Below are 288,358 nucleotides of genomic sequence, written 5' to 3'. Positions count from 1 at the left end.
TATGCTTGCCTTAAATCGGTCAGAGGATATGAAATGACAATTTAAGCTAGTTAATGGATTACTTCGCAAGAAAAACTTTGATCCGTTTGGAACGAGGTGGCTTGTAGCGATTCCTAAACACATGCGCTTAGTTGTTCTACAGAAATTCCATGACACACCTGAGGCCAGACATCTAGGATTTATTAAGACCTACGATAGAATCCGCAAGAGATTTTTCTGGCCAGGTTTATTTAGGAGTGTCCGTCACCATGTGTCGCACTGTCGAGAGTGCCAGAGGAGAAAGGCAGTTGCTCAGAAACCACCTGGCCGACTCGTACCAATTCCACTGGCCGAAACGCCTTTCCATCGTGCTGGGATTGACCTCCTCGGACGATTTCCAACGTCTGCTAGTGGCAATAGATGGATTATTCTTTGCACTGATTATCTGACACGCTATGCCATTACAAAAGCCGTAAAAACAGCCGAAGCATTCGAGGTAGCCAAATTCATCGTAAAAGACATATTATTAGAAGGCGGTGCACCAAGGTCGTTAATTAGGGATTGAGGGAAAGTTTTTCAATCGAATCTTGTGACAGAGATAAACCGTCAGTACAACATTACTCATCACATGACGACTGCCTGCCATCCGCAAACTAACGGGCTTACTGAATGCCTTAATAAGACCTTGGCCGACATGCTATCAACGTTCGTCAGTGTTGAGCAGAGAAACTGGGATGAGGTTCTACCTTTCGTGACATTTGCCTACAACACCGCGAAACAAGACACTACAGGATTGACGCCATTTTTCCTGGGGCATGGGCATGAGGCGACTACGAAGATGGACACTGTGTTTCCGTTACATCCTGGTGACGTGGACGACGACTACATCGGCCAGGTGTTGACCAGAGCTGAGGAAGCTCGGCAGTTAGCTCGACTCCGCACGCTGCAGGCTCAAGAAAACGACCGCTGATCGTATGAGGCGAGCCACCGCCCTGTTGTCCACTAGCCCGGTGACCTCGTCTGGATCTTCACTACTGTTCAGAAGGATGGTCTCTCTGAGAAGCTCGTCAGACGCTACTTTGGACCTTATAAGATTGTAAGACAGTTGTCTGATGTTACTTATGAAGTTGAAGATTTCGATCCCAACGCAAGACGACGAAAGGTCAGAGATACGGTCCACGCCCGACAAGGATCCTGCCACCCATGGTAAATTCGAAGCTCCGGCGACAGGCAACAAGCGAAAAGGTGACGAAGAGCGTAGGGCGAGCATCAGTCATCGGGAGTTGGAGTATGCAGGACCGATGACTCGTTCCTGGACGTAACACCGAGACACTCTCCACTTAAGAAGGGAGCAGTGCCGCAGGAGAAACTGAGTATTAGCGTGATGTACAGTCTCGCCGCGTCAGCCGTGCTGTGCGGACGTGTGCTGAGTTTCGTGCGCCGTGGTCTGCTGTGCTTTGGCGTGGTAAGTCGCAGTGCTTCTTGCACCGTTGCAGAAATTCTACGCTTATTGAAATTTGAAACATGATTCCGTGATGGCCAATTTGAACAGAAAAGATACTTTGAAATTCTCGTTTGATCGTAATTACGCCCGACGTAACCTACGCGAAATCGAATATTGGTTGGAATACGAAGTGAAACTTGATTCAGAGGATGTCACTGGAATGCATCTTTCGATAGTGAGCAGCGTTGTATTTGTAAAATTGAGGAATGCCAACTTATGTGACAAAATAGTTGAGTCTTGCGGAGAAATTATGAAGTTTAAACGTTGTGATGGAAACGTAGGCGAAGTCCTCATAACACATGCAGGGTTTGGAATACGGACGATCAGGATATTCGAACTGCCATTCGAAGCACCAGCGGAACAGATAAACGCAGTGATATCGCCGTACGGGAAAGTTCCCAGTTATATTCCTTAACGGTGGTCCCACGCACGCAAATTCCAAGTTCTTAACGGAGTGAGACAATTAAAGGTCGATTTGCACAAGCATGCATTGCCATACATCAGCGCCTGTGGATACCGAGGTATCGTTATATACGACGGCCAGCCGAGGAGGTGCGCGGCGCGCAACTCTCCCGGCCACGTCCGCGCTGAGTGTTTGCGGCGGCGAGTGGCGCAGCTGCCGGCGGGCGAGGCCAACGACTTATGCTACGGCTGCCCGCGGCCAAGTCCTGAGCCAACCAGAGCAGAAGCCCAGACTGCCGCCACTGATACAACAGAAGCGAGACCACCCGAACCTAAGGAAATCGTCACAGCTGTAACGGTTTCAACACAGCAGACACCGAAAGACATTAGGAACCACCGCAAATTCTCCGATTCCTCCGCTGTTGAGAATGACTTGCAAGACAGAATGAGTAACCTCACAATGAACCGATTTCTCTATTGACACCATCATCCACTAAGAGCACGGTCGACAATTTGGTTCGAAACACCACCCTCTTAGAAGATTTGATGAATACTGATAAAGACAACATCAGACAGCAGCTAGTAAAGCCTTAACGGCAAGCACAAAAACAGGGCCCTGAAGAGATTCAAGAACTGGAGCAAAAACTCCCACGTACCAAAAAAATTTTCAAAATAGATCGAAGCGGAAAGCAAGAGGTGGAGACGTCGGAAAACCAGACATCCCAAACCCGAATGACGACGCATACGGGGACAGCATGGTCTGACGACACTGAATGCGATTAGTAGGACTACCGAATGAAGCAGGCGTATAAAATTGCCACGCTCAATGTAAACAGAATAGTTTCGGACGTAAAGTTACAATCTGTGCCACTTTTATGCCGCCAACATTGACATAGCGATGATACAAGAGGTAGTTACGACCGAAATAGAGGATGTGCACGGATATGAGGCGATCTTAAATATAGGCTATGAATGTGGAACGGGAATATTGTTCAAACACGGCATACCATGTACAGAAAAAGCTATACTTGAATCTGGACGAGGCATAACTGCACAAATATATGATCTACTTCTTGTTAATGTATATGCTCCCTCTGGATCCAGCGGAAAAGGAGCAAGGGGCAACCTGCCCCGAGACGAAATTGTCCCATTAATAACTGATCCTCGACTGCACATAATTTTGTGTGGAGATTTTAACTGCGTATTGCGTCCAGAGTATCAAGTCCCGAACTTCAACTTTTGTGAGGAGCTATTGTTGTTAACTATCGGACTAGATATGATAGATGCTTGGTGCCACCATAGCCCGCACATCCGAGGATACACGTAACGTGTCCAGTACTTCGGCAAGCAGACTTGACAGGCTATATGTAACGAAAGACTTTATCCATAATGTAATTGACTGCGAAATTTGGTCTCTAAACTTATCGGATCACTGCGCATTTCATATAACCGCGCAGCACACTAAACAAAAAACATTCCTGGGAAGGGGTGTATGGCAGCTAAACGTGCCACTTTTGGAGGACGCAGAACTGAAACAGGAGTCTCATGATACAAGGCAGCGTTGCCTTCGGACGCAATCCAGATATCCAACACGCATCGTGTGGCGGCTACAGTCTGCGAAACCGCAGATGAAAAAATGCATAGATCATTATGGTGGCGAAAACTCACCTTGAAGTATCACTTTCTTTGCCTCCACGAACTATATGATGACCCCATGGGATCAGTAGCAAACAGCTCCAGAATAAAACGCACTGAAGCAAGAGTAACAGCGTTGGTACGACAATCGCTAGAGGAGAAAAAAGTTCGATCGCGTCCTCCGATTGAACTGAAGCAGGAGAATACGCCCGTATGAGCAGTCAGTAGAATCACGTGGTACGGGAAGCCAAGAGACGTAAACAAAAGTTACTCCATAGTCTCAGTGATGAACAGGGGAACGAATACGATCAACAAGTCACAGTAAAAAACTACGTGGTGCAACATTATACAGATTTTTACGCCGCGTCGGCGATTGATTCGACGGAAATGAGCCGCTTTTATCCTACGTTCAACCCCCGGTCCATCCAACTGGCAACGCCGACCTTGTAGCTAACATAACTGAGGAAGAAGTATTTACCATAATCAAAGATTCGCCTACAAAAAAATCGGCTGGTTTAGATGGCCTATCCACAGAATTTTATTCTTGTTTTTGGCACATCATAGGACCGGAATTCACCAAAATATGCAATGAATTATTGGGAGACGTCCAGATCCCATCTCAGTTTACGGAAGGACTGATTGTCCAGATCCCCAAAAAACCACGTAGCACTACGCTGAAGGATTTTCGATCACTAACTCTGTTCAATTCCGACTGTAAAATCTTCACCATACTCATTAATTGTAGAATGAAGACGGTACTGCCGAAAGTATTTGGAACTTATCAAATGGGTGCTGTCCCAGGGAGATCTATGTCGAATGCATTACGTGAACATAGGGATATTATATATTTGTCGTGGCTGTGTAAATGCAATGTTGGTCTCATGTTTTCAGACTTCGGTAAGGCTTTTGACCGCATCAACCACCACTTTCTACTAATTGTAATGCAACGGATAGCATTCAGTGCTCATTTTATTTAGTTCAAACGCGAATGTATAGTCGGAACTTCCCCTCAAACCAAAATTAATGGTCAGCTAAGTTCACCAGTCCCGATCAAGCGATCAGTGAGACAAGGATGCCACCTTTCTATGACACTATACGCAATCGCCTTAGAACTGTTACTGTTAAGCCCGCATCACAGGTTACACGGTGTACAGCTGTTGGGTACAAAAACCGTATGTCACGCTTATGCTGATGGCATCAGTGTGATTGTTAATACGCACTCAGAAGTTGAAGTCGTTCAACAAATAATCCACGCTTACGCCATTTCTTCCGGAGCCAGACTCAACACAAATCGAAAATTTTACCTGTCGGGCCCCATATGGAGAACATTCAAATAACATGGCTTCAAAGGACAGAGAAGACGAACCACTTAGGTATGATTTTAATGTCCAACCCGCGAGAGATGACGGTTGCCAACTGGGACCATAAACTAAATATATTCAGGTTGACTCTCCGTGAACACAAAACTAGAACGCTCAATCGGATACAGAGAGCTCTCTTGGTTAACAGCTATGTCCTAAGCGAAATATATCACATCGCAGCAGTGTTGCCAGTACCCAAGGAAATAGCGCACAAACTTTTAGCTGCAGTGCATTGGTTCATATGGAGCGGAAACATCTTTAACGGCACCATGGCAACCAAAGTGTTAACCCACCCCGCTGGTGGTTTGGGCGTCAAGAACACCAAGAAACAATGCACTGCCATATACATGGACCGTATCTGTAAAATACTGCAAACACCCCATCCGACAATTACGAAAACGTTATTCAACAGGTTAGCCCCAATGAGCAAAAAGGCCCCAGTCGCATCAGCGCTCAACTCGACTACGTCCGGACTTACTACCTGGAAATGAACTATATTCAAGATACTCCACAGGTACTTAACACCAGAAGGACCTCACGAGACACCAGAGGCAAAACCCAAAGGAAGCGATATATCCAGCGGTCAACTGGAGTAACGTCTGGAAAAATATTAACAATCCCATCCTCCACTCCAAAGTAGTGTCCACATGGTATGATATTGTAAACGAGAAGGTCCCCACAGGTGAAAAACTGCACAGTATCAAACTGAAGCAGAGTCCGTACTGCAGTCATTGCCATACTGTAGATACCTTGGCACACATCCTCATCTGCTGAGACCAATACCACATATGGAACTGGACTAGAAAAAGACTCGCAATAATTACTAGAACTAAAGACTCTGCTATAACACTTAAAGATGTACTTCAACCAGACTGGCATTTCTTTCCTGAAACGAAGAACAATAGCTACACTGGGATTATCGGCCAGTTTGGGTATTTTGCAGTTACGAATAAACATGGGAGCTTAGACGAGTACATACAGTATATAATGGAAGAGTACCACAACCTTAAAACGAGTCGGAAATACAAAGCTTTGTTTCAAAATTTCTTACTTCACACTTTGCCACAATAAAGTGGTAACTTTTGGTTGATGTACAACAAGATCAGGTAGTGATAGTGGGTGGAGCAGGGAACAGTCTTGATAGGGACGGCGAATATGATGTAGGTGGTGACCTGGTTAAGATAGCTACTGAAACTGGTGCCACTAACGTGCATTTCGTGCAACTGTTCCAGCGTCACGATCGGCCCCACCTTGATGCGGCTGTTAGGCGCGTTAACGTGGGGCTGGGGAGGGCGCTGATGGCGGAGGGCATGGGTCACATCTCAGTGGTGCCATTTGGGTCTATTAGTACATCGAGTTTCACTAGACATGGCCTTCACCTCAATAGGTATGGGAAGGGGAGGCTGGCTAAGCTTATAGGTGACAGTGTAGTGGGGGATGGTGGTGGTGGTGGTGTCACTCATGGAAAAATTCCTTTAGTAGTTGGTGTTAGAGCTGCAACTGTTTTAGATTGAAGACAGCTGATAGGTATACCTGCTTAAAACAAGTCCCTCTAACTAAGGGCTCACCTTCCGAGGATGTAATGTTTCCAAGTAGAGAAAGAATTAGCATATTTCATTAAAATATAAGAGGTTTTGGAGATAAAGTTAGTGAACTGCTTATAAATGTTGACTCTGAAATTATTGGTATATCAGAGCACCACTTAAATAATTTGACAATTCAGAGGCTTCCTTTACCAAGCTACAGACTACATCTACATCTACATCTACATCCATACTCCGCAAGCCACCTGAAGGTGTGTGGCGGAGGGTACCTTGAGTACCTCTATCGGTTCTCCCTTCTATTCCAGTCTCGTATTGTTCGTGGAAAGAAGGATTGTCGGTATGCCTCTGTTTGGGCTCTAATCTCTCTGATTTTATCCTCATGGTATCTTCGCGAGATATACGTAGGAGGGAGCAATATACTGCTTGACTCTTCGGTGAAGGTATGTTCTCGGAACTTTGACAAAAGCCCGTACCGAGCTACTGAGCGTCTCTCCTGCAGAGTCTTCCACTGGAGTTTATCTATCACCTCCGTAACGCTTTCGCGATTACAAAATGATCCTGTAACGAAGCGCGCTGCTCTCCGTTGGATCTTCTCTATATCTTCTATCAACCCTATCTGGTACGGATCCCACACTGCTGAGCAGTATTCAAGCAGTGGGCGAACAAGCGTGCTGTAACCTACTTCCTTTGTTTTCGGATTGCATTTCCTTAGGATTCTTCCAATGAATCTCAGTCTGGCATCTGCTTCACCGACGATCAACTTTACATGATCATTCCATTTTAAATCACTCCTAATGCGTACTCCCAGATAATTTATGGTATTAACTGCTTCCAGTTGCTGACCTGCTATTTTGTAGCTAAACGATAAAGGATCTATCTTTCTGTGTGTTCGCAGCACATTACACTTGTCTACATTGAGATTCAATTGCCATTCCCTGCACCATGCGTCAATTCGCTGCAGATCCTCCTGCATTTCAGTACAATTTTCCATTGTTACAACCTCTCGATACACCACAGCATCATCTGCAAAAAGCCTCAGTGAACTTCCGATGTCATCCACAAGGTCATTTATGTATATTGTGAATAGCAACGGTCCTATGACACTCCCCTGCGGCACACCTGAAATCACTCTTACTTCGGAAGACTTCTCTCCATTGAGAATGACATGCTGCGTCCTGTTACCTAGGAACTCCTCAATCCAATCACACAATTGGTCTGATAGTCCATATGCTCTTACTTTGTTCATTAAACGACTGTGGGGAACTGTATCGAACGCCTTGTGGAAGTCAAGAAACACGGCATCTACCTGTGAACCCGTGTCTATGGCCCTCTGAGTCTCGTGGACGAATAGCGCGCGCTGGGTTTCACATGACCGTCTTTTTCGAAACCCATGCTGATTCCTACAGAGTAGATTTCTAGTCTCCAGAAAAGTCATTATACTCGAACACAATACGTGTTCCAAAATTCTACAACTGATCGACGTTAGAGATATAGGTCTATAGTTCTGCACATCTGCTCGACGTCCCTTCTTGAAAACGGGGATGACCTGTGCCCTTTTCCAATCCTTTGGAACGCTACGCTCTTCTAGAGACCTACGGTACACCGCTGCAAGAAGGGGGGCAAGTTCCTTCGCGTACTCTGTGTAAAATTGAACTGGTATCCCATCAGGTCCAGAGGCCTTTCCTCTTTTGAGCGATTTTAATTGTTTCTCTATCCCTCTGTCGTCTATTTCGATATCTACCATTTTGTCATCTGTGCGACAATCTAGAAAAGGAACTACAGTGCAATCTTCCTCTGTGAAACAACTTTGGAAAAAGACATTTAGTATTTCGGCCTTTAGTCTGTTATCCTCTGTTTCAGTACCATTTTGGTCACCGAGTGTCTGGACATTTTGTTTTGATCCACCTACCGCTTTGACATAAGACCAAAGTTTCTTAGGATTTTCTGCCAAGTCAGTACATAGAACTTTACTTTCGAATTCATTGAACGCCTCTCGCATAGCCCTCCTCACACTACATTTCGCTTCACGTAATTTTTGTTTGTCTGCAGGGCTTTGGCTATGTTTATGTTTGCTGTGAAGTTCCCTTTGCTGCCGCAGCAGTTTTCTAACTCGGTTGTTTTACCACGGTGGCTCTTTTCCATCTCTTACGATCTTGCTTGGCACATACTCATCTAACGCATTATGTACGACGGTTTTGAACTTTGTCCACTGATCCTCAACACTATCTGTACTTGAGACAAAACTTTTGTGTTGAGCCAACAGGTACTCTGAAATCTGCTTTTTGTCACTTTTTCTAAACAGAAAAATCTTCCTACCCTTTTTAATATTCCTATTTACGGCTGAAATCATCGATGCCGTAACCGCTTTATGATCGCTGATTCCCTGTTCTGCGTTAACTTTTTCAAATAGTTCGGGTCTGTTTGTCACCAGAAGGTCTAATATGTTATCGCCATGAGTCGGTTCTCTGTTTAACTGCTCAAGGTAGTTTTCAGATAAAGCACTTAAAAAAATTTCACTGGATTCTTTGTCCCTGTCACCCGTTATGAACGTCTGAGTCTCCCAGTCTATATCCGGCAAATTAAAATCTCCACCCAGAACTATAACATGGTGGGGAAATCTACTCGAAATATTTTCCAAATTATCCTTCAGGTGCTCAGCCACAACAGCTGCTGAGCCAGGGGGCCTATAGAGACATCCATTTATCATGTCTGAGCCTGCTTTAACCGTGACCTTCACCCAAATCATTTCACATTTCGGATCTCCGTCAATTTCCTTCGATACTGTTGCACTTCTTATCGCTATAAACACGCCTCCCCCTTCACTGTCCAGCCTGTCTCTGCGGTATACATTCCAATCTGAGTTTAGGATTTCATTACTATTTACGTCTGGTTTCAGCCAACTTTCTGTCCCTAGTACTATATGAGCGTTGTGACCGTTTATTAATGAGAGCAGTTCTGGGACCTTTCTGTAGACGCTCCTGCAGTTTACTATTAGCACATTAATATTGTTATTCCCTGTTGCATTTTGCCTACTCCTACCTTGCTGCGTCTCAGGAGGCGTCTTGTCGGGCCTAGGGAGGGGATTCTCTAACCTAAAAAACCCCCATGTGCACTCCACACGTACTCCGCTACCCTTGTAGCCGCTTCCGGCGTGTAGTGCACGCCTGACCTATTCAGGATGACCCTACATTTCTCCACCCGATAGCGGAGGTCGAGAAATTTGCACCCCAGATCTCCGCATAATCGTCTGAGCCTCTGGTTTAAGCCTTCCACTCGGCTTCAAATCAGAGGACCGCGATCGGTTCTGGGAACGATACTACAAATAGTTAGCTCTGATTTCACCCCGCGAGTGAGGCTTTCCGCCTTCACCAATTCCGCCAACCGCCTGTACGAACTGAGGATGACCTCTGAACCCAGACGGCAGGAGTCATTGGTGCCGACATGAGCAACAATTTGCAGTCGGGTGCACCCAGTGCTCTCTATCGCCGCCGGTAGGGCCTCCTCCACATCTCGGATGAGACCCCCCGGCAAGCAGACAGAGTGAACACTGGCCTTCTTCCCCGACCTTTCCGCTATTTCCCTAAGGGGCTCCATCACCCGCCTAACGTTGGAGCTCCCAATAACTAATAAACCCCTCCCCCCGTGTGCCTGCTCGGACCTTGCTGAAGGAGCAGCCACATGTCCACTCACAGGCAGAGCGGGCGATGCCACACGGCCAGCCTCCAGATTGACCCTCCGCCTCGTGCGCCGCGAACGCCGCTGAACCCGCCACTCCCCTTGGGGAGAGGGTGGCCCAACCGCGCCCAGTACACGCGAAGATGTCTCGACAGCAGGGACAGTGGGTGAAGCATGTAACACCTGGGGTGTACCTTGCGACGCACCAGACTCCCCACTGCCGCTACACTCCGAGGCAGCAGCCTGAAGACGGCTGACCGCGGCCATCAACACGCTCAGCTGTTCGCGAACAGTGGCCAGCTCCTCCTGCGTCCGTACACAGCAGTCACACATCCTATCCATCCTAAGGAATCAATTTACGGAAGAGAGTTAATCAACCTTTAACTAGACTGCTAATTCCCTAAAGGCGGCTGTTTATTTACTAAACTGTGGTTGCTAGGCACTTCTTGTAGAAAACAACGAAAATAGCACTACCTGTCTCTGGACTGTATTGCAAACAAACACTAGCACTACTGGCCCTACGGTTGACTAAAGGGACTCTCTATGACTGCATTCAAAACAAACACGAAATCTATGGAACTATTAATAGCACTCGACAATTAAAGCTTCCTAAAAGCTGTCATCTGTGCGACAATCTAGAAAAGGAAAGAAGAAGTGACAAGTAAGAAAAATACAGTTAATACTTAAATTAAGGTAGCTCGCTGCACAGCTGGCTGTTTCTCAAGGAATTCCCTGCAGGGTGGGAGAGTGGCTATGTACGTAAAAAACAGTACTCCATTTGAGTCCATAGACATATCACGACACTGCACTGAACAGATATTTGAATGTTGTGTAGCGGTAGTTGACTTTAGTGAAACTAAATTTCTAATTGTTGTTGTTTATAGGTCCCCTAACTCCGACTCCAGAGCATTTCTGCTCATGCTAGAAAGGGTTCTTGATTCACTTTGTAGGAAGTACCATAAACTAGTTATATGTGGTGACTTCAGTATAAATTTTGTATATAATGGTGCAAGAAAAAGGATGTTGGTAGATCTCCTAAATTCATATGATCTGATGTAGACTGTGTTTCTTCCAACTAGGGTGCAGGGAACAGTAGCACAGCCATAGACAATATTTTTATTCATTCTTCATTACTAGATGGGCATTCTGTTCGTAAACGCGTGAATGGCCTTTCAGACCATGATGCACAAATTTTAACACTAAAAGGCTTTTGTACTCAAACCAATGTCATATTTAATTGCAAACTATATAGGAAAGTTAATCCAGCAGCAATAGAGAGTTTTTTAAACCTAGTCAAGGAACAAGAGTGGCAGAATGTTTATAGCACCAATAACATAGATGATAAATACAACGCTTTCCTTAACACATTTCTTGTGCTCTTTGAGAGTTGCTTTCCATTAGAACGTTCTAAACGGGGTACTAGCAGTGACGGCAGCCTGGTTGGCTGACTAGTGGGATAAGGATATCATGTAGAACAAAGCGGGAACTATATCAAAATGTTAGAAGTAGTCACAATCAAGCTACAGTAGCCCATTACAAACATTAGTGTAAGGTGTTTAAAAATGTTATTAGGAAGGCAAAGAGTATGTGGTATGCAAATAGGATAGCTAATTCAGAGGATAAAATTAAAACCATATGGTCAGTTGTGAAGGAAGAGTCTGGCCAGCAGTCCAAGGTCGACAATATGAAGTCAGTTCACAGTAAAAATATTTCTGTTACTGATAAATCAGATATATGTACAGTATTTAACAATCATTTTCTGAGCATTGCCGGTTAACTAAATAAAAATTTAGTTTCTACGAGAAATCATATACGGTAACTTTCTTGGCAAATGCCTTTCCGAGATTGATGTCTGAAATACTCCTCTGTGATACAGACAAGAGGGAGATTGAGTCAATAATTAAATCACTAAAAACTAAGGACTCTCATGGTTGTGATGGACTGTCTAGCAGAATTTAAAGTACTGTGCTGCACATGTTAGCCCTATAGTTAGCCACGTTTGTAATTTTTCCTTTAGGAATGGTCAGTTTCCTGAGTGATTAAAGTACTCAAGTAGTAAAGCCGCTTTTTAAAAAGAGAGCAAGGGATAATGTAGATAATTTTAGACCTATTTCTATGCCATCAGTGTTTGCAAAAGTTATTGAAAAGGCTGTGTATGTAAAAATAATTGATCATTTTATATCACACGATTTGCTATCAAATGTACAGTTCGGCTTTAGAAGTCGTTTAACAACTGAAAATGCTATATTCTCTTTTATCTGTGAGGTACTGGATGGGCAAAACAAAAGGTTTCGAACGCTTGGTATTTTTTTTTTTTTATTTAACTAAGGCATTTGATTGTGTTGATCACAAAAGATTGCTCCGGAAGTTGGACCATTACGGAATATAGGGAGTAACTCACAATTGGTTCACCTCTTACTTTAGTAACAGGCAGCAAAAGGTCATTATTCACAATGTTGATAACGGCTGTGATGTGGGGTCTGAGTGGGGTACTGTCAAGTGGGGGGTGCCCCAGGGATCAGTATTGGGGCCACTCCCGTTCCTTATTTATATAAATAAGTGCTATAGTATTATGGGTAACTCTAAAATATTTCTGTTTGCTGATGACACTAGCTTGGTAGTAAAGGATGTTGTGTGCAACATTGGTTCAGTTTCAAATAGTGCAGTACATGACCTAAGTTCATGGCTCATAGAAAATAAACTAATGCTGAATCACAGTAAGACTCAGTTTTTACAGTTTCTAACACACAGTTCAACAAAACCTAACTTTTAATTTCACAGAACAGGCATATGATTAGTGAAAATGAACAGTTCAAATTTCTAGGTGTTCAGATAGTAAGCTGTTGTTGAAAGCCCACATTCAGGATCTTGTTCAAAGACTTAATACTGCCATTTTTACTATTCGAACGGTATCAGAAGTGAGTGCTCGTTCGACACAAAAATTAGTCTAATTATCTTATTTTCATTCGCTTATGTCGTTGTTGTTGTTGTTGTTGTTGTTGTGGTCTTCAGTCCTGAGACTGGTTTGATGCAGCTCTCTATGCTACCCTAACCTGTGCAAGTTTCTTCATCTCCCAGTACCTACTGCAACCTACATCCTTCTGAATCTGCTTAGTGTATTCATCTCTTGGTATCCCTCTACGATTTTTACCCTCCACGCTGCCCTCCAATGCTAAATGCTTATGGTATTATATTTTGGGGTAACTCTTCCCATTCCAAAATGATATTTTTGGCTCAGAAACGGGCGGTTTGGGCAATAAGTGGTGTGAGTTCACGAACCTCTTCTCGCCCTCTGTTCACGGGTCTGGGTATCTTGACATTGGCCTCTCAATATTTATATTCCTTATTGTCGTTTCTTGTTACCAATATTAGTTTATTCCCAAGAATAAGCAGCTTTCACTCCGTTAATACGCGGCAGAAATCAAACCTGCATTTGGATCGGACTTCCTTAACTCTTGTGCAAAAAGGTGTGCAGTATAGTGCTGCATCCATTTTCAATAAGCTGCCACTCGAATTCAAAAATCTTAACAGTAATCCACGCGCTTTCAAATCGAAACTAAAGAGTTTCCTCATCAGCCACTCACTCCTACTATTCTGTCGAGGAGTTCCTTGAAAAATTAAGCTGATTCTTATTGTATTGCTGATAGCGATTACTTAAACATATGGACTGACTTTTTCAGGTTCATGAACATTTATTTTAATCTGTTAATACTTTTATGTTGTAATTTCGTGTACTGACACGTTCCATGACCTTGGAGATTTGCTCCTCAATTTGGTCCTACGTAACTTGACGTGTAAGTAAATAAAAAAACTACAGCGAGTCTCTTCTACTAAGTGTGCATCATTTTCATTAAGTTGGCTTTTTTTTTTTTTTTTGGTAAGGCAAGTCAGAGTGGCTCAGGAAAACTAATTTTGCCAGAAGCCGTAACATGAAAAATAAATAAATATACATAAAACAAATCAGAAGTGCTGATTGATTTAGTTTTATTCTGTTTTACGAGTATTGTACAGTTTGTCACGAAAATAAGATTTATTTAGTTTCTTAAATAAAATAAAAAATAAAAAATGTAGGTTGCGGTGAAAGTGGCGGTGGCACTAGAATTTTTTTTTTTTTTAATTCTTAGTTTAGATAGGATTTTGGGTGTGGTATGGGTGATAGGAGCCAATTCCTGAAGTGGAAGACGTCTAATAAAAAAAAAAAAAAAAAAAAATGTGGTTTCAATACTAAGCTGTTGAATGGAGGGTCGTGAGTTCCAAACTCACTTGGCCTGTACCATTTTAAGTTCTATGTTCGGTTCGAGTACATTCCTCGCCTGTGGAATTTGAAAGATGAGGTTTTCTTGCAATTGTTGTAACTTATTTGAAACCGCGAGTGAACTTGCTGAGTTGGTTAGTGATTTCTATTTACACTATGTGATCAAAAGTATCCGGACACCTGACTGAAACTGACTTTCAAGTTCGTGGCGCCCTCCATCGTTAATGCTGGAATTCCGTATGGTGTCGGCCCACCCTTAGCCTTGATGACAGCTTCCACTCTCGCAGGCATACTTTGAATCAGGTGCTGGAAGGTTTCTTGAGGAACGGCAGGCCATTCTTCACGGAGTGCTGCACTGAGAAGAGGTATCGATGTCGGTCGGTGAGGTCTGGCACGAAGTCGGCGTTCCAAAACATCCCAAAGGTGTTCTATAGGATTCAGGTAAGGACACTGTGCAGGCCAGTCCACTACAGGGATGTTATTGTCGTGTAACCACTCCGTCACAGCCCGTGCATTATGAACACGTGCTCGATCGTGTCGACAGATGCTCTAATCTAATCTAATATAATCTAATCGCCATCCCCGAATTGCTCTTCAACAGTGTAGGCCTGTGCTGTGATGGTGCCATGCAAAACGCAAAAATGCTGGGACTACACACGCTGGAAGATGACGTTCACCGGGCATTGGATTCGATTAGATTTACTTTCATTCCAATTGATCCGTAGTGAGGAGGTCCTCCAGGATGTAGAACATGTCAGAAAAACAACAATACATGATAAATATTTACAACTCAAACAAATAAGCTAATGTACCATTCCACAGGTCCCAAGTGGCATGGTCGTCATATGAAAGAATCATTCGTCGCACCCACACCCTGCCATCGGATCGCCACATTGTGTACCTAATTCGTCACTCCACACAACGTTTTTCCACTGTTCAATGTCCAATGTTTACTCTCCTTACACCAGGCGAGGCGTCGTTTGGCATTTACTGGCGTGATGTGTGACTTATGAGCAGCCGGTCGACTATGAAATCCAAGTTTTCTCACCTGCGGCCTAGCTGTCATAGTACTTGCAGTGGATCCTGATGCAGTTTGGAATTCGTGTGTGATGGTCTAGATACATATTACACATTAGACCCACTTCAACCGTCGGCGGTCTCTGTCAGTCAAGAGACGACGTTGGACTCTACCCTTTTGTGCTGTACGTGTCCCTTCACGTTTCCACTTTACTATCACATCGGAAACAGTGGACCTAGGGATGTTAGGAGTGTGGAAATCTCGCGTACGTACAGACGTATGACACAATGACACCCAATTACCCGACCACGTTCGAAGGCCGAGAGTTCCGCGGAGTCCAGATTCTGCTCTGTCAAGATGTCTAATGAGTATTGAGGTCGCTAATATGGAGTACTTGGCAGTAGGCGGCAGCACAATGAAACTAATAAGAAAAAACGTATGTTTTTTTTGGGTTGTCCGGACACTTTTGATCATATAGTGTATATGTGTATAAGAAGTGTTACGGGCAGCTGGTCTGTTAGAATTTCCGATTTAGTCTCTGGTTACGTGAATGTTTACTTAAATGGGCCACTGACTGAAATAGTAAACTCGTGTTTGAAGTGTTCTGCTCCGATTCTTCCGGCGGTACTTGATGTCCACTGGTGTATCCGTGTTCGTTCCTTAGCTTTAAGTCAGTCCTTATTTGTTGTGGGTTCTGAGCACTGTCGAATCAGCTTTTGATGTATTAAACTAACGTTCTTTTAAATTGGTTTTAGATGGGTTTTAATAGTGAGGGTCTGCAACCTCAATCTTATCTCTAAGAGCCTACAGTCCGCGCAAGGCGGGTAAGCGCGTACCTACCATTCTGTAGTTTCAAAAGTGCATTCGATGTTTGTTGGTAAACCTGCTATCGGTTATCACTGGTGCACGAACGTGTTCGTATGGGCGCACGAGAGCGAATTCTTTAGCGCACGGGTTATCACTGGTCTCATATCCTTTTACGTTAGTAGTTTTAGTAGAGGAATTTTGCACTTCTGCGTATAATTAAAAGGTTTGAGCCTTATTCACTTAACTTAGAGTTAAGTAATTGCTCGGCGAATATTACGTTACTTTAAGGGCTTTATTAAGTCTCGAAAGACCTGAACACGTTATTGCCGGAGCACTCGACCCTATTTTCGTAGTGTGTACACTACTTGTTGACAGGCGCGGCCTCTGCGCCGTGACGTGGAACTCGGCGGGCGCGGCGCTGGCTCGCGTGTGTTTCGGCGTGTGCGGGCACGCAGCGTCGCTCTCTGGAGCAGCTGCGGCTGGTGAACGAGTTCAGTACTCCTGGTAAGCTGTTTGACGGGTGGCTGTAAGTACCTGCCTTTTCGAGCTTTCCCACTCTTAGGATCTAACGTAACGGAGCTGAGAATCCATTTCCTATACTTGAGTTTACGAACATTTACTGTACTTAGACTTTTCAAGCCACGTGTAATTAACTGCTCTTGATAGTCAGCTTGGCCTAACTTGGTTCCACTCTTCTTGCAACTCACTGCAAGATTACCAAATTTATAGTTGAAAATTTGCCCTCTTTCTCGGAGGATTGATTATTGTTGTTGGTTGTTGTGTGATTTGATTTAGGCATATTTACTTAATTCTACGGTTATTCTTGTGTGTGTTTCACTTAAACACCTTATGGACATTTTTTATTTTGTATGACTTCAACTTGTTCTCGGTTTTAAGGGTGGCTTTCGCCTACTTATTTTGATAAACAGTAGTTATTGCAATTACTGTTTCTCCATTTTAAATCTGCTTGTGTAAGTAAAGCTTGTTGTTTAAATTGATATTTCTCTTGTCATAAAGACTGCTTATGTAAGAGAAACTTGCTGTTAATTATTATACAGCGCGATTTTTTGCACCTTATACAAACTCGATTCATCGATGAGAGGATATGTAACAAATAAGGCCTAATGAACTTACATCTGGATATGCGTGGTTTTAGCCCTAAAGACCATTTATTCAATCATACTTTCGTACCGAGACTACGGTCTAATACGCACTGTTCCGCGCAGCCACAGGTAACAGCATGCACGGATACTCCTAGAGGGTGGTACTTTTCCTCATACGTCACGCCTTAGCCCCCTCTCCTGCCATAGTAATTGGTAGTGTTGTGTCCGATTCGCTTCTCTTGCTGTCTCACCTTGTAGCGGATGTGATACGGCGTTGTACACAATGGTTCAGTATTGGAATCGAGAGCTTGTCGACACGGTGTTTACTTGTAGTGTTTCCTTACGGAAAGGCAAATGTCGTCAGGCGGCGGGAAGCAAGGTTGTATCAGAAGACCTGTCCCCGCCGACAACCTCCACAGCATTCAATGTTTGCAACAGTGCGTCCCCATTTGTCTTGGACAGGGTCGTTTCAGGAAGGAGGAAATCTTGAAGGATGAACCCGGTATGTTAGGATACCAGACTTGGTAGAAAACGTGCTTAACAGTGTGGAAGGCGACGGCCTTGTCAGAACCAGGCTGTTGGCCCGACAGTACAGGGGAAACCAGACGACCGTGTGGGACACTCTCCATGACGATTGTTGTTACCTTTATCACTTACAGCGTGTGCAGGGCTTACAAGCGACAGACGTTCCACATCGAGAGCAGGATTTTCACCTGGTAACCACGGTTCCGGTACTTGCGTCATCCATCCTATTCAAAGATGAGGCCACCTTCACTAATAGTGGTATCTCCAACTTGCATAACAGTCATCTGTGTGATAGTATGCACAACCCCCACGGTATGGTGACAGCGAATCATCAGCATCGGTGCAGCCGGAATGTGTGGGCCGGGATAACTAGCGACCGTGTTTTGGGACCAGTCGCGTAACAGGCCGTAAGTATCGGCGTTTCTTGCGGATGACTTTGCCTCCCCTGCTTGAGGAAGTGCCAGTGATGATTCGGAGGGTTGCGTGGCTGCTACGCCACGGTGCTCCAGCCCAAGTCGCCCTTAACGTGCGGACGCATCGCAGTCCCTGGTCTGTGAATCGGACGAGGGTGTAAAGATGCGTGGCCTCTCGTTCATCGAATCTCATCCCGTGTGATTTCTGGTTACTGGGCCATCTCAAATGTATCGTGTATGCAGAGGCCATTCCAGCAGTGGAGACACTGGAGCAGTGTATTCGTGCTGCCTTTGACACTGTTCGGATGGAGCGTGGCTGATGTGAACGTGTGAGACAGAACATGCTACGGCGCGTACACGCATGCTTTCAGGCACATGGAAACGATTTTCAACTCATAATGTAACTGTGTCTGCATGGTACAGCGTGTTTTAGACTCTGTAACAATGTATTATTGCATAAATGGTCCCCTAGCATGGAAACCCTGTATTTACGGACGTAAGTTAACTAGATCTCTTTTGTTCCATATCTTCTCACCGATCAATCCATAGAGTTTCTACACGGCATAGAAAATCACCCTGTATATCAGATGCAAGAGGAGATTGTGCTGTTAATTATCATTCTGACTGTTGGCATATTTTGAAATAAATTTGTAATTTTTTCAGGAAGAATGATGTCCTCAACCGGGTTCAGCCCTTCCGCGTGTCCTATCCTCTCTCCATCCTATGTTTGGATTCTGAGGGACGCATCAGAAGTGAGCTGCCTGCGAATTCTCGATTGTACAGAGTTGCGATCAGAACCGGAAATCCTTATCGATTACACAGGTCCTGCAAGTTCTCCTATTCCCGAGGGTAAAAGAAATGAAGCTTTCGCGAAAATTGTATAAGAGGGCATGGCTAGTATCGGGAATGCGTCAGAGGCCAACCGAATGAGACAGTATGATATATTGAAGAGCCATGAGCAAATATTTGCCGATACGCCTGGTGCTATTAAAGGGTTCCAAGTACAGGAACAGCAACAGTTCTTTGTCAAACCATACCCAATTCCATTAGCTCACAAGACGAAAGTGAAGGCTGACATTGCCAAGATGCTGAAACAGGGTGTGACTGAGCGGGCCTGTAATCTCCTGTCTCGGTCGTTCCGAAAAGATGTGAATCTGTACGGTTGGTTTTGGAGCCTAGACAGACAAGGGCAGAACATACAGGCCCGAGAGCCTAGATGAGTCCTTACAACGCTTCCACAGGTTGTACTGTCTAACGCGCCTATTTTGATGTTACCTCCAGTCTCGGTATTGAAAAATAAGGAGCCAGCCATTAAGATAAACGAGGCCGTGCCCAGGCAACAGAGTCAAGACTCCGACACAAGGCTATCGTTCAAGTGGCGTTGAATAATACACTGAAGCGCCAAAGAAACTGATATAGGCTTGCGTATTCAAATACAGACATATGTAAACAGGCACAATACGGCCATGCGGCCGGCAACTCCGATATAAGACAAGTGTCGGGCGCAGTGGTTAGATCGGTTACTGCTGCTACAATGGCAGGTTATCAAGATTTAAGTGAGTTTGAACGTGGTTTTATAGTCGGCGCACCAGCGGTGGGACACAGCATCTCTGACGTAGCAATGAAGTGAGGATTTTTCCGTACGACCATTTCACGAGTGTACCGTAAATATCAGGAATACGGTAAAACATCAAATCTACGACATCGCTGCGGTCAGAAAAAAATCCTGGAAGAACGGGACCAATGACGACTGAAGAGAATCGTTCAATGCTGACCCATCGACAAGTTTCAGCGAGCGAACCATTCAACAAAACATTATCGATATGGGTTTTCGGACCCCAAGACCCACTCGTGTCCCCTTGATAACTGCACAACGAAAAGCTTTAAGCCTCGCCTGGGTCTGTCAACACCGACATTGGACTGTTGACGACTGGAAACATGTTGCAGGTCCGACGAGTCTCGATTCAAGTTGCATCGAGCGAATTGACGTGTACGGGTATGGAGACAACCTCGTAAATCCATTGACCCTGCATGTCAGCAGGAGACTTTTCAAAGTGGTGGAGGCTCTGCAATGGTGTGAGGCGTGTGCAGTTGGAGTAATATGGTACGATACGGCTGACATCGCTAGATACGACTCTGACAGGTGACACGTACGAAAGCATCCTGTCTGACCGCTGCATCCGTTCATGTCCGTTGTGCATTCCGACGGACGCGGGCAATTCCAGAAGGACAATGCGACACCGCAAAGTTCCAGAACTGCTACAGAGTTGCTCCTGGAAAACTCTTCTGAGTTTGAACACATCCGCTTGCTACCAAACTCCCCAGACATGAACAATATTGAGCATATTTAGGATGCCTTGCAACATGCTGTTCAGAAGAGATATTTATCCGCTCGTACTCTCGCGGATTTATGGAGAGTCCTGTAGGATTCACGGTGTCAGTTCCCTCGGCACTACTTCAGACATTAGCCGACCACACGCCAGGTCGTGCTGTGGAACTCCTGCGTGCTCGCGGGAGCCCTACACTATATTAGGTAGGTGTACCCGTTTCTTTGGCTCTTCAGTGTATTAAACATGCAGCCAAAGTAAGATAGAAGGGCTTGCTGTTGTTGTTGTTGCCTTCAGTCCTGAGACTGGTTTGATGCAGCTCTCCATGCTACTCTATCCTGTGCCTGTGCAAGCTTCTTCATCTCCCAGTACTTACTGCAACCTACATCCTTCTGAATCTGCTTAGTGTATTCATCTCTTGGTCTCCCTCTACGATTTTCACCCTCCACGCTTCCCTCTAATGCTAAATTTGTGATCCCCTTATGCCTCAGAACATGTTCTACCAACCGGGCCCTTCTTCTTGTCAAGTTGTGCCACAAACTCCTCTTCTCCCCAATTCTATTCAATACCTCCTCGTTAGTTATGTGATCTACCCGCCTAATCTTCAGCATTCTTCTGTAGCACCACATTTCGAAAGGTTCTATTCTCTTCTTGTCCAAACTATTGATCGTCTATGTTTCACTTCCATACATGGCTACACGCCATACAAATACTTTCAGTAACGACTTCCTTACACTTAAATCTATACTCGATGTTAACAAATTTCCCTTCTTCAGAAACGCTTTCCTTGCCATTGCCAGTCTACATTTTATATCCTCTCTACTTCGAGCATCATCAGCTATTTTGCTCCCCAAATAGCAAAACTCCTTTACTACTTTAAGTGTCTCATTTCCTAATCTAATTCCCTCAGCATCACCCGACTTAATTCGAGTACATTCCATTATCCTCGTTTTGCTTTTGTTGATGTTATATCCTACTTTCAAGACACTGTCCATTCCGTTCAACTGCTCTTCCAAGTCCTTTGCTGTCTCTAACAGAAATACAATGTCATCGGTGAACCTCAAAGTTTTTATTTCTTCTCCATGGATTTTAATTCCTACTCCAGATTTTTCTTTTGTTTCCTTTACTGCTTGCTCAATATACATATTGAATAACATCGGGGAGAGGCAACAACCCTGTCTCACTCCCTTCCCAACCACTGCTTCCGTTTCGTGCCGCTCGACTCTTATAACTGCCATCTGGTTTCTGTACAAATTGTAAATACCCTCTCGCTCCCTGTATTTTACCCCTGCCACCTTCAGAATTTGTAAGAGAGTATTCCAGTTAACACTGTCAAAAGCTTTCTCTAAGTCTACAAATGCTAGAAACGTAGGTTTGCCTTTCCTTAATCTTTATCCTAAGATAAGTCGTAAGGTCAGTATTGCCTCACGTGTTCCAACATTTCTACGGAATCCAAATTGATCTTCCCTGAGGTCGGCTTCTACCAGTTTTTCCATTCGCCTGTAAAGAATCCGCGTTAGTATTTTGCAGCTGTGACTTATTAAACTGATAGTCCAGTAATTTTCTCATCTGTCAACATCTGCTTTCTTTGGAATTGGAATTATTATATTCTTCTTGAAGTCTGAGGATATTTCGCCTGTCTCATACATCTTGCTCACCAGATGGTAGATTTTTGTCAGGACTGGATCTCCCAAGGCTCAGTAGTTCTAATGGAATGTTCTCTATTCCCAGGGCCTTGTTTCGACTCAGGTCATTCAGTGCTCTGTCAAACTCTTCACGCAGTATCGTATCTCCCATTTCATCTTCATCTATTTCCTCTTTTCTTTCTATAACAGTGCCCTCAAGTACATTGCCCTTGTATAGTCCCTCTATATACTCCTTCCACCTTTCTGCTTTCCCTTCTTTGCTTAGAACTGGGTTTCCATCTGAGTTCGTGATATTCATACAAGTGGCTCTCTTATCTCCAAAGGTCTCTTTAATTTTCCTGTAGGCAGTATCTATCATACCCCTAGTGAGATAAGCCTCTACATTCTTACATTTGTCTATCCCTGCTTAGCCATTTTGCAATTCCTGTCGATCTCATTTTTGAGACGTTTGTATTCCTTTTTTATTCCATTTTTATATTTTCTCCTTTCATCAATTAAATTCAATATTTCTTCTGTTACCCAAGGGTTTCTACTCGCCCTCGTCTTTTTACCTACTTGATCCTCTGCTGCCTTCACTACCTCATCCCTCAAAGCTACCCATTCTTCTTCTACTGTACTTCTTTCCCCCATTCCTGCCATTTGTCCCCTTACGCTCTCCCTGAAACTCTGTACAACCTCTGGTTTAGTCAGTTTCTCCAGGTCCCATCTCCATAAATTCCCACCTTTTTGCAGTTTATTCAGTTTTAATCTACAGTTCATAACCAATAGATTGTGGTCAGAGTCCACATCTGCCCCTGGAAATGTCCTACAATTTAAAACCTGGTTCCTAAATCTCTGTCTTACCATTATATAACCTATCTGATACCTTCTAGTATCTCCAGGATTCTTCCATGTATGCAACCTTCTTTCATGATTCTTGAACCAAGTGTTAGCTATGATTAAGTTATGCTCTGTGTAAAATTCTACCAGGCGGCTTCCTCTTTCATTTCTTCCCCCCAATCCATATTCACCTACTAAGTTTCCTTCTCTCCCTTTTCCTATTCTCGAATTCCAGTCACCCATGACTATTAAATTTTCGTTTGCCTTCAATACCTGAATAGTTTCTTTTATCTCCTCATACATTTCATCAGTTTCTTCATCTGCAGAGCTAGTTGGCATAGAAACTTGTACTACTGTAGTAGGCATGGGCTTTGTATATATCTTGGCCACAATAATGCGTTCACTATGCTGTTTCTAGTAGCTTACCCGCACTCCTATTTTTTTATTCATTATTAACCCTACTCCTGCATTACCCCTATTTGATTTTGTATTTATAACCATGTATTCCCCTGACCAAAAGTCTTGTTCCTCCTGCCACAGAACTTCACTAATTCCCACTATATCTAACTATAATCTGTCCATTTCCCTTATTAAATTTTCTAACCTACCTGCCCGATTAATTGATCTGACATTCCACGCTCCGATCCGTAGAACGCCAGTTTTCTTTCTCCTGATAACGACATCCTCTTGAGTAGTCCCCGCCCGGAGATCCGAATGGGGGACTATTTTACCTCCGGAATATTGTACCCAAGAGGACGCCATCATCATTTAACCATACAGTAAAGCTGCATGCCCTCGGGAAAAATTACGGCTGTAGTTTCCCCTTGCTTTCAGCTGTTCGCAGTACCAGAACAGCAAGGCCGTTTTGGTTAGTGTTACAAGGCCAGATCAGTCAATCATCCAGACTGAAAAGGCTGCTGCCTCTCTTCAGGATCTACACATATGTCTGGCCTCTCTGTTGTGGTTGCACCTACGGTACGGCCATCTGTATCGCTGAGGCACGCAAGCCTCTCCACCAACGGCATGGTCCATGGTTCGTGAGGGGGAGGGTGATAGAATAAGAGCTATCAAAAGAAAGTAAAGATGATCGAGCTTCATATCGGTCAAAATGTCCTTGTTCACTCTCATAAACTGTCAAACAAGCGAAATGGAGTATGTAAGAAATTCTTTAGTGTTTACAGTGGTCCGCATCGAATACGCCGCATTCCACACCCCAAGGCGGTGGAGCTCCAGACAGTTCGATCGCGCATATCAAGGCGATTACATCACATCTCCAATATCAAGCCGATAGTCGAGTGAACGAGACAACGACATTAAGCGGTAATCAGTATGTGGAAACAAGTAGTACGTATATTCCGTTTCATTGTCTAATGTTCTATTAGTGATATGTTGTAAGTAACCAATGGATTTATTGAACAAGTACGTGATGAATAGTTTACTCTATGGATAAAATCAAGTTGAAGTGTCAAAAGAAAGTAATAAAAGTTGACGATTTCCGAGTACATGTTCTCATTTGGTAGATGTGCATGCTTCGACCCGATGATACCGGTCGATGGAACTATGTTCTGGATATGGCATACCCTCTCGTGACAGGTGTGAGACCACAGGAAGGTGCGGCGTCTAGCGTGAGAAAGATAGGGAGCGATGTGAAGCACGGAGGAATACAGACGAAATTTGTATTTTGAAGTAATAGAACTATTTGTGTTATATCTTATGTCATGGTACATGTTTGTATTAATAGAACTGTTTCTGTTGTTGTCGTAAGTAGTAGTATGTGTTTATAAAACTAAAACTAAACTCCTCCCGAACAGGCCATGAAGGCCCAACGGTACCGACCGGCCGCCCATAGGCGTCACTGGATGCGGATGTGGTGGGGCATATGGTCAGCACACCGCTCTCCCGGCTCTGTGTCACTTTCCAAGACCGGAGCCGCTACTTCTCAATCGAGTAGCTCCTCAGTTTGCCTCACAAGGGCTGAGTGCACCCAGTTGACCAACTGCGCTCGGCAGACCGGATGGTCATCCATCCAAGTGCTAGCCCAACCCAACAGCGCTTAACGTCGGTAATCTGACGGAAACCGGTGTTACCACTGCGGTAAGGCAGTTGGCAGTATGTGTTTATGATGTTGTAATAATGGAAGGTGATACGAAGGGTAGCTACTTACTCTAGTGAGCCATGTGTTTGGGTAAGTCACATCTCAGGAGGTGTAGATGTACGTTTGAGTAGTTGTGTAGTTGATACAGTACTTCCGCTGTATGAGAACGTGTTCTCCATTGCGAAGCCCATTTTTTACTGTTTGTCCTCTGTCGCAATCCCTTTTTTAGTATGTGACCACTGGTAGCGAGTCATTTGCCCGTTCACGGTTAAGTTAGAATTATTTTTTTTTTTTTTTTTTTTTTCCTTCACTCAGTTCGATAGCATTACTGATTCATGAAATTTTAAAATGCTGTGAAACCTGTTGTATATAAAACCTTTAGGGCATATCCTTCAATTTCGGAGCCTTAGCGAGGCAAAAAAATTTCAAGTAAGTTTTTTAAGAATGTTGTGGTCACCGTTTTGTAAAAGTCTCTGAGGCACACCTTTCTACATCTACATCTACATCTACATCGATACTCTGCAAATCACAATTATCTATAATTCCAATCTCGTATAGCCCGCGGAAAGAATGAATACCTTTGTCTCTCCCTACGAGCTCTGATTTTTCTTATTTTATAGTGGTTATCGTTTCTCCCTATGTAGGTCGATATCAACAAAATAGTTTCTCATTTGGAGGAGAAAGTTGGTGATTGGAATTTCGTGAGAAGATTCCGTCGCAACGAACTAACGCCTTTCTTTTAATGATATCCAACCCAAATTCTGTATCATTTCTGTGACACATTCTCCCACATTTCGAGATAATAAAAAACGTGCTGTCTTTCTCTGAACTTTTTCGATGTACTCCGTCAGTCTTATCTGGTAAGAATCCCACACCGCGCAGCAGTATTCTAAAAGACGATGGACAAGCGTAGTGTAGGCCGTCTCCTTAGTAGGACTGTTACATTTTCTAAGTGTCCTGCCAATAAAACGCAGTCTTGGGTTAGCCTTCCCCACAACATTTTCTACGTGTTCCTTCAAATTTAAGTAGTTCGTAATTGTAATTCCTAGGTATTTAGTTGAATTTACGGCCTTCAGATTTCACTGATTTATCGTGTAACCGAAGTTTAACGAATTCCTTTTAGCACTCATGTCGGAAAGAACAGACACGAAGCATTTATGTACTTGATTCGCCTGTATGGGCAACGAATCCACTTTCTCCAATAAGGATGCACAAATACGTCCGACCGCCTGTAGGAATTTCTCAGGACACGGACGAGAACTGTGGACTGATGGCGCTAGATGGGAGTGTCGGTAGGTCGACAGTCGTGCCGAGATATTTGTGATAAGCATCGTGTTGTGGACGGCACAATGGTCAACGGAACTGGCAAGTGAGCAAGATATCATGGGTTCTGATCTGGCGCATATTTTCACCCGTCGTCGCTGATTGCGCAAAATGTCCCAAATGTCCCAGTGCAGCTGAGATCGATAATCCTTTCCCTTTCATGTTCTTTCTCTACCCTCCAGTGCATTCAGTGAACTAGGATATCGTCTCCTCTATCTCAACATTCGCTCCATCCCTGCCAACAAATACCTGTTCATTAATACCCTATCTCAGCACTGGGACAATTCCTTCATCCTTAATGAAATCCTCTTCCAATCTCACCATGTTGTCCGCTGCTCCCTATCTCCTTTCTCACACCGACAAATCCCTTCCCCTCGCCCGCCTCGGGGTCATTATCGGCCACCTCAAGCATCTCCCTGTCCGGCCACAACCCCTACTCAGTGACCCGTCTTAACACCTTCTCCTCAGCATCTTTTTTTCCGTCCCTCACCATCACCTGTGCCACTGTCTATATCTGTCCTGCAGCACCTTCCCCCTATGAGTTCATTTCCCATGTTGACTGTACATTCTCCGCCTATGCGATCGCCACTGACCTCAACATCCACAGCTGTGACCCTGCCACCCTTCGGCGGTGGCATCAGCTCCTTCACTCCCCCCATGGTGACCTTGTACCTCTCCCAAAACACACCTGTCCTGAAAGTAACTCCATCCTCACTTCCCCCAATCTCGTTGGCTGTATCGCCATGGATGTTCTGGATCCCATTGGTAGTGACCACCATCCCACTGATATCACCCATGCCTCTTCCTTCTCACCGTCTCCTCTGCCTGTGGCCCCCCTGCAGCCCCCCACCCAGCTGCCCATCCAAAATCCGTCCACGACTACTGCCACACCAACTAGGATGCCTACCGGGAATCCAGTGCCTTACTGGTTGAAAGCCAACGCCTCACCCCTTCACCATCCCACTGAAATCACTCATGCCTCTTCCTTCCTTCAGAAGACTGTCACTGACACTGTGGAGCTCCATGTTCCTACCAAACTCATCCAACCCCACCGCCCTATGCTTCCTCCACAGGCGGTCCTTCTCCTTCATGAATCCCACAGGCTCTACTGCTCCTTCCTTGGCAGCCATGATCGAGGTACACTCATCTGTAACCGGCAATGACAGCGACACATCTGGAACATCCTTACAGCAAAGAAACGATGGGACTAGCTCCAGATATGTACACACCTCAACTCCACTCTCCTTGTCAACTCCTCCAGGTACCAGTCAGCCTTCCACCGCCTTACTAGTAGCCATCCCATCTCACATTACCCTATTCTCCAAGACAATCGCCCCTTCCCTGACAACCTCAGTAAGGCTAACCATTTTGCTTCCCACCTATCCAAGGCCATCTCCATTCCTGACGATCCTCCCTCTTCCCCACCATCCTTCACTGCACCGATACCTCAGTCCCACCGCTCACCCGTAGTTTCCAGTGCTTGAATTGGTTACCCCCTTCAGACATCAATATACTCATCACCACACATGACATCACCCTCATCCACTCCAAACGCAACACCGCCCCTGGTACGATGGTGTCACCTCTCGCCACTTCAAGCAATCCGCCCATCCTTCATGGTTGTCCTTTCTATGCTGTACAACGTCCGCCTCTCCATTGGCTTTTACCCTGACCTGTGGAAGACTTCTTGTGTCCTTCTGTACCCTAAACCCAACAAACCCCCCTCTGACACCTCCTCCTATCGTCTCATCTGCCTTACTCCATGTTCAGTAAGGTCTTTGAGATCATCCTCTCCTGCCATATTCACCACCACCTTGACCAGCTCCACATGCTTCCCCTTACCCAATGTGGCTTCCAGCCCTCCTTCTTAGCTGACAACCAGCTCCTTAACCTTACCCATCTTCTTTCCCTCCAACTTTACTCCCATCGCTCCACTATCTTTGTTTCCCTTGCCCTCCGGAAAGACCTTTTCTGGTATTCTGGGCTCCTCTTCAAAGTCCAGACATATGCTCGTCCATCTTGTTGCTTCCTTCCTCTCCCATCGTCCCTCCTATGACACTATCCACAATTGCAACACCTGTACTTTTTACCCCTCTGTGGCGTGCCACAAGGCTCAGTCTGAGTTGGTGCAGCCCGGGCGAGGCTAGTCAGTTGGTCAGCCGGCTCAGTATGGGCAGTCAGCGTCTGTCTGTCGTCCGGAGAACTAGTATGTGTTAGGCCGCCAGTCTGCTCGAGTTTGTTCAGGCAATGGGCATTGGCGGTTGGATCGATCGATTGGTCGGTCGCGCACTGGGACACAAGATGACTTGTCCGTCTTGAGCGTCGGCGCATGTGAGGTCGCCACGTCAGTCCATTGGGCCGCGCCGTATAGCAAGGGGTAGTGGCTTCGCGGCCGACACGAAAGCAACAGGTGCCAACCCACGACATCGGTCTGGCCGTGGCGAGCTGCGACGCCGTGAGATGGGAGATCGGCGCGCCTTCCTGCGTCGGTTGAAGCGGCTGGCAGGTCTTCGCCAGAAGTCGCAGTCATTAAAAGTTACGTGATTCGTGATATGTTGTTTCAGTTACTTGTTAAATTCCACTTGTTCTCTTGGTCAGTCTCTCGTCCCCAGCTTGCTCGTTTGTCTCTCGTTCGCATTTGTTAGGCAGTTAGTGTCTGTCTATCTGTCTGTCAGTCTGCCATACGTCAATAGCTGCCTCTGTCATGTTTGTCAGATTCGGTGTTATCCAATTTATAAAATTAAGGTGTAAGGCCGAATTCCTGAAATATATTTTATCTTGCCTATCATCTTGCGAGGCGGTATATGTGTAATATAGAGCATGTTGTACATTTCATGTAAGTCTGAATTTCATGGGTTTTATTTAAATAGTCAATTTTATAAAGTTGCCACCCTTCCACCGTAAGAGTCCTTTTAAAAACAAATTGCACTTTCGGTGGCAAATAATTTCTTAGTGTGTTTGTACCATTTCCATCCTTCTTACAGAGGGCATAGTTAATGTGTTTGTGTGAGTTGTTAAAATTTTTAGTTGCAGATTTGCACCCGTGTAGTCTTTCGGAGGTTGTTGTGAGCGGTCGTGACTACGGCCGTGTTGAAAGGGAGCGGCAAGCTTCTCAGCCCAAAGGCTCATACTGTCAGTATAGTTCTTTCTGCCTCTAAATAAAATTGTAACTTGATATTTCGAGGGTGCTTTTCTGCTTACAAATTTTAAATCTGTTTTGAAAAGGCTTTTATGAATAAAATTCCCATTTGTTAAAGGTAATTTCATATTCATCAGTTACTTCCTGGCAACTACTTCCACGCTCACCTAGTGTGATTAAATGTGTTAATGTTCTTGATGAATCGCTAGTAAATAAAGTAAATTCTTTAAGAAAAGATTTTGAAAGTAAATTCACGGGTTATCTTGCTCTGTGTGATTTTTATCCAATTGTCGACTTTTAATTTGTGTTTGCCTCCAGTGTTTTTAAGTGCACTTTGAATTGCCAGCTCTGTTAGTTTACCTTTATGTCGACTTTTTAACTGTCCCCCAGTACATGTCCCGTATTAGTGTATACTTTAACTCCCATCGTCTCCATTTACAGTGTTTTTTATGTCCCCCTCTTTGTCCCCCCTTTTTTATGTAAGAGTCCCATATGGGGCAAGGGAATGAAATTACAATAAAGAAAAAAAAAATCAGTGAACTAGGAGTGTGTGTTATAAATCACAGTGATTGAGAAGTCGCAGGTATCACAATAACAACTTTACATAATCTAGCTGCGATTACAGTCACAACTACAAGTCACAAGTAGCCTTTAACATTCAACACTGTGTGCCATTTGTTGGTCGAATTTCGTTCTTCTTCTTGTGAACCCGCCTTTTTTTTCCTTTATTGAATTTCGATTGCCCCCCTACCCCACCAGAGGGGGGGGGGGGAGGGGGGCTGTCAGCAGCTTAATACGCCGCTCTACAGCCGATATAAGAGTTAAAAGAAAAATATAATGGGAAGATAACAAACAATATAATAAAGGTGATAAAACGGTGACTTTGTTAAAAATAGTAAAGTGGCGGAAAAGTGCAGAAGTTAAAATAGAAATCCACGGCGTTGATGATGCTAACGAAGACATACAGTAAGTACACAGGCACAATTAAAAAACGGCGCACACTGCACTGAACACTCAAACACTGCACCAGAAATTAGAGACGAAAATAACTCACCACAGCCTATGGAAGATGGCGGGAGGGAGGGGGGGGGGGGGGGAGAACCCGGATAGATGAGAGGAAAAAAGGGTGGGGAAAACAAAAAGGGGGGAGCCGAAGAAGGGAGAGGACACAGAAAAAAGGGGGGGGGAGGCAGGGCGGACGCGAGTAGGAGTGGGGAAGGCCATGGAGAGGAAAGGAAAAGGATCTGGGGGAGATGTGAACCTCTTGTCTAGCTGCGATTTCAGTGACAAGTCGCAAGCAGAAGTCGGTCTAGCAGCGATTTCAGTGATAAATCGCAAGTAGAAGTCCAAGTAGCAACAAAAAAGCGCAGTTAACATTAGATGCCTTATGCGATCAGTTGTCCTGCTTCGTACTTCGTTCTGAGAGTCTTGTGTCTCTCAATATGGATGTATTACATATTTGTGGCAGAAGAAATGAACCAAGGAACTAATTTGCTCTAAAAAAAATTTTATACTCGGTTGAGAACTGGTGTAGCCGAGGAATGTAAAGGCCGAATAAAGGTTTTGCCAATAAACAGACCTATAGTGTAGACAGAAAGTTTCGTGACTTGTTTAAAGACATTCTCCGTCATAAAAGCTAAAGCTCCACTGTAATAGATAAGTCTCCGATGTGTATTTTGATGCGTATTACACACATACATCGTACATAAACTACTAAAAATGCAATCTGGTGTCCACTATGTAACTTTTGCCAAATATTTAACAGCTGTATTCACAAGATGGATATTTTCCCGACAGTACAATACACACACAAACTTTTGTCTGCATTCTCAAATACTGTATTAGTAGTATTCCCATTGTCAACTTGTAACTGTAAGATCAGTGCCTTCCACTGTTTTCACTTGCACATCATCAATCTCAAAACACACAATCTACCAACCTAACCTAGATCTTGGGCTGCGGTACAGGTCAATCTGTCATCACAACCAACAATCAAGGTGGCAGGGGTGGACGGATCAGTATCACAGTATCACAGTAAGTCTTCATCATTAAATACATGGTAGAAAATGTTAGGGTTTTGGATGAAAGGTGAGAATGGAATTTTCATTATTCACTCACTATAGTTTACATTTATTTATCGTCCCTTTCACATCGCATAATGGTTTCAATGACACGCTGTACCAATACTCAGTTTGCACACTTATGTTATCAATTATGGTTGTTTCACACTGCGAATTCTTGAAGAGTCGTTTTGAATATTCATGACTATCTCTTCTAGATATGGATGGGTACATAGAGCAACCAGTAATCGAAATGGGAACTGTGTCTCGAAAATCACGAGGATTATTAAAATTTTGTATTGCTACTAATTACTGGCAATATAATTTATGTTATACAACTGCTAATGCTTCTGGTACAGAAAGCACCTGAGTGGGGGGAGGTTTCACATTTTTCATAAATGATGCCCCTATGTTCATTCAGAAACTTATAAACTAACATTACTTCTGATGAAGACGGTATAAAGACGCTGTGGCAACTTTCCAATTCTGCTGTCACTGATATATTGAATTATCGCTATATCGAGTGACAAAATATGGTTCAGGTACGGTGAACGAAACAATGTGGTTAGAATGCGTATTCTATACATGAACTCTTATGGCACTGTGTTGTAACTGGGTTTTCTTCTTTTGATGCTAGTCAATTGTCAGGATGAGCATTACTGCAAAGGGCATTTGATTCTAAAGCATTATGACAGGGTGAACAACACTAAATAAATTACTTTTTCTCTCTTAACAACATGTGGGCAGGGCCGGTTCTTCCTTGGCTAGTGTATGAGGTAGATTGAAACAGCATTTTTACATAAGACAACTTTTATTGAAAGTTTTGTACAACGGTTTCCTTACTGGATTATTCTGGCTGGGAGAGCGGCAGCTGTGTCACCTGCGAAGCCTTCTGCTGCGGCAGCAGCGGCGTCTGATTACGCCTGGCGGTGTGTGTCTCGTGTCGCCGTCTCGCCCGGTTGACTGGAGACGCGCATCGCGAGATGGCTCCTTTAATTATTGTGAACGGAGTTGTGAATATGATGGTGATACCTTGGATGTGGCGTCCCAGTGTTTCTCTTCTCTATGAGGCCTCGTGTGACAGCGGAGCGGCGCGGCGGGGAAGGCCAGTGTCCCGGACTCGAACAACGGACTGCAGCTTGCCAGTCTTCGGCTGTCAGATCTTCATCACCAGCTTACAGGTGACTGCTGATGTGAGGCCGTTTCCTTCCCGTCCTCACGAGTCACTTGGGTATGTAAAAATCAGTCTTCAAATACCTTCGAACTTCTGTCTTCTGGCGGCGAGGCTGCTGCTTGCTATTCCTTTACAGCGGCGGACTTGGTGCTTCTGTGTACGATGTAGTCTCTTCCTGCATGACGGTCTTCAGCCTCGAAACTGAACTGAAAACTACTCTGTCGGGCCCACTGCGTCTTGCGTATTTATTTACTTCATTTCACTGGAGGTGAACGACTTCACGGTCATTGCCTCTTCTGTCACGTTGAAAAGCTTCTCGAAGAATCTTCTTAACGTCGGTCATTGGCTCTAGGAATGTAGGCGAGGGCATTTGATCACATGTGACAATTGAGAAACACGTGAGCCTGTCGGGCGATGCCCTGACGGCTGAATCGACAGCTGCTGCTTATGTGGGGAGGGCGCTGGCTTCTCCCGATGTGCTGACTTGCAAGCGCCGGCGGTTGCCACTGCTGCTCTGCTCGCTGTTTGCCAGTGTGTAATTCTTCTAAACTAAACTAAGTTTTTCATTTATTTTCTAATTTCTACTTCACTTCACAATGATTTCACTAATTTATTTACCTATCTCAAGTACCACTCAACAGTGTGGTAGTTTGTGTTATGATTCTGAGCATCACACTATCAATATTTTCACACTTGTTTCATTAATTTCAAGTGAAGCCAAAGGAAGAAACATAGGTATGTTTAATACTGATTGTTTTATTACACGGCACCTGGTTTGTCCTGCAACACTATGCTAAAAAAAACAGGGTGCAGCATAGAACTTTTGACTGATGCTGCAATGCTTCTATTTTTTGAGCGCTTGATCAGTGGGGGACTTTGTCAATGCATCCCCAGGCATGCCAAGGCAAATAACCCATGGATGGGTGTTGTGTTTAACGCATCCCTTGATTTGAGTTACATTACGTACTTAGATGCGAACAACTTATACGAGCACACCATGATGCACCCACTGCTAGTTGGTGGGTTTCGATGGGTGTCCGAAGGCAAAGTGAAGGGATTAGGTGGAAAAATAATGGATCTTGCAGCTGATTCTGATGTAGGGTATGTACTTGAGGCAGACCTCACATAACTTGGCGTTATGTCCAGAGCAACAGATTCCGTGAGGAAGCACCATCCCTAAACTGTTCGCTACTGTTGGAGATAAGCAGAGGTATATTATTCATTATCATAATCTCCAGCAGTGACTTAGCTTAGGGATGCAGCTTGTTAGAATCACCCCGACTATCTCCTTCAAGCAATCCCCATGGTTGAAGGAGTATATTGAACTAAATATCAAAAAGAGGGCGGTCGCGACTAGTGATATTGAAATAGATTTTTATAAATCAATGAGTAATTCTATTTTCAGGAAAACTGTGCAGAATATAAGAAATGAACGCGATATTTCGATTATAACCGCATGGGATGGGCGTTATAGTGTGAGAAAGTGTATCGCCATGACAAATTTTAAGCGTGCCACCATCTTCAATGAAAACTTTGTTGCTGTGGAGATGTCGAAGGTTTCAGTAGAGTTTATGAAGCCTATTTATTTTGGGACATATCCAAATTCTACATGTACCACTATCACTACAAGTTTGCGAGACCTTATTTCATAGAACCAAAATTGCTCTATATGGATACTACTGGATGAAGATCTGAGATCCATATGAAGTAATTAGGTGCCAAGGTAAAAAATTCGAGAGTTCTTCTTATGAGACCAATAATCCTTACGGTATTGTTCCTAAGAACAAGAAGGTTATTGGGCATATGAAAGACGAGGCAAATGGTTTACCGATTGTAGAGTTTGTGGGATTGAGGTCCAAAATGTATGCATATCATACAATAGATGGGTGTACACAGAGGCGGGCAAAGGGTGTTCGACGTGTGGCATCTCACGCATCTAGTTTATATAAGCACTATGTGCTGAAAAAAAGTTAAAAATAAATACTTTTAATTTTCTTGTGTAAAAGCACCATGTTCTGGGAAAAAGATATTGTCACTTTATTTAGATATATAACTACAATGTGTTGCAAAAAATTATTATTGTCTCTCTTTTGTGATTCATGTGTATGTGTGCATAAATAGTAGTGTTTAAGCTTCACCTAACGCTAGCCTTCCAGTATAACTAGCCTGAAATCCATCCAGATCAATTTTTTTTTTTAGTATGGCTGTTTGGGTTGGACGCTTTAGAGCCACCCAATTAATTGTTATTATCATTAAAGTATTTCAGCTGTCTGTGGTGGAAAATGTCTAGAGCCACCCAGTTCAAAAATATTTAGAGCTACTCAGTTAAGTTGAAACCATCCAATTAAATGTTGTTATTAATGTATTTCATGGGAAATGTCTAGTTCAAACCTATGTCTCGTTAAGTTGGAGGCAGCCAATTAATGAAGTATTTCACAGAAAATGTCTAGTTCACAAAAATATTTAGAGCTATCTACTTAAGTAGGAGAACGTTAACTCACAGAGCAGCTCCATTCAATATAGTCTGTTTGGGTGGAATTCCATTAGTAGTAGTAGTAATTAGCATGTAAGTTAGTCTATACCTCTGCTTTAGTTTTAAGAAAGGCTCTATAAGGGAAAAAATCAGTCCCTTGGAGGACTCTCCAACATGTGTTGGATTCTAGTCATAAGTTATAAGTATCTCTGCGTTGAACCACATCAAGAACTGAACTGTATCTCAAGAACTATATATATTGCACATCACTAACTAAATTGTAATCTCAAGAACTGAATTGAATTGAATAAATGAAAAACATTCGTCACTGCGCATCGCTGTTGTTATTTTTTGAAAAACCTAATCATTAATTTTTTGCTAAAACATATCTTTGAACATTCTGCAGTCGCCTACAAGACATAGTGCCTTTAACACACAATTTCAGAGAATTAACTGCAGGCAAGGGCACAGGAATGCGGAAGCCTACCTATTAATAGCACAGGCACCACTAGTCCCTTGTTGACAGTGCAGAAAGCTGTGGTAAGTAGGTTGCACACTTCCAGTGGACTGCAGGTGTAGATGGAAACAGGTATAGTATCTTGGTTAAACTTACATGCTAAGGACGTAGATGTCAAAAAAATATGTACATGGATTGTTAGGAAAAAAAATGATTTCTTTTCATTAATCCAACTTAAAAGTAATTTTACATTTTCATAAGCACATACAACAAAACTTTTTTTATACATGTTCTTGAGTCGATGGAGAGAAGGACACCCATAGAATTCCCAGTCTTGAATAGCAGCAAACTTAAAGATTCGATGCATCCATGAGATCTTCTTCTTCCCCTTCACGTACATGGTGGTATCCATGTGATAGAATAATTTAAGCGCAGTCACCATATCTTTATAGGGTATTCCAGGATCATCCCAGTGAATTCCATGGTAGAAATGTGTTAATGTCTTTGTACTCTTCCATGTCGTAGCACACCTCACATGCTTGAAAGACCTTGGTGATGCAATGTTTGCTGAGAATGTCTCTATTATTCCAGCATCTTATGTGTACGCTACAAATGCAACATCTTTAAATATGAACTGTCTATGCTCACCATCATAGAAACCCTGAGAATCCGCAATGATGTTCGCACCTTGAGATGTCATTCTGAAATGCTGTAGGTATGGTGCAGCACCTATTCATTTATACAGCTCATTGCACAACACCAGTAAGCCGGCAGTAGTTGATCACACGGTCATGTACAACTAGAGCATCTGCAGCAGTGTGTTCTGGGAAATTTGTCGATGGTTCAAATTCAATTGGCATAGCTGTAGATCCAGTCTATTACGATGATCAGTGAAAGCTCCTTGAACTTACGCAGACTGAGTAGATACCCTCCTCCCTCACCTTTGGAAAATTTCAAAGTAAGAAGCACGAAACCTTGCATACATGTCATACGCTAGACTGTATACATTTTGATTCCACTGCAGATGTAAATTGTAATACGGGTAGAATTCTGAATTGAGGTATACTTTGGCACTAGTTAACTTGCAGTTCTGTCTGTCTGAAACGCAAGTATGATGAATCTAGGTGTCTCTAGATGGGAGGAGGTTTTAATAGCCCATGTTTGTCTGCTCGCAGTTGGTAACACTGGGTAATCGCAAACCTCCCATGAACGAAATGTTAGTGACAGAAATGTACCTGAATTCAGGACTTTTAAAAGCTTCAAACGCTCCTCGTCTGATACACTAATGTGAGGCATTTTTCATATTATCTTGCTGATTGTGATCAAATTCTCGTCTTTAGCTCCTTGAATGTATGAGTTATTGTCCATCGCACTCCGCACCAGAATGAGTCCCTGTTCAGCATTCATAATAATTTCTCTCGTGTCCTCAAAGTATTCCATAAGCATTTTTAGAGGTATGCATGCAGTAAATCGTTTGTACTGTGCAACTGTTCTATCCTCTGGATCGTCTATGGACCATCCCACATTTTCTAAACTATGCAAATCCGTTGATGATGCAGAGAAGTATGTTTTAAGGGTTGATGTTATTCGGACATTGCATGTACAGTCGATCTCAGACCCATGAGTTCATAGCGTACCTCTTGGAACAGCCTTACATGTAAGCGTGGATCCCGCTGTGTCGCTGCCGTCAGTTTTCTTGAATGACCCCACTAGATATATGAAACACTTGCATTGAAGTGTGAGTACGTGTTGGTGCTGGATGACAATCCTAATTTCATCGTTCTTGTTAAATGTGGTTGAAGCTAAGGTTTATTGGAGAAATATTCCCAATGTATAATTCTCTCATCATACTCTACTGGACTAGACTGGTAGTGTTTCGTTTCTCACCGTTTAAGCGCTCCATCTATTTTAGTTACTACATAATAGTTTTCAGTTTCATATATCAGTACAGTTATTTTGTTTTGTTTCTTCTTTTGTCAAGAACAATGCACAGTTCAGTAACAGGAGAGCCATTAGCCACTGGGATTATGTCTTCTACCTCCACAATGTTTTCAGGTTGTAAAAAGGGGACAGACGATCCTTCGTGAGGGTAGTACGTAAGGAAGTAAGGAATATTATAAAATCACGTGATTTAGAAGCAAGAAGGAAAGTAAAACAAGGTTATCTACTTGCTGCCTCTTATGCTGACGTATCTCTACGATCTGTTGCAAAAAGCCGAAAAGGCTTACTTTCCACAGATATGACCTCTTTCTGCTTCTACCGGCCGCGGTGGTCTCGCGGTTCTAGGCGCGCAGTCCGGAACCGTGCGACTGCTACGGTCGCAGGTTCGAATCCTGCCTCGGGCATGGATGTGTGTGCTGTCCTTAGGTTAGTTATGTTTAAGTAGTTCTAAGTTCTAGGGGACTGATGGCCACAGCAGTTGAGTCCCATAGTGCTCAGAGCCATTTGAACCAATCTTTCTGCTTCTAGTAAAAAGCGTCCAAGATATGAAGTACGTAAGTTTAACTATCGTTACTTGGATATGGATGTAATAAGAGATATTATACTATGTACACACATTTCCACTGCAAGCTAGAAACTAGTCGAAAAGCAGTCACAAGTAACAATGTTTCAATTGGCTCGCTGTGATGACAAAAAGCACTTCAATTGTTGTATGCACATTATCAGTATTAATAAACTGCTCATACAAATGAAAGAAATGGTCGGTATTATTACGGAAGTAGGAATATCCTAAAAGAGTGTGGCGATTAAGTTTATTCAATTTGTTGAAAAGTACCGCTGACAAAGGCAGATTTACTTTCATGACAATGTTTTTCAAACTCCAGCTCACAAGGCACACGTGGTTAGCTTCTGCATTCCTGTCTCGAGCATCATCCTCCGCTGATGACAGTTCACTGACCATTGTGTTGTGCGATAGATCAACTGTTTATTTTTCTCAGTAACAACTATTTTATTCACGATCACACATTGTCAGTTTGGCAAGCCGTAGGTGAGTAACCAGCATTCGGCATGTGCCTATCATTCCGCCTGAAGGAACGCTCGTCGTTATTTTAATACTGCTCAAATCAAGAGAAGGAATAAAATCCTTTGGTAAATTTCCATTCCAGTCGCTCAGTGTTAAAAATACGATGGGTTACGGGGATTCAACCAAAATTCCAACAGAATTGGCAATTAGTTTTTGTGTGAGTTGTTAATCTTTTCTCACTCGAAGAAGCATCACCATTTATTAGTAACTGCCACATTTCTCTTGTTGACAGGTTTAACTGTATTTCCTTTGTCAAAACGCAGTGTAATTTGCACAAACTCATCTCACAGCAGCTATTGCGACAGAATTCTGAAACAGAGTGCCTCAGTAAACAAGTAATTGTCAGTCACAGAGCTCAATAGCTTACGAAAAAACTCATAGTGTGGTTTGCAGTACTATGAGAGAAGAAATTTAATGTTTATTTTCATACTAGGAAACTCTTGTTTCGCTAGCTGTCGATAACTTAAAAAGTACAGTCACTGGAGTGAAAAAAATAAAAAGGGAAGTGGCTGGCTCTGAGCACTATGGGACTTAACAGCTATGGTCATCAGTCCCCTAGAACTGAGAACTACTTAAACCTAACTAACGTAAGGACAGCACACAACACCCAGCCATCACGAGGCAGAGAAAATCCCTGACCCCGCCGGGAATCGAACCCGGGAACCCGGGCGTGGGAAGCGAGAACGCTACCGCACGACCACGAGATGCGGGCAAAAAGGGGAAGTATAAGTACTGATATATCGCCATAGATAAGAAAGTTCCTTGTGTGTACGAATTGGCAAAATACGCTCCCTCTTGTGTGCCGTCATTCGTCAAATTTCCGTTTCGATGTCTCGAGCGGTTTGGGAGATATGAGAGATGTGAGATTCTCGTGGGCGTCAGATCAGAAGTGAGCGCGCTACATAGCATCCATTTTCTCGATATCGGAGGCAGATAGAAACCTTCTCCCTAGTCTAAACAAAAATTCATCATGTTAGCTAAATTTTATATGCAGTGGCGCATGGTGTAGTACGCACCAAACACAAAATCATAGCGACCCATATTTTTCATTGCAAACTTTTCGAATTTTGCGTAGCGTCTTATTAAAATGTGTATATCACAATAAGTATGACAATTAGCGAGATGATGAGCACTTGGCCACGAAGCTGACATATAACGCTACAAGCAAGGTAAAAATTGAATATTTTTAATGAATAGTTTGTGTAAAATCGTTTGAGAAAGATTACAGTATGCGCGCGCTTCGTTTCTGTCAGCGCAGAGCGCCGTCAAACGGCGCGTGCAAACACGTGGACCCGCGCGACACGTCCGGAACGTGGGCGTCGCGCTGTAGCGTCGCGCCTCACGTGCTGTACGCGTCTCAATTTAGGCAAGCATTGGCATGCGTAGTTGGTTAGAGTCTGGGAAACACGGGTGGAACATCTGAAACCAACTATGATGAGTGTGAAACAATCCCACAGATGATCATATGTTTCCAAGTTCCGGGCAATTTGACACCTAGAACACACAATTATTGTACAAAAGCGACAGCCTAATGTCCTTTTTAACAAATGTTTGCAGTCAGTTGTATGCAGTTTTAGATACATATCGGCAAGACGAAAAATTGTAAGATAAATTCTAATCACTATTCAGATTTCCAGAAGGGATAACATTTTGTAAAGCCCACTTTTCTGAACAATGTATATTAAGAAAATGTGCACAATTTTTTATTTCAAGTACGTCAGAGACTGGAACACACCGTCTGTAATAGAAGAATAAAAGTGCTTCAAAAATGAAACTGTAGTACTTAATTTTTGTTTGCAATAGTTGCTTTCGTCCCTGTTTCCTGTCTGCGATACTCGTCTCTTTAGCCGCAGTGTAAATGAATTCGGGCCTGCGACTAAAAGAGCTACGCTGCACGCCAAAATGGCCGACAGATGCGCTGCCGGCTGACGGGAGAACGGCAATCTGGTGGTACTTTGTGTTGCAGGAGCTGCTGGCGCGGCCGGCTCGTTTCTGTGGTTCGGGTCGGCGCTGGGGCCGGCTCGTGGGAAACGTAGGACGGCTTCACTCTGTCCATAGTGACAGAGGTACGTTTCCCGTTTGGGAGGATGTCCAGTGCGCGGTCTCCTCTTCTGACAACCTGGTGCGTTTCGGTGTAGGGCGGTCGGAGAGCAGGTTTCGTGCCGTCACTACGTAGCATCACGTGAGAGCACGAGCAGAGGTCGTCGTGCACGACCAGCGGGCCGGTGCCGTGCCTGCATGGCTGTGGGTGGCGTATCTTGTGGGTGTGCTCTCTGAGACGCCCAACGAGCGTAGGATCCACTTCCCGTCTCGGAGCTGCTTCCAGGAAATCTCAGGGTAGCCTCAGCGCTTCCTCATACACTAGGTCGGCCGAGGGGCCGCCCAGGCCGGATGTGCATTTGTTTCGGAGTCGCAGTAGGACGATCGGTATGGCCTCAGTCCAAGTGGCACGGCAAATCGGGGCCGCTCGGAGGGTGCGGTGCCATCATTGCACCAGTCCACTTCGTACCGCAAAGTACTGACAGTTTTGCTAACATTTCGGGCTATAATTGTCTACTTCTGACGGTGGTGACGTGGAGCGGGCAGCCAGACCGCGATATCCGATGCGCCGACATTTCGGCCGAGATATTATCTATCGGTACTTCTTCCAGCCGAGTGAATCTGTCGACGATGGTGACCAGGTAGCGCCGGATGTTTGAAGGCGGCAGCGGCCCGACGAAGTCAATGTGAACGCGTGTGAATCGCACTGTGACGTCGGGCAAATTACCTAGTGGCACACGTACGTGTCTGTTGGCACCGGAGACAACACTCGGCCCACTCTCCTCCACCTTGCTGCTACGCTCCCGGCCACACGAGGCGACCTGGAACCAGACGGAGAGCGGATCTCGTACCTGGGTGGCTCAGGCTGTCTAGGGATTCGAATGCTTGCCGTCACAAGTTCGTAGGCAGGGCCGTGGACACGTCGCAATAAGGACAGCTGGCGGACAGCCCCTGTTTTGACCGGCAGTGGTAGCGAGCCTGAAGGAGTGATGCGGTGGCCTAGCACGTCAACTTGTGACTTCCCAAGATAAGCTTCGCGACGTTCAGCACAATTCCGCACTCGGTCGTTGAAAAACCTCGACGAGACGCTGGCGATGTTCTTCTGGAGAGGCTGACCAGACCAAAACGTCTTCGAGGTAAGCGAAAGAGAACGACAGGCCTCGCAGCATTGAATCGACGGACCTTTGCCACGTTTGCGCCGCATTCCGGAGACCGAAAGTCATAAATTTCCTTTCAAATAAGCCAAATGGGGTAATAATGATAGTCTTCGAAGTTATCTTGGCTGGTCAGCGGAATCTGGTGTAATCTGGTACGTACACTATATGAGACGCTCAACGATACTTCAACTCAATAAAGACGAGGCAATAACTACCGGTCAAACACAAACTCTGGCTTGTAATTTCCAACAGATTTTATTTAAGAATACCCCAGAATGATATACGTAATTGCCCTAGAATTTGAAACATTACTAAACAGACAAAATGTCTACAGGCGTCAAAGCCCACCCCAAACAATAAATAACTTTAAAACCCTCTTTACATAAATCTTAAGAACCGTAAAAACAATAAATGATTTGCCGAGAAAAACTCTTACAGAAGCAGGAAACGTTTTAGGACATAACACCATAAACAACTCATAATTCTTCTCTCTGAATACGATATTAAAAACCCAGAACAATGAAAGGCGTCTATCAGGTATTACAAAATGTCAGTGGCAAGTCATGGTACAGCAGAGGTGCGCGGAAGCTAGAACGCAGGTCGAGCCTGAGTGAAAGCTGAAAGGAACGGTGAAGAAGGAAAGACGGACGCCTCGGTGTCAGCAGGCACAAATAATAAAACACTCAACTTAAATTCGCCAAAGAACTGGAGTCTATCGATAAACAGAGCGACCGCGCTATTTGTTACAGTTCAAACTGACCGCTGCCAAGGCGTCGTCCCACAGTTAAACGACCAGCTACAACGGACGACGCGCACCGCTGATTATACCACTGAAAGGACAACGTAAAACCACACAGCAACTAGGCAGTGTCAGAAGTAACACAATACTTAAAACACTAGAAAAATTTCAAAACGGGAATACGGGCACAAGGGACCCACAAGCCATCCACAATCAGCACTTCCTAATGACATGAAATAGTGATGTACACAAATTCATCATCATAAGTCGTTATGCTCATTGCTGAGCGTCTTGACCCCACGAAGCAAGCGTCTCCATCCCGGACGGTTGCCAGCTTCTCTTAGTGCCTGCTGACGTGGTAGACCGGAGATCTCGATTTGATCGATCCATCTGCTCGCTGCTCTTCCTCTCGATCCCATAAATTACTGCCACAAAATTTTTCGATCAGACACAATTATATTGTGTGCACTTCTACTCAGTGCCACGGTTCTGCAGCATACTGTACATAACAGCATTTCAGACAGCATTGGCTACATTGTGACAAAGCTGTCGCTATTCGCTGTTGTAAATTAATAATTAAAATGTTCACAATTTTATGATGTTGAAAATACTGAAGTTTATAACTATTCCACTGGCTCTGCCCTTCCTCTATTTACAACTTCATCAATGACGAACGAGAATTTAATAGTGAAAAGGAGTCGCTAATTGAAACAATACAAACACTCGGTTATCTTCTTCTGGTAATAGTAACAGTAATAAACTTGTCAGGTTTTCTCATCAGACGCCGTACACGCTCGCCGACCGCGCGCACTCGCACCCGCCCGCCCACAGCCGGACTGCCCGCGTGACAGAAAGAGGCTGAGCGACCACCGACAACCAGGCTGCACACCGACCGACCGAAGCCAGCCCTCTCCGCACAGCGAACGTGCGCCGAAATAGCCGAAAAGCGACCAAAGGGGGGAGCCGCGGCCGCGCGATACAGACTCGATCGCAGAGATCTTAGATGAATAGAGATAAGCGACTGGCGCCACGCATCATACACACGAGCGCCACTCGACGCGGTGGAGGCCAGGAGCTGCCAGACGGACGCACGATCCCCACTTCGATCGTGTTATCGAACTCGGCCTCGGCTATCTTCAAACGGTCCGGCGCCGTTCGTCGCGGTCGGCGGCAGATCGGCAGTCGTGTGAAGTTAGCATCCCTTTTTCGAGAAATATATATTTTTTTCAGAGTTCTTGATAGATATGCCATAGTTCTATAGTTCTTTGCACAAAATTTCAATAGTTCTGCAGAATTTAGCGAAGAAAACAACGATACTCGAAAAAACTTTCGTATCGAAAATATTCTTTGTCAATTTTCGCTAAAAGTAAATTCGTGCAGGAGTTCTGAGGGCAGTACAGAACAGAACACCAAGAGCTCTATCGAAAATCCCAATAACATTTTTTTGTGGCGATAATAGTTTATGAGCTACACTCATTTAATGTGGGACACACTTTCTCTACAGAATATATATATATATATATATATATATATATATATATATATATATATATATATATATATATATATATATATATATATATTCGTACAACAGTTCTGATGACAGTTCTGGATATTATGTGAAGAGTTCTATCGAAAATCCTAGTAGCATTCCTTTGTGCAGGTAATAGTTTATGGCGTAATTGCAACTTAATTAGGAACCCCATATGTTTTTCAGAGTTCTTGATAGATATGCCATAGTTCTAGAGTTCTTTGCACAAAATTTCAATAGTTCTGCAGAATTTGGCGAAGAAAACAACGATACCCGAAAAAATTTTCGTATCGAAAACATTCTTTGTTAATGTTCACAAAAAGTAAATTCGTACTACAGTTCTGTGGACAGTTCAGAACAAAACACCAAGAGTTCTATCGAAAATTTTTTGTGCAGCTAAAATTTTACGAGATAATTGCAATTTAAGGAGGAAACCTTTTCACTTACTGTGAAGTTAGCACACTTTTTTTCAGAAATATATGTTCTTCCCTCCCCCCTTCCCCTCTCTTCCCCCCCCCCCTCCCCCATGAACCATAGACCTTGCCGTTGGTGGCGAGGCTTGTGTGCCTCAGCGATACAGATAGCCGTACCGTAGGTGCAACCACAACGGAGAGGTATCTGTTGAGAGGCCAGACAAACGTATGGTTCCTGAAGGGCGGCAGCAGCCTTTTCAATAGTTGCAGGGGCAACAGTCTGGATGATTGGCTGATCTGGCCTTGCAACACTAACCAAAACGGCCTTGCTGTGCTGGTATTGCTAATGGCTGAAAGCAAGGGGAAACTACGGCCTCAATTTTTCCCGAGGGCGTGCAGCTTTACTGTATGGATAAATGATGATGGCGTCCTCTTGCGTAAAATATTCCGGAGGTAAAATAGTCCGCCCATTCGGATTTCCGGGCGGGGACTACTCAAGGGGACGTCGTTACCAAGAGAAAGAATACTAGCGTTCTACGAATCGAAGCGTGGAATGTCAGATCCCTTAATCGGGCAGGTAGATTAGAAAATTTAAAAAGGAGAATGGATAGGTTAAAGTTAGATATAGTGGGAATTAGCGTAGTTCGGTGGCAGGAGGAACAAGACTTTTGGTCAGGTGAATGCAGGGTTATAAATACAAAATCAAATAGGGGTAATATAGGGATAGGTTTAATAATGAATTAAAAATAGGAGTTCGGGTAAGCTACTACAAGCAACATAGTGATCGCATTATTGTGGCCAAGATAGACACGAAGCCCAAGCCTGCGACAGTAGTACAAGTCTATATGCCAACTAGTTCTGCAGCTGACGAAGAAATTGATGAAATGTATGATGAGATAAAAGAAATTATTCAGATAGTGAGGGGAGACGAAAATTTAATATTCATGGGTGACTGGAATTCGGGAGTAGGAAAAGAGAGAGAAGGAAACTTAGTAGGTGAATATGGATTGGGGGGAAGAAATGAAAGAGGAAGCCGCCTGGTAGAATTTTGCACAGAGCATAACTTAATCATAGCTAACACTTGGTTCAAGAATCATAAAAAAAGGTTATATACATGGAAGAATCCTGGAGATACTAGAAGGTATCAGATAGATTATATAATGGAAAGACAGAGATTTAGGAACCAGGTTTTAAATTGTAGGACATTTCCAGGGGCAGATGTGGACTCTGACCACAATCTATTGGTTATGAACTGTAGATTAAAACTGAAGAAACTGCAAAAAGGTGGGAATTTAAGGAGATGGGACCTGGATAAACTGACTAAACCAGAGGTTGTACAGAGTTTCAGGGAGAGCATAAGGAAACAACTGACAAGAATGTGGGAAAGAAATAGAGTAGAAGAAGAATGGGTAGCTTTGAGGGATGAAGTAGTGAAGGCAGCAGAGGATCAGTTAGGTAAAAAGACGAGGGCTAGTAGAAATCCTTGGGCGACAGAAGAAATACTGAATTTAATTGATGAAAGGAGAAAATATAAAAATGCAGTAAATGAAGCAGGCAAAAAGGAATACAAACGTCTCAAAAATGAGATCGACAGGAAGTGCAAAATGGCTAAGCAGGCATGGCTAGAGGACAAATGTAAGGATATAGAGGCTTATCTCACTAGGGGTAAGATAGATACTGCCTACAGGAAAATTAAAAAGACCTTGGAGAAAAGAGAACCACTCGTATGAACATCAAGAGCTCAGATGGAAACCCAGTTCTAAGCAGAGAAGGAAATGCAGAAATGTGGAAGGAGTATATAGAGGGACTATACAAGGGCAATATACTTGAGGGCAATGTTATAGAAAGGGAAGAGGAAATAGATGAAGATGAAATGGGAGAAACGATACTGCGTGAAGAGTTTGACAGAGCACTGAAAGACCTGAGTCGAAACAAGGCCCCGGGAATAGACAACATTATAGTACAACTACTGACAGTCTTGAGAGAACCAGCTCTGGCAAAACTCTACCATCTGGTGAGCAAAATGTATGAGACAGGCGAAATACCCTCAGACTTCAAGAAGAATATAATAATTCCAATCCCAAAGAAAGCAGGCGCTGACAGATGTGAAAATTACCGAACTATCAGTTTAATAAGGCACGGCTGCAAAATACTAACGCGAATTCTTTACAAACTAATGGAAAAACTGGTAGAAGCCGACCTCGGGGAAGATCAGTTGGGATTCCGTAGAAATGTTGGAACACGTGAGGCAATACTGACCTTACGACTTATCTTAGAAAATAGATTAAGGAAAGACAAACCTACGTTTCTAGAATTTGTAGACTTAGAGAAAACGATTGACAGTGTTGACTGGAATACTCTCTTTCAAATTCTGAAGGTGGAAGGGGTGAAATACAGGGATAGAAAGGCTATTTACAACTTGTACAGAAAGCAGCTGGCAGTTATAAGATTCGAGGGACATGAAAGGAAGCAGTGGTTGGGAAGGGAGTGAGACTGGGCTGTAGCCTATCCCCAATGTTATTCAATCTGTATATTGAACAAGCAGTGAAGGAAACAAAAGAAAAATTCGGAGTTGGTATTAAAATCCATGGAGAAGAAATAAAAACTTTGAGGTTCACCGATGACATTGTAATTCTGTCAGAGACAGCAAAGGACTTGGAAGAGCAGTTGAACGGAATGGACAGTGTCTTGGAGGGAGGATATAAGATGAACATCAACAAAAGCAAAACGAGGATAATGGAATGTAGTCGAATTAAGTCGGGTGATGCTGAGGGAATTAGATTAGGAAATGAGACACTTAAAGTAGTAAAGGAGTTTAGCTATTTGGGGAGCAAAATAACTGATAACGGTCGAAGTAGAGAGGATATAAAATGTAGACTGGCAATGGCAAGGAAAGCGTTTCTGAAGAAGAGGCAATTGTTAACATCGAGTATAGATTTGAGTGTCAGGAATTCTTTGCTGACAGTATTTGTATGGAAGTGAAACATGGAAGATAAACAGTTTGGACAAGAAGAGAATAGAAGCTTTCGAAATGTGGTGCTACAGAAGAATGCTGAAGATTAGATGGGTTGATCACATAACTAATGAGGAGGTATTGAATAGGATTGGGGAGAAGAGGAGTTTGTGGCACAACCTGACTAGAAGAAGGGATCGGTTGGTAGGACACGTTCTGAGGCATCAAGGGATCACCCTATTTAGTATTAGAGGGCAGCGTGGAGGGTAAAAATCGTAGAGGGAGACCAAGAGATGAATACACTAAGCAGATTCAGAAGGGTGTAGGCTGCGGTATTTACTGTGAGATGAAGAAGCTTGCACAGGATGGAGTAGCATGGAGAACTGCATCAAACCAGTCTCAGGACTGAAGACCACAACAACATATTCTTTTCAGAGTTCTTGATGGATATGCCGTAGGCGAATATAGCAAACACCAATATGCGGTTCCTGTACTATAAAAATATGTCCCTCAACAGCTTAACAAAAACTAAATAGCGATCAACAGTCATGCGGCAAACCTTTCAAGTTCGATCGGGCATCGCGTTATAAAAGTCAGGACGGTTTGTATTCTGTATTAAACGAAGCCGCCGGCGGCAACAATGTCATTTGCAAGAATGAAAAAGTTGCATTGTCAGCTACTTATAAATCAGTAACTAGTGTGCTGTTCTTGGTGATGTCTGAAGTGTGCGCAGTAGGAGGCCATATTAGCACAATGTCGAAGGAGAAGAACAGTAAGGCTTATTTACTTCGACAGTGGATTGTGGAAATCCGACTCTAACAACAGATGGAAATGTTTTTTTGCCAAGTGTGTGAGATGCACGTTAAGTTCTATTTTTGCTTTCTCAAAGTTAAAAATCAATGTGATTTTCGAGTTAGTTTTTTACTTAATGAAAATAAACTCACTTCATTTTTTAAACCATTGTTATAGGTGCCCTGAGATAAAAAAATTCAGATCATACAATATTTACAAACAGCTGCTCATAGAAATGCTGCTAATATCTTCAACATCTAGACAACCTTACCAGCAGCATTTTCTGCAAGCAGAAGTGGAAATAATGGCAATGACAATTTTTGGAAAGATCTCTGCTAAGCTTTAGTTTCAGCCAATATCCCTTTCAATAAATTAAATGATGTAGAATTTCGAGGGTTTCTCAAAAAATATACCAAACGAAAAGTTCATGTTGAATCAACAATAAGGAAAATCTATCTCGGCAAAGTTTACAAAGAGGTAAGTTTAAACATTTATTTAATGAAATTAGGTTGCATGTCAGCTACCCCCATATCCCCCACCCTCCATTCACGTTTCATTGAAACTTTTCAATTTTTAAGAATTTTAAATGTATTACACTAAAATATTTTAAAATCGAAACATAAAATTTCGTATGGCCTGTAGTGTCAACGAGTTTACGATCAAGAAACATTTTTAATATATTTTGTTATTCTTACCCCCCCCCTCCCCTCCATTTTACACTTGTGTTCCCCCCCACCCCCCACCCCACCCCCACCCAAAAAAAAGTGAGACCCATATTACCATGGCTGTTCTTTACAAATTTTCAATAAAGTAATTCTTTTCAGGTAATACAAGAGATCAGAGATGATATTGGGGATTCAAGCGTGTGGTTATCTGTAGATGAAACCACTGACTCATGTCGGAGATATATTGCCAACGTTGTCGTCGGATAAATGGCGGAATATGAAGCATTGTCTCCAGAGTACTGGAAAAAAACAGACAATTCTACTATTGCTAGGGTTGCTCATGATTCAGTACACGTTTTGTGGTCCGCTAAAGAAAACGAGGAAAAACTCCTGGTGATAGTTACAGATGCAGCAGCGTATATGATTAGGCTGCTAAAGCTTTGCAGATATTTTATCCCAAGGCAGTTCACATAACTTGATTAGCACATGCTCTTCACCGACTGGCTGAAGAAATTCGAGCGTATATTCCAGAAGTAAATGCCTTAATTTCCTCTGTGAAAAAAGTGTTTGTGAAATGATGCCAGGTATTCGTTTACCCCTACAGGCCATCATCACGAGGTGGGGACCATGGATAGAAGCAGCTCCATATGACAGTGAGCATTTAGTAGACGTGAAAAGGGTGCCGGACGTGATGGACAGAAACGAAGCAGCAAGTATCCCAGCTGCAATTATTGCTTGCAATGAGGAGAGTCTCCAGAGTAAATTTGTGTTTATTAGGACCCATTTCAGTAAACTCTCAGCCACAATCACACGTTTGGAAGAAAAATCAATGCCTCTATTTTATGACCTTGAGGCCTACGAAACAGCTGTCTTCGGAGACATACCAGGAGAAATAGGAAAGTGTCTTCGCAACAGAATTGAGAAAACTGAAGCAAGGAATCCAGGTTTAATGTTTCTTCGGGATGTGAATAAGGTGTTACAAGGAGAATATGAAAAACAGCTTAATGGTTATTCTGTAAGTGACATAGCCTCTTTTCGGTACTGTCCTGTGACTTTGTGTGATGTAGAGAGAGCTTTCTCTTTGTATAAAAACATTTTAAGTTACAGAAGGAAATCATTTCTTCCAGAAAACTGTGAAAAATATTTACTTGTTTATTGCAATAAAAGCAACTGATGCTAAAATAGACTAAGAGAAAGAGACAAACAGACAGTAATAAATATTAACTTTGTTAATTAATGTTTTAAGAATAATTCTATAATCAGATTACTTTAGGAGGATTAAAAGGTGAGAGAAAGTTGAAATAATGAATTTTATTTATTATGCATCTTTTAAAGTTTTTAGAGTATATTTATCAGAATCTTAATGCATAGATGCATGCATATATTCATACTTTTCAGTGCATATAAATCCGAGCACTAGTTATAACTTCATGCAAGAGGCTGTATATGCAACAAATGGAAGTCTCAAGACTATCAAAAAATGCAAGAAATGTAAAGGAGAAGCAGTCGAGGAAATGGAATTCGGACGCTACTTGATGATGGATACTAGTATAAAAATTTGTCCACTAACTGAAGAGCAGTTTCCTCCAAATCAAAGGAAGAAATTTGTGTTGCAAACGATCACGAAAGAAATCGTAGTCTACAATCAAGAGTACACTCTCGTTGGTGCCATTCATTATAATAATTCCATCGAACACTACGCGACATACATCTTTGATGGAACCTACTATAAGCAATATAAAGTTGTATAGCGAGTTTCAAAATAAACGATAATTTCTCCACACCTGTTCATGTATGTCAAGACAGGACAATTTTTACTAGTACTTTGAAATTTAATAATGCAAGACTGTCAGTAGATTCATGAATGAAACTTTTATCAAACAATTAATATATTGTGAGCTCTAGGTAAAAAAAAAGGTAAATCTGTGCAATACATTGTGCTGTGAATATTGATGTTTTTCTTACATACTGAATTACATGCAATTGTTATTCTAGGTTCAATTTACATACACACTATTCCAAATAAAAAATAAAAAACTAATGTTATTCTTTGAATTATTACATTGTTGAAACAGTAAACCAGTAATATTTACAAGTTTCATGTTTTAATTAGTTTTTAAAAAAATGTATTTTAAGAATCATTTTTTTCTCCTAATAATTTAAGAACATAGTATGACATATTCCAGCTTAAAATATTTAATCCATTGTTGAGTGATGTGGTTTAGTGTGTAGGCAAGTGCTATATTATTATTCATCCATATCTTTGTTGTAAGGGGCTCATTAGCGGTTCATTACTATTCGTTAGCGCACTTGAGATGATGTAATTTCGATGGATTGCTCACGTGCTGCCTGCGATATGGAATGTCTGTGCTACAACAGAATCGCAGGTCAGAGCAGTGTTGGCAGTTTAAGTCGAGTTTAGTAGCTCGCAGATAGCAGTCATATTTTGTAGCTCGCACAGAGCACTTGAGTTCTGGAGTTCGGACAGGGCAGTCGAGCGGCTGATTTGTGTTGGGCCAGTCATGCAGAACGAGCAATGTAGTATAAGGTAATATATATATATATATATATATATATATATATATATATATATATATATATATATATACACTCCTGGAAATGGAAAAAAGAACACATTGACACCGGTGTGTCAGACCCACCATACTTGCTCCGGACACTGCGAGAGGGCTGTACAAGCAATGATCACACGCACGGCACAGCGGACACACCAGGAACCGCGGTGTTGGCCGTCGAATGGCGCTAGCTGCGCAGCATTTGTGCACCGCCGCCGTCAGTGTCAGCCAGTTTGCCGTGGCATACGGAGCTCCATCGCAGTCTTTAACACTGGTAGCATGCCGCGACAGCGTGGACGTGAACCGTATGTGCAGTTGACGGACTTTGAGCGAGGGCGTATAGTGGGCATGCGGGAGGCCGGGTGGACGTACCGCCGAATTGCTCAACACGTGGGGCGTGAGGTCTCCACAGTACATCGATGTTGTCGCCAGTGGTCGGCGGAACGTGCACGTGCCCGTCGACCTGGGACCGGACCGCAGCGACGCACGGATGCACGCCAAGACCGTAGGATCCTACGCAGTGCCGTAGGGGACCGCACCGCCACTTCCCAGCAAATTAGGGACACTGTTGCTCCTGGGGTATTGGCGAGGACCATTCGCAACCGTCTCCATGAAGCTGGGCTACGGTTCCGCACACCGTTAAGCCGTCTTCCGCTCACGCCCCAACATCGTGCAGCCCGCCTCCAGTGGTGTCGCGACAGGCGTGAATGGAGGGACGAATGGAGACGTGTCGTCTTCAGCGATGAGAGTCGCTTCTGCCTTGGTGCCAATGATGGTCGTATGCGTGTTTGGCGCCGTGCAGGTGAGCGCCACAATCAGGACTGCGTACGACCAAGGCACACAGGGCCAACACCCGGCATCATGGTGTGGGGAGCGATCTCCTACACTGGCCGTACACCACTGGTGATCGTCGAGGGGACACTGAATAGTGCACGGTACATCCAAACCGTCATCGAACCCATCGTTCTACCATTCCTAGACCGGCAAGGGAACTTGCTGTTCCAACAGGACAATGCACGTCCGCATGTATCCCGTGCCACCCAACGTGCCCTAGAAGGTGTAAGTCAATTACCCTGGCCTGCAAGATCTCCGGATCTGTCCCCCATTGAGCATGTTTGGGACTGGATGAAGCGTCGTTTCACGCGGTCTGCACGTCCAGCACGAACGCTGGTCCAACTGAGGCGCCAGGTGGAAATGGCATGGCAAGCCGTTCCACAGGACTACATCCAGCATCTCTACGATCGTCTCCATGGGAGAATAGCAGCCTGCATTGCTGCGAAAGGTGGATATACACTGTACTAGTGCCGACATTGTGCATGCTCTGTTGCCTGTGTCTATGTGCCTGTGGTTCTGTCAGTGTGATCATGTGATGTATCTGACCCCAGGAATGTGTCAATAAAGTTTCCCCTTCCTGGGACAATGAATTCACGGTGTTCTTATTTCAATTTCCAGGAGTGTATATATATATACGGGGTGAGTCACCTAACATTACCGCTGGATATATTTCGTAAACCACATCAAATGCTGACGAATCGATTCCACAGACCGAACGTGAGGAGAGTGGCTAGTGTAATTGGTTAATACAAACCATAAAAAAATGCACGGTAGTATGTTTTTTAACACAAACCTACGTTTTTTTAAATGGAACCCCGTTAGTTTTGTTAGCACATCTGAACATATAAACAAATACGTAATAAGTGCCGTTTGTTGCATTGTAAAATGTTAATTACATCCGGAGATATTGTAACCTAAAGTTGGCGCTTGAGTACCACTCCTCCGCTCTTCGATCGTATGTATCGGAGAGCACTGAATTACGTAGGGATCCAAAGGGAACGGTGCTGGACCTTAGGTACAGAAGAGACTGGAACAGCACATTACGTCCACATGCTAACACCTTTTTATTGATCTTTTTCACTGACGCACATGTACATTACCATGAGGGATGAGGTACACGTACACACGTGGTTTCCGTTTTCAATTACGGAGTGGAATAGAGTGTGTCCCGACATGTCAGGCCAATAGATGTTCAATGTGGTGGCCATAATTTGCTGCACACAATTGCAATCTCTGTCGAATGTCGTACACGCCGCAGTACATCTGCCACAATACGTTGTTTCATATCCTCTGGGGTTGTAGGCACATCACGGTACACATTCTGCTTTAACGTACCCCACAGAAAGAAGTCGAGAGGTGTAAGATCAGGAGAACGGGCTGGCCAATTTATGCGTCCTCCACGTCCTATGAAACGCCCGTCGAACATCCTGTCAAGGGTCAGCCTAGTGTTAATTGCGGAATGTCCAGGTGCACCATCATGCTGATACCACATACGTCGACGCGTATCCAGTGGGACATTTTCGAGCAACGTTGGCAGATCATTCTGTAGAAACGCGATGTATGTTGCAGCTGTTTGAAGAAGTGAGGACCAATGAGGTGGTCGCCAATGATTCCGCACCATACATTTACAGTCCACGGTCGTTGTCGCTCTACCAGCGAGGATTGTCCACGGACCAGTAATTCATGTTCCGTAGATTCACTGCCCCGTGGTTTGTGAAACCCGCTTCATCGGTGAACAGGTAGAACTGCAACGCATTCTCTGTTAATGCACATTGACAGAATTGCACTCGATGATTAAAGTCATCACCATTTAATTGCTGATGTAGCGACACATGAAACGGGTGAAAGCGGTGACGATGCAGTATGCGCATGACACTACTTTGACTCAGTCCACCGGCTCTCGCAATGTCCCGTGTACTCATGTGTGGGTTCATGGCAACAGCAGCTAACACACCAACTACACCCGCTTCTCCTGTGACGGGCCTGTTACGGACCCGTTTGCGTGCTACGACCGTACCTGTTGCATACAGTTGGCGGTAGATGTTTTGCAATGTGCGGCACGTTGGCTGCTCTCTGTCCGGGTACCGTTCTGCATACAACCTGCAGGCTTCAGCTGCATTTCGTCGACACTCGCCATAGATGAGGATCATCCCTGCCTTTTCAGAGTTCGAATACACCATGGTCACAGTTCCTACAACACTACACTATCACAGACGTCTGATAACACGGTGTACTAGAGTTGGTCTGCGTGCGGAGACGAATTCCGAATAACAAAAGCAGCAAGCGCTACATGCGGACACTGCGACAGCTAGATCAAACCACAACAGTGCACTAGAGCCACACTCGTAAACACGGTCGTCATCGTAAACATGTCCCTGCAGATGCTGCTCCCCGACCGTGGCCCGTGTTTGTTACAACACGCAACTGAACGTCGGAAGTTTCAAGCGTCAACTTTAGGTTACAATATCTCCGGATGTAATTAACATTTTATAATGCAACAAACGGCACGGATTAGAATTTGTTTATATGTTCAGATGTGCTAACAAAATTAACGTGGTTCCATTTAAAAAAACGTAGGTTTGTGTTAAAAAACATACTTCCGTGCATTTTTGTATGGTTTGTATTAAACAATTACACTATATATATATATAGAGTTCTTTGTTGCTGCCCGCATATGTTAATTGCCACAATTGATTTAACCACAATTGCAATGTTAAAGTCCTATGTAATTCTTTGCAGAAATGTTTCAATAATAACTTTTGTTCTGAAGAAAACTTTTGCCAGTCATTTATCTGAATTTAAAGGTTTTACGAATTCTTCCCATGCATACTCATGTAGATTAAGCAAAAGAAAATCAGTTGTTTTCCTACAAATGAAAATCTAGTGGCCAGCATTTCACTGGAATGTCACAAAAATTTCTTATAGGCGCAGATATGTAGATAGCGTACCCTGGCGACATCATTGTAAGGTAACAATTTTTCAGTTTATGCAGGATGATGTCACAGGGCCGTGACACAGCGCTGCTGACATCAAAACTTATTAATCTCGATATGCAGTCAGTCTTTAATGGAAGGTCACATTAAAACTTGAAATTTGGGAAGAAATTTTTCTAGTGGGAACCTAAACGGGATTTTTCTGTTGGGAGATTATACTAAATGTGAATATTATAATTATATTTTTTCTGTTGGGAGGTTAAATTGTTTATGTAGCTTTAATAATGGATGAGATACTGGTGACAATATCTCTGTTTGCAAACACATTGATTACAGAAAATTGAAATTAAAGATTTGTATGTCTTTTCTTATCAATCACGACATTTCAAACCATTCCTGCTCCATAATATTGTTGATTCCTTTCGTGTCCTTTTTATTTTCTTTAGTTTTACTTCTTTTCTTTGTTATTCTGGCCTCCATTTTCATGCTTTCAGCAACTTTTTCAATTTCTGTGACATGTTGCCTGTCCGCTCATAGCAGCACAATTTTCATGTTGTTCCTAGTTTTGATGCCTGGTCTGCCCATTGTTTTTAATCTGCTTTTTACTCCATCATTAAAACATATTATGACATCCATTCCACCGATGTGAAAAGCTGAAATACGAACAAAAACAGATTTCGGTTAGTGCTCCCAAATGCAACTGTTGAAACGCATTCTGATTTTGCTTTATGCCATGTAAACATTTTTCCTGCACATACGACAGTCGACAGTTTCTTCAAAGACATTACATAAACGAGTTTCTACGGAAATTGCGGCGGCCGCATTTAACAAAATCATATTTAAGCACGAGAATGACGAGGTACTGTACATGAAGTGTATATTTTTAGAATCGGTAAGAACCAGAAGAATTTTATTACGCAAAACAATAATTTTTTTGAGCTCTCATGACATCCAGGACCCACTTAGATCTAAATATATGCCCACGACCCTCGTGGTTGAAAGTTAGGTGGCAACATCAACAGACTCTAGGATACAAAACCACATGTGATGTGTGTAACAAGTAAATTTGAAGTTGCTATCGTTTATATTATTGCAAACATTTGTTCTAGTTAGAAAAGAAGTGTGGAAGTTTGATGAGCTACACTACAGCGAGAGTCAAAAGTCTTTACAATGTATAGTAACATAAGTATATTTAAATGAGTATATTGTACAAACGAACTAAGTAGTATGTTAAAATCCTGATTCAGTACATGACTGATAGAGGTGGTGTTATATTGAGGGGATACAGTATTAACGTTAATAAGGAGTTCTAAATTTGTAAAGAAGAATCTCGTTTACTTGGCCCTCACTAATTCGGATTTCCAGTTTATCCGGATTCATATTTTGTATCCCTCGGTCTTTTTCTCTTTCTTTTCTTATAGCACGAAGATGTGTAGTCGGTGGGGTACATAGGCTGCTTATCACTAGGCTGGTAATTTAGTCTAGTACCGAATGATGAAGCTCAAATTGTGTGAATGACATTGTTTCTCAAGTATTTTACATTAATATTGGGGCCCATCAAGTAAGTTGCATAGTAACGACGCCAACAGTTCTCCCACCACAGCTCATTGTACCTCTGGTGCGTTTCTCGAGAGGTGTGACACAATCTGGTTAGTGGCGCATGTGAATGTATCCGCTCTCTCATCCATCTGTTTGTTTTGCACTGACGATCCTTCTCTCTTTGAATCATCTAAGCATACACATCCCACGCTTCCACCTGCAGTTACTGTAATGTCAGTGTTAAGAAGCTGTACCGGCAATTGTACATTGCTAAACGTTTAGACTTTTTGTATTTAGTGGAATATTTCCGGACTATCCTGATTTTAGGTAATCTGAATTACATCCGGTCCCACCTTGTCCGGATAAAAGAGCTTCTTGTGTATTGCACTGCACATTGTACCACTGATTATGTCTCACATAATTCCAAAATTAAAGTGAGAATTCACGATCCGTTCTCATAGCTGTACTTCCGGCAACACCTCATCTCCTGCGTTCCAAACTTGCCCTACGAAACTTGCAGAAGTGGCACTCCTGGAAGAAATGATAATGTGAAGATATTGCTTCGTCACAGGCTGGGGTTAGAGACCCGGTCCGGCGCACACTTTATATCTGCCAGCAAGTTTCACATCGGCGCACACCCACTGCAGAGTGAGCAGACAGTCTACTTCAAAACTATTGACACCATAAAAATGTTATGAGAGTTTTTAAAAGAACTCATTCGGTGCTATCCAAAACTGTCAACAAAAGGGTTGAGGCAGTTTGTTATAATGTAGACCAAGTGGCTCTCTCGTAAATGATATTATCTCATTAACTGTCCCCAAAAAAAAATTTATTACAGTTTTCGGGAACACTCTTATGGTCCTATTAAGAAATGTCTTCAGACCTTTTGTACGAATTTATTACTTTTACTTAACAAAAGTGAGTCCCACATTAAAGAAATTATCTCATATAATGTTATCGTTACAAAAAATGTTATTATAGTTTCCGTTAGAACTCTGTGGGTGCTATTCAGAACTGTCATCAGAACTGCTCTACGAATTTTGTTTTCGTAAAGAAAGTGAGTATCAGATTGAAACAACTGTCGCATAAACTATTAGCGCCACAAAAATATTCTTAACATTTTCAATACAACTCTTCGCGTGCTATCCAGAACAGCCAACAGAACTGTTATACAAATTTATTTTTTTCCAATCTGACAAATTATTTTTTTACTATACCAAAATTTTGACGTGTTATTGTTTCATTCCCGAAATTCTGATGAACTATTCGTGCTTTGAGCAGGGAACTCTAGAACTATTGCAAACATATCAAGAACTATGAAAAAATGTATATTTCTCGTAAAAAAGGTGCAAACTTCACGGGAAATGCTCATAAGCATTCTTTATTAAATGCAGTTACTTCGCAAACAATTACCCGCACAAAGTATGTTACTAGCATTTTCGATAGAACTCACAATGCTATCCACAGCTTTCATCAGATCTGTTGTACGAATAGATATTTTTTTCCTTGTAGTGTAAGTGAGCCCCACGATTAATAAATTATCTTACAAACTATTATCACCACAAAAAAATGTTATTACGATTATCGATAGAAGTCTTAGGGGTGTTATCCAGAACTGCTCATCAAAACTGTTGTACGAATTTCTATGGAGAAAGTGAGCCTAACATAAAGCAATTAGCGTATAAACTAACATCGCCACAAAAAGACGTTATTAGGATTTTCGATAGAACTCATGGTGTTCTGTTCAGAACTGTCCTCAGAACTGTTGTACTAATTTGCATTTTGCGGAAATTGACAAAGAATGTTTTTGATACGAAAATTTTTTCGAGTATTGTTGTTTTCTTCGCTAAATTCTGCAGAACTATTGAAATTTTGTTCAAAGAACTCCAGAACTATGGCATTTCTATCAAGAACTCTGAAAAAAACGTAGTTCTGAAAAAAAGGGTGCCAGCTTCACAGTAGGAGCTCTTATGGCATTCCTAATTAAGTTGCAATGACCTCATAAACTATTACCTGCACAAAAGAATGCTACTAGGATTTTCGATAAAACTCTTCACATGGTGCCCAGAACCGTCATCAGAACTGTTGTACGAATATATACACTACTGGCCATTAAAATTGCTACACCGCAAAGATGATGTGCTACAGACGCGAAATTTAACCGACAGGAAGAAGATACTGTGATATGCAAATGATCAGCTTTTCAGAGTATTCACACAAGGTTGGCGCCGGTGGCGACACCAACAACGTGCTGACATGAGGAAAGTTTCCAAACGGTTTCTCATACACAAACAGCAGTTGACCAGCGTTGCCTGGTGAAACGTTATTGTGATGCCTCGTGTAATGAGGAGAAAAGCGTACCATCTCGTTTCCGACTTTGATAAAAGTCGGATTGTAGCCTATCGCGACTGCGGTTTATCGTATCCTGAGATTGCTGCTCACGTTGGTCGAGAGCCAATGACTGTTAGCAGAATATGGAATCAAATAGTTCAAATGGCTCTGAGCACTATGGGACTTAACATCTATGGTCATCAGTCCCCTAGAACTTAGAACTACTTAAACCTAACTAACCTAAGGACATCACAGAACACCCAGTCATCACGCGGCAGAGAAAATCCCCGACCCCGCCGGGAATCGAACCCGGGCGCGGGAAGCGAGAACGGTACCGCACGACCACGAGCTGCGGAAAATATGGAATCGGTGAGTTCAGGAGGGTAATACGGAACGCCGTGCTGGATCCCAACGGCCTCGTATCACTAGCAGTCGAGATGACAGGCATCTTATCCGCATGGCTGTAACGGATCGCGCAACCACAGAGTCAACAGAAGGGGACGTTTGCAAGACAACAACCATCTGCACGAACAGTTCGACGACGTTTGCAGCAGCATGGACAATCAGCTCGGAGACCATGGCTGTGATTACCCTTGACGCTGCATCACAGACAGGAGCGCCTGCGATGGTGTACTCAACGACGAACCTGGGTGCACGAAAGGCAAACCGTCATTTTTTCGGATGAACCAGGTTCTGTTTACAACATCATGATGGTTGCATCCATGTCTGGCGACATCGCGGTGAACGCACATTGGAAGCGTGTATTCGTTATCGCCATACTGGCGTATCACCTGGCGTGATGGTATGGGGTGCCATTGGTTACACGTCTCGGTCACCTCTTTTTCGCACTGATGGCACTTTGAACAGTGGACGTTACATTTCAGATTTGTTACGAACGGTGACTCTACCCTTCATTTGATCCCTGCAAAACCCTACATTTCAGCAGAATAATGCACGACCGCATATTTGCAGGTCCTGTATGGGCCTTTCTGGATACAGAAAATGTTCGACTGCTGCCCTGGCCAGCACATTCTCCAGATCTCTAACCAATTGAAAACGTCTGGTCAATGGTGACCAAGCAACTGGCTCATCACAATACGCCAGTCACTACTCTTGATGAACTGTGGTATCATGTTGAAGCTGCATGGGCAGCTGTACCTGTACCTGCCATCCAAGCTCTGTCTGACTCAATGCCCAGGCTTATCAAGGCCGTTATTACGGCCAGAGGTGGTTGTTCTGGGAACTGATTTCTCAGTATCTATGCACCAAAATTGTGTGAAAATGTAAACACATGTCAGTTCTAATATAATATATTTGTCCAATGAATACCCGTTTATCATCTGCATTTCTTCTTGGTGTAGCAATTTTAATGGCCAGTAGTGTATATATTTTCTGTAGAGAAAGTGTGTCCGACATTAAATTGTAAGTAGGCTGTTTAGGTTTTTATGTTGGTGATGTGATGATCAGAATAAGTAAAGAGAGAGATGTCTGAGTACATTCAGTTTTACTCAGCTGTTTGAAAATCAAATAATGTTAGAAGCTTATCAGCAGAATAATTTATAAATTTTTCTAAGGGGATGTTTCATATGGCGACCCTGCCAGGATACCTCACTGGAATCTTCTGATTTTTTCTTGTAGTTTCTGTAATTAGTGTAGCTATTGTATATTCCTAGAGTGTAATTGTAGAGAGAATTTACTTTGTAGTTGTAGTTTTTCATTGTTGTACAGTTAAACAGTTGTGGCATGCGTGTAGATTTGCACCAAGTATTTCGCAGTTGCAATTGCAATTAACTAGATATTATTTTCAGTGCTATGTTAATGTGCTTTCTTATTTCGCTCTTCAAATTGTGCTTTTCTGTGTTATCGTGTGAAATATTGTGACAATAATGGCGTGTGAAAAACGTAATACTAGGCTCCAAAGTAAACTGAGAAATGACAGTGAAGACGAGAGTAGTTTGTTAGCGCCACCATGTAATGAATTAACTAATGTTCAACATAGTAATTTAGTAATTGTGCATAGGGGAATGGATCAGGCAATAAATAATCATGTAGCCAGTGAAACAGCTAGAGAAGAGGGTAGTATTGTCGATCGGTCGGTCAGCAACAGCTCGCCACAGGGATCCGAAATGACAGGACACAATTTTGCAAAACCATAGATTCAGGTTTTGCGTCATCACCCGTTTCTCAGTCAAGTCAAGACACATTGTCTGCTTTTCAAAATGCGAATGTTGCCGGTGCAAATACAGTTCTGAAAAGTACAGAGGAACATGTTTCAGACACCAGTGCATTGTTATTACAATTAATGCAACAAATGGGACAACAGCTTCAAAAGTTAGACAAAATGGAACAAAATCAGAGACAAACACAGCAACAGCTTCAAAAGTTAGATGCAATGGAACAAAATCAAAAACAGTCACAGCAACAAATGGAACAAAATCAGAAACAAATTAAAGAAACACTTCAACAAACACGTGAAAACATAACTACTGAGTTACATAACATCGAATAGAAATGCCATAAAGTCTGTAATGACGTAAAAACACAATTTTGTGAGTATTTTCAACCTATTTTTTCGAGGCATGAAAATGCATTGCATAATCACGAAGCAGCCATAAAAGAACTGCAACCTGTTGTTCATGAAAATCACTAGACCTTGTGGTCTAAAATTGACTCAGTTGCATCTACCGATTGCAAAAACTCAGGAAAACCTAAAGGACAGAGTAGATACTCTGAAAATTGGTTCAGAAAGACACATGGAGGAAATTAGTTCATTATCAGAGAAAGTAGTCGAACTTTCGGATCAGCTAAATAATTTATCTATGAAGGTAGATGGTAATCTGAATGACACAAGACCGGTAGTCTTTAATGACACAGAGTACGAACAAATTAGGATATTCAACACAAAAGAGAAATCCGGGAAGTACAAAATCAGTTGGCACATGTAATACAGGAATCACGTATTTCAGAGGAGACTCGCGCTCCAACACGGGAAGAGGGCCTTAGAAATAAGGAAAAGCCACAACATAATAACACAGGGTATTTCGGAAACTATGAAAGAAATTGGCGCACCGAATTTTGAGATGGAACCGCCGATACAACGTAACAATGACCGATACGCGACTCGCCGACACGAAGACTTTGACTGTAAGCTGTTCATTACTACATGTAAATTCAAAAAATTTACGAATTCTGGCAAGGACATTCATCCACAAGCATGGCATCATCAATTCTCTCATTGTTGTCCTCCCAAATGGTCATTGGAGCACAGATTAGAATTTATGTGTGGCTACTTAGAGAATGAACCAGCTGTAAGAATGCGATCGGTCATTCACGATTGTCACAGTGAATGAGAGTCTTATCGTGCCTTCCTCTCAGCATATTGGTCTCAAGCTACACAAGACCAAGTAAAACATAGCATCATAATGATGAAACATTTCGAACAATTTGAATTTTCCAGTCTTATGAAATATTTTGAAGACATGTTGCATAAGAATCAGTATCTGTCAAACCCATACAGCCCGTATGAAACTTCATGGCAGATTAAAACTGTGTGCCAGACAGAGACTCAAACTTGGGACCTTTGCCTGTGCCTTTCGCGTGCAAGTGCTCTACCAACTGAGCTGCCCAAGTTTAGAAGGTAGGAGACTAGATGCTGGCAGAAGTAAAGCTGTGCAGGAGAGCTTCTGTAAAGTTTGGAAGGTCGGAGACGAGGTATTGGCAGAAGTAAAGCTGTGGGGACGGGGCGTGAGTCATGGTAAAGCACTTGCCCGCGAATAGCAAAGGTCCCGAGTTCGAGTCTCGGTCCGGCACACAGTTTTAATCTGCCAGGAAGTTTCATATCACCTCACACTCCGCTGCAGAGTGTAAATCTCATTCTGGAAACATCCTCCAGGTTGTGGCTAAGCCATGTCTCCGCAATATCTTTCCTTTCAGGAGTGGTAGTTCTGCAAGGTTCGCAGGAGAGCATGTGTAAAGTTTGGAAGGTAGGAGACGAGGTACTGGCAGAAGTAAAGCTGTGGGGACGGGGCGTGAGTCGTGCATGGGTAGAATAACTTCAGGCGCAACGGTCCACCACGCAGTTACATGGAGAAATTCTCCATCATGTGACCGACAAGAAAAAAATTGCAGCAACTACCGACATGACGACAGACGATATAACCTTGACAATAGACCAGAATGCAATCAGAACTGGCGGGATTCAAACAGAGCAGGGCACTCTCAGCAAGGTGAATTGGTAGAAGTTAGGTCTCCTAATCCTAATAACGACACGTGCAAACAAAGAGACAGACAATGGCTCGCACCGCAGGCAGCCACGTGCGCCGGCTGGCTCAGAGAAAAATAACAAAATAACATAGACGCTAACCTTTAGCATTCCTTACTGACGTATACAGCATGATAATTGCTTTGAAGCTGAAACTCTGCGTACTAGGAAGAGTAAAGGATTGCACCACATTTCACATATAAAACCGTTTATTGAGAGATAATCTGCTTTTTAACTTAGTCTTTGATATAAAATTTTTCACTTCACGTTACTAGTACACTTTGTCACACTTAGAAACTGTTAACATGCAACAATGTTTTGTAATTAACTATCCAGTCTAGAACCTAGGGAACATATTTAGACAGTAATTACGAATACATTTTTATAGTGAACAGACAACACAATGTTATTGTGTGTGTGTACATTCTTGCTTATTAGTTGCATGATTACGTAACGACTATAAGGCTCACATACTTAGAACATATACCAGTACTGCTAATGAGATATTAATGCAACATTTTGGTTTCCTTGCAAGTACATTCTGGATTTAAAGTACTTTCTGAGAGATACCAGGTGACACAGTGGTTAGTTTATTTGACAGCTACACGATTATATCACGGCGCCCCTTATTGAGTGACACAATTTACTGTATATTATTGCTTTTGCGCTGTATTTGCTTTATATCTGCACAGTTTTTCTGAACGCTTCTGGAAAGTAAAACATGTTTTAGTATGAACTTTTGTGGTATAGCTACAATGAGACAGCCTTTTTCGTAGCACAACAATGCATTACAGTATAGTACTTTCTTGATCACGGTGCTGTACGTAATAACTACGATATCTATATGCATAGTATTTCGCTTTTGTTTATTACGAGGTAAGTAGATTAACTTCTACAGAACTTTGCTTACAGACGACAATAATTACGACATTTGGCACTTTTTTACCCTTAAGTAATGACAGAGATTATCTTACAACAAGATGCACAGTTTAGCGCTGCAGTACACGTATTTGAGTGATTAATTTTGTACTTAAAACATTTATTTTTAAAGATTTTTGAATTACTAAGCTTTACTTCGTGAACTCTTCATATTTTTTCGGAAGCATTGTGATACTATGAGAGCTTTGAATGTCGTATTTGGTATGGGATCATGATTTTTAAAGTACATTTGAGGTTGATGACACTATTGAAATGAGCAGAGAATTTTTTTTAGGTTTTGAAATTATTGCAGAAAGCTACGACGTTTTTGAGATTTGACTGAGCTGTTATGATGTTGTTATTACGATGACGATGTGTATTATGCTGTTGAGGTATGTTTATGATCAATAAGCTGATGCTATATGAGGAATTTGATTATGCGACATATTTATTATGATGAAATATTGAAGAAGTGTCAACGAATATGTAATGTGTAATAAAGTAAGGAATAATGAGTAGTGGTTAGGGTCTCTGATTTGTGAAAAAGGATGTTGGAAACTAAGAATGGTACTTTAAGAGTTATGAAATGTGTGTACATGCATGAATGTAACACAATGCCGGCGAAAATATTTTGGGCATTGATATATTTATAGGATTTAGTTTCTACACATTCGTAATGCAAATTCTCGATCTGTGAAATTTTTTTATATGAGTCTCACTGTAGCGTAAACTGCTGTCGTAAATATTTCGGTAAGAAAGCTAAGTGATCTTGACGTAATATGTTATGGGCGCCGAGCTGCGCCAGTCGCCTGGAGAAAAAGCCATTAGGTGGAGAAAAAAGAGGCCATTAACCTCGCTATTGACATTCCTTTGTAGAAAGGATCGCAAATACGGCACGCTCATTACTTGCAAACATATTATTACACTGAAGAGCTCGTACTTTGCGCTACTTGCTGAAATGTTTATGAATTGATGGGAAATATTCTTACATCTGCACACCTGATTATGACAAGTGTCTTTTTATGAGAGTTGAGAGAATCTCTACTGACTTATGAAATGCCACATGGCTATTGAATGATGTTTTTATGCTTTGCTTTGTACATAGTTGCTTATTTAATTTGATATCTGGTTTCCAGCTATGTTGCAGCACTGGTTTTATAAAATAAAATTAAATGCATTTGCTAATGTGAACACTTTTTGTCAACAGATCTATTAAATAATAATTTTATGATCCACATTCTTCGAAAAAGGAGCCCTTGGAAAGGAAATAACAATAAGAAGGGACTAATAACAGTAACTGCATACATAATTTTCTTTTCAAGTACTTGGTATTTTTTTTTGTAGAATAACTTGTAGTGGTGCACCACTTTAATGACATAGACATTAAGATGTGAATGGACATTTCCCTTATCTGCATTGTTGTCTTTAGTGTACTATTTTTTCTGCTTGTGGGTTTGTCATATTTAGGTGTAAGTTATTACATTTGCTGCTGCTGTTTTCCAGGCATAGTGCTACTGAATTTCACTTTGTATTACTCTGTTTAGCCAGTTTTACTACTGATGTTTTTTCTTGTTGCTGCACATTGGCTCATATTAGTTGTAATGTTGCATTTACTTTGCTAATTTATATTTATTGCTGCGAGCTTTGCCAATTCTCATTTTTATGTCGTTGCTGTTTGTGTTAATTGTTTTGTGCTGCTGCATTGCCTCGTCCCTTAGTTTATGCATCTGAGCTCAGTAGATTTAAGTTAGCTTAAGAGGGGGTACGCTATATAAGAGAATGAGTTACAATGAATTGGAAGAAACGCATTGAGAATTTATACGAAAAAAGTTTGTAAAAGAAAAAGTACTGTACAATGAAGAATAATTATTTTGAAAGAGGATATGAATAGAATACAGAAAGCAGGTATAGATAGGACTTTTTGGGAATAATGATGAACGAAGGGAGATCTCCAAGAAGTAAAGAAAGTTTTGTTTGCAAAATACTGCAGTAGAACAAACCCTGTCCTTTCCTTTTGCGCTATTCCACTATGTGTTTGTGTGCCCTTGTGTATTTGTGTTCTTCCTGTCTTTATGTGTTTATCTGATAATAGTTATGTTGCAGAATTTTTCTAATAATGTGTTATTTACTTTGTAAAGATGTTTAGACATTATTTATTGTGTTCTGTTTTAATGCTCATGTGTGAAATTAATGTTTCGAAAATTATTCTCATTATTTTATTTATTTACTTACGTCGTAATTTCTGTAACACTGGTGTGTATGTTATTTCGATTCTTTTGTAAAGCCAGTAATAATACAAATGTTATCAGTATTATTATGTTTTAATGATGTTTTCTGTACCTTTCTAATTGTATTCTCATGTTATAAAATTGTAATTGACACGAGTTGATCAAATTAGGTAACTTGTAAGCATTCATTTCAGTGTACACATTTCTGTTGGTTATAGTATATGCACAATATGTGAGAAGATGGGACTGTTAACGTTTGCATGTGTGTTATTAATTCAGCAAGGGACTGGTTAACAGCACTCCTGGTTCTAAGGACAATTCCAAAAACTTTGTGAGTGCACAAGTGGTGGTTTATGGACTTGCTATAATGTCCGCAAGACTCTTCGATGGTGATTGTGCACCTGCACAGTCGCAACAGATGGCTGCTGACCATCTCTACAAGGACTGCAGTAGGTCTGCACCTTTGATGGCCCACCAATACCTTACTCTCTACCAGGACTACAGTGGGTCTGCTCTGTGATGACCTACCTACCAATATTCTTCAAAACTTCAACTGACTCTGTGGTGAGTTTGCTCTGTTGTGGCCCATTACCTGTCTGCATGTCAAGAGACAACACTGTCTTTCCGTCTGAAGGACAACACTACTTCTTCAAGACTGCATAGAAATCCACTACTACCATGTGAATTTTCTTTTACTGCTGAGACTTTGAGGAAAAAAACTGTAATTATTACTGTGATGAATGATCAGGACTGTCTTTATGAGAACAATTTTTGCTTTTGGCCAACAGTGTATCAATAAGTGTGCATTTGATGTCTTTGTTATTGTAATTATGAAAAATTTTATCAAATCATTATTGGCCACTGCCCAAAACAATTTGTAAAATATTTTGTGGGGAGCATGGAGGCTATGTAAGGCTATGTAAGTAGGCTGTTTAGGTTTTTATGTTGGTAACGCCACGTAGCGCTCTGTATGAAAATCACTGACTGAGCTGTGTGCAGTCTGTGGCTGGTTTGCATTGTTGGAATTTTTGCTATTATAGTGTTGGGCAATTTGGATGTGAACAGTGAATAGCGTTGTGCAGTTGGAGGTGAGCCGCCAGCAGTGGTGGATCCGGGGAGAGAGATGGCAGAGTTTTGAGAGGTTGCTATAAGCAGACGACCTGGACGTGTGTCCGCCAGAAAAAGGAAATTTGTAAAGACGGAGGTCATGAATTGATATATTATTAAGTTAAATATATTGTTTGCTCTCTATCAAAATCTTGCATTTGCTAAATATGCCTATCAGTAGTTAGTGCCTTCAGTAGTTAGAATCTTTCATTCACCTGGCAGTATTGACGCATGCTGTATTGCAGTAGTTTGAGTAACGAAGATTTTTGTGAGGTAAGTGATTCATGAAAGGTATACGTCATTGTTAGACAGGGCCATTCTTTTGTAGGGATTATTGAAAGTCAGATTGAGTTGCGATGAAGAAATATTGTGTGTCAGTTTAGCGATGATCAGAACAAGTAAAGAGAGAAATGTCTGAGTACGTTCAGTTTTGCTCAGCTGTTTGAAAATCAAATAACGTAAGAAGTTTATCAGCACAGTAATTTATAGATTTTTCTAAGGGGATGTTTCAAATTTATCGCCACAAAAAATGTTATTGGGATTTTCGATAGAGCTCTTGGAGTTCTGTTCTGAACTGTCGTCAGAACTGTTGCACGAATTAACTTTTAGGGAAAATTAACAAAGAATGTTTTCGATACGAAATTTTTTCGAGTATTGTTGTTTTCTTCGCTAAATTCTGCAGAACTATCGAAATTTTGTACAAAGAACTCTAGAACTATGGCATATCTACCAAGAACTCTGAAAAAATATACATATCAGAAAAAAGGGTGCCAACTTCTCAGTAAGTGAAAAGATTTTCTCCTTAAATTGCAGTTATCTCGTAAACTATTAGCTGTACAAAAAAATGTTAAAATATCTGTTCCACCGCGTGACCGTGGCGCGGGGCGCGCACGGCGGAGGGAGCGCGCCGCGGGCGGAGGGTATTTAAATCGGCCTCCGCCGCGACCGAAACCAGTTCCCTCTGAGCAGCCATAGCGTACGGATCTCCGTGCCGGCACGTTCACAGGAGCTCAGTCCGTCAGTTCACCTGATGATGGCGACATGTATGATCGCCGAAATATTGTGCCCGTTGGACACTATAGACCGGCAGCACACCCGTGGATATTTTGATTATAAAATACGCCGGGAGAAACTCAAGAATCACAAAAAAATGTTATTAGGATTTTCGATAGAACTCTTGGAGTTCTGTTCAGAAATGTTGAACGAATTTGCATGTTGCGGTAATTGACAAAGAATATTTTCGATACGAAATTTTTTCGAGTATGTTTGTTTTCTTCGTTAAATTCTGCAGAACTATTCCAATTTTGTACAAAGAACTCTAGAACTATGTTACATCTATCAAGAACTCTGAAAAATGTATATTTCTCGAAAAGGCGATGCTAACTTGACACGACTCTGCAGCACGCTACCAGCTGACCAGTCTGCTGCGTCGTTTGATCGACCTTCGCCGCTTGTGCACCATCGTGCTCAGCCCGCGCTACCGCGATAGCCGTACTCCCGCGCTGTGCGGCTGCGAGCGCGTTAGGCACGGATGAGCCGTCGTCGGCCGCCTTGTCGATCAGTTCTGCCACGGCACCTGACGTCATCTCCAACCGCGTCGCCATAATCGCCTCGATAGGTGGAGAAAGAAAACTGCCATTCTGCGGATCGGAGCGTGGAATGTCAGATCCCTTAATCGGGCAGGTAGGTTAGAAAATTTAAAAAGGAAATGGATAGGTTAAAGTTAGATATAGTGGGAATTTGTGAAGTTCGGTGGCAGGAGGAAAGGGACTTCTGGTCAGGTGAATACAGGGCTATAAATACAAAATCAAATAGGGGTAATGCAGGAGTAGGTTTAATAATGAATAAAAAAGTAGGAGTGCGGGTAAGCTACTACAAACAGCATAGTGAACGCATTATTGTGGCCAAGATAGACACGAAGCCCATGCCTACTACAGTAGTACAAGTTTATATGCCAACTAGCTCCGCAGATGACGAAGAAATTGATGAAATGTATGATGAGATAAAATAAATTATTCAGGTAGTGGAGGGAGACGAAAATTTAACAGTCATGGGTGACTGGAATTCGACAGTAGGAAAAGGGAGAGAAGGAAACATAGTAGGTGAATATGCATTGGGGCTAGGAAATGAAAGAGGAAGTCGTCTGTTAGAATTTTGCACAGAGCATAACTTAATCATAGCTAACATTTGGTTCAAGAATCATAAAAAAAGGTTGTATACATGGAAGAATCCTGGAGATACTAGAAGGTATCAGATTATATAATGGTAAGACAGAGATTTAGGAACCAGGTTTTAAATTGTAGGACATTTCCAGAGGCAGATGTGGACTCTGACCACAAGCTATTGGTTATGAACTGTAGATTAAAACTGAAGAAATTGCAAAAAGATGGGAATTTAAGGAGGCGGATAAACTGACTAAGCCAGAGGTTGTACAGAGTTTCAGGGAGAGCATAAGGAAACAACTGACAAGAATGTGGGAAAGAAATAGAGTAGAAGAAGAATGGGTAGCTTTGAGGGATGAAGTAGTGAAGGCAGCAGAGGATCAAGTACGTAAAAAGACGAGGGCTAGTAGAAATCCTTGGGAGACAGAAAAAATATTGAATTTAATTGATGAAAGGAAAAAATATAAAAATGCAGTAAATGAAGCAGGCAAAAAGGAATACAAACGTCTCAAAAATGAGATCGACAGGAAGTGCAAAATGGCTAAGCAGGCATGGCTAGAGGACAAATGTAAGGATGTAGAGGCTTATCTCACTAGGGGTAAGATAGATACAGCCTACAGGAAAATTAAAGAGACCTTTGGAGAGAAGAGAACCACTTGTATGAATATTCAGAGCTCAGATGGAAACCCAGTTCTAAGAAAAGAGGGGAAAGCAGGAAGGTGGTAGGTGTATATAGGGTCTATACAACGGCGATGTACTTGAGGACAATATTATGGAAATGGAAGAGGATGTAGATGAAGATGAAATGGGAGATACGATACTGCGTGAAGAGTTTGACAGAGCACTGAAAGACCTGAGTCGAAACAAGGCCCCGGTTGTAGACAACATTCCATTAGAACTACTGACGGCCTTGGGAGAGCCAGTCCTGACAAAACTCTACCATCTGGTGAGCAAGATGTACGAGACAGGCGAAATACCCTCAGACTTCAAGAAGAATATAATAATTCCAATCCCAAAGAAAGCAGGTGTTGACAGATGTGAAAATTACCAAACTATCAGTTTAATAAGTCACAGCTGCAAAATACTAACGCTAATTATTTACAGACGAATTGAAAAACTGGTAGCAGCTGACCTCGGGGAAGATCAGTTTGGATTCCGTAGAAACACTGGAACACGTGAGGCAATACTGACCTTACGACTTATCTTAGAAGAAAGATTAAGGAAAGGCAAACCTACGTTTCTAGCATTTGTAGACTTAAAGAAAGCTTTTGACAATGTTGACTGGAATACTCTCTTCCAAATTCTAAATTTGGCAGGGGTAAAATACAGAGAGTGAAAGGCTATTAATAATTTGTACAGAAACCAGATGGCAGTTATAAGAGTCGAGGGGCATAAAAGGGAAGTAGTGGTTGGGAAGGGAGTGAGACAGGGTTGTAGCCTATCCCCGATGTTATTCAATCTGTATATTGAGCAAGCAGTAAAGGAAACAAAAGAAAAACTTGGAGTAGGTATTAAAATCCAAGGAGAAGAAATAAAAACTTTGAGGTTCGCCGATGACATTGTAATTCTGTCAGAGACAGCAAAGGACTTGGAAGAGTAGTTGAACGGAATGGACAGTGTCTTGAAAGGAGGGTATAAGATGAACATCAACAAAAGCAAAACGAGGATAATGGAATGTACTCGAATTAAGTCGGGTGATGCTGAGGGAATTAGATTAGGAAATGAGACACTTAAAGTAGTAAAGGAGTTTTGCTATTTGGAGAGCAAAATAACTGATGATGGTCGAAGTAGAGAGGATATAAAATGTAGACTGGTAATGGCAAGGAAAGCGTTTCTGAAGAAGAGAAATTTGTTAACATCGAGTATAAATTTAAATGTCAGGAAGTCGTTCCTGAAAGTATTTGTATGGAGTGTAGCCATGTATGGAAGTGAATCATGGACAATAAACAGTTTGGACAAGAAGAGAATAGAAGCTTTCGAAATGTGATGCTACAGAAGAATGGTGAATATTAGGTGGGTAGATCACGTAACTAATGAGGAGTTATTGAAAAGGATTGGGGAGAAGAGGAGTTTGTGGCACAACTTGACTAGAAGAAGGGATCGGTTGGTAGCACACGTCCTGAGACATCAAGGGATCACAACTGACCAGAACTGCGGTAGCCTCACGGCTAGTCTAGATACTGTCAGGTTAACAGCCGCTTGATTCTCATTCATTCTTTATACCACAGGCAAATTAGTTAGAAAATCAGCGCAAATGGGGGAGAAAAATTATAAAGTTTTGAAATTTCGGGAAAATACTCATATGGGGTACAGTAATACGAATCAGAAAAGTTTCCTTTCGTAAGGGGGGGGGGGGGTGTTCCCCTTTTATCCCCTCTAAAAGTAAATTTGTACCATATTTTAAATTTATACACAAAAAGGCTCATTTTTCAAGCAGTGCTCTTATTAGTAAGTATATTCCTAGCCATGCGGCTCTAGGCGCTTCAGTCTGGAACCACGTCACCGCTACGGTCGCAGGTTCGAATCCTGCCCCGGGCATGGATGTGTGTGATGTCCTTAGGTTAGTTAGGTTTAAGTAGTTCTAAGTTCTAGGGGGCTGATGACCACAGATGTTAAGTCCCATAGTGCTCAGAGCCATTTGAACCAATTTTTCATTTATACGAATGTTATATGAGATATGAGAATTGGAACAGAATTCTGTTAACGTTATAGTTTGCAGTTTTTGTTGCTTAGCAAAGTATTGAAATGAAAAGCGTAATTAAGTGTACGGAAGTATTTCGTAGCCTATATATTCCACATGATGATATTTCTTTTGCGATCAGTATTGTTGAAATCAGAAGTACGTCCGAACAACAGAAACGTCGTTCCTCTTCCCACTCACTCAGCGCTCCCCTACCACTATAGTCGCTGCCGTTTCTTCCGACCCACTGTCCAGTTCAGTTGAGTTAATGTTGTGAACTGTCAAAGTAGTGCCAGAGAGTTCTGTTTTTGTGACAACATTCATCAGTTTGTGGAGGTATGAAATGTTTCTTCTTAGTCTCATTCCTTTTCTCTGGACTGAGAAAAAAAATTGCTGGACTCTACTACCTGTTTTATTTTTGCTAAATCTGTATCGGAAGGAGAGACATCAATAGTGACGAAGGGCTTGGCAACACTGTAAAGGCTCATTCTTACATCTTCACGGATGATTCCTGCTGCTGCTTCTAGTATTCTCTTTCTCTCATCTCAAGTGTGCAACGTCACCAAGGAAGGATGAGGCTCATAATCTCCTAAAGAAAGCTGTACTGACTGAAGTGCATAAGGTATGTCGAATTGAATACATTTTGGAACGCAATATAAGAAAACTAATTAATCAGAATGTTGCACAAGCAGTTGGTAAAAGTTTGAGGTCCTCTTCCTCTTATCCATTCAATTTCAGAAAAGACTGATTCATGTGTGCTGAAAAGTGTGAAATAGAGGAGGAAACAAAAAAACCACTCCACAAACGCCGTGGAGAATTTGAAGTTCGCTCTTCAACAGTGAAACAAACACTGCTTGAGAAAGCATAGAAACGCGGTGATGATTTCGGTAGAAAGGTTGCCAAACGCATCAACAGTGTTTTGTGTTTGGTAGCTGCAGAAGCCCGTTATCATCAAGATTGCTATGTTAAATTACTGTCGAATCCCTCCTCTGTTCGAAAAAGAGGCCGCCCTCAAGATACTAACTCTGATGCTGTGTACCAACAACTTTGTAAATTTATAGACAATTCAGAGGAATGTCAATTTTCACTGCTCGATTTGTTCCAGAAAGTTAATTAATGTCTTCCAGAAGGAGAGGCAATGACTATAAAAACTCTGAAAAATAAACTGAACACTTTGGTCATGGGGTCTTGTTTGCCACAATATCAAGACATCCCTCAGCTGTATATTTTTTTTGTGGTGGTGGCCACAAATTTTTGAATCAGTGGTACAATGATCTCTTGTTAATGAAAAAGATGAGAGAAAGAGAATACTAGAAGCAGCAGCAGGAATCATCCGTGAAGATGTAAGAATGAGCCTTTACAGTGTTTCCAATTATCCAGATATCAATGATTTGACAGAGAATGCTGAAGTGATGGTTCCTGACAGTTTACACGAATTTGTGAAGGGTGCAGTTTTGTCAAAAAAGAAATGTAGTGAACAGTCCACTTTAAAAAATGTACAGTAGTATCCAATGTGATTGTGTCAGCTTCCAGCCCTCGTTCATTTATCTCCTCATTACAAATTGGTCTTGCAGTGTACTTATTTCGCAAAGTGGAATCAAATAACATTGTTGAAGTTGTCTCGAATATGGGTTTCCGTTCTTCATGCAGCACTGTGGCTTTATTTGAGGCTTCTGCTGTTCCGTTATGGAAACCAAATACTTCAAATGATTCGTTCTCACAGTTCGTTTTCGATAATGCTGACTCCAATATTGCAACAATGTCGGCCAAAAGTACATTCCATGGTAGTTATGGGACTAACTGTGTGTCGCCCCACATTCCATTGTTGCCAGATGTATCCAAGATGGCGGCGATGACGACATCCAAGATGGCGGCGTGTAGACTTAGCAACAGCGCATCACGTCATCCAAGATGACGGATTTTGGCGGGAAGTATGAATTTTGGTGGGAAGATATGTCAATTGGGCTATCTCCACTAACCTAACCCTTCAGAAAAAAACTGGAGAGTGTTGTGTACATAATTCCGCGTAGTCAGCGCGTACACAACTTTCCCACTAGAGCGCGCCCCGCTAAGCACAACAACGCAGGCGCAGCACTCGTCCATCTCCGCACTACGAGATGGTGCTGTCTTAGAGACAGATCAAATTCTGCTTCCGCCGATCCGCGTATTAATGTTTAACGCAGCCAATGAGATTGCTGCTAACGTAGAACCTTTTCTCCTCGCGGATCACACTCGCGCAGTGATACCTGAACGCGCGAGGTATTATAACGAGTGCACAGACCTCCGATTAGTCAGTCTGCATCAGTCTGCATTAGTCTGCATAAGTCTGTACGAGTCTGCATTTATCTGCACCTGTCTGTACCAGTGTACATTAGTCTGTACTAGTCTATAGTCAAGTTTCAGTCTGCGCCTAATAAGATTATCATATTCCTGTACATAGCCATGAAGATAAATGTATAGACACTTTGTCAAGTATCAGAGATACGTGAGAATAAGATTAACGTATCAAGATCAAAGGAACTTCAGATTCTCAATTGTAAATAGCATCCAGAAACAAGTTAAGTTATTTTTATACTTGTTCTTATTTTAATAAATGTGTGTAAAAATTAATCAAGTTCTGTTTAAAGTTGGTCACCGTCAATCTGCTACTCTAAGCGTGCAAGTGGCATTTCTATCGTCTGACCTAACGGCAGAAGATAAACACGACACGATAAGACCACGAGACATATTGCTGACACTCGCCTACTTCGTTAGACGACAAGTCAAGTAATCTGATGGTGTGTGTACCGAAGGTCTTACAATACGCACACCACAGCGGGCAATTCAAATTCCAGCAGGATAATGCATCACACCACGAAAATGGAGGGAAAATAGACCAAATGAGCTACGACCCCTAACCTAACCCCCAACCCAGTAGAAAATGGTGGCAAATTCAAATTCCAGTAGGATAATGTACCACACCTTTCTTATCTCTACTAAGCAAAGAAAATCGCAGGAAAATAGGTCACCTGGCCTACCTCCACTAACCTAAGTCACCCGACCGCTACCTCTTCCTACGGACTGACACCAACTTTCAATTTTTGCGGTAAACAAAATTCAGTTCCCGTATGTCTACTAAGGTAAATGTGTGTGTGAAATCTTATGGGACTTAACTGCTAAGGTCATCAGTCACTAAGCATACACACTACTCAACCTAAATTATCCTAAGGACAAACATACACACCCATGACCCAGGGAGGACTCGAACCTCTGCTGGGACCAGCCGCTCTACTAAGCTAACAGAGTGACGCAAAAGAAAAGACACTTTAATAATCTCGGTCGCTAGACTGTCACCACCTCCTAAGGATTCGTGGGAAAAGAACTTGGACATAAGACTTTATTTAAACAATTCCATGCAGGTGTGTTCACCACACGTTCTGGACTCCAACTGACTTAGTACACAGTGCCAACGCTAGAGGACGCCACCATGACATCATCCAAGATGGCGACCATGACGTCAATCAAGATGGCAACACCCAGTGTATCCACCATGTGTAGTAAGATTACACACCTCTCCTACCTCCACCAACCCAATCCCCTCCCCAATAAAAATCACGCAAAGTTCAAATTTCAACATGACAATGACGGGAAAAACGGACTTGTCTTTATTATTATTTAAACAATATCATGGAGGTGTGTTCGCCAAGATCCGGACTCCAACTGGGTTAGTTCATATTCTCGCCAGCAGAGGGTCAGAACATGACACATGTACAGTTATTGAAGATGGCTGCATTACCGTGTCTACCACGAGCTCCAGAGCTCAAATGGCTTAGTTCATATCGTGACCACCAGAGGAAGCTACTGTGACGTGGCGTGATGACACATGATCATCTGCTCTCTCTCGCACGCGCTTTATAACCGGACACGTGCCACGCCGCCGGCCCACGAGCGCCCGACCGCTTACGTCACACACCCCAGGCTGCCACTTGCATACGCGCGCCGGACAGTCTTCTGTAAATATGCCTTCACCAACATCACACATCTAACCTATCAGTTACCTTAGTACTTAATTCCATTTGAGTTTTAATCATACAAAGTAATTTAATTTACAATTTCATATAAGTATGAATGAGTGTTCAACCACCTAGTTTCAAATACTTTTCAAGGAACAGACCGCCACCTCTTCCTAGGAACCAAAGCCGAGTTTGAATTCTGGCAGTAAAGAAAGCTCCCTTGCACTTTCGCTACCAACCTAAGAAAACTGCGGGGAAAGAAAGGACACTTGAACTAACCTCAGCCACACGACCGCCACTTCCTCCTAAGACCGGTGTCAAGTTTTAATTCTGCCAGTAAACAAAGCTCACGTGCGTTTTCACTACCAACGTAAGAGAGTTGCTGCGAACGAAGCTCACCACCACCACTAACCTAAGTCGCCAGACCAACACCTCTTCCTAGGGGCGGGTAGTAAAAGGATTCAGCACGCACTACACTGATAGAGAGAGAATGGAGTGTACTTTATTTATTTACGAGCAATTTATTTAGGGATGGGGTATATGTATCACAGGACACACGCTCTGACATGCCCCACAGCATACAGACCCGCAAACCACTATTACATAACTCATATATAAAGCTCTACACACAGTCTTGATAATTGTAAACCGTCAAAAATAACACATTGCACAGCCTACAGACTTGCAAACCACTCATAAGCCGGCCGCGGTGGTCTCGCGGTTCTAGGCGCGCAGTCCGGAACCGTGCGACTGCTACGGTCGCAGGTTCGAATCCTGCCTCGGGCATGGATGTGTGTGATGTCCTTAGGTTAGTTAGGTTTAAGTAGTTCTAAGTTCTAGGGGACTGATGACCATAGATGTTAAGTCCCATAGTGCTCAGAGCCATTTGAACCATTTGAACCATTTTTGAACCACTCATAAACAATGCAGAGCATTTACATCAAGATAACAAAACAACTCCTAAATTGTCAAAATAATAATCCATGTAAAAGACTCTGCTTGCTAATCATCAAATGTTGAAATAATATACCAACCTTTATTTAAACAATTAGAGGCAGCACCACCACTGAGTCCATAACCCAACTGACTTAGTTCATATAGATGCCACTAGAGGACACTGTAGTGATGCAAGTACCGTAATCTAAGATGACTCCACCTTGTGTGTTCACCACGGGCTCCAGACCCCAACTGGCTTAGTACATTTCCTTGCCGTCAGAGGAAGCCACAGTGACACCAACTGATGATATCTCTGATAATATCTTCACAAATATAAATGCCACAGATATAGATGTAATAAATGTTGACCTAGGAATATCTGATCACAATGCACTTATCCTTAAATTTTCCATAGCCCCTGTGACCAAAAATAGTTCATACCAAATGTACAAAAGAACCTTCTCCACAAATAGTTGCAGTCACTTCATAAATACACTGACTAACCAATCATGGGCAGAAGTACTGTTACAAACTAGCACAAACACTGCATATAATGTTTTTTCTTCCCTGTTTATGTTGAATTTTTAAATGTGTTTTCCTAAGAAACTTGTCAAAACAAACACATTTGGGCATACACATGCTAACTCCTGGATCACAACAGGTATTAGAAATTCCTCCAGGACCATGAAAATGCTTAACTATAGACTGAAAAGTTGGACTGACCCCAAGTTTAAAGAATATGTAACAAATTACAAAAAAATATATAGAAAAGTAATTACAAAAGCAAAATTACTAAGCAATGATAAATTAATAAGAAAATCAGGCAATAAATCAAAAACTATTTGGGAAATTGTGAAAAGGGAAACAGGTAAGGGCCTCAAGGATCAGGAAATAGTACTAAAAAATAGTGAAAATATTGAATTAAAAGATGAAACTCTGGCAAATTACATTAATAATTACTTTTTAAGTGTACCAGTGTCATTAAGTAAAAACTTTACCAAACATGAGAAATTAACAGCCCCAAAAGTAGACAGTAGTATGTTGTTAACTCCCACAAATGATAATGAAATATTAAAGGTGATAAAGAGTCTAAAATCAAAAATGTCTGCAGGTGTAGATGAAGTGCCTGTGTCAATAATAAAAAAAGTTGCCAAACAAATTATAAAGCCCCTGGTACATATTGCCAATTTGTCTTTCAGTGAAGGTGTTTTTCCTGAGAGGTTGAAAATCTCTAAGGTTAGACCTCTGTTTAAAAAAGGAGATCCATACAAGGTAGAAAATTATAGACCAATATCCCTTCTCCAATCATTTTCAAAAATTCTAGAGAAATTAATGAAAACCAGACTCATAAATTACTTAGATGCTCACAAACTTCTAAACTGCAATCAACATGGCTTTCGCTCGGGCCACAGCACAGAATCAGCTATCCATGCCTATACCAAAGAGATTGTCAGGAGTCTCGACACTAAAAAATGTGTAGTAGGAATTAACTTAGATTTATCTAAAGCTTTTGATACAGTAAACCACAAAATTCTGTTAAACAAGATGGAGGCAATAGGTGTAAGGGGAGTTGTGAAGCAGTGGTTTGAATCTTACCTTCAAGATAGAACTCAGGTAGTAGAAGTCATCGCAGAACATAAAAATCAGAAAATCAAGTGGGTCTCAGATGCAAAGAAATTGGAAATAGGTGTCCCACAGGGCAGTGTTCTTGGTCCCTTATTATTTTTGCTTTATATAAATGACATAAAAAATCCTAATATTTCTACCAAAATAATGTTGTTCGCAGATGACACTAGCATAATTATAAGTGATGATAAAAAATCATTAACTACCGCAACTGATATAGTCCTGAAATATATTCAACATTGGTTTAATGCTAATGAGTTAACACTTAATCTAAGTAAAACAAATTATATACAGTATGGCAAAGCAACTCAAGATATGGACCTCCAGTTAAAACTAATGGATAAGAAGATAGAGAGTGTACAATCCACAAAGTTTTTGGGCATGCACATGGATCAAAACTTAAGCTGGAAAGACCATCTCAAGTATTTATCCCAAAGGCTCAATTCGGCATGTTTTGCATTGAGGATATTATCTAGAGTATGCAGCACAGACTGTACTAGACTAGTGTATTTTGCTTACTTTCAGTCCATCGTGTCTTATGGCATAGTGTTCTGGGGTAAAACTAAATCAAGCTTAACAGATATCTTCAAATTTCAGAAAAGAGCTATACGAATCATAACACATAACTCTCCAAGAACTCATTGTAGGCCCCTTTTCAAAGAACTGCAAATACTCACAATACCATCACTGTATATTTATAAAAGCATTCTGTGTACAAGAGCACATATGAAAAATCTACGTACAAATGAGGACTGCCATAATTATAATACTAGAACTTGTAAGAATTTGTATGTAGAAAGGGTAAGGACAACACAAACCCAAAAGCATGTAAGTTATTTTGGAATAAAAGTCTACAATGCTCTGCCAGTGTACATGAAGGCAATAATAGATGAAGTAAAATTTAAGACTGAGCTTAAAAATTACCTTTTAAGCAAAACTTTCTATGACGTAGATGAGTACTTTGATTGTGTGTAAATTTATTGCCAAAAATTTTAATTTATATGTCTAAATTTGTACTTTTAAAAAATGCCTTGAAAGTGATATTCCATTATTATGTCTGTAGTACTTGTACTAGTATGATAACTTTGTTGTGACAATTCCTACATCATGTAAATGATATACAGGAAGATAATAAAATGAAAAATGAAATGAAAATGAAGTACAGTTATCCATGATGGCGGCAAGCAGTGTGTTCTTCATGAGGTAAACGATGCTGTCATTCGTTTCGTGACATAAACTAAGATCGTGAGGGAAAACGACTCAGCCTGCACTGGGTTACTGGAGGGCGTAAAGAAGAACTTCACTCCATTTAATTTCAAACATTTTCTTTAGCGATCGAATATATTTATCACACTGACGCAAAACACTCGCCATGTTATGCTTTGGGTCCAATACACAGTCTGCAGACACGCAAACAACTCCCAATTCTCCAAAATAATTTCAGTGCCGCCACCTCATGCTTACAGAAGCCGAGCAGGGGCTGTGCGCGGTTTGACATCTAAGGGATGCGTCACTTATCGATACCTCCTGTGTACTCTAATGGACAGGGGGCTGTGGACTGTGCTTACGTGCGTTGATTGTATTATATCGGGTGTGGGTCTGTAGGCCTTGATATGTGGTATTTGGTCAGTTTACGAGTACTCTACACACCAATGTGCTGCATTATTTAGGAGCAGTTTGCAGGTCTGTATTGAAATTATTTTGGAGAATTGGGAGTTGTTTGCGTGTCTGCAGACTGTGTATTGTGACCCCAAGCATAACATGACGAGTGCTTTGCGTCAGTGTGATAAATGTATTCAATCGCTAAAGAAAATGTTTGACATTAAATGGAGTGAAGTTCTTCTTCACGCCCTCCAGTAACCCAGAGCAGGCTGAGTCGTTTTTCCACACGATCTTGGTTTATGTCACGAAACGGACGACAGCATCATTGACCTCATGAAGAACACACTGTTTGCCGCCATCATGGATAACTTTACTTCCGTCATCAGCTGGTGTCACTGTGGCGTCCTCTGACGGCGAGGAAATGTACTAAGCCAGTTGGGGTCTGGAGCCCGTGGTGAACACACAAGGTGGAACTTCCTGGCAGATTAAAACTGTGTGCCCGACCGAGACTCGAACTCGGGACCTTTGCCTTTCGTGGGCAAGTGCTCTACCAACTGAGCTACCGAAGCACGATTCACGCTAGTTCTGCAAGTTTCGCAGGAGAGCTTCTGTAAAGTTTGGAAGGTAGGAGACGAGATACTGGCAGAAGTAAAGCTGTGAGTACCGGGCTTGAGTCGTGCTTCGGTAGCTCAGTTGGTAGAGCTCTTGCCCACGAAAGGCAAAGGTCCCGAGTTCGAGTCTCGGTCGGGCACACAGTTTTAATCTGCCAGGAAGTTTCATATCAGCGCACACTCTGCTGCAGAGTGAAAATCTCATTCTGGAAACATCCCCCAGGATGTGGCTAACCAATGTCTCCGCTATATCCTTTCTTTCAGGAGTGCTAGTTCTGCAAGTTTCGCAGTAGAGCTTCTGTAAAGTTTGGAAGGTAGGAGACGAGATACTGGCAGAAGTAAAGCTGTGAGTACCGGGCTTGAGTCGTGCTTCGGTAGCTCAGTTGGTAGAGCTCTTGCCCGCGAAAGGCAAAGATCCCGAGTTCGAGTCTCGGTCGGGCACACAGTTTTAATCTGCCAGGAAGTTTCATATCAGCGCACACTCCGCTGCAGAGTGAAAATCTCAATCTGGACACAAGGTGGAGTCATCTTAGATTACGGTACTTGCATCACTACAGTGTCCTCTAGTGGCATCTATATAAACTAAGTCAGTTGGGTTATGGACTCAGTGGTGGTGCTGCCTCTAATTGTTAAAATAATGGCTGGTGTATTATTTCAACATTTGACGATTAGCAAGCAGTCTTTTACATGGATTATTATTTTGACAATTTAGGAGTTGTTTGGTTATCTGGACGTAAATGCTCTGCATTATTTATGAGTGGTTTGCAAGTCTGTAGGCTGTGGAATGTTTTATTTTTGATGGTTTACAACTAGCAAGGGTGTGTAGAGCTTTATATATGAGTTATGTAATAGTGGTTTGCAGGTCTGCATGCTGTGGGATATGTCAGAGCGTGTGTTCTGTGATACATATACTCCATCTCTATATAAACTGCTCGCAAATAAATAAAGTACACTCCTTTCTCTCTCCACCAGTGTAGTGCGTGCTGACTCCTTTTACTACCCGCCCCTAGGAACAGGTGGCGGACTGGCGACTTAGGTTAGTGGTGGTGGTGAACTTCGTTTTCAAAAAATTTTCTTACGTTGGTTATGAAAATGCACATGAGCTTTGTTTACTGGCAGAATTCAAACTTGACGCCGGTTCCTAGGAGTAAGTGTCGATCAGGTGTATGAGGTTGGTACAAGTGTTCTTTCTTTACCCGCAATCTTCTTAGGTTCGTGACGAAAGTGCAAGTGACCTTTCTTTACTGCCAGAATTCAAACTCGGCTTTGGTTCCTAGGAAGAGGTGGCGGTCTGTTCCTTGAAAAGTAGTTGAAACTAGGTGGTTGAACACTCATTCATACTTATATGAAATTGTAAATTGAATTATTTAGTACTATTAAAACTGAAATGCAATTAAGTACTTAGGTAACTGATAGGTTAGATGTGTGATGTTGGTAATAGCATATTTACAGAAGACTAAGTCTGGCACGTGTATGGAGGTGCCAGCCGAAGGTGTGTGACGTAAGCGGTTGGATGCCCGTGGGCCGGTGGCATGGAGAGTGTCCGGTTATAACTCACGCGTGCGAGAGAGAGCAGATGATCATGTGTCATCACGCGACGTCACGGTTGTGTCTTCTGGTGGTCACGATGAGAACTAAGCCATTTGAGCTCTGAAGCTCGTGGTGGACACAGTGGGTGCAGGCATCTTGAATAACTGTACATGCGTCATGTTCTGACGTAAGGGTGGCACCCTCTGCTGGCTAGAATATGAAATTCAGCCAGTTAGAGTCTGGACCTCGTGGCGAACACAGCTGCATGATATTGTTTAAATAATAATAAAGACAAATCCGTTTTTCCCGCTATTATCCCGTTTGAATTTGAACTTGGCGCGATTTTTACTGGGGAATGGGTTAGGTTGGTGGAGGTAGGCCAAGTGTACAATCTTACACCACATGGTGGATACACTGGGTGCTGCCATTTCGATTGACATCAACGGTCGCCATCTTGGATGATATCATGGTGGCGTCCTCTAGTGGTGGTGCTGTGTGCTAAGTCAGTTGGAGTCCAGACCTCATGGTGAACACACTGGGTGTCGCCATCTTGGATTACGTCACAGATGAGAGCGCCCTCTGGTGGTGGCAATATGTACTAAGTCAGTTGAAGTCCTAACCTTGTGATGAAAACACCTGCATCGAATTGTTTAAATGAAGTCTTATGTCCAAGTCCTTCTCACACGAATCTTTAGGAGGTTGTGGCAGTCTGGCGACTGAGGTTAGTAAAGTGTCTTATGTTTCAAGCCATTTTGTTAGCTTAGTAGACATATGGGAATTGAATTTTGTTTACTGCAAAAATTAGAAGTTGGTGCCAGTTTGTAGGAAGAGGTGGCGATCGAGTGACTTAGGTTAGTGGAGGTAGGCCAAGTGAGCTATTTTCCTGCAATTTTCTTTCCTTAGCAGAAATAAGAGCGCTGTGGTGAATCATCCTGTTGGAATTTTAACTTGTAGCCATTTTCTATGGTGTTCGGGGTTAGGTTAGTGGACGTAGCCCAATTGGTCTATTTTCCCGCCATTTTCTCGGTGTGATGCATTATCCTGCTGGAATTTGAATTTGCCGCCAATTGTTTTTTCTGGTGGGTTAGGTTAGCAGAGGTCGCCCAGTTGACATATCTTCCCGCCAAAATTCAAACTTACCGCCAAAATCCGCCATCTTGGATGATGCCATCCACTGTTTCCAAGTCTACACGCCGCCGTCTTGGATGACGTCATCACCGCCATCTTGGATACATCTGGCAACAATGGAATATGGGGTGACAAACAGGTAGTTCCACTACTCATGCTATGAGTGAAACCGGGTGTGTGACTCCAGGAAGAGCGATAGAACATCAGCAAGAAACGAAACTCTCTGTCATGTTGGCTCTACTGAAACAGCAAGTGCCCAAAAAATTAGTCTCCTAACATTCTGAAGCCAGAATAGAGTTGGAACTGAAGACATTGTTATGCAAAATGTCTACTCAGAACATTCACTAAAGCAGCAGTACCTACCAATCACAATTTTACTTGGATGATGGGAAAGTTTTTACAGCTTTCTATTCCTACATGGCAAGATTTTATGAAGAAAATCACAACTGGAGAACCTTATACACAATCAAATGCATTAGCACTTTCATTCATCAAACACCTGCTCACATATTATAGTGCTATTTTAACTGCTTTAAAACACACAGAGTAAGAAAACAACACAGCAACATGTATCATGACGTTTGATCAACCACTCTACATAAAAGCTAAAGATATAGTTGCAGTGGAGGTTAATGGTGGGAATAACTTTATCACAAAAACAGAACTCTTTGGCACTACTTTGACAGTTCACAACATTAACTCAATTGAACTGGACACTGGGTCAGAAGAAACGGCGGCGACTATGGTGGTAGGGGAGCACTCAGTGAGTGGGGAGAGGAACGACGTTTTCGTTGATGGGACGTACTCCTGATTTCAACTATACTGATCGCAAAAGAAATATAATCACATGGAATATATAGGCTACAAAATATTTCCATACACTTAATTGCGCCTTTCAAAAAAATTGTTCAAATAGCTCTGAGCACAATGGGGCTTAACATTTGAGGTCGTCAGACCCTGAGAATGCAGCACTACTTAAACCTACCAAATCTAAGGATATCACACACGTCCATGCCCGAGGCAGGATTCGAACCTGTGACTGTAGTGGTTGTGCGGTTCCAGACTGAAGCGCCTAGAACCGGTCGACCACACCGGCTACACTTTTCATCTACTTTCCTAAGCAACAAAAACTGCAAACTATAACGTTAACGGAATTCTGTTTCAATTCTTATACCTCAGATACCATTCCTATAAATGAAAAGATGCACAAGATCCTTTTCGTGTACAGTTTTGCGAGGAATATATTTTCTAATAAGAGCACTATTCGAAAAATGAGCCTTTTTGTGTAAAAATTTAAAATATGGTACAAATTGACTTTTAGAGGGGATAAAAGGGGAACGATCCCCCCCCCCCCCCCCCAACAAAGGGAAACTTTTCTGTTTCGTATTACTATACCCCATATGAGTATTTTCCCGAAATTTCAAAACTTTATAATTTTTCTCCCCCATTTGCTGATTTTCTAACTAATTTGCCTGTGGTATAAAGAATGAATGAGAATCAAGCGGCTGTTAACCTGACAGTATCTAGACTAGCCGTGAGGCTACCGCCGTTCTGGCCACAAAATCCGGCGCCGTGGTACTCCCAGGTAGAAACAAATTTTATTTATTCAGGCGTTACCGCAGACGCATCTAGATTTGTGTCGCTGGTGAGCCAATTGGAGCAGCAAATATGTGGCAGAAGTGGAAGATATCATCGTCGCTCCACGTGAAGGGAACGCATAAAACGGTTGAAGACAGTATAAATTTTACCCCATTTTTCCTAATTCGGCTGGACTATTACTGGTGTTAATTGTGCGCAGGCAGGCCAAATCACGTCAAGGTCACCGCTCCAGATGTAGTGTAAATGAATCAGGTCGCAGGACGTACTTCATTTACACTGCGGCTAAATCTCTTAACTTTCATGTTGTGTCTGATGTTATGCTGAAGCATTTACCCTTCTTTTAAGACTTAGGGACACTTTAAAAGAAGTCGGTGGTAATAATGAATAAAAAATAGGAGTGCGGGTAAGCTACTACAAACAGCACAGTGAACGAATTATTGTGGCCAAGATAGACACGAAGCCCACGCCTACTACAGTAGTACAAGTTTATATGCCAACTAGCTCTGCAGATGACGAAGAAATTGAAGAAATGTATGATGAAATAAAAGAAATTATTCAGATAGTGAAGGGATACGAAAATTTAATAGTCATGGGTGACTGGAATTCGATAGTAGGAAAAGGGAGAGAAGGAAACGTAATAGGTGAATATGGATTAGGGCTAAGAAATGAAAGAGGAAGCCGCCTGGTAGAATTTTGCACGGAGCACGACTTAATCATAGCTAACACTTGGTTTAAGAATCATAAAAGAAGGTTGTATACATGGAAGAAGCCTGGAGATGCTGACAGGTTTCAGATGCATTATATAACGGTAAGACAAAGATTTAGGAATCAGATTTTAAATTGTAAGACATTTCCAGGGGCAGATGTGGACTCTGACCACAATCTATTGCTTATGAACTGTAGATTACAACTGAAGAAACAGCAAAAAGGTGGGAATTCAAGGAGATGGGACCTGGATAAACTAACCAAACCAGAGTTTGTACAGAGTTTCAGGGAGAGCATAAGGGAACAATTGTCAGGAATGGGGGAAAGAAATACAGTAGAAGAAGAATGGGTAGCTTTGAGAGATGTAGTAGTGAAGGCAGCAGAGGATCAAATAGGTAAAAAGACGAGGGCTAGTAGAAATCCTTGGGTAACGAAAGAAATATTGAATTTAATAGACTAAAGGAGAAAATATAAAAATTCAGTAAATGAAGCAGGCAAAAAGGAATACAAACGTCTCAAAAATGAGATCGACAGGAAGTAGAAAATGGCTAAGCAGGCATGGCTAGAGGACAAATGTAAGGATGTAGAGGCTTATCTCACTAGGGGTAAGATAGATACTGCCTACAGGAAAATTAAAGAGACCTTTGGAGAAAAGAGAGCCACTTGTATGAATATCAAGAGCTCAGATGGAAACCCAGCTCTAAGCAAAGAAGGGAAAGCAGAAAGGTGGAAGGAGTATATAGAGGGTCTATACAAGGGCGATGTACTGGAGGGCACTGTTATAGAAAGAGAAGAGGAAATAGATGAAGATGAAATGGGAGATGCGATACTGTGTGAAGAGTTTGACAGAGCACTGAATGACCCGAGTCGAAACAAGGCCCTGGGAGTAGACAACATTCCATTAGAACTACTGACGGCCTTGGAAGAGCCAGTCCTGACGAAACTCTACCATCTGGTGAGCAAGATGTATGAGACAGGCGAAATACCCTCAGACTTCAAGAAGAATATAATAATTCCAATCCCAAAGAAAGCAGGCGTTGACAGATGTGAAAATTACCGAACAATCAGTTTAATAAGTTACAGCTGCAAAATACTAATGCGAATTCTTTACAGACGAATGGAAAAACTGGTAGAAGCCGACCTTGGGGAAGATCAGTTTGGATTCCGTAGAAAAGTTGGAACACATGAGGCAATACTGACCCTACGAAGTATCTCAGAAAATAGATTAAGGAAAAGCAAACCTACGATTCTAGCATTTGTAGACTTAGAGAAAGCGTTTGACAATGTTGACTGGAATACTCTCTTTCAAATTCTGAGGGTGGCAAGGGTAAAATACAGGGAGCAAAGGGCTATTTACAATTTGTACCGAAATCAGATGGCAGTTATAAGAGTCGAGGGGCACGAAAGGGAAGCAGTGGTTAGGAAGGGAGTGAGACAGGGTTGTAGCCTCTCCCCAATGTTATTGAACAAGCAGTCAAGGAAACAAAAGAAAAATTCGGAGTAGGTATTAAAATCCAAGAAGAAGAAATAAAAACTTTGTGGTTTGCCGATGACGTTGTAATTCTGTCACAGACAGCAAAGGACCTTGAAGAGCAGTTGAACAGAATGGATAGTGTCTTGAAAGGAAAATACAAGATGAACATCAACAAAAGCAAAACGAGGATAATGGAATGTAGTGAATTGAGTCGGGTGATGCTGAGGGAATTAGATTAGGAAATGAGACACTTAAAGTAGTAAAGGAGTTTTGCTATTTGGGGAGCAAAATAAATGATGATGACCGAAGTAGAAAGAATATAAAATGTAGACTGGCAATGGCAAGGAAAGCGTTTCTGAAGAAGAGACACTTGTTAACATTGAGTATAGATTTAAGTGTCAGCAAGTCGTTTCTGAAAGTATTTGTATGGAGCGTAGCCATGTATGGAAGTGAAACATGGACGATAACTAGTTTGGACAAGAAGTGAATAGAAGCTTTCGAAATGTGGTGCTACAGAAGAATGCTGAAAATTAGATGGGTAGATCATATAACTAATGAGGAGGTACTCAAAAATGGCTCTGAGCACTATGGGACTTAAGATATATGGTCATCAGTCCCCTAGAACTTAGAACTACTTAGACCTAACTAACCTAAGGACAGCACACATCACCCAGCCATCACGAGGCAGAGAAAATCCCTGACCCCGCCGGGAATCGAACCCGGGAACCCGAGCGTGGGAAGCGAGAACGCTACCGCACGACCACGAGATGCGGGCTGAGGAGGTACTGAATAGGATTGGGGAGAAGAGAAGTTTGTGGCACAACTTGGCTAGAAGAAGGGATCGGTTGGTAGGACATGTTCTGAGGCATCAAGGGATCACCAATTTAGTATTGGAGGGCAGATTCAGAAGGATGTATGTTGTAGTAGGTACTGGGAGATGAAGAAGCTTGCACAGGATAGAGTAGCATGGAGAGCATGGAGGGCAGATTCAGAAGGATGTATGTTGTAGTAGGTACTGGGAGATGAAGAAGCTTGCACAGGATAGAGTAGCATGGAGAGCTGCATCAAACCAGTCTCAGGACTGAAGACCACAACAACAACAACTGCTGTAGGTACGTCCTGAGTTCTGTTTCATAATTATTACTGTGATAAAGGTCAGCTGGAAAAATCGTGAACCAACATGTTGTCACATGTAGAAATCAGCTATTGATACCATAGTTATTGTTTTAATGCTACGACACAGTACATTTTTTACACTTGGAACAAATGCTCAATAACATAGTTTCACAAGCTATTAACAATAGGCATGTGGGGGAGAGACAATGTGTTGAGCAAAGAAACTTAATTGTTTATCAGCAGGCAGATCTATCGCCCACGAGTAAATTGTGTTAATTCACCTACTTGTGTGTCTCAAGGAAAACGCAATAATGTATTATCTGTTGCTTAAAGATGCAAAAAGGCCACAGATTCGTGTTTTACTTCCCGACAACTGAACTTAACATCTGTGGTCATCAGTCCCCTAGAACTTCTTAAACCCAACTAACCTAAGGGCATCACACACATCCATGCCCGAGGCAGGATTCGAACCTGCGACCGTAGCAGTCACGGGGTTCCGGACTGAGCGCCTGAACCGCTAGACCACCGCGGCCGGCCTGCATAAGACAAGAAAAAGGTAAAGATAACGCAAAGATATCAGTTTTTATTAGTAAATTAATGAATTATTCGAATTAACCTGCCTCTACCGGCGATGAAAGGTACTTACATTCACCTTCGTGAGTTTTTTTTTTACGTAGGTCTGCATAAATAACATGGTAAATATATCAAAAAATGCCGTCCATATCGCGTTAAACGTGAGTTAGTCACTGCTGTATTTCAGTTTCTTATAGCTACGTTTAAATAGTTTTATTCTGACGCTAGCAAAAAACATAACTTCCGAAGTTCAAAAGTTTTGTATTTGTAAAATCAAAAGCACAAAGAAATTACTACAAACGCTGCAGGGGATCCAACCAGTGAGTTCAACGGATCAAACCCGCAATGTTTTCCTTTTATTTAGTTCGTCTCCATATTACTTGAGGCGCTGCTATCGCACCGTGTTTCCATCTTTTAACACGAGACTTGCGCTGCACATATATTGTTGTTCAATGTTCACTGTTCAGTCTTTGCGAGCGGGAGGCTGTGTAGTGTGTAACTGTGCGTGAAGCTGAGCTAGAATAAGTCTGACAATAGCGTGCTGTAGGTGGTAAATGAATAACAATAGATTTCGTTTCTTAGCCACTGAATGAAGCTGTGCTGTACATGTATTTTAAAAACGAAGTTAAGCGCAGTTTTCCATTATTAGCGTTATGCTGTTAGCGAATGACTTTTTATGGTGCTGTGGCATCTGGTATGATAATATTGTGTAATTTGTTGATGCGTAATGCACGCTATTCAAACTTAGTTTTGCCCTCTTTTTAAATAGTTGTGACTGAATCATCTTTGCTAGTTGTTAACGGTGTTTCGGGACACGTCTGAATTGTATATGGCATAAAATTATTAGAGGTTACGTTTATCGAAATAAAACCTTACATCTCTCCCCTGTTTCGAGAAAACGCTTTTCGTGTAGGGTCATATTATATTAGTGGCCAGTATTTCTTTTGCTAGTTGATTTATGTGAAACACGTGGCAGTTATAATAGGATTATTGTAAGGCAACCTCCATGGTAAGTTAGTTTCATGGCTATAATAATGTGGAATTGGTCCCATGGTCATGTATTTTGTTGTTTGTAGTGTACAAATAAAGATTTTTTTATGTTGTGATAGATGTATTCATACAGAACTGTCAGAATTTCTATCCTTTTGAATAATTCTTCACATTGTGCCGTGTTAAAACTATTTGTTGTTATCGTACAGCTCTTTTCTGTATCTTGAAAGTAGGTTCTATGTTCCCAAAGTCACCGAAACACTATCCCATAACTGAGGATTGAATGAATATAGGCCTATCCAAATTAAGCTACTTCGAGGCATGGAATGCTGCACACAAATTCAAAGATTTGCAGGGCATAACGTGCTGAGGATAACTTCTCTGCCAAAATTTTCACATGTTCTGTCCATTTCAAGTGACATACTACATTTATCCCCAAGAATTTCGTATCTGTTACACAATCTCGTTCATCATTATTTACTTTCAATGTAGTATAATTGGGTTTTTATTTAGTCGGAAGTTTACACAGTTTGTCTTTTCACGTTATAGTTACTCTGGTCTTTAATGACCAGTTGTGGATGTTTCTGAGAGCTTCACTGGATTTTTCTGCTAACTGAGTTGAATATTTGGCTGTAATTGCTACAATGCTGTCATTGGAAAATAGTATTTTTTACCTGACACTATGTGGGAAAGAATTTACTGATAGGAAGAGGATTGAAGCCAATACACTTCCTTGGGGGATACCTATGTTAATACATTTCCCATAATTTTTGTAAAATTCTGGAAAAGCGGGGTCAGTCTGGTTATTTTTGTTGGATGTGAGACAGGCCTACCTTATAAGAGTTTCAGATGATTTTTTTGTTATCTCTGAACACCCATATTCTCTTTTAAAAAAGAAGAGCTCCAATCGAATCCAGTGTTTTGGTAAATGCTTCTTCAAATTTTAGTTTAAATATCGTCATGTACTTTGTAAAAAAAATAAAATCGTATTGACCAACTAGAATCACGTTAACAACTTCAGTTCCTCTTCTTCCTTTGTTATTGTTTCCTATTTTTCCAGTATTCCCTCATTTTCTCCCCATGAAGTCTCTTCCTTTCTTCTGTCCATTTTCCCGATTCTTTTATTTCTTCTGCTTTGAAAGCCTTCCAAATTTAGTATTTTGATTTTAAAATGGTTTCGTTCTGCTATTTCTGATTCTTTGATGTTCTTTCTTTCAAGATCTTTTCTTACTTCTGTAATCCATGCTATTGTCAATTTCTTCTTCCAGAAATAGAGGAGTATTGGTTTTGTTGGTCTATTTCCATCCATTCGGTAGATATGTCCAAAAAAGGTTAATCTTCGTTTGGCCATTACTTCAGATATTTTCTCTATATTTTTGTAGATCTCCTCATTACTTCTTATTTTCCAACCATCTGCAGTTTTTATTGCACCCATTATTTTTCTAATAATCCTTCTTTCCAGTACCTCTAGTTTGTCCATCTTATGGTTCATCGTTAGGCATTCAGATCCATATAAACATTCTGGTCGTACCACTGTGGTGTAGTGTTTTAGTTTTGTTTTTCTAGATGTACATTTCTTGTTGTAAATATTTTTGGTCAAACCATATGCTCTTTCCATTTTGTTAATTCTTACATCTATTGCAGATTTTTCTAGTCCATTCTGTTGTGTAGTTTCTCCAAGGTATTTAAATTTATTTACTCGCTCTATTTTTACCTATTTGTATTTCTATGTATTTTGGTGCATTTTTATATTTGTCATGAATTTTGTTTTTTCAGCTGAAATTTTGAGACCAGTTCTGTTTGCTAATTTTTCCAGAATGTTTATTTGGTTAACTGCTTCTGTCAGGTTTTCTGAAAGTATTGCGAAATCATCCGCAAAAGCCAAGCAGTTTACCTTAATTCCATTTGTTTTCCTTCCCAGAGTTATTGGTTCAATTTTGTGATTTTTTTTTTTTTTTTTTAGCTCCGAATTCCAGATTCTTACAATTTTTTCTAGAACACAGTTAAACAGTAAAGGCGATAAACCGTCACCTTGTCTAACATCAGTTTTTATTTCAAAAGGCTGAGATACTTCTCCCATAAATTTGACTTTAGATACTGTACCTGTTAGTGTTTCACGAATTATGTTTGCTAGTTTTGATTTATCACCAAATTCTCTAATGACCTTATCAATCATTTCTCTGTCTATACAGTCAAATGCTTTCTTGAAATCTATAAATGACGCTAGTATTGGTTTGCTGGTTAATATTCTATGGCGAATTATTGACTTTAAGTTAAAAATTTGTTCTGCACAGGATCTTCCCTTTTGAAAACCACCCTGATATTCTCCTAGTTGTTTGTCTAAAGTACCTACCACTCTGTTGAGAATTTTTGATAATATTTTGTATGCCACTGGCAGAAGTGACACTCCTCTGTACTTATTAAATATTTTGTTTGTTTCTGCATACACTTCCAGCTTCATATCATAGATGGAATGAGAACTGACATAGGTTTAAATCTGAGAAAGCCCTTTTGTATGCATTCAATTTAGCAGACTTTTCTACATAAATATTTGCTTTTATTATATGACAGAGATGACCTGATAGGCTTACATTTTGAACAAGTAACCTGCAGTACTCTTTCTTTCTATGTCTGTCGTCACATAGTCGGTTATTGATGAAGGTTGTTTTGTCACTCCAGTTGGACAGTTTACTACTGATGTTGTGGTGAAGCTGCGGATGATATTAAAGTATACACTACTAATATCATCTGATTTCATTGTGTTGCTATGTAAATCCCCACACATGAGAACATTAATGTTTGGTCTAGATATTTTGTGTAAGCATTTGTTGAGTTTTTAGGAAAAAAGTCCATATTACCTTGGGGGGGGGGGGGGGGGGGGGATCCAAACAAACAAAATACAATTAATTTTTTTTTTTACATGTTTTTTTTCTGTTATTTCAACTGCCAATAATTCAAAATGTTTGTTTTCACTTAATGCTACAAGATACTTTCTGGTTTCAAAAGTAAAATCTTTTTTCACATGACCCCACCCCGCACCTTTCACGAAATTTGTACGAACAGAACAGGTCATATGATGTTAATGCAAAATACACAGTTTCATTTTCCCACACTAGCGCTCAGTGATACTTACAATGGCACTGTCTGGTGTTTGCAGTTCTAATGCAAGTTGCTAAACTTTTCTTTATGGATTGTATATTTTGATGAAATACTGTTAAACATTTAGTCTGCATATCGTCGTGGTTTCCTCCTCTTCATGCCTGACATTAAAGAATCCTTCAGATGGGATGGTTGCACAATTTTTTGCCTGATTGTTACACTACACATTTCACTTGCAGTTCTTTCTTCCTCTTCTGTTGGTGGTGTTTGTGTGTTGTCTACTGCTGTTGTGTGCCAACCCCCTCTTACTTACTCTGTGTGTGTCTAGTGTAATTTCATAAAAGAAACGGTTTAAATGACAGTGACTCCAGGAAATCATTTTGCAGCAGTTGCTGTATGCTGTAACTTAAGACAGTAACAGAAAGTGAAGTTCGCAAAATCACTTTCGTAGTCCGGAATATTGGCATGCATATTCCATGTGATGTAAAGGATAAGAAATGCTGGGAACAGTCAATAATAACATTGTTTTGCAATGTAGGCCTAGTTTATGGACTGCAGTATACTGTCTTTTTCGTAACAGAACCTAAAAATGACTTCAGCAGACAGCCATTGTGTAAACAGCTGTATTAAATAATGCTTGTTAAAAATGTGGTTTTGTGGCCTACTGAAGTGTTTCTACTGGTATACATCTATTTACTTGCAGTTTGTGACTATCGATCTGAATTTTAGTGATATAGCTAGTAAGCAAAATAAAAAAATCTTCCTATTGGCATAGTTAATGCCACCTACATTCATTTAAAGCTGCATACTTACCCATTTGCTTTAACCAATGACATCATCACCACTACCAGAACCCCTATTTTGAGCATATTGAAAATGACGACTGAAACATTGGTCATAACACTGTGAAAGAGAGGAGAGGGGGGGGGGGGGAGGGAGGGGGGGAGAGAGAGAGAGAGAGAGAGAGAGAGAGAGAGAGAGACCACTTGAAACACCCATAAATAAAATTGACAAAACACGTCGTAGGATCACGGTATCCCAATCTCCAGTTCAGTTATATACCTCAACCCTACACTAGGATACTAATAACCCCCCACCCACAATGAATGGTGAATTATGGAAAGTGAATGTGATGACGTGTGGAATAGGACAAGACAGCGGAACTTGTGTGAAAATAAAAAAATCTCACAATGTGGCTCACTGTTTTTTTATTAAATTAAGGGAGAAGATAGGCAAATCAGTGTTTTTTAATGAAATCATGAGATGAGGTGGGTGAATCAATGTTTATTTATAATAGTCGCCCGGCTGATATATTAATAGACAGTGATCCACCTACCTTCTGTCGTAATTTAATTAAAAGTATTGATTCACTTACTCAGTGGTTATGCCGGCACCTAAGAGTACAGTTTGTATTATGACAATATTCTGCATAAGATATCTCATTGTGCCAAAACGTAGGCCTAATTCCGTACGAGCCACATCGTGATGACTGCAGCACACCAAATGACGTGCTAACATACCTTACCACACAAACACTGGCCTCTATAACATTATTTCACTTCCACACCAAAACACACGTCATGGGTCAAAGCAGATGGATTGTATCCTACAACTAAGTATACACATGTATCATATAAACTGGTCTGTTCTTTTATTTAGGTTGTCATAAAATTCTTTATTTCTTTTCGCATAAGTACGGTTTGGTACCATGCCATTACTTATGAATCTAGCAATCTGATGTTTGGCATTCGTCCGTAGCATCCCATTTCAAAAGGTATTATCTTGTCACATTTAACTTCTTTAAAATGTTAGTATTTTCAAAATTGGCGTTCTGCATTTTATATCCCATCCACTTCTGCTATCATCAGTTATTTTGCTGGCCAAACACCAAAATTTGTTTGCTACTTCTGGTGTCTCATTTCCTAATGAAATGCATTTGTCATCGCCTACTTTTGTTGATGTTTATTTTATAACCACTCTTCAGAACACTATCCATTTCACTTAGCTGCTTTCGCAAGTCTTTGCTGTTTGATTGAATGTCATCAGCTAACCCCAACATTTCTATTTCTTCTCTCTGAACGTAAACTCCCTTTCCAAATTTCTCCTTTGTCTCCTTCACAGCTAGTGCAGTCTACATATTGAATGGGTAGGGTACCACTGTGTCTTACTCACCTCTCAACTTATCCCCACCTTCCCCTTTCCTGTCTTTCAACTCTTACAACTGCAGTATGGCTTCTGCACAAGTTGTAGGTAATTTTTACTCCAGTATTTTATCCCTGCTACCTCACAAACTACAAAGTGTGTAACCCAGTTAACATTGTCAAAAGCTTTCTCATAATCTAGATATGCTATAAGCACACATATGTGTGGCTTTTTCTCAGATTGGTGTAGTATCTTGTCACATATGAATGAAGAAAGACTACCTCAGGACCATTATTGCTTTTGTTAAGATCTAAGTTGGGAAAATGGCCAATATACAATTATAAACAATACGACCAATGGCGCTACAAATAACATCAGGACATTGAGTCCACTCGCACCTGCCACAGCAAGGTACAATCTATCAGCATTGGTAAGAATGATATAAAACTGCTATAAAAAACATATGAAGGTAGGTGTGGGGGAAAAGGAATTCTGTAGTCATTTATACAATACGTGCGCAAGTCTGCATCGATCACTTCCATTTCGGGACTTACTGATATGATAAAGGATAACACTATGAAGAGAATAAATTACTACTGAAGATATAGAGAAGACGTAGAGTCACAGGTACACACAACGAAGAGACTACTATACATTTATACATTTCAGCTTTCTCTCTCTCTCACTCACTCACTCACACACACACACTCACACACACACACACACACACACACATATAATAAAACCACTGTCTCTGGCTGCTGTGTTGGGCCACAGTGGCAGAGACAGTGTTCATGTGTGAGTTGTGCTTGTGTGAATGTGTCTGTGTTTTCTACTTCAGAAGCCTTTTGGGCTAAAAGCTAAAATATATAGCAGCCTTTTCATTGTGCGTGTCTGCAACTCAGTGTCTCCTCTATATAGTGAGGAGCACACTTATCCCTTTCATAATATTGTTCTCATTTCATCCTGGACTTTTCCTTGTTTGACATGATAAACAGGCTCATGTTAGTGGAACGAGGCAGAACATCATCGCCAATATTAAAATAAGCATCACATGAAAATTCATTCTGTTTATTAAGATTCTCATCAGGTTCTTTGCTTTTGGCAGTATAAATTTCCAGCTACTTGAGCAAACCAAGACACTGCCCCTTGTTTGATCTGTGCAAAATCTCCATGTTACTGTCAGTATCTATGATTTGTGCTGATGAGGGTGCAGCTAGTGCAGTTCTATTGTGTGTAAGAGTATATTAAGTGAATTATGAATGTCCAAGCTGTCTGTCTTGTGTAGTCTTTTTGGCAGTCACCACTTGTTGTCTCAGAAACACCAGAGTGTAATTTCATGTTCTTTCCCTGTGAGGTGTCAAAATAAATCCTGTGTCCTGATGTATTTTCTGGTCTGAAGGTAACTTTTACATAGGAACTTTCCAGTTTTATCATGCCATCTCAAGTGGTACGAGGAAGTGTATTTTCATTCATTGTTGTGCAGTATGTTACAACTATCTTTATCACAGGATGAGATGGATAAGGAAACTGTGACCTTGAAGTAGATTGTGAGAGCAAATAGATACCACAACTCTACAGCTACACATGTATACAGAAAATTAAAACATAGCCAATATAAACTTAAGTTAGGGAAAGAAATTTAATTTTGCAAGCATGACATACCGTGACACAACTTCTGGTAAAATTGGAAGTTTCTCACGTAAATCACATAAATCAAAGTTAACTGATGCCTTTGGAACAGAAAATACACTGAGTCCCAAAATTCGTCAAAACATCTCATAGGGTAAGAAGATGATGACTGGGGCATTCGTTTTGTAACTAGATTCATTTTCTGCATTTCTGTCTTAAAGTAAGTGTCCTCAGTATTTTTATTTATTAACTGAAGCTTATTGTAAAAATGGAGGTCTTAAGTAATGAAAAGTAGTTGGGTCATTCCATGTCAATTCAGCCAATTTGAGAAAATGTTACAGCTGATAGTCTCGGATTCAGCTGAAATTTAGCACGCCAATGCTACCAAGTGTGGAACACTCATATACAAAATTTTAGGTTCCCCTGCCAATTAGTTCCAGAATTATGGCTTGTGAAAGAAGGTGGCGTGATCCAGAAATTGCAACCCGCATCTGGCAATCTGTCTTCAGACCCAACTTTAGGTCTTAATAACTTTGCAACTATTCCGAACAGTCCATTGAATTTTTTACAACCCAGTAACACCCACTTAGAGAACGCACTCTGAATCAAAACACCAACAACATATTTCTGAGGGAAAATAAAAAATTCCAAATTATGATTAAAAAAATGTAATACGTTAAAAGGTACATATTATAGGTGCCCTCTGCCAAATATAATTCACTCAAAAAGGGTATAATTTTTGTTTGTGGTAAGCTAACACACACAGAACTCATCTTGCCCATATCAGTCACACAAACAGAGTTATGTGCACACGAAAATACAAAAATTTGAAAAATTACCTGAAAACGTGGATTTTCGAAGTGTGGTAGCACAAGAGGGACAAGTGATATCCAAGCCAAATTTCAAACACTGCATAAGTAGACCACAATATAATATGTGGCAAAATTTCAACATGTTATTGCAAGGCATTCGTGTACAATAAAAGTTGACAGAGATGCATTTGGTTATGTTTCTTTTAACACGACTTAACAAGTAATAGTGATGAGACAGCAGTTGTTGGGAACCATTAGGCAACAGAAAGTTAAAAATGGTGGTTTTCAGGGACAGAATGAGTCATTGTTAGGCAAGAACAACAAAGAAAACGAGCAACAACTACAGGTTACTCACGTTTTTAAGATTCTAGTTCAGACTGGTCAGTACTGCTGTGAAAAGTCAGTATGGACGCAGAAGAGTGTACTAGTGGTGCGTTTGTTCAAACAAGTTGCGGTATTGGTAGAGCACAAGCATCTGAATGTCATAAAACAACATGTGGAACAAAATGTGGCATTTGCTTTGTGCTGTATGATCTGGATGAATTGGACCAAGATTTGTTGCTATGGAGATCCGGGATACACCCTGTGGGCACAAGAAGTACAGTTCCAGGAAACTTTAGCATTTGTTATCATCATATGAAAGTGTTTCTGGATAAGTATTCTTTCCTACAAAGAAGTTATTTTGATATATTTCGGATTCATAAGAAGACAGTGAAGTGTAGCCTCAGAGAAATTGATATATAATTCGGTATTGAATTAAGTCGGGTGATGCTGAGGGAATTAGATTAGGAAATGAGGCACTTGAAGTAGTAAAGGAGTTTTGCTATTTGGGGAGCAAAATAACTGATGATGATCGAAGTAGAGAGAATATAAAATGTAGACTGGCAATGGCAAGGAAAGCGTTTCTGAAGAAGAGAAATTTGTTAACATCGAGTATAGATTCAAGTGTCCGTTACTGAAAGTATTTGTATGGAGTGTAGCCATGTATGGAAGTGAAACATGGGCAATAAATAGTTTAGACAAGAAGAGAATAGCTTTCAAAATGTGGTGCTACAGAAGAATGCTGAAGATTAGATGGGTAGGTCACATAACTAAGAGGAGGTATTGAATAGGATTGGGGAGAAGAGAAGTTTGTGACACAACTTGACTAGAAGAAGGGATCGGTTGGTAGGACATGTTCTGAGGCATCAAGGGATCACCAATTTAGTATTGGAGGGCAGCATGGAGGGTAAAAATCGTAGAGGGAGACCAAGAGATGAATACACCAAGCAGATTCAGAAGGATGTAGGTTGCAGTAGGTACTGGGAGATGATGAAGCTTGCAGAGGATAGAGTAGCATGGAAAGCTGCATCAAACCAGTCTCGGGACTGAAGACCACAACAACAACTTAAAATGAAAGCAGGACAAAAGTTATGTTCCAGGTGTGTTACACTGCTAAAAAATGAAGAATATTCTGATAATTTACATGACAGTGACGAAGAGTATCAGCCACCTACAACCGCAGCGCATGAGCAGTTAAATACTTCAGTGACTGCTCTTGGTTTGTCTCCCATGGAGACACACAAAGTTGGGAAAAGACACAGGACCAGCTATGGTAGAAGAAAACTACAAGAAGCTCAGATGGAATTAAAACACAAAATAGCTGACACACTAATGGTGGAAGAGGAAGAACTATCTGCTCCAAAGGAACAGGGATCATGTCAGAAATGCTCTGATTTGGACAAAATTGTGCATGATTTGAAAGAAAAATGTACCATATCCACACGTCAGTAAAAGGTAGCTATTCTTACCCTTGCACCTTCCAGCTGGTCTATTGACTACACTGCAAAGGAATTCAATGTTTCTACATATATGGTAAAGCAAGCTACGAAAATAAAAGCAACCCAAGGAGTGCTTCCACGACTTCAGCAGGCTCAAGGTAAGAAATTGAGTTCAGAAATAAAGGTGCTAGTGTCGGAGTTTTATGAAAATAATGACTGCAGCCGAATAATGCCTGGAAAAAAGACTATGTAACAGTGAAAATGGGAAATGTACGTGTACATGTGCAAAAAGACTGTTGCTATGCAACATATCAGAACTATATGTAGAATTCAAGGAAAGGTATCCCAATACGAAAGTAGGTTTATCATCTTTTTTCAATCTTCGGCTAAAATGGGTTTTGCCTGTAAGTGCAAGGGGCACACACAATGTTTGTGTATGTGAGACCCATCAAAATGCTAAGCTGATGTTTGCTGCTATAAAGGATTCTGGTCTGGATTACAAAGGTGCAATGAAACTGCTAGTGTGTGACATCAGTTCCTACCAGTGCATCATGATACACAGGTGTGAAAAGTGTCCCGGTAAGGCAAATCTTGCAAAATACATGAATAACAAACTGTATGGTGAATTCCTTATGGATGACGGTGAACTTGTTTCTTATCAACAATGCATACACATGGATCACGCATGTCTTGAAACAAAGCAAAGTACAGTGGAAGATTTTGTTGAAATGTGTTGTCAAAAAATAGACAAACTGACCACACACAGCTTCACAGCAACAGCACAATCGGCTTATCTCCAGTTTTGTAAGGATAATTTGAAACAAGATGAAATTATAGTAATACTAGACTTTTCTGAAAATTATGCATTTATAGTTCAAGAATTCTTTACAGACGAATGGAAAAACTAGTAGAAGGTGACCTCGGGGAAGATTAGTTTGGATTCCGTAGAAATATTGGAACACGTGAGGCAATACTGACGCTACGACTTATCTTTAAAGCTAGATTAAGGAAAGGCAAATCTACGTTTCTAGCACTTGTAGACTTAGAGAAAGCTTTTGACAATGTTAACTGGAATACTCTCTTTCAAATTCTGAAGGTGGCAGGGGTAAAATACAGGGAGCGAAAAGCTATTTACAATTTGTACCGAAACCAGACGGCAGTTATGAGTTGAGGGGCATGAAAGGGAAGCAGCAGTTGGGAAGGGAGAGAGACAGTGTTGTAGCCTCTCCCCGATGTTGTTCAATCTGTATATTGAGCAAGCAGTAAATGAAACAAAAGAAAAATTCGGAGTAGGTATTAAAATCCATGGAGAACAAATAAAAACTTTGAGGTTCACCGATGACATTGTAATTCTGTCAGAGACAGCAAGGGACTTGGAAGAGCAGTTGAATGGAATGGACAGTGTCTTGAAAGGAGGATATAAGATGAACATCAACAAAAGCAAAACAAGGATAATGGAATGTAGTCTAATTAAGTCGGGTGATGCCGAGGGAATTAGATTAGGAAATGAGAAACTTAAAGTAGTAAAGGAGTTCTGCTGTTTGGGGAGCAAAATAACTGATGATGGTCGAAGTAGAGAGGATATAAAATGTAGACTGGCAATGGAAAGAAAATCATTTCTGAAGAAGAGAAATTTGTTAACATTGAGTATATGTTTAAGTGTCAGGAGGTCATTTCTGAAAGTATTTGTATGGAGTGTAGCCATGTGTGGAAGTGAAACATGGACAATAAATAGTTTGGACAAGAAGAGAACAGAAGCTTTCGAAATGTGGTGCTACAGAAGAATGCTGAAGATTAGATGGGTAGATCACATAACTAATGAGGAAGTATTGAATAGGATTGGGGAGAAGAGAAGTTTGTGGCACAACTTGACTAGAAGAAGGGATCGGTTGGTAGGACATGTTTTGAGGCATCAAGGGATCACCAGTTTAGTATTGGAGGGCAGCGTGGAGGGTAAAAATCGTAGAGGGAGACCAAGAGATGAATACATTAAGCAGATTCAGAAGGATGTAGGTTGCAGTAGGTACTGGGAGATGATGAAGCGTGCGCAGGATAGAGTAACATGGAGAGCTGCATCAAACCAGTCTCAGGACTGAAGACAACAACAACAACAACAACAGTTCAAGATGCCATCGAAGGATATCATTGGGACAACAGTCAAGCAACTTTCCAGCCATTTGCAATTTACTATAGAGGTGAATCAGGTGATGTGTCTGTCATGAACCTCTGCATTTTTAGTGACTGTTTAATTCGTGATGCTATTGCAGTTCATGCCCACATTCACACTGTCATGGCATATGTGAAAAACAAGCTCCCTCAGATACATTTTGTGAAATACTTCAGTGATGGGGCAGCTAGTCAGTACAAAAACTGTAAAAATCTCAAAAATTTATGCATGCATCATCATGATTTTCAGATTAATGCAGAATGGAATTTTTTCGCAACAAGTCATGGTAAAAATGTATGTGATGGTATTGGTGCTACCATTACCCACATGGCATCACGAGCAGTTCTGCAGCACTCTACAGAAGGTCACATTCTAACACCTCTTCAATTATGTACCTGGGTACAGAAAAATATCGCTGGCATACAGTCATTCTATGTTTCGGAAAATGAGGTGAAATCATTAGAAGAGTTGCTAAAAAGCAGACTAGAACACGTTAAAACTGTTGCAGGCACAAGGACCCATCATCACTTCTCTCCAGCGGACTCTGATAATGTGCAGATGAGCAGACTGTCTGGTTATAACCATAGGTTCAAGCACAACATGTGTCTTCACATTGTGTCTGATTCAGGATTCAGAAGCAAAAGCAGCAACGTACTACCATGTTGCTATGTCATTGCTGTTTATGATGACAAATGGTACTTAGGATATGTTGCAGAGTGCTGTGAAGCAGAAGGTGATGTATTTGTGAACTTCATGGCACCAGCAGTACCAGCAAGATGGTTTCATTGGCCACGTTTGGCAGACAGGTGTTGGATTCCTTTTGAACATATTCTTATGACAGTTCCAGTTCCTACCACAGTGTCAAGAAGACAGTACAAATTGCCACTCAAGGTACAAAGTACAGTAGCTAAAGTGTGGGACAACTTCTGTTTGAAGCACAATCGACTGATTTTTAGCAATTAAGGTGCAGTAAACATTAATGATAGGTTGTGTTAATCTGTCTATATGTTGTTGCTTAGTGATTAAACAGTTGTGGGAGAGGATAAGAAGAGGCAGAACAGTTTACGATATGTTTTTACAAAATTGTGTTGTGGAACAATGGCCACATCACCAAATATATCTGTCAACTTCCATTGTACACAAATGTCTTGCATTAACATGCTGAAATTTTGAGATATATATCATTATGGTCTACTTATGCAGTGTGTGAAATTTGGCTGGGATACGACGTGTCCCTTTCGTGCTACCACACTTCGAAAATCCATGTTTTCAGGTAATTTTTCAAATTTTTGTATTTTCGTGTGCATGTAACTCAGTTTTTGTGACTGGTATGGGCATGATGAGTTCTGTGTGTGTTTAGGCCACATTAAGCTTACCACAAAAAAATTTATACCCCTTTTGAGTGAATTATATTTGGCGTAGAGGGCACCTACAATGTGTACCATTTAACGTCCCCTATTTAAATTTTTTGAATCACATTTTGGAATTTTTTATTTTCCCTCAGAAATATGTTGTTGGTGTTTTGGTTCGTGGAGTGTGTTCTCTAAATGGATGTTATTGGGTTGTAAAAACTTCACTGGACTGTGTGGAATAGTTCCAAAGTTATTAAGACCTGAAGATAGATTGCCAGATCGGGTTGCAATTTCCGGGTCATGCCACGTTCTTTCACAAGTCATAAGTCTGGAACTAATTGGCAGGGGAAACTAATACTTTGCACACGAGTGTTCCACACATGGTAGAGTTAGTGTACTGAATTTCAGTCAGATCTGAGACTATGAGCTGGAGCCCCTGGTTGAACTGACATGGAATGACCCAGTTGTTAATTTTGCAGTGGTTGCAAAATGTACAAACAAGTGTGAAAATGTGCAATGTACAATTTACTAAGAGGTTGTTTCATATATTTAAATCAAATCTGATAACACATCATGCACACGGAAATGTAGTACGTAAAGTAAGGGAAGGGTAACCACTCATCTGTAGCGGATTGATGCATGGAGCATGGAAGCACATAACAGAAAACAGTATTCATACTGGCTTTTGAGCAACAGCTCATTTTCTAGCAATAGGACAAACATTCACACATCCAAACGCACAATGCAGTGGCCATGACAAAACCAATTATTGATAGTCATTGTTGAGAGCTATTGCCTGAACTGATGGAGGTGGGGAGGGGGTAGCGAGAAAGAAGCAGGTCCTTAGACACATGACTCTGTGGCTGCACAACAAGACAAAGACAGTACAGAGGATACAACAAAAAGAGATGTAGGGAGAAAGGAAGAAGAAGGGGTAGTAGGGAAGGGGAGGTGAAAATGAAGAGGCGGGAAAGAAAAGGAGAGAAAAGGGAGAGGGGATGAAGAGGTGAAGTGGGGGGAGGGAGAGAGATGAAGGGGATTAATGCCTGCAAGGGCAAGGGGGGGGGGGGAGGTGGAGAAAGCAGTGCACAGTCTGGATGGAGAAGTTCACAACATAAGAAAAAAAAAATGAGCATATGGTGTCATTGGCCGGGAGTTCCCAGGCGGAATGTTCGGCCGCCAAGTGCAAGTCTCATTGAGTGCAATGGGCGACTTGCGCGTCGACAATGGGGATGAAATGATGATGATGACAGCACAACACCCAGTCCCTGAGAGGAGAAAATCTCCCTCCCCGAACTGGGAATTGAACCCGGGCCCCCATGCACGGCATTCAAACACGCTGACCATTCAGCTATTGGGGCGGACAAAGGCAAGGTGAGACAGTGGGAACAGATAAGCAGATGATTGTGAGAGCACAGGGTGTCTTGGAGAGACAGTACCTGTTGAAGTCATTTGTGTAGTAGTAGTAGTAGTAGTAGTAGTAGTAGTAGTAGTAGTAGTAGTAGTTGTTCAGCAGGTTCGGGAACTGGATGGTCGAGTTTGCGACCTGGAGCAGAAGGTGATGGGTAGGTGTATGGAGCAGATTTTGCACCTAAGTTGACCAGAAGGGAATGACTCATGGGGTACAGGATTGTGAGCAGGATTAGATTAGTGATGGACAAGGATGTTCTGTAGGTTGGGTGGGTGAGAGAACACACTTCTGGTGATGTGGTTAGGATTTTGGGTAGGATATCCCTCATTTCAGGGCATGACAAGAGGGAGTCGGAGCCCTTGTGAAGGATGTGGTTGAGCTTTTCGAGGCCAGTGTGATACTGGCTGATTAGAAGAGTGCTGGTCAGTGGCTTAGTAACATGGTTATCGGTATCAGAGGCGGCAGTTGGCACGGAAGACTTGTTTATGGATGAGCTGGATAGCACGTCATGTGAGTAAAGGCTCTGGTAAGCTTATCGGTATATTTCGACAAAATCTGCTTTTTACTGCAGGTGTGGCATGGCTAGGCCGTAAGGAGGGGACTTTCAGATAGGGGATAGGTGGCAGCTGTCAAAATAGAGGTACCGTTGGTGCACTTTATACAAACGTATCTATGGAGACATCTGAGAGATGGAGATGACATCTAGGAAGGTGGGCATGATAAGTTGAGAAGTACCAGGTGAAGCAGATTTTGGAATAGGTGTTAAGGATGTGGGGGAAAGAGCAAAAGCTGCCCTTGCTGAGAGTCCAGATCATGAAAGTGTCATCAGTGATGATGTGGGTTGTCCCCTCATGGTTACTGAGGTGTGATACATGCCCTGCGCACCCACCTACCACCTCCTACAAGTCTAGTCATAGTTATATCCTGCTCAGTGGAAGGTAGGGTCACATGTGAAAGAAAGCATATGTTTTATGTATAGGTTGTGCTGCAGTCTATGTGGGCACAACATATGTCCAACTGGCTACTCACACAAGTGGCCACTACTAAACTGTGGCAAACTGCAGCTTGACTATCCAGTTGCCAAATGTGTTGCACACCACAACAAAAATGATTTCAAAAGATTCCTCACTACACGGGCCATTTGGATACTCCTTCAGGACAAGTTTCTTTGAACTATGCAGATGAGAATTATCTCTCAAATGCATTCTGCACTCTCGCAATCCCTCTGCCCTAAATCTACACTAATGTGGTCCTGCTGCCACACCTTGCATTTCCCTTCACTCTTCCATCCAGACAAATCCTCCTCCCAGATCATCCGCTACCTTATTTCATCCCCCTCCACCCCATCTCGTCCCCGTCTCCCCGCCCCCCGTCTCCCCGCCCCCCGTCTCCCCGCCCCCCGTCTCCCCGCCCCCCGTCTCCCCGCCCCCCGTCTCCCCGCCCCCCGTCTCCCCGCCCCCCGTCTCCCCGCCCCCCGTCTCCCCGCCCCCCGTCTCCCCGCCCCCCGTCTCCCCGCCCCCCGTCTCCCCGCCCCCCGTCTCCCCGCCCCCCGTCTCCCCGCCCCCCGTCTCCCCGCCCCCCGTCTCCCCGCCCCCCGTCTCCCCGCCCCCCGTCTCCCCGCCCCCCGTCTCCCCGCCCCCCGTCTCCCCGCCCCCCGTCTCCCCGCCCCCCGTCTCCCCGCCCCCCGTCTCCCCGCCCCCCGTCTCCCCGCCCCCCGTCTCCCCGCCCCCCGTCTCCCCGCCCCCCGTCTCCCCGCCCCCCGTCTCCCCGCCCCCCGTCTCCCCGCCCCCCGTCTCCCCGCCCCCCGTCTCCCCGCCCCCCGTCTCCCCGCCCCCCGTCTCCCCGCCCCCCGTCTCCCCGCCCCCCGTCTCCCCGCCCCCCGTCTCCCCGCCCCCCGTCTCCCCGCCCCCCGTCTCCCCGCCCCCCGTCTCCCCGCCCCCCGTCTCCCCGCCCCCCGTCTCCCCGCCCCCCGTCTCCCCGCCCCCCGTCTCCCCGCCCCCCGTCTCCCCGCCCCCCCGTCTCCCCGCCCCCCCGTCTCCCCGCCCCCCCCGTCTCCCCGCCCCCCGTCTCCCCGCCCCCCCCGTCTCCCCGCCCCCCCCGTCTCCCCGCCCCCCCGTCTCCCCGCCCCCCCCGTCTCCCCGCCCCCCCCCCGTCTCCCCGCCCCCCCCGTCTCCCCGCCCCCCCGTCTCCCCGCCCCCCCGTCTCCCCGCCCCCCGTCTCCCCGCCCCCCGTCTCCCCGCCCCCCCGTCTCCCCGCCCCCCGTCTCCCCGCCCCCCGTCTCCCCGCCCCCCGTCTCCCCGCCCCCCCCGTCTCCCCGCCCCCCCGTCTCCCCGCCCCCCCCGTCTCCCCGCCCCCCCCCGTCTCCCCGCCCCCCCCGTCTCCCCGCCCCCCCCGTCTCCCCGCCCCCCCCCCGTCTCCCCGCCCCCCCCCCGTCTCCCCGCCCCCCCCCGTCTCCCCGCCCCCCCCCCCGTCTCCCCGCCCCCCCCCGTCTCCCCGCCCCCCCCGTCTCCCCGCCCCCCCCCCGTCTCCCCGCCCCCCCCCGTCTCCCCGCCCCCCCCCGTCTCCCCGCCCCCCCCCGTCTCCCCGCCCCCCCCCCGTCTCCCCGCCCCCCCCCGTCTCCCCGCCCCCCCCCGTCTCCCCGCCCCCCCCCGTCTCCCCGCCCCCCCCCGTCTCCCCGCCCCCCCCCCGTCTCCCCGCCCCCCCCCCCCGTCTCCCCGCCCCCCCCCCCGTCTCCCCGCCCCCCCCCGTCTCCCCGCCCCCCCCGTCTCCCCGCCCCCCCCCCGTCTCCCCGCCCCCCCCCCGTCTCCCCGCCCCCCCCGTCTCCCCGCCCCCCCCGTCTCCCCGCCCCCCCCCGTCTCCCCGCCCCCCCCCGTCTCCCCGCCCCCCCGTCTCCCCGCCCCCCCCGTCTCCCCGCCCCCCCCGTCTCCCCGCCCCCCCCGTCTCCCCGCCCCCCCCGTCTCCCCGCCCCCCCCCCGTCTCCCCGCCCCCCCCCCCCCGTCTCCCCGCCCCCCCCCGTCTCCCCGCCCCCCCCCCCCCCCCCGTCTCCCCGCCCCCCCCGTCTCGCCGCCCCCCCGCCCCCCGTCTCCCCGCCCCCCCCCGTCTCGCCGCCCCCCCGCCCCCCGTCTCCCCGCCGGCCCCCCCCCGTCTCATTTTTACCTCTTCCTCCCTACCCCATTGTCCCCTTAGTTTTCCCTGCTTACATCCGTTGTTGTACCCTTTGTACTCTCTTTTTTGTGTTGCGTGGCCACGAAGTCATCTGTCTGATGACCTGCTTGCATTTGTACTATTGCTAATAAAAGAACTATTGCTGAAAAGCTAGTGTAATCTCTGTTTCCTGTTATACAGTTCTGTACTACACGCATTGATCCACTTTAAGTTAGTGGTTGCTTTTCCCTTATTTTACGTATCGCTACATGCAGAAATTCCCTTTATTATTATGCTGAAATGTATCTCTTAACTTAATTATTTTTATTTTAGGATGAAGAAGTTCCAGGCAGTATTTGTTATTCATTCTAACTACTGAGACCATGTTGCCTCAAGTATTGCTACATTTCTGTGGAACCCAAACTGATCTTCCTCAACATCAGCTTCCATCTTTTTTTTTTTGCAGTCATGACAGGGTAAACTAAATTAACACCTTTCAGCATCTGCATTCCTGCTCTATCGAATTCTTTTTCGCTATAACAATGAAAACAATCAATTACTGATAAAATTATTTAATTGGATGGATAAAAAATCTACTCGTTAAGCGGTGGCAGAACACACACATAAAAGAATGTTGTGATTGGCAAGCTTTCGGAGCCAGAGCTGCCTCCAGGCAGAAGGGTGAATGAAAAGGAATGGACAGGTCTAGGAGAAGGAAAGTCACCCAGAACCCGGGAGACTTACTGTACGGGATGAGAAGGAAAGACTGATTGTTGAGGACTGCATCGGATGAGATCTGAAAACCTCAAATCTCGTCCAATACAGTCCTTAACAGTCAGTCTTTCTTTCTCATCCTGTACACTTGGTCTTCTGTGACCCACGGATCTGGGTGACTTTCCCGAAATCTACCCCTTTTTTTTAGACCTTTCTTCCTACCCCTTCAACCCTTCTGCCTCAGGAAGGAGCCTCTGGCTCTGAAAGCTTGCCAATCACAACAGTCTTTTATGTGTGTGTTCTGTTGCCGCTTTGTGACTAGATTTTTTTTATCTATCCAATTAAAAAATTCTTCTCACTGTATCACATGTTCTACCTCGTCGTCTTCTATTTCCTCTTCTGTTTCTATACTGTTCCCTTGAAGTTCATTTCCCTTCCATATAGTAATGTAGGTTAAGATCCCACGTATGACATCTTGCAGCCATTCACCCTGACGGACCCTCGTTTGTGAGTAATTGATGGGAAAAAGTTTTGGAATTTTATATGTTGATAAGTAGGTTTAAAAGAGAAGCTTATTGTAGACTGGTTGCATGGTTTAATTGCTACCATAAGGCCTTCACATGCTGAAGGTGTGGATTTGAATTTCATCAACTGTCTTAATTTAAAAAAAAAATCTTTATCAAAATTACTTTAATCATTATTATTATTCAATTAATTGGTTGAAATTTAATTATTAATTTCTATTCTTTTGTCACATTTTAATCATCATAATAATTTTTTCATTTGTCTCATTTTTTCTTTATAGCATTCTGTTTCTGCTTGGAATTTTTGTGATTGTGAATTTAATTCTATTACAATATTTTAAAATGCCAATTATCAGTTAAAAAACAAAAGATGAAATAACCTACTTATTTTGACTTCATAGTAGTATCAAAAATGTATTTTTGATTACAAGATGTACATATATATAATTTTTTCTGGTAATCACCATACAAACATTTAAAACATAGCCTAAATTCCTATTGCACTGTGGACAAAATAAAGGAGATGAAAATTTAAACAAAAGAAGGGTTTATAAGGTAAAAGAAAATTAAAGAAAAATGAGAAATAGAAATTTTAATTGCAGTTACATGGACAAAAAAATAGGATGATATGATAAAATGAAGGAAATTAATACATAACATGAACAGAGATTTCAAGTGTAAAGAAAGAATGATAGGAAGAAAAATGAGAGAATATGAAGAAGCTGAATTGAAATCTAAAACTGCATTCAAACCAATTTATTGGCCGAAAATTATCCTCAAAGTAATTTTGATAAAAATTTAAAAATAAAAAAATTAAAGAACTTGACGAGATTCGAATCCATGACCTTCTCCATGTCATTGCCTTACCTTATCCATTACACCACACAGCCAGGCAGTATGAGGGAACTAGATTAAAAAGGTGTTGAGTGAGTGTCACGCAAAATTCTAAAATACTTTTCATCAATAACTTGGAAATGAGAGTCTACAAGTGTTTAATGGCTGCAGGGTGTGATACCTGGGATATTAACCAACATCATGGTATACATGCTTCTAAAAAGTTAGTCCCATCACTGCGCACGCGTCCTTCTTAATACTGGGTTATCAGAATTCTTCATGTCCATACAGTAGCTTCTCGTTTCTCAGAGGGTATCTCTAATATTACTAGGCTGTTTTTTTATATTATCTCGTTTCATAAGTTAAATTCATTATCTCATGTGTTGCCAAAGAATTTATACTGGGCCTTGTCTTTTTACATATACTGAAGTGCCAAAGAAACTGGTATAGGCATGTGTATTCAAATACAGAGATACGTAAACAAGCAGAATACGGCACTGAAGTTGGCAACGTCTATTTAAGATAACGAGTGTCTGGCGCAATTGTTAGATCGGTAACTGCTGCTAAAATGGTAGGGTATCAATATCTAAGTGAGTTTGAATGTGGTGTTACAATCAGTGCACAAGCAATGGGACACAGCATCTCCGAGGTAGTGATGAAGTGGGAATTTTCCCGTACGACCACTACACGAGTGTACTGTGAATATCAGGAATCCAGTAAAACATCAAATCTTCGATGCTGCTGTGATGGGAAAAAGATCTTGCAAGAACGGGACTAGCAACAACTGAAGAGAATTGTTTAATATGACAGAAGTGCAGCCCAGTGCAGATTGCTGCAGATTTCAATGCTGAGCCATCAATGAGTGTCAGCGTGCGAACCACCCACTCAGTGAATCATCGTCGACATAGGCTTTTGGAGCTGAAGGCCCACTCGTGTACCCTTGGTGGTTGCACGACACATAAAGCTTTACATCTCAATGGGCCCATCAACATCAACTTCGGACTGTTGACGACTGGAAACACGTTGCCTGGTAAGACGTGTCTCATTTAGAATTGTATCGAGTGGATGGACATGTACGAGCATAGAGACAACTTCAAGAATCCATGGACCCAGCATGTCAACAGAGGACTGTTCAAGCTGTTGGAGGCTTTGTAATGGTGTGGGGTGTGTGCAGTTGGAGTGATATGGGACCCCTGACATATCCAGTTAAGACTGACAGATGACATGTATGTAGGCATCCTGTCTGATAGTCTGCATCCGTTCATGCCCATTATACATTCCACAAGACTTGGGCAATTCCAGTGGGACAGTGCGACACTCCATACGTCCAGAATTGTACTCGTCCGGATTTATGGACATCTCTGCAGAATTCTTGGTGCCAATTCCCTCTAGCACTATTTCAGACATTAGTCGAGTCCATACAGTGTCGTGTTACGGCACTTATACCTTCTCGTGGGGGCCCCTACATGACGTTAGGTAGTGTGCCACCTTCACTATTGCATCCCTCAAGTTTGCCTTTTCACCTTCTATTCAATTCCTTTCACAAGTTTGTCAGTTGTCACTTAATGCTTTCTTTTATACTCTAAACAACCTCTGTCAGTAATTTTTAGTCCTCCACATCTGCTACTGGAAATTTTGTGCAGTTTTGAAAATGTACTCAACATGAAATCTTCCAGTAGCACCAAGTCTCTTTCATGTACTTGATCTGCTTTTGTGATTCTTGAAGCAAGTATTAGGAGAGACAAAATTGTGTACTGTGAAAAACTACCAGACAGTGTCCCGTTCATGCTTTTCCCGTCAGTGTTCTCTTCCTACCATTTTTCCTTGTCTTCTTTTTCCTATTACTGAATGTCAACCACACAGCACAATCAAACTTTCATGTTCCTTTTATGTTGTAACTTATTTTAAACTCTTCATTTGTGTAGTTACTACACATATAAACTTCTACTGCTTGGCTTTGTGTCCATCTTAGTTACTATAAAATGCTCATTTATGCTGTTCATAATAGCTTACCAGCATTGTTATTCGTTATTGCCATTGTGCATTATCCCTTTTGATTTTCTGTTGAAAACCCTGTATCCACCTGACCAGTAGTCCAAAACTTCCTGTCACAGCACATCATTAATTCTCTCTGTATTTGTATGACAAGATCCTACCCTGTTTCCAAATACACTATTGTTGTTCTTAACATGTTCTTTTTGCGTTTATGGTTTACACACTGTATTAATGTGGAAAAAATCGATAATTCTTAAAACTTACAGCTACTCTAGATAAAAATACAGAAAAAGTGAAATGGAGCAAAGTGGAGCAAAATATAAGGAAAGTTATTAAAAATCTATTTGAGTTGAGATTTTTATTTTTACTTTCAAATATTTGCCAGGTTCTGTTTCAACATATTAACGCTGTCCACATCTAGACCAAGTGTCAGGGTCAATGAGGCATGTTTTAGCTTCCCTACAAAGTTCTGTGGTTTTTTATCTTTAAGTGGAGTGCGGCAGATGTTGTGGCCTCTTGGTTCAGTGCGTGCCACCTAAGACTGTGTGGTGAGTAGTGCTGTATCCTTTCTGTATTTTTACTTTACTCCCCCTACAAGCAGAACAGCCTAGAATGCTTTCCATTTTAAGATTCTTCGTGGCCTTTTATCCAGTGTAGATTCTGAAAGTGACAATGTACAGTCTAAATCGATCAAAGTTACAAACAGGTTCTGGGATTGTGTCAAACAAAATAAAAAGAAATGTACAATGCAGATTTCTTCACACGAAGAGAATATCTTTTTTTAATTCAGTTCCTAATGGTGTGCGAAGGATTTATAACAAATTACTTCTTACGATAGCAGCAATTTGCCATATGTCTTCTTTGCCACAGCTGTTGTAGTGAGATGTTCATGAGCTACCATTATCCCAAGCTGCATTCTTAGGCAACTCGATACATAGATTGTGAAGAAATTGTGTTTACATACAACAAGCTTCGAAGCAATAATTTAGACCTGTGCACACGGTCTAGCTCTTTCAGAGCATCTGCATGCGTTCTTTGGATACATATTATTTATTTCTCTCTAGTCTTATTTTTAATCTGTAATAGTATTGAGTGTTTTAAGTTATTGGTCATGTTAAATACATGGAAATTGTACACAACTTTTGCATAAGTAATCCTTTAAAACGCTATGTGAATTAAATATCTATTAAAATTTAAATGTGCTGTTAGCATTAGCTTGTGCATTTAGGCAAAACATTCATGAACAGAAAATTGAACACACAGCTTAATTTTCAAGTGTACATGTTCACTGATAGTAGAAGTAGTGACTCCTTAAAGATGATTATGAATTTGAACTGTTCTGTATTCCTGCAGAGTTTGCTAAAAACCTTGTAACCTGTTTCAGATGTGCACTTCTGGCTCTGTAGCATATTGGGGCTATTTTTGTGGAGGTCTTTGTTAACATTGATATTGTGTTCATTGTCAACATCAAGTTTTATTTGCAGTCTCGTCTTTATCAATTAAATGTACTTTAAAGAACAGGAGAGCTTCCTCGATGTAAATTCACAGCACACAATGTCACTTGGATGTTGTAGCTTTGATGCACAGTTGTATAGAATGGACAAGAGGGACTGAAACATCTGCTAAAAATGGAGGAATACAAAATTGTCTTATTCAAGAAAGAATGTTACTGCACAGGTCTGCCAGCAAGTACAATGAAACTTTATGCGGCTGTAGCTGGTCATTATTTTGAATTGGCTGCAGTTCTCGCTTCCCAGACATCAGAGCATGTTGCTGCCCAGAGTATTGTTATCAGCTGACTTAAACCCCTGCGTCAGTCACTCGTGGGCTAATGCAGTACTGTACTCGGTGCCTTCCTTTTTTTATCACCTAAATGAAACACTAATTTTATTGATACATTTGTCACTGAGCTCTACGAGCTTGCTCAAAGATCTATTTACTTGGCCACAGTTTACTCCAGAACAAATGTAACGGATAAACATCAGTGTTTTGCATCAAAATTGGTCTACAATGTACATTGACTTTTAGTACAGTTCTGTTATTTTTTTATCGAGCCACTATTAAGTTGTTAGTGCCTTTCGTTTTATAATGGAGCTGTTTTGTTATGTACTTGCAGATTTTGATTTTCAAGTTGCAGAGCTGTAAATATAATTTGAACTATGGTGTATTACACTGTCCAGTCACATTAACATGACCGCCGTCTATGTGTCACAGCTCTCAGTGGACGAGTGTGGTTGAAAGAACACTCTGACAAGTTCACCATACTCTCCCCACCACCAAATTCCCCAGATTTAAACTGATCGAGAATCTGCGGGACCACCTCCGTTGGGCTGCTTGTGCCATGGACCCCGAACCGAGAAACCCACATCTGGCCACGCCACTGGACTCGGAAGGGCTCCACATCCCTGTCGTTACCTTCCAGAACCTGCTGACTTTCTTTCTTATTATGTGACAAGGTTGTTATCGAAAACTGTGATATAATGTGGAAGACTGAATATCTTATACTGAAATCTTTATTATTATTATTATTATTATTATCAAACTGGCTTAGATTTGCAGGTCCATATGCACTTGACCTATGTGGTTCCTCATCTCTCGAAATGAACACAGCAACAATAAAATTGTAAATGAGCAAGAAAGAACTTTGCAACGTAGATACCCTGCATTATGACAGCTGTACTAAATGAACCAATCCCTTTACCATCCCACTGTGGGTCTGGGGGTAACAATAGGCCAGAGGTATTCCTGCCTGTCATAACAGGTGACTAAAAGGAGTTTTCACACATTTTGGACTTATGTAATGGTCCCCTGTAGGGTTTGACCTCCATTCTTCAAGATTTTCCCGAAGAGCGAGCCAATTGGGGAAGGGCACCTTATATGGTGCATCGTGTCCACCATGCATTGAGATCTTAAGCCCACTTTCTTGTCGCCACATTTCAGTCCCGCTCAGTCTCTATCTGTTGGGTGAGGACACCTTCCTGGGTACGTTTTCCACCATGCACTATGCCGTGTCACTTTCTGCGTCGACAATGACCATGGACTTTTTGCACCTGACAACCAGCATGGTAGCCAGTCTGTTGTGGTGGGGCTGCCATGTACCGTGTTGGTTGTAGCCCCCTGACCACACGGGGATCACTCTGCTGATGCCTGCGCCATTAACTCCTCACGTATGCCAAAGGGTAGATGCCCATCCCCCTAGGGCATCGGGACTCCCAGCAATGGCCATCCTGCCAGGTGGCCTTTGCTGTGGCTGGGTGGCGCCCATGGGGAGGGCCTTGGTTGGAGTGGGTGGCATCATGGTGGATGACATGCGATGAAGTGTAGTACATCATCTCCTGCTGGTGGTGAAATACCAGCAGTCTCTAAGCGTTTACTGGCTCAAGTCAGTGCACAGAAGTACGACCCCAAATCGTTCTCCTCCCTGGCCTCACCATGGGAGGAAATTCAGGCTAAGGATGGCAGCGGCTCTTATTCACCCTGGTACCTTGTATATCCGAGAGCTGATTGGGAATCTTTCATGACAAGGATGCCACAGTTTTTTTGTTGAGCATTTGGAGGACAAGTTTGGGGAGGTGGAGGGCTTGTCCAAAATGAGATCTGGGTCAGTCTCAATTAAAACAGCATCCTCTGCCCAGTCATGGGCATTACTTGCTTGTGACAAGCTGGGGGATGTTTTTTAACCATCACCCCCCATAAGAGCTTAAATCTGGTTCAGGGTATCATATTTCACAGGGACCTTCTTTTGCAGTTTGACGATGATCTGTGCGCCAATTTAGAGCAGCGAGGTGTACATTTCGTTTGGCATGTCTCCCGGGGTCTGAAGGATAATCAGGTTGCCCAAGGTGCCTTCATCTTGGCCCTCGAGGGTGATACATTATCTGAGGTCAAGGTGATGGTCTACAGCTGTGGTGTAAAACCCTATATCCCTCCCCCAATGCAGTGCTTTAAATGTTGGAAGTACAGTCATATGCCTTCCTGCTGTACTTCCAGCATCACATGTCGAGATTGCAGATGCCCATCACATCCCAATGCTCCATTTGCCCCGCCTCTCATCTGTGGAAACTGTGAAGAGCACCATTTGCTTTGTCCACCAGATTGCAGGATTCTCCAGAAAGAGAGGAGAGTCATGGAGTACAAGACCTTGGACCGACTGAACCTACACTGAGGCTAAGAGGAAATTTGCACTCTTACATCCTGTACATAGTCTTACACTGCCGCTACAACAGTTCTAGCCCCATCAGCTCAACCAACCCCAGTCAGCTCTCAGAGCCAGAAGACTTCACCTGCCCCCTTGATGATGGGGGCACTTCCCTCCCTGTTGCTCCTGCATCACCTACTTCAGGAGCAACACCCCTAACCTCACCCCCCCCCCCCTCCCCCCCCCAAACATCGGGGACGTCCGTCCCAACTTCTAAGTCGGAGAAGCATACAGCTTCTTCGGCTGCTCTTGCTAGGAAGGGGTCTCTCGAGTCACTCCCTTCCCAGGTTTCTGCTAGTGGGAAAGATGACACCCGCCAGTGGCTTAAGAGCCCAAAAGCAGCTGGTCGCAGGGCTTCTCGCTCATCCTCAGTCTCGGAGACTGCATCAGTGAAGTCCTCCCAGTCAGGGAAACCCAAGGAACAGTGAGAGAAATCCAAAAGGAGGTCCCCAAGACTAAAGGAATTGAGGTGGAACCCACACTACCGCTAGCTCCAAGTTCTGCATCTGTGAATGAGGTGGAGATACTGGCGTCCACTGAGGACCTAGATCTCGCCAGACCCTCAGACAAAATGGATATAGACTGCTCAGGCAAAAAGTCGGTGGCAGCAGGTGACCCTAAGGCGTAAACTGCGTCATTGAAGGTTCCATGCGATCCCAGTCTCACGATGACATCATCCTCCAGTGGAGATGCAGAGGTTTTTTCCACCACCTGGCTGAGCCACGGCAACTGTTCAGCTTTACACTGGCTTTCTGCTTTGCTCTCCAGGAAACCTGGTTCCTGGCAGTGCGGACCCCTGCACTCCACCGCTATAAGTGATACTACAGGAACTCTAGTGACTGTAATCGAGTGTCAGGTGGAGTTTTCGTTTATGTCCTAAACTCAGTCTGTAGTGAAACTGTGCTCCTGCAAACCCCTCTTGAAGCTGTGGCTGTCAGAATGAGGAGGATGCAGGAAATAATTTTGTGCAACATATATCTTCCTCCAGATGGTATAGTATCCCTGAATGTATTAACTGCACTGATTGATAAACTCCCTAAACCTTTCCTACTTTTGCGAGATTTTAAAGCCCAAAAGCCCTTGTGGGGTGGCACTGTGTTTACTGACCGAGGCAGAGGTGTCGAAACTTGACTGTCTCGGTTTGACCTCTGCCTCTTAAATACTAAGGCCGCCACACATTTCAGTGTGGCTCGAGGTACTTACTCGGCCATTGATTTAGCAATTTGCAGCCCAGTACCTCACCCGTCTATCCACTGGAAAGCACTTGGCGACCTGTGTGGATGTGACCACTTCCCCATCTTCCTGTCACCGCCCAGGCACCAGGCCCACGGACGCCTGCCCAGATGAGCTTCAAACAAGGTTGACTGGGAAACTTTCACCTCTGCTGTCACCGTTGAATTCCCCCCCCCCCCCCCCCCTCAGCCCCCCCACCCACCCCCCTCCCACGGGAAAATTGATGTGATGGTTGAGCAGGTGACTACAACAATTGTTCCTGTGGCAGAAAACAAGATCTCTCGCTCTTTAGGGTTCCGCCGGTGAAAGACAGTCCCTTGGTGGTTGCCAGAAGTCGCTGAAGTGGGGACCAGACCCCAACAGGTATTCCTGATGTTAACATAAATGGCGTGTTATCTACCGACGCAAATGCTATTGCCGAGCACTTTGCTGAGCACTATGCTCAAGCCTCTGCGTCGTAGAATTATCCCCCCCCCCCCCGCCCTGCCCCCCCCCCCTCCCCACCCCACCCCACCCCACCCAGCCTTTCGCACTCTCAAACGGCGGCTGGAAGGGAAAGTCTTCTTGTTTACTACACACCACAGTGAATCCTATAACGCCCCATTTACAGAGTGAGAATTCCTCACTGCCCTTGCACATTGCCCAGACACAGCTCCTGGACCAGATCGGATCCACAGTTAGATGATTATACATCTCTCATCTGATAACAAGCGATATCTCCTCGTCATCTTGAACCGTATCTGGTGCGATGGCATCTTTCCATCGCAGTGGCGGGAGGGCACAATCATCCTGGTGCTCAAACCTGGTAAAAACCCACTTGATGTGGATAACTATTGGCCCTTCAGCCTCACCAACGTTCTTTATAAGCTGCTGGAACATATGGTGTGTCGGCAGTTGGGTTGGGTCCTGGAGTCACGTGGCCTACAGGCTCCATGTCAGGGCGGCTTCCGACAGGTTCGCTCTACCACTGATAATCTTGTGTCCCTAGAGTCTGCCATCTGAACAGCCTTTTCCAGACACCAACACCTCGTTGCTGTCTTTTCTGATTTATGAAAAGCATATGACACACCCTGGCGCGACATCATATCCGTGCCACGTTGTATGAGTGGGGTCTCCGCGGCCCCACTTCCGATTTTTATCCAAAATTTCCTGTCGCTTCATACTTTCCATGTCTTAAGTTTGTGACTCCCATAGTTCTCCCCAGATCCAGGAGAGTGGGGTCCCTCAGGGCTCTGAATTGAGTGTCTCTCTATTTTTAGTGGCCATTAATGGTCTAGCAGCTGCTTTAGGGCCGTCCATCTCACCTTTTCTGTATGCAGACGACTTCTGCATCTCATACTGCTCCACCATTACTGGTGTTGCTGAGCGGCGCCACAGGGAGCCATCCACAAGGCGCAGTCATGGGCTCTAGGCAACAGTTTACAGTTTTCGGCCGCACCTGGGGTGCAGATCGATCTACACTGCTGCTGCTCTACAGAGCCCTTGTCCAATCCCAAATTGACTATGGGAGTGTGGTTTATGATTCGGCAGTGCCCTCAGCGTTACATTGATTTGACCCTGTGCACCACTGTGGTGTTAGACTAGCGACAGGAGCTTTTAGGAAGAGCCCAGTGACCACCATACTGGTGGAGGCTGGGGTCCCTCCATTGCAGATCAGACGTACACAACTGCTTGCCAGTTATGCAGCACACATTCGTAGTTCTCCTCAGCATCCGAATTGCCATTTCCTTTCCCTGCCTGCGGCAGTCCATCTCCTGCATCGGCGGCCCAGGTCAGGGCTGATTGCAGTTCGCGTGTGGTCCCTTCTCTGCGAACTTGCGATCTGTTCACGTACACCTCAATTGTGAACGCCTTGGCTGCAGCTTTGTCTGGACCTTTCACGTGGCCCTAACGACTCCGTTAACCCTGTGGCTCCCCGCTGTCACTTCCTCTCGATTCTTGACGTGTTCCGGGTCTCTCAAGTGTTTTACACAGACGGCTCGATGGCTGATGGTCTTGTTGGCTTTGCCTACGCTCATGGCTGCCATATTGAACGGAATTCCATACCCAATGGTTGCAGTGTATTCACTGCAGAGCTGGTGGCCATTTCTCATGCACTTCACTATCTCCGTTCATGCCCTAGGTAGTCTTTTCTTTTGTGTACTGACTCCTTGAGCAGCCTGAAAACTATCGACAAGTGCTATCATTATCATCCTTTGGTAGCGTCCATCCAGGCATCCATCTATGCCCTGGAACAGTCCAGTCGTTCAGTGGTGTTTGTCTGGACCCCTGGCCATGTCGGAATCCCAGGAAATGAACTTGCTGACAGGCTGGCCAAGCAGGCTACGTGGAATCCGCTTCTGGAGATCGGCATCCCCGCAACTGACCTTCGTTTGTTATTATTTTTCAGCTTTTGGAGACGGAATGCCAAAGTCTCAGTACGCACAACAAACTGCGAGCCATTAAGGGGACCCTAAATGTGTGGAAGTCCTCGATGAGGGCCTCTCACAGGGACTCTGTGGTTTTCTGCTGGCTCCACATTGGCCATGCCTGGGCGACCCATGGGTACCTCATGCGCCGTGAATACCCACCTCGGTGTTGGTGTGGCGCCCAGTTGACAGTGGCCCATATTCTTCTGCTCTGTCCTTCCTTGGCTGCCCTGCAACTTCCTCTTCGGTTGTCGGACTCATTATCATTGATTTTAGTAGACAATGCCTCATCGGCTGATTGGGTTGTACGTGTCATCCATGAGGATGGGTTTTATCATTTGATCTGAGTTTTAGCGCATATCCTTTGTCCCTCTGTGTCCTCCACCCTAGTGCTTTTAGGGTGAAGGTTTAATGTGTTGCAGGGTTGCTTGCTTTTCCTTTTTATTTTCATGATCGGCCAGCCATTGTAATCTGCTTCCTTGTTTTACTCTCTTCTGTTTCTTGCATCTCTGTTTTCTTGTTCTCTTTTGTTCCTTTTAGTGGTGGTCTTTCCTTTCTTTCTGTTTTGTGTTATATGTCTTGTCTGTTTTATTAGGAACAAGGGACCGATGACCTTGTAGTTTGGTCCCTTCCTCTCTCTTTTAAACCAACCAACCAGTACCTGTAACATTTCAGTCCGTAACAACAGAATTGGACGAAACAGTTTAATAGTCAAATTTGTGTAGAGCTGTAACAAGAGAAGTATTGATAGAAAACAGACAGAAGATACAACAGTGCACCTTTGGCTCAGTGTGCTCACTTTGACTCCAGAATAGGCCCTTTGTTTTTGCTAATTAAGTAGTTTTAAATTACTTTTGGAGGTAGGGTTTGCAGCATGCCGGGTCTCCTCTGTTAGCAGCGTAAAAGAGGTACAACCACGGCTGCTAAGTGCTTTTAGATGCAGTTAGCCCTCTGTTCTGCCACACCTAAGTTATATTTTAAGGATGGGACTTTTGAGAAGGCAGAACACTAAGGATCTCTTAGCCTGTCTAGCCAGTGGTGAAGGAACAGTTCAACAGGTCTTTATACTTCCTCCGGGACTGTGGGTGCTGTTCATGCCTTCAGCATTTTGACTATAACGAATTGGGGCTGGGACAGTTGTGGGATGGGCAGTCGCTGTCATCTGCCGAGACCTGGGGACCGCTTGCCTGTCCGCATCCACCTGCAGACCTGATTCTTTCTCCCACATTGTTCTGCTATTGTCAGTCCATCTGACATTTGTTGCATCTTTTGCCTTCGAAATTCTCTGTTACAAATCTCCCAAGTGCAAGCCATTTCCATTACTATTTCAGCCCTCAGTTGGGTTGGTTGCGGGTCAGATGTGGGTGATGTATCTCTTGCCACAAGTAGGCCCTGAGGGAGCCTTCATCTGCCATCTGAGCTACATAATGGCCTGACCCGTATAGTTTTATCACTCAAAAAATTATTCCTCGCCTCTGGCATCAGTATTGCTTTTAATGTACACATTTTCTCATTCCTGCACGCTTTCATAATTCTATCAAATTTCTGTCAGTGTGACGAACTCGGGACAAACTGCTCTTTACCGAGGAACTCATGACCTCACTGTTTAGTCTCTTAAATCACGGGCCGACCTATGTTTCTAACTGGTCTGCGTTGTAGAAGGGAGGAAATGGGACTCTTTCATTTCTGTTAATTGACAATTTATGCATTGTGAATTAATTGCTTGCAGCTTAGCTTTGACTAGTTTGCAGTATATGTGAAGAAACTTGACATTTTTGTGCAGGAATATGTCTGCCGAAAAAAGAGTGAGGCTTCTGGAGGCAGCTTACGATGGAGCTGTGGAAGAGCTGAAAGAACTGCTGTGTGTGGGGACGGACGTAGGGTTGAGGGACGAGCACGAGATGACTGCCCTGCACTGTGCGGTGGAAGGCGGAAGTGTGGAGGCGGTCAGAATTCTCCTTGACAGTGGGGCAGACGTGAATGCCAGGAACCAGGAGTGGGACACGCCGCTGCACATCGCTGCGTTCTTCGGCTACGTGGCCGTCGTGCGGCTGCTGCTGTCAGTGTCGGCGGACCCGAGTCCCAGCTGCCAGAAAGGGTGGACGCCACTGCACTGGGCAGCACAGGAGGGGCACGCCGAGGTGGTGGCCGCACTTTTAGGTGCAGGAGCAGACATGCGCATCAGGGACGTAGAGGGGAGGACGCCGCTGGACCTCGCCAGGCAGTACGGCAGATGGGAGCTGGTCACTATTCTCACATAAGGGCGTCAGTTTACTATGTGTGTGTGAGTAGCTATCAATTGCACTGATAACTAGAGACTGGATTATGGGTAATGTAAAAGGTGAAAATATATGTATAAATTGCTTAAAATATGCACGACAAATGTTGAAACGTACAAGATAAAGTAATAAAAAACATAGCAGTTACTGTGTGCAATATGTCTCAAAGTTGGACCTGTGCATTTCGATTGCAAGAAAGAGCGCTGGACACATGAAAAATTTGGACATTTAGAATGGTTGTTTCGTGACCTGTATACTTTGTGGTAGAGGTTTGGCAGTGTCGTGTTTGAGCTTAGTTTTTAAAAACTGCAAAAACAAGATGCACATCATGTTTCAATAGCTGCAAAACGATTGACATGCACAGGTCCACCTTTAAGATATATTGCACGCAGAGGAGCATGGATGAGGAATTTGCGATATTTTATTTTAGAAACAACATACAATAAGGAACTTTTTTGAAGAACATTAACATTTAAATAATATTATTGGACTAAAGAATCATTTACAAATTGTTTAAATTTTGCTGCTATTTTAAATATCAACAATCAGGTACAGCTCCAAAGGTTCAAAGCCTGGGCTATTTTATTCAATAACTGAACAGATTCATTCAGTGCCAAATCGTGAATTTCTAGCTTTTTAATACTCTCAGGCCTGAGTACTAATCACAACAGTCTTTTTTTTCTTAGATACTTCCTTGCATTGGCAAACTGCCACAGCATCTGCACTATAAATATACTATACTACTACTATCAAAGTCCTTTACTATCGCTTTGATGGCCTTGAAATGTTTATTGTGAAACAGCAGAGCTTCAACCCACATACCCCAACAATTTAACACTGGTTCAGGAGTTCAAGGGCAGATTTAGCAGTTTTTCTTTGTAGGTCTCGGTGTGAGCAAGTGCCTTAGGAAACACATTCTTTGTGTATGAAATCAGTTTATCCACATTCTCAAATGTGGATTGTATTTCCTCAGCAAGGTGATGTACAACATGAGCAAACACATGACATGCAAATTGGCTGGCATATACCCTCTGAGAAACAAGAAGCTGCTCCACAGACATGAAGAATTCCGATGACAAACCAGTATCAACAAGGACACTTCCCCAGTGGTGGGACTAACTTTTTGAAAGCATATGTACCATGATGTGTGTTAATATCCCAGCTATCACACCCTGCAGCCATTAAACACTTGTAGACCCTCATTTCCGAGTTATTGATGAAAAATACTTCAGAATTTTGCATGACGCTCAATACCTTTTTAACCTAGTACCCTCATATTACCTGGCTGTTTGGTGTAATGTATAAGATAAGGTCCTGACATGGGAAAGGTCATGGATTCGAATCTCGTCAAGTCCTTCAACCAGGTGGCAGGCGTGTCGATTCTGCCAGTGTGTTCTCTATCAGTAATAAGTCTGGTTGCCTCTCGCTTACCGATCGTGCTGTCATAAATCACAGTCATTCTGTGAGACATTGAAACGAGATTGAGCTCAAGTCAGCCCGTCCAGATTGTTCTAATATTGTAAACACAGAGCAAAAATATTCATAGTCACTAGGTTTTAGTTAACCCTTTGACTGCTGAGGACATGTTAACTTGTCATGCCTCGCCGTTCCCCTGGTGCGGCCTTGGGTCTTCCCTACAGCGCTAAGGACTTGTTTACGCATCCTGCGCCACCGGCCTTCCCACCGCTAGGGACTAGTTCAGGCTCGCTGAGTCACAGCTACCTGAGCCCTGCGGACGTGTATACACACAGAGCTGTCTTTCCACCCTGCTCTTCTTGTAGCTTTTCAGTGGTCTGACTGTGTAGTTCGAGAGTGTATATGTTTGTTGCTGTGTTCACTCTTTGCAGAATTTCGCTTAGATTCCTGTATTTTCGTCAGTTTTCTTGTTTTCTATGTGAGAAATGTCACCTCACAGTGGTTGCACAGATAAAGAAATCCTGGATATGCTCACTAAGAGCGACAGTGAGTGTGAATTATCTGGTGTTACTAACAGTGATGAGTCTTCAACAGAATCTCAAAGCTGTAGTCCTCAGACCGAGAATTACAGTCAGCAGTTCCTCTGAATCCAAGGAATCAGAAAGTGACATGAAACGGTTTGGAAAAGAGCGCACTTAAGCGAAACATTTGACTGGAAAGAAACCAATTTCCAGCCGTTAAACCATTACTTCTGTGACTCGAGTTCAGGACACAAACGTCAGTTAGATACTGACCCAAACATTCTTTCATTTCTTGTGATATTTATGTCTCAAGAACTGTTGAAATTTATTGCAGACAAAACAAATTCTTTTTTACGTTTACACCAGGGAAAATACTACAGAATCTGTGAATTCTCGACTGTCAAAGTGGAAGGACACTGGATTTGAGGAAATGTATTGTTTTGTTGCTGTTTGCCTTCCAATGGCGCAAGTTAAAATTAAGTGATTACTGGTCCAGAGATACACTTTTGCACACACCAGTTTTCAGCAAAATTATGTCCCAAGACCGTTTTTGTCTACTTCTGAGACAGTTGCACTTCAGTGATAACTCTGCGAGTACTGGAAGCAACAGTCTATTTAAAATTAGGACGATTGTTGACAAAGTTCTTAAGATGTTTCATAATTCATTTCGCCCACATCACAAGCTTTGTATAAATGAAAGTCTCTTGCAGTTAAAGGGACAATTATCCTTTAAGCAAGTTACTCCAACCAAGCGAAGTAGTTTCGGAATGATGAAATTTGGATTGTGTAACTGTCAGAGTGGGTATATTTTAAATTTTATTGTATATACAGATGCAACAACAGAAATTTGGTTCTACAGTTTGGGACAAAGTGGCGACGAAGTGGCAACTCTTATGGAACCATATTTGGAACAGGTTCATATTCTATATGTCAATAACTGGTACTCCAGCCTGGACCTGTTCCTCTGGCTTCACAACCACGGAACAGCCGCATGTGGCACTGTTCATAAGAACAGGCGCAACATGCTAAAACTGCAGAAGAAATTAAAATGAGGAGAAACTGAGTTTAGGTCCACTGACTAGATCCTTGCTATCAACTGGTGTGATACGAGAGAGGTGTACATGTTGACCACAACTCACGCAACACAAATGGTTGAAACAGAGAAGACTGACTGAAATATTGGCGAAAAAATAAAGAAACCGCAATGTGTTGTAGGGTACAATTAAAGTATGGGTGCAGTTATCCGTTGTGACATGTTGCTGAGCTCAGTGGGACCTGTGCGTAAGACTGTGAAATGGTATAAGAAATATGTTTTTCACATTCTGGATTTGCGCATTCTAAATGTTCATGCTCTCCACCAGTCGGTAACAGGGCGAAAAATGGCACTCGCACAGTTTCACCTTTCTCTCGTAAGGGAGATTGTAGAAAAATATGCTATAGAATGGAGAAAAGCTGGTAGGAGAAGGTGCTACAATGACGAGAATATTCTGCGATTCACAGGGAGACATTTTCTGGCTGTTATCATGAGTGAACATCTGCAGAAAAGTACACTAATGTGCAGTTGCGTGGTTTGCACAAAACAGAAAGTGCACTGGGAAACTAGATACCAATGCAAAACTTGCAACATTCCATAATGTGTTGCACCCTAGTTTGAGGCTTATCATACAAAGAAGCATTACTAAGCATTGCGAACTAAATCTGAGAAAATCTATTGACGCTTCTGAATGAATTACTAAAAAAAATAAAAAAAAGGGGGGGGGGGCAAAAATGTAAAAAAAAAATATAAATATATTTTAACTTCACCAGTGCTGGTCCAAAGCCTGAATCAAAAAGGATGGGAAATAGATGCAATAGGTGTAAAATTATTTAGGCGAAGGCTGACTTCTTCATATGTAGCAGTTTACTGGCAAATGAACGGACTTGGCGATTGAGATGGCGCAATATCTGTACTGTGGCAGATGTAATTATGCCAAGTTCATTGCGCCAGTATAACAAAACCTATACATTAATCTGCATACGGTACATTTAAATTATTAACACATAACATGGACACTTATATTCTTTTACCCTTAACAGTACAAATGTATATCATACTTGGTCTACTTGTACAAAACAAGTTTTCCATTAGCTCAGGAGGTGTAAGAAGCCAAACTTAGAAGTTTTTTCGGGCACCTAATTTTTTGGCCGATTTACCTACAATTTTCTAAGAACGCATAATGTTGTGCAAGATGGCCAAATTTTATTTCTTAACAAAAGCTATTGCCCGAGATATTACAGCTCAAAGTCGCCAAAACTTCACACTGGCTCTGCGCGAGTCATATTCAGCCGAGAAATACTCAGCACAGGGCGGGTTGAGCAGTATGGGCCGATCTGGTCTCGGCAGCAGTTCTGAGAGACAGGCACGCAGCGCACCAAGCAGGTCAAAAGGTTAAAATTTGCAGCAATCAGTGAAAAGGAGCCAAATATGCAAATTCATATGCAACATGCAAATGCATATAACCTGATCTCTACTTGTGACCATTAAAATAGAAACACCAGTAACTATAAAATTGTATGAACAGAGCTGCCACATCTGGCAGCTATGACAGCTGTAGTTTGTCCGAATTGTGCGCAGGTAACACACGGGTATGTTGTTCTGTGCTGCTTCGACCCTGTGCCAGACTTCACCAGTTGCAGTGGCCAGTTAGTGGTGGCTGCCAGTCCATCGAGAACCCACAATTGGACATCTGTACTGCCTTACACGCTACAGTGTAAGGTGCAAGATCATTAATAGTGAAACCTAAAGATAATTTATTTTAATTTCTGCAAGTGTAGAGACAACAGGAATGTACTCTAACAAGTACAATAGATCAGCGAGTGTAAACAATGGCAATGGTATAAAAGAAATTCAAAATTGAATTTTAAGTCCTCCTTTTAAATCAAATCACCTGTTTACACCAAATCCTTCCAGCATCCCTAGCAAGGATAGTGTAAAATAGCAGCAGCTCAGTAGGACAAAACCACACTGCCAATCACACCCACACACATTTTCTTACCGCCCAGGCATTCACACACTTGACCTGGATTGGACACAGCTCCATGGCGATGCATTCCCGACCTGCGGGTAACTGGAAAACTTTATTCCATTTGATGCTCCCTATTCTGCCGTGACCTTATTATTTGATGCGTAGTTGCAACTCTCATTTCCCACGACGTAACTACTGTACCCAATTTACATCTATATAGCAGTGACAATAGCACACGTGAGAGTGTGAGTGACGTCTTCCACTCTCTGTAGCTACCCCAGTTTGTAGTAATATTGGTTCTTGGCTGGAACAGAAATCACTGAACGCTTTGTCTTCTTTGTCGTGAGATACGGAGGATGTGCTGGCTGCGGGAGCAGTTTGACTCTCCGTATCAGGGTACCTCAGGACGGCACAGCACAGCCAGCGTGCGTTCCAGATTTACCTCACCAGGTGACGTTGCAGAGACCTTCGAGTTAAGGCCAAGCCGACAGATTCGGCATGTCGGGAACATAATTTCTGCTGCCGAAATCCCCAGCCGTGCTGACCGTAGCTGTCATGCCGTGTACTCGGGGACGTGCCGCAGCATTGCGGCGTCCTGGTGGGAGTCGCGAGCCCGTCGATCCTGTCACTGGAGAAATTTGATGTGTCGGCAAACGTTTCCCCTTTTTGTGGTGGAGACTGGAAAGATAAGACGCGGGAGATTTGCTTTTGTACAGGGTTGGAAGGATATTATCCCACAACCTTCAAAAGTCCCACCGTCCGGCCACAGAGAAGCATTCCCCTCGTAACTCGTTACCATCCAGGGCTCGAGCAACTGAATTACTTTCTCCACGAGAGTTTTGACTACCTATCGTGCCCTGAAATGAGAAATGTCCTGCCCACTATCCTTCCCACCCTTTCCACAGTGCTATTCTGCTGTCAACCGAACCTACACAATATAATCGTCCATCCTTACACAACCCCTGCTTGCAAACCCCTTAACTTATTGCTCGTACCACTGTAATTGACCTAGATGCAAGACCTGTCCCATACATCCTCCCACCACTACCTAGTCCCGTCACTAACATCACCTACCCCATTAAACGCAGGGCTATCTGTGAAACTAGTTGTGATCTACAAGCTAGACTGCAACCACTGTGCTGCATTCTCTGTGGGCACGACAACCAACAAGCTGTCTGTCTGCACGAACGGCCACCGACAAACTGTGGCTGCAAAACAGGTGGACCACTCTGTTGCTGAGCACTCTGCCAAACATGACATCCTTCATTTCAATGACTTTTTCACAGCCTGTGCCATATGGGCCCTTCTGACCAACACCAGCTTTTCTGAATTGCACAGGTGGGAACTTCCCCTGCAGTACATCCTACGTTGTTCCCGTAACCCTCCTGGCCTCAAGCTTCTCTAGTCACTGTCCGCACCCATCCAGCTCTTTCCCTGTTCCCATTCCAGAACTACACAGCTGTCATTCCACCATCACAACCAGTCTTTTTACTTCTCTCGTTTTGCACTCCCCCCTCCCCCCTTGCACTCCCCCCCCCCCCCCTCCCGATGCCCCTACCACCACGCTCCCCACCTATCTCCTGCCCTCTGTCTAATCTGCAGCACTTCACTGTCTGCTACCCCTACCCTACTATCCCTCCCCCTCCCCACCTCAGACTCCTCCTTACCCCCACCCAGTCGCCACTCCCATCGTGCACTGGTGCTATTTGCAGTGTGGTTTCAGTTGCGTGTGCGTGTGTGTTGACGAAGGCCTTACTGACTGAAAGTTATGCGACAGTCTTTTTGTTGTGCCTATCTGCAACTCAGCAACTGCTATATGGTGAGTAGCAACTTTCCTTTTCTTAATGTTGTTACATTCCATCCTGTATGTTCCATTTTTTGATATTCAAATGTGTTTTCTGAATGAGATACACGCTTCGTAATCTTGTCTGGTGTACAGAATGTAATCAGTGTTACTACTACCAAGTTGCTCAGCTGCCTTTAAACGTGAGTCACCAGTATAGCCAAACATGTAGCACATGTGGTGCCACTGACTTTTTTCGCGTACCGCCTTTGTTGTCTCAGTTTTAATTACTGGCAAAGTCAGATGTGTCTCACCTTGTGCTGCATTGAGGATTTTGTATTGCAAGTTACAAACAGCTTGTACCTGAACCTCCGCGGTGTATCGTCTAAATGAGCTTGCAGGTCACAAATCGGGTTTCGCTGGTACAGTGTTGAAGTAGCGCTGACAAAGGAGATAAAGCCTTCAGTGATTTCTGTTCCAGTCAAGAACCAATATTACTACAAATGGGGGTAACCACAGAGAGTGGAAGACGTCACTCGCACTCTCATGCGTGCTGTGGTCACTGCTACAAAGGTTTTTGTAAGGTGGGTACAGTAGCTACGTCGAGGGAAATGAGAGGTGCGGCTACCCGTCAAATAATGAGGTCACGACAGAATAGGGGGCATCAAATGGAATAAAGTTTTCCAGTTAACCACAGGTCGGGAATGCATAGCCACGGAGCTGTTTCCATTCTGTGTCGAGTATGCGATTGCTTGCATGGTAAGAGAACGTGTGTGGGTGTGACTGGCTGTGTGGTTATGTCCTACTGAGCTGTTGCCATTTTGCACTGTCCTTGTTAGGGATGCTGGAAGGATTTGGTGTAAACAAGTAATGTGACATAAAAGGAGGGTTTAAAATTCAATTTTGAATTTCTTTTTTACCATTGCCATTGTTTACACTTGCTGGTCTTTTGTACTTGTTGGAGTACATTCCTGCTGTCTCTACATTGGCAGAAATTAAAATAAATTACCTTTAGGTTTCACTATTAATAATCTTACAGATTATTACCTTCACAAAATACTGGCCTTATAGAAATTTTAGTGCTGTCTGTTTCATAATTGAGCTTTATCCAGTGAATACCATAGGAAATTTTTGTCAGTTGTAACTAGCCGTATATAAGAGTTTGAACTTTTTCTATGATTGACTGTTTGTGTTCAGATAATTTAATTAGCATCTGCACTCTGTAGCAGAACAGGTATTAACTGGGACAAGTCATTTTGAATGCACAGACTAATGCACGTGTGTCGCAAGTTTAGTGTCATTTTATACCTGTAGCTCCACAGAGATGTGTTTCTGACCTATTGTTATCTGGGAAACTTTTTCCATTCATTGATGATGATTGGAGTGTGCAAAAATTGGGACTTTGTACGGGCACTGATGACCACGCAGTTGAATGCCCCACAAACCAATTTTATACTCAGTCCAGCAGCTATCATTAGTGGTGGTGGTGGTGGTGGTGGTGGTGGTGGTGGTGATGATGAGATGATGGACAACACAAACACCCAGTCCCCAGGCAGAGAAAATCCCCATCCAGGCCAGGAATCGAACCCGGGACCCCGTGATCCAGGAACAGCAATGCTAGTCACTAGACCACGAGCTGTGGACCCACTCGCTCCATTCACAGTCTCCTGCCCCTGTCTCAACTTATTGTCGGTCTGTTTTCTGTATAACTGATGTCTTGTTGGCTGTGCGGTCTATTTGTTCCGTGTGCTAATTTGTAGATTCAAAATGAGTTAAGATGGCCTTACTGTACTCGTGGAGAAGAAATCAGTTGCACATTTCACTTATAAACATATGACATCAACTATAAGTAATGGAGGTAGCTACTGTCTGCTTTCAGAGTGAAGCAGGAATGAAAGGTGGCCACATATGTTCAGTCATACAACTCAAAATTTTCTACGAGTGTGAGTATGTGCAAAATGTTGATTGGTGTGTTACCTTTATGTTACAGATGATTACTACCCCCAGGGGGCTTGCCACTCTTTGACGGGTTCGTGCTTGGCTACCACGGGACCCCAGCCTTTGCAGCATCTTTTCTCTTCCGTGCTGCACATCTAACCTCTTGCTATTCTCTTTCCCCTCCCTTGGGCAACATGGCTGGGATGTTATTGGAAATGTTCTGCATTGTCTGTCTCTGATGTAAGAACAGTCTCACCTTTGTTTTTCGTTCCGTTTTCCTTTCTTTTTCTCCCTTCTCATCTCGCCCCTCCACTTCGGCGTTTGAGGTTCCTCTTTTTCTTCTTCCTCCCTGAGCCCTCCTGAAGGCTGGCCCATGTCTCTTGACACGTAACAGGTGACTGGGTAACACGTAATTCCCAGCCTCGGGTCAACAGGTAGGGTTTGCATATACCCCCTGGTGCAGGCCAGGCCCGAGGAGCGGTGATTGCCTGAGCTGCATCCTTCCCAAATTGCCGATTGGTCCTTCTGTCAGCTGTTCGGGAAGTGTGACCTGAGGTGTGAACACCTAAAGCAGGTGCGTCCCCTTGTGAAGAGAGCTCCCAGGAGGAAGGAGCATGGCATTGGAGATGCTGGCAATTGTGGGGGATTTTCTCGCAATGAGTCAATCATCCTCCAAATCAACGTCTACAAGAAGTAAATGTTATGAGGCTAATGATTCAAAGACCCTTCCTGCTGCACCATAGTTCATCATGGTCTCAAGTACTGAAGACGGTCAGTCCTTTGCCTTCCATTTATTATTCAGAAAGGTGTTGACGCCATTGCCGGCCCCGTGAAATCCTGCCTGCGTTTACAGAATGACACTTCGCTTTTGGAGACTACTTTTGATTCTCAACCACAACAACTGCTTGCTGCCTCGCTTCTCCACAGCTACCCTGTTCATGTCGAGACCTGTAGAACTTTGAATTCTTCCTGTGGTGTAATTTACCCCATGCTGCTCGATGGTCTAACCGAGGCCGAAATCCAGTCTTACCTCTCTGATCAGGATGTCGTTGCCGTCCATCGTGTAATGAAAAAGGTAGATTACTCCTTAGTGCCCACCCGCTCTCTTTTCTTTACCTTTGATAGAGTGGTGCTGCCGTCAAAGATCAAAGCAGGCTATGAAATTATCTCACATGCCTATTCCCATTTGGACCTATCCTTCTGCACTGCCCAACTTGCTCATCATATTGAGTGGTCCATTCTTTCTGACACCTACTCGAGTGACCATTTCCCGTGTGCTATCCTTTTTCTGACTCCTACCCCATCCATGTGCACGCCAAAATGGTAGCTTACTAAGGCTGACTGGCAGCTTTACTCCTCCCTGGTGACCTTCAAAGAACAAAATTGCCCCAGTTGTGATAACCAGGTGGAATATCTCACAAATGTTATCCTTACTGCTGCAGAACGTTCCATTCTTTGCACTTCCTCTGTACCACGTTGTGTCCCAGTCCCGTGGTGGGCTGGATAGCAAAAGAGGTATCCGAGTTCAATTCATTAGTTCTTTTAACAGTTCCACCCCCTTCCTCTGTCGTACGGGCCAACCTCCGGCGGCTCTCTGGGACTAAGATCCATTCCCCAATTTCCGACCTGACAGTAGCAGGTGATGTTATCGTGGACCCTATTGCTATCTCCAACACCTTGGGCCACCATTCTGCAGAAGTTTCGAGCTCTTCCCACTATCACCCTCCATCAGAAACGAGCGGAGGAGGCTCAGGTGAGACCCTTCTCTTCTCCGAATCGTTAGTGCTACAATTCCGCATTTACTATGAGGGAGCTAGATCGTGCTCTCAGTTCATCCCGATCCTCTGCCCAAGGGTCAGATGCCATCCACATTCAGATATTGCAGCACCTGCTGGGCAAATGCTTTCTGCTTAACTCGTACAACTGCATCTGCGCAGAGGGCACATTTCCCAGATGCTGGCATGAAGCCACCCTTATACCTGTACCTAAGCCTGGTAAGGGCGAAAACCTTTCTTCTAGCTACGGCCTCATCTCTCTTGCCAGCTGTGTTTGCAAGTTGATGGAATGTATAATTCATGCCCGGCTGGTATGGTGGCTCAAGTCTCGCAATTTACTAACGAATGCACAGTGTGGATTTTGAGCGCAGTGTTCTGCAGTCCACCCATGTCATGTCTGCGTTACTTTGTCCACCCATATCATGAATGGTTTTCTGCAGAAATCCCAGACTGTGGCTGCGTTTTTCGATTTGGAGAACGCCTATGATGCCTGCTGGAGAATGGGTATCCTCTGTACTCTTTACACGTGGGGCTTCCGTGTCTGCCTGGTCCATTTCCTTCAGGCATTTTTAAAAGATCGAGTTTTCAAGGTGTGTGTAGGCTCTGCCGTGTCGGACACCTTTATCCAAGAAAATCGTGTGCTTCAAAGTTCTTTCCTGAGTGTTGTCCTCTTTACTATTGCCATTACCCTTACCTTGGCCTGTCCCCTGCCGGGCATTTCCGGCTCACTTTTCGTTGATGATTTTGCCCTCTATTGCAGTTCTCCACGGACCTGTCTCACTGATCTATGTCTTCAGCGATGTTTTCATCGTCTTTACTCCTGGAGCATCGACAGTGGCTTTTGCTTTTCCACAGGCAAAACCGTTTGATTGAATTTCTGGCAATGCAAGTAGTTTCTCCCACCATCTTTACATCTTGCACCTGTTGCCCTTCCATTCATTGAAACTACGAAATTCCAGGGGCTCATGCTTAATAGGAAACCCTTCATCTTCCCATGTGTCTTACGTGGCAGTGGTTCCTCAGTGTCCTATGTGTCCTCAATGGTACTTCATGGGGTGCCGATCGAACCACCCTCCTCCATTTGTACTGGTCCCTTGTCCATTTGAAACTCAACTGTGGGTGCTTTCTTATGCGCCTGCACGCCCACCCGTCTTACGCTGTCTCGACACTAGCCCGGTTGAGAGTCTGTATGCTGAAGCTGCTGAACTACCACTGTCCTACCACTGTGAGTTTCTCCTCAGCAGGTATGCATGCTGTTTGTCTGCCATGCGTGGCCACCCATCCTATGCTGCCTCCTTTGATGATACCTTTTATCGTTAGTATGGGGCAAGTCCCTCTTCTCTGTTACGTCCTGGAATCCACATTCGGCACTTGCTATGGCGGCTTAACTTCACACTCTTTGCAACTTTCCTGGTGGGTGTGAACCCTTCACCACCTTGGCTTCATGAAGTGGCCCATGTTAACCTTGGTCTCCATTCACTTCCTAAGGACACTACTCCAGCCTCAGCCTATCGCCTTCAGTTTCACGACCTTCGCATGGAACTTTGCAATAGTACCTTTGTATACACCGATGGCTCATGGACTGACTGTGGGGTCGGGTGTGCCTTTGTCATTGGCACCTGTGTCTTTCGATATCAGATTCCAGAACACTACTCAGTTTTTACAGCCGAGCTCTTCGCCCTGTATTAGGCCACGGACGCCCTTCAAAGACTGTGTGCGCTGCACACTGCCCATCCCTTAAAGCAGCGGGTCTAGGAAAACTGTCACTTCCTCACTCTTGGTGGAGGCAGTGTAATGTTTCTGTGGGTTCCTGCTCATGTCAGTCTGCCGGGAAACAAGGCTGCTGACGTTGCTGCCAAGGCTGCAGTCCTCGTACCTCAGCCTGCAAGTACCTATATTCCCTCCAATGATGTCCGTGTTGCCGTCTGTCAGGTGGTGGTGTCCTTTTGCCATCACCAATACACCTTCCTTCACGGGAATAAGCTCTGGCTTATTAAGCCTCTACCAGCAGCTTGGATGACCTCCTCTTGGTTGTCCCACCAGGAGGAGGTCATTTTAACTAGGCTGCGTATTGGGCACTGCCTTTTTAGGAGTCGTTGTTTGCTAAGTTGCGCTACCACACCACTTTGTACACGTTGCGCCCAAGTTTTAATGTCCACCATTTCCTGATGGAATGCCCATTTTTTAACTGTTTACATTCCCGCTTGGATTTGCTATTTGACTAATTGGCCATTTTAGCTAATTACGCACGGGCTGTCGACCACATTTTACTTTGTATCCGCCAAAGCAGTATGGCAAAGGCCATTTAATTTTTAGTTTTGAGCCTCTGTTTCTGTACGGTGTCTGTTTTAGCCCTTTTTCTCTGTGCCTGTTTTTAGCTGTCTTCTATTATGTCAATTGGGACTGACGTATAGTCATTTTTTATCGCCTCTCTGTCTTCGTGTTACATAATTTTGACTTGGGCACGTATGACCCCAGTTGTTTTTTGCACCCTAAAGCAAAACAAAACAAACGATTACTGTTTCTCACACACACACACACACACACACACACACACACACACAGTAGATCTACCAGAAAATCTATTTAAATCTCTTTGTCACACAGTGTAGGGAGCTGATAGTGCATAAATAAACGTGCTTTTGTTGTATCTGAAAGAAAGCCACAGGCAGATATACGTGACATGATCTTGGTATAACAGGAACAGAATTTTTCCTTGTAACTAGTTATAAATGATGCTGTAGTTGCTCAATAATTTGTGACAATGGTCTAAACTAAAACATTTGGGAATATTAATTAAAATATTTTGGATTTTATCATTAATCTGTGAAAAAGCGTGCATGTTGACTGTATAGCATACAAATCCCACAGTTGAGTCACTCGTGTGAAAAACTGAGACTGCACTGTAGACTGAAAACTCAGAATGACCCCATGTATCTGATAAACAGTTCTTCATTCACTGCAGTCTTTCCTTCACTCTAATGTAAATTTCAACCATTAGAGACAGACAACATTGCAGTCATTTTAAAACTGTTTGAAATTCCATTTGTGCACAATGTTTGATTAGTGAAAATGAATATAGCACCATGTAAAAATACGCAACCACAGTTACTGCCATATACAATCTTTATTCCAGCATTCTCTCTTTCAGGCCCCAGACTGAATTTACCCGTGTATTCACACCACAGATGGTTTCTGTAAATGAAACAGAATCAAAGAATATTTGGAATATAGATAGAAGAGTTACATGTAGAATTTGTATTGACAGTTGGGAGTGAATTGAATTGTGTGATGTTGCTTTTATATGCTGTGTCAGAGCTTCTAAGGCATCTTGCAGAGTCAGACTTACTGCCATGCCCAAGATGTGCACACTCGACAATGTGAAGTGCACGAGACAGATTATGCAACTAACTTTGCCGCAGATGTAGTTGTAAATATTTACTGGCAGATAAAGATAGATTCTCTTCTCCGCTGCTCACACTTAATTAGTCTAAATAATGGTCACCGACCTTGCTCTGATCTGTGAGATGGAGTAAAACTTTTCAGAACTCTAGAGGCTATAAATAAAGACTTTGCAGCTGTCTAACTATTTCCAGCAATGATTCCCAGATAGGACCGCTGGGCTAGAATATGTTCACTGCTAATAATTCAGCATACTGCTTTGGACTAGTTGCCAGTAGCTCACTAATTTCACGACAGCGTAACACTTAATTGGGAGAGAGTCACACACAAAAATAGGGATCTCAGATATGCACAAAAGCATATGAATTAATTCTAGCCAAATCTTCCACTTCTACTCATCTCCACTCCCTGCTGACCCCACGTTCTGCTCTGTCTTTTGACAGAATGTGTCCACGGTCACTAATGCTCGAGATGAAGAGACTTACTGGTCTAGCACGGAAAGTTGAAAAACCACCACTGCCACCACCGTATAATGAATGTGTTTTACGGGGACCTTTCGTCAGTGGAAGATTACAACACCCGATTGATGACATTTTTTCAGCTATGTTTTACATTAAATTGCAAATCTGATGTTCTGAAAGGGAACCCATGGGATCGACATATTCTAACGTTATATGGACGACACGAGATAGTGTGGTTTTGGGGTGCAAGACTCACATGTCTCTCGAATCAGTTAACTTGCACATTGTGTGTAGCCGATCCTCTTCCCTGAGTGATCAGCTACGTCGATCTCCCACAAGCTTCTTCTCTGAAGATTATAGCTGGTTAAGGGAATTTATTAAAATACTTCTCTATCCTTGAAATAATTTTGGTACTCGTATAATACTTTTCAGTTCAATCACTTTGTTTTCAACTTCCACAGGTAATAATTTCTGCAACCTAACTTATTCCTTACACATTAGACTCATTTAGACATATTCAAATAGCATACATGTGTCTTGTTTCATTCATAGCCAAGACATGAAGTAATTCAAGAGAGTCTAGTCTCAAATGAGTCCAATACATGAATGTGCATAGTAATCTATATTCAAATGTTCATTAGTCTTTTTTACAATCACCACAGACACTAACACATCAAAGAATAAAACATAATTATTCCTTGAGTTCTCCCCATGTCTTCTGTGACACTGGCGGTAAACACTTGTCATCGTCAGTGACTCGCCCCTCTTACAGTCTTCTAATAACAAACTTCCAATGCACATAGAAACAGGTGGATTGGTAGAAACGTTCTCTCTCTCCCGCACTCGTACCTAAAATATCGTGTGTTCGAGATGGTTGAAGGCTGAGTGTTTCTAGAATTTACACCGAAATTCTTGAGGCACTACATACCCCTCCCCTTAGCTCGAACACGCGATATTTTATACATATTCATTATGTAAAATAATATTACACAAGATAATTCTTCATCTTTTAACAGTACCTCTCTTTTTTACTAATAACTGAATATTTTACCACAATTACAAAATGTGAACCTTTCAATCCATGTTGGAGTTAACTCTTTTCAGTCTCAAAAAAAATAATTTGTGAGTACCAAATCTTTGTTTTCTATTCCTCTTCCAATCATAAATTCCAGGTGTACATGACTCATGAATACTCTACTGCTTTGTTCTTACTTCCCGTACAACTTTTCCTAAGTATGTACTTATTCATTACTTATTGTAATCTGGAGGAACTCTGGGTAGAATAGAAGTGTTCCCTTCTTCTGACACTTGTAAATCTAAAACGTAATGAGACTATTGATGCATAGCTCCTACTATATAAACAGATATGATGCCTACACATAGTAGATGCTATGTCTATCTGTATTTACCAACTCCCAGTAGATACTATGCCTTTTCTCAAAGGACTAGCATGGCACAGGTAAATATATATTTGAGAGTGACAAAAAATAACGATGCAGAACAGTCACATATCAACAATATGTAACACATGCATCTACTCAGATGTACATATACCTTTATTCCCCAAATCCCTTGGCGGTTCTGACATCACTTCGGGTTTCTAATTCGTAATTCTCCTGTTCGTGGTTAAGTGTATCTTTGTATGTAGATGTGTGTTTGTGTATCTTGATTCTTCGGCCTGCTTATGTGAAATAAATTGTAGGTTATTGGAAACCATGGAAAAAAGGACTTCAGCAATAGAAATATATGCATACAGAAAGAGGGAAAGATAGATAAGTACTCAGATGAGACATGAGAAAGGAAAAGTAGAAATGTTTGTGAAGATCGAAGAAGTGAAAGAAGATAGCCCCAAAGACAGGAAACCCTTCCCACTCCCCTTCCCCCTTCTCCTACAGAACGGACATTCTCACCTTCCCCTTTGAAGCTCCCGAAGAAAAATCTTAGCAACACCTATGGAATGGCAGATGGTGAAGAACCAGTTACACTTGTCTGCGAGAGTTGTCTGAAAGGTGGGGTGTGTGATTAGTGTTCGTCACGCTTGTACTTACACTACCCACCTCTTCCAAAAGTCCCTTTCATTTACATTACATCACACAAAAGGTATAAAATATTCTATAAAAATAGAAAATTATACACTACGATAACATAGTTGTTTCGTCATTCACTTTACACTATATTTCATACACACATAAAGTACTTCGTTCAGTTTACGATGTCTATATATTACTTTGTTTGAATAGTACCATTATATTATCTTTATACTAGTACTGTATTCTATTCGTTTCATTTCTTGTCTAGAGATCACTGTTCATCTGTGATTTCTCTTAACTTGGTCCTGATCTTGTAGTCATATCTGGCTTCCTACGTACTAAAATTATAGGATAGTTTAAGAATTCAGGAATAGATTACAGCGTAGTTGAAGAATTGAAGGGAATTCAGTGTAGGAAAACTAAGTTTGAAGAAACACCGAAGACAACTAGGGATCTGATGGTCGTCAATCCACCTGTTAACACAGAACATTAACGTCCCTGGGGGATATACAACTTTGTTTTTTTACATTGTACTTTCCTTTTTCTGATCCTGTTAGAGGATCCACTAAAACTAAGGCTTTGGGATGTACCACCGTTTGCACTCGGTAAGGTCCCTCATACTTTTGAAATAAATTGTGTGTTTCTTTCTTCAGGGCAGGGCTCTGAAGATGCTGTTTTACTAGGACTTAGGTTCGACAGCCTTCTCGTTATATTTACTCACTCATTGTTGTGCTCTTTCAACCAAGTTCTTAGAAACTATTGTTCGGTTAAGTTCGTAATCAACAGTAGGTTGTTCCGACCAAGTAAGGGGTTCTAAAAGATTTGGAAACCTATTACTTCCAAACGCGTTAATCCAGTTGATAAATGTGGTAATTCATTTAAAATAAGCTCAAAGTCTTTAACTTTCGTCGCCCATGACATACGTTTTTCATGGCAGTATGTACGGCATAATTTCCCAATTTATTTCATAACCCTTTCACACTGTTTAGGAGATGGATTGTAGTTGGAGCTTAATACCCGATGAATATCTTCCCACGCTAAGAATTCTTTGAAGTCATTACTAACGAATTGTGGTCCATTATCAGAGAGGAATCGTTTAGGTTTGCTCACCTCGAGAAAGTATTGTCGCAGACAGTGTATCACTGTTGGTGTATTTGCTTTCTTAATAGGATACAACTTAATATATTTAGATCAACACTCTATAAGAACAAAAATGTATGACACTTCTCCTTTTCCTTTCGGAATTGGTCCGAAGAAGTCCACTGCTGTAAGGTCGTGTAATGTCTTGGGGACGATTGGATACATTTTGTATCTAACATGAGTGTTACTCTCTTTTACTTTCTGACAGGTTTCACAAGTTCTAATTAAATATGCTACCCTATGTCTCAATTTTTTGAAATAATAGAACTTGTTCATGTGGGCTATACACTTTTTTGTTCCAAAGTGTCCATACCCTGTATGGAATACCACACAATTTCGTCCTCCATCGACTTCAGGATGCATAAACACCACCGTCGAGATGTTATACTGTCTCTCCAAAATAAATTTTGCCCTATAATTTTCCATTTTCCTGCTTGATTAGGAGGTAAAGATTTTCTATTACACATAGCATGTATTTCTGTAAAGTAGGAATCATAATGGATATTGTCAGTTATTTTTTGAGCCATTTCTTGTACCCTATTGTGCGGATATTCTGTTATCATAAAATTAAACGCAAAAATTAGGCCGGGTTCTTCTGTACATTTTACATCTTTCATATCTACAGGTAATCTAGACAAAGCGTCAGGTACAATATTTTCAGACCCTTTTACATACTGTATTTTAATGTCATATTCCTGTAGGAACAACATCCACTGCATTCATCTACTATGTAATAAGCGACTACTCATTAAGAAAGATGGAACTTGATGATCCGTATGTATGTGGATCTCTGACCCTCATACTAACGTTTATAATTTAGGATACTCCATACTACTGCTAATAATTCTTTCTCTGTAGCTGTTTAGTTTAATGCATGGATGTTCAGACTTTAGCTAGCGAAAGCTATAGATCTGTGATTTGTACTTTCCAGGACCCCATTATCCTTGAAAAAGTTCCACTGCTATACCATACTTATTTCTTACACGTTAGACTCATTTACACATATTCAAATAGCATACATGTGTCTTGTTTCATTCATAGCCAAGACCTGAAGTAATTCAAAAGTCTCTAGTCTCAAGTGAGTCCAATACATGAATGCGCATAGCAATCTATATGAAATGTTCATTAGTCTTTTTTATAATCACCACAGACACTAACACATCGAAGAATAAAACACAATTATTCCTTGCATTCTCCTCACGTCTTCTGTGACACCGGCGGTAAACACTTGTCATTGTCGGTGACTCGCCCCTCTTAAAGTCTTGTATTAACAAACTTTCAACTTGCACATAGAAACAGGTGGATTGGTAGAAACGTTCTCCCTCTCCCACACTCATACCTAAAAGATTGGGTGTTAGAGACGGTTGAAGGCAGAGTGTTTCTAGAATTTACACCGAAATTCTTGAGACACTACAATATTGTGCAGGGACATTTATTTAAATTTCTCCTTTTCATACTTTTCGTAGTATTTTGGAGCACCAGTTTTATCTCCAAATTTAAAGCAGTTAATTATCCTACAAAGTCCATTTGTTTCATTTTACTGTAATTGGCACTATTTTCGCATTATGCAGTATTTGGTTAAAAATCATGGAATAACACTTGACTCTCAATTAAATAAAGAACTGTTTGTATTGTCCTTGGGTGAGCAACTGGGTGCAGTCATCTTCACATTACCGTGTGTCGTCTTCTGACGGTATGTGTAGAACGAACGTCTTCACTATATCCTGCATCCTATGTACTGTGATCCATCCCTGTCCCTTCCCCCACTAGCTGGTCACACGACACCTCAGGTGAAATGATGAGGGATAGCACTGCCAAAGGCAGTGCGTGAACCCTGTCCTCTTGGTGTTCTGTAGCCCATGTCGTACACAGTAGTGTCTCTCGTCTGATGCTTGATTTCAGTTGGCTGAATGCTGGGTCCCAAGAGTTAATTAGTGTTTAGCCACTGTCTCTGTTAGTCACCCCATCGACCACTCTAATTTCAGTAGCCTCCTGCTGAATGCAGTTACAAAGTGATGAGATCTGTCTTAATGTCTCTGTTTCTTCGTACAGTAGTTCTGCATATATTGTTGGTTGCTTAAGTCCAGTGTGTGTGTTTTGTGTTCCACCCATCATTCGTAAACTGTCTGCACAGTCTCCTAATGCATGCCATACCATATTTACACAGAACGCGGTAAACACCCAGTTTATGGAGCCCCGAGTCATCTTTCACTGTTCCTAATAGTGCACGCATTTTCAGAGGTGTACAGAAAACACATTTAATGTTACGTCGGGCCAGGATTATGCTCATTTTATTTGGTGCTTTGCCAGCACATGGCTGATATGCCATTGCTTACCTTCCTTGTCGTGTTCTGCTTGTGGGGCCTGTATCTTCTGCCTGGAGGCACATCAGATTTGTCTCCTGCAAATCTGTTCTTCACAAATACCTCAGTAGCATGTCCTAATGCTATGAAGGTTGATGATGTACGTCCTCGGAGTCTTTTCCGGTGGCCTGTCTGAGTAAGCCCTTCTCGGTTTTCGAGCCACATCAGTTCGAATAAATTTCTCGAGCTTTCAATGGCCATCTCCGCCATCGTTGTTAGGGGTAAAACCACTGACTGCAGAGACTGACACTGTTTTCCACTGATATACCAAAATTGCGGCCTCTGACACGAGTCTAGAAGGTTGAAACGATGTGTGTGTGGAGAGTGATTGGGCAACTCGTAGCAGCTCCGGCCCACCCCAGGACCGAGTGACATCAGGTTGCATGAGGCACTGGTGCCTCGTTTGAAACTGCCACTCCTACCTTCCTATAAGGTTGAGCATTTGTCATTGCTTCTTTTCAACATCCAAAGCCAAACCCCACACGCTACTGAGTATGTACCCCCTGTCTCTATTAAAGTAGTTGCTATTCTCTATTAAAGTAGTTGCTATTCAATCTAATCTCAGCCACCTCTTTTTATAGTGGAATAACAGTATGTTGACACAGGAGTCTAGACTCTCGTGTTCTCAAATTTTATTTTTTGTCTGTTTTCCATGCAATGCTCAGCTATGGCCGACTTGTCAAGCTCCCTTCGTTTAATATGTTGCTTGTGCTTGGTACAACACTCTGCACCTGTGTGAATTTGCTGTCGTATGTAGATGCTGCTGGATTCGCAAGGGCCATGATACACACCGAGCACACGAAGAGCTAGGTCATCTTTTAACAGGGCGCAGCATATATCATATCTTAGGGTCAGGCTGGAACACTGTTCTCAGTCCGTGCCTCTGTAGTACACGTCCTAACTTGTTGCGCGTTGTCCCACAGTACAACAGCAAAGCAGCCAGCTTGGCCTCAGCTGATTCACAAGATTTCCTTCTTCGGTGTCACCTGTAAGCATTTTCAGTGTCTCTTTTGCTATAACCATTCTCTACAAATATGTGTCTCAAGTGATGCAGTTCAAACTGTAGGTGGTCATTATCTGACATAACATTTTTGCTATGTGTATTAGTGTGTTCAAGACTGCTTTCTTGTATACAGAGCGGTGAAAACTATTGGCATTCAAGTATCCGTCAGCGTGCATTGGTTCCTGTACACTGAATGACCAGCCGGCCTTCTGCCGTCCTCACAACTAAAACAAGAATAGTAGCTTGCCATCCTTCTCCATCTCAGTAGTAAATTTAATTTCGGGTCGGACGCCATTCATCGATCGATGAACTGTTGCAGTATATTTTCACCGTGACACCGTATCGGGAAGATGTCATCGACATACCTCAGGAAGCGAGACAGGTGCAACACTGCACGGTTCAGAGCCTTCTCCTTAAAGTGCTCCACCTAGAAATTCGCAGCTACTGGAGACTGGTGAGCCATCGCTATGCCATCTGTCATTTCATAATAATCGGCGCAGTATGAGAATTCTGTTGTCGTTAGAATGTTGTGAAACAATTTGACGGTTCCAAACTGTCGGGCCGTAAGATCTGGCGTGTCTTCTACTGGCATCCTCACGAAAAGTGACACAACATCCAGACTAACCGATACATCATTTCAGTCTATTTTCATTTTCTCGAGTGTTTATACGAATGTCTGAGAGGTGACAAGATGGTGTTCATGATGCTCCAGTTTTGACGCTAACAATCCTGCAAGATGTTGTGCCAATCTGTAGGTGGGCGTGCTGATTGCACTAAACAGTGGAGTTTCAGAGGAATGTTTTCCTTATGGATCTTTGGCAATCCGTAAAGCCTGGGAGATTTGGCGGCAGGAGATGTTAACTTCTCCACTTCATCTGGTAAACCGGAGTCCTGTAATAACTTTCCTGTCTTCCTGAAGACAGCCCACGTCAGATCGCGACTAAGCTTCTGGTACGCATCGTCTTCTCATAAATGAAACACTTGCAAGCGGTAGTCTTCAGTGTTCAGAACCTCAGTCGCACTTGCTGTGTTGGCCGGTAAGACGACAGTCCTCATTCTCGTGCAGTAAGTGTAAGTCATGTCATCCCTCCTGGCTAATATTAGATTTCATTGGCTCAGCTAGGATGATGACAGCTGGCAGCACAGGAATAAAAAGCAGTGTTGGTGGCTTTCCCGTACACGCTACATCGCATAATGCTGTCCATGTTGCACTCGACTGAGATTTCCAAATGGGAGTTTGCCATTCTCTTCCATCTCAGTGGTGAATTTGATACTGGGGTGCCGAGAGTTGATGTTGGAGGAACTCCTTACGTTTTTCACTCCAATGTGGCCATACCACATCAGCATACGTGAAACAGCTTGTTTCTAGAAAATCCTCTGTAAACAAATTTGCCACTCGCAGTGATAGAGGGCAGCTCGTGGTGACACCATCAGTTCGTTCATAATAGTCCCATTAAAGAGAGAGAATATTGATGTGTGAACAAATTCAGAGAGATTAGTAATCATCAGGTTGAATTTCTCCCCACTTGCGTAGCTCAGTGGTAACATGCTTGCCTCCCACGCTGCAGGCTCTGGTTTGTGTCCACTTGGTGGACAAACTTCCCTGGATGGGGTGTTCCGGCCAGCAATGCCATACGCTCATTTAATTTTTTTCTACTCAATAAACTTCAAGAAATCAGCAAGCAGGTCTGTAGTGTAGAGGGAGACTACGTCAAAGTTTGCCATAAGATTGTGGTCAAAGCCGTGTAGTTCTTGCGGCAGTTGAATGAAATATACAGAGTTCCTGAAGTGGTGCCGACATTCACTTGTGTTTTTTATTATTTTATTTATTTATTGTCCCGTGGGGCCAAATTAAGGAGAAGTCTCCATGGTCATGGAACAAGTCAATACATGAAATTATAACACGATAGTACAAACAAATAAAATGAAATATAAGAAACATAGTCAGGGGACAAGTCGTAAGTTTAAATAAAGAAAATCAACAATGTAACACTGGAATTTGCTTAATTTTTCAGCTCTTCCAGGAGCTCCTCGACAGAATAGGAGTAGTGAGCCACGAGGAAACTCTTCAGTTTAGACTTAAAAATCTTAGCAGTGACCCAAACACTTATGAGTTCTTGTGGTAGCTTATTGAAAATGGATGCAGCAGAATACTGCACTCCTTTCTGCACAAGAGTCAAGGAAGTGCATTCCTCATGCAGATTTGATTTCTGCCTAGTATTAACTGAGTGAAAGCTGCTAACTCTTGGGAATAAGCTAATATTGCTAACAAACAAACGACATTAAAGAAAATATATACGGTGAGGGCAGTGTCAGAATTCCCAGACTATTCAATAGGGGTCGACCTCAACCTCTCTCGAACTTACACCACATATAGCTCCAACAACCAATTTTTGAGCCAAAAATACCCTTTTTGAATCAGAAGAATTACCCCAAAAAATAATACCATATGACATAAGCGTATGAAAATATGCGAAGTAGACTACTTTTTGTGTTGAACTGTCACTTATTTCAGATACTGCTCTAACGGTAAATAAAGCAGCATTTAGTTTCTGAACAAGATCCTGAACATGGATTTTGCACAACAGCTTACTATCTATTCGAACGCCTAGGAACTTGAACTGTTCCGTCTCGCTTATAATTTGCCTATTCTGTCTGATCAAAATATCAGTTCTTGTTGAATCGTGAGTTAGAAACTGTAAAATCTGAGTCTTATTGTGATTTAGCATCAAATTATTTTCCACAAGTCACGAACTTATTTCATGAACTACATTATTTGATACTGTTTCAATATTACACACAAGAACCTTCACTACCAAGCTGGTGTCATCAGCAAACAGAAATATTTTTGATCACCTGTAGTACTAGAAGGCGTATCATTTATATAAATAAGAAACAGCAGTGGCCCCAGCACTGACCCTTGGGGATTGCCCCACTTAAGAGTGCCCCATTTCGACTGAACTGTAATTTTTCCTCCTCTCTACGTAATTCTGTAGCTCTCAATTCATTCGAGCAATCAATCATTCATGATAGGAAACACAGTCATAGCTCAGTCACTCAAAATGACTCTGAAATTTTACTTGTTAGAATGAAATCAGGCGATGATTCTTCTTCTCTGCAGGCTCGTGCTTTGCGGCAGTCTGCTAATCTGTACAAATAAAATGCCTCTTAATTTTGGGAGCGTTGTATAATCAGTCGGGAAACCTCAAACCAAGCGGATATTTGGCTTTGATGAAGTTTAACCTTCCGAAGAAGTAATGGAGCTCTTGGATTATTAAATGCAGGTTCGTATCCAGTCTTTCGGAAGTTCCTTTCTGATTAACAACTATGTAATATATCGATAAATATCATTAATTCTCAAATTTCCAATACACACCTTTTATTTGAAGGAGCAATATATATATATATATATATATATATATATATATATATATATATATATATATATATATATATATATATATATATATATATATATATATATATATATATATATTCCTTTTTAATCGTACAGTTTCGTCTCGGTTATCTTCTGTCATAAATCTCAATAATCAGATTACAGTTCTTCCAAACCAAGCTCAGGCTAATCGGCACGAAGACAATCTCGGAAGCTCCCTTTCTTTTTTTTTTTTTTTTTTTTTTTTTTTTTTTTTTTTTTTTTTTTTTTTTTTTTACAACCACCAGAGAGAGTACTACAAAGAATACTTATGCGCTCATGGCATAGCTATTGTATGAACTACTTTTCGCATGGATTCTGCGAGTATGAAGATAGAAAATTAGTAAACGTCATTCAAGGGTAAAATTATATCTGAATAATTCATCGAATATAAAGAGATATTACAATTGCCCCTCGCAGCGAGCAAAGTTAATGATAATACACTTTGCGAGCTAACAGAAAAAATTTGTTGGGTTGTTTATTCAAAAGAGGAATATTTTGAATTAGTAGAATTTTACTATAGAGTGTATGGATAACATGTTAAGACAATAAGTTACGGGAATACCTAAGCTGTAGCTTTTACATGTACCGGGGTGTACCCACATCCCGAGTACATAACCAGGGAAAATGTAGACTGGTGTAATTACGAAAAAGGTCTACCCATTTGGGAACTGGCCTTCACAGGGAAACCCTGAAAAACCCGGAAGAATAGACCCCAGCTCAGGTATTAAAGAAGATAGGAAAGCCTAAATCCAGTAATTTTGAAATATATAGAAGTTCTATAGATTAGATCGAAGGAAAAGTGCCTCATAGCCAAAAAAAATTTTCAAAATTCTTCTTTCGACGATGTAGCCGGCGATCTCGTTGTGAAGTCGATGGAACAGGAACACTGGGTACGGACACCGGGTAGGCGACGTACAGCGTTTGGTGGAGGCGGCACGGAGGACAGGCGATGGCTTATGGTACAGGATAGAAGCTGGTAACGTGCTGTAGAAACAGGAAGATGATCTCAGGAACAGATGGTCGGGGACGTGAACATGAAACAGGTTTAAAGTGGAATAAGAAAAGGTTCTGACTGAATAAATCCCTGGAAGAGAGTGGATTAAGGCAGTGAAGTCCATATTTCATCGTTGAACTCAAAATTGGAGTGGATTCTTATATTCTTCCATCTGTACTAGACTGGAATATCTATCAGTCCTGACAGTCACAAATTTTTTTGTAGTCCTCAATACCAAAGTTGTTTTGCATTACAACTGCTGATTGTCCAAAATGTTGCCAAATAGACTGTGGGCAATTAAATTTTGTTGTAGCTCATATCGAATGTATTCCTCTCAAAAAAATTTTTAATCTAATCTTCGTTTTGTTATAGTGCAGGTGGAAGTAGAGCATTGAATCTGTCAGAGGTTTGCTTTCAATTACGAAATTAAGGATAAAATTTAAGTTTACACCTGATGAAAAATTTTAAACATAGGCATATGACACTGAATCCACAAAAGGAATAATTTGAAAAATTTTCATTATTCTTATAATTAATTGATTTATAGATCCACTTGCAAATAAATATCATTAATGATGACGTATGTTCATTTAACAAATCATCCAATCGCAGAATCTTCTTCATCCTCTCATGAACATTTATGGAAATATATTTCAACAGTTATGTCCATAATATGAAACACACAAACTGCTATTCTTAAAATGTTAGTTAAAATTCTTAAATTAATTCTCCTGGTAAAGAAGGCATAATTAAAAAATCTAAAAATTCTAATAATTTTCTCTCGCGCAACCAGAGAGTTTCTTCAATTGTTTGCAACAGTGACATTTTCGACTGTTGCTTCATTTCACAGTTCATTTGTTTTCTCGTGCGAACAGCGCACATCATACACACAGCGTATTTACCTACATATCCCACACTGTTCAAGTTTCACACGCAATTCTCACGTAAGTGCCGTGTCTTGAGGAAATGTAGATGCACTTTCATTGTATATCACTGTGGCTTCTGCTCATAGTCCACACTTACAAACACTAGTAATTAACAAATTCTTCTACCTATCTTAAAATTTTTGTGCTGAAGTATCACAGGAGCAATCTCACTGTCTCTTAACCTACCACAGGAGTAATCTCACTGTCTCTTAACCTCTAGACAACATAAACTTCTTGATATTTATATACACATTCGACTCATAGTCAAATTCCACTCTAAATTATTCTCCATATTTGGTATCACAGATCTACGATCCTTCACTACGTTTCTTAATATCATTATGCAGGAATAATCCCTTTATTCTTTTCGATTCGGGATATGCCAACAAGTATGATCCAGGATTTGGTATATTTACAATAACGTATGGTCCGGTATAAATAAGATTCCATTTCTTTACGTTCTTCATCAGTTTCGAGGAATGGATGTGTCGCTTCAATAAAACCTTTTCTCCAAGATGAAACATCTGAATCCGATGAATCCGTTTATCATATGTCAATTTCCGTTGTATTGCCTTTTCAGTTAAATTGACAAGTGCGAGTCGAGTCTTTTCCTCCCATTTTAAATTCTGGTCTTCATACTTTTCGCCCATTGCCTCCAGGTTTTGAAACGACTAAGAGCGGAGAACAATATGGACTAGTTGATGGCTCAATCAAGTTCTATTCTAACATTCTATTTATCTCCCTTTGAACGGATTGTTTTAAACGCCAGGGGATCGGATAGTGCGTGTAACAGTAAGTCTGATGTGGCTTCACTTGTAGGTGACAAATATACCCTTTAATAATTCCTGGTTTCTCATCAAAAATCTCTTCATATGCCTCTAACAAACAATGAAGCTGCTGCCTTTGTTCTCTGGGAAGCTGATTTGATTCAGTAGCTTTTATCATTGTTGTTTGGTTAAAGTCCTCCTGTTGCATCAAATCCTTTGAAAGCTCCTTCCAACGACCATTTGTTGTGTCAATTAATTGAATCATGGCATCGCGACAATATTTCTCATGCACCGTCTCCTTTATGTTTAAATCCAGTGCTATCTCTTCTCCATTTAATCTAAATTTAACTATTCCTTCCAAAAAATCAATCTGACAATCGTACTCCTGCATACTCCCAATACCAAGAATACAGTCCACTAATAACTTCTCCACTACAAGGAACGTGCATTTTATTGCTACATTTCCCATTTTCATCTCTAATTGTGTTTGTATTTTGACATTGGGAGAGCATGCTCCAACAGCTCCGATGATTTTGCAGTTCTGTACTGGCAAAATTGGTACCTTCTTCTTCCTAATAATTCTCCGAAAAAGAACGCCTGAGATGACATTGGCGGAAGCGGCGGTGTCTAATATCACATTCGTTGGAACTTCCTCTATTTCAACAAATACTTCCGATACCGGAACACTCGATCTGCCATTATGACAAGTTATTAAATCCTTTGTTAACTCTTCAGTCAGCAGCTCACCATCATTATATCTTAACAATTGTAATTTTACTGTTTCGCCCCTAACAGATCCCCTGACCGCTCCTCCGGGGCACGATGCGGTCATGTTTAGTTTGACTGATTATTGGTCTGATTGGTATTTGTCTCTTCAGCTACTTCAGTGATTATCGGTTGTTGTGGTGAATTCTGACTATATTGCCTTGCTTGATTCGTGTAATTATTGTTGTTGTTTTGCTGGTGTTGGTAGAACTGTCCTGTGTTGCCATACATTGGATTATACCGATTAAAATTCCTATTGTTCCTAAAATAGCCCCTCGCTGCATCATTACTAAAGTTTCCATTATGGTAATAATTATTGTTTGCATTTTGTCCATTTCTAAGTCTCCTCGGAGAGTGTAGTTGGTTATGATTATTGTTACTGCTACTATTACTGCCATTCCCATTCGAGTTGCAGCTCGGATTCGCTTCTGTTACTCTTCTTTGATATGACATTTCTCTTGCCCTTTTATTGTCCTCCTCAATTATATCAATATGATCAAGCGTAGTCATAAATGAGTCTATATCCTTATCATTTATATACAACAGCTGATTCCTTATACTGGTGGGTAGTCTGGACTTGAGTATTCTAAGTATATCCGGCAAAGGAATTGGTACATCCCAATACAAAGATTTATTAATGTATCTCTCAAAATATCTCTTTAGAGATCCTCTAGAAAATGAGAAAGGCTCAGGATATAATACTTCCTGCCTAAGTCTTTCTTGTACTCCAGCAGACCAATATTTTGCTAGAAAAGCCTGCTCAAATTCTTTGTAACATTTACAAGAAGATGTTTGTTCGGATGCCCACAATCCTCCTGTTCCTTGTATATATCCAGATACAAAACTAATCTTTTGCCATTCTGTCCAAGATCGTGGAAATAGACCACTGAAACTTCGAATAAAGACTACAGGATGAACGTTCTTTTTGTCAGGGTTAAAGATTTGAAATTGTCTCTGTTTAATCATCTTCTCCTCAACGCTACTACGATTCCAAAAATCATCCTGTTCGTACTTTTCCCTGTGGCTATCCGTTATATCGAATCTAACTTGTGACGTTCCAGTTCTGTCTACATCGGATCTTGACGTGGACGGAATGTCACGCACAGATTGAGAGTTTTGTTCCCTACTTCTCGGTGTTTCTAAATCCTCCTGCGAGAGATTTAGTGATCTTTCGATATTTTCTTTCCAACGTGAGAAATCTTTGCCAAGTTGTTCTCGAACTTCCTTTAACCCTTTGTTAAAAAAATTATCCTCGGAACTCTCTGAAATTGACTGTAAAGCTACTTTCACAGTTTCTTCTATCGTTTCCGAAGGAGAATTTTGCCGCTCTAATGTCATTTCTGAAAACTTTCCCTCAAGTACATTCATTCTATGTTCCACTGTCTCCTGTTTTTCCTTCACTTCGTCAAATTGCTTCTTCAGATTATCTTGGGATTCTGTTATTTCTGGTATCATAGCTACGGAACACTGTATGTCCTTTTGAGCTTGTATTACTTGAGGAAACAGTTCTACTTGTTTTTGTATCATGTCAATTTTGACGGATACATATTCGGTTAGTTCCGCTTTTAATTTACTATTGTTTTCTTGGCATTGTTTGCGGACCTGCTCAATTTGAGCAATAAGATTCTGTTCGGTCCTTTCTGCCTGTTCTTTTATTTCCTGTGTCTGGGTATTTAATCTCTGATCTAATTCGGTAAAGGTTGCTCTTAACTGATTTTGTAATTCTGTTTGATTTTCGGCTAATTGATTTTGGAGTTCATTTTGTATAACGGATAAGTCTCGTTTTACCTCCGCTTGGCCTTTGGCTAATAGAGACAACTGTTGCATAATAACAACTAATGTGTCAACAACAGTCTGATCAGCTGTTGTATGAATGTTTTCTGAACCAGCGGGATTATTTATATTGCTACCGCTAGCCACAACAGTCTCAGAATTGCTATCCGTGGCCTCTGCTCCTGCGCAAACAGCTGAAGGCTGTTGCACTTCTCGTTGCTGATTCAATGACATTTTAAATGCCGCTCTAGTCAATACCATTAAATAACTGTCAATATCAGGTTCAAATCACTAAATACAGTTTCAAATTTACTGTCGTAGACACACTTAACTTTCAAATTACTTCACAGATGGTATAAAGTTCGATGTCCAGATACGAAAATCACACAATATACAATTCTACAATCTTAACTACTATATGGAAAAAAGTTCTTTCTAAATTGATTTCAAACTATTTTAACTACAGGATAAAAAAATTAGATTTCTCTGGCCTTGTTCTGTAGTCTCGGTGTTGTCCAGTAGTTGAAATCGTTTCTTGGTATCAGCAATCTTTTACTATGGGCACCGAATCTCTCTTCAGATTAGTTACCTCTCGTTCTCGTTGGTTTTCATGAAACAAAAAATACATATATTATTTAACAATCCAAGAGAGTCCTGTCACACTGGCGCCACTGTAATTTTTCCTCCTTTCTACGTAATTCTGTAGCTCTCAATTCGTTCGAGCAATCAATCATTCATGATAGGAAACACAGTCATAGCTCAGTCACTCAAAATGACTCTGAAATTTTACTTGTTAGAATGAAATCAGGCGATGATTCTTCTTCTCTGCAGGCTCGTGCTTTGCGGCAGTCTGCTAATCTGTACAAATAAAATGCCTCGTAATTTTGGGAGCGTTGTATAATCAGTTTATGAAACCTCAAATCAAGCGGATATTTGGCTTTGATGAAGTTTAACTTTCCGAAGAAGTAATGGAGCTCTTGGATTATTAAATGCAGGTTCGTATCCAGTCTTTCGGAAGTTCCCTTCTGATTAACAACTATGTAATATATCGATAAATATCATTAATTCTCAAATTTACAATACACACCTTTTATTTGAAGGAGCAATCTATATATATTTTCTTTTTAATCGTACAGTTTCGTCTCGGTTATCTTCTGTCATAAATCTCAATAATCAGATTACAGTTCTTCCAAACCAAGCTCAGGCTAATCGGCACGAAGACAATCTCGGAAGCTCCCTTTCTTTTTTTTTTTTTTTAAAACAACCACCAGAGGGAGTACTACAAAGAATACTTATGCGCTCATGGCATAGCTATTGTATGAACTACTTTTCGCATGGATTCTGCGAGTATGAAGATAGAAAATTAGTAAACGTCATTCAAGGGTAAAATTATATCTAAATAATTCATCGAATATAAAGAGATATTACATAAATAAGAAACAGCAGTGGCCCCAGCACTGACCCTTGGGGATTGCCCCACTTAAGAGTGCCCCATTTCGACTGAACATCACTACCACTCTCGATATTGCGAAGAATTACCTTCTGCTTTCTGTTCTTAAAGTAAGAGGCGAACCAGTTGCAAGCTACTCCTAAGGAAGCCTCTGAATTATCTCCTTATTTAAGAAGTGTTTCAGATATATCAATAATTTCAGAGTCAACATCGATAAGCAGTTCACTAACTTGATCTCTAATACCTTGTATATTTTGATGAAATATACTAATTCCCTCATTACTCGGATACCTAAGCTTTGTTGAAAGTGGTTCCTTTGTTAGAGAGACTTCCCTTAAGCAGGAATACCTATCAGCTGACTTCCATCTAAAAAAGGTGCAGCTCTAACACCCACTACTACCGGAATTTTCCCATGAGTGATCCCACCACCCCCACCTATGCTGTCACCTATAAGCTTTGCCAACCTCCCCTTCCCATACCTGTTGAGGTGCAGGCCATGTCTAGTGAAACCCGTCCTGCTGATAGACTCCACCAACACCACTGAAATGTGACCCATGCTTTCTGTCATCAGCGCACCCCCAAGTCTCATGTTATTACGCCTGATGGCTTTATTAAGATGAAGCCGATCGTGACGCTGAAACAGTTCCATGAAATGCACATTCGTGTTGCCAGTCTGAGTGGCTATCTTTTCCAGGTCACCACCTATGTCACACTCCCCATCCCTATTAATACTATTACCAGCCCCACCCACAATCACTACCTGATCCTCTTTAGTAAAATCCCTACATAACCCCCCTATGTTAACAGTCACCTGAGCCAATCCTGCATTAGGCTTCACAATGCTGGTGACCCGGTACTCACTCCCCAACACTTCCTGCAACTGCTGGCCTACACCTCTGCCTTGAGAACTACCTAACAGCAGAACCTCCTTCTTCTTTCTCTTCGACTTTGCACCTGTCCTAGTCATCATAACTGCTGAGGTCTGCTGCATACTTTCTACAGCTACTAGAGATTCCTCTCCACTAGACTCTGACAGTTGGTCATATCTATTGCAAACACCAGTAGTAAAACTATCTGAAAATATCCTTCTCCTAGCAGATCTCTTGCCAACAGCCAGCTCCCATTCCCCAACCCCCTTCTCCCTCCTCATTCTATCTAGCTCCTCCTGTTTGTTTTTCAACTGCACCTGAAGGGCACAGATCTTACACTCCTGCTCCTCTATCAACTTACTCTTGCTACATATTCTGCAGTTCCAGGAGAGGATCTCACCAGAATGCCCACTGCCTTCCCCGCTGCATTCCTCCCAGTGAAAATACTTCGAACAAGGCTCACACCACAATCCACTACTCACGAACCTACGGCAAAGCCCACACTTCTCACTCTAGGTAAAATTTAACAGTTATTGAGACAAGAAAACTACTTTATCCAAGTCCCACTACTACAATAAGATGATGTTAAAAAACTGACTACAATAATCACAAACTTACTTTACAAGGGAAGGAACTACTATTATTAACAGTATTAATCAACAACAAATGAGAATATAACAAGAGACTAACACAGAAGACATATTTTCACGATCAGACATAGAGGAACATTTTGTTTGTGAACCTTTGGTAAGCCACAGAGCCCGTGCTCAAATTCTTAACAATCTCCTTTGGCAGGGATTAGTGTAGATCAGTGGTCTAGATTCTACGTGTACGTATATAGCTACACTCTGCAAACTGTTATGTGCTGCATGGCAGATGGTATGTCCCATTGTAACAGTTATTAAGGTTTCTTCTTGTTCCATTCCTGTACGGAGCATGATAAGAATGATCGTTTGAATGCCTCCGTGCGTGCAGTAATAATGCTAATGTTATCCTCATGGTTGTTTGTTAATAGACTTACTCGGGATAGTTTACATCTGTCTTCAAGAGTCTTCCAGTTCAGTTCCTTCAGTGTCTCTGTGGCACTCTCCCACAGATTAAACAAATCTGTGACCATTTGCGCTGCCATTCTCTGTATATGTTCAATATCCCCTGTTAGTCCTGTCTGGTACGGGTTCCACACACTTGAGCAATATTCTAGAACTTGTCACGTGAGTGATTTGTAAGCAATCTCCTTTGTAAACTGATTGCACTTCCCCAATATTTTACCCATAAACCGAAGACTACCACTTGCTTTACCCACGACTGAACCTATGTGATTGTTGCGTTTCATATTCCTACAAAGTGTTACACCCAGGTATTTGTGTGAGTTGGCCGATTCCAACAGTGGCTCATTGATGTTATAGTCATAGGATACTACATTTTTCATTTTGTGAACTGTAAAATTTTACATCTCTGAACACTTAGAACAAGTTGCCAATCTGCACCACGTCGAAATTTTATTGAGATCTGACTGAATATTTATGCAGCTTCTGTCAGATGGTACTTCATTATAGATAACTGCATCATCTACAAAAAGCCTGATTTTACTATTAATAGTGCCTGCTAGGTCATTAATATACAATAAGAACAGCAGGGGTCACAACACACTTCCCTGGGGACACCTGAAGTTACTTCTACATCTGACATTGACACTCCGTACAAAATAACGTGCTGTGTCCTCCCTACCAAAAGGTCTTCTCGTTATTCACTCTCAGTCCAGTCTACCTTCAGTTTTCTGTCTGTCAGATCTTAGAGTAAATCGTACTTGTCGTGATCGTACTCAGACAGCAGAATCAGTAAAGTGTCATTTCCTTTGTATTCAGGTAGAATGACTATTTCAAAATCGCTCTGTAGTTCTCAATTGGCAGCTCTTTCGTGATATTCATACTCGGTGGAATGGCTCTGGTGAGCACGTGGCACATTTCCTCGAAGTATTTCTTCTGTGTTATCGCTGTGGAGGGTAGAAATAGCTTGTTTCGTACCAGTCTGTGACAGATATAGCAGCCAGTGTCGGTGCGAAGTTGAGTCCCTTTCCCAGAGCTAATTATGCTGCAACTTCAGTCTCTTTCCCCGTGAAGTCGAGTACTATTTGTCATATGTGTTCATATGTGTATTAGAAGGAAAGGAAGTACTTTGGAAAGTGCCTCTGTTCCTCCTACCTAGTTGCAGCTTTTATTCAGTAATTCCAACTGAGCTTTTATGTAACTTCAAACAGACCAGTGCCGGCTGTGTATATACAGCAAAAGTTTATATCTGCTCCACGTATCAGAGTTACTGGGAATCTCATTCATGACCAAAGTATTTTGATAAACTGTAGGAGCAGTGTGGTGTTATTTTGACACGTGTGCCATTTTGATACGATAATGAAAGTGCAATATAACCTCATTGACAGTAGCTAAGGGACTGGCTCCACCACATCCCACCAGGAGCCACACCTAGCAGCCCTACCCTGTTCCCACAGTGTCCCATAAGCAGCACTATGCTTTCCCCCCCATCCCTACCCTGCTATCCCCCCTTATCCCCATCTCACACACACACACACACACACTCACACTCACACTCACACTCACACTCTCTCTCTCTCTCTCTCTCTCTCTCTCTCTCTCTCTCTCTGTGTGTCACTAGGTTACTTCTCCCATCAGGCACAGTGGCTGTCCACAGTCCAGTTTTCTTTTTTCTACTTCGGAAGAAGGCATTATCAATGAGAGGTTAAATGTACAGCAGTCTTCTTGTCAGGCCTGTCTGCGACTTGACGTCTCCTCTGTATGGTAGTAGCAATTTATCCTATTCCGAATATTGTTGTTATTCCATCTGGGGCTTTCCATTGTTTGATTTTACCATTATCTATTTATTTCACAAATGCAATTATGGAAAAATCTTGACTGCACAGTTTTTTTATTAAATATTACACATTTCGAATGGTCATTGCCAGATATCAGCTGTGGGAGAATGTACATTAAAAATAAGTAATACATACCAGTATAGTGCATGGGCATGACACACAGTGTATGCACAGTACTTCATTATGTACATGTAAATCTAGTTTTAGCTCAATGAACTGAGCATGTGGTCTGTATATAGAAATACAATTCTCTTTTCATAAGGACTGACATTTCTTAGTACTGTTGTCAGTTCAGCGAATAAAAGTGTCAAACTGGCTGTAGTGTATTAAGCTGTTGTCACATATTGCTAATGTAAATATCTGTCCTGCTGTGCGTGCTCATTATACAGAGTGTACATAAAGTCCGGGAACACTTTCAATTATTTATTGCATAAGAACTAAACATTGTTTAGATGTCATACATATTGCATTTTGAAGAGAAACTCTGAAAGTTTTTTGTTTTTTACAAACATTTGATATGTGAACCATGAGTGACCTGGCAGACGTGAATACAGTAATAGAGTTTTTGCCATACTCGTCCCAGCATGACATCGTAGACTGTGACAGTTGCTTCCATATTCTCTCCTAGAGCTCTACTACATTAAGTGGTAGAGGTGGTGCCTACACCAGATCTTTAATGTGTCCCCACAGAAAAAAGTCTCATGGAGTAAGATCTGGTGAACAGGGAGAGCATTTCATGAAACAGCTGTCCTTTTTTGTAGCACGGCCGATCCATGATGCGGCAGCCCCGCGTTCGAGCACCCACGAACTTCACAATGAAAATGGGGTGGAGCCCCATCCTGCTGAAAGATGAATGGAGAGTCCAATTGCATTTGAGGCATCAGCCATTGCTGCAACATGTCCAAGTAGGAATACCCGTTGACAGTGCTCTTGGCGAAGAAGAATGGTCCATACAGTTTTCGACACAAGGCACAAGAAACCTTTGGGGAATCTCGCTCAAATTCCATGCATTCGTGTGGATGCTTTGTACCCCAGATTCGACAATTATTCCTGTTCACCTTTCCATTAGTGTGAAAAGTGGCTTCGTTGCTAAAAATTAAGTGATCAACAATGCCATGCCCATTCTCATTCAGTTGTTGCAACAGCGAACAAAACTCAAAATGCTTGTCTTTGTCACCATCATTGAGCTTATGCACTAGCTCCAATTTGAATGGTTTCATACAGATTCTGTCACAGGACTTCACACACTGGCATTGGAGCCATTTCGAGTTTCACGGGATGTCCACACACTGATTTGCTTGGACTCCTTATGAATATCTCTTGGACGCCTTCATTCACACTGGGATGTCCACTTCTCTTTGCCAGGCACAAGCAACCTGTCATAACGAATTTGTGTACCAGTGGTAAATGTCCTTCCTTGTTGGTGGCTTCGTACCGTACTTGGTTCTAAACATCTGTTGAACAGCTGTAGCGCACTTGTTTTGTCGAACTCCGACAGACAGAAAGCTTGCTCCGCACTTGAACTCACCATGTTTGCAGCTAGCGCTGCCTATCGGCAAATTATCAAACTACACTGTGGCAGTATATGCGAAAAAAAAACTTTCGGGGTTTCTCTCCAAAATTACATATGTATGATAGCTGTACAATGTTTGGTTCTTGTGCAATAAATAATTGAAAGTGTTCCCAGAATTTATGTACACCTGTAGTTACGGCAGTCTTCTAGGCTACTTCACAGTATTGGTCCTTCATCTGCCACTTCACTTTAGCTGTTATGTTTTCATAATTGGAGCATATTTACAATATGGAACTCAATAACAGTTTACCTCATGGTCTTTATAGTAATGTGCTCTCTATTCTCAGTTTTACTAATGCTGTGACTTCAGTTTTACACTTTTTAATTTTAGCCTCATTGTTGTAACCTTTTTGTAATATGAATTTCTCTAGCATCTTACATATGCTAATGCTATTCATTCATGTTTTAACTATTTTAGTATACTACACAAACAATTTTCAAAGTTTTGGTCTTTTTCATGTAAAAAAAAAGACACTGGACAGTTATTACTACTGCCTATGCCAACCTTCGAGTTATAAATTGTTAAAAACAGTTATCACTGCCTAGTAACCTATTTATGTTAAAAAAATATTGTTAACTTTTAAATATATTTAACATTTTCCAGGCACACTTAGTCAGTTGGTCATATTATTCCTGACCTATATTTTTATTTTACATTTCTTTCCAGTTGTTGATCCACCCCTGGTGCTGATGACAAATAGAGACTAATGCACTTTGACAAAAAGATGCACCACAAAGGAATTGTCGAAATGGGATGGAAATGTACAGGTACAGGAAGTGATCACAGTTTTAGAAAAATTGGGTGATTTATTTAAGAGAAACCTTCAAAAATTGAGTAAGTCAATAACACGTTAGTCCATCTGTGGTCCTCATGCAAGCAGTTACTGCACTTACCATTGATTGATAGTTATTGAATGCCCCCCTGAGGGACATAGAGACCAAATTCTGTCCAGTTTGTGCGTTAGAGCATCAAAATCCTGAGTTGATTGGAGGGCCCTACCCATAAGACTCTTAATGTTCTCAGTTGGGGAGAGGTCCAGCAACCTAGGTGGCCAGGGTAGGATTTGGCAAGCACAAAGACAAGCAGTAGTAACTCTTGCCGTGCGTAGGTGAGCATTATCTCACAGAAATGTAATTCTGAGATGGCTTGCCGTAAAGGGCAGCAGGACAGGGTGTAGAATATTGTCGACAGACCGCTATGCGGTAAGGTTGCCATGCATGACAACCGAAGAGCTCCGGTTATAAAAGTAAATGGCACACCAGATCACCACTCCTGGTTACTGGGCCGCACGACAGGCGACATTCAGGTTATCATCACACTGTGGTCCAGGGTGTCTCCAGGCATAATGTTCGTCAGGGCTCAGTTCAAAGTGGGATTCATCACTGAAGACAGTTCTACTTCACTCAATGAGATTCCACGCCAAATGCACTCAACACCACTGCAAACAGGTTTTTGATTATAGATGGCAGTGCTAGTTGGTGCAACGGGTGCCGTGAGCACAGCCCTCTTCCTGTGACACCGATTAACTGTTGCTGCGGGCACTGAAGCACCAGTTGCACATCAGGTTGATGATAATGACAAATGTGGGGCTCAGAGTGCTCCTTTGACGATTGATCAGTCCTCACGTTCTCCCACATGTCTAGATCGACAGTGCCCTTTTTGACGTTTTGTTTGGCCATGGTTCAACATCATCAGACAGTGGCATTGCACCTAGTAAAATGTCAAGTCATTTGCCAACTGCTTGTATCAGCTTCTTTGAGCCCAATTATGCATGTTGTCTCAACTGCTGAGATCTACTTATATTGTTTACACGCCTATCTGTGAGGTACAGTTACTGTCCAACTGAGTAAACGGAATAAAATTCGTAAGAGCTTTATGCCGTGGAATCATGTCCCCCATTTACTTTTTTTGCCAGCTGTGTGGTGAAATTGTGCTGCAGTGTCACACTTTCATTCATCGGCTCCCAAAGACCAATTTTCATAGCCCCTCTGCATCATAACTTTAGTTCTTGTATTATTTTACTTATTAGTCCAGCAACACGTTATTGCATCCTATGTATATGAATGTCATGTAGTTAAATAATTTTTATTTATTGTTTTAACTTCACATTTTGATGTGTCTTTGTTATATCTTGATGCATATTGTACTGTCATTTAACTTTTATCTAACGACATCATAAATTTCTTCTTTCTTAAAAGTCCTTACGTTGTTTTGCAGAGAAAGTACCATAGTGTATTTATTCATCAATGTGAATTGCCTGTAGTTTAATACACATGGCAAGTTTAACACTTATATTCGTTGAACTGACGCATGTACTACCGTAGGCAATCTTTGTATGTCTATATACAGTCCGTGTGCTCACTTTGTTGTGCCTACTATTTTTGTCACGGTGATGCAGTATACTGGTATGTGTTACATACTTTTTATAATTTCTGTATGTTGTCTCACAGCTCACGTCTGATTACGAATTTTTGAAACGCGCACATCTAATACAGAACTATGCGATTGAGACCTTTTTTGTAATTGCAATTTGTGTCAAATATTAATTGTCACCTACCACTACTGTGGAAGAATTAGTAGATCGAGTAATGGATATTCATTTCACATTGTTTGCAGTGGCTCATTGGCCATTCTGATGTGGTAACTACCGTGTTTACCCGAGTATAAGATGACCTCCCCCTCCTTTTTTAAGAGGCATCTTTAAAGAAATTTTTTGTAATATATTCTGACTAATCAAAATCACGAACTGTTCTATTGGCAAAGTATCTGCCAAAAAGTTAACATTATGCCTGTTTTAAACTTGTACCATTTATTGATTGTCTACATTGTGATAATATTAGGAAAAATAAAAGGAGCAAAAAGGAATGGTTTACATTAATTTTTGGACCATTTTCTTTTCTACCTTTAAAGCTTCCCGTTGTAACAATTAGTCAGTTTAGTATGATTTATTTCCTTTGTTAGACATTTCATTCTCAATTAAGTTTTGTTCTTGTTACAACTGAATGTCACCAGCGTGTTCTAAACGGATTAAAAGCTGGTAATGTCCTTACCCAGTATTTTAATACATGAACAGTGACTGCATTGTCATTTGCAGTCCCCTTAGTAAGTCATTAGTGTGTCATAATCAAAGAAAATACTGGTCTCAGTTTTGAATCGACTAATGTTTTTTTGAAGGACATTTCCGTTTTTGATTGTTACCTTTACTTAAATAGCAGCACAATGTTTGATACAGTGCCTGCATATTTATGAGAAGGTTTATTGCAAACCTGTTTGTGTACAACATAAGTTTATAAGATGATAGAATTTAATGTGATTTCTTCCTGTGTTCCACAAAACTGTCAAATATTAATCCGAGCAATAGACTGTTGTAGTGGCTAGATAATGTGTCTTGCGTATCTCTCACACTAGCACTACATCAGTCAGTGTCGCACGATAGTTAGAGCGACCTTGACGCTGTACCGGGTGCTGTGGCATATCGAGAAGTTTCGAGCCTGTCGGCACACAAGTATTGTTTGCCAATCCCAGGCCTTCCAAATTCTTCAAAATAAATTTGTTCGTGACGTCAAAAGGTAAAGCTTCATCTCTAAGTGTAAGACAAACCCTTTAACTGCAAGACAACCCATATATGCTCTACTACACAATGTAAAAGTGTTGACTTTGGCAGCATTAGTTTAATCTGTGAATATAAGATGATCCTGTATTTTTTTGAATGATGAATTTTGGAAAAAAAACTAATTTTATAATTGTATATAAAAAACAAAGATGAGGTGACTTACCGAACAAAAGCGCTGGCAGGTCGATAGATACACAAACAAACACAAACATACACACAAAATTCAAGCTTTCGCAACAAACTGTTGCCTCATCAGGAAAGAGGGAAGGAGAGGGGAAGACGAAAGGAAGTGGGTTTTAAGGGAGAGGGTAAGGAGTCATTCCAATCCCGGGAGCGGAAAGACTTACCTTAGGGGGAAAAAAGGACAGGTATACACTAGCACACACGCACATATCCATCCACACATACAGACACAAGCAGACATATTTGTCTTTAAATATGTCTGCTTGTGTCTGTATGTGTGGATGGATATGTGCGTGTGTGCTAGTGTACACCTGTCCTTTTTTCCCCCTAAGGTAAGTCTTTCCGCTCCCGGGATTGGAATGACTCCTTACCCTCTCCCTTAAAACCCACTTCCTTTCGTCTTCCCCTCTCCTTCCCTCTTTCCTGATGAGGCAACAGTTTGTTGCGAAAGCTTGAATTTTGTGTGTATGTTTGTGTTTGTTTGTGTATCTATCGACCTGCCAGCGCTTTTGTTCGGTAAGTCACCTCATCTTTGTTTTTTATATATAATTTTTCCCACGTGGAATGTTTCCTTCCATTATATTAATTTTATAATTGGGTAAATAAAATCTTAATTAATGGTGAATTTATTGTTACGGGACATTTGTTAATTGAAACTTTTTCCCCAACCTTTCCTAATAATACACAAGTCTATACTGCACTGTATTTAATTTCTTTTTAAACAGAATCCCCTAGGGTGAGGTGAAATTTTAAATGTTTAATCTTTTTGCTTGTTTTCTTATGGTCATTTAACAGTGTTAAATTTTACATGTTTGCAAGGAGACAAAAATTTACAACTTGTTAAATAAAACCTTTCCCAGACTAAGTCTAATTTTTTGGGTCCTTGCACCTTACCCTCTCTACTTCTCACTTGTGGATGTATTTCACTTTTAGTTGGTCAGGTATTTGTAGTTTATACTTCCTACCTTGTATCCGCTGGCAGCTTTGTAGACATTTGCACCAGAACTCAAAACTTCATTCAGAACCCTAGAGATAAGTGCATAGACTATGCAAAAATTATTTCTACTTCTAGTATTTGGGGCAGTGAATTTACTCTTACTATTGACCACAGGGACCAGTAAGGAGTATGCATATTTGTACATAAGTTTGGGAACACAAGCAGAAGAGAGTGACTTTTTCCAAAGTACCTGTTCATCCTCTAATATACATATTATATAAGTAATCTGGAAGTAATTCCCATCAATGTCACCAAAGATAACTGATGATTAACATGATTGTGATAAAAGCTTAACATCAAACTGGCTTGCGATCCCATCCAACACATTATTGTGTCAGAGAGGAGCTTTCTGTGTGGATATAAAATTGATGTGAAATACAAAGTTGTTTTAGAGATCTGTTACGAACTGTCTGCAGTTCCATCCCTTTTGCAGAAAGCGAATGCAAGAAGTTTGTAATATTTATACGTATGAAGATAACAAGCCTAGTGAATATAGCCTACTTGATTAAAGTCTGAATCCCAGTGGCACTGTGTTTTAATGGACACAATCCATATATCAGGACGAAATAACTTCACTCTTTTACATTGTCTGCTGTCCAGCATGGTGGAGGAGAATCTTACTCATGCAACTGGCAACACACAAAATCCATAGGAAAGATAAATCTGTCATTACCTCAGTGTCACTGTGAACACAAAAAAAAGAATACTAGTCATGATGGTGGTAGTGGTTGTATCCTCCATCCTCCAGGTCTCACTTTTACAAGGATGTTGAACACGCTGTGATGCTAGATTGAAGAACAAACAAAAACAAAGAAGTTACAGTCAATTACATATTCTTCTAGTCTAAGAAGGATGAGGCAGGCAATCAGCTGTGGCCTTACAATGGGAACTATCCCAGCATTTACATGAAGTAATTTAAGGACAACACAGATAACCTAAATCATGATGTCCTGATGAGAAATTGCAGCCTCTATCCTGAATTTGTGGGCAGTCTGTTTAAAAGGGCACTACTTCATCTAGTTTACTCTGATATATAATACAGTTTTGTTTGTATATTCTTTAGAAGAAGATATTTAACAATGCCAAAAAAAAATCTAGCATCCTCAGTACCGATCACTGTAAAACACCAGGTTGCATGCTTGCGCCAAGTATAACGCTCACACTTTGCTTGACACTAACTAGTGTTACCCTCTGAGAGGATTTTTAGTTTTAACCGTGTGTTTGTCTAATAGATAATTGGCATCGGACAGTAATTTTGTGTATGTGGCAGTTAATAGAAAGACTTAACAGGCTTTACTTTGGAGATGATAAAAGTAGTGAAGTTCATGTGAATGAAACAAAAAATGGTTGCCAGCCTAATTAGGCATAATAATTTGAAGTATTGTATCCATAGAATATAAATATGATTTTGCAAAAATGACTGTCATTAATTCTCTCTTTGAATAATGCACAGGATACTCACAACTACAGGGCAAACTAAGATGTGGATAGCAGTAGTTATTATTTGCATAAATTATTAATCATAGGAAGACAAATGGCACTCAACACACAATAATAATAATAATAATAATAATAATAATAATAATAATAGGTGATCTAAATGATTAATGGAAAATCTCCTATAAAGATGTGAAACAAATACTAACAAAGAGATAGAGGGGCTGGCCAGTACTTACCTCAATAGTTACTATAGTAATCATTAATCAACTCTGCACTGAGATGTTACCACAGTACACACTGGACTGTAGTTGGGCATGAAAAGAGTTCTGATTTAGCCAACAAATACATACCACAAATGAACTTAAATTATGCTACACATACACTTATTATGCTCCCATTTTTAGAACTCACAGATTTCTCTTAAAAGCAACTAAAATCCCAATTATCTTTTAATTGGAGAAAAGATTACTATGGGAACCCACAAACTGTTACTTTCTCTACAGGCTAACTCTGTAATTATTTTATAAACAAATTGTAATTCACTAATATTAATACCTAATCCCACTTGAAATAGTTTATATTTTTTATCCTGTTTAGCAATTTACTCAATCACTAAGCTTAATTAACTGCATAAAATAGTTCATGGTAATAATAAATGCAAATTAACGTTTCATATAAGTTCACATTATGTGCCTTTTTCATCACCTGTGAAGCAGGTATTATTACATTAACACTTACACACTCTGGCACTGATCTTTTGCACATTCTCATTTTAGAGCCATTCCATAATACCAAAAGCACCAACCGACAGCCGAATCCACATCCAAGGCAAATTTTCAATATATATATATTAGCTTCCAAATGCCTCACTTGGCACCCTCGATGTTAACCATATGACGGCTAGCCACTGACTGCGTACCATTCTCATCCAGTAGCCACCCAGATCGACCATCGAAACCACCTTTTGTCATGCGCCAAGCCACTTCCATTTTGGAGGGGGTTCCGTACATCTTTTATACTACACAATACAAATCCCCTTAGCATGAACCAGCACTCAAAGTACAATTTCTCTTTTATGAACAGACGTATATTATAAAATTCCGTTATTTTTAAATATCCTTTAGTTTTTTCAATACAAATAATAAACTTTCTCTCTTACAATTCAGTGACCTTCATTGGTAAAAAACCACCACTTCATAGTCACATACATACAGTTTCATAGTATAACCTTCTTACAATCAATATTGGTGTTAAACATGCCCCATGTTTCATTGAGGTCTCCTGACAGGGATACATCAATGAAACATCAGTAACACCTGTGCGGTGTCAAGGAGTCAAAAAAAAGGCAATCCAGCCAGAGTTGGGTATAAAAAAAGTCACAAAATACACTAAAATACGATAATTTTACGCACATCATTATCAAAACAAGACATAAGCATTCTTATTCAATCCTATAGACCTTTGACAATTCACTCTCATTTTATGAGACAATAAGTTAATCAAGGCTTTCTGCATTATGAAGAAAATTGCATAGTATTAATGAAAAATGTAGGTATACATACACAAGTATATACGTAACAATGTGACAAGAAATTTTACACTTCATACATCGTATAGGTTATAGCATGGTTATGAAATTATTAAGCTAGAAATTTTTCAATGCTGCTTCTAATACAGGGTGTATACAGCCCGGGACATCCGGGAATTTTTTCATTCGGGAAAAATCCGGGAATTTTTTCATTCGGGAAAAATCCGGGAATTTTTTCATTCGGGAAAAACCCGGGAATTTTTAGAATTCCGGGATTTTTCATAGTTTTAGATTTCAGTTAAAGTTTTGTAAGTTTGACATGTAAGATCTGATATGGTGGCAAAGAAATTTAGCCCACTACTGCTTAGTTGTATAGAAAATGGGTAATTTACACAATGCACAGACCAGTTTGCCGACACCGAAAAGTGTCAAAGGCTTTAGGTCGAAGATTATGCAGCATGTGCATAACAACTAATGTGCATTCGATGTGCGTGACATCACAATTGTTTACATCTCTAATAGATCGCTAGAAAATATTACGAATAGTGGCTTGAGAAGCATTACTTTCAAAGTAAATTTCCACGCAAATTGATTTATGTTACATGTGAGAATGTGCAGTGAATTTCTTAAATCACAGGGCGTTATAACTCTCATTCAAAACATAACACTTTAAGGATCAGCCATTTGTAAAATTTCGGGCCAAGAAGTTAAGTCATTTTTTACTGGCACGTTTGTATTTTATATGACTTAATGTGTAACACACGCCTAAAGAAGACCGATCTTCAAGTTAGTTTTCATATTTAATGTTGTTATTTCATAGATAAAAAATTATGCAATCGATGGCAAAAAGTATAATTGACCTTCAAAAAACTGCATAATGTGTTACTGAGCAATATCATAAGTCTCTCCATGCCAGAACACTTCGACTTTTCTATAGTGTAGAAAAGACGAAGTGTTCTGGCATGCAGAGCAATACCAGTTCGCTTCTTTTCTACTTTTTTTGCCAGTGAATTGCCTTGTCATCTGCGAACAGCTCTAACATTCGCTACTACTTTTTCCTAAGTAATCCTATAAATGGAGAACAGAAGGCAGCACCAGTCAAGCGACAGGTAGCGGGACGTCCCTACCTTGCTCTCGTACAAAAGTAGTCCACTTTTAGAGCGAAAAGCTGTGTCAAGCGGAGCTACTATATTCCCCGCTCTAAAATTTGCTTTCAGTAAAGACAGTTGTGTCTTTTACCTCTTAGATTCCTCAATTTTTCTGATTTTATTTTTGTTTTTATTTAAATAAAAAAGCTTGCGGTTTAATCATTGTTAAAGACCTTTAATTAATTTCTTTCGTTTTAGAATAATAAGAGATTTTTTTCTGTAAAATATGTTGTGCATTTTTACAGTCTTTCCTTTCCGGATTTTCGCGTTGCTAAATTTCACATCTGATCTTTATTTTAATACTTAATTTCTTAAATTAGGTTTATTTTTGAATGAACTTATTCTTGACGGTGAACCCAATCCTGACGTGGTCCACACCCAAAAGATTGGATTCTTTGTACAAATTAACTGACGGCGAGATCTTCATCGGCTGGACAAATCGTGTCATCGTTGTCTCCATTATCTCTGTCAAAGCAGAGTGGGGGAACGGTGCTAGTGGCCAATCGGATTGGAAATCTTTTAGGAAGGGTGTCAAGTCTCCAGCAAGAGTCTTGGAAAAAAGCAATTTTTGGACCGAGTAGCTTGTCCTTGAGGTGATCCTCCATTACTCTGTAGCTAGCCCAAATTTGTTTTTTTTTTTTTTCCTTCCATCTTTGCAACAAATTTTCGCAGAAACGGAAGCATTACTAGAGCTCGCTAAGCAGCTTACACATTCTCCAGCCATCGGATCGCGCAAAACTTTAAGGGCAACAGTTCCGATTCCGTTGTCGAAATATACAGAGCTCTTCTGGCAGGGACATCCTTAAAAAGATTGTACAAGGCACGTAAAAAGTGAATTATCATCCACTGTTTTTCCTGAATTGCGGACTTGAAGGCGCCGTGAACAACGTGAAGCCCACAAGTTCCAATTTCCAATAAAACGGTGTCTATTCATTCAATTTGTTTAAAAAAAAATTTAAGTTCCCTTAAGAACACAAAGTTGACGTTCGGGCCATCTATCGATACGTGTAAAAGTTTTTTCATTGCTTCGCCTGGAATTTTTTTCTTGCAGGACTCGAGTAGCTTAGCTGCCTTCAAACTGCCTAGAAAAGCCGATGCGTAATAACGGATGCACACTAGATTTTTCTTAAGTGTCCCAATAACGCACTAAAATGTCCATCTGGATTTTTTTGCACATCTTGTTCAAGGATTCGTCAAAAGAAACAACAATCTGTGATGTGTTTATGAGGTCATATTTAATTTCAGACTCAATATATTTTTTAATCCATATTGCACGATGTAACTGATTTTGTCCTTTTGTAAACGCATGCTCTTGGGCCCTTCACTGACGGGGAAGATTGCGAGGAAAGTAACACATTGTTCGCAGAACTACGCAGTGACTTGTGTGAAATGATGCACTCCAAACACCACAATATTTCCGCCTTTGTTACTTCGTCCTTTATTGTCATCCGATCAATTCCTCTCAGTTTATCCCCGGGTTTTGACACTGCAGTGACATCCTTCTATGAAGGCACAGCAATTCCAGCAGCCAACGCCACTGTTGTTGACCCAGCTGAATCTGCAGATGTGGTAGTGGAAGTAGAATCTGTCTGGTGAGTTGAAGTGGTCGCCGCCGGTCGGGTGTAGACGTACAAACTTGCTATGCTCCTCATGGAAGCTGCTTTCGCGACATGCTTCTTCGATTTTGTCATGTGACTTGTAAGAGCCGATCCTTCCATAGTACAGATGTTAATGAGGGTCCCTGGACATAATCCACATTTAGCACTATAAAGGCCTGTCGGTCCTTTCACCAACCAGTCCTTGAATGCTGGATCTGAAAGCTAGCTATCTTGAAAACCAATCGACATGGCGCAGTCGCAATGATTGTTGGTGGGCAACCTTTATTGGAGAAAGAGGACTGCCTCTCATTATTACGCATAATGAAGTATGAATGAGTGTTACCTACCTTATTAGTATACAAAACTTTGCCTCTCACGTGCGCAGAACTGAATTCAACTTGAGCCGAGCTCACTGACTACTGACAGACTGTGTGCGCACTGACTACTGACAGACTGTGTGCGCACTGACTACTGACAGACTGTGTGCGCACTGACTACTGACAGACTGTGTGCGCACTGACTACTGACAGACTGTGTGCGCACTGACTACTGACAGACTGTGTGCGCACTGACTACTGACAGACTGTGTGCGCACTGACTACTGACAGACTGTGTGCGCACTGACTACTGACAGACTGTGTGCGCACTGACTACTGACAGACTGTGTGCGCACTGTCTACTGACAGACTGTGTGCGCACTGACTACTGACAGACTGTGTGCCCACTGTCTACTGACAGACTGTGTGCCCACTGACTACTGACAGACTGTGTGCCCACTGACTACTGACAGACTGTGTGCCCACTGACTACTGACAGACTGTGTGCCCACTGACTACTGACAGACTGTGTGCCCACTGACTACTGACAGACTGTGTGCCCACTGACTACTGACAGACTGTGTGCCCACTGACTACTGACAGACTGTGTGCCCACTGACTACTGACAGACTGTGTGCCCACTGACTACTGACAGACTGTGTGCCCACTGACTACTGACAGACTGTGTGCCCACTGACTACTGACAGACTGTGTGCCCACTGACTACTGACAGACTGTGTGCCCACTGACTACTGACAGACTGTGTGCCCACTGACTACTGACAGACTGTGTGCCCACTGACTACTGACAGACTGTGTGCCCACTGACTACTGACAGACTGTGTGCCCACTGACTACTGACAGACTGTGTGCCCACTGACTACTGACAGACTGTGTGCCCACTGACTACTGACAGACTGTGTGCACACTGACTACTGACAGACTGTGTGATTTGAAAGGCGAGCGAGGCACGTTTGACAACACTGTCTCTGCCAAGCAACACTCAGCGTTAATTGTGATATTATTAGTAGCGCTGCGTTTGTTGACCCTTTAAGAAACTCTGAACGACAAGACTTATCAACCAGTGCTACTCCAGTAACCTGTTGCAAGTTTCTAGCTAATTTTACATGTACAGCACAGCACCTCAATTATAAAGACGAAAGATATTAAGTCCACTGCGCTCATAGATGAAAGTTCTGAAGGCTTCGCCACCTTTTCGTTCTAGCTTATTATTCCTTACCATGAGGCTGCTTCTTCCCCCTCCCCCCCCCCCCCCTCTCTCTCTCTCTCTCTCTCTCTCTCTCTCTCTCTCTCTCTTTCTCTCGGCCACTATTGGTTACTTGCTCTCGTCTCCCATCCATGATATCTAAGTTACGAACTCTGCCGGTTACGAACGACTTGGCCTCCAAGTTACTTTACAGCTGAGGCACTCTACTGTAGGTAAGATTTCCGAAGTGCTTTAGGACTTGGTAGACGTTCTGTTCTACATATACCGATTCTAATCTAAAGCCTAGATTCTTTACCAGCGTACATGTTGATTTACTTGTAGAGGAATGATTTACCCGCTTAATTTTAAAATATGGTTTTACTTGACATCCAGTATATTGATAATGTCGCTTTTTATGTATCCCTCCGTACCTAGAAACGTAATAAATGCCGTTTAGCTGTTATTGTTGTCTTCATGTTATGTTTTCTTGCTGTTCTTTGACGTGCTTTCGAGCCCCCTCTCCATATTTTTCTGCTAATAAAGTCCACAGTAAAGGAAACAGTAATTCAGCTTTTACATGCCTTGTAAAACCTATTTAAGGATTTCCATCCCAGAGTAGCTCTGTATATTTGGACCATGGGATCGGAATGGTTGTCCTTGAAATTTAGGGTGATCCGATGGCTGGAGAACTTAGACCTTGCGGAGTGCGCTCTAGTAACTGCTTCTGTATCTGCGAATGTTTGTTGCAAAGCACAAAAACCTGAAACGTGCTAGCTATACGGTAGTCTATGATCATCTGAAGAACATGCTACTCGGCTCAATAAACTCGTATTTCAAGACTCTTGCTCCAGACTTTGTTTTTGTTTACTAGATATCTGCCACCTAGTATTTTCCTGTAATACTGTCTCGGCGTTTTTTCTTCTCTCTTTTTTTTTTTTACATATACCAAGTTATATTTTTTGGCATTGGATGTATAAACAGCAATTGTTTTAGTTCTATTTAATCACGGTAACAGCGGCTGTTTTACTATGGTGTTTCACGGTATTGGGATTTTGAGCAGGCATGTAACGATGTTAGCTGCTGAAAGCGATGGCTCGTCTTTCATGTGATCGATTGCTGGCTTGGTCATATCAACTCGCCTCGCCTCACCTCACCATCTGAACTCGCAGCGATCTCTCTTCCCTCTTCATCCAGTCACTGGATTGCTTTGTATTGACCAGCTGACGCTGTGGTGACTGCTCCTATTCTGTCCCATCCTTCATTGCCACTCCAGTCCCAGTCAGGCAGAACGCAGAATACTCGCAAAGATCTCTAGACCTTGCTGTGAGTGGCTCTGAGCACTATGGGACTTAACTTGTAAGGTCATCAGTACTCTAGAACTTAGAATACTTAAATCTAACTAACCTAAGGACATCACACACATCCATGCCCAAGGCAGTATTCGAACCCGCAACCATAGCGTAGCGCGATTCCAGACTGTAAGCGCCTAGAACTGCTCGGCCACCCCGGCCGGCTGCTGTGAGTGTTCGCAGCCTTACGTCAGTGGGTGTTCAAATGTTGTACAGTAAATTTGGGGTTTCAAATAAAAACAATGTAAAAGTTGTTGCATCACTCTTCAACAAAACATGACACCGACATCACTTTGTAAAGATTCTCCTAAATCGCTGCAGCCATGATCACGAAATAAAAACTAAATAAATTGTGGTATCGGAAAACGGCTTATGGAAAGGTTAGTGGTTTTATACTTTCGAGCACTTCAAGAAACGAAATCCAGCAAAAAACACCGCATTTTGGAAAGATCTACGATTCGCATCGGCATTTGAACTGCATGTTTGCGTAATACGAAAGTAGATGTATGAAATACATCAAATACAGAAGCTAAGTTTCCGAAGCATTCTTAGGTTCCTGCCTAACTATCCCCTCCGAGAAAAAACACAGCAAAACATTGTTAATGCCCAATATTATATGTGAAAGTTCAGCTTTTCGTGAAGATATAGTGTACTTACATACCTTTAACCAATTAACCTTTCGTCTTTGTGTGGTCGCGCTACTTAACAATGATGCTGCTAGTGGTTGATTACATAACATGTCACATGCTCTGAACGAGGCCCACGAGAAAGACAGGCCGCGGCACGTACGTCACGAAGAACGGCCTGAGCTCACTCGTTCCCTTAACTCAGCAGGCAAAATGCGTTTGTAAATCTGTTAAACCGCAACTGGGCGCGTGCATACTAACGAGAATTGCATCTTGTACCGGAATCCATTATTATGAAGTCTTACTGATTACTGTTTGTACAACGAAATTTCAAATCAATTCTCGATAGAAATGGTATAACCGCTCGTTTATAGCATTTAGTCTCTTCTTCGTAACAGTTCTCCTTTCACTGAAGATGTGGTACATTACGCAACTGATAACCGTTTTGGCGTGATTTTAATTGCCAAATTAGGGCCTGTTATAGGCCTGTGCACTTCTTATCATTGTAGGACTAACAACAGTGGATTCCAATAGATGATGCAATTCTCATTCGTACATACACATCTAGTTAAGAGTTAACCGGTGTAGAAACGCACTTTGCTGAACTGAGTGAGCTCGGCCCACCTTCGTAATGTGCGCGCCGCGGCCTGTCTTTCTCGTAGGCCTCGTGCTCTGAATAACTGCCGTCAATCATTAGCGAGATCACGTGACATGAGCTATGACTGGCTGGGCTGACAAAAGTGCATCGCTCAACGCAATCTCTATTTTAGAGCTTCGGAAGCTACCGTGCTGTAATTTGTGGAATTTGTGTATATACTATTGCAATACGAAAGTAAATTCTGTGTGTTTTGTCTCGCATCAAACATCTTTCCAAACTCATTGTTTTTCCTGGATTTCATTTCCTAAAGTGCTGGGACGTCCTCCGCCGGTATAAGACCTTTACGATTCAAAGGACTGATAGGTTTTACAGCTCCGAGGGAAAGTATACTGTTGCTTAACACTGATGTGTATTCACCCGCTTTATACTCAATTTCATCCGGGAGAAATTGTGTTTTTAACCGGGAAATCCAGGAAAAATCTGGGAATTTTTTTTTTCTTGTCCACGTAGACACCCTGTAATATTTCTTTTCTCACTGCCCTTACTTGACACAGACAGTCCATTTTAGAAAAACAATAGTAAAAACACACATAATATTAATTAAGACAATAACCAAATAATTTTACTGCCTGTAATAGCGTTTGGCAGTCCGTGTTTGCAAAATTTTCAACACTGTGTATTCATTATAAGGTACAAGGAGGGATGTTCGACACCAATTTACAAAACAATACTTCAAATTGTTTTCATTCGTGAAAACATAATGAAATATTTTTTAATATGATAAGTTTACTTATATATGTGAAATAAAAACTCCATGAACGATTGAAAGTGACGTATTAAATGATAGGAAATTTTTTCCATACAATGTAGCCAACTGGCGAACTTCCCTCCCAGGGAGGGAATTTCGCCTGAAATCAAATTTTGTTTACTTTAAATTCTGCTGTTTATAAAATTCACTTGAAAATTCTACAGGACATAAAAATATAATTTTAGATAATTTTTGTGACATTCGTGCACGTTAATCTGTATCACAGTTCAAGTCATTACAAACCGTACACAAGCCACACTTAGCCACAGACTGATTGTCACAGTCCATGGAACCAGTTCTGGCAACTTACACACTGGTACCTCTCCACTCGCCTTGCTCTTGGATCGTAGTAATCTTCTCCACAGTCTTTGCAGGTAGAAGATATGGCACATTAACGTTTCTTGGGATTCAGTGTTACTCCACTGCACTTAGGCAGCAGCTCTTTGTTTTTGCTGTGTCTACTTTTTCTTTGAACAGGTTCCGATGTACTTGCTTGTTCGTTCCCACTGCTATCTGTGTTCATCATGGAGTTATTTCCATCTTCGTTGGAAGAGAAGAGCTTCCGAGTGATCAGAACTGCTGACAAATTCATCGAATTTGTTATCCTTTCCCTCTGGAGTTGACATCAGGTCATGAAAAGAAACACTGCGAATATCGTTGCTCTCCAGGTCATTTTGAGATGTGCTTGCAGAAACCTGTTCGAGAGGAACTGGATTATCTGAGACAGTGATTGGTGCAAAAGCTTCCTTTGGCATGGCTTCCGGATTAAAAGGGTGAATCCCGGTTGCCTTAAAACTGGAAATGGTGTTGCTTGGGGCTGCCGTCTTCAACCAAGCCTCTGTAATTATTGTTGGAAAATAGATCTCCCGCACAGGGCGTCCAGGGTATCGTCATCTAAAGTTGTCTGCAGCTTTGTTCCAATACTCTTTGAGTGCTCGGAATAAACTTTTATCCAGGGGTTGCAGCTCATGAGAGCAATGAGCATGCAGATAGACAATTTCGATGTTGGATATTTCCGCTATATTCAAGACTGCTTTGTCCAAATGGCTTTAGTGTCCATCCAGAATGAGTAGTGCTTTTCCTGCTAGTCTGTGGCGCTTAAAATGTTCCATGAATCTGCAGAATGAATCTACAGTGATGTACCCTTTAGGTGTCATTTCAAATATCGAGCCTGGTGGCAACCCATCGCCCCAAATATCCTTCCTGTTCTTTCCCTAGTATAGAATCATGGGGGGGATGAAATTTGTTCCAGTGGCATTGACACAAACCAAGACTGTCACAGTTTCTCCTTTTTCCCCGAATGTTGCCATGTGAACACACTTTGAACCTTTCAAAGCTAAAATGTTCTCCTGTGGATTAAGAGTGAGTAGCAATCCTGTTTCATCCACATTGTAGATCAGCTGTGGGGTAGATGAAAGATTCATGGCATCATAAACTTTACCCAGAAGATTATAAAACTGGGATACTCTTTCAGCGTTAAAATGCATCAATCTTCGGTAACTCAAACTTTCTCCTTTTCTGAAAACTATTTCAGGATGGCGTGCGTGAAATCCTTGAAACCAAAATTTCCTTGCTCGGTCATTTCTTAACATGTTTGGGATATTTCTCTTTGCACAATATTCAGATACCATCGTCTGTAGTTTTTCTTGTGTAATCCCAAATCCCACAGACAGGAGTTTGATGATGCGGGTAACAAGTTCATTTTCTTGATCCACTGAAAGGGTTGGTGGCCTGCCAAACACCTTTTGGTGATTTGCTACCAGCACGTTTTTCGTGGCCTTCAAGAGTTTTCCTCGGAATCCCATACAATTTAGCGGCAGTATACACAGATTGTCCATTGCGAACAACTGTAACAGAACTTTTTAAATCCTCTTCTTTCCATTTACCGTACAGACCCTTCGATTGTCTAACCATATTGCCTGGAAAGTCAACAGAGAACGACAATTTAGCTTATTTCAAACAGGGTAACAGAATATGAAATGTGCATCAACTTCTAATTTGCCCCAAAATTATTGTCAACATTAAAATCGATGAATATTAATAAACATTAATTAAGTGGTCAATTAAATGAATAATTCTCAAAATGTTACATAAGGTAGCTCTTCTAAAGTCACTCTTTTATTGTTCACGAGTCTACTCTAATAAATGTCGATGTATGGCGTCAGACGAGAACGGGAGGGAAATTTGCCACACTAATGGCGAAATTCCCTCCAGAAGCACGCTTTATTATACAATAATATATCACAGCATTGTTAAGTAATTTAAAATTAATTCTTTGTCGTTTCACTCGCAGCACATATTTATACGCTTTAGCAGTCAAAATAGTAATTTATTTATACTTAAGTAGCGAAAAAGGATCTCAAATGGTGGAGATGGGAAAAATGTCCCCTGTCTCAGTGTCAGTCTTCTCACGTAATTTGTTTCACTACCGATTGTGAGGACAATACGTAATTTTCTGTGCTACCACCAGATGGCAACATAGAACGGGCATGCTTTGAATCAGTTTTTCTCATGTTCGCCAACAGTTCGTAGTGAGTGCTAACAGATCTGTTGCAGTAGAAAGGCAAATATGGTGGACTTCCCTCCCTGGCGAACATCCCTCCCTCTACCCTACATTAGACATTTGTCTGCTCTCTTTGGATTTTATTGCAGTTCATTTCTGACCAATTTATATATAAAACACTCAAAGGGATCTCAGTATGAAATACTGCCTATCGCTGAAGTATGGCAGTCTATGATGAACATTTTACCATGATTACACATACTTTCTTGCCCCAGTTTGGCAAGTCTTTTATGCTGCCCACTTTGTATTCAAGGCAGTTGTTATTTTCGTCACCACCACCACCACCACCACCACCACCACCACTACCACTGGTCTGCCCACTGCCCACTTTTGGCATTCCATCTGATCATACTGCAATATTCCATTATTTCCATTCTTAGACAACTCATAGCTTTGAGTTTACATATAATGTACATCTCATTGTTTTATATCAAATCTGAAACTTACAGACATGCATCAGTAGTCTGATAATAGAAAAGTTTTTTCCAACATGACAACACTTGAGTAATACATCAAGAACAAGAGCAAATATATTAAAATACATAGGCTCTTTCTCACTTTTGCCCCCTTATTATTCACTTCTGTGGACATACAGTTTTAAATCTACAGTATTGCGAACACCTAATGGTTTCTCATGAGATAATAGGCATTAGTGTGCGGAGTTCCCTGTACTTCAAAGGGACCATTATAGATATATTTGAATTTAGAAATTTCCTGGTTAATTTCACTGGATTTTTCATAAATATTTACTAGAACAAAATCACCAGTTTTGAATTTAGTCACTTTAAGGCCCTTATTGTGCCTTTTAGGTCTGATTTCCGCTTTTTCTTTCATTCATTTTCTGACCCAAGTCTCTTTTTCTCTTTCATATCTAGTTCAACATCGAGTGGAAAATGTAAGGTTTCTTCAGTCACACTTTTGTTCTTGTGATTAAGTAGGAATTCCTCAGGTGTAAATCCTTTAGTTTCTTGATGGGGGGTATTCATCACATATCCGTAGTAAACATGCCCTCATGCCTTATGATTGTGGTGGCAGTAAGTTAGACACAACCTACCTAATTCACGCATATACCGTTCTGCTGGATTACTTGCTGGATGGTAGGCTGAAATATATTTTACTTGGATGCCATTCTGTTCCATTCCTTCCTTCCATGTTTTTGAGAAAAACTGAGGCCCTTTATTGGATAGTACTGCTTTTGGCTTTCCAATCATATTAAAATACTCAGTCATTCTATTAAAACTGCTTTTGTTAGCCTTGGTTGGTGCGGTCTGTAACTTTTGCCCTTTGTCAAATATCACATGATTTGATTCTATCTGTTATTTTCTTTCTAGCACAGGTGTTTATTACTACCACATCAGAGAGTTTTCCAATACACTTCTTGGGACCACAGTGTCCTAAAGCGAAGTGGAAATAATCAATTACTTCTGTTTCAAATTGAGATGGCCAATATACTTTCCACTCCTCTCTATTTGCGTCTCTCCTTTTGTATAAAATACCTTTAAAGAGCTTATAAAATTTACAAAGTTGAGGATATTTGGTGTTACTGAAATGTACTTTAACTGATTTCCAAACTTCATCTTCATTTTGATAGTACAGCATATTTTTGCAAATTTGTTCAATCTTCTTTTTACCCTGAACTTCTTTGATGTATCTTGCATGAAAAGTACCATCTTCATTATTTTCCTCTGATACACTGTCCATACCTTCCAGTAACCTGGATAAAGCCTCTGCTACGTGATTGTCACTTCCTTTAACATATAAGATTTCATAGTCAAACTTCTGGAGGTACAGTGCCCAATGGCTTAATCTGCCAGTAAACAATCGACAGTCTTAAGAAAGGTCAGTGCTTTATGATATGGATGTATAATAGTTTTATGCCCCCACAAATAGTTTCGAAATTTTTTCAAACCCATAATAGTAAGAGCTTCCTTCTCTGAGATGGTGTAATTCCTTTCGTATTTAGTCAGGGTTCGACTAGTGAAACCTATGGTCCTGTGTTTTGGTTCCACTGATTCCATGTTCTCTCGGAAAATTTCTATACCAATCCCATGTGCACTGCTATCAGTACTCACATGGAATGGTTCACTCAAAATCAGGTGATACAAAATATTTTTCCTTATTAATTCATTCTTCAGCTCCTCGGAATCCTTTTGGCATTCTTGTTTCCACTATTTTTCTTTAACAGTCCATTTAAATGAGCGCTATTAATGGCAGTTGTGGGGAAGGCAGATAGTCGCCTTCGGTTCATTGGTAGAATTTTGGGAAGATGTGGTTCATCTGTAAAGGAGACCGCTTATAAAACACCAATACGACCTATTCTTGAGTACTGCTCGAGCGTTTGGGATCCCTATCAGGTCCGATTGAGGGAGGACATAGAAGCAATTCAGAGGCGGGCTGCTATATTTGTTACTGGTAGGTTTGATCATCATGTGAGTGTTACGGAAATGCTTCAGGAACTCGGGTGGGAGTCTCTAGAGGAAAGGAGGCATTCTTTTCATGAATTGCTACTGAGGAAATTTAGGGAACCAGCATTTGAGGCTGACTGCAGTACAATTTTACTGCGACCAACTTACATTTCATGGAAAGACCACAAAGATAAGATAAGAGAGATTAGGGCTCGTACAGAGGCATATAGGCAATCATTTTTCCCTCGTTCTGTTTGGGAGTGGAACAGGGACAGAAGATGCTAGTTGTGGTTCGAGGTACCCTCCGCCACACACCGTATGGTGGATTGCGGAGTATGTACGTAGATGTAGATGAAACGCTTGCCGCTGTGCAAATTTGCGATAAAATCCACAAAGATTGAGAAACACTTCCAAATTCTTTCAGTTCATAGGTGGCGGACATTTTTCGATAGTGTTTAACTGCTCTGGGTCCTTTCCAATCCCAGACGTGGTTATAATATGTCCCAAAAACTTTATTTCTTTCAATTTCAATGTCATTCCACCTGCTTGAAGAGCAGAAAGGGTTTTGTTCAACAACTCACAATGTTCCCTCCGATTCTCAGTGGCAATCAATAAGTCATCCACATAGATATTTAATCCAGCACTGAGTTCTCTTCCTAGTACAGAATCTAAAGCTCTGATGAAAACAGAAACAGAAGTATTGAGACCAAAAGGAACAACTTTAAACTGGTAACATTTTCCTGCAAATAAAAATGCGGTATATTTTCTGCATTCTTTATGTAGTGGGATTTGTCAATATCCTCCAATGAGGTTGAAGTTAGTCAAATATTTTACATTGTGGAAATTTTGTAACATGTCGTCTAAGTTTTCCGTTGATCTACTTCCCTTTTGACTACTTTATTCAGAGTTCGTGCATCGATTACAACCCGCACGCCTCCATCCTTTTTTTTTAATTTTACAATGATTAGTGGGCTATTATATTCACTATTGCTCCTTTCTATACCCCCCCTCCCCGCATTCGACCATTTTATCTATTTCTGCCTGTACTACTGCTCTCTTAGCTAGTGGTACTGGGTAAGGTCTCATGAAAAATGGTTAGTGTTCTACTGCATCTATACGGTATTCAAAATTTTTTTACCATCCCTGATTTATCTGAGATCACATCCTCATTAACAGTTACAAAGCTTTTTACTGTCCCTGGTTTATCTGAGAACTCATCTTATGTAAGTTCTTGTATCTCATCAATAATTTATTTAAAAGTTTCTGTTTTTGTATCATCAATTATCAAGTTCCTCATGTAAATTTCATATAGATTTGACAAACCATCATTTCCCGGGTCTAATTCTAATACCAGTGACTCAACATTTGTGTCCAGTAAAGTTTAGTTTTCCACAAACTTAATTGGCAAAATGCCAGATTCACTATTAATTTTGACAATTCTGTTGCCACAATTGATGAATACTTTCTCTTTGTCTAACCAATCAATATCCAAAATCATTTCATTACTCAACTCAGGTACGACCAAGAAGTCATGTTCAAATTTCTGTCCATTAATTTAAAAATCTACCTATACTTGTCTCCGAATGAGCTTATTGGACTTGCCAGTTGCTCCTACAATTTTCATCCTATCACTGACATAACCAATCCAGATTTATTTGAGATGTATTCAAAGAAGGATTTTGAAATAGCACTAATTTTGGAGGCAGTATCTAAAAGTACCTGTAATTTAATATCATAAATTTTGACTGGAATAATGGTTTGTTTAATTGTTCCACTTTCTGTATTTTCCTGTTCCTCCCATAACAAATCTTGTTTGACCATCAGATCGCTCCAGGAAATGTTTATTTACTGACAGCTCATGTATATCCATGGGCTTTTTCGGTTTTTTGATCTCTATTTCCTTTACAATTCTCATTAACTTTTGCCCCCTTTCAGTTTTGAAAGTTCAAAGTCTTTCACTCCTGTAATCAGAACTTGCCCCAGTACCGTATCATCAGGAGGCTCTTCCTTTTTCGATTAGGTATCTACCACCAGATTTTGCTTTAAAAAACTTAATTTAGCCTTTCATATTTATTTTTGGTTATGCTTGTTTCTCTCTCTTCTATTTCTATGTGTTCTTCACCTGAACTGCCACTCATTTCACACTCACTATCTGATTCTAGCATGAATGCTACCCTAAAGACAACAAGCCAACTCATCTTTCGATACTTCATTATTTTAATTCTTTTCGATTTTTTGGTCATCTCCTAAAATTCCCACTTTATTTTCAGTTAAAGGCACTTCCACAATATCGCTTCGGATGATGTCAACTTTCACATCATACTTAGTATAATCGTCATGAACTTTAGTGGTTCGCATGTAATCGTCGGAATCTACATCTTCATCACTATCGCCAACAATTTCTTGTACGAAATTTTTGTCAGTCAGGATCACATCCACACTATTGAGGATTTCATCCTCCCCCCTGTTTCTATTCATACTGGCCATTTTCCTATTTTCTGCACCAATTTCCCTAACCCTAGCAGCTTGCGTGCTTCGCACGGCGTCGTCTTTATTCTCATTAACCTCTTCTTTTAAATTTGCTGCATGCGCACCTTGCACGGCGTTTCCTATTTCCACCTGATTTTCATTTACGGACAACGTCCTTACTCCAACATTTCCTCCGTTTATTACATTTCTGGCAGTACAACCTTCCTCAAAATTTCCCCTCTCATACTGCTTTATACTATTAATTACATTATCACTCTCCTTTTCGATCCCTGATGACTCGCTTTTGTACAGCTTCTCTACCTTTCCACCTGACTAACAGATACGATCCTCTATTAGTTTCGGTGATATTTTCCACCGAAACAGGTCCACTAAATTATTTTACTACGTCATCTCTTCTTACTACTGTAGCTACTGCAGTCTCACGGTGGCCAGCTGATCGCTCCTTCAAAGTTCAATGCATTCTGTGGCCTAGTTCGCTTGCTGTCGCTTTTTCCACCCGTGTGTGACTCATACGTGTCAGCACCTGTCGTTCTGCTTGTACTACCTAGTGATACGGCTCTATCATTTGCTCTTGTCTTAAACTCATCTTTCTTAACCCAGATAACCCTGACGTCCTTCTTGAAGGACGACGTCACTCACTGTTGAAACTATTTATTTTTGTGAATAATGCATTGTTGCAACGGACTGTGATGCATTGTTATATGAAGTAGGCAGAGTCAGTTATGCGCTGTGACAATCAGTTTGACACCGTCATTCATAGTGAGTGAGAAACTGTGTCTTGAAAATAGGGCCGATTTTACCATGGACGAACTGTCTGACCTTGTCGTCGATGGGTATGTATATTATCTTTCGTAATGCGTCAATAGTTCTGAAACTTGTCATATAATATCTTAGAGAATTAACCTACACTATTTATGGGTTCATATTGCGATTGAAAGTTTTCGTCAGTTGTAATTCCATAATGTTTTTAACCGTCCTTCCAGAAGAACGTCAGGGTAATATGTTGTCATTTTGTATTCACAGAAAACGATGTACACTGATGGAACTTTTGGACATGTTAGAATCAAAAGATGAGGAAATACCTAATACTGGTGTGAACGCAACATTACACCGTCCTCTAAATTCAACTGATGACGTAACAAATAAAGATTCGGCTGCTGAAGAAAATCCAAGTGTAGATAAATTACCACCAAGTCAGCTCAATGCTACTGCGCTTTGTGATTTGGCCATTTCTACCAATGGTAATGCTGTGAATGCAACAAGGAAACAATCCTTTACCTCTGATGTTGTTCCAGGACCCTCCAGGAGTACAAAAACAGCAACAATAACAACAACAACCACAAACAAACCAGCAAGGCTGTCGAAGTTCTAAACCTCAAGAAATATAACTGGAAAAGTGGTGAAATAGTTAATCCAACACTTGTATGGCCTCTAATGTTCACAGTTGCAATGAAGAAAGGGCAAACACCGCTTGAATATTTCCAACAGTTTTTTGATAACAAAGTGCTTCAAATGATGGTCACTTACACAAATCAGTACGCAGCCAAGAGAAATAGACTAGGTGATTGTTCAGAAGATGAGATGTTGGTGTTTACTGCAATACTTCTGCTAAGTGGATAAGTAACAGTGACACGCAGAGAGATGTACTGGCAATCAGATAAAGACAGTCACGACCACATCGTAACAAATGCCATCTCCAGAGATCGATTTGACTTTATCTTTTCCAATTCGCATGTATGCAACAATGGCAATTTAGATAAATCAGACCGTTTTGGGAAAATCCGCCCATTACTGTGTATGCTGAATGATAGATTCAAACAATTTGCGCCTCACGTGTGGCATCATTCTGTCGATGAATCGATGGTCACATACTTCTGATTCAAATTTTGGTGTAGAGGCACAAGTGGTGGATATATTATTTGACTCGAACCCTACCAAGGAGGTGGCACGTGTATTAAGGATTATGAAACGAAAGGTATGGGGGACGGTGTGGTAATGACTTATGTTGACCAGTTACTTCCACGTGTTCCATACTGCATATACTTTGATAACCTCATTAACAGCATTGAACTACTACATGACCTAAAAGAGAGGGGTGTGGAAGCAACAGGAACAATAAGAGGAAACAGAGTTAAGAATTGTACTCTTATCATCTGTAGATAAAATGATAAAAGAAAATAGACGATCATATGAAGTTTGTTCTGACTCAGCATCCGGGATTTCCATTGTACGTTGGAATGTGACAACATTGTTGTTACTGTAGCCACCAACTTTGACAGAGCGCAACCACTACGTTCTGTAGCAATATTTTCCAGGGAACAAAAGAAAAGGATTAGTGTGCTTCAACCTAACTTATTACACTCGTACAATACTCATATGGGAGGCATAGATCGAGCTGACCAAATGCATCCCTATATAGATGCTTTATAAGAGGAAAAAAGTGGTATTTCCCGATCATTACACATTTTATAGACATTGCAGAGCAAAATGTCTGGAATCTTTACAAACACAACGAAGAACACTTAGATCATCTGATATTTCATCATCGAATTGTCACTGCAATTCTGGAAAGTAACAAGAGTGTCACTACCCTCGGAGGACATCCTAGTAAGAGGGCAAAGCTAGATTCTATATTTGATGGGAAAGAACATTATGTTGCTGAATTACCAGTGGACGAGATAACAAAAAAGAAGCAGCAGCTAAAATGTCGAAGTTGCCACAAAAAAACTACTACGTTGTGCTTTTTGTCTTACCATACTAGTGCATAAAATATGTTTATAGGTTACTTTCTTTGTTGTTTTTTTTTTTTTTTTTTTTTTTTTTTTTTTTTTTTTGTATTTATTAGCTGTTTTAGCTCATAACTCAAATTTATTTATGTTTGTTTGAAAGTATGAAAACCAAAACAAGTTAATTGTGCAATGTCATATACTTTAAAAACATGTTTCCTTATTGTCCTGACATCCTTCTGGAAGGACGCCCATTTTTGGAAATGCTAAATAAAAATAAATACTCAAAATTGTTTTTACTTTCTTCCTTACAACCTTGTGAATGAATGCAGATAAGATATAAATCAATTTTGAAAAAAACAAATAATTCAGGACTGTCTGGGTTAATGTTGTAATGTTTCTTTACTTTGGGCCCATAAAACTCGTCCGCATAAATCTCGCCCGTAATACACGCGGGCGTTGTTAGTTTTCTGCGTCATTTTGATTTTCAAAGTTTTGTGGTACAAATCTCCTACCGCGAAATGATGAGCTACTGCTACCACTGCCTCTACCTTTTTGTATCATATTCACCCAGTAACGTTTGTTCTCCGGTTGTTCATTCTGATCGTGATTTTCTCTCGTCCCGTTGTTATTGTTTTGACGATAATCACGGTTTCCTCTCCAGTGATCCTAGTCTTCTACTCTTTCCAAAAATGATGAGAAGCTTTTATGGTTACTTCCCACATAACCTTTTGAATCGTCCAGTAGCTTTTTTCATAGTTCCCATACTATTTTGGTTTCTGTTCGCCTATTTCTTAAATGGGTAAATTTTTGGTACCACATTTTGCAAAATTCTTTCAAGGAGTTCCTTCCTTTATTATGATAAAACCTCGCCATGATAAATTCTCTCCATAGATAGTCCTGCTCCTGTTCTAACCAATATTCCTCAATAAATTTTTGTTTAAACCCATCAAAAGACGTCTGGTCCGTATCTAGACTTAACCCCCATCTTTTTGCATCACCTACTAGGGCACTCATAACCATATTAATTTTTTTCTTGAGCCGTCAAATAATCAGGGAAATTACTCTCACAATTTTTCAAAAAGTCTAAGGGGTGCTATCCATTATCAGTTACATAATTTGACGTCCAGGATGGAATGTAACAATATGAGAGAAGGAAAGTTGCTACTCACCATATAGCGGAGATGTTGAGCCGCGATAGGCACAATACAAAGATTCACACAAACATAGCTCTTGGCCATTAAGGCCTTTCTCAGCAGTAGACACACATATACCCATGTGCGCGCACACACACACTCGCGCAAGTGGAACTAGCACACACATCTGCAGTCCGAGAGAGCTGAAACTAAACTGCTAGCAGCAGCACCAGTGCATGATGGGAGTGGCAACTGGGTGAGGGTAAGGAGGTGGCTAGGGTGAGGAGGTGAGGGATAGTATGGTGGGAGTGGCAGACAGTGAAATGTTACAGTTTAGACAGAGGGTAGGAGAGAAGGTGTGGAGGGGGGACAGGGTAAGTAGCGGAAAGGAGAGAAATAAAAATAAAAAAAATTAAAAAACTGGGTGTGGTGGTGAAATGACAGTTGTGTAGTGCTGGAATGGGAACAGGGAGGGGGCTGGATGGGTGAGGACGGTGACTAACAAAGGTTGAGGCCAGGAGGGTTACGGGAGCGTAGGATGTATTCCAGATAAAGTTCCCACCTGCGTAATTCAGAAAAGCCGGTGTTATTGAGAAGGATCCATATGGCACAGGCTGTGAAGCAGACATTGAGATGAGGGGTATCATGTCTGGCAGCGTGATCATCTACAGGGTGGTCCTCTTGTTTTTTGACCACAGTTTGTCGGTGGCCGTTCATGCGGACAGGCAGCTTGTTGGTTGTCATGCCTACATAGAATGCAGCACAGTGGTTGCAGCTTAGCTTGTAGATCACATGACTGGTTTCACAGGTAGCCCTGCCTTTGATGTGATAGGTGATGTTAGTGACCAGACTGGAGTAGGTGGTGGTAGGAGGATGTATGGACAGGTCTTGCCTCTAGGTCTATTACAGGGGTATGAGCCATGGGGTAAGGGATTGGGAGCAGAGGTTGTGTAAGGATGGCACAGAGAAGCATTCCCCTTGTAACTCAGTACCATCCGGGACTGGAGCAACTGAATAACATTCTCCGCCATGGTTTCGATTACCTCTCGTCGTGCCCTGAAATGAGAAATGTCCTACCCACTATCCTTCCCACACCTCCTTCTGTGGCATTCTGCCATCCACCGAACCTACACAATATACTCGTCTATCCTTACACTTTCTTTCTCTCGTATGGCTACATAATTTGGTTTTCCCCTCATCTTATGTTCAAGATTGCTCACTTTACCTTGAATCTGTGAAGTGTTTTGTTCACACTTCTTTTCAAAAGTTGCTACTGGTTTACTCAATTCTTTTTCGGAATCAGTCGCCATTTGTCTCAATTGAGAAATTTCAGTATTACATTTATTTATTAATTCGGTTTTGAGGCCGATAACTTTTTCATCAACTTTTGTTATTACCAAAGGTTCTACGTTGTCCTCTATTTTCATTATTTCTGTGTCAAATCTATCGTTAATGTCGCCAATCTGTCCTTGCATAGTGGCAACATTGTTATTAATAGTATTCATCTTAATTTTTAAATACCTTATTTCATTTGCTCACAATGCCTACTTTGTAGTATACCTCTTCAATTTGTCAACTAATTTTAACCCCTTGCATTTCAATTTGATGGCCTTGTGCTTTAATCTGATTACCTTGCGTTTTCTCAAGTACTTTAATCTGATTGTTAATATAATTACTGTGTGCTGCAAATTGTTTGTTAATATTCCTACCTTGTTCTGCAGTTTGTGCAGCTAACATTTTTGACAATTCGGTCATGTCTAGTGGTTTTTCGCTTTCTTGTTCTAAAGTGTCATTCAGATTTTGTTTCTAGCGATTCACTCATTTTACTCTTGACTTTTGATGAATTAAACATATCCATTGAGTTGTTGACTTAACCACTGTCTACAGTTGTGTTGCCTTTCCTGCCTTGTTTTATATGTGACGAGTTCATCATTTGAATTTGATCGTTCACGTGCGTATATTACTCCACGAAAGCTTGTTGCCGTCTTGTGGCGTCATCTGTGTTCTTGTCTAGCGAACTATTGCCACACAGTGCACTCTCTACTTTCTCGTCCTGCTCGTTCTGGCCTACTGTCGTTTTTGTATCCATTTTAACTTTGTCACTATTTTATATTCTATCTTAAAAATACTTGGGAACTTTTCTATTAATTATTTTTCCTGATGTATTGCAAGTTCGTGCCACTGGACATACAATACTCATCTTACTATTGTTTTTCACCCAACATTTACATTCTGAACTGTACTTAAGTGAGTAAAATTGATGACTGTCCTGTCACGCCGCGCCTAGTATAACTCAAGGTTGCGCACTTGCGCCAAGTATAATGCTCACACTTTACTTGACACTAACTAGTGTTACCCTCTGAGAGTATTTTTAGTTTTAACCGTGTGTTTGTCTAATGGATAATTGACATCGGACAATAATTTTGTGTATATGGCAATTAATAGAGAGACTTAACAGGCTTTACTATGGAGATGATACAAGTAGTGAAATTCATGTGAATGAAACAAAAAACTGTTGCCAGCCTAATTAGGCATAATAATTTGAAATATTGTATCCATAGAATGTAAATATGATATTGCAAAAATGACTCATTAATTCTCTCTTTGGATAATGCACAGGATACTCATAACTACAGGGCAAACTAAGTTGTGGATAGCAGTAGTTATTATTTGCATAAATTATTAATCATATGAAAACAAATGGCTCTGAACACACAATAATAATAGTTACTATAGTAATCATTAATCAACTTAGCACTGAGATATTACCACAGTACACACTGGACTGTAGTTGTGCATGAAAAGAGTTCTGATTTAGCCAACAAATACATACCACAAATGAACTTAAATTATACTACACATACACTTATTATGCTCCCATTTTTAGAATTATCACAGATTTCTCTTAAAAGCAACTAAAACCCCAATTATCTTTTAATTGGAGAAAAGATTACTATGGGAACCCATAAACTGTTACTTTCTCTACAGGCTAACTCTGTAATTATTTTATAAACAAATTGTAATTCACTAATATTAATACCTAACCCCACTTGAAATATTTTATATTTTTTTATCCTGTTTAGCAATTTACTCAATCACTAAGCTTAATTAACTGCATAAAATAGTTCATGGTGATAATAAATGCAAATTTACATTTCATATATGTTCAAATTATGTGCCTTTTTCACCACCTGTGAAGCAGGTATTATTACATTAACACTTACACACTCTGGCACTGATCTTTTGCACATTCTCATTTTAGAGCCATTCCATAATACCAAAAGCACCAACCGACAGCCGAATCCACATCCATGGCAAATTTTTAATATGTATATTAGCTTCCAAATGCCTCACTTGGCACCCTTGATGTTAACCATATGACAGCTAGCCACTTACTGCGTAGCATTCTCACCCAGTAGCCACCCAGATCGACCATCGAAACCACTTTTTACCGTGCGCCGAGCCACTTCCGTTCTAGAGAGAGGTTCCCTACATCTTTTATACTTCACAATACAAATCCCCTTATAGTGAAAAATCCCCTTAGCATGAACCAGCACTCAAAGTACAATTTCTCTTTCATGAGCTGACGTATGTTATAAAATTCCATTATTTTTAAATATCCGTTAGTTTTTTGAATATGTTTAGTATAAACTTCAACTTTCTCTCTTACAATTCAGTGACCTTCACTAGTAAAGAACAACCACTTCATAGTCACATACATACAGTTTCATAGTATAATCTACTTACAATCGATATTGGTGTTACTACTGTGCCAATATTATTTCATAATGTAGCACTACATGGAACACACACTACCGACTGATATCAGGACAGGGGAGATAGTTTTTTGTTCCCTTTTATGCGTAATACCCCACATATTTTGAACACTTCTGTATAAATAGCATTATTATTATTCTTGTTATTATCCTACTGGATCTTTTTGTGGTTTCTAAATGTAAATTCATTCTATGTGTATTTGTTTCACAGAAGAGAGTTCCATAGATTAGAAATGAGTGTGTCTGTGAATACATTACTATGATGGGGTCACAATATGCTGATGAATGCTGTTTACAAGTCTGTCTCTCTCTCTCTCTCTCTCTCTCTCTCTCTCTCTCTCTCTCTCTCTCTCTCTGTCTGTATGTCTGTGTGTGTGTGTGTGGGGGGGGGGGGGGGGGGGGGAGGTGTGTGTGCGTGCACCCGTGCATGTATGAGCATGCGTGGGTGCGGGAACGCGCACTCGCGACTGACTGTCTGTCCGTCCATCCACTTACTCAGAATTTATAATCAGTATTCATTCCTTGAAATTTAGTGTTTGCTACAGTCTATAAAAGTACCATATACATTTAATTTAACATTGTCATATTTCTGTCTTCAAATTGAAATTCGTGGGATTTGACTTCTTCTGTGCATATTTCAAGTGCACAATTATCTATGGGCATTATACTTGTTTTTGAGAATTTTTCTTATTAATTCTTTTTTGCTCAACTTAAAACAGTGGTCACTCACAGTCTCCTAGGTGGTGTGGGCCACTAATTACTTTATCCCCATCCATTATTTCTACATTCTTATGCTTTTGTATCTCCCCCCCTTGTTTCCTATTTTATGACACCTTAAACTGCTTCACGTGTGTTATTATTTTTGTCATTAAATAACCTTTTACAGCAGTTAATACTCTTTTTGTACTTGTGACAAAAGTTCAGTACTCTTTTTCATGAATCTGAGGTACTTATGGGTTTGGGAGGACTTTTTTCTATATGTATTTGTTTTAGTCAGTCATTGGTACTGATGTGGGCACTTTCAAAAATTTATTTCCAAAGTTGCACTTAAATAATGCTGAGAACTGAGAGAATTGGCATTTTTGTTGGTTTCTCTACACGCCTAAGTCCAGCTTCGGTTTTACAGACCAGATTTTACATCTATATGTGTATTCTGCATGTCAGTGAGAAATATGAGGCCGAGGGTATTGTACCACAGGTGCCATTGTCACGCATCTTTATTATTTGGCACAAATGGTCTGAGATACCAAGATCTTTTACAATTACACCACACTTTTTCCTGTCGACATTTGTGGCCACTTGATCAGTTACTGATGCTGTTATTGTATTTAAGGTTGTTGCAGAGATGACAAGATTGTGAAGGCTGTTTATAATGCATCTCATAGCTACATCTGTGATATTTGTATTTATAGCTCCACACAAAATAATGTTAACTTTTCTGATGAAGACTGTATACATAACTTAATTTATTGAAGAGAAGTATCCGCACTACCACTAGGTGATAAATTCACGTGCATAGCAGATTAAGTTATGGTCAATGCCAAATCCTTTTTATTCAATGGCCAATATTTCAAAATCTCTGTCTTTCGAACAACTTACATGAATGCAGCTGGGTGACATCTTCGACAGCTGTGGCGCGAGGAACTAGCCGTGTAGTTGGCAGCATTGAAACCTGCATGTTTTTCAGATATGTGGACAATACTTGTGTCCTCTTGGAAATGACAGTTTAAACAGCTTTCTAAATCATCTAAATTTGATACACCCAAATATTCACTTCTCAATGGAAGTTAAAAAGGATGTTCCATTCCTAAATGTGTTTTTCAAGAGTGGTATGACGGGACATTCCATTTGTACATTTCTCGAGTTAAACATGTCTTGCATATTTTCATTCTGTGAACACATTACACTTTTCATTCTTGCACTACGTAATGTTCAATTGGGTAAATCAATCATAGTAGGATGGGGAAGACAGCAAGCCATGTAGCACACACGAAACAATTGCCAAATAACATTAATGGTTATGTAGCTAAAAATATAAATTTGCTTATGGGAATGGATAACTAAGACTGAAATTTCAAAAAGGACAACCATTGGCAAAGTGTATAGAATGTACAAATAGAATTTGTTACTGTAGTGTGAAGGAAACAATTAGTTTTCTCCATGTACACCAGAAATGAGAAATGTGGGACAAAAAAAAAAAAAAAAAAGAAAAGAAAACACGCACACATTATCAGAATGCAGTGAACAAAAGGCATGTGGGAAGAAGAAATGAAAGAACTTGATTTTGGAAACGCTTAAGACATGTAGGGATTAAAATGTAGCTCAAGTGTAGATACTGATACTTTCTTTAATTGAGTATTTGTAACGGCATCGAAGCACGAAATGCCAATCTTCCTGCCTCTACTCTGGCAAGATTTTTTACAGTGCATCCTAAACCTCACTGACTACAGGCGACTCTGTATTGTATATCTATTGATCATTTGGTACATTGTTCCTGTACAGTTAAAACTGCTAAATTTACAAAACTATATACCCATTAGTGAGTGAAAATACTGCAACTAAGTACTGACATCACTTCCATGCTGTTTGCTTCAGTGGTCAAAGACAACTACTTGTATCCAATAGTAAACTATATCCATTTGTGTATGAATAAACTGATCTTGATTGTACTAGTTTATGAACTGTTGTGACAAGGTACACTCCTGGAAATGGAAAAAAGAACACATTGACACTGGTGTGTCAGACCCACCATACTTGCTCCGGACACTGCGGGAGGGCTGTACAAGCAATGATCACACGCACGGCACAGCGGACACACCAGGAACCGCGGTGTTGGCCGTCGAATGGCGCTAGCTGCGCAGCATTTGTGCACCGCCGCCGTCAGTGTCAGCCAGTTTGCCGTGGCATACGGAGCTCCATCGCAGTCTTTAACACTGGTAGCATGCCGCGACAGCGTGGACGTGAACCGTATGTGCAGTTGACGGACTTTGAGCGAGGGCGTATAGTGGGCATGCGGGAGGCCGGGTGGACGTACCGCCGAATTGCTCAACACGTGGGGCGTGAGGTCTCCACAGTACATCGATGTTGTCGCCAGTGGTCGGCGGAAGGTGCACGTGCCCGTCGACCTGGGACCGGACCGCAGCGACGCATGGATGCACGCCAAGACCGTAGGATCCTACGCAGTGCCGTAGGGGACCGCACCGCCACTTCCCAGCAAATTAGGGACACTGTTGCTCCTGGGGTATCAGCGAGGACCATTCGCAACCGTCTCCATGAAGCTGGGCTACGGTCCCGCACACCGTTAGGCAGTCTTCCGCTCACGCCCCAACATCGTGCAGCCCGCCTCCAGTGGTGTCGCGACAGGCGTGAATGGAGGGATGAATGGAGACGTGTCGTCTTCAGCGATGAGAGTCGCTTCTGCCTTGGTGCCAATGATGGTCGTATGCGTGTTTGGCGCCGTGCAGGTGAGCGCCACAATCAGGACTGCATACGACCGAGGCACACAGGGCCAACACCCGGCATCATGGTGTGGGGAGCGATCTCCTACACTGGCCGTACACCACTGGTGATCGTCGAGGGGACACTGAATAGTGCACGGTACATCCAAACCGTCATCGAATCCATCGTTCTACCATTCCTAGACCGGCAAGGGAACTTGCTGTTCCAACAGGACAATGCACGTCCGCATGTATCCCGTGCCACCCAACGTGCTCTAGAAGGTGTAAGTCAACTACCCTGGCCAGCAAGATCTCCGGATCTGTCCCCCATTGAGCATGTTTGGGACTGGATGAAGCGTCGTCTCATGCGGTCTGCACGTCCAGCACGAATGCTGGTCCAACTGAGGCGCCAGGTGGAAATGGCATGGCAAGCCGTTCCACGGGACTACATCCAGCATCTCTATGATCGTCTCCATGGGAGAATAGCAGCCTGCATTGCTGCGAAAGGTGGATGTACACTGTACTAGTGCCGATATTGTGCATGCTCTGTTGCCTGTGTCTATGTGCCTGTGGTTCTATCAGTGTGATCATGTGATGTATCTGACCCCAGGAATGTGTCAATAAAGTTTCCCCTTCCTGGGACAATGAATTCACGGTGTTCTTATTTCAATTTCCAGGAGTGTAATTGGTTTTTGCGCTAAATTCTGTTGGTTTTTCATAATGCTATCATTCATATTTTACATAGGCCTGCTACTGAAGTTCCCATGTACATCAGTGGCCTACCCCATATATGTGCAGTGACATGATTGTAGATTTAATTAAAAGTCTGTTTTTACCAGACAAGACAGGCTTCTACTACAGCCACACAAAAGACAACATACCGATACAGTTTTTTGGCCCTGTTTTCTGTGTTGAAAGCATAGTAAAAAGAGTGCGTACTCTTGGCCCGTTATATCATAAAAAGGAGACTCCTGTTGCAGATCATCTGGTAAGTAAAATAAAGATCTTAGTACCAATTATATATAGTTTCAATCAAAAAGGAATAGTTACAGGGACTTATTAAATTTTGTTCATTTTATACATAAAGGTGGACCATGTTAACCCAAAAAAGAAGAGAAAAGTTATCATGGACACACAAAAGAAAGGCTGTCCAGCAACATTGGACGTTAAGAGTGTCAGGGTATTCCCCGATTATTCGATAAACTCGGCAACAGACAGTTAAAAAAAAAAAAAAGGTATGTCATTTGGCTAGCTCTTGTATATAAATATTTGTAATTCATTGATAAATTTTTATTGTATTAAAGGTTACTGAGAAACTGAAACGAGACTTGTAGTCGACACAGGCACCAAAACGTTATCTGCGGTATTATGTGGCTGCCTCCCAAGCAAGCCACCATAATCATGGCATTGAATGTGTGAAAGCAATTGGACACATACAACCTTTGTTTTCAAAAGAGATCAGGGATATAGTTACAAAGTGGATGAACTCAGTTCGGATTATTAAGTTAGAACTGGAAAGATTTGTGGAAAACAATTTCACTAGGGAAAACAGACCAGATCAGATGAACATAATGTTTTACCCAACAGATCGTACAATTTATAGCCATATGTATCAGGCTCTGTTTGATTTGAAGAAAACTGTTATTGACCAAAATGCATTCAGGAATGAAATTAATGGGTGGGAAAAGGAATCGAAGGATGAGACATTTTTTTTCAGATCATTTACAGATGACAATGGAAAAGTGCAGCCATTGCTTTTTTGTTACCAGCACATGAGGCAAAGGGAACTTTTGAAAAAGTATGGTAGGGTATGTTTGCTTGATGCAACATACAAGACAACGAAGTATGACATTCCATTATTTTTCTTGGTAGTGAAAGCTAATGTGGTGCTATTTAGTCATTGGGATATTCTTCATTCAAGTAGAAAACACTGCATCAATTAAAGAGGCTCTATGAATTTTCAAGGCATGGAACCCAGATTGGAATCCAGTTTAATGGGTTACAGATTTTTCTGAGCCTGAGATACGGGCAATTGAAGGAACATTTCCAATGTCAAGGGTTTATCTTTGTCTATTTCATCGAAAACAAGCCTGGCAACAGTGGCTTAGTAAAAAGAACAATTTAGACATACCGGGAGATAGTGAGCAAAGTCTGAAGCTGTGTGAAGAAATTACTGAGTCACCATCTGAAGAACAGTTCTTAACTGCAAAACAAAACCTTCAATCTCATGAATTATTAACTAGAAATTCTGGTGCACTTGATTATTTTAATAAGCAATGGCTTTCAGTATCTGAAAGGTGGGTGAAGGCATATGACAACAAGAAGAATTTCTTCGCCAATATACCTACTACTAATGGTGTTGAATCACTAAATAAAAAAGTGAAATATTTTTTCTTAGACATTCAGCAAATAAAACATTGACAGGTGTTGTTAAAGTTTTAATAAATGATTTCCTCCCTAGCCTGTTTAAAAAATATTGTCTGAAGAATTCAGCCGTCAAATCTTACAGCAGAGAGAGTCCTCATTTCTTGCATAACAAGTCACACGAATTTGTGAATCATGTAATGAAAAGACATTATTCAGCACAAACTGAATTTACAAAAGCTCAGTGAGGGAAATGGGTGGTGAATTTTGCAAAGCCTAATTGCACATGTGAAGACTTCCAAAGGTGGAAATATCCATGCAAACATTTCTGCGCAATTTTCATTTATTACCCTGGCTGGGACTTCATAAGTTGAATGACAGTTACAAGAACAGCCCTTTAATTTGTCTCGATGAGACCTTTGGGTTTGGCTCAAGCAACAGCTGGTCTGAAACTGCCAGCCCAGTATTACAAAGTTCAGAGGATACCAGCAGTGAGGAGGCAGTAAACCAAGGCAGTGACAATCCCAGAAGCTCAACTTCATCAGAGGAGCAAGATGCACGGGAATTAGCAAGGGAGGTCATGAACCTGACCTACAACTGTAAAAACGGAGAAGCAATTGTTAGAATGCTGAACAGACTTCGAGAATGTGTGGATGATTTAACATCGTCAAACCCACAAGCTGGTGGTCTTCCATTATTAGGATCATAAAAACGGTGTGTGTGTGTGTGTGTGTGTGTGTGTGTGTGTGTGTGTGTGTGTGTGTGTGTGTGTTTGCTTTGATAATATTTTGTGTGGGAAATTTAACTTCTTGGTGTACCACGTATCGCCCAAGTCTCGTAATCACACTGTAAGAAAATGGATGGAAGGAGTAAGATACATGCGGTTGCTTGAACAACTGCTACCTGAAGTATCCTACCTCTCTGCTGAAGCAAATTTAGCTCCAAGAATATGTAAGTGAAAATAAATTTATTGTGCATACATTTTCTAAAACTAATGTACTATAACTCTAATCATTGAAAGAACTACTTACTTGCATTGATGCCCATACCAATCACCTTGGACTAAAAGAGGACTAGGTCAGGGCCAGCGATAGCCAAAATGGTGCTTATCTACTGCTCATTGGTTGGTGACGTGACAGTTTTGCGTAGCCAGAAGAATGATTCTTTGACATATTGAATGAGAGACGAGAACAGACAATATACTTCTAGTGCTGAAATTGTAAAGCATTGTTATGTTTTCTGCTTTTCAGTGTATTCGTGAGTTTTGAGAAATATTTTGTGATAAGGGGCGCAAGCTATAAATTACTGATTTCAGTGATTGTTCTGCACGATGATGTCATCAGCTTGTGTATATCTCATGGATTAATTGCAGAGATATGAAAATGTCAGATGTGATGGTGAAATGACGTTTAAAGAGAATGTGGGTGGAATCGTCTGGAAGTGCAGCATAAGCCTCCACTTTGAGTAACAAGATCAATGTTTTTTTAATTCCATCGTGGAAGAAGGTAGGTGGATCAGTATTCATTGATAGTTGCGCATGTGATATATTAAAAAGCACCAATCCACCTACCTTCTTCCATGATTTAAGTAAAAAACATTGATCCACTTACTCATTGTTCTCGTGTACATTGATTGCATACCAACTCAAAAGGAGAAAGATATTTCACTGCTTTCTCGAATATACCATGGGTTGTGACACTGTACTTAGTTTTCAGATGCTAACACAGTTTAAATAGCTGTAACTCAAACAGGGAGCAGTTAAATATGATTCTTGTTTACAACACTGTTTCATCCTTTCTTTCAAATTTATTACATCGAAACACATAGTCTGCCTACTGCTATCTCATTGGCTGTTTAACACAGCTGACATACCCTCTTTTGTTCCATTATACCTCACAAGAAGTGCTGAAAACATTCCTGTGTGAAACGTATAAGTACGCCGCTGGCCCTATTCTAGATTTTTCACGATAGTTGGTTCACAACTTGGGCTGCTTCCACATAACACCCATTGTCTAGTCTGCACAAGTGCCAACTGCCCCTAAATAACTGTTTTGCCCTTCCCCCCCCCCCCCCCCCCCCCACACCCCTTCCTCCTCTCATAGTTCGTCATACCTTACCAAAAACATTTCCTGTTCTAATAATATGTGCCTTATAAATCTTCCTGTAAGAAAATTCTTTCTCTGTCTGCCCTCATTCCCTCCACCTTATCTCTCGTACAGTTTCTTTGTCTTGCCTTTCACTACATATTACTATAATTACCGAAAGGTAGAGGCACCTGGAATGACTCAATCTACATGGTTCTTGTACTGTACTGTCTATATCCGAATCCCGCTCCAGCTACTGCCGGGTTTGGGTGTTGACAAGTCCTCTCCATTTGGCTCGGTCCTCCCACCACTTTTCTTCCTCCACTTGCTGCCAGGTCACACCTCTCCTTTCTACAGATATTCTCACTCCCATTTTCCACCGTGTTCTTGGGCGCCCTCTAGGTCTTTTCCCATCCACCTTTAGTTCTTCCATAATTTTGGAGAGTCTCTGCACATGCATCCTCTTAACATGCCCATACCATCTTAATCTCTTTCTTTCAATTTCTTCTCTCATACTTCCTTGTTTAAGGTCCTTTCTAATCTCTACATTCCTTACTCTGTCCATTCTTGTTTTTCCCATAACTGCTCTGACAAATTTCATTTCCCCTGCTTGCAGTCTGCTCCAGTCCCTTTCTGTCATTGTCCATGTTTCTCCAGCATAGGTGACAATAGGGATGTAATAATTCTTATACATTTGCTCTTTCAAAAAACTTCATTTTTCCAAATCAGGTGTTTTATTGTTTGGTAGAAATTGCCTCCCTTCTGTAACCTCCTATCAATTTCGTTAGATGTTCTTCCATCCCTAGATATTTCACTCCCTAAATAAGTGAAACTTTCTACCACTTTGAGGGGTTCTCCATTCAAGGTAATATTTCCGTTGATCCCTTTCTCTCTTCCAAATACCATTACTTCACTCTTACCTTTATTTATTTTTAATCCATACCTTTTCATTGTTTCCTTCCACGCATCAAGCCGTAACTGCACATCTACCTCTTTATCATCCCAAATTACCATATCATCTGCAAAACTCATCTTTTTTGTCTTTTTCTTTTACTATATCTTTAACTGCTCTATTCATTCCCTCCATCACGACATTAAAAAGTGCAGGAGATAGAATACTTCCTTGCTTAAGTCCTTGTCTTATTTGGAAGTATTCATAGTTCCCCAATGGTGTTCTAATTCTACAATTGTGTCCTCTGTACATTGTCTTTATAACATTAATGTATCCATCTTCTATATCTATCTTCTTCATTTCTTCCCAGAGTCTTTCCCTGTCAACTGAGTCATATGCCTTTTCTATGTCTATAAAAACCATTATCACCCTTTTGTTATACTCCCAACATTTTTCCAGCAGTTGGTGGATAGAAAATATCAGGCCGATCGTGCTTCTTCCTTTCCTAAACCCGTGCTGTTCTTCACTCAGCTCGTTTTCTATCTTTTCACTTATTCGATTTAGTAAAATTCTTTCAAAAATCTTGGCTGTATGACTCATAAGGGTTATTCCTCTGTAGTTTTTACAAAGTCTTTTATTGCCTTTCTTGAAGATGGGAACAATGTCTCCTGTTCTCCAGTTGTCAGGTATTGTACTATTTCTCCACACGCTTGATAGTACTCTATACAGCCACTGCATTCCCACTGGACCTGCTGCTCTTATCATGTCCACTGATACTTCATCAGGTCCTGGGGCTTTCCCCCCATTCATCTTCTTCACAGCTTTTTCCATTTCTTCCCGTGTAATTTGTCCTAATTCTGCTTCCCAACTTCTCTCAATTTCTCCATTATTTGTTGTTTCCTCATGTACCTGCTCCTCAGCATTTAACAGCTTCTTAAAATGTTCTTTCCAGAGGTCTTTTATATTTCCTGGATCTTCAATAATGGTACCATCCTCTGTTTCCATCTTTACTGGTACTTCAGAAGCCTTCCTTTTATTTTTCATCATTTTATAGAATAATTTCTTATTGCTCTTCACATCTTCAAGTTTTTTTGTAAACTCTTCCCATGCCTTTTTCTTTGCTGTTTCCACTACTTCTTTGCACTTCTTCTTTTCCTCTATATATTTTTATGATCTTCGTCATTTTTAGTGTTCCACCACTTTCTCCATGCTCCATTTCTCCTTCTAACTGCTTGGATTGTGGTATCATCCCACCAACTTGTCTGTCTTATTTTTTCCTTTCCAGATGTTCTGGCACATACTTTTTGTGCTGCTTCGACTAAGGTGTCTTTGAATAAACTCCATTCTTTTTCTACATCGCAGAAAACTTCTTTTGGAAATTTTTGTGTGATTAATTCTCTGTACTTCTCAGCACATTCACTCTCCTTCAGTTTCCAATCCCGTATCCTCATCACTTTCTTCTGTTTTCTATTTTTCACACTGATTCATTTTCCATTGTCCCACCAGTAATCTATGGTCTCCATCTGCACTCACACTTGGAATTACCTTCACATTGGTTACTTTGTCTCCCCATTCCCTATCTGCTAGAATATAATCAATTACACTCTTGGTTCTTCCTTCCCAACTGTATCTGGTGATAACATGACTTTCTCTCTTCATAAACCAGCTGTTAGCTATTTTCATTCCATTCCTCTGGAACAAATCCAGGAGTCTTTCCCCTTCTTCATTTCTGCCTCCATATCCAAAACATCCCAATACTTGCTCCAATCCCTTTCTGTCTTTGCCTACCTGTGCATTAAAATCTCCCATCACTCTTCTACTGTACTATGGAGTACAATTTTCGATCTTTTCACTTAAAAGTTTTGTTGATCCACTGTTGTGGAATTTGCTGTATACATTCTGGTGGTGATCAGATGAAAGGAGCTCTTGTCTTAAGTAGCTAATGCCTCATCACGTGCATGAATGGACTAAATGTTGTTGTACAGTTACTCTGGCACACAATTGGCTGTTATATGCAATTCCCAAAGATTATTCAATTATTCTACCTTTTTGTGTATACATATACGAATTTGTCTGAGGCTCTGGTCTGTAGATCCATCAATCACTAAAGTATTGCTATTTTCATCGGTAGTATCATTCCAGTAGCTACTTACCCCCTGCTTGCCAATCTTATTGAGAGATCAACACACACTCCTTGAGCTGCCCTCATTTGTTATCCTGCCCCTTTAATTTCCAACAGTGAGTTGGTATAGAGCCTCACCTATTTGGAAAGATTTACCTCAGTAGCTCTGACATTTTCATTGACCTATGAAGTGCAGGGATAGGTATGTAAAAAATGGAGACATTAATCTGTTGCATGATACCACTCATTCTATGTGGGTAACTCCTAATATTTTATCAACTCATTGTATAGAGTATAGGGGTGCTTGGTAAAAGTCATGTCACACGCAGTGTTTGATTTTTTTCCATACTGAAATTTTAATGACACGTGTTAAATCTTCAATTACTTCTATAAAACAACTTGTTAACTCTTTGATGCACAGATTTTATGTTTAATTAATTTTTTAATAAAACATGCATTTTCTATGTCTGGTGGGGTTGCTAATAAAGGAAAACATGAATTAAAATTTTTTATTGTATTGATTTTGGTTTTAGATGGTGGTATATATAATATACCACCATGCCACTTAGGGCCGTACCTAAAGTTTTTGAGATATCTTGGTTTGTGCTTGTAACTCACCTTTAAATTCTACTCTAAGCAGTAATAATTAGTATAATTAATGTAAAATAATTTTATTTCTGGCAATTGGTCATTTACAATACAAAATCAAATTACAAACCTTACAAATAAAATATGTTTCTTATTCCTTTTTGTGAAAATCTTGAAAGCACCTTTTTGTTTTGCTAAGGCACAAAGGCACTTTGCATTCAGCGCACATCCAGAAAGTGCGCACTTGCTTCTTTTTTGTACTGCATTTCGCACAACGTCTGGCGGTAGTACGCTCTGGCTGGTGGGATGAATTGTCGAGACGCTGGCGTGAGGAAACATATGGCTTGTTTTTCTTTACGTGGACTTGACTCTCATGAAGTCTAGATGGCCTCAATGGTGTTTTCTGGGTTACTAAGCTTTGCAGGATACTCATCCTGAAGACTTTGGCAGTCATTTTTTCTCTATCGCCTAGTTCCTTCCAAATTATATAGCTGTTGACGATACTGACATCAAGCAGGTGAAAGAATATTCGGTGCCACCACTTTTTACTTCTCCGGCTTATTTCATATGATTTTTTCAGTTGGTCGAACTTGTCGACATTGTTCATGTGTGCATTGTAATCCATCACTGCTTGAGGACAAGGTAGCTCTATGCGTGAACCATCTCTTTCACGGCGAGTCACTGTAGTAACTTCAGGACTGTGAAAATTTGAAAGGAGATGAACAGCTCTCTTATCTTTCCACTTCAAGTAGAGGATGCCACAGTTGCTGACCCTCCAGTCAAATTCACCTCTGCTTAATTCTTTGTCTGTTTTTAATTTGGGTAAATGTTTCCTTGTTGGTTGAACTGTCCCACAGGCATATATGTTTCTCTGCTGTAAACCAGCCAACAAGTTATAGCTATTGAAATAGTTGTCGAAATAAAGATAATGGCCTTTATTTACGAGTTCAGAGGACAAACTCAGCACTACATGCTCCCCAAGGCCTGTTTGCACTGTGTCACCTACTTTTCCGGTGTAAATATCAAATTTCAAGTTGTAAGAGGTCTTGTCACACAGCATCCACACTTTGTAACCACGCTTTATGGGTTTATCTCTCATGTATTGTTTCATACTGTTGCGGCCTTTGAATTTGATCATTGACTCATCAATTGCTAGGTGTTTGCTGGGTTGGTAACACTTGGAAAAAGATTCAGATAGTATCTTGATCACTGGTCGCAGCTTGTACAGTTTGTCATAACCTGGGTGTCCTTTTTCTGGATGCAATGTGTTATCATTCAGATGAATGTTCCTCAGTAACCATCCAAACCGATTTACTGCCATCAGAGATGCAATATAACGATCATGAAGTTCTGGGGCACTAGACCAGTAGTCTCTGTATGCTGGCATACGCTTTATACCCATCAAAATGTTGATTCCCAGGAAAGTTCGTATTTCATTGTCAGTTGTTGGAGTGAAAGACTTGCCAGATTGCGTCGCATATAAATTTGTTTGGAAAACGATTAGCTCAACTAGCTCTTTTGGAAATATTTTTTCGAATATATCGATAGGTTCTGGATCATCAATGTCCCTAATAAAAGCACTTGGTCCTGATTCACTGTCGAACTGCATTCCTGAGGTAGCATTGAATTGTTGTCCCCAAGTTGGCGCTGTGTCAGCAGCGCGTTTTGGCGGAGTGGACTCACTTTCTTCCTCGCTCTCTGAAACTTCGCCTTCAGACGACACAATAGCCTCCGCAACAATGCTTGCTTCATAATCAGATTCGTCATCTGTGGTGTCAACAGTGGAATCCTCGTCTGATGGAATTTCACACAATAATCGTTCGATTTCTTCATCTCGTAAGCCTCTTCTTGACATTTTCATTTTCAAACAACAGCCTGAATCCAAGTAAAGAATACGTAAGCAAAACAAAATGGAGAAAGAGCTAAAATAAGTCACAACACAATTAAAAACTAAACTTTGTAGCGGAGGATTTCGAATTTTATACTAGGAAACGAAATGCAATAGAATACTGCTACATGCACGGTGGTACAAATAATATACCACCAAAATAAATTGTATATAAATAACGGAAGATTGTGCATATGAATGTATACATGGGTTCATACCGTAGCTGTGACGTCCAAGATATGGAAAAAACACAGGCGCAACAAGAAATTCGTTATAAACCACTATTCACACGCAAAAACCATGCACAACTCAGCACGCAGCTTTCACAGTTGTAATCTATGCAATTCTTGGCGGGAACTGATTCCTTATAGGCAGTGAGTGCCATCTGTCTGATAAGTAGAGAACTAGGTGAGCATATTAGAGTGGTGGTCGTGCAGTTAAACCACTGTGCAAAGAGCCAAGAAAATTTTCAAAAGGTGGTATACTATGTATACCACCGTGCTCCAAAGAGTTAAGACTACCAACCATGAGGTGAAAGCAACCTTGCAGATACAGTAAACAATTTAGACAGTGTTGCAAGAGGATCTTTGATGGTTGATAATTAAAGACAATGGGCTAAGCCCTTAGTCACTGCTGATAAATGTATCCTGTTAATTGTAATTTACTACAATGAAATTTGTATGTCATGGCAGGCAGTGTTCCACACTTTCATAAAGACGAACTGACATGTTGCAGCTAATTCCACATTCACACAGTATGTTTGACATTCACTATCAAAAAACTAGAAATTGTATGGAGACAGTCTGTTGAAGATCAACTTTAATTGAGGACTTCCCAATTGTGGCAGACTTAATGAAATAGGATATTAACATTATGAAAAGGATACGAAATGTTCTCGCAAATTGGTACAATGAAAAGATTGATAACTCTTAGCTTTCAGCCCAAAGGCCTTCATCTGAAGTAGAAAAATACACACACATGACCAATGTCTCTTACTACTGTGGCCAGAATGTACACTCCTGGAAATTGAAATAAGAACACCGTGAATTCATTGTCCCAGGAAGGGGAAACTTTATTGACACATTCCTGGGGTCAGATACATCACATGATCACACTGACAGAACCACAGGCACATAGACACAGGCAACAGAGCATGCACAATGTCGGCACTAGTACAGTGTATATCCACCTTTCGCAGCAATGCAGGCTGCTATTCTCCCATGGAGACGATCGTAGAGATGCTGGATGTAGTCCTGTGGAACGGCTTGCCATGCCATTTCCACCTGGCGCCTCAGTTGGACCAGCGTTCGTGCTGGACGTGCAGACCGCGTGAGACGACGCTTCATCCAGTCCCAAACATGCTCAATGGGGGACAGATCCGGAGATCTTGCTGGCCAGGGTAGTTGACTTACACCTTCTAGAGCACGTTGGGTGGCACGGGATACATGCGGACATGCAGTGTCCTGTTGGAACAGCAAGTTCCCTTGCCGGTCTAGGAATGGTAGAACGGTGGGTTCGATGACGGTTTCGATGTACCGTGCACTATTCAGTGTCCCCTCGACGATCACCAGTGGTGTACGGCCAGTGTAGGAGATCGCTCCCCACACCATGATGCCGGGTGTTGGCCCTGTGTGCCTCAGTCGTATGCAGTCCTGATTGTGGCGCTCACCTGCGCGGCGCCAAACACGCATACGACCATCATTGGCACCAAGGCAGAAGCGACTCTCATCGCTGAAGACGACACGTCTCCATTCGTCCCTCCATTCACGCCTGTCGCGACACCACTGGAGGCGGGCTGCACGATGTTGGGGCGTGAGCGGAAGACGGCCTAACGGTGTGGGGGACCGTAGCCCAGCTTCATGGAGACGGTTGCGAATGGTCCTCGCCGATACCCCAGGAGCAACAGTGTCCCTAATTTGCTGGGAAGTGGCGGTGCGGTCCCCTACGGCACTGCGTAGGATCCTACGGTCTTGGGGTGCATCCGTGCGTCACTGCGGTCCGGTCCCAGGTCGACGGGCACGTGCACCTTCCGCCGACCACTGGCGACAACATCGATGTACTGTGGAGACCTCACGCCCCACGTGTTGAGCAATTCGGCAGTACGTCCACCCGGCCTCCCGCATGCCCACTATACGCCCTCGCTCAAAGTCCGTCAACTGCACATACGGTTCACGTCCACGCTGTCGCGGCATGCTACCAGTGTTAAAGACTGCGATGGAGCTCCGTATGCCACGGCAAACTGGCTGACACTGACGGCGGCGGTGCACAAATGCTGCGCAGCTAGCGCCATTCGACGGCCAACACCGCGGTTCCTGGTGTGTCCGCTGTGCCGTGCGTGTGATCATTGCTTGTACAGCCGTCTCGCAGTGTCCGGAGCAAGTATGGTGGGTCTGACACACCGGTGTCAATGTGTTCTTTTTTTCATTTCCAGGAGTGTATTTCAGATGAAGGAGCTTTGGCTGAAAGCCAAGATGGATAACAGTGTAAAATTGTTATTCCATCCTGGGCTTTGTGTTGTTATATTATTACCATTCTTATACATGTTATGTGTACTCTGCATCAGGTAGAATGAATCTGTACTATTTACCACAGTTACTCAGTGTACATACATATTATTATATTGCAAAGGAAATTTTTCTCAACACCTTGTCAGTCATATATAGATTTCAGTAGTTATAGGTAAGAATTGCAATCTACCTTTTATTTTAAAGCTGTGGGTGGTGTGGGAGTTATCCCCTTTTGCAGTTAAACATGTTACATAAGTACTTCATCATTAAATATGTATTGTTTACATTTTTTTGCTTACTATATGAAAAAACACTATTTCACAGTTCACAGGTACTCTGCGTTCTTGTGCCACATTTAAAAGCAACATTCAGATCAGCTTTTTTGGTTCTTTTGTATTGCATGGGAGCAATGGACAAGCCACAAGTAAAGTTTACAAGAGAGTTGCAGTTGCAGATCACCTTGGCAACATCAAGGTATGTCAGTATCTGCATTGATTTTTGATTAAAATCACTTGCAGGCCAAGTTATTTTAAAGTTAATGATTGTATTCCTATTCAGGTGACACAGTTGTCTTCTCCCAGCAGCGAGAGGCAATATTGTGATCATTCCTCTGAACCTCCTTCTCTCGTGGAAAGTGTAATTGACACACAATGCATACCCAGGTGGGGTAGTCCCTACAGTTAAAAATAAGGTTGCAGTAGCACATTAACTGGTTGTGTATCATCAAGGTGCATAAAGTGATAACATTTATTTACATAAATTCTTATTACAAGGCAATTTTTTCAATTAATTTTGCTTTCTACGCTTAATCAGACCGTATCAGTCCAAGGGAAAATATAGTGAACACAAATGAGAGAGTGCTCAGCTACAGTTTCAGACAAATGGCTGAATTTTCCAGGTTTTCTGTTCAGTGAACAAATTACCACATGGAGACAGAAATGAGTATAGTATCTGATTCTGAATTATATTTTTAGGAGCATGTTATTTTACCACTTCACTGTACATGATTTGACAACTTTGTATTGTTACAGGTTGCTGCAGAAGTGGCCTTGGTGTTCAAGCAAGACAGAAAGGCAAATTTCTGAACTTTTTTTTTTATCATGATGCTATTACATCATCCTAAGGATATGATGTAGCTAGTGCCACATTCTCAAAGTCTGTCAATGTTTATAGTGCTGTAGGTCAGGTTTATAACCAGCCTAGCCAACTGCCTTTCATCTTGTTCCTCTGATGAAGTTGAGCTTCTGGGATTGTCACTGCCTTGGTTTACTGCCTCCTCACTGCTGTGGACTATGTATGTGAGTTGGACATATGAAGAAATGTCATTGTTTTATTATCCTTTTTGAGCGAAAACTAAATGTTACAGATAATAAAACAATGTGGTATCAATAATTATGAACAGTTTTCTAAATCATTTGCAATTACCCGCTAGAATCCACAGATACGAAAGTAAAGTAGTTTGACTATGGTGCCTGAAAAATGTAACCAACCTAACAAACTTTCAGCTTTTAGGTTTGTTTACTTCACAAGAGGATTAGAACTTTAAAAATGGCATATACAGAGCTTACTACAGGGGAATTTCTGCACCTGGTATTGTCCTCCTGATTGTCATTTGGCCTTTCCTTTTGTATTTCTGGAGACTCTTGCTCACCTTATCATTCTTCTTTGGTACCACCATATGGGCACCAGGTAGACAGTAATCCAGTATGGTGTTTTTTGGGGAGAATAACTTAAGGCTACTAATTCTGAATGTTATTAGAAATGTTGGTAGCCCGGCAAAACTTGCTACCATTCTATCAAATAATTCATGGTTGTGAGTTTGTTGTAACTCTATAATAGGTATGTTTCAAGTTGTAAATAAATTGTCCCAAGTATCACTGTTACAACTAAAGAAATAATGGTTCTAAAATTCCCCTATTTTACTTTTGTAATTCACGATCTTTTATATCCAACTTGCCATTTTTTACAACAAATCATGTGATCTGTCTTGTATGTTATGAGATACATTACATTTCAAATTGTAGATACCACAAGCACTTCAGTTTCATCATTGGCCACTAATGTTTTCCTGTGTAACATGGTGGCACCAATGTGGTAAGGATTCTAAAAAAAATGTCTGCAATGTTTTGATTGTGGTACTTCATATTATTTTAAATTATATTTTCCTTCACTACTGAAGCCAGAACATCAAGTAAACAAAAATGTATATAAGAGGGCCTGCTTGGCTTCATATCTCATTACCTGAAACAACCAAAATGGAAATCCTTTAACACAAGATGGTGCTAACAGAATTCTCACTGTAAATGTTGCATTTCACCCTCAGGAAGTACTATGGTGGGTTATTGGTTTGAGAGATGATATAAATGTTGCTCTATCACTATGACAAGCAGAAAGCACTCCATAGATTTAATAAGCCTCCACTACACACAATGTGCAATGGAACAAGTGGTTTGTGTACCTGAATGTAATGGAACATGCTCCCATTCAACCCAAGTTTAACTTTATCACTTATCTCTCTGTACTGACAAGGTAATTACTGTACAAAATTTCACAAACTGAAGATATATTACATTTTTTAAACAATGTAACACATTTGCAACTGGTTAAATAACTGAAGTTTTGTTATGTTTTAACACACTGACTGGCACACACTTAATGATGGATATTTCACAGCCACGCACACAGTGCTAGGCTCTGGGCTCTGCTGTGGCCTCAAGTGGCTACGTATTGTTGGGCATATAGTTCTACTGTGGCTGCCTGCAGCCACATGGCAGACAGAGTGTTCAAGAAATAAAAAAGTATTTCTTATTGAAATTATTATAATGGAAAATCTCATTTAAAAATGAGTCCAGTATTAGAGCTGGGCCATCCTCTTGCTGAAAAGCACAACACAAACCTATTCATTGGGTGCTTCAGCAACACAATGAAGTGTGCAGACAACGGTCATTTTCTGTGCTTCTCATAATACACCATGGGATGCTACATGGACACAATCATGTAGCCCATTATTGTAGACCGGATGTGCAATTGTTCTGTGCAAACATGTATAGATGTAAAAAAAATTAACAAATGATGGAACTCTAGCAATTTTAGGCCTGTACACAGATGAAAATCGATGGTATGCTGGTAAGAGCTGGCAGTTTATGAATCGCACATATATCTGTACAGTACATGTATGGTTAAGAAACATACCTGCTTCACCTAGTACTAAAAGAGAAATAATGTTGTGGGGAGATTTTAATGTATGTTATTTAACTGAAAGTGCTAAGAAAGATCTTAGTTGTTCAGTGTTTTTGCAGTTTAGAAGCAGTTAGAGGTACAGTGAAAAATCTGCAACCATAAACTCTAGCTTATGACAGTCTCCTGTATATATATGGTACTGACAGTTTTAATATTAAACATGCATAAATGAGTTTTCATCACAATTTCAAGAGGTATTTCCACAATCACCAAAACATTGCCATTCTTCAAAAAAGACGGATTTAGGAAAACAATCATTAATGCAAAAAAGGAGCTTAATATTACTATTTCAGTATCTAAGATGACAAAATTATTTGCGTCAAATTGTAGCAACAGTTAGTACTTCAGAAGGAAACTGATGTCTGAAAAATAATGAAAACTCCTTTGGAGAAACAGCAGAGAAGCCCAGCCCCTTGAAAGTCTGTCCTCCCCTACCCTGGCCATTGCTGTCTTGATCTGCATCCCTTCCTCCATGCCATTCTGTTAAAGTGTAGCTAGAAGCTTTGCCCATATGGGCTTTTGGTTCCCTTATCTCCATGAACATGCAAATATGGTCAAAGGCTTAGGATAAAGAGTATTCTGTGCACCCACTGTTTACTGTTACCCTTAATCTCTGTACAGTGCTTGCCAGTCTGTCATGCTAACAGTTATCAAACATAATTTTAATCACAATAAATAAAATAGAGAATGATCGACACCAGACTGAACTGAACATTTGATATTCTACTACATTTGTAGAGGAGACCAAGCTCTGCGACTTTTGCTTTACATCTCACTTTCATGCCACGAAGTTGACTATGGTTTTATGCCACCGAAGAATAAAGGTCCTCAGTGTTATAGCACAAAATACTCCATCATAAGTGTGGTTAAAACTATTGCAAATAACTTTTATAAGACTGAGAGAACGACAATGAACAACATGTACTAAATTCTGTGGGGGTGCACAGAATAAACAATACTAAAACAATGTTGTCACTCTATTAATACAGTCTCCAATATCAGTATCTGGATGCAAACAAATGAAACATACTTGTGACTGTGTAACTGACGTACTTGTATGGGCTACCAAGCTGCTTTCCAAAGAAGCTAACTACTTTCCATTCAGTATTGGCATATGAGGATACATTCCAAATAGAGATGAGCAATTTATAAATGATGCAGTACACAAAAAAGAAATTCAGTGATGTACTTTTTTCAAACAATACAAATTGTTGCTGTTTACAAAATCCACCACGCCCCTCAGGGTAAAAAAGGTTCAGAAACTGCATATATTATGCCAACCAACAACCAACCAAATCACACAGTTACCTCAGTATTTAGTTTGTGAATTAAGTTTAATCTCCTACTACCACTCAGAAGGTAGCCATATATTATTTTCACTTTTTATTAACACATTATTGCACACTATTGGTACAGTTCTGTATGTATGAAGCCATGATTGAGTGTGGGTGGGGACAGTACACTGCTCTTAATGAAAACAGTAGAACAATACATACATTTTCAGAAAAATAGCATTCACATGAGAGTAGTACCGGTAATTGTTTCATAATTTATTTACATTTCTTTTTAAATAGTCTTTTTTTTTTTTTTTTTTTTTTTTTTTTTTTTTTAACAGTCGTCTGAACATCCACATTCAATTCCGAAATTGCGGATAGGGTGTGGGAATGAATGTTCTAAATGATGTGCTGACACGAGTCACTTCATATATTCAGCAGCAATTATAGAGAAAGAACTCTTTGAGTCTGTGACAAATTTCAATTTTTAATCAGACTTTGGTGAATATGTTGCAACAAACCAATTAACGTGTTTTTCGATTCTATGTGCAATTTTCTGGAGTATGTCTGTTAATATGGCACATCATTAATCAACTAGGGAAAGCACGCAAAATTTGGCAAATATAATTGGAAGACATGTCGTACGCATATTTTGCCATGGATGAACAAACAGACACAGTATAGTTTCGTAGAATACAAGAGAAAACTCTCTGACTTATCCACATGTTAGCTACATAGTTTTATTGTGTGGTTAACACACAGTCCTCCTCCTCAGAGACTCCGTGTGAGGCTGACCTAAGCTTTCATGTCAGCTCGATTTGTACTCGGCGATCGACGTATCGACATACTTCGCGAACGCTGGGCTACGTCATTTTTGACGTCACTTCCTTAGCTCATTCGGGTGAAACGAAGCTTTCTTGTGTGTGTGTGTGTGTGTGTGTGTGTGTGTGTGTGTGTGTGTGTGTGTGTGTGTGTTGGGGGGGGGGGGGGGGGGGAAGGGGGGGAGCGCACACACAAAACTAGTATCATGATGCAACCTAACATGACCAACACTACAAGTTACCAATAGTGAATGTAAGATATTAAATTCCCTTGCACCTCGCTCTGTAGTTGCATTTGTGCCCTGGAAATGCCTGGGTGTGCACCTGTTAAAATGTTGTCAGTTGTTGTAGATTTCACCCCACTGTGTTGCTGAACATTTTATGCACAGAAACTCGTGTTACTTTGCTTGCTGTTGTAAATTCATGTCTCAGTTCAGGCTGTGTTCTTTTCCAATATAATTGCACGGTTCTCCACCCTCTGAAGAAGTGCTGCAGTAAGAATTGTCACACCAAACACTGATAGTATCGCATGTCAGATTCGTGTGTTTCAACATGTTGACACTTGTGATCAGTTACACAAATTGTTGTGCAGTTCGAAGATTGGAACGGAATTTCAGATTTCAGTATTTTATTTTTTATTGTTTGCAAGTTTTGATGAAGGATTGTTTAGTCTGTGAAATGTCTGATGTTACTTATCACAATAATTTATCTGTCTTGTGAATGCTCACAAGAAATTTTTAAAGTGGTGGAGACACTGTAATGTAACGTCTGTAGTTCTGTATAATAAATGGATGAAATAATATATTTCCAGAAACTGTTTTAAAGCAGTTGCACACTGCTGTGCTCTCTGGGAAAAATTAAAATCACTGTGGAATATAGAGTGCAATAGAAAAGATGCACAGTGAAATTCACAAATTCATCATAGTAGTATGCTTGTCTGCTCAATAAACTGAGTGAGCTAATGAATATTAAATGTCAATTATGATAGAGAACCAGTTGTTTCAGAAGGTAGTGTGTGGACTGCAGGCATTATGTTTTCTTTTCTCTATAAGGTCTGCAGTGTGACAGAACTTGTTAGGATAAGTCTTACAGTTGGGAAAGCCACAGTGTAGGAGCCAGAGTGTCGGGAGGTGGATGCAGCAGCAATACGGGGTCTGGCAAGGATATTGCAGAGACTGGGAGGGTGATACAAAGGTATTCCAGGTGTGGTGGGCAAATTGTTGGACTGAAGGGACCTCATTTCTGGGCACAATTTAGGGAAGTAACAGCCTTGTCGAAGTGGCATTACCTAATTTGAAGGTGGAGGGGGGAGAAAGGAAAAGAAAAGAAACTATTGATGTTAGCAGCATTGGCACTTTTGCGCAGTCAGTGACGATGAGCGAGTACGTGTGCCAGACTAGGACTCGAACCCGGGATCTCCTACTTAGTAGGCATTACATTCAAGAACTGGGTAATACTGAGTGACAAGAGGTTGCTTCCTAAGTTGTTTTTTGGAGAGATCAGCAGTTACCAGGATTGGCTGCGATGGCCATTTTGAACTGGGCTGGTGAGGTAATTACGTCCAGTGAAGGCTGAGGTGAGAATGAGGTGTGTTGCTGTAGAGTCTGCATCAGAAGAAATATGTTTGCCTCAGGTGCCAAAGCTGTGTAGGAGGGAACATTTGACGTAGAAAGGATGGCAGCTGTCAAAATATAAGTACTGTTGTTTGTTAGTAGGTTTAAAGTGAATAGAAGTGTGTAGCTGACCCTTGGTGAGTATGAGGTCAAAATAAAGGAAAATGGCATGGGATTTGGAGCAGGGCCATGTGAAATTTAACTGGGAGAATTTATTTAGAGATTCCAAGAATTCTAACAAGTCAGCCTCACCATGAGCCCATGTAGCAAAGATGTTGTCAATGTATCTAAACAAAACCAGAGGCTGAAGGCTTAAGGAGCCCAGGAAAGCTCCTTGGAGCGACCTGTGAAGAGGTTGGCACAGTCGTGCCCCTGATCTGATTATATATCTGCCCCTCAAATGCAAATCAGTTATTTGTAAGTATAAAGCTGATTAAGGTGAGCAGGAAGGATCTCTCTTAGGTTTGGAATCAGGTGTGCACTGATTGAGGAAATGTTCACTGGGATCCCTGAGCTTTCAGCCTCTGGTTTGATGAAATCTTTTCCGTATGAAATCGTGGTGAGGCTGACGTGTTAGGAGTCTTGGAATCTCTAAACACATTCTCCCAATTAAATTTCACATGCTCTGCCATTCCTTCCATGTTAAACATTCCCACCCATACAGCCCTGGCATTTGACGCAAACATATTTATTCAGATGCAATCTCTTTAGAGCAGTAAACCACCATTCTCAGCTCAGCCTTCGCTGGACACGATTACTCCACCAGCCCAGTTCAAAACAGATAACTCAGGCTGTTACATCCAATTCAGGTACTGCTGGTCTCTCTGAAAAACATATTTGGAACACACCACTAGTCACTCAGTATCACCCTTGTCTGCAGCTACTTAATCAGCTACTTTGCCAAGTCTGTGACTTCCTGAAATCGTGCTCTGAAATGAGGTCCATTCTGTTCAAATTTTGCCCACGACACCTGGAATAGCTTTCCACCACCCTTCCAGTCTCAGCTATATCCTTATCAGACCCTGTGCTGCTCCTGCACCCATCTCCCTATCCTATGGCTCCTACCTCTGTGGCTGTCCCTGCTGTAAGGCTTGCTCAGTGGGCCCTCCTACCAACACCTGCACCAGCCCCTGTAAATGGCAAAACATATACTATCAAAGGGAGAGCAAACTGTGAAATAACACATGTCATATACCAGTGTAAACACTGTTAGGTCTTTTACACTGGCAAGACTACCACCAACTTATCAGGATGAATGGCCGTAAGTAGAGGGTGTATATTGGGAACACACAATATCCCATTGCCAAGCATGCTCTATAACATTAAAAGTCATAATTTTGATGCCTATTGCTCCACATGTGCTGTCTGGATTCTCTCCCCAGGCACCAATTTCTCAGAACTTTGGAGATCAAAATGGGCGTTACAACATGTTCTTGCTTGTTGCCATCCACCTGGCCTTAATTAATGTTAATTTCTTCTGTCTCAATGTGTCTTCTCAGTAACTATTCCCTGCTGCTCTCCGTTTTAGTTTTCTGTCTTATTTTCTGACCTGTCTGCCCCCCCCCCTCCCCCCACCCACCCCCCTTCTCCTCTCTCTACTACATACAGTGCACATAGCTTTCTGCACTTATTAATTCGTGCAAGGTTATTGTCCACCTCTAAGTTATCAGGTTTTCAAATCTCGTCCAGTACAGTGTCTAACCATCAATTTTCCCTTCTCGTCCCATCCGGGAAACTGCCACTGACCTGGGGTTCCTGGTGACTTTTCCAAATTCTCCCCATATTCTAAACTTCAACAGTCCTTTCCCTTCATTCCTCTTCCTTCACCTCCAGTCTTCTGCCAGGAAGACACACTGGCTCTGAAAGCCTGCAGATTTCAATACCTTTTTATATGTGCATTCTCCTGCCACCCCTTGGTGAGTAGATTTTTTATCCATCCAGTTGATTATTAAATCGTTTGTTTGAAATGTGGTTCTGTCTCCTTGAGTATTTGTAGTGGCAGAAATCGTCTTGCTATCATCTTATGACTGTAAGCCTGAAATTTAACTACCCAATGAACAAGGTACATAATCATATGTGGGTTTGTACTTGTTACTTGTGAACACTGTTAATTTTTACATATTGCATATAGTAGCACTCCAAGCTACAAATGGAGTGTGGAGTGTGTTCAGAAAGGCGTATGTGTGAAGCGGAGATGGTATATCTAATGTATAGTAAATTTATGACTATTCTTATTGTGTCACTGATGGTAATTTTGTATAACAGTGGGTTTATTCTGTTCTGAAACTGTTACAGAAATGAGACTGATGGTCACGTTATATTGAATATTAATGATGCAATTAAAGTGAAATGAAAACAAATGCAGGTGTGACTTCATTAACTTACATACATAGTACAACAGAAAAATAGAGACTTCTTTATTGATTTTGCATGTTTAGTGATGACTGAAAATAATTATTTTTCAAAGTTGCATAAAGAGACATTTAGTGTGATCACTGATCTGAGAAGAACCTTTTGCAGCAGTTCTCCTCAGATACATAAATTAGGTCACAGTAAGATCATCAGCAGAAGCTATGATTTCAGACAAACAGCAAACAGAATTAAATCCCGATACATTTGTCATCGTGCTGATGGGGGATGTAAATTCGTCATAATCCAGGTGAACAGCTCCTTGACACTTGTAGTGCGGGACGCAGTCAAGCTGGTGGTGTGTCTCTGGGGAACATTAATGTGGGCATCCATGGTTCCAGTGGAGTTCGTGCAAGGCACCATGATGGCAAAGGAGTATTGTACATTGGTTGCAGACCACGTACACCCCTTCATAACAGTCATGTTTCCGGACAGCAGTGGCATTTTTCAACAAGATTATGTGCCATGTCACAACATCAGAAGTGCGGTGGAGTGGTTCGAGGAACACAGTGGCGTACAGTGGGGGCCGATACTGAAGGTATTTATTAGTATAAAGTTTGATTTTTATTTTTTCACTTGATGTTCGTCAGAGCGTTCTGCCTGGCGGTAAGTTGCAGCGTCTCTGTCACGTTGCCCAGAACCGGATAGAACCACCCTGAAACTCACATGTTGAACCATCAGCAGCTAAACTCGCGTGTTGCTGACGAGGTAACGCTACCGAACTACGCGTCTTACGATTTGACTGACCAATAGGGAGGCTTGGAGGTGGTCAAGTGGGGGCAGAACCGCATCCGGGAATGGACACACCATTCGCTCTCTTCTGCTGGCAGCTTCCAAACCGATCAGATGCCCTCCTCACCTGCTTTCTTGGGCGGCTGCCCATTCAGTCTCAGCAGCCTCTCCAGGCCTGCCTTTCTTTACGGCATTAAAACTTCATACAGTTTAAACTATGTTTTATTCTTCGCCTCAATGGGTGCCTACTGCTTTACCCTCCTGGCCAATCCTGACGCATTAACAACTGCTGTCAGGAGTGGGACGGCTTACCATTAGGCCCGTGTTGTTGATCTAACTACTGTACCCAATGAAGCTGCCAGAAGTACTTCACGCTTGAGTCGCCAGATGCATTGCACAATAACACGCGCATGCGCCATGGTCCGCCATGCAGCCTTCCGCCGTTTCGGCGTTCTTTCCAAACAGCTGCCGCAGCCAGCGCCAGGCCGCTTGAGTGGCCAAGTGCTTCGCCATGCCACTTGGCCGCCGCCTCCAGGCAGTCCGGTGCTACGTCACGCCACGGTTAGCTGCCCTCTGTGCCACCCCGATGTAGCGCAGTGGCATGTTCCAACTGCGCGCCGCCATCCAGGAAATGTGCATGTTCCAGCTGGCTAGCTGTGGCACAGCGCCCAGCCATCAACACCGCCGACATCACCTTCGCCACCGTTTCCAGCCGCTGTCGCCTAATGCATCAGCTTCTATTAGTTCGTCGCTTCATTTTTCTACACCGCCGCCTCCATGCTGTTAGCTATGCCGTCATCCTGTCCAATATAGGCCCTTTCTTTTCTTTCCATGCTCCGATTCTAAAAGTCTTCAGCAAGCACTAGCTGCCCTAAATTTGTAACCATGCCTCAGACCCATAGTACTGCCACTAGTGAAGATAATGCCACACCTACGGGAAAACCAGACCCAGTAGCTGCCCTCCAAGCAGAAATCGACAAATTACTGTTATGGAAGATAGAATTAATGGAAGAATGCCAAAAATTGGCTCAAACACAGTCTGCCAGTTTAAGTGTGCCAGAAACACAACCTGCTATGCCACAAATGATGGCTGCAAGCACCTCCAGTAGCGTAGTACCCCAGCCGCACATTGCCACCTTGGCTAACAGTTTCCCTGCATCGATTTTATCCCAACATTTTCTGGGAAACCCAACGAACAAATAATCTCCTTCCTGCAAACTGTCAGAGATGTAGGCCGCTTTTGTGTGTGGCCTGTTAATTATACTCCACCTTAAATTGTCAGGTGACGGCCATACCTATATTAAATCAGTGCACATCCTTAGGGACACCACCTCTTTCACCACGTTAGAAGCTGGGTTGAAAGAAAGATATTCAGACAGACGTGACACTCGCTATTACAGGGAAAAGTTGTCCACTCTCCACCAGAAGCAAGGGGAGGATTTAGAAACATTCACTGACTGAATCCATGCTGTGGCTTGCCGTACTTATTCGCTGGGTCGGATCCCGTCCACAACCAGGTGTTAATTGAACAGGCTGAAGCCCGCTTGATTGACGTATTTATACGTGAAATCAACCTGTATTTTGGAGGGGAGGTCAAAATAGCATCACTCGCCTCATTGCATGATGCAAGAAAAGGTAGCGCATTTTTACTGCTAGTTTGGAGTGCCCAGACGACCAGCCACGTCCAGTTTTTAAATACGAGCAGCCATGCCAACACTGCCGAAAGATAGGCCATGCTGATTCGCAGTGCCGTGCACCTTACTGTCCTTGGTGCAGAATCATAGGGCACATGAGTAAAAACTTCCTACAGAACTCGGGAAACTTGGGCCCCTCATACAGCCAGCACAGGAAGACAATTCACTGACAACTCATCCTGACCCCAAAGACAGCCGGGAAACGGTCGAGGGCCAAGTCATGCCTCCGAACCGCGCCCCTGTAAAATTTACTCATCCAATCCGCCACAGTGTTGTAAATGAGGCAGCGAGTATCTTCCTCCAGGGTAAAATTAGAGGAAAGAAGGTAAGAGTACTTATTGACACGGGAGCACAAACCAGCGTGTTATTCGTAGGGCATGGGGAAGATAAGTGTTAAAACTACCTGGTCATCTCATTAATGGTCTGAGTGACGAGATAATCGTACCCGCTGGGTATCGTCAAGTTAAGTTGAGACTTGGAGCCAGCTACTACTCATTTGACATGGACGTAATTTGGAAACAAAGGCGAGACTTCAATGTCATCCTGTGGAGTGATTTCCTTTACCACTACCATTCGATTACAGAACGCAAACCGTCCGCCTCAGTGAGGAAACCCACAGTTTCGGCGGCTCCCACGTCATTCCGTCGCAAGGAATTTGTGAAACGCGGCCGCATCCACAGGTTCCTTCCACGCAAACATCGGAGTTACGTACAACTACCTCTGTTAGAATCAGCGGTGGCTGGGACACATTCTCTGGCTTGGGGTCAAATCCCGCAAACTCCCGAGAACAGCCATATTGGTGGATCCTCTCTGTCAAAACGATGTTCTCGACAGATTACAAGTCCGTGTTAAACTCGGTTTAACAACAGCAGAACCGCAGGGGAAGAAATTTTATGTTCCTGTATGTTTGTACAATTTTGGAACGAAGAAGGTAGAGATTCCTAGTGGTACCATTATAGCTAGTGGCCACGAGATTGAAGAAGATTACCCTGTACAAGAGATGCCAAAATCTAACCAAAAACACTGGCTTCCGGGACGTAACATATGCTCAAAGACTAATTTAAGGATAAGTTAGCTCATCTGCCTGCGGCTGACCAAAATAAATTGTACTCCGTCTTGCAAGAACACTCCTGGTTATTCGAGGAAAGGCGTTATCTGTCGGCTAGTGACCTTGTTTACCATGAAATTCCCACTGGAGATGCAAGGCCCATTGCACAGAAACCGTATAGAATTCTGTACCACCTCCAGCCTGTTGTGGAAGAAACTATCCAACAACAGCTAGAAGCACAACCCTCCACCAGTCCCTGGTCGTCCCCAGTCATTGTGGTCCCCAAGAAATCAATCAGTGGAGAGAAGACCTTCTGTCTTCGCGTCGATATGAGAGCAGTACGTAAGATATTTACCCTCTTCCCCGTATCGACAAGACACTAGACAGGTTAGGAAATTGTAAATACCTCACTATGCTTGACATGAACAGTGGGTACCGCCAAATACCGATTGCGACACAGGACAGGCCAAAAACCAGCGTTTGTAGTTCCCTCCGGTCTATATGAATTTCTGAGAATGCCGTTCGGATTGCGCAATGCTGCAGCCACTTTCCAAAGATTTGCCGACCTATTACTTAGAGTAAATGAAAAGCACCAGTTTGCTTTTGTTCTACGATATTACTTCATATAATCATCTCTATTGTTCATTACTTCCCACACTGTCCCTTCCTACATATTCCCATTTTCCTGCATTCCTTAAGTTCTGTTGTTTTGTTGAAGTTGTCTTTGTATCCCACATAGAATGCAGTTGCAATAGTTAAGGCTTTCTTTTAACTGGTACTTGTATTACTGTCCATGTTTAATACCCCTTGTACTTGTCTCATCAAATATTGTTCATATTTTACTTTGTTCATTTATTTAATGCAAACTGTTACACAGCCACCTTTTGATTATAATGTTAATGTTAAAATGCAGTACCACCACACTCTCAAAGATTGCATTTACTGTAGGTTCCCTCAAACGCCTCCATTTTCCTGCACTTATTAATTTCTGTTTATCTTATTGACATTGCTTAAGTTCCTTATTTATTCTATAGTTACATTGATAATTGTCTCTTCTTTTAATTGGTTTGTGTATCACTCTCCATGTTTCATACCTCCTGATGTAGCCTTGTCTAGTATTAATTTTATTTTATTTTATCAGTTTTGTTTATTAATAGAAACTGTTATGTAGGCATTCTATTCCTATTTTGTGTTAAAGGTTTTCCTGTATACTCCATTGTTATTTATGTACTGTTCAATTTTTACTTTTTCACTGCATTCCCACCACACTGTGAAAGATGTAACTTACTGTATGTTTCTACTTGAGTCTAGACATGTTATTTCTCTTCCAGTGTTATTTGCAAACATTGTAACTTCTTTGGTGATAATACTCAGTAAATGTCTTAAGATGCCCTTGTAAGCCAAAAACCGGTTAACAATAAAAGTAATATTGTAGAGCAAGCGCAAACTGATACTTTTTATTTATTATAATGTTGTTCTATGAAGAACTGACGGACGATTCTGTTAACATAATATTAATTAGAGGATTGAAAACCACAATGTGCTACTCTATGTAGATTATATCATTGTTTTTTTCCAGGACCATAGATAAGCATGTTACCCGGTTAAGAAATGTTTTGTCTAGTCTAAGAAGTGCTAATTAAGCATAAAAATAGAAAAATGTCTCTTTGCTGAGAGTCAAGTGCAGTATCTTGGGCACATTATTAGTGCTGATGGAGTAAAACCCGACCCCCATCTACTTGTAGCAGTTAGAACCTTCCCTTCCCCTAAGAACGTAAAAGAAATGCAAAGCTTTCTAGGACACAGCAATTATTATAGGCATCGTAAAGGACTATGCCACAATAGCTAAACCTCTCACCCACCTGTTGGAAAAAAAATGTACCCTATCAATGGACCACCGAGTGCGAAGCTGCCGTGCAGCATCTCAGAGATGTTCTAACCATTCCCCCCTTGTTGATCCTATCCCGATTTCGAAAAACCATTCGTTCTCTCATGTGATGCACCAGACTTTGCCATAGGAGCTGTTCTGTATCAAATTATTGACAGTGAGGAAAGACCAATTGGTTACGCATCCCGTCAACTGCGCCAGGGGGAAATTAACTACAATACTACACAGAAAGAATTACTGGCACTAATGTTCGGAGTTAACTACTTTAGATGCTACCTTTATGGGAGAAAATTTACAATAGTAACAGATCATGCAGCACTGCAATGGCTATTAAATTTAAAGACCCTAGCAGCTGAATCACACACTGGGCCCTGAAATTGAGCGAGTATGATTACCAAGTGCAACAAAAAGCAAGAAGATTGCACCAGAATGCTGACGCACTTAATAGAAAGGTGAGAGTAGCTCAGACAGGCGACATACTAATTGATGAATTAAGATTCTCAGGAAAATGATGCAAAATCCTGCCACTATCGCTCCCATTCGGATTTTGTTACAGAGGATGGAATTCTATATCATAAGACCCCCCCTGTTAAACGTATAGTAATACCAAAAGATTTGCAATCAAGAATTATTGCCCAGTGCCATAACAGCATCCAAGCTTGCCATAGCGAACGAAGAGCCACAAACGCCTGCATTTCCGTGAAGTATTTGTGAGACAACAGATGGTGAGATGTTGTTAAGTATATAAAAACATTGCCTACCGTGTGCCCAAAGAGCACCACCCCCACAAATTAGAATTCCCTTACAATTTCTTCCCATGGCATCAAAATCTTTTCAGTTCGTCGCTTTAGACGTGATCGGGCCACTTCCAGTAAGTACACAAGGAAGTAAATATATTCTACCTATTACTGATCACTTTTCCCGATACCTTATTTTGGTACCCGTCGCTGACATGTCAGCTGAAACTGTAGCACGAGCTTTTGTAGACCATCTTGTGCTTCCTTTCAGAAGCCCTGAAGCCATTATAACCGATCAAGGAACCAACTTTATGTCCGCCTTATTTATCCAAGTTTGCAAATTGCTGAGAATTAAAAAATGGAAAACCACCCCTTTTCGCCATCAGGCAAATGGCCACATTGAACGTGTTCATCACACTGTGAAACAAATGATTTCCTATTATGTTAACTCAACCCACAGCGACTGGCAAAGATACATTCCATACGTGGCAAGTGTGTACGATAGCCGTTTCCACGAAGCCACTGAACATACCCCTTCCGAGATAGTGTTTGGCCGCCCTATGGAATCTCCCTTTGAGATCGATAAATTACCTCCAGGAATCGATCACACAGCCGTTAAGGGGCTAGCCCGCCGCCTTAAGGCCATTTGGAAGAAGGTACAAGGGAACAACCGCAAGGCAACCAGGAAGCAGATAGAAAGAAGAAATAAAAAATGCCATACCTTGCCCCTACAAACCTTCGTGATTTGGTTTTACTGAAAAAAACCTAGTGTAAAGCACCAGACCTTCCAGAGGTCCTGCTCCTCCTGTGAAGCAGAGAAAACGGAAAGTTCTCCCATCCCCTGCTCGCCAAAGATATGGGCTCAGATTGAAGCATCCTTATGCTCTCAGATCTAGGGACTAGAAAAGGGGATGCTATTTTGTGCCTAAGAGATTCCCAGTTTGATCAACCAAAGGAGAAAGTAACAAGATTCAGGCAACCACCTTATTACTTTTTTTCTTCTTCCTCATTGCAAGTGAACATTGTACCTCTACAATTCGTATTTTGTGCTCCCATACTATAGTAATTAAAGTGTCACCCAAGCATCCCCCTCTGAAAGAGATCGTCACAGTTCCCCCCACCTGTTCTGCAATGCTGGCCTAGTTCTAACCCCTAGTTTTAACCTGTATTTTACTTACGTTATTTTTATTTATGTGCTAAGACATGCCTAGTGGTCGGACAGCAGCTCTATGTTCAGTACCAATACAGTTAATGCTAAATAAGATTATTGTATGAAGAAGTGATTGCATTAAGTAATTTTCCCGTTTGAACACTGATACTGCGCACCTGTGAACACGTGCGCTCCGCCTGTCAAACAGGCAGCACACGTGCGGCAGCCATCATGTAGAAGGCTGGAGATACTCACCTGACACTGCGGTACCTCCCCGCCCCTCAACCAACCCGCAACCCGCACCTTCCCACTAGCCACACCCAGCTGTCACCGCCTGAGCCTCCCCCCCCCCCCCACCCGTCTCCTTCCTTCCCCACTCTCCGCACGCTGTACTTGCTGCTGCCTGCCGGTGTTAAAAGTACAATACGCATACTAAAACTATCTTCGCTATCAAGGCATAGCACTTTAATACAGAAGGGCACCACATTTCTATGCAATACCTATTATGAACATCATCTCCTCCATCCTTCCGCCTCACTAACCGAGTCACTTCAACTTGTAAATTTATTTACATTCCTAAGCCCCTAACTGTTAGGCCTAACATGTCCGCATGCACGGAGAGAATTAAGTATTTGAAGGTACTCTCTCCCGACTACTGTATACGTATTTCCTATTTGATGATATTAAGCTATTTGCCTTGTATTCAGCTTTGTTGCAGAATTTTTGTATTATACTGTATTTCACTTTTGGATTTCTTTTATTGACAATGATTTTGTTTTCCCTTTCGAAAGAATGCATCAAGTTTACCTTACAAAAATTTTTCTCCAATGTTACTTTTTACAATCCTACGTCGTTGAACATTTTGTTTTGTTGTCAAACCTAGGCTGTGGAGCTCCTCCTTGCATTGTCCATTCTGTTTGTCTTTTCTTGTTCGATAGATTGTGATACTTCGAATTATCATCTAATTTTTGCAACTGATACGCCACTGTTCCACTGTGCTCATAACAGCCTACTCAATCCTCATTTGTCATTTCATTGGTCAATACTATTCGCTGAAAACACTAAATCCACTTTAATCTTACTAATTTTTATGGACTACGTCTACCACTGGTTAATTAAAACGCCCAAGGCGTCACTCACTCAGGATGCACCGCCCCTGGCTAGCTCAGTGTTACACGTGCCTCACAACTGTCCCGCTATCTCAGCGCTCCACATGCGCTCACTACGCTGCAACCTCAGCAGTAATTTGAAACCTGCTTCTGTCGCCTCTGTCTGTTTCTGCTTCCAGCCAGCTTCATAATGCTACCTGTTTTCCCCAGTAACGAGTCCGACAAATTGTTTCACCACTCTGTATTATATGCCTTTTGTATGCTTAGCAGTGTTGAGCGATGTCCGACCCGCTACGTGTTGTCAGTTGATAGCCAGTTAATAATTGGTACCAATAACTTGTATTCTTCTTTTTTTTCTCTCTCCCCTTATGGTTGTATGTTAGGTTTAAACACTTCATCGTCTTGCTGCGCAGCAACTCCTTGCTATTTTCCATATGTTATTTCATGCTAGTGTTCTTTTAATTTACACCATTTGTATTGTATAATATGTACTTGTATTTTATATTGCTAACCCCAGCATGTAAAGGCCCACCACAGCCCTGGATTTTAGATATGTTGCACTACACCAATCCTTGCATTTTGTAAGACTCTCGTGTTATCCGATTTTGAGTAAGCGATTCCGGAATCCTATATGCGCCATGTTCATGCCCAGAGCCGGAGTGGTATGTTTAGAAGTGAGTGAAGCACCCCAGTTACATGAAGTACCTGATAGAGGCGAGTTGAATGCACCCCTGAAGTTCAGAAGTAGTACGCTATCCTCTCGCTGTAGAGTGGTAAGTGAGATAGATTTTGTGGTAAGAGTGATGTGATTACGTTTCACCAAAGTATATGATGAATTGTAGTTAGCACTCCATGTGTGTGCAACACATTTAATAGTTCACCAAGACAAATTTAGGTTTTGTATTATTCACCCTACTTCTTACGAAGTAATTGGTTGACGAAGAGAAGTTGTTATGAGCGAGCACGAAAATGGACACTGCTACCTTTTGGGTACAGTGCCCCACCATGTGTTTAGGAAGTGAGAAACACCCGTTTGTTTATTCAAACAAACACACTCATGATGTTCCAAGATGGAAGCGCCTGATGAAATAAGCATTTGTTTTTGGGTGATTAGCGCCCATGATGTGACGTCATTGCCCAAGTGCAGTTACGCGCTGTCTTGTTGAAGATTGTACTACTACACTATAGTAGTTTATTACACTTTATTGCAGTAGCTCACACCATTATTTCTCATAGTTCACCCTGTTACTTCGGAGATTTTAGGAATTTTGTAATTTTACCCCTCCGACATGTATTCGCCCTATGTCTTCCTCACCCATGCATTCCACCAGGTTGCTTTGAATTGCTCGTTCCCACCTCAACAATTACTCTCTACCCCCTTCCTCCAGGGCCGTGTGCCTTACATGGTTAGCACCCGCATAGTGCCCAGCTGATTGGTTTATTCTTTCAGTTTCGTAAATCGATCACCTGCCTCTCGCTTTCATCTATGCGTCATTGCTGCCCCCAGACGGAGGGGGAAGGAAGCCTTTTCTATTCCAATACAACTACTACAGTCGGAATTTCTCTGTTATCATCGTTGAATCAATTTTTACTCTGAAACCTGAAACCTGTTACCTGAACTCGTTACATTTATACCCAATTCCTTATTCTTTACCGTGGGCACCCTCCCGGTTCACTGCAAGTGGGTCGCTCGGCATAACTAGCCAGTATGTTGGGCGATCCTGGCATTGCGATCGCGGACGGCTGTACACGAATATACCACCTACGCATTGATTACAGGCATTTATTAATGCAACACTCATTGTTGCACCCTTTCTGAGCTAGATGACGAGTTAGCACAACCAACCCCCCTCATTCCCTCACTCCCCCGTTGCTACTAACGTCTACCCCTGCAATTCTTTGGACTCTTTCCTGACTATTTATTCCTTTTCTGTCCATGCCTTCTGTTTTTCGTAAGTGATAGTTCCTTGATTGGTTAGCTCAATGCACGACGCTACGACATGACTTCCAGATATTAACCCCCAAGAGGACAGCAAAGTTTTGTTGATGATTGAAAAGAATTGATTTGCTTTATCCCTGTGTGTGTTGATGTAGGTGATGTTAAATGGTCTGTTCTATGCTGTCACCCTGAGGTCAGAGCAAAACTGCTGGCCATGATTCACTTTACCATGCAATGAGTTTCCTGTTGATACAAAGTTTTGGAGTCATTTAAATTGCATGTTATGCTACCAGTGAACACTTACTATAAGCAGAGCACAGTGCAAACATTCGGACTGGCACAGCTGTCGCCTTGCGATAAGCCAGTCACGGTCCCGAACGCTACCACTTCCTCCCTATTCTTCGCCTTGTCTGCTGTAATCAATTCTAATTTTCATGTGATTTATCAGTCATTTTTTGTACAAGTTTTAAGTAACAGCCACTATCGCATGTTATGAATTCTTTTGAGCAACCCAGTCTTACTGTGTGCTACTTAATGGTAGCAGCTTACTATTTAATAGTTCTCCCTGTGATATCACTACCCTGCTGAGGAGATGTTTGCACGCTTGTCCTAGTTCTGTATTACTCCTTTAGAAATTATCTTTATTGGTTTATCACTGCGAGTAGAGTTTAGAAAAAGACTTTTTGCGCAACTTCGGTCACCCTCTCGTGCTGTCCTCGAACAGCAACCTCCTGGGGAATACCATGCTTAAGCAAGAAATGGGAGCAAGAGTGTTCCTTGCTGCCCCCATACTGTAGTAGTTAGTAAAAGATAGTGGTGAGTAGAAAGGAATAGTAAATAAGTAGAATCTACCCAAAAGAAAAGGCATGGCCCTCCTTTAGATGTAAGCAACAAAATAGGCATGTGAAGTGATTCAAAAGTGTAAACCCTCTTCCCCCACCCCCTTTGTGATTTGTGCATCACCCCTTCCAAAACCCCTGCTTATATGCTCCGACGGAAGTTGCAGTGCGTCACAGCGCGCTGCTGCCTGCCGCGGTCGGCTACCTTCGCCGCTGCCACCGCCAACTGCTGATCGCCGCAACCAGCGTACTACTCGCAGCGTCCCACACCAGCGCCACATCTTCCACTGTCATCCAAATTTTGTCAAGCAAGCATTCATCACCTAATTATTGTCATTTTTTCAATTCAAATCTGACATGAAAACACAAATAATCAATATATATTGTTAAAATTATGTGAGGCTGTCCTTCGCAGGAGCCTCCCTTAGTAACTGTTAATTTACCATCCCCCCCCCAATACTCCACTCCTGCAGAGGGGAAAAGGGTGTACAGTGGGGACCAATACTGAATGGATTTATTAGTATAAAGTTTGACTTTTATTTTTTCATTTGATGTTCGTCAGTGCGTTCTGCCTGGCGGTACGTTGCGGCATCTGTCATGTTGCCCAGAACCAGATAGAACCACCCTGAAACTCATGTGTTGAAGCATTGGCAGCTAAACTCAAGTGTTGCTGACGAGGTAATGCTACCGAACTACTTATCTTAATGATTTGAATGACCAATAGGGAGGCTTGGAGGTGGTCAGTAGAGGGTGGAACTGCAGCTGGCTGCTGGGAGCAGACACATTGTTCTCTCTCTTCTGCTGGCAGCTTCCAAACGGATCAGACGCCCTCCTCACCTGCTCTCTCGGGCAGCTGCCCATTCAGTCCCGGCGGCTTCTCCAGGCCTGCCTTTCTTTACAGCATTAAAACTTCATACAGTTTAAACAATGTTTTATTCTTCACCTCAATGGGTGCCTACTGCTTTCCCATCCTGGCCAATCCTGACGCATTAACAGTGGCTAGTTCCAATTGATGTGCTGGTTCTGCAACTTGTCAGACCTGAATGTGATCGATCACATCTGGGATGTGATTGAATGTGGTGTTTGGGCTCATTGCCCTCCTCACCGGAGTTTATGGAAATCCATTCCGTGTGTGTGTGTGTGTGTGTGTGTGTGTGTGTGTGTGTGTGTTGCCAACTCCCTCCAGTGACCTACTAAGGCCTCCTTGCTTCCATGCTATGGTGCTTTGCCACTGTTATCCATGCCAGAGATGGTCTGTATGTGTTTGCGACATTCAGTTATCAACTAAGATGAAAAATCAACTGATTACTGGAAACCGAGCATATTACAACTATGCTATCAGTTTTTAAAATGTTCGTTTCATTATCACCCTTTTTCCAGTATAAGTAACTATGTCAGAAATTAAGGAGATGGGGCCTGGATAAGTTTGAAAGTACCAGAGGTTGTTAAGAGTTTAAGGGAATGTTAAACAATGATTGTCAAGATGGGGAAATGAATGAAATGGAAGACCAACAGGTCGCTTCAGGTAAAAAGACAAGGCTTTGTAGAAACCCTTGGATAACATGGGAAATGCTGAATTTAATTGATGAAAAGAGAAAATTTAAAAACGCAGCAAATGAAGCAGGCAAAAGAGAGTACAAACATCTAACAAATGAAGTTGACAGGAAGTGTAAAATGGTGAAGCAGGAATGGATAGAGGACAAATGTAGGAATTTAAAAGATTATATCACTAGGGGAAAAAATAGATACTGGTTACTGGAAAATTAAAGAGGCTTTTGGAGGAAAGAGAATTAGCTCTGAGTGTCAATAGCTCAGATGGAAAAGCAGCCGTAAGCAAAGAAGGGAAAGCTGAAAGGTGGAAGGAGTATACAGAGGGTCTCTACAGGGAAGATATACAAGAAGGCCATATTATAGAAATGGAGGAGGATGTAGGTGCAGATAAGATGGGAGATATGACATTAGAAGAATAATTTGTGTCAATTCTATTGTCTGATGCCACTCGTTGTTTTCGAGCAATGACGTCACACTAAGGCAGAGATGCTACATATAGGCAATCTTTGAAAGCAGCTGATCACATTCGTAAAAAAATGAATTTAGCATACAACAAAATTACAACCACAGTTGATGTGATTAGTTACTTAGCCACAAATTATGTTGAAAAGGACTGCATGTAAGAAAAATAAGTAAGAAACAGAAAAAGAGACGTATTCGTGTCTGAAATAAATTATTATCGTGATTTATATGAGTAAGAACAGCCCAGAGAACCTTTAAATTCATTACAGTATAGCGCATGATGAAGTTATAATACTGTAAAATAAAGTTAATTTTTAATAATAATCATTAAATGTAATGGGACTACTACCCAAGTAGCAAAGATTCACAAAAAGTAGGGTCTAACAAATATTGGAATCGGTAACTAGAATTAAGCTAAATAGGTCAATTCTAGTTACCAATTCCGACCATTTCATGATAACGTAATTTAGTTGTCTTAGTAGCAGGTGTGTGCACTGGAATTTAGTAGGATTTTTGGTTTGTAATTGCTGTCTAAACTTCTGCAGAAAGGTGACTGTTATTGGAACCTATAGACGTTCAAATTCTAAAGGTGGCAGGGGTAAAATACAGGGAGCGAAAGGCTATTTACAATTTTTACAGAAACCAGATGGCAGTTATAAGAGTTGAGGGGCATGAAAGGGAAGCAGCAGTTGGGAAGGGAGAGAGACAGTGTTGTAGCCTCTCCCCAATGTTATTCAATCTGTATATTGAGCAAGCAGAAAAGGAAACAAAAGAAAAATTCGGAGTAGGTATTAAAATCCATGGAGAAGAGATAAAAATTTTGAGGTTCGCCGATGACATTGTAAATCTGTCAGAGACAGCAAAGGACTTGGAAGAGTAGTCGAACGGAATTGACAGTATCTTGAATGGAAGATATAAGATGAACTTCAACAAAAGCAAAATGAGGGTAATTGAATGTACTCGAATTAAGTCGGGTGATACTGAGGGAGTTAGATTAGGAAATGAGACACTTAAAAGTAGTAGGTGAGTTTTGCTATTTGGGGAACAAAATAACTGATGATGGTCGAAGTAGAGAGGATATAAAATGTAGACTGGCAATGGCAAGGAAAGCGTTTCTGAAGAAGAGAAATTTGTTAACATCAAGTATAGATTCAAGTGTCTGTTACTGAAAGTATTTGTATGGAGTGTAGCCATGTATGGAAATGAAACATGGACGATAAATAGTTTGGACAAGAAGAGAATAGAAGCTTTCGAAATGTGGTGCTACAGAAGAATACTGAAGATTAGATGGGTAGATCACATAAGTAATGAGGAGGTATTGAATAGAATTAGGGAGAAAAGGAGTTTGTGGCACAACTTGACAAGAAGAAGGGACCGGTTGGTAGGACATGTGCTGAAACGTCAAGGGATCACAAATTTAGCATTGGAGGGCAGCATAGAGGGTAAAAATCATAGAGGGAGACCAAGAGATGAATACACTAAGCAGATTCAGAAGGATGTAGGTTGCAATAATTACTGGGAGATCAAAAAGCTTGCACAGGATAGAGTAGCATGGTGAGCTGCATCAAACCAGTCTCAGGACTGAAGACCACAACAACAACATAGACGTTAATTCTAGTTACCGATTCCAATCACTCCACTGTTCATTTTTTAGACCGTTTTAACAAAAAGTGCGTGCCCCAAAGTGTTACAGGATTTCTACATTTGGCAATACTCTCTTCACTACTATGAAAAACTTTTCCTGGATAGTTCTGAAGTCAATAACAAATCTAGATATCCTACAAAAACATACTCGACAGATTTAGTGCAAAAATGTCCAAAGTTATGACCCATCGAATAGCTGGAATTGGTAACTAGGATTGACCTCCTATAGTGGTCAATTCTGTTACCGATTCCAACCATTCGATGGTTCATCAATTAGATCATTTTTTTTTCAGCAGATGCACCTGTGCACTAACATGTGCGCTAATAGAGTTTCTGACTTGTATGTTCTCTCTAAACTGCTGCAAAAAAGTTACTAATACTGGAATCTGTTACAACTAGAATTGACCTACATAGGTCAGTTCTAGTTCCTGATTCGAATTTTTGTTATTTCACCACAGTAGTTTTAGAGAGCAAATACGAATGTAGAAATGCTATTGCGTCTCAAATCTTGCAAAAATATTTTCATATGAATCATGGATAGGCTGGAATCGGTGATAGGAATTTACCTTTAGAGGTTAATTCTAGTTATTGATTCCAATAATCGTTACTTTTGTGGATTTTTGTTCATTATGTAGTGGCTTTTCTTTAAGAATTTAGTGTGTTGGTTTCTCCACATTTTACTTACTGTTTCGTATCGGTTGTCGCTCATTTCATTTTCCCGTTATTTTTTTTTTTACTTTTTAGTTCCTCCCTGTCCAAAACCCCTGTTTTCCTATACTTCTCCTGTTACATTCAATAATTAACAGTAAAATTAACCCTACTTTACAATAGTATGACTTCACTATGCGGTTTATTTTAATGTAGTACAAAGGTTCTTTGTGCTTTTCTACTCTCATAAATTACGAGTCTAATTCTTATGAGATGTGATTTATGTATTAATTTTATCCCTGTTCTTAATTATTTTCATTAACTTCAATTTGTTTCGATATGATTCATGACTAAATAGCTGCATGAAATGTGATGTAATTTCACCGCTTGCTCAGACTTGCCAACTCTCCCGATTTAAGCGGGAGACTCCCGATTTTTCCTTCTTCCTCCTGACCGTGAAGACCGATCTCCCGATTTTCAGAGCAGTTTCAATACTTTACTTACTATTTGAAAATCCTGTTCCTTCGATATATTGGTGGATGACAAGGTATGGCTGCTACTTGTCTATGTTAACTTGGAAGATTCGTATGGTGGCTGTCGGGAGCGGCAGTAGGCGTAGCTCGCGCTTCGTATCCACAAGGAAGTGAATCGAGGAAGGAACAAACTTTTGTAGTGTATGTAGATGTAACTTTTCAGTGGTCATGGCGGGAAATGCTACATTCTAAAACATGTGCAATCTAAAAAAACACAAGGAGAGTGTCCATTGTGTAGAACGAAACAAAAAACTTAACTTGTCGTGTAAACCCCAAAATGTAGATTCTGTGACGAATCCCGAGGCTTTATTTACCTCATTTATTATAGAGTATAACTTGACTATAAACTGTGCCACCCACACTGGGCCTTTGTTTCGCAAAATGTTTCCCGATTCTGAAATTGCGAAACGATATGGGTGCGCAAGAACAGAAACAACCGCTATCCTTGTGAAATTCAAAATTGCCTACTCTCTGTGCCTAATTTAAAAGGAGATGCCACTGTAGCTAATATTGCTGATCTTCTGCTGCCAACTTTACTAGTATTCCATATTCCATTAAAAAACTGTCTGGCTTTTTGGTGCCGATAATGCTCCTGTAATGGTAGGGCAAAAAAAGGGTGTGGCAGGATGTTTGAAGCAAGAAATTGCTAACTTAATCATTGTAGGCTGTTCTTGTCACCTAATTAATCTTGCTGCTGAGAAGGGGGTGGCATGTTTGCCTTTAAACAGTGACGAAAATATTATTGACATATTTTATTATTTGGAAAGGAGTGCAAAGAGGAAAGAAAAATTCTGAATCATGTGCCTACACGATGGTTATCATAGAAAAGATGTTTAGATAGGATTTTGGAGCAGTGTGATCCTTTGGTTAGTTTGTTCAAGAGTGAAATTGTAAGTAAGGGTTCTGAAGTGGAAACATTGAAGAATTGTAAAATTCCAAAACACACTCAAAATGTAGATGTGTCTACTTCGTATCACAAGTCCAAGCACTGTGATAAGATTTCACCACACTTCTCACTTAAAAGAAAAACCCAATCCTCAGTTTTACAGAAAACCATTGACACTGTAGACCATACTTTATCATGTGAGGAACGATTGTTCATGTTACTGTTATCAAATTTACATAAATATTTATGCCTTTTCCTTTCAAGTTTTATGCCTATCTTTGAGAACCCAAATGAAGCTCTTCAGTGAAGTGCCCCACATATCCACTTATTTAGGTCAATTTTGGAGGAACTATTGAAGAATGTGATGGCAAGATTAGTGAGACCACTCATTATTAAAACCTCCAGCTCTCTTATTGATGTATATTATCACACTCCAGCAGAACAAAAGGATGATTATGATCTGATATTAGGAAATTCTACATTTGCTTTGGTGACCACTTTGAAGGTCGAGGAAAAGTCTATATTCTTTAAGACTGTAAGAAAATGTTTCTTATCGTCATGTGATTATATGATACACAAATTTCTATTCAAAGATGAAGTTTAAATCCACGCAGAAGTTAGATTTTTCATAAACAGATTTACTAATATTCTGACCAGCGAAAGTGAACACTTAGATACAGAAGTTGATATTCTCCACTCTCAGTTCTGCAACTTTCAGCTGGAAGAAACCAACTTGGCAGCAGAGAGAATTAATGTTCAGTGGGCGTTGGTAGGTAAGATGAAATCAGCTGATGGGGTTTTTCAATATGATAAAATTGCAAAGGTGATGCTGGCTATTTTGTCAATTCCACATAGTCATGCGGAATGTGGGAGAATTTTTAGCACAGTTACAGAGACCAAAACTCAATTCAGGTCCATGCTTTCAGAAACGTCTTTGGAGAAACTTTTAATTTTAAAATCAGTTCAAAAGGGCAAGTGCTTTGAGCAGAAATTTAGTTCAGAGTTTTTAAAGAAGGCTGTCAGCTATGGGTGTACTGAATAAGTAACTACCATAATCTGACAAATTCAGGCTGATAAACTATTCATATATTTGCTAAGCCTAACATGTATAAAATTGATTTAAATTTGGGAAAGATGTCTTACGGGTTTAAGATGCCATGCAAATATGGGTTGCATTATGAAACGAAAACGTATTATCGTATTATCATTTAACAGTGATTTATTCATGCAAAAACTGTGCTAATGTCAAAACAGAAATCTAATAGACGTTAATTTGTTTCCTTGGGTCGTAATTTCGAACTGTAGTTCTCTCGAGAGTGCTTCACTTGAATGTATGTGAATGCAAAGAAACCTGCAGAGCTCATCATTCATGTTGTTCAGCATGGTGAATGATAAATTATACAGTTTGAAGGCTCAGGTATGTTCATTATTTAGTATTTACATATAAATAATAAAGCAAATGTAATTGATTTGTTTCAGGTATTGAATTATTGCAGCTTTAATTGTCAGGGATGTGTTGTAATTCACAATAGTACACCGCTAAAATTCTCCTGATTTTTCACTTTTGAAAGTTGGCATGTCTGTATATACATTTGTTAGTGAGTATGATCCGTTACTTTCATAGATCGCCTATACATAGCACCTCTGCCTTAGATATGACGTCATTGCCCAAAGCTGACGAGTGGAATCAAACACTAGAATTTATCCAGGAATGTGACAGAGCCCAGAGAGGCCTAAATCGAATTAAAGACCCAGAAGTGAATGACATTCCGCCAGAACATTGATAGTCTGGGAGAGTCTACCATGACAAAACTCTTGTGTCTGTTGTGCAAGGTGTGTGAGACAGGTGATACATCCTCAGACATTCAAGAAGAATGTAATAATTCCAGTTACAAAGAAAGCAGATTTTGATGGGTGGAATATTATTGAGCTGTCAATTTAATGAATCATGATTGCAAAATACAAACACGAATTCTTTTCAGAAGAATGGAAAAAACTGGTAAAAGCTAACCTCAGGAAAGATAAATTTGGTTTCTGGAGAAACGTAGGAACACGCAAGGTGATATTGACCGTATAGTTTGTCTTAGAAGATAGGTTAAGGAATGGCAAATATACGTTTATAGCATTTGTAGATTTAGAAAAGCTTTTGACGGAATAGTCTCTTTGAATTTCAACAATATTATGAAAAGGAAAGTTGCTGCTCACCATATAGCGGAGATGCTGAGTTGCAGACACACACAAGACTGCAGTCTCAGGCAACTGAAACCGCACTGCTCTCTTTGAAATTCTGAAGGAAGCAGGGGTAAAATACAGGGAGTGAAAGGTTATTTACAACGTTTATACAAACCAGACAACAGCTAAGAATCAAGGGGCATTAAAGGGAAGCAGTAGTTGAGAAGGGAGTGAGACAGGTTTGTAGTCTGTCCCCAGTGTTATTCAGTCGGTACATTGTGGAATCAGTAATGGAAATGAAAGAAAAAAACTGGCTGAGAATTAAGGTTCAGGGAAAAGAAATAAAACTTTGAGGTTTGCTGATGACCTTGTAGTTGTGTCAGGGACAGCACAAGACTTGGAAGAGCAGCTGAATGGAATAGATAGTCTTTTGAAAGGAGGGTATAAAATGAATATCAACAAAAGCAAAACAATGGTAATGGAATGTAGTCGAATTAAATCAGGTGATTCTGAAGGAATTAATTAAGAAATGAGACTCTGAAAGTAGTAGATGAGTTTTACTATTTGAGCAGCAAAATAACTAAGGATTTCAGAACATACACAATGAAATTTTCTCATGAAACTTGACAAAAAATCGAAAGAGATTCCCATCGTACCTAAAGTATGCTAGCGGTGAGACGTGATCAATGCTTCTCTGCATGATAACAATGGAAATACTGTCGATAACAGTGCTGCTAAAGTAGAGTTACTAAACACAGCCTTCTGCAATTCCTTCGCCAAAGAAGATAAGGAACAGCTACCAACATGAGTAACTTAGAAGTGGCTATCCTCAGAGTAATGAAGCAAATTAAATAACTTAATAAGAGGGTCTTCTGATCCAGACTGTATACCAGTTAGGTCCCTTTTAGAGTATGCTGATGCAATATCTCCATACTTATCAGTCAAATACAACTGCTCGCTCAACGAGAGATCTGCACCCACAGACTGGAAAGTTGCACAGGTCACACCAATATTCAAGAAAAGCAGTTGGAGTAATCCGTTAAATTGCTGGCCTGTATCATTAATGCAGCAGGATTTTTGGACATATACTGTATTTGAATGTTATGAGTTGCCTCGAGGAGAACGTCTGTTGACACATAGTCAACACAGACATAGAAAACACCGTTCTTGCAAAACACAACAATCTCTTTACTCACTCAAATTGTTGAGTGCTATCAACAAGGGATTTTGAATTGATTCTATATTTGTAGTTTTCCACAAGGTTTTTTACATTGTACATCACAAGCAATAATCAGATTGTGTGCTTATGGAATATCATCTCAATTATGTAACTAGATTCATGATTTCCTGTCGAAGAGGTTGTAGTTTGTAGTAATTGATAGAAAGTAATTGAGTAAAACAGCAGTCATTTATGACATTTTACAAGGCAGTGTCATAGGGCCTTTGTTGTTCCTTATCTGTATAAACAGTTAGGAGACAAGCTGAGCAGCTGTCTTAGGTTGTTTGCAGATGACGCTGTTGTTTATCGTCGAGTAACGTCATCATGAGATCAAAACCAATGACAAAATGATATAAGTAAGATACCTGAATGGTGCGAAAATTGGCAATTAACCCTTAGTAATGAAAAGTGTCAGGTCATCCACAGGACTGTTAAAAGGAATCTGTTGGACTTCAGTTACACAAAAAATCAGTCAAATTGAAATTCGGTAAATTCAGCTAAATACCAAGGAATTACCATTACAAACAACATAAACTGGAAAGAACACATGGGGGCTGTTGTGGGAAAGGCAAACCAAAGACTGTGTTTTATTGCCAGAACACTTAGAAGATGCCACAGATCTACAGAAGGTACTGCCTACCGCATGCTCGTCTATCCTCTTTTGGAATATTGCTGCACTGTCTGGAATCCTTACCAGAGAGGATTAAGAGAGTACATCAAGAAAGTTCAAAGAAGTGCAGCACATTTTGTATTCTTGAGGGATCGGGGAGGGGAGGGGGGGGGGAGGGAGTCAGAGTCACAGGCAGAATACAGGATTTGGGGTGGACACCATCAAAACAAAGGTATTTATCATTGCAGTGGGATCTTCTCACAAAAATACAATTACCATCTTCCTCATCTGAATGTGAAAATATTTTGTTGACACTGACCTACATATGGAGAAACGAACATCGTAATAAAATCAGGAAAGATCAGGTCATTTTTTTCTGCGTGCAGTTAGAGAGTGGAATAACAGTGAATTATTGTAAAGATGGTTTGGTGAACGCTCTGTTGTGCACTTAAATACGATTTGCAGAGTGGCCTTGTAGATGAGTTGTAGAGAGGATATAAAAGGTAGACTGGCAATGGCAAGGAAAGCTTTTCTGAAGAAGAGGAATTTAACATCGAATATAGATTTGTTAGGAAGTCTTTTCTAAAAGTATTTGTCTGGAGTGTTGCCATGCCTGAAAGTGAAATTTGGATGATAAGAAGTTCAGGCAAGAAGAAAATAGAAGCTTTTGAAATGTGATGCTACATTAGAATACTGGAGGTTAGGTGGGTAGATAATGTAACTAATCAGGAGGTACTGAATGGCATTTGGGAGAAAAGAAATTTGTGGCACAACCTGACTAGAAGAAAGGATCATTTGATAGGGCAAATTCTGAGAAATCGAGGGGTCACTAATGTAGTACTGGAGGGAAGTGGGGGAGGTAAAAATCATAGAGGGAGATCAAGAGATGAATACAGGATGTAGATCAGAATGATGTAGGTTACTTTAGTTATACAAAGATGAAGAGGTTTGCACATGATAAGGAAGCAGGGAGAGCTACATCAAACAACCCTTTGGAACGACGACGACAGCAGCAGCAGCAGCAGTAAGCATTGTGCACGTAACTTTAGAAGCATGTGAAACAGTTTTTTTAAAAATGGTTTAGATATATTTTTACTGCTGAGCGACAACTCTCCCTGTGTGTGTACCTTGCAAGAATTTTATGCAAGATAACTGTTGTAGCTTAGCAATGAAGTAGGTACCACTTTGTGTTTGGTTCTGTTGTACCCACAGTGTATTTGAATAATTTTACTGGTAATACTAATGTAGGTCAGAACTCTTTATAATTTGTTTATGCAGCGGTGTACATTAGTGTTTAATCCACATTAGTACATGCAGCAGCTGCTTGACCAGCAAAGGAGGGCAACACTGCCTGCCCTAAATAGCAAATATTTACACAAACTGCCATACAAACACTGATTTCATTACTTAAATCCAGAATTAGGCTTTCTTTTTTAAAAGTGAAGTTTTGAAAAAGGTATACATAATAGCATAAATTTCTCACAGTATGTCGGAAGTAAATTTAAAATGATGTGCACTGCAGAGGAGATTTTTACCTACTTAGTCCACAGCACAAAAAGTGTGCGTTTTGTATGTGAACTTGTAAGTGTGATTCGAATCAGTTATTGCTAAGGCCGGTATTACACTATCAAATTTCTTTGTCCAATATCTTTGCCAAAGATATTTGATAGTGTAATAGGGACTTTGTCAAATGTCGTCCAATATTTGATCAAATCTAGGGCCTCGCTGTATATTTGATCAAAGAAACCGCTTGTCTTCTGTTCACTGCAATGTGACATGTTACCACATGGAGCGCTAGCATCGCTGCAGGGTTCTGTCGTCTGTAGTGTTTTTATTACCATTGCCGGTAAATACAATTGGTGTGTACCAACAACTACAAAATTAATAGAGATGTCTGAAGCTGTTGAGGCGCTTTACAACGTGAGGCACCCTGAATACAAAAATAGATTAAGAAGATTGGAGACCTAACCTAACCTAACATAACCCTCTCCTGTAGCAAGGAATCGGAGTGTTATGGTGAGCCTGTCTTCTGAAGATGTAGCAGTTCTTAAGTGAATATTGTGCTTTGTGATATGAGGATACACTTCATTGAGCACATACAGAAATGTATGCTCATCCATTCTTAAGTAATTGATGTACGACTTGACGTCTTCCACTGTAAGCTCAAGTAACAAGTTTTGTTGAATGCTTTTATCGTGTCATCGTAAAACCCACGGCTTCACCCAGATTAGATTAGTTTTTCGTTCCATAGATCTGTGCTGAGGAGATCCTCGTGGATGTGGAACATGTCAATTTTTTTTAAGCTGAAATAACAATACTAATAGTATGAATAAATACAATACATCATTTGTTTCTACTAAAAATTTCGCCAATGGAGTAGAAGGAGTTGGCCAGTAGTAAGCCTTTCAGGCTCCTTTTAAACTGATCTTTATTTCTAACTAAATTTTTTATGTTTCCTGGCAAATTATTGAAGATGAGTGTTCCTGAGTAGTGGACCCCTTTTTGAACTAAAGTAAGTGCTTTTAAGTCCTTGTGCAGATCATTTTTGTTCCTGGTATTGTATGTGTGAACTGAGTTGTTTGTTGGAAAAAGAGATATATTATTTACGACAAATTTCATTAAGAAGTAAATATACTGAGAGGCAGTAGTTAGTATACGCAGTTCTTTGAAGAGGTTTCTGCAGGAGGTCCGTGAATTTACTCCACAAATAATACGTATTACACACTTTGGGACCTTGAAAACTTTTGTTTGACTTCAAGATTTACCCCAAAATATTATCCCATATGACATTATGGAATGAAAGTATGCAAGCTTTTTCATTTTTATGTTGCCTATGTCTGCTAACACTCGAATTGCAAATACAGATTTGTTAGGCCTTTTTGCAGTTCTGTGATGTGCTCCTCCCAACTGAATTTATTATCAAGTTCTAATCCCAGGACTTTTAAGACTGTCAACCTCGTATGTATGGTTCCATTTTTTCCCCCCACTTCTTTTCCGCATGTGCACACAATGCAATTGGAGTACGTAGAACTGCTGCGGTTAATAACAAGTTGTTGTCAGCCATCTTGAACTTTGACGAAAAATTTGATGACGGTGTAATACCCCTTCTAGCGCTACGTCAAAGATCTTTGTCAAATATATTGGACGGAATATTGGATCACATCTTTGATCAAATCTTTGACAAAGAAATTTGATAGTGTAATACCGGCCTAAGTGTGGTGCTATGACAACACTGCTTTTTCAACTGACTCTGCTGTGTTTAAGGCAAGATTAGCAGTGAGAGTAAATTTTTTGTGGTTTTTCCTTGCACTGTAGCTCTCGATAGTGAATCTCGGTGTTCTTTGCATTGTACGTACCCGCAACAGGGCCCACAGATGTGACAGATGCAAATCTTGCAGTACATTAAAGTAAATCCTTTAATAAATTAAATTCTTCAATACATTTAATTTCCAGTATAGCTCTGCAGAATATGACTGTACCCTGATCTAGATTTTGTGACAATGCCCCAGGAAGTTAAATGCGTGCACTATAAAAGTATTGTTTTCCCTGCAATCGAGATTGTTTTCTTTCGAATAGATAAAAATCTTATTATGTCTTCAGCACACCAAAAGTAATTAAATAATACTGAGAGCTTGTTTTGTTTGTGATCTATGTTGTCGAAATATGAAACAGAGTGCAGTTAGATTGTGTTGCCATCTAAATGTGGTGCATTTCCAGATCCCCCCTTTCTCACCCTCACCCTCATCCTCGTGCTCACACGGTGTGATGGGGTGATGGGGGGGAGTGTGCAGCCAGGCGAGAAAGCTTTGCACGCATGGAGCGACTGCTTGCACACTGAATTGTTGTTCGTGCACCTTTTAAACCGATAGTGGATTCAAGCATACTATTGGAATAGTGTAGGACCCTGATTGTTGACAATAATATCAAATGCCCCTCAAGGCTGTTTGCAGATGATGATGATGATGGCTTCTAAGTCACAAAGCTAGAAGTGATTGGTGAATGCTGGAAGACCTGCAGGGATCTACACTTGGTGCAGGGACTGGCGGCTGACCCTCAACATAACATGTAACTTACTGCACATAAGTGGGTGATTTTTCTTAATAAAATCCTCTTGGGCTTACAGCCATGTCACGCTCGAATTCCCACGAACTTTTGACTGAGCCCTCCTCGGCCATTGTCAAGTGGTACATAACTTAATAACTTCCGTGTCACTGTGACCTTGGCATTTTATAGATGTGCTCCTGGCTCTATTTTCACTGATGCTCTCATATTCACCAAATGTGGTAATGTTTCCATTCAGAATCTGCCATGCCAACTTTGACCTCAGGATGGCATGTCCCGGGCAGTGCTGAGCTGCAAACGGCTGTCCTTATTGGTGATGTTTTCAGATATTTTTATTTCTACAGCTTCTTTTATGACACTGTCCCAAAATTCCTTTGTCCTCATAATGATAGGTGTTTTGTCGAACAGAATTTGGTGTAGATTGTGTAAAACATGTTCTGCCCCAGCTGATATTTCAGGATACTGTAGGGGTAAGCACCCTCCGTGTTCTGTCCGACTGTGCTCCACAGTGTGTACTGTTTGTCTGACACAGCAGCAGCCACACTGACATGGTATTTTGTACACTCTAGGCATTCTAAGTCCTAGATCATCCTTCACAGGCCTTGTGAGCTGTCGTATTTTTGCTGGGAGCCTGAAAACAGAGATGTTGTCTCTCTTCAAGAGCCGGCCTAATTTCTCCTGATGCTGTATCACAGAAAGACAAAAGCGCTAGTGTTCCCTTCTTCGATGGCATTTTTCCTGCATGTCTCACCAGAAATAACCTGTCATACCTGACGGTGGTTGTAGTTGTTTTGTCGGAAAAAGTTTTGGAGTTGACTTAGTTCTACCGGCAGATTTTCAGTCTTTGAGATGACTTAAGAATGATAGATGAGATGTTGAGGCCACCGAATGCCTGCAGATACCGATCCATGTGTGTAGGTTCTCTACACACACGGTGGCTGAGGTATCTATTGGTTTTCCGGCGAACGAGGCTGGCGAGGAAGTGCAATGCACCATCTATCTCTACTTACATTGTAAACCTAATGTGGTTGTGAATGGCATACAGATGTTCTGAGGCTCAGTTTTTCACATCCCTGTGGCCAGATGATAAAAGTGTCATTGAAGTAATGATAAGAGCAACTTTCCTTATTTGGAGCTGTGTGCAAAGTGATGTTTTTAGATTACCGTGTAAAAAGGTTGGCTACGGATGGAGCTAAGAGGCTTCCCATCATTGTGCTGTCCAACTGATCGAAATACTGGCTGCTGTATAGATAATATGATGATGTCAGTGTGTGCTTAAACAATCCCAGAATTGTACTATAAAGTAAGTGGGAGACGAGATCTACGCAGTCCTTGGCAGAAGCATGTGTAAATAGGGAGACCGCATCAAAACTGAAAATACATAGCCAACCTTTTTATGGAGAAATTTGAAGACATTGCTTTGGACCCAGCTTCGGATAAGTCAAGTTGCTTTTATCGTTATCATGTGACCCCAAAGACATGAAAAAATGGGAGAATTGTTCGAACATCTGAATGGCATTCACAACCACATTAGGTTTACGACAGAAATCGAGATGGATAGAGCAGCCCACTTCGTGATAGGCACCTCGGCCATAGTGTGTACAGGAAACCTACGAGCACAAATCAGTGTCAGAATGCTCTCAGCCAGTGCCGTCCGACACAAAATTTGGCGTTCAAGCGCCCTCGTCCACCGTGCTAATGTGGTCTCAGATGCTGAAAATCCGCTACTAGAACTGGGCCACCTCCGAAAAATCTTCCGGGAAAGTGGTTACAACCACAACCAGGTATCATGGGCTATTCCTGTGAGACACACAAGAAAAACACACCAAAGAGGAGGAGAAGAAACTTGTGTCTTTGCATTTCTGTGGCACAGTGTCAGGAAAGATAAGCCGGCTGTCAAAGAAAGACAACATAAGACTGCCACAAAGCCTGTGAAGGTCGGTCCAACACTCGGATTGCCTGGAGTGGACTAAATATGGTGTCAGTGTGGCCACTACTATGTTGGACAAACATTAAACATTATGAAGCAGCATCGCGTACACTATCCTGAAAAATCTGCTGCGGCAGAACACGCTTTAGATAATCGACAATAAGTTATGTTTGATGAAACAACTGTTATTATGAGGATGAAAAGATTTTGGGATAACATCATAAAAGAAACTGTAGAAATGAAAATATCTGAAAACACTATCAATGGGGATGGCGGTTTGCAGCTCTGCACATCTCGGGACCCGGCCTTCTCGAGGTCAAAGCGGGCGCGACGGACGTAGAATGAAAACATTGCAGAGAGCACCAGTGACATGACAGCCAGCAGTGTGGCTATATAACGGTGGGGCCTTGGTGATGTGGCAGTCGTTTAACACTTGACAGTGGCTGCGGAGAGCTCCATCGGGAGTTCGGCCGTGGGAATTCAACCGAGTGATGTGGCTGGAAGCCCGAGAGACTGTTATTAATTCACATTGCATTTGAACAGGTGATTTTTCTTATTTTCAAAATAATTTTTTAATACTAAATGTATAATCTTTTAACATAATACAGACATATTGACATCTAGTAGCACACAAAAATATCTTTGTTATTATGCAAGTTCCACATTTGGTTACCACAGTAATCAGCATCTCTTCTAAGGGTTGGAGCTGCAGGATGATCAGTACCAGCAATGTGATCATCATTTTTGTCATTTATTTATTTATTTATTATCTTTCTTTGCATATAATCACCAACTGGTGACTTTTGCAGGTGTCATAGCTGTGGTGTCACTGCCAGACACCACACTTGCTAGGTGGTAGCCTTTAATTCGGCCGCGGTCCGTTAGTATACGTAGGACCCGCGTGTCACCACTATCATTGATTGCAGACCGAGCGCCGCCACACGGCAGGTCTAGGCTAGAGAGATTCCCTAGCACCCGCCCCAGTTGTACAACCGACTTTGCTAGCGATAGTTCACTGACTACATATGCTCTCATTTGCCGAAATGACAGTTTGGCATAGCCTTCAGCTACGTCATTTGCTACGACCTAGCAAGGTGCCATATTCAGTTACTAACAGATAATATTGTGAATCATGTACCGTCAGGAGCGACGTTGATCATTAATGGATTAAAGTTCAGTACCAAACTAGCTACGTCCGCTTTCTGAATTCTAATTCCTTGTCATGTTCCAGACCTCACGTCAGTATAGTTCTTCCCTCCTCATGCCAGCCTGCGTGAGCTAAAACGCGTGAATTTCAGCCTCCTCTAGTATCACGGTGTTGGCTCTTCTGCCAGCACTACAATAGCATTTTTATACACTTTTTGTGCAAACAACAGGAATTACAAGAAGCCACTTATGTGTGATGCGCTTGGCAATATATGTTTCGGTACTTCATAATGCAACACACGGTTGTTACATAGTATAGGTATTTAAATTTACAGCATGTTGTTACAAAAATAATATATGTTACAATCACCTCAGAATAGTACATCATATAATAGAAGAATACCAGAGAAGGAAAGTTGCTACTCACCATATAGTGGAGGTGCTGAGTCGCAATAGGCACAACAAAAAGATTCACACAATTATAGCTTTCGGCCATTAAGGCCTTTGTCAGCAGTAGACATACATACACACACGCACACACACACTCGTGCAAACGCAGCGTGCACACACGTCTGCAGTCTCAGAGAACTGAAATCACAGTGCGAGCAGCAGCACCAGTGCATGATGGGAGTGGCGACTGGGTGGGGGTAAGGAGGAGGCTGGGTGGGGAGGAGGAGGAGGATGGATAGTATGGTGGGAGTGGCGGACAGCGAAGTGTTGCAGTTTAGACGGAGGGCAGGAGAGAAGGTGTAGGGGGTAAGTAGCGGAAAGGAGACAAAAAAAAGAAATTGAATGACTGGGTGTGGGGGTGAAATGACAGCTGTGTAGTGCTGAAATGGGAACAGGGAGGGGGCTGGATGGGTGAGGACAGTGACTAACAAAGGTTGAGGCCAGGAGGGTTACAGGAACGTAGGACATATTGCAGGGAAAGTTCCCACCTGCGGAATTCATATAAAGCTGGTGTTGGGGGCAAGGATCCATATGGCACAGGCTGTGAAGCAGTCATTGAGATGAGGGATATCATGTTTGGCAGCGTGTTCAGCAACAGGGTGGTCCACTTGTTTTTTGGCCACAATTTGTCGGTGGCCGTTCGTGCGGACAGGCAGCTTGTTGGTTGTCATGTCTACACAGGATGCAGCACAGTGGTTGCAGCTTACCTAGTAAATCACATGACTGGTTTCACAGGTAGCCCTGCCCTCTATATTTTTTTCCTTCCTATCGCGACTCAGCATCTCCACTATATGCTGAGTAGCAACTTTCCTTCTCTGGTATTGTTACATTCCATCCTGGATTTTCCGTTGTATAGATAGAAGAGTTAGGCATATATTTAAGAATAGCTACATTTTAATATCAGTATTCATTCATTGAGTACAAACATTTGAGAGTTAAGAATGATTTTAATTCCCTTTTGAATACGTGACCTCTTTGGCATCTTATAGTACTTGGCAGTTTGCTAAACCATATCTGGCCATTAATCCAAGGACTGTGATCTGTTGTCTTTAGTTGTTGTCTGAATCTCTACGGAACAATTCCCGTTCTTCCTCGAGAGCGGAAACTGGAGAAACTAGGGATGCCAGACAAAGAATATGGTGAGAAGTCACCCTCGTAACTCGTCCCAAAGGTGTTCTGTTGCATTCAGGTCAGGATTCGGGGCAGGTAAGTACACTTCAGGAATTTTATTGTTCACAGACACTTGCCTCACTAATGCTGCTTTATGACGGTTTCACTGTCGTTGCAATACAATCATTTATTGTTGCTGAACTGTTCTTTTACTGTACACAATACATGATGCTGTCAGATATGTTCATATACTTCCACATTTAGTGTTTTATAAAGTGCACTGAGGGGATCTCATCCTAACCACAAAAAGTATTTGCATATTGTTACGTCGATTTATCTGTACATATAATATTGATTCGTCTGTACATAAATGTCGACACTACATGTGATGATACGCAGCGATCTCTGGTCATTTGCCTGTCCCAAAACACTTCCTTCTGATCGTAGGGTGTGGCACGAATAGTCCCTCCGAGTCACTTGTTCCCAGATGTCCACTGCCTGTCGGGGCCACCGTTCACAACACCTTGACAGTAGTGTAGTGTTTTCAACAGAAATATGTGGGTTTTGAGGAGCTGCTAAGCCATTGTATATCACTGATAGCTGACTTTGACAGCTTTAGAAGTGTTGGAGCGCATCTAACGTGTTTGCTACGCGTGTCACATCCAAAGTTCAGTTCACACTCGATGTTACGGAACTCACTGATCGACCCACTCTGCTTCTCTGCTTCCAACACAGTACAACACGCCTCCTTTTATGCTGGAGGGCCCAGCTCTCAGGAATTCTAGTGGTCTGTTCCATCTTACTTGGCGGCATCCAGATCCTTTTGATAAAGTAGTGTATCTACAGTTACTACTGTGATCTGATAGTCAATCTTGCAGACTAACACGAATCGGAAGCCACAAATTGTAACATATTTTATTATATATTTTCAAATAATGCAATTTTAGACTTATGACAGACAGATACCAATTTTTAATGCACAAGTCATTAAAAAGGCTGAGGGTCACTCGGGTAGCAGCATTAACGTATACTGGAAATTACTGGGAGAGACAAGGAAATGTGCAAAGTTGGATCTGGCAGGATGTGAGACCCAGAGAGTGTGTGACAGATCAGCTGAGAGAGTTATCTGCTGGAGTCTGTGTAGAGAGGTGAGATAGGAGAAACACACAGGCTGGCATGGGTGTTTGGGAGGTGACTTCGTGAGATGTGTGGTAGAGACAGGGATGCTTGTAGGCTGTAGAGACAGGGATGCTTGTAGGCTGTGACTGGAAGGCCTGGATAAGTCTGGAGGGAAAGTTTGTGCACATCATCACACATTAGAGCTCCATGGCTGGGCAGAGTGAAATATTATTTATTAAGAAGAATCTGAATTGCATAACAGAGAATTTATTTATAACTCATTAAGGAAGTAACTGAAGGGGAATATTCATGCGAGGATCTATATAATTGCACATATAATATAATAATAATAATAATAATATCCCAAGGCAGTGTTTGGAATATAGTTTATTTATTCAGTTAATCAATTTGTTGGGAAATTGATTGCAGTATATATAGTGCATGGAGACGCTGAGTGTGCTTAGTTCACATTGCTGCCAGAGTCAGGGATGTTATGGCTCTTATTTTTTATTTTCCACATTTTTCAAAGCTCACTGGTGTCTAAACAATGGTGAGAAAATCAGAACAATGGCATATCTAATAGGTCATGACATATTTCAACACCCACTGTCACTTTCTGTAGACAGACATATTACTAGAATCTCAGTGGCAAATGAATGATTTAATAAGCTGTCTCCTGTTAAACTGATAGGATGTCCATAGTTTTCTACCAGTACACATACACAGAACAGTGCAGTAAGAACTACAGTTCATCATAATACAGCCAGCTTGGGTGAAGCATTTATAAATTACATGTGAAACATTCCTTGTGAAACAGTGAATCTGGTTGTAAAAATTGTATCAAAATCCCTTGAATAGTCCCTGAGATTAGCCTTAATGTGTACCAGAGACAATGGAATTGCTTTCTTCATTTTCTTTTTGGCTTCTCAGTAGTTATATGGAACCATTGTAGCCCAGCTTTATGGATCTCAGTGTAGGGTCATGGAAGCATGGGGAGAAGTGTCAGTGGAGGAGAGGGGGTCTCGAAGTAGATGAAATGAGGGTTTCTATGATATAATGTGGAATACATGTGTGCTAATCATGGCTGAAATGAAGATAACCGAAGTAAACAGTATATGGAAAAAATTTGAAGTACATCATTTAAAGGGATTGAAGTACATTAGAAGAGTGATTGATAATAGGTATCTACATATAATGTACATATAATGCACAATAATAATGACACATCGGTATTGAACAGTTTCATCTTATGGAACTCTGATCACACGTCTTTGCACCTGGATCTTGTTAGGCATTTTTCATTCTGATGAAAGATAAGAAGCTCAGTGCAGGAAGCAGTAGAATACTGTACTAATTTCAAACCCTCGCATCTATTCGGACCACCACATTTAGATTTGGCCATAAAATGACTGAAAGAGAGACAATGGTACAATTATAAACCCTTTATTGTTGGAAAGTTAAGGAAAAATACATCTCATGGTTTACACAGTCTTTCCATTGTATTAAGTAAAAAAAACTCATATTGCATAGGTTCGCAAACAAAAAGGACATCAATACATATTTTTCAGCCACCGGGAACACTATGGAATAAGTACCCAAAAGAAAATTGTAGCAACTCTTACATGAGAATTTGATTGATTGCATACCGGGAGTATTGAACACCAACAGTTGTTACACAAATGACAAATGAAGAATGTCATCTGGGAAAAAGAATTCAAAACATTTTAGAATGCCACATGTACATCCAGTAGGAGTAGTCGGGCCTTGGCGAATATGGTCTATGTTCGTTGCTGGTGTTTTACATGTGGTTTCATGCAGACTTTTCATTTTCTAAGCCATTCCTGTCTTAGACAATAGGTCACTTTAGGTGGTACCAAGTTGTGCTGGAAGTTGTCTCCAGAGTATGACTTTGTGGCCAACAACTGTCAACCTGATGAGGAACTCTTCTTTCTCGAACCATTCTGATTACTTGTGTTCTGCACATTTTTCAGACCAGTTTTTCGGGGCAAATAGATGACTGTTTTCACTCCTTCTCACTTCCGCAACAGATCCTGCATTCTCAGTTTGGGCCACTTTCCTACACCCCAACCTGATGCACAGAGTAGATGTTGTTGTTGTTGTTGTTGTGGTCTTCAGTCCTGAGACTGGTTTGATGCAGCTCTCCATGCTACTCTATCCTGTGCAAGCTTCTTCATCTCCCAGTACCTACTGCAACCTACATCCTTCTGAATCTGCTTAGTGTATTCATCTCTTGGTCTCCCTCTACGATTTTTACCCTCCACGCTGCCCTCCAATGCTAAATTTGTGATCCCTTGATGCCTCAGGATATGTCCTACCAACCGATCCCTTCTTCTGGTCAAGTTGTGCCACAAACTTCTCTTCTCCCCAATCCTATTCCATACCTCCTCAGTAGTTACGTGATCTACCCATCTAACATCAGCATTTTTCTGTAGCACCACATTTCGAAAGCTTCTATTCTCTACTTGTCCAAACTATTTATTGTCCATGTTTCACTTCCAGACATGGCTACACTCCATACAAATACTTTCAGAAACGACTTTCTGACACTTAAATCTATACTCGATATAAGGGTCTAACGTTGCCACTGACACCCTATGGCTGTTCTCCTGTAAGTAACGTTTCTTATTTCCTACGCAAACCTGTCAGTTACTTCTTAGCATCCCATCCTGGTATTGACAATGGAACCTACAAATTGCGTCACGATTAAATACATTGGTCTCCAACCAACTAATCTCCAAGGGCCTGTTGCTGTCTCGGTCACCAGATGGTTGTTTCCTGTGAGTCTAGTTTCTTGAACCCGAAGCAAAACTGATAGTTAATTGCAATCCTCCCACTCTCCTGATGACGATTGAAAACACAAATTGCGTTGCAATTCAATACATCAGCCTCCTGAAAACAGATCTCCAAGGGTCTAACGATGCCACAGTCACCTGATGGACGACCTCTTGGGAATCAAGTTTCTTGTATTCGACGCAAAACTGAGAGATAAGTGTAACCCTCCCACTTTCATAATGAGGATGCAACACTCAAATTGCGTCGCGTTTCATTACATCAGTGTCCAGCTAACTTATCTCGAAGAGTCTAAAGATAGCTCAGGCACCAGATCTCTTAGGAGTCTAGTTCCTTGTATCCGACCCAAAATTGACTGTCGTAAAGAGGATGGTACACACAAATTGCGTCGCGACTCACTACATTAGACCCAAGCAGACTTTTCTCCAAGGGTATAACGCTACCACGGTCACCGCATAGACGTTCTCCTCCAAGTAAAGTATCTTATTTCCAACGCAGAACTGACAGTTAATTCCAACACTCCCACTCTCCTAATGACGATGGAACACACAAATTGCGTCGCGATTCAATACATCGGTGTCCAGCTAACATCTCCAAGGGACTAAGGCTGCCGAGGTCACCAGATAGACCTTCTCTTGGCAGTAAAGTTTCTTGTCTCCGACGCAAAACTGACAGTTAACTGTATCCCACACACCCTCCTAATGAGGAGGCAATCCAAGATTGCGTGCGATTCAATATATCTGTCTCCAACCGTCTGATCTCCAAGGGCCTACTGCTGCCTCGGTCACTGTTAATTGTAACCCTCCCACCATCCTTATGACTACGCAACACCCAAATTGCGTGGCGCTTCAATAAATCAGTCTCCAGCCGACTTACCTCCAAAGGTCTATTGCCACTTCGGTCACCAGATGCCTTTTCTCCTGTGAATTTAGTTTCTTGAATCCGACGCAAAGTTGACAGTTAATTGTAACCCTCCTACACTCCTAATGACAATGGAACCTAGTAATTGCGCCGCGATACAATACATCGGACTCCAGCCGACTTATCTCCAAGGTTCCATTGCTGCCTCAGTCACCAGATAGTCGTACTCCTGTGAGTCCAGTTTCTTGAATCCGAAGCAAAACTGACACTTACCCTCCTTACCTTCTCACCCTCCTAATGACGATGGAACACAAAAATTGGGCCACGATTCAATACATCGATCTCCAGCAGAATTATCTCCAAGGGTCTATTGCTGCCTCAGTCACCAGATGGTCGTTGTCGTGTGGGGCCAGTTTCTTGAATACGACAAAAAACTGACAGTTAATTGTAACCCTCCCACGCTCCTAATGACGATAGAACACTCAGGTTGCGTCGCGATTCCATATATCAGTGTCCATCTAACTTAACTCCAACGGTCTAACGCTGCCTCAGTCAGAACTACGTTCTCTTGGCAGTCAAGTTTCTTGTCTTCTTCGCAAAACTGACAGTTAATTGTACCTCACTCACCCTCCTAATGACGATGCAACACACAAATTGCGTCGCGATTCAATACATCGGTCTCCAGCCAACTTATTTCGAAGGCTCTAACAAAGTCTCGGTCTCCGTATGGACGCTCTACTGTAACTAAAGATACTTGTCTCCGAGGAAAAACTGATAGATAGGTGTAACCCTACCAACCTTCGTAATCACGATGAAACACACTAATTGCGTCGCGTTCCATTACATCAGCCTCTAGCGGACTTTTCTCCAAGGGCCTATTGCTGCCTCGGTTACCAGATGATCGTTCACCTGTGAATCCAGTTTTTTGTATCCGATGCAAAACTGACAGTTAATTGAAACCCACCCACCCTCCAAATGACGATGCAACACACAAATTTGCGTCACTATTCAATACGTTGATCTCCTGCTGACTTATCTCCATGGGTCTATTGCTGCCTCCATCTCCAAATGGTCGTTCTCCTGTGAGTCTAGGTTCTTGATTCTGACGCAAAACTGACAGTTAATTGGAACCTTCCCACCCTCATAATGACAATGTAACACAATTTGCGTCGCGATTCAATACGTCGGTCTCCAGCCGACTTATCTCCAAAGTGCCATTGCTGCCTAGGTCACAAGATGGTCGTTCTCCTGTGAGACCAGTTTGTTGAATCCGACGCAATACAGGCACTTAATTGTAACTCTCCCACGCTCCTAATGACGATGGAATGCACAAATTGCGTCGCGATTCAATACGTAAGCCTCCAGCCGACGTACCCCCAAGAGTCTATAGCTGCCTCGGTCACCAGATTGTTGTTCTCCTGTGAGTCTAGTTTTTTGAATCTGACGCGAAACTGGCAGTTATTTGTAACCCTCTAACACTACTAATGACGATGGAACAACAAATTGTGACGCAATTCAATACATCGCTCTCCAGCCGACTTATCTGCACTGGTCTATTGCTGCCTCTGTCACCACCTTGTCGTTCTCCTGTGAGTCCAGTTTCTTGAATCCGACGCATTACTGACACGTAAGTGTAACACTCCCACCATCTTCATGAGGATGTAGGAAACAAATTGCGTCGTGTTTCATTACACCAGTCGCTAGCGGACTTATCTCCAAAGGTCTGTTGGCCCCTTGGTCTCCAAATGCTCGTTCACCTGTGAGTCCAGTTTTGTGTATCCGATGCAAAACTGACAGTTAATCGTAACCCTCCCACCCTCTTATTGTCGATGCAACACAGAAATTGCGTCTTGATTCAATACATCGATCTCCATCCAACGTTTCTCCAAGTATCTAATGCTGCCTCGGTCACCAGATGGCTGTTCACTTGTGAGTTTAGTTTATTTAATCCGACGCAAAACTGAATGTTAATTGTAACCTTCCCACCCTCCTAATGACGATGTAACACACAATTTGCGTTGCGATTTAATACGTCAGTCTCCAGCCGACTTATCTCCCAGGTGCCATTGCTACCTCGGTGACCAGATGGTCGTTCTCCTGTGAGACCAGTTTCTTGAATCCGACGCAAAACAGACACTTAGATGTAACCCTCCCACGCACCTAATGACATTGGAAAACACAATTTGCGTCGCGATTCAGTACATCAGCCTCCAGTCGACGTACCTCCAAGGGCCTATAGCTGTCTCGGTCACCAGATTGTCGTTCTTCTGTGAGTCTAGTTTCTTGAATCCGACGCAAAACTGACAGTTAATTGTAACCCTCCCCCTCCCCTCCTAATGACGATGGAATACACAAATTGTGTCGCGATTCAATACATCGATCTTCAGCCGACTTAGCTCCAAGGTTCTATTGCTGCCTCGGTCACCAGATTGTCGTTCACCTTTAAGTCCAGTTTCGTGAATTCGACGCAAAACCGACAGTTAATTGTAAACCTCCCACCCTCCTAATGACAGAGGAACACACAAATTGCGTAGCGATTCAATACATCGGTCTCCAACCGACTAATCTCCAAGGGCCTGTTGCTGTCTCGGTCACCTGATGGTTGTTCTCCTGTGAGCCTAGTTTCTTGAATCCGATGCAAAACTGATAGTTAATTGTAACGCTCCTACACTCCTAATGACAATGGAACAGACGAATTGCATCGCGATTCAGTACTTCACCCTCCAGCCAACGTATCTCGAAGGGACTAACACTGCCTCTGTCACCTGATGGATGACCTCTTGGAAGTCAAGTTTCCAGTCTCTGACTCAAAACATGACAGTTAGTTGTGATATTCACACTGTCCTATAGAAGATTGAAGACTCAAATTGCGTCGCGATTTAATGCACCGATCTCCAGCCGACTTATCTCCAACGGCCTATAGCTGCTTTGGTCACCAGATGGTCGTTTTCCTGTGAGTCAGGTTTCTTGAATCGGACGCAAAACTGGCAGTTAATTGTAACCCTCCCACCCCCTTTAGATGCTGGAACACACAAAGTGCATCGCGATCAATACATCTATCTCCAGCCGACTTATTACCAAGGGTCTAACGCTGCCTCGGTCATCACATGGTCGTTCTCCTGTGAATCCAGTTTGTTGAATCCGGCGCAAAACTAACAGTTAATTCTAACCCTCCCACCCTCCTAATGACAATGGATTATACAAATTGCATTGCAATTCAATACTTCAGTCTCCTGCCAACTTATCTCCAGGTATTGTTTAATAGTTAAACAATCTAATTATATTATTATAATTAAAATAATTATTTATATTAATATAATATTTTCTATTTAAAGTTATTAATTTTATTTATTATATCCAATTATAATTATATTTAATATTAATTTATATTTTATTATATATATTATAATATAATAACCTATTTTAAGCTAAAAACATAAGTAGCTATCATCCTCATTAAATAAATGTATTAAAATAGTCACTTAAAAATAGTAAAATAAACTTTGAAGTATTTAAATTTAATTAAATTGATAACATCGCGTAAATTATACCTAATGTTCCAAATGATTCAGTTTTTCCTCTTTCTTGACATACAATGTGTGAAATAAATACAGTGTGTGAAACAATACCAAATCCGGGTAGAATTAGAATGTAATCATCTGGGTGCCTGAAATATCAGAAGAGGTGTTGGTATAGAATTGGGTCCCCTCCTCTCTCAGGGTAAAAAAAATGGTTCAATGACTCTGAGCACTATGGGACTCAACTGCTGTGGTCATCAGTCCCCTACAACTTAGAACTACTTAAACCTAACCAACCTAAGGACATCACACACATCCATGCCCAAGGCAGGATTTGAACCTGCGACCGTAGCAGTTGCACGGTTCCGGACTGCGTGCCTAGAACCGCGAGACCACCGCAGCCGGCCCCCTCAGGGTCAATTTAAATTTCGATCTGTTAATAGTATGGTAATAGCTTCTGCTAAAGCTGGAAGTGAAAGAAGGAGAAGAAGGGCTGTAATAGCTACAGATCAAACAAATAAAGGTGTTTGATCTAAAGTTATACTTTCTGATCGTATATTAATTGCTGTTGTAATGACGTTTACTGCACCAAGAATAGATGATACACCTGCTAAGTGGAGTGAGAAAATAGCTAGATCTACAGATGCACCCCCACGTGCAATAGCTCCTGCTAGAGGGGTGGTAAACTATTCATCCTGTACCAGCACCGTTATCTACTATAGAAGATGTAAGAAGAAGGGTTAATGAAGGTGGTAGTAATCAAAAACTTACATTATTTCTTCGTGGGAATGCAACATCTGGAGCACCAATTATTAATGGTACAAGTCAATTACCAAATCCACCAATTATAATAGGCATTACAATAAAGGAAATTATTACAAATGCGTGGGCTGTAATAATAACGTTATAAATCTGGTCATGTCCAATTAGAGATCTTGGTAGACCATGTTCAGCACGAATAAGTATTCATATTGATGTTCCTACTATTCCTTCCCACGCTCCAAATTGGAAGTATAAAGTACCAATGTCCTTATGGGTTGTTGAGAATACTCATTTTTGCAGTAAGATGGCTGAATTTTAGGTGGTAGACTGTAAATCTACTTATGAGATATTTTCTCTCTTACCATATTTTGGTTTTATATTCAATTATGATTCTAGACTGCAATTCTAGAGGTGTAAAATTTTACTAAGGCCTAAATGATTATTCTTTTAATTATAACTTTGAAGGTTATTAGTTTAATCAACTTAAGTCCTTAGTATAATGAGATTAAGGTTGATGTTGAAATCAATCCTATTGCTGAAATTATTACTGTTATAGGAAGAATAATTCTTGATTTTTGAGACTTTATCCTTATAGATAATAAATTTTCTGTGTATGACATAATTAAGGCTGAGAATCTAATATGTATGTAATAATAAAGTGTAATTGTAGTTAATACAACTATAATAGTAATAATAGTTATGTTGTTTTCTATTAACAATTGTATTACAATTCAGATGGTAGAAATACAAGAAATGGTGGTAAACCACCTAGAGATAGGAGAGATAAGAATATTATGAATTTAATTTCAGTTTTTATATTTCTGGCTGAATAAATTTGGTTAATGAAAAATAGGTTCATTTGCTTAAATAATAAAACCATGATTATTCTTAGTAGTGAATAAATAAAAAATATAGTTGTCAGATGTTTTCCCTGACTGTTAGGGATCTAATTATTCACCCTAAATGTCTAATTGAAGAATATGCTAGAAGTTGGCGTAGAGATGTTCGATTTAAACCTCCTATTGCTCCAATAATGATTCTTAAAATGATAATTGTTCAAATGAAAGTTCTTAGTTGAATACAATATGATAATACCATTATTGGAGCAATTTTTTGTCATGTTATTAATGTTAGACAGTTATTTCGTCTCAGAGGTCCAACTACTTCTGGAAATCAGAAATGAATAGGTGCAGCTCCAATCTCTAATAATAATCTAGATCTGATTATTATTGATATCCTATTGGATACTTTATTTGAATCAACAAAATTGAAAATAATAGTATTGTCGATGCTCATTTATTATTATATTTTTATTTGTTGTTAGGAGCGGAATAAATGAAAGTAAGTTGATCTCAAGCCCTATTCAAACTCCAAATCAGGAATTTGATGAAATGGACAGGATCGTTCCCATCATTAATGTAGATAGGAAGAGAAGTATTGTAGTGTTGTTTGTCATTAAGAAGGTGAGGATTGATACCTCTATAAGTGGGGTATGAACCCATTAGCTTGGTTAGCTTACCTTTTTACATTAAGGTGTGTGATGCAAGTTAGTTTTTGATACTAAAGGAGATAGTTTAATTCTATCTTATGTAATTCTTTTAATAAAGGTAATTTATATTTACTTAATTCACCCTATCAAGGTAACCCATTATTCAGGCACTTCATTTATTTAATATACAAATTAATAGTTTTTTTTTAAATTTGGTTACGTATTATTTTGGTTATTTTGAATTAATTTATCTCGATTCGGTTAATTTTTTTGTTTCTTTATATATATATATATATATATATATATATATATATATATATATATATATCCACTCCTGGAAATTGAAATAAGAACACCGTGAATTCATTGTCCCAGGAAGGGGAAACTTTATTGACACATTCCTGGAGTCAGATACATCACATGATCACACTGACAGAACCACAGGCACATAGACACAGGCAACAGAGCATGCACAATGTCGGCACTAGTACAGTATATATCCACCTTTCGCAGCAATGCAGGCTGCTATTCTCCCATGGAGACGATCGTAGAGATGCTGGATGTAGTCCTGTGGAACGGCTTGCCATGCCATTTCCACCTGGCGCCTCAGTTGGACCAGCGTTCGTGCTGGACGTGCAGACCGCGTGAGACGACGCTTCATCCAGTCCCAAACATGCTCAGTGGGGGACAGATCCGGAGATCTTACTGGCCAGGGTAGTTGACTTACACCTTCTAGAGCACGTTGGGTGGCACGGGATACATGTGGACGTGCATTGTCCTGTTGGAACAGCAAGTTCCCTTGCCGGTCTAGGAATGGTAGAACGATGGGTTCGATGACGGTTTGGATGTACCGTGCACTATTCAGTGTCCCCTCGACGATCACCAGTGGTGTACGGCCAGTGTAGGAGATCGCTCCCCACACCATGATGCCGGGTGTTGGCCCTGTGTGCCTCGGTCGTATGCAGTCCTGATTGTGGCGCTCACCTGCACGGCGCCAAACACGCATACGACCATCATTGGCACCAAGGCAGAAGCGACTCTCATCGCTGAAGACGACACGTCTCCATTCGTCCCTCCATTCACGCCTGTCGCGACACCACTGGAGGCGGGCTGCACGATGTTGGGGCGTGAGCGGAAGACGGACTAACGGTGTGCGGGACCGTAGCCCAGCTTCATGGAGACGGTTGTGAATGGTCCTCGCCGATACCCCAGGAGCAACAGTGTCCCTAATTTGCTGGGAAGTGGCGGTGCGGTCCCCTATGGCACTGCGTAGGATCCTACAGTCTTGGCGTGCATCGGTGCGTCGCTGCGGTCCGGTCCCAGGTCGACGGGCACGTGTACATTCCGCCGACCACTGGCGACAACATCGATGTACTGTGGAGACCTCACACCCCACGTGTTGAGCAATTCGGCGGTACGTCCACCCGGCCTCCCGCATGCCCACTATACGCCCTCGCTCAAAGTCCGTCAACTGCACATACGGTTCACGTCCACGCTGTCGCGGCATGCTACCAGTGTTAAAGACTGCGATGGAGCTCCGTATGCCACGGCAAACTGGCTGACACTGACGGCGGCGGCGCACAAATGCTGCGCAGCTAGCGCCATTCGACGGCCAACACCGTGGTTCCTGGTGTGTCCGCTGTGCCGTGCGTGTGATCATTGCTTGTACAGCCCTCTCGCAGTGTCCGGAGCAAGTATGGTGGGTCTGACACACTGGTGTCAATGTGTTCTTTTTTCCATTTCCAGGAGTGTGTGCATATATATATATATATATATATATATATATATATATATATATATATATAATTTATATTAATATATTACATTTAATTAAATATAAATACTTATAAGTTTATTTTACTATTATTAAGTGATTATTTTAATACATTTATTTACCGAGGATTATAGCTACTTATGTTTTAGCTTAAAATAGGTTATTATATAAAAATATATATAATAGTATGTAAATTAATATTAAATATTATTATAATTGGATATAATAAATAAAATTAATAACTTTGAATAAAAATATTATATTAATATAAATAATTATTTATAATAATCTAATTAGTAAATTACCTATAATTAGATTGTTTAACTATTAAATATATAAGTTAATTTTATATTAATAACATATTACATTAATTTACATAATTGTATAAAATATGTTTATTATATTATTTAATTTTTCTTTATTATTAGTGAAAAGAAAGATTAAATAAGAAAGAATATAATACATTTATTGGTATACATGTTCCATATTAATCTTTATTTATATACAATAGAGAAGTAGTTGTGGTCATTCAGGGGTGCGTTTCTTTTTTTTGTTAGTGTTTGTGTTTTTTTCTTTTTTTTCTTTAAATATTTGAATCTTTTTTTAAATTTTTCTTAATTTGATTAATTTTTAAATTTGTTATTTTTGGTTATTAATAGTTTTATTCTTACTTGTTTATTCACTTTTTCTTTGTATTATATGTAAGTTTTGTTAAACTAATTGTTCTTTTTGCAGTAATTTGATTTAAGTATGAAGAGATTTTGGAGTTAGCAATTGATTTAGTATCGGCATAATTCGTGCTAGCAGCCGCGGTTATACGATTGATACAAGTGAATATTATTGGTTAAAACAGTTGTTTATATTATTAGGGTTAAAATATAAATTTGTAAGGTGATCTGTTACAATTTATTTGTAGCTCTTTTTATGAATCTGTGAAATTTAAATAACGAACTAGGATTAGATACCCTATTATTTAAAATGTTAAGTCCACAGCTCGTGGTCGTGCGGTAGCATTCTCGCTTCCCATGCCCGGGTTCGATTCTCGGTGGGGTCAGGGATTTTCTCTGCCTTGTGATGATTGGGTGTTGTGTGATGTCCTTAGGTTAGTTAGGTTTAAGTAGTTCTAAGTTCTAGGGGACTGATGAATATAGATGTTAAGTCCCATAATGCTCAGAGCCATTTGAACCATTTTTAAATGTTAATTATATTTACCAGGGTACTATTAGTTAAAGTCTTTAAACCCATAGAATTTGGGGGAATCTCATTCCATTCAGAGGAACCTACCCCGTGATTGATAATACACGATTTACTCTACTTAATTTATTTGATGGTATATCTCCGTTATCAGAGTATATTTTTAGAGCTATAATTCTCAAGATTTATAATTATAAAATATTTCAGGTCAAGGTGAAGCTTATAGTTAAGAGGAGGTGGGTTACAATAGATTTTTGTTTATAACAGATTTGATGGTGAAATACTGTTAATGAAGCAGAGTTGATAGTAATTTAATTAATTTAATTTAACTGATATTGGCTCGTAGGTGTGTACACATTGCCCTTGGCTCTCATTATTGATTATTCTATTTTGATTATTTCAAGGTAGCTTCAATTTAGATGAGATAAGTCATAACATAGTATATGTACTGGAGAGTGTATCTAGGAAGAGGTTCAAGATATAACTTATTAGTAAAGTGTTTCACTTACACTGAAAATTTTTCTGTGCAAATCAGAATATCTCGATTATTTATTTTATTATATTTATTTATTGTTTCTTTAATTATATAATATAAATAATTTTGTTGGATTTGGTCTTAGTATATTTTGTAGAATTGATTTTTTAAATTATAGTTTATTGGTAATGTAAGTGTTTTATGAAATATTATTTAAAATTTTTTGAAGTAGATTTTATTTATTGTACCTTTTGTATCAGGGTCTATCAAAATTTTAGTATTTATTTTACTTGTCTCGATTTGGGTTGATTTATAAATAATTTATAGTTAATGTATCATAATTATTATTAAATTATTTATAGAAATGAGATGTTAATCGTTTCCTAAGATATCTAGTTTCTTAAGAAAAAATTTAATTTTCGGAAGTTAATTGTTTTTATTTAATTTTTTAAGTATAAATATCAACTTATTTATTCTTTAAGGGATAAGCTTTGAATTTAATAACCTATAATTTGTTTTTAAAAATATAATAGTAAGCTTTAACCCAGCTATCTTTAAGTTTACATTTTAGTTCATTACTTTTTATTTTGATTTTATAAATATTTTAGGTTTTTTTATTAAGATTATTAATTTAATTTTAAAATTTTTGTAATAATGATAGAATTAGTATATTTATTTATATAAAATTTTTACCTTGTAAACTTATTATAAGGAACTAGGCAAAACTGATTTCCGCCTGTTTATCAAAAACATGTCCTCTTGAAAATATTTTGATGTCTGGCCTGCTCACTGAGCGGATTTTTAATGAGCCGCAGTAATTTGACCGTGCGAAGGTAGCATAATCATTAGTCTCTTAATTAGTTACTGGAATGAATGACTTGATGAGAAATCAACTGCCTCTTAATAAATTTTTGAATTTAACATTTGAGTCAAAAGGCTTAAAATCTTCTTTAGGATGAGAAGACCCTATAGAGCTTGACATTTTACTTTTATATAATTTTTTGTTTGTTTTTCTATATTTAATAATGATGTTTTGTTGGGGTGACATGAAGAATAAATAAACTCTTCATTATTATATCATTGATTTATGTTTGTTGTTTTGATCCATAATTTATGATCATAAGATTAAGTTACCTTAGGGATAACAGCGTAATTGTTTTTGAGAGCTCATATCGACAAAGCAAATTGCGACCACGATGTTGGATTATGAAAAATTTTGGGTGTAGGAGCCCAGTGATTAGGTCTGTTCGACCTTTCAATTCTTACATGATCTGAGTTCAGACCGGCGTGAACCAGGTCGGTTTCTATCCTAAGACTATTAATCCACATTTGTATGAAAGGACCATATGGTTAAAATATTTTTATTATATTGATTAATAATAATTAATTTACTATTTTGACAGATTAATGTGTTGAATTTAGAATTCATTTATGTAGATTTTTTCTACAAATAGTATTGATAATGTATGATTTATTTATGTTTATTTTAAATTTTCTTTTATTAGTTATTTGTGTTTTAATTAGTGTTGCTTTTCTAACTTTATTGGAGCGTAAGGTTTTAGGTTATATTCAAATTCGTAAGGGTCCAAATGAAGTAGGGTTTGTAGGAATCCCACAGCCCTTTAGTGATGCTATTAAGTTGATTTTTAAGGAGCAGCTAATTCCTATTATATCTAGTTATTTACATTATTATTTTTCTCCTGTTTTTAATTTAATGATTTCTTTGGCTGTTTGAGTAATTTTCCCTTACATAACTTATATTTCTTCTTTTTCTTATGGGTTTTAGTTTTTTTTGCACTAGATTATTTTAATTGTTAGTTTTAACATGTTTGATTTTATGAATTATCAGCTTTATTGTTGATTTATTAATATTTCTTTTCCTTTAGCTTTAGTTTGTTTTGCTTCTTGTTTAGCCGAAACTAACCGTACTCATTTTGACTTTGCCAAAGGTGAATCTGAGTTAGATTCAGGTTTTAATATTGAATATGGTGCAGGTGGTTTTACTTTGTTTTTTTCAGCAGAGTATACTAGAATTGGTGTTATAAGAATATTATTAGCTTTAATTTTTTTAGGTGGTGATTTTTATTCTTTTATATTTTTTATTAAGATGGCTATTATATCCTTTGACTTTACTTGAGTTCGGTTTACATAACCACAGTTCCTTTATGATAAATTAATATACTTGGTTCGAAAAGTTTTTTAACTTGAATCTTCGAATTTTTTGCTTTCTTTGTTGGTTTGAAGATTTTATTTACCTCATTTATTTAGTGAAATATTTTAAGAACAGTTAATAGAAGAGTTAAACTTCTAGTTTTATGTTTTCAAAACATATCCTTTTCCTAAGCTAATTATCTTATTATTACTTAATTAGCTTATGTCATGCGTTTGCAACATGGACATTAATTAAGAAGTACATAAAGCAGATAATTTTTAAGATTTGCCATGTTATAATGTAAGGCACTTCAACTGGTCGTTTACCAATTCATGTTAATAAACATACAACAAATACCATGTTTCAGAAAAAAATCTGATTAATAGGATAGAATTGGATACCTCGGAATGGTGTTCTACTGTAAAATGGTAAAATTATTAAGATTCTAATTGATAAGAATAATGCAATAACACCTCCCAACTTATTAGGAATTGATCGTAGAATGGTGTTACTAATGGATTGGCAGGTACAAAGTTATCTGGATCTTCTAGGAGGTAAGGATTAATTAAGCATAATATAATTAATAATGATGTTATTAATACGAATGTAATAGAATCCTCGAAAGTAAAGTATGGATGAATGGATTTTTTCAATATCTCCGTTTGGTCCTCATTGGTTATTAGATCCCGTTTGGTGAAGAAAGAATAAATGAATTGTTGCCATAGCTGCAATAATAAATGGTAATACAAAATGAAATGTGAAAAATCGATTTAATGTTATGTTATCAACAGCAAATCCTCCCCACCCCCATTGAACTACATCTGTTCCTAAGTATGGAATTGCTGATAATAAATTAGTAATTACTGTCACACCTCAAAATGATATTTGACCTCAAGGTAAAACGTATCCTATAAATGCATTTGCTATAACTAAGAATAAAACTACTGTACCAATTATTCAGGTGTGTATGTATATATAAGATCCATAGTAAATTCCTCATCCTACATGCAAATGAATACATGCAAATGGAGCATTTTTTATTTGTAAAGTTCGAATAATTCAACCATTGTTTACGTCTCGACAGATGTGTACTACACTACTAAATGCTATTTCAATATTTGATGTATAATGTATAGCTAAAAATAGTCCAGTTACGATTTGAATTACCAAGCATAACCCTAGCAGGGACCCAAAATTTCATCAAAATGAAATATTTGTTGGTGCAGGTAAATCAGCTAAAGAGTTATTAATAATTTTAATTAAAGGATGTCTTAATCGTAAGGGTTTATTCATTAGTAAATTATCTTATTTTATGAATAGGCCCCTGGTTAATATTAGTGATTTTAACTACTGATAATAGTGTTAAAAATAAATAAATCTTTATTATTATTGTAATAATGAATGGTGGTCTGTTATGTATTTTTCCAAAGATATTGTTATTTCTTGGTAATCGATTGAATTATCAATATTTATAGTTTCAGTATTTTTGAAGAAGTCTATAAATATTGTTATATCTAGGATAATTAATGTCGATATAATGAATACCCATATTGTTAAGGTAATAATTATGGTAATTGATTTAGGTTGAAATATTTCGTTTGATTCAATTCTTGAAATATAAATAAATAGAACTAATATACCACCAAAAAACGTTAAAAATAAAATATAAAATAATCAATATCTTTCCATTATTGTTCCTGTTATTAATCCAACTAAAAAAGTTTGTAGGATAATGAGAAGCATTATTAATATTGGGTGTCTTAGTAAAATTAATATTCATTATGTTTGATAGTGATATAATTATTATTTTAATCATTTAAGAGGTTAGTTTATTTAAAATATCGGTTTTCGGGACCGATGATGGACGCCTTCCCACCTCTGAAGATTTAAAAGTTGGGGCTAGGCTTATTTCCGGTTTACAAGACTGGTGGTTTTTTTAAACTATAAAAACTAATGTTTTTATTCTCTGTTTTTACTTCTTTGTTGTTTTATTTTGCTGGTGTTTATGTTTCTTCCTCTAAATGTAATCATTTATTGATGGTTCTTCTGAGAGTAGAGTATATTGTTCTTTCTTTATTCATATTAATTATTGTATTTGTTTGTGAGTTCGATTGTGATTATTTTTTCCCTGTTATTTTGTTAGTTTTTTTCTGTTAGTAAAGGTGCTTTAGGTCTTTCTATTTTAGTTTCAATAATTCGTTCTCATGATAATGATATTCTTAATTCTTTTGGTTTAACTTTATGTTAAAGTATTTATTTATAAGTATTTTTTTGATCCCTCTTTGTTTGTTGAATGATTGTTGATGTTTGGTTCATTCTTTAATGTTTCTGTCGAGTTTTGTTTTTATAATTTGTGTTCAGTCATATGCAGATTTGAATATAATTAGATATTATTTTGGTATTAATTATTTTTCTTTTAGTTTGATTATGCTGAGTTTTTGAATTTGTTCTTTAATAATTACTGCTAGAGGTTCAGTTTATTTATGTTCTCATCATTCTAATTTCTTTCTTTATGGTTTTAATTTTAATGATTATGCTTTATTGTTCATTTGCTAGATTGAGTCTTCTTTCTTTTTACATTTTTTTGAGGATAGATTATTTCCTACTTTACTTTTGATTTTGGGTTGAGGTTATCAGCCTGAATTTTTACAGGCTGGTCTTTCTTTAATTTTTTACACTTTGGTTGCTAGATCACCTTTATTATTGGTTTTATTTAAGGTTTATGATTTTTCTAACATTTTATATTTCGCTTTATTGGTTGATTTTGGTTCTTATTATTTTATGTTTTGTTTGTTTATAATTTTAGCTTTCTTACTTAAGATGCAAATATTTTTGTTCATTTATGTCTTCCAAAGGCTCATGAGGAGGCCCCTATTTCAGGTAGAATAATTCTTGCTGGTGTTTTATTGAAGTTAGGCGGTGATGGTATTTTTCGTGTTATAAAGGTTATGTTTTATTTGGGTTTAAAGTTTAATTATTTTTGATTATCTTTAGGTTTATCTGGTGGGGTAATTGTTAGATTTATTTGTTTTCGTCAGGTTGATTTAAAGTCTTTAATTGCATATTCTTCTGTTGCTCATAAGAATAGTTATTGGTGGATTGGTGGGGTTGTATGGGTTCTCTTTCTTTAATGGTTGGTCATGGTTTATGTTCTTCTGGATTGTTTTGTTTATCTAATATTATTTATGAACGTTTAGGTAGACAAAGATTATTAATTAACAAGTGTATAATTAATTTGATATCTAGAATGGCTTTATGGTGATTCCTTTTAAGATCATCAAATATGGCTGCTCCTCCATCATTAAATTTGGTAGGTGAACTTAGATTATAAAATAGAATTATGTCTTGATCTTCTTTTAGATTTTTTGCTTTAATTTTTTAATTTTTTTAGAGGTGTTTATACTTTATATATATATTCTTACTCTCAGCATGGGAATTATTTTTCTGGGGTTTATACTTGTTCTCTTGGTAATTTTCATTAATATCATCTTTTACTTTTGCATTGATTGCCTTTAAATATTCTTTGTTTAAAGGGTGAATATTTCTTTGTTTAAATTGCTTAAGAATTTTAATTTAAAATATTGTTTTGTGGGTGCAATTATATGAAGTTTTTTATCTTAGGCCGTGAATTTATTTTCTACTTGTTTTTTGAGTTTTTTTCTTTATTCTTTTCTAGAACTATAATTTTTATTTCAGGTATTTATTGTTTAATAATTGATTACAGAGTTTTATTTGAGTGAGAACTTTTTAATTTAAATGGTTCTATGGTTGTTATAACTTTAATTTTGGATTGAATATCTCTTATTTTAATGTCTTTTGCTATACATAATTCTTCTTTGGTGATTTATTATAGAGAGGATTATATATTGGGCGAAAAAATATTAATCGTTTTATTATTATTGTTTTAATATTTATTCTTTCTATAGGTTTTTTAATTATTAGTTCTAATTTGATTAGAATTTTGTTAGGATGAGATGGTTTAGGTTTGGTTTCTTGTTGTTTAGTTATTTATTACCAAAATGTAAAATCTTATAGTGCTGGCATATTAACTGCACTTTCTAATCGTATTGGTGATGTTGCTATTTTAATTTCTATTGCTTGAATATTAAATTTTGGTGGTTGGAATTATATTTATTATTATGATTTTATTTCTAACTCTTTTGAAATAAAGCTTATTACTATATTAATTGTTTAGGCAGGTATAGCTAAGAGAGCTCAAATTCCCTTTTCTTCTTGACTTCCTGCTGCTATGGTTGCTCCTACTCCTGTTTCTGCTTTAGTTCATTCTTCTACTCTTGTTACTGCTGGAGGTTATTTGTTAATTCGTTTCAGACCAATATTAGGTACTTATAATTGTGGTTGATTTTTACTTTTAATTGGCTGTATAACTATATTTATGGCTGGATTGGGTGCTAATTTTGAATTTGATTTGAAGAAGTCTATTGCTCTTTCTACTTTAAGACATCTTGGTTTAATAATAAGAATTTTGGCTATAGGTTACCCAAAACTTGCATTTTTCAGTTATCAGCCCATGCTTTATTTAAGGCATTATTATTTATGTGTGCAGGTTCATAATTCATAATTTAAAGGATTCTCAGGATATTCATTTTATTGCCTCAATTGTTCATTTTATACCTTTAACTTCTGTTTGTTTTAATATTTCTAGTTTATCTTTGTGTGGTATACCTTTTTTAGCAGGTTTTTATTCAAAGGACTTGATTTTTGAAATGGTTTGTTTAAGATGAATTAATTGTTTAATTTTTCTTTATTTTTTCTGCTGGTTTAACTGCTTCTTACTCTTTTCGTTTATTTTATTATTCAATATCTGGGGATAATAATTTTTATTCTAGATTTTCTTTTGATGATAAGGGTTATTATATTTCGTTTGGTGTAATTGGTTTATTGTTTGTTGCTGTTTTTGGTGGTAGTCTTTTGTCTTGGTTAATTTTTCCTATTCCTTATATGGTTGCTTTACTTTATTATTTAAAGTTTTTTAACTATTACAGTTGTTGTTTTAGGTGCTTATTTGGGTTATCTTATTTCTAAGTTTGATTTTTCTCGTAATTTGTTTTCTCTAAGTATGCTTCCTTTTGTTAGATTTGCTGGTTCTATATGGTTTATACCTTTTCTTTCCACTACGTTTGTTAGATATATTCCTTTAAAGTTATGTTATTATTCATCGACATCATTTGATTATGGTTGAAGTGAATTATTTGGTGGCCAAGGTTTATGTAGATTCTTTATTTATTTAATTGGATATATTCAGGGTTGATATGATTCTAATTTCAAGATTTATCTTTTAACTTTTATATTTTGAATATTTATTTTAGTGATATGTTTTTCATGTACTTAAATAGCTTATAATTAGAGCATGACACTGAAGATGTTAAGGAAGTATTTTTACTTTTAGGTATTTATAAATATAGATATATTAGTTTTACATTGAAAATGTAATGTTTTATTTAAACTATATAAATTTTAGAAATGTTAACGAAGTTTAACCGCTAATATAAAAAGCTAGCAGCTTTCATATTGGCTTTACATCTCCTTAATTGGAACTTTATAGTTCAATTGTATTATTAACAATAATGTGCCTCTTTGTGGCTTCAATGAATAAGAATAAGGGTATATTATTTACCAATCTTCCAGGTCGAAACTGACTGCAATATTTCGCTTCTTATTTTATTCAATGTTGATTGATTATATCAATACTTTTTGAATGCAACGCAAATGTTACAGTTAACTACAACCCTTTATTCTGCTCATTGTAAGGCTCCTTGATTTCATTCATGGTATAGTCCACCTAATAGGACTAGAATAAAAAATATTGTTTGATACTGTTCAGATTATAATGTCTGAGGATTTGATAATAAATACAATTGGAAGAATTAGTGCAATTTCTACATCAAAAATTAAAAAAATTACTGCGATTAGGAAAAATCGTAGGGAGAATGGTATTCATGCTGATCTTTTTGGATCAAACCCACATTCAAATGGTGATCTTTTTTCTCGATCATTGATTAATTTTTTTGGTAATGTTGTTGCAAGGATTATAACAATTATTGGAATAATAAATCTAATAAAAACTTTTCTAAATAGAATTAGGATTGTTTTTCTCTATTTATATCAAGCTTTCTGATTGGAAGTCAAATGTACTATTTGTACTAGAAAAACAATTATCTACATCATCGATAAATAGAGATGTATAAGAATAATCATACTACGTCTATGAAGTGTCAGTATCCTGCTGCCGCTTCAAATCCAATGTGGTGTCTTGGTGAGAATTGATTTATTGAGTGCCGAAGTAGACATGTTGTTAAGAAGATTGTTCCAATAATTATACGGAGAGCATGGAACCCTGTTTCTACAAAGAATGTTGAACCATAAACTGCGTCTGCAATCCTGATACTAGGACTATTGCTCCAATTGCTTCTGTTAGTGGCCAAGGTCTATAGTCTAATAAGTGGAATGGGTGATTTGAGTGAGTTGTTAACATAGGTTTAATATACTTCTCTAGAATATAAAGTTTTTAAAATTGAGAAAACATAAGCTTGAATTATTGCTACTGCTGATTCTAGATTTAATAGAAGTATTTGTCCAAAAATTAGTAGTGAGATTGAGTTTATTGCTAGAGATGGTCCTGTGTTTCCTAGTAAGGTTAATAGTAAATGTCCTGCAATTATATTTGCTGCTAGTCATACTGCTAGTGTACCTGGTCGAATGACATTTGTAATTGTTTCAATTAATACTATAAATGATATTAATGCAGGTGGCGTTCCTAGAGGAACAAGGTGTGTAAATGTATGATTAGTATGATTAATTCATCCAAATAATATGAATCTTAATCATATAAGTAGGGCGATTGCAAATGTTAATGCTAAATGTCTTGATCTAGTAAAGATGTAAGGGTATAATCCTATAAAATTATTAAATAGTATTATAATAAAAATTGAGATAAAGATGAATGTTGTTCCATTAAATGATTTTGGTCCTAGTAGTGTTCTGAATTCGTTGTGTGAGGTTAAGTTTAGTTCTGATAATATTAATTCGTGATGGTGTAAGTCACAACATTGATGGGATTAATAACAGTCCTAAAAATGTTCTAGTTCAATTTTATGATAAATTGAAATGTTAGTTGATGGATCAAATGTTGAGAATAAGTTTGTTATCATTTTCAATTTAAGTTTTTTTATCTCCATTGTTCTTTTTTCTGCTCTTTTAATAAGGTTACGTCTAAATGAGAAGAAGTTTATTTGATTAAATAGGATTAAGGTAGCTGAAAATACAATGAATAAGGAGAATCATATGAGAGGAGATATTTGAGGGATTAAGATTTCATTTCCCCATCAGAAGTAGTCATTAATTTACTATTGTTTGGTTTAAGAGCCCATTACTTACTTTGTCATCTGATGTTTCAAGGTGTACTAATTGTTTAGTTATTTTAGATTGACACTCTGATGTTATATATTTTAACTAACTCCTTAGATTATCTTAGATAATCACTTGATAAATAAATTTAATGAAGTTCTTTCAATTACAATTGGTATAAATCTGTAATTTGCTCCACAGATTTCTGAGCATTGTCCGAAGAATAATCCAGGTCGGTTTATTATAAATGTTCCTTGATTTAGTCGGCCTGGTGTTGCATCAATTTTAACTCCTAGAGCAGGAACAGCTCATGAGTGGAGAACATCTGATACTCTTGTTAATACTTGTACTTCTGTATTTATTGGGAGAATTGTTCGGTTATCTACATCTAGAAGTCGAAATTAATCATTTTCTAGATCTTGTTCTGGTGTTATATAAGTGTTAAATTGTACGTCTATAAAGTCTGAATATTCGTATCTTCAGTATCATTGTCGTCCAATGGTTTTGATTGTAATTAATGCGTCTACTGAATCAACAAGTAAGTACAATAGTCGTAATGATGGTAAAGCAATAAATATTAGGGTAATTGCTGCTAATGCTGTTCAGATTGTTTCAATTAAATGTCCTTGAAGTATGTTTCGGTTTTTATAGGAAATAAATATTATATAACTTAGGGCATAACCTACAATTACTGTAATTAATAATAATACGACCATAGTATGATCATGAAAGAATGATAGTTGCTCCATTAATGGCGAACCTCCATCTTGAAGGGCTAAATTTGATCATGTTGCCATTTGAATATTTTTCTAATAAAAGGCCAAACCTTTATTTGTATATCTTAAATCTACTGCACTAATCTGCCATATTAGAATCTAGAGATTAATGGTAATTCTGAGTAACTGTGTTCTGTAGGTGGGTTATTTTGTAGCCATTCTGTTGATCTTCTTATATTAGCTATAAATATGATTGCTCGGTTTGTAACCATTATTTCTCATATAATTACAACGAATATAATAATTCCTACATTGGAAATGATAGATCCAATTCTTGATACTACATTTCATGATGTATATGCGTCTGGGTAGTCTGAATATCGTCGTGGTATTCCTGCTAACCCTAAGAAGTGATGAGGGAAGAATGTTAAGTTTACTCCAATAAATACAATTGTAAATTGGATTTTTAATCATGTGTTGTTTATGGTTAATCCTGTGAATAATGGGTATCATTGAATAACACCTCCTATAATTGCGAATACGCCCCTATAGATAATACATAATGGAAGTGGTCTACTACATAATATGTACCATGTAATACAATATCAGGTGATGAATTTGCTAATACTAATCCTGTTAATCCACCAATTGTGAATAGGAAAATAAATCCTAGAGCTCATAATAATGGTGGGTTGAACTTGAATTTAGTTCCATATAGTGTAGCTAGTCATCTGAATACCTTAATTTCTTTAGGTATGGCAATAATTATTGTTGCTGATGTGAAGTATGCCCTTGTGTCAACATCCATTCCTACTGTAAATATATGATATGCTCATACAATAAATCCGATTGATAACATGGTATAAATTATACCTAATGTTCCAAATGATTCAATTTTTCCTCTTTCTTGACATACAATGTGTGAAATAAATACAATGTGTGAAAGAATGCCAAATCCAGGTAGAATTAGAATGTAATCATCTGGGTGCCCGAAAAATCAGAATAGATGTTGTTATAGAATTGGGTCCCCTCCTCCCTCAGGGTCAAAGAATGATGTATTTAAATTTCGATCTGTTAATAGTATGGTAATAGCTTCTGCTAAAACTGGAAGTGAAAGAAGGAGAAGAAGAGCTGTAATGGCTACAGATCAAACAAATAAAGGTGTTTGATCTAAAGTTATACTTTCTGATCGTATTTTAATTGCTGTTGTAATGACGTTTACTGCACCAAGAATAGATGATACACCTGCTAAGTGGAGTGAGAAAATAGCTAGATCTACAGATGCACCCCCGTGTGCAATAGCTCCTGCTATGGGGCGGTAAACTATTGATCCTGTACCAGCACTGTTATCTACTATAGAAGATGTAAGAAGAAGGGTTAATGAAGGTGGTAGTAATCAAAAACCTACATTATTTCTTCGTGGGAATGCAACATCTGGAGCACCAATTATTAATGGTACAAGTCAATTACCAAAACCACCAATTATAATAGGCATTACTATAAAGAAAATTATTACAAATGCGTGGGCTGTAATAATAACATTATAAATCTGGTCATCTCCAATTAGAGATTTTGATAGACCAAGTTCAGCACGAATAAGTATTCTTATTGATGTTCCTACTATTCCTGCCCATGCTCCAAATAGGAAGTATAAAGTACCAATGTCCTTATGGGTTGTTGAGAATACTCATTTTTGCAGTAAGATGGCTGAATTTTAGGTGGTAGACTGTAAATCTACTTATGAGAAATTTTCTCTCTTACCATATTTTGGTCTTATATTCAATTATGATTCTAGACTGCAATTCTAGAGGTGTAAAATTTTACTAAGGCCTAAATGATTATTCTTTTAATTATAACTTTGAAGGTTATTAGTTTAATCAACTTAAATCCTTAGTATAATGAGATTAAGGTTGATGTTGAAATCAATCCTATTGCTGAAATTATTACTGTTATAGGAAGAATAATTCTTGATTTTTGAGACTTTATCCTTATAGATAATAAATTTTCTGTGTATGACATGATTAAGGCTGAGAATCTAATATGTATGTAATAATAAAGTGTAATTGTAGTCAATACAACTATAATAGTTATGTTGTTTTCTATTAACGATTGTATTCCAATTCAGATGTTAGAAATCCAAGAAATGGTGGTAAACCACCTAGAGATAGGAGGGATAAGAATATTATGAATTTAATTTCAGTTTTTATATTTCTGGCTGAATAAATTTGGTTCATGAAAAATAGGTTTATTTGTTTAAATAATAAAACCATGATTATTCTTAGTAGTGAATAAATAAAAAATATAGTTGTCAGATGTTTTCTCTGACTGTTAGGGATCTAATTAATCACCCTAAATGTCTAATAGAAGAAGATGCTAGAAGTTGGCGTAGTGATATTCGATTTAAACCTCCTATTGCTCCAATAATGATTCTTAAAATGATAATTGTTCAAATGAAAGTTCTTAGTTGAATACAATATGATAATACCATTATTGGAGCAATTTTTTGTCATGTTATTAATGTTAGACAGTTAATTCATCTCGGAGCTCCTATTACTTCTGGAAATCAGAAATGAAAAGGTGCAGCTTCAATCTTTAATAATAATCTAGATCTGATTATTATTGATGGAATAAATTCTGTTTCTTATCCTATTGGATTCTTTATTTAAATCAACAAAATTGAAAATAATGGTATTGTCGATGCTATTGCTTGGACGAAAAAAATATTTAATTGGTGACTCATTTATTATTATATTTTTATTTGTTGTTAGGAGCGGAATAAATGAAAGTAAGTTGATCTCAAGACATATTCAAACTCCATATCAGGAATTTGATGAAATTGGACAGGATCATTCCTATCATTAATGGCGATAGGAAGAGACGTTTTATAGAGTTGTTGGTCGTTAAAATGGAGAGGATTGATACCTCTATAAATGGGGTATGAACCCATTAGCTTGTTTAGCTAACCTTTTTACATTAAGGTGTATGATGCACGTTAGTTTTTGATACTAAAGGAGGTAGTTTAATTCTTATGTAATTTTTTAATGAAGGTAATTTTTATTTACTTAATTATGTAAATTAATATGAAATATTATTATATTTGGATATAATAAAATTAATAACTTTAAATATAAAATATTATATAAATATAAATCATTTATTTAATTATAATAATATAATTAGTAAATTATCTATAATTAGATTGTTTAAATATTAAATATATAAGTTAACTTAATATAAAGTTAATTTTATATTAATAACATATTACATTAATTTACATAATTGTATAAAATATGTTTATTATATTATTTAATTTTTCTTTATTATTAGTGAAAAGAAAGATTAAATAAGAAGTAATATAATACATTTATCGGTATACATATTCCATATTAATCTATATTTATAATCAATAGAGAAGTTATTGTGGTCATTCGGGGGTGTGTTTCTTTTTTTTTGTTAGTGTTTGCGTTATTTTTTTTTTCTTTAAATATTTGAATCTTTTATCTTTTCTTAATTTGATTGAGTTTTAAATTTGTTTTTTTGTTCTTAAACGTTTTATTCTTGCTTGTTTATTCAGTTTTTCTTTGTATTATATGAAAGTTTTGGTAAACTAAATGTTCTTTTTGCAGTAATTTGACTTAATTATCAAGTGATTTTGGATTTAGCAATTGATTTAGTATCAGCAAATTCGTGCCAGCAGCCGCGGTTATACGATTGATACAAGTGAATATTATTGGTTAAAACAGTTTTTTATATTATTAGGGTTAAAATATAGATTTGTAAGGTGAAATGTTAGAATTTATTTTTAGCACCTTTTATGAATCTGTGAAATTTAAATAGTTAACTAGGATTAGATACCCTATTATTTTAAATGTTAATTATATTTACCAGGGTACTATTAGTTAAGGTCTTTAAACCCAAAGAATTTGGCGGTATCTCATTCCATTCGGAAGAACCTACCCTGTGATTGATAATACATGATTTACTCTACTTATTTGTTTGTGTATCTCCGTTATCAGAGAAACTTTTTAGAGTAATAATTCACAAGATTTATAATTATAAAATATTTCAGGTCAAAGTGCAGCTTATAGTTAAGAGGTGGGTTACAATAGATTTTTGTTTATAACGGATTTGATGGTGAAATACTGTTAATGAAGGTGGATTTGATAGTAATTTAATTTATTTAATTTAACTGATATTGGCTCTGAGATGTGTACATATCGCCCATCGCTCTCATTATTGATTAATCTATTTTGATTATTTTAAGGTAGCTTCCATTTAGATGAGATAAGTCAAACATAGTAGATGTACTGGAAAGTGTATCTAAGAAGAGGTTCAAGGTATAACTTATTAGTAAAGTGTTTCACTTACACCGAAAATTTTTCTGTGCAAACAGGATATCTTGATTATTTATTTTATTTATTTTTTATTTATTTAATAATTCAATATAAATAATTTAGTCGGATTTTGTCTTAGTATATTTTATAGAAATGATTTATTAAATTATAATTTATTAGTAATGTAAGTGTTTTATGAAATATTATTTTAAATTTTTTAAAGTAGATTTTAATTATTGTACCTTTTGTATCAGGGTCTATCAAAAATTTAGTATTTATTTTACTTGTCTCGATTTGGGTTGATTTGTAAATAACGTATTGTTAATATATCATAATTATTATTAAAATATTTATAGTAATGCGATGTTAATCGTTTCCTAAGATATCTAGTTTCTTAAGAAAAAATTTAATTTTCGGAAGTTAATTGTTTTTATTTAAGTTTTTAAGTGTAAATATCAACTTATTTATTCTTTAAGGAATAAACTTTGATGTTAATAACCTATAATTTGTTTTTAAAAATGTAATAGTGAACTTTAAACCAGCTATCTTTAAGATTACGTTTTAGTTCATTATTTTTTATTTTGATTTTATAAATAATTTCGGTTTTTTATAAGATTATTAATTGAATTTTATAATTTTTATAATAATGATAGAATTAGTAAATTTATTTGTATAAAAGTTTTACCTTGCAAACTTATTATAAGGAACGAGGGAAAATTGATTTCCACCTGGTGTATCAAAAACATGTCCTCTTGAATATATTTTGAGGTTTGGCCTGCTCACTGAGTGGATATTTAAAGAGCCGTGGTATTTTAACAGTGCAAAGGTAGCATAGTTACTAGTCTCTTAATAGTGGCTGGAATGAATGGATTGACGAGCAATCAACTGCCTCTTAATAAATTTTTGAATTTAACTTTTTTGTCAAAAGGCTTAAATTCTTCTTTAGGACGAGAAGACCCTATAGAGCTTAACATTTTACCTTTGTATAGTTTCTTGTTTGTCTTTCTGTATTTAATGATGATGTTTTGTTGGGGTGACATTAAGAATAAATAAATTCTTCATTATTATATCATTGATTTATGTTTGTTGTTTTGATCCATAATTTATGATCATGAGATTAAGTTACCTTAGGGATAACAGTGTAATTGTTTTTGAGAGCTCATATTGACAAAGCAGATTGCAACCTCGTTGGATTAAGAAAAATTTTTGGCACAGGAGCCCAGTGGTTAGGTATGTTTGGCTTTTAAATTCTTACATGATCTGAGTTGAGACCAGCCCGAGGCAGGTCGGTTTCTATCCTAAGACTATTTGTCCACATTAGTACGAAAGGACCATATGGTTCAAATATTTTTTTATTATATTGATTAATAATAATTAATTAACTATTTTGACAGATTAATGTGTTGAATTTAGAATTCATTTATGTAGATTTTTCTACAAATAGTTTTGAAAATTTATGATTCATTTATGATTATTTTAAATTTTCTTTTATTAGTTATTTGTGTTTTAATTAGTGTTGCTTTTCTAACTTTATTGGAGTGTAAGGTTTTAGGTTATATTCAGATTTATAAGGGTGCAAATAAAGTAGGATTTGTAGGAATCCCACAGCCCTTTAGTGATGCTATTAAGTTGATTTGTAAGGAGCAGCCAATTCCTATTATATCTAAATATTTACTTTATTATTTTTCTCCTGTTTTTAATTTAATGATTTCTTTGGCTGTTTGAGGAATTTTCCGTTACTTAACCTATATATGTTCTTTTTCTTATGGGTTTTTATTTTTTTAAGTTGCACTAGATTAGGTGTTTATACTGTTATAATCGCTGGTTGATCTTCTAATTCAAATTATTGTTTGTTACATTCTCTTCGTTCTGTTGCTCAAACAATTTCATATGAAGTTAGTTTGGCTTTGATTTTATTATCTTTAATTATTTTAATTGGTAGTTTTAACATGTTTGGTTTTATGAATTATCAGCTTTATTGTTGGTTTATTATTATTTCTTTTCCTTTAGCTTTAGCTTGTTTTGCTTCTTGTTTAGCCGAAACTAACCGTACTCCTTTTGACTTTGCCGAAGGTGAATCTGAGTTAGTTTCAGGTTTTAATGTTGAATATGGTGCAGGTGGTTTTACTTTGATTTTTTTAGCTGAGTATACTGGAATTGTTTTTATAAGAATATTATTAGCTTTAATTTGGTTAGGTGGTGATTTTTATTATTTTATATTTTTTATTAAGCTTGCTATTATATCCTTTGGCTTTATTTGAGTTCGGGGTACATTACCACGGTTCCATTATGATAAGTTAATATACTTGGCTTGAAAAAGTTTTTTACCTTTATCTTTGAATTTTTTAATTTTCTTTGTTGGTTTAAAGATTCTATTTATCTCATTTATTTAGTGAATTTTTTTAAGAAAAGTTAATAGAAGAGTTAAACTTCTAGTTTTATGTTTTCAAAACATATGCTTCTCCTAAGCTAATTAACTTATTATTCCTTCATTAGCTTACCTCATGCGTTTGCAACATGGACATTAATTAAGAAGTATGTAAAGTCGATAATTGTTAAGATTTGCCATGTTATAATGTAAGGCTCTTCAACTGGTCGTTTACCAATTCATGTTAATAAACATACAACAACTACTATGTTTCAGAATAAAATCTGATTAATAGGATAGAATTGGATACCTCAGAATGGTAAAATTATTAATATTCTAATTGATAAGAATAATGCAATAACACCTCCCAACTTATTAGGAATTGATCATAGAATTGCATATGCAAATAAGAAATATCATTCTGGTTGAATATGAACTGGTGTTACTAATGGATAGGCAGGTACAAAATTATCTGGATCTCCTAGGAGGTAAGGGTTAATTAAGCATAATATAATTAATAATGATGTTATTAATACAAATGTAATAGCCCGCATCTCGTGGTCGTGCGGTAGCGTTCTCGCTTCCCACGCCCGGGTTCCCGGGTTCGATTCCCGGCGGGGTCAGGGATTTTCTCTGCCTCGTGATGGCTGGGTGTTGTGTGCTGTCCTTAGGTTAGTTAGGTTTAAGTAGTTCTAAGTTCTAGGGGACTTATGACCACAGCAGTTGAGTCCCATAGTGCTCAGAGCCATTTTGAACAAATGTAATAGAATCCTTGAAAGTAAAGTATGGATGAAATGGAATTTTTTCAATATCTCCGTTTAGTCCTAATGGGTTATTAGATCCTGTTTGGTGAAGAAAGAATAAATGAATTGCTACCATAGCTGCAATAATAAATGGTAATACAAAATGAAATGTGAAAAATCAATTTAATGTTGAGTTATCAACAGCATATCCTCCCCACCCCCATTGAACTAAGTCTGTTCCTAAGTATGGAATTGCTGATAATAAATTAGTAATTACTGTCGCACCTCAAAATGATATTTGACCTCAAGGTAAAACGTATCCTATAAATGCAGTTGCTATAACTAAGAATAGAATTACTGTACCAATTATTCAGGTGTGTATTTATATATAAGATACATAGTTAATTCCTCGTCCTACATGCAAATGAATACTAATAAAAATATGTATGCTCCATTTGCATGTAAAGTTCGAATAATTCAACCAATATTTACGTCTCAGCAGATGTGTACTACACTACTAAATGCTTTTTCAATATTTGATGTATAATGTATAGCTAAAAATAGGCCAGTTACGATTGGAATTACCAAGCATAACCCTGGCAGGGACCCAAAATTTCATCAAAATGAAATATTTGTTGGTGCAGGTAAATCAACTAAAGAGTTATTAATAATTTTAATTAAAGGATGTCCTAATCATAAGGGTTTATTCATTAGTAAATTATCTTATTTTGCGAATAGGCCCCTGGTTAATATTAGTGATTTTAACTACTGCTAAGAGTGCTAAAAATAAATAAATAATAATTATTATTGTAATAATGAATGTTAGTCTGTTATATAATTTTTCTAAAGATATTGTTATTTCTTGGTAATTGATTGAATTATCAATATTTAAAGTTTCAGTATTTTTGAAGAAGTCTATAAATGTTGCTATATCTAGGATAATTAATGTCGATATAATGAATACCCATATTGTTGAGGAAATAATTATGGTAATTGATTTAGGTTGAAATATTTCATTTGATGCAATTCTTGTAATATAAATAATAGAAGTAATATACCACCAAGAAACGTTAAAAATAAAATATATGATAATCAATATCTTTCCATTATTGTTCCTGTTATTAATCCAACTAAAAAAGTTTGTAGGTTAATGAAAAGCATTATTGATATTGAGTGTCTTAATTTAATAAAATTAATATTCTTTACATTTGATAGCGATATCCGCTGCCTCAGTCACCAGTTGGCCGTTCTCCTGTGAGTCTAGTTTTTTTAATCCTTCGCAAAAGTGTCAGTTATTTGTTACCCTCCCACCGTCCTAATGACGATGGAACACCCAAATTGTGTAGCGATTCAATACATCGATCTCAAGCCGACCTATCTCCAAGGGTCTATTGCTGCCTTGGTCACCATTTGATCGTTCTCCTGTGAGTGCAGTTTCTTGAATCCAACGCAAAACTGAAAGTTGTTTGTAACCCTCCCACCCTCCAAATGACAATGGAATACACAAATTGGGTCATAATTTAATACATCGATCTCCAGAGGACAAGGGTTTATGGCTGCCTCGGTCACCAGATGGTCGTTCTCCTGTGGGTCAGGTTTCCTGAATCTGACACAAAACTAGCAATTAATTGTAACCCTCACACCCTCACCAGACGATGGAACACACAAAGAGTGTCGCGATTCAATACATCGATCTCCAGTCGACTTATCTCCAGCGGTCTAACTCTGACTACGTCAAAAGATGTACGACCTCTTGGCAGTCAAGTTTCTTGTCTCCGACTCAAAACGGGCCTCCCACTCTCCTAATGACGATGGAACACACAAATTGCGTCGCGATACTGTACATCAACCTCCAGCCAACTTATCTCCAAGGGTCTAACGCTGCCTCTTCCACCTGATGGACGACCTCTTCGCAGTCCAGTTTTTAGTCTCCGACTCAAAACTGACAGTTAATTGTAATCCTCATACCCACCTATTGACGACGGAAGACTCAAATTGCGTCGCGATTTGATACATCGATCTCCAGCCGACTTCTCATCAAGGGTATATAGCTGCCTCGTTCACCACGTGGTCGTTCTCCTGTGAGTCAGATTTCTTGAATCGGACGCAAAAGTGGCCGTTAATTGTAACCCTCCCACCCTCATAAGACGATGTAACACACAAATCGTTTCGCGATTCAGCACATCGATCTCCAGCTGACTTATCTCCTGGGGTCTGACATTGCCTCGGTCACCAGATTGACATTCTCTTGGCAGTCTAGTTGCTTGCCTCCGACGCAAAACTGACAGTTAATTGAAACCCAACCAGCCTCCAAATGACGATGCAACACACAAACTGCATCGCGATTCAGTACATCGATCTCCAGCCGACTTATCTCCAAGGGTCTAACTCTGCCTGGGTCACCAGATGACTGTTCTCTTGGCATTCAAATTTCTTGTCTCCGACGCAAAACTGACTTTTAATTTATATTGTAACAAATAAGCCCCCGGTCACAAACATTTTGTCAAAATTGACATGGTTTCGACGCTACTGTGAGCGTCGTCTTCAGAATTAGACTAACTGTACTAAAACATTAGATATCTAGTACATTAATAAAATTAAAGTTTGTACTGACTCGATACGATGCAGTACTTACAAGTCACATATGAGAAAAGATCTTGTCCAGAATGGCGACGTCATGAACACTTGTCAGATGGCGAGCCGCTAAGGGCTTCTCGTACTGTGGACAGGGGTTGCAACAAGACCGAGGTGTCCACTTTAGAGAGTGTGGGCAAGTAAACATGGTGTTGCTACAAGCGCCATCTGGTAGCTGCAGCAACAACTAGGCTACTGTACATTCAAAATTAGACAAATGAAATTGTGATGGAGCTGATTCAGGCATAACGTAAGCATTAATAATAACAGGATGAAGTTACATATTTATCTGGTCGAATAGAGATACATTTTGTAACGTAAAAACGTTAGTTATGACTTTCAAGAATACAGCAGAGATGTGACAGGAAAAGAACATTTCGATAAACTGCATGAGGAAATCTGAATCAAAGATCAATACAGTCAAAAAAGTTTTTATTTCGCAGCTGGAGCTGTTCGTTATGTCTTCTACTGTAAGCGTCAAGTCAAAATAATTTAATTGGCGGTTATCGTTTTCGAGTTCAATAGTGAAAGAAATTTTTTCATGGAGGTCGTTGAAAAGTTTAAATATATGATAAATTCTATCGGCAGGTCAGTTATAGATGACTAGAATATCATAAACGTATCTTGTGTAAGAAAGGATACCTAGTGAAGCTGCTGAGACACGGTTAAACAGCTTTTTTTCCAAGGAATTGATAAAGATGTCAGCGAGGATGCCGGCTAAAGGGTTGCCCATAGCGAGTCCATCAGACTGCTGGTACAGTTGTCCGTTGAATTCAAAGTTGTTGTCCTTGACAACGACATTAATGAGATTCATAAAATCAATAATCTGTTCATCTGGTAGATCTTTTTTTAAATTGACGTAAGTTTTCTTCCACAATGATGAGCGTCTCATGTACCGGGACATTGGTATAAAGATTTTTAATATCTAAGGAAAAAAGCTTGGTGTCTGAACTGCATACTAAGTTTTTAATATTTTGGACCAAAACGTGGCTGTTGGGAACAGAATAATTATTTTCGAAAACGAAGGATTTTTTCAAAGTTTCGTGTAGAAATCGGGCCAAATCGTGATATTCGCTATTCATGCTAATGGAGATTGGACGTATTGGATGATTAGGTTTATGAATTTTGAACTGGGACCAAAGTTTACGGGGCTGAGGGTTCATATCGATGAGTAGTTTCTTTTGGAAAGGTTTTATAAGAAATTTTGCATTGTTAATGGCTGACCTTACTTCTTTCTGTAATTTAGTAGTCGGATCATCATGCAGCTCCGATATGTTGCTTTCACTGAAGAAATTTTCAGTTTTAGAAATATACTCAGAAATATAAGCAATGACTAGACAACAACCTTTATCAGATTTAGTTATTAAAGCATTTGCTGTTTTAAGTTTATTATCAATGGAAGTTACTAAAATTCTGTCGTTATGCATAGCATTAGGCAAAGTAGCTGTATTTTTCTCTAGCATGTGGGTTACATCATACGACATTCTGGCTTGAGAAGCATTATCTATCTTATTATAATCGAGACCGATTTTTAAATCGGCAAGCATATTTTCTCTTACATTTCTGTCTGACAGGTTAGGCCTGACATTGTATTTTAGTCCTTTTCCTAATAGAACTTTTCCATTATCAGTAAAGATGAAGTTGGTTTTATTTAAAATTCTTCCATGAAAGATGTGACTGCGTTTTTGAAATGTATTCTGAGGGCATTTTTCATTAGAAAGCTGACAAAAAAGATTACTGAGCTTCTTCTCGTGTTTATGTATTATACCTATTTTACAAATATCTAGATGTTCGTAAATTTGCGTCCACATGTCATCAATGTTAAAATTATAGTTAACACGATAAGTTTTTGTGATATTTAAGTGCAAATGGTATGCTTCTTCGTTAAAACGGTCTTTTTTAGCGTACAGCTCTTTTATCCTATTACAAATAATATTCTTAATGATAGGTCTAAAGGACTTTGGATTTTTCTTACATGCAGAAAAATTGATGTAGGCTTTTGTATAAGTCGGGACAAGTCCCCTTTTATCACACTGCTTGTTAAAATAGATAGCCATCCTTGTATTTAGAATTTTCTTTTTTAATTCTTTATATTTAGAAGCAACCTTAGATACCTGGGCAGGTAAGAAACGTAAAACTTTGAACATAGCTACTAAGGTTCAGTGACCGTATCAGAATTATATTGTAACAAATAAGCCCTCGGTGACAAACATTTTGTCAAAATTGACCTGGTTTCGACGCTACTGTGAGCGTCACCTTCAGAATTAGACTAACTGTACTAAAACTTAGGTGTATAGTACACGAATAAAATTAAAGCTTGTACTGACTCGAAACGATGCAGTACTTACAAGTCACATATTTAAGAAGATCTAGGGCGAAAAGGTGACGTCATGAACACTTTTCCGATGGCAAGCCGCTAAGGGCTGCTCGTACTGTGGACAGGGGTTGCAACAAGACTTCGTAATGACGATGGAACACACAAATTGCGTCGCGATTCAATACATCGATCTCTAGCCGACTTATCTCCAAGGGTCTATTGCTGCTTAGGTCACAAGATGGTCATTCTCTTGTGAGTCCAGTTTCTTGAATCCGAAGCAAAACTGACAGTTAATTGTAATCCTCCCACACTCTTAATGACGGTGGAACACACAAATTGCGTATCGTCCTCCAGCCGGCTTATCTCCAAGCGTCTTTTGCTTTTTCCGTCACCACATGGCCGATCTCCTGTGAGTCCAGTTTCTTGAATCCGACGCAAAACTGAAAGTCAATTGTAACCGTCTCACACATTTTGCTTTTCGATTCAATACATCGATCTCCAGCCGAATTAACTCCAACGGTAACGCTGCTTCGGTCACCAGATGGACGTTCTCTTATCAGTCAAGTTTCTTGCCTCCGACGCAAAACTGACAGTTAATAGTAACCCACCCACCCTCCTATTGACGATGCAACACACAAATTGCGTCGAGATTCATTACATCGGTCTCCAGCCGACTTATCTCCAAGGGTCTAACGCTGCCTGGGATACCATACGGACGGCCTCTTGGCAGTCAATTTTCTTCTCTCCAAAGCAAAACTGACTGTTAATTCTTACCGTCCCATCCTGGTATTGACGATAGAACACACAAATTGCGTCGCAATTCGATACATCGATCTCCAGCCAACTTATTTCCAGGGGTCTAACGCTGCCTCGTTCACCAGATGGACGTTTTCTTGACAGTCAAGGTTCTTCACGCCGACGCAAAATTGAAAGCTATTTGTAACCCCCAACCCTCTTAATGACGATGGAACACACAAATTGCGTCGTGGTCAATACATCGATTTCCAGTCGACTCATCTCCAAGAGTCTATTGCTGACTCGGTCACGAGATGGTCGTTCTCCTATGAGTCCATTCTCTTGAATCCGACGCAAAACTGACAGTTAATGGTAACACTCCCACCTACTTCATGACGATGCAACACACAAATTGCGTCGCGATTCAATACATCGGTGTCCAGCCGACTTATCTCCAAGGGTCTAACGCTGCCTAGTTCACCAGATGCTCTCTTGGCATTGAAGTTTCTTGTCTCCGACACAAAACTGACAGATAACTATTACCATCCCAATCTTGTATTGACGATGGGACACACAAAATGCGTCGCCAATCAATACATCGATCTCCAGCCGACTTATCTCCAAGGGTCTATTGCTGCCTCGCTCACCACATTGTCGTTCTCTAGTGAGTCCAGTTTCTTGAATCCGACTCAAAACTGACAGTTAATTGTAACCCTCCCACCCTCTCAATTTCGAGGGAACACTCAAATTGCGTCGCGATTCAATACATCGAACTCCTGCCGACTTATCTCCAAGGGTGTATTGCTGCCTGAGTCATCAGATGGACGTTCTCATGGCAGTCCAGTTTCTTGTCTCCGACGCAAAGCTGACAATTAATTCTTACCGTTCCATCCTGGTACTGAATATGGAGCACCCAAATTGCGTCGCGGTTCAATACATCGATCTCTAGCCGACTTATCTTTAAGGGTCTAACGCTGACTCGGTCACCAGATGGGCGTTCTCTTGGCAGTCACGTTTCTTGCTCCAACGCAAAACTCACAGTTAATTGTAATCCTCTCACCCTCTTATTGTTATTGCAACACACAAATTGCGTTGCGATTCAATACATCGATCTCCAACCGACTTACCTCCAAGGGTCTAACGCTGCCTGAGTCACCAAAAGACCGTTCTGTTGGCAGTCAAGTTTCGTGCCTCTGAGGAAAAACTGCCAGTTAATTATAACCCTCTCACCCTCCTAATGAAGATGCAAAACAGAAATTGCGTCGCGATTCAATCCTTCGATCGCCAACCGACTTACTTCCAAGGGTCTAATGCTGCCTCGGTCACCAAAAGGACGTTCTGTTGGCAGTCAAGTTTCGTGCCTCTGAGGAAAAACTGCCAGTTAATTATAACCCTCCCACCCTCATAATGAAGATGCAAAACAGAAATTGCGTCGCGATTCAATCCTTCGATCTCCAGTCGACTTATCTCCAAGGGTCTAACGCTGCCTGGGTCAGCAGATGGACGTTCTCTTGGCAGTCAAGTTTCTTCTCTCCGACGCAAAACTGACAGTTAATTCATACCGTCCCATCCTGGTATTGACGATGGAGCACCCAAATTGCGTCGCCATTCAATACATCGATCACTAGCCAACTTATCTTTAAGGGTCTATTGCTGCCTCGGTCTCCTGATGGTCGTTCTCCTGTGAGTCTAGTTTCTTGAATAAGACGGAAAACTGACATTTATTTGTAATCCTCCCACCCTCTTAATAACGATGGACACACAAATTGCATCGCGATTCAGTATATAGAACTCTAGCCGACTTAACTCCAGGGGTGTATTGCTGCCTCAGTCACCAGATGGTCGTACTCCTGCGAGTCCAGTCTCTTGTTTCCAATGTATAACTGATAGTTAGTTGTTACACTCCCACCCTCTTGATGATGATGGAACACACAAAAATTGCGTTGCGATTCAATACATCGATCCCTAGCCATCTTATCTTCAAGGGTCTAACGCTGGCTCGGTCACCAGATGGACGTTCTCTTGGCAGTCAAGTTTCTTGCTCCAACGCAAAACTCACAGTTAATTGTAATCCTCTCACCCTCTTATTGTTATTGCAACACACAAATTGCGTCGCGATTCAATACATCGGTCTCCAGCCAATTTTCTCCAAGGGTCTACCGCTGCCTGAGTCACCATGTGCTCGTTCTCTTGGCAGTCAAGTTTCTTGTCCCGACGCAAAACTGACATGTAATTCTTACCACCCCATCCTGGTATTGACGAGAGATCACTCAAATTGCGTCGCAGTTTCAGTACATCGATCTCCAGACGACTTATCTCCAAGTGTCTAATGCTGCCTCGGTCGCCAGATGGTTGTTCACATGTGAGTCTATTTTCTTTTATCCGACGCAAAACTATTTGTAACCCTCTCACCCTCTTAATGACGATGGAACACGCAAACTGCGTCGCGATTCAATATATGATTCTCTAGCCGACTGTCCTCCAAGGGTCTATTGCCGCCTCGGCTACCAGATGGTGGTACTCCTGTGAGTCCAGTTTCTTGAATCGGACGCAAGACTGACAGATTCAATACATCGATCTCCAGCCAACGATTCTCCTATGGTCTATTGCTGCCTCGGTCACCTGATTGTCGTTTTCCTGTAAGTCTAGTTTATTTCAAAACTAACAGTTAATTGTAACACTCCCACCTTCTTTGACGATAGAACACACAAATTTCGTCGAGATTCAATACATTGATCTCCAGCCAACTTATCTCCAAGGGTCTAATGCTGCCTCGGTCACCAGATGGACATTCTCCTGTGAGTGTAGTTTGTTGAATCCGACGTAAAACGGACAGTTGTTTCTAACCCTCCCACCCTCTTAATAACGATGGAACACACAAATTGCATCGCGATTCAATATATGGTTCTCTAGCGACTTATCTTCAAGGGTCTAACGCTACTTCGGTCACCAGATGGACGGTCTCTTAGCAGTCAAGTTTCTTGCCTCCCACGCAAAACTGACAGTTAATTGTAACCCTTCCACTCTCTTAATGACGATGGAACACACAAACGGCGTCGCGATTCAATACATCGAACTCCAGCCGACGTATCTCCAAGTGTCTAATGCTGCCCCGGTCACCAGATGGCTGTTCACTTGTGAGTCTAGTTTCTTACCTCCGACGCAAAACTGACAGTTAATTGCAACCACCCAACCTCATATTGACGATGCAACACACAAATTGCTTCGCAATTCAATAAATCGGTCTCCAGCCGACTTATCTCCAAGGGTCTAACGCTGCCTGGGCCAGCAGATGGACGTTCTCTTGGCAGTGAAGTTTCTTGTCTCCGACGCAAAACTGACAGTTAATTCTTACCGTACCATCTTGTTATTGACGATGGAACACGCAAATTGCGTCCCGATTCAATACTTCAATACATGAATCTCCAGCCGACTTAACTACACAGGTCTAATGCTGACTCGGTCACCAGATGGCACTTCTCTTTTGAGTCTAGTTTCTTGAATCCGAAGCAAAACTACCAGTTATTTGTCACCCTCTCACCGTCTTAATGACGCTGGATCACACAAATTGCTTCGCAATTCAATACATTGATCTCCAGCTGACTTATCTCTAGGGGCTATTGCTGCCTCGGTCACCTGATGATCGTTCTCCTGGGAGTCTAGTTTGTTAATCCGACGCAAAACTGTCAGTTCATTGCAAACCTCATACCCACATAATGACGATGGAACACACACATTGTGTCGCGATTCACTACATCGATATCCAGCAGACTTATCTCCAAGGGTCAATAGCTGCATCGGTCACCTGATGGCAGTTCTCCTGTGAGTCTACTTTCTTGAATCCGACGCAAAACTGACATATAATTGTAACCCTCCCAACCTCTTAATGACGATGAAACACACTAACTCCGTCGCGATTCAATACATCGGTCTCCAACCAACTTGTCTCGAAGGGTGTAATGCTGCCTCGGTCACTTGATGGTCGCTCACCTGTGAGTCTAGTTTTTCGAATCCGACGCAGAACTGACAGTTAATTGTAGCTTTTCCATCCTCTTAATGACGATGGAACACACAAATTGCGTCGCGTTTCAGGTTCGAATACTGCCTCTGGCATGGATGTGTGTGATGTCCTTAGGTTAGTTAGGTTTAACTAGTTCTAAGTACTAGGGGACTAATGACCTCAGAAGTTGAGTCCCATAGTGCTCAGAGCCATTTGCGTCGCGTTTCAATACATCGTGCTCCAGCCGACTTGTCTCCAAGGGTGTAATGCTGCCTCAGTCACCTGATGGTCGTTCTCCTGTAAGTCTAGTTTTTCGAATCCGACGCAACACTGACAGTTAATTGTAATGTTCCGACCCTCTTAATGACAATGGAACACACAAATTGCGTCTTGATTCAATACATCTTCCTCCAGCCGACTTATCTCCAAGCCTGGGTCACCTGATGGTCGTTGTCCTGTGAGTATAGTTTCTCGTATCCGACGCAAACCTGACTTTCAATTGCAACGTTCCTACCCACTTAATGGCGATGGAACACACAAATTGCGTAGCGATTCAATGCATCGTCCTCCAGCCGACTTATCTCCAAGCGTCTGTTGCTGCTTGGATCACAACATGGTCGTTCTCCTGTGAGTCTAGCTTGTCGAATCCGACGCAAAACTGACAGTTATTTGCAACGTTCCCACCCTCTTAATGACGGTGGAACAAACAAATTGAATATCGATTCAATACATCGTCTACCAGCCGACTTGTCTCCATGGGCCTATTGCTGCCTGGGTCACCTAATGGTCGTTCTCCTGTGAGTCTAGTCTCTCGAATCCGACGCAAAACTGACAGTTAATTGTAACCCTCCCACCCTCTTAATGACGATTGAACACACAAATTGCGTCGCGATTCAATACATCGTCCTTCAGTCGACTTATGTCCATGCGTGTATTGCAGCCTGGGTCAGCTGATGATCTTTCTCCTGGGAGTACTCGTGTAATTTCTCGAATCCGACGCTAAACTGTCAGTTTATTGTAACACTCCGACCCTCTTAAAGACGATGGGACACACAAATTGCGTCGCGATGCAATACATCGTCCCCCAGCCGACTTATCTCCAAGCGTCTTTTGCTGCCTGGGTCACCAGATGGTCGTTCGCCAGTGATTCTAGCTTTTCGAATCCGACGCAAAACTGACAGTTAATTGAGATAAAGTATGTGTTGTGGCTAACCTGTGATGGTTCAATATATATCGCTGGTGTGATTGTCGATTGTTTCATGTTTATTTACTCTGTCGTTATCTCGAAAATATTCGTAATTAATTCTGTTTCTTGTATTTGTTGGAATAGAAACACTTCACTTTGGTGTGTATGATGCTGTTGCGACTTTCAGTGATGGCAACATTGTAAGGTGCAAGGTATTTAGAAATATGGGAATGAAGATAGGTTCTAACATGGTACGAGCGATGCTTGCTTTAGACAAGGAATGCCTTTGGGCTGCAGACAGGGCTATAAAGAGTCTAGAAATACAAGCAAGAGTAAACAGGAGAAGGAACAAGAGGAAGCTGGAGGAGGAGTTTGCAGAGGATGAAGATAATCCATCCTATGGACCTGGAAAGCACTAAAAAGTTAATCCAATCTTTGTCGCTCGATTCCCAAAACTTTTATTTTCTCATACTAATTACATGTTTTCTAAGGATCTTCCAAACATATTTGTTTCAAACTTTCAGTAAATGTCACACAGTACCTTCTGCATAATTTAACACAGCCTTTTTCCAAAAAACTGTATATTTTTGAATATATAAATAAAAAATTGCATAAATGTTGTGAATTTTCATTACAATTGAAAAAAAATCATCTTTAATAACTGAACTAAAATTTTGTAAAATCCCTGTCTTAAGTTGTAGCCCATATTCCAATAAATAATCTGTAAAAAGTTCAACTTCCTACCTCAAATACTTTGTGAGGAAAGATGTAATTTATAAGCGTTATTTTAACATTGCAAGTATAGGGCGTTCCGGAGCCCCTTAATGACAATGGAACACACAAGTTGCGTCGCGATTCTATAAATCGTCCTCCAGCCAACTTGTCTCCAACGATGTATTGCAGCCTCGGTCACCTGTTGGGCGCTCTCCGTTGAGTCTAGTTTTTCGACTCCGATGCAAAACTGACAGTTAACTGTATCGTTCCGACCCTCTTCATGACGATGGAACACACAAGTTGCATCGCGATTCAATAAATCGTCCTCCTGCCGTCTTGTCTCCAAGGGTGTAGTACCGCCTCGGTCACCTGATGGTCGTCCTTCTGTGTGTCTAGTTTTTCGAATCCGACGCAAAACTAGCAGTTAATTGTAACGTTCCGACCCTCTTAATGAAGATGGAACACACAAATTGCGCTGCGATTCAATACATCGTGCTCCAGCCGACTTTTCTCCAAGGATGTATTGCTGCCTCGGTCACCTGGTGGTCGTTCTTGTATGGGCCTAGTTTTCCGAATCCGACGCAAAAATGACAGTTAATTGAACGTTCCGATGCTCTTAAAGACGATGGAACACACAAATTGCGTCGCGATTCAATACATCGTCTTCAGCCGACTTGTCTCCAAGGGTTTATTGCAGCGCGGTCACTTGGTAGTCGTTCTCCTATGAGTCTAGTTTTTCGAATCCGACGCAAAACTGACAGTTAATTGTAACGTTCCGACCCCGTTAATGACGACGGAACACACAAGATGCGTTGCGATTTAATACATCGTCCTCCAGCCGACTTGTTTACAATGGTCTATTGCTGCCACCGTCACCTGATGGTCGTTCACCTGTGAGTCTAGTTTTTCGAATCCGACTCAAAACTGACAGTTAATTGCAACGTTCCGCTCCTCTTAATGACGATGGAACACACAAATTGAGTTGCGATTCAATACATCGTCCCCCTGCCGATTTGTCTCCCAGGGGCTATTGCTGCCGCGGTCACCTTATGGACGTTCTCCTGTGAGTCTAGTTTTTCGAATCCGACGTAAACCTGACAGTTAATTGTAACTTTCCGACCTCTTAATGAGGATGGAATACTCAAATTGCGTCGTGATTCAATAAATCGTCCTCCAGCCGACTTGTCTCCAAGGATGTTCTGCTGCGTCTGTCACCTGGTGGTTTTTCTCCTAAGAGTTTAGTTTTTTGAATCCGACGAGAAACTGACAGTTAATTGTAACGTTCCATTCCTCTTCATGACGAT

The 288,358-nt window shown here is 40.7% G+C and overlaps 1 protein-coding gene across 6 annotated transcripts; it reads left to right on the top strand.

Annotated features, from left to right (window-relative positions):
- Window positions 1-89,984: 89,984 nt before the first annotated feature.
- Window positions 89,985-206,260, top strand: LOC126483784 (ankyrin repeat domain-containing protein 1-like). Of its 6 annotated transcripts, XR_007587778.1 has the most exons (7): window positions 89,985-90,050; window positions 121,706-122,206; window positions 193,169-193,411; window positions 193,511-193,658; window positions 205,193-205,342; window positions 205,427-205,530; window positions 205,682-206,260. XR_007587778.1 is itself a non-coding variant. In XM_050106943.1 (2 exons), exons 1-2 carry the CDS (start codon window positions 90,161-90,163, stop codon window positions 122,181-122,183), a joined length of 519 nt encoding a protein of 172 aa, XP_049962900.1. In that variant the 5' UTR covers window positions 89,993-90,160; the 3' UTR covers window positions 122,184-122,611. The 6 variants fall into 6 exon arrangements, 1 of the variants encoding a protein (XP_049962900.1); XR_007587775.1 differs by having other exon boundaries at window positions 205,427-206,260; XR_007587776.1 differs by having other exon boundaries at window positions 89,989-90,057; window positions 205,427-206,260.
- Window positions 206,261-288,358: the final 82,098 nt, after the last annotated feature.

This window comes from Schistocerca serialis, chromosome 6, assembly GCF_023864345.2.
Source record: "Schistocerca serialis cubense isolate TAMUIC-IGC-003099 chromosome 6, iqSchSeri2.2, whole genome shotgun sequence".
Taxonomy (NCBI): Eukaryota; Metazoa; Arthropoda; class Insecta; order Orthoptera; family Acrididae; genus Schistocerca; species Schistocerca serialis.
The sequence above is the reverse complement of the archived record's forward strand: the minus strand, read 5'-3'. Positions and strand labels throughout refer to the sequence as shown.

Coding starts and splice junctions, on each gene's coding strand:
- LOC126483784 (XM_050106943.1), top strand. CDS start 90,161: ATGCTGTTAGCGAATGACTTTTTATGGTGCTGTGGCATCTG. Junction 90,202..121,705: donor TTATGGTGCTGTGGCATCTG/GTATGATAATAT, acceptor ATTTTTGTGCAG/GAATATGTCTGCCGAAAAAA.